This window comes from Larus michahellis, chromosome 9 (genome assembly GCF_964199755.1).
Source record: "Larus michahellis chromosome 9, bLarMic1.1, whole genome shotgun sequence".
In the NCBI taxonomy this organism is placed as follows: domain Eukaryota; kingdom Metazoa; phylum Chordata; class Aves; order Charadriiformes; family Laridae; genus Larus; species Larus michahellis.
The window spans coordinates 37,610,586-37,843,535 of NC_133904.1; the positions used below are offsets into that span (position 1 = coordinate 37,610,586).

Here is a 232,950-nt window from a genome sequence, read left to right on the forward strand (position 1 = left end):
CATGTGGCTTAAATCTAACCCAGTTATAGTACTGAAGCTTTTTCCCTTTTCAGTGTCAGTACAAAGAAAACTGGGGACTAGCTCCTAGTCCATGCTCTGGCAGCTTTAATACTGTCCTAAATAGGTTACTGAGGATTACTTTTGGCACTACTTGGGAAACTTAACTGGTGTCAAGCCAATGTGCCCAGCTTTGTGCCAACTGCTTCTTGTTCTCTTCTAAATCAGGGAAGTAACATAAAAAACCGCAAGGGAGCAAGTTGAGGACTGGGGCTAAAGTATGCTACGCTCTAGTGAGCAAGGAATCCATAGGGGACACTTATAGACCAGAACAACCTGGAGCAGTCCTTAAGCTACTGCAACGTGTTCTGGACACAGTATAGAGACACCAGCACCTCCTCCAAGGCTGTGCCAAATACTCTGGCAATTCTTCATATTTTGTCCATAAGTCAGTGTTTGCAGAAAATTTCCTGAAGTGTTTTGTTACGTTACGTTACGTTACGTTACGTTACGTTACGTTACGTTACGTTACGTTACGTTACGTTACGTTACGTTATGTTATCCTTCCTTCCTTCCTTCCTCAAAAGTTTACCTGAAATCCTTTTCACTTTGTGGGACCACAAACAGCTTAAGGGGGGTATTTAGCATATACCCTACACAAGACTGAGCTTTCCAGAAGTTAGAACTGCGCAGTTTTCAAGACTTCTGCAAAACATTAGCTTGCCTGACTGCTTTGAAGTTTAGGAAATAGGGCACTGCTATAAAATATTGTCACTACATCACAGATATTACAGTTGTAAAGAACTTTTTTTGGTCATATTTCCTCTTCCATCTGCTATTGCAGAACTTTCTTCCATGCCGAACTGTTAAGGGTTAACTGGCATTAGGTGGAGGAGAGGGAATCAGAGGTCAGCTCATGTTCTGATACCAGTGAACTCACAAGTTACTCCTTAAGCATGTGGTTTCATCCTAGGTTCTTCCTGCCAGCGATTTCTCACTTTAATCATACACCCACAGCAACCCAGATCTTTAAATTCAGCAATTCTTTCTCAGGTTTCAGCAAGTCATTGGCAGCCTGAGCTATTTTTGGGATATTTTCTCTACTGCAGATGCAGCTCAGGAAAACGCAGGGAGCATGCTAAAGACCTGCAGCTATTTGCCTTGTACAATTTGCTCATTTCTCTTTATTTCTCTGTTTTCCTGCACTGATCACTTAAAGGACAATCTCTCTTGCAAACAAAATCCCTGGAGCCTGATTAGAGGGACTGAAGGCTCCCAGACACGGATTGCCTGCCAGCCACAGCACGGTAAGGACATGGACACTTTTGGCTAGCCTTGCATTGCAGCTTTTTAGGCTTTGCTGAACGTTTATTTGTGTCCATCGCTTCCAAATCAACACTGCTGGCATGGCAGGCAGTCTCCAGCTCCTGGTCTCCATTTTCATTCCCTAAAATCCTCAGCACTTGTAAGTAACACATTTATACTCACCGTCTCTTTGTGTGTTCTAGAAATCAATGACTGACACTAATTTTGATCAGTTACAGGGGTTGGGTTTTTTTCCTTACCTTTTAGCATCTTTTGGAGATCTGTAATTTGTAATCCTGATTGAAACTGTGTATATTTCTATTGCCTGATCCCTATTTTAGGTATATTGTTAGTCTTATTATTTAGCTCAGCAAATTATTCAAACCAGGGAATGGTTTTATGTATGGTAGATGGAAACATTATAAAAAAGACCTGCTACTGCTGATTTACAGTTATTTACGTAGCTTTCTTGTCTTGTGTACCAGCTCTGCTATAATACCTTTAAGCTGCCACATAGCAGTACACTAACACTACAAAGACATATACAGCATAAAACCAATGCAGCAGACTGAGCTGTACTAAAAAAGAATAGGTTTCATCATGCAGTTCTTTTTATATATGCTCACAGAAATGCACCAAGTAAGCTCTGCAAGAATGATGCAGATTCCAATTTTATAGGACATACTATTTTATTGAAATACTTGTAAAAATAGTTTACCATCCTCAGGGACATTTTACTTATACATACTACTGCACGAAGATGAACACAGTTCATGTCTAATGAATATACAAACCAAATTCTGGGAATCTCTGGTGGCAGAGACTGGAAAAGGGATTCTTCTTCCTGTACTTCAGGCTTTTTAGAAAAACTGGAATTGCTTTATGCTTTATCCTTTCATGTTCAGTAATATGATGATTGCAAACAGAGAATTCCCCGGAGGACTTAATGTACATCATCCAAATATTTGACTGCAACTCAGTGTTTGTTGTCCTATTAGGAGAAGTTTTAGAAAGCCCAACTGTGCACTAGAGGTAGGGAGGCCCTCAAATAGAATAAGCAATCAAAAGCTACCTGTGTCTGCTGCTGGAACAGACAAAAGCATACTGTACAATTGTAGCCCCAAAATACTTCCTATCAAAATGCTTAGATATTATACTCCGTATCAGAAACAAAAGTTAGAGGAGCCTTTGAAACAATATTTTAGGAACTTATTCAAACCTCACCTTTCACCTCTTCAGTATGGGAGAATTTTTTGTTCATTTTCTAGCTTGCAAATGTTTCTTCAGTGATTTATAAAACCAATTGGAGGGATAGAGAAAATGCTGTATGTGCACGTGAGTGAACTGAAAGTCTTTAAGGCTTAATTTTCAATATGGGGAAAGTTCTGATGTTGATACGTAATGAATTTTTTTAAAAGAGCCATCCAGAATATAATGACTTACAACTCAGAACACTAGAAGCAAAAAGTGAAAACTGAAACTGGTATCAATAGATTGAGGATCAGGCTCTGAAAGAAGTATTTTTGCTTCTGAAAGCCTCTCATCAATTTTGAGACAATTTCTATGGTACCGTCTACGTCACTTCTGAACATAAGACTGATCTCTGAGCCTGGCTCTCTCCTCCCACTGGTTAATTTCTGCCTCAGTTTCACTGAAGTCACTGATACTAAATTAGCTTAATGAGAAATATGAATCAGTCCTTTAGTCCTTAGCTCCATTTTATACTCAATCCCAAATGTTAGCACTCAGCTTGCTGGAAATCTTAAGACTCGACACATTTCCCAGAGACCACGGCAAGAAAGGAATTATTATAGCTGGATGTGTTTTGCTAAAAGTTAGAAAAGCATTAGATTGTTTACTGTTAACAGAGGAACTGGCACGTCATTAGACAAGTTACAAGGCATGCATATAAATCTAGATCCCATATTTCCCCCTCTCAAAAAAAAGTTACCATCAGCACAAACAGAAGTTGATTGAAGGAAGTTCTATCGACAGGACAGGTTTCTGCAGAATTCAGCGCTTTGGGGATTCAGGGAGATAAAACTCAATACAGTGATACACTTGTACAGAAAACCATTCAAGTGATGCTTGTTTGGACTCGTTTTAGAAAATGTCATACTAAATTGTGTCATTGATAAATATTATAATTTGAAAGACAATGTATATTATTTCACAGTATGTGCAGAAAGGAAATAATCAGAATAACAAGAAAGCAGATGCCATCCAGGATATGTTAGGTTTTTATTTTTAAAACAAACTGTTGCATACAGGAGCTCTCTGGAAGTTGAAAACCCCATCTGCATTAGAGAAGGAATACGGTCTCATGGGGATTAGCAACTCTCCAGACCTTCTCAACTGACGATATACTCATGCTATGTTAATATACTTTTTAGTGTGTGTGTGCATATACATTAAATCAGCCCCCCCCCGCCGATACTAAAGATTGACTGACTCTATAAATGTACCAATTTATAATTCAGTAGCAGCTATGATGCCAGGCACTCCATAACTCATACTTGATGGTCCTTGCCTAGAGACAAGTATATACGAAGGGCTAATGGGTATCAATAAAGGCAATGGCTGAAGTGGAACCCAGGCTGACTTACAGTAGAAGTTGTTCTAGAGTCAGAACATGAGTCAAAAACACAGTTATTCCTTCACTTGAACAATCACAGAAGTGGGTCCCTCCAATTTTAACGACATCCTCAGACGCACACTAAAGTTACAGTAAGTTATTGTGTGTGAGCACAGCCATGGTAATTGGCCAGTTATATTCTCTTCACTTGAGTTTTTGTTTATTTAAGTTTACTTTCTTCAATTTTAGCTTAAAATTAATTTAAAAAGAGGTTTAATTGGTCTTGCACTACTCTGTAAATAGTTAGACTAGAAGCACCTATAGTCTCAATGGCTCCATTGACATGCAGTAACTTACTACACTGCAACAACCTGATCAGATGGCTGAGCCCTTCATTAAAATTGAAGGCAGTTTTATTTTTCCTGGCTGTCACTTTGCACCAGATTAATTCTATTAAGTCCAGTTGAGGGACTGTGTTGAAAGAGGAATCATCAACAAAAAGTGAATAGTACAAGAATTCTTCAAGGCCTGGGTCTGAATTTTAATAGTCTCATAGAGCTGGGCTCTGCAACAAAAAACTGACAAACTTTGCTGGCAACGTGTTGGGAGGTAGCATCAGTTTAGAGAACAGAGTAACAGAAATGAGAGGAAATGTAGTAGAAATACACGGCTCATTGGAGGCAGAATTAAGCAAACGAGGGAGCAGCCTATAGCGGCAAGCTGCAGATGTGTGTGAGGAGGCTTGGCTAGTCCGAGTAGCTCAGCTTTGTCTTCTCTAGCTGCTGACCCCTGTTAGCACCAGAAGTCCTCAGCCTTCTCCCAGGTGGCAGCAAAAGCATGAAGATGCTCTGATCCTCCCATCTCCATTTCTTCCGACATCATTCCAGAGCAGGGTTAGGCCTCGGCCTGCTTCTGGCTCTCACCTCAACCTCTGCCTCTGTCTCTGATAACAGAGAAGCACAGGGAGACAGTAAGGGCTACCTGGGAAGGATGAGAGAGGGGCTACAGGGCCTGGACAGGAGGGTGGGAGTGACACAGGAATGGAGATGTAACAGGACATCCTGAGAGGAGTGTCAGAAGAGACAGGTAGACAGGTAAAGTGCAGCTCCTTCCACCCAACACTTCCCAATGTGATACAGCTGAGAAAAAGACAAATCCATTTTACAATATGCCACTAAAGATAATGACACTAGAGACAGTATAGCACTGATGGCATCCTTTAAGTATGGGTGAGTCTCTCTTTGGAATATTATATTGTTCTTGTCACTCACAATACAGAAAGATCAATATGTATCATAACAATGAGCCAGGAACGTGAGTGTTATTGGTAAAGATATCATCAGGGAAATTAATTATTTAAGATGTATTACAATGTTGGCCCAAAAACAAATAGATATAAATCAAGCATAGCAACTAGAATTGGGAGAATACACTGAAACAGTGAGATGGGAGCAAGAATCTTTTTTTTATAATGGAGCATCGTCAATTACCAGAAGCACTGTATCTTTTTGCAAGTTGCTGCAACACTATAACTGCTCCAGGACTGTTTTCTAGGTTACTGTGATACATTTTAATATAAGTGAGATAACAATCAGTTCCTGGATGTAATGCATGGATGGATAGGTGCTATAATTTACTTTAGCATATGTTGCTCCTTTTGACATCACTTGGATCTCTGCACAAAGACTAAGATAACATTGATGTGATAACATCAGCCTCTTTTAAGACACACAAATGAAAATAGCACTTTGAGTTAAAAAAGAATGAATGGAGCAAACTTGGTTCTTGTTGATATTCTGAAGAATCCAGGAAATCTGTTATGAGGCTGCACAGATTAGGGTATCTTGAATGTATTTAAAGTGAAAACAAGTACCAAAAAGTTATTTTCACGTTAAGATTTTTCCTCTTTTGCTCAAACGCCAAGTTGACCTCATAGTCCAACAGGCTGCCCTCACTGTGGAGGGAGGGGAAGACAGAGAGCGTGAGACCCTTACTTCCTTTTTCCGCAAAAGAAAATTAAATTGAATGCCACATGGATGAGAGACAGGGACTATAGTATAGATCTGAACTGATTTGTCTGTTTGACACCAAAGCAACAGACCTCAAGCACCAAGGCTAAAATTTTTGTCAAAAACATGTCAGAGTATCATAACTCAGTTTCCATGTAGGTTCTACAACTGCCATATAGATTACAGTATGTTTGACTTCTATACTTTGGAGGTCTTTTCACAGGCTGTGGCATCAATAAAGAGAAGGCTCTAGGTAGCCTTCAATAGCAATCAGCATTTCTGTTGCAGTTAACCTTTAGAAATGGATGGCTGTTCTTTTCAAATTAATTTTTTGCAAAATTTATGACTGAAATTCCATCTCTAATGGCATCAGCCACTGCAAATTCCATAATATTCAAGTATTTAAATTATCTTGAGATCATAAGGCAGTGAGCGTCACATCAGCAAAAGTTGCATCGCTTAATAACTTTCCTTAAAACTACTTGGGAAAACAAACCATTGTCATTAATGTTTCATGAATTTCAGTGATAATGCACTGTAGTCTGCAAGACAAACAGAAATAATCCCTGATACGATCTTTTGGCTGTCTGAACATTGGCTCCAGTTAATCACAGCTGCAACAGACTCCTTAACCTTCCCCATCAAATCTGCCAAACTTTCTTTAGTCAGCTCTAGTGAATATTTCTCTAATCTTCCTGATTCTTGATTGACTTTGGTTTTACTACACATAATGATCAGGCCAGCAATCATAAGAAGGAGAACAATTAGCAAAGGCATCTAAAAATGGTGCTCATTCTTGAAAATCCAAGCCCAAGTCACTAAGCCAAGCCACTGACAGATACTAATGACATACAGCAGATCCTAACTCCAAATTCATTATGCAATATCATTTCCTCTGCCACCTTCTGTTAGTAAATAAAGTCACTAACTTTATCTAAGCTAGATAAAGTATACACACTCAAAGAATATAATACATCAACGCAGCAATAGTCTACTAAATGTAAATACTCCTTTTAACAAGGACAATGAATGCAGGCAAAATTCGGCTCTCGTTAACACTGTCTCTCATTTATGCTGTGACTATGTCTTTCCTGATGCCAGACACAGTATTCAGCTATCAGTCCTCAAAAGCTGAAGGTATAAAAGGCTTGAAATGGATCATTTTTCTGTTTGCAAAGGGAAAACAAAAGGCCTCAGCTGGGAAAGAGGAAAGAGATTATTACCACTAAGTATGAGAAGGCCTTCAGATAAGATATTGATCTAGTCGTGTTTATATCTAATAATTAGTTAGATGGAAACAAATGATATTTCAGCCTTGCAGACCATGCTGACACCACACAGCCCCCAAATTTAGTTCTTTCTTGTAGTTTGTCTGTGCTGGTGTTATTAATAGACACACTAAAATGGGAACTTCACCCTGGCTCAGCTTTGACTCACTGAATGGCCTTGGGCATCACATAACCTCTGTCTCCAGTTCTCTATCTGCATAATGCATTTGTCTATCTAGTGACTTTACAGAGTCATGGGGCAAATAAATGAGCCACTTCACAGAATTTTTAGATTGCAATACACTGGCTTCCCTTATAATCCCTGTGCACTTTTACAATGTATTTCCTGAATTTTAACATAAACTTGCTTTTTTCATTAAGGCAACCAAACTGTTTAAACAGACAGAAAAACTATTTAAAACTTCCAAATTAAGCCTCCTAGGAATAAAAGAATGGAACCGTAGCCACATAACAAAGGTTGTAGTTTCACAGACCAAAATACCTTTATTTGGTGAAGTTTTTAAGAAAGCTCTTCACTGTTAATTTCTCACCTTGCAAAGAAATAACAGATAATGGGGTTACTAAAATCTGCACTGCAAAGTATGGTGTGGGCACACCAGGTGGAAGAATCTGTCAATAAATCTCCATTATTAAACTGGCAGGGAAAAGAGCGATATTATTTTGGAATCCTGTCTCTGAGTACAGGACAGTCATATTCAATTGACTGCCCCAGAGGACATAAATCCTCAGTGTAGCTGAGATGACATTCCCAAACGTAATTGGGTTAGTTACATTCTTAGTTAATTTTTTTCCCGTTGTCCATTGAAACTATTCAAATTTTCTATCCTTCTCTAGATTATAGCTTCTCTGCTCCATGTCTGGCCCTTTCTGTTTTAAAGACAGAAAGACCCCCCTCCCATCAAGGAAGCCCCTGAGGGGACTTTTAAGACATTGACATGCAATACTCAAATTTTCATTTATTTATAATGGCAGCCTAAAGAAGATGCAAAAATAAATTATAGAGTCATCTGACATAAGTTTAAAATGCAAAGACGGACAAAGCAAGCACATTAATTATCAAAAGCTGAATAGTTCAACACTGATAATTGCATCAGTGAATGCCAGGAGATAATCTCCATGCTGCGGCTTTACAAAGTCCAGACACTAGGCTAACTACTGATGCCTCATTTGACACAAGCGATTGAATCTTTCAAGGTGGTATTCTTTGGATGCTCACCCATCCATCCTTTTCTAATTTTTTCTTATGATTCGATTTACTCTTTGCTTGGATTAGGGTCTAGATCAAAAATGAACAGACAGTAACGTAAAAGAACATTTATAATCCTGGGATACATGAGACATATGTTGAACAATGTTGCCTTAACTAACTGAGCAGTGAGTTGTACCCTGAAGTTAGGCCTTCTCAGCTATGCTAAGCAGGAGCACAGATCTCCAGATAGAACCACTCCCAGAGAATGGTAAATGTGGTTGCATTTCTAATTATATCACTCCAGAACAGGGAGAAAAAAGAATGTACTACCCAAATATGGCTGCATGTAGATATGTATGAATGCATAACAGATGTGTGGTGTTGGAATTGCCTTGTCCAGTCCACAAGAAAAAAGAATTCAGAGCTCCAATCTAAATCACAGCTTGTGTCCTCATGGAACTTGGCAACAGGACAGGGAATAAAAACTCTAAAGCTGATATAATCACTAATAGTGACATAATTATTATGACATAACTGCAAATTTATGATATATCTAGTCTGACAATGCTATTTTAGGATGATAGTTCAAACGAGGATGCAAAAAACCCAAGGTCTAATTCATTCCCTGTGTAAACTGGCACTATTCCCGTTGACTTCAATGGGAGATTTACTTGTTCACCCCGGTTCTAATTTTGGGTCAGCATCTTTCCAATATTTAGGATTGAGTTCCACCAGCCTAAAAACTACTGGTTCTTAAAGCCAAAGCAAGCACCTCCAGGGAGTTGGGGGAAAGGCATATTTTCATGTAAGTATCTGCATTTAGACAGAACATTTAGATTTACTGTTATTGGAGTAACTTACCCATATAAAGAGAAAAGTTCTTAAAAAATAAAATTAAAAAGCCTCAGAGGCAGGGCAGCAAGAACCAGTCTAAAATATCTATGTGGCTCTCTTATATCCAGATAACCAGAAAGCAAGACTCGAAAGTTGCTTAATGGCTGAGCAAAATAAAGTCTAATGTACAATTAGATAGCAATAGCTCTGAAAGTCAGATGGAAAAAGGTACAAATCCTCAGCAAAAAGTCAATGAAAGATAATGGTAATTTCCCATTTACTACTGGGTACATAGAGCCCCCCACCATCATCCTGACTAGACGACAGGTTTACTGCAGAGGAAACCTGCGCTCATGTTAAGCTGAGGAAAGAATAGGAGGCATCCCTGAAATCAAGAATAATGAGGAAGAAAGAACAAGCAGAGCCTTAGATACTGTTTGGGTTGTGTAAGCAACAATAACAAATTCAAACGTTAAATCAGAGTGAAATGTTTCTACTTTTTTGTTTTGCAGGAAACAGGATTTTGTTTTCATTGTGATGCAACCAAATGAGTTTCAAAAGAGCAAAATTTCCTGAGGAAGGGAAATTTTGAGTTACGCTGTGCAAAATACTTTAGTCATGTTAGTGTGTGAATTGCAGTAAAACACAAAAGATACTCCACCCTACTGCAACCCAAACTGTAACAGCAATGGGGCCAGAGGATCAGTAGTAGCTCACAGCCAAACCAAAAGTATTGTAACAGAAAGTTCTTGATCCTGGAGAAAACATGTCACCATAGGTTGGGCTATCTTTATAATTGCTGTGATTATAAAGTATATATTTAGATACTTTACTGTATTATCTGAGGGATTTTGCTACAGCGTAAGTCTATGAAGGGAAAAATGAAGAGAGACTGAAGCAGCCAAGTGGTCCACTATGTCTTCTCAGAAAAAAAACCTGTGAATCATTTATATTAGTTCAATAAGCAAAATCACTGGTTTTAGAGCTTAGCTATAAATAATTTTTTTATGTGGTTATTGATTTACTATTTAATGATGTTGGTTAAAAGATGAGGTTGCCTGAGATCTGCATCCATTACCATTAAAGGATAAGTGCCTAGAACTTGTGGATAGGCGCTGTTTATTGACTTTGATATATTGCATAAATATTGTGGCCATACGTCAATGACTCAGTCAGGTCAGGGTATGCTGCTCAAAACTCTCTACAAATGTTGAACAAGTGAGATACCTGAATCAGTATTTTATATATTAAAAGATAAAAAGCAATACAACTTTTATAAAAGCACAGGACCTGAACAGTATTTTCTGAACTGCCAGGTTACTTTCAATAACAATCTCCTACATTTTCATCCACTGTAAAAATTGCTTTGCATCAAAGAGAAAAGAAATCAACTGGGCTCCATCGCCTAAATGGCACTGCAAGTTTCTGCCACTAGAGTGTGTCAAGGCATATGTGAGGACTAAACCTCTCCATACTCGATGTCATTGAATTCAAACTGCTACCATAGCATTGGACAAAGACAAACAGCTTCAATGTACCATTTTTCTGATTTCCTGCCTGACTGCTAGAACGTGTCTTAAAGGTTATAGTAGCAAGAAAAGGTCTCACCCCATTACTCTGCTTATGCTGGACATAGGGATTTTCATACGAATACTGAACAACACAGGCATGCAGAAACAGTCCAGTCCATTTTAAGATCCATTACACTGTGCCTATGTTTTCAGCTTAATGTCAATGAAATATCCCTTCCAGGCTAAGACTCTTACTTTGATGCAATACAACAACCCTGTTATTTTGTATTGAAAAGTCAGCACATCCAGTCAATGTATGTATATCTGTCCCTCCCTGCTTCTCTCTCTGCTGGATGTGTGCAGTTGAACAATTATGGTAACATTTGGGGGCAAAAAAACCCACATACCTATGCAAAAAATGAAAATCTTTGTGTTCAGAATGGAGATGCTCTGCTGTATTTAAGAAATCATTTTGAAGAGAAACTATAAAAGCCCCTCTCTCTTTGATAGTAAAAAAAAAAAATCAGAACAGTTAAAATTAGAAATGCGTAGGCATAAAGCATTGCCAGTATCAAACAGAATATGTTGAAATGTACACATTTGGAAATGCTAAAAATCAGGTTCTGCCTCCATACTTTACTGAATCAAGCCTTGGCCCCTTCTCCATCTGTAAAACTGCACTGACAGCGCTACCTTCCTCTCTCTTTTTGCTCATTTTTGTCTCTTCAGATTGCAAACTCTTATTAGCTGTTTTGATTACAGAGGCTAGCTCTTAGTAATAGTTTTTCACTGTGTCACCCTCTTGATGAAAATTTTAGCTACTAGACCAACCCTATTAACTTTGCTTTAAAATACGTTTAAAAAAAAACAAAAACAAAACCAAAAAAAAACCCCACAACCAAATAATTAAAAAACCCCAACACCCAAACAACAACCATATGAAAGATGGGAATCCTATAAACAAATTTGTAGTCACATACTGCTCAAGTGGCATTCTGAATATAGACATGTAGCACTTGATTTCATTATCTACTTTATTTCCCTTAGGAAAGGTCTGCTAAGCCTTTCTTGGAAACTCTATCAGCTTTCTGAGCTTCCAAAGGTCCACAGTGCTGTAGTGACAACAATAACACCTTCTGAAATCCTTAAGGATCCTTCCAAGTCAGCCACAAAGCGTCATACAAATAATGAGAGAAGAACCACAGATAGGAAGATTTAGCCTTTGAATTGCCCAGATCAGCCTGAGAAAAAGAGGGAGTCTGACTGGGCACCTGGAGTTCTCATCTCCTGCTCTGTAACTTTACATAAAAATTTTAAATGTCATATTTATTTGAAATGAACTAGTGGCTGACAAGAGAACAAGGAACAAGGTCTGTTTTACTCAGTGTGTATTAAGCAAATGATATGTTAGGTAGGTATCCCACAATCACATCAGAACTAAGAGATCCTTCTTTTCATCTGTAGCCTGCTGAAATCACAAATCCTTGCATGCTGCATTTTAGTCCCAAAGAACAGGAGCACAGCACAGGCAAAGTATGCAGCAAGGCCCGAGGTCCAACACTCGTATAGCACAAGGGAGGAAATATTATCCTTACACACTAACGGAGGTGTGAGCAAATGCCTTTTCACAAGTCACCTGAGAATTACCAGGACAGTGTCTCATGAAGATTTCATAAATAGAGCTGAGCAAGTGAAGCCTTCTCCAGTTCAAAAACCAAACCCAGAAGTCAGAAAGAAGCAAGCAGAAACCTCAGCTCACAAAGAGCTCACAGAGAGTATTTTTTCTTTTACAAAATAAAAACCCTAATAATTTTAATTTGGGGTATATCTAAAATAGTACATTTAATTAAAAATAAAATGTTTCATGCCATTTAAAAAAAAACATATTTTACTTTTTTTTTATTTAGACTAATTTTGAAGTTAAAAATGTTATTTCATTTTCAAAAGATGAAGAAGTTCATTTTAAGCATGTTAAAATATTTCCTTTGAAAACTGAGAACGTGTTTTCATGTTTTTCCTATTATTTCAATTGAAACTATTCGTCTGGTTCAACCTACTCTCAAAAATGGTCCCCGTCCTTTCCAGCCTCTATTATTCTAGGAATTTAAAAATCATACGAAATTTTTTGTCCAGCTCTATTCATAAATTCAAGCAATATTTTGGCCCTACAATCTTGGGAAAGGAAATATTCAACTGCCATTCTAAAATACCTTTCTGTTTCCTGCCACTGTGTCCCTAGTTGATATTGCTTGTATCCCTGTGCAGCAGTAGCTCTACCCTCACCGTGGCAGACTCTCTCATTAAACATTTTCTACAATTAGTGTGTGAAGGCTAGAAAGTGAACTTGCTGCTTTTATAGAGATGGAAGGACACCCAGGAGAAGGTATTTAAATTATGTCCTGAGGCAGAATGAAGTTGATTTATGTCAGGGATTATTTTTATCTCTCCAGTCAACTAGAAGCTATGCAGCAAAGTCTGCATAGGCACAGGCATGCAGCACTGTTTTGTACCAGGCTCTGACAGTGTTTGAAAATAAAGAAAACTTAACAGCAGGCGGAGCTGGTGCCCTTCTGCAGCCCTTCAGGCAGGGAAGGGTTTCCCAGGCCAACCACCCAGGAGCTGGCTCCCTGCTCAGGTAGGCACCAGACCTATCCAGTTTGCACGGCTCCGGCAGGACAAGCCAGATTTCACTTGCGGATTGCCAGCGGAGAATTTCTGTAGAGGAAGGAGACTGTTGTGTTTGGCTTCTGCCTCTACCACGTCACACTTGTCCCGGCATAATGATGACGGAAAAATGGGATGGTTATGGCAGAATCCCATGCCCTGTTGTTCACTCACATACTGCCACTGAACACCTCTAATCCGTGCTGAGATCAGGATAGTTCAACCATGGGCACCCGGGATCTTTCTCCCTCCTTTTTGGGCTGGCTCTGACACAGGGAAGAATATATTCTTCCACCCCTGACACCTTAATCCAAAGCCCACGATTTTTCCATTTATTTAAAAAATCCTTGGATAAAACCCTAACCAATTATCTCTGCAGAATAACGACAGGAAAATAAAACCAAAACCCCACAACTGTGAAATTACCTCTAGAAGAGGAATGGCTATTTCCTCAAGATTTTTGTTCTTTTAAAAAAGGCAGTGTATTTACTGAGTTTTTAACATGTAGAGGCATGTATTCAGCTGCCTGAAAGAGCATGATTTAAAACATTAAACCCCTGCATTTAATTTTCATGAGTAGAGAAGGAAAATCAGTAAAAAGCTGCTACAATAAAAAAAATAGAGCAAATGTTTCCAAGCAATCTACTAAAATAAATAAATTACTTGGATTTTTAAATTCTCTTTCAGTGTTCAAAATACAAACATTGCACCACATTTCCAGTGTTTGCAAGTAAGAACAAATTCATTACAAACTAACATAAAACTACATTTTCCTGTACCACTGGTGAACCAGCAGTGATGTGCAAGCTCATAAATAAGACATTTAAATGCATTTGTATGTTAATAAATGTTATGATGTATATAGCTGAATTTTAATCATCTAGTGAATATAGTTCCTAAATTACAGAGGGTAAGGAACTAATTGGATTTTCCTCATCTTGTCTGTTGGCTATGAGAAGGGACAATGCTCTGGAAGAGCAATGAGTTTCATCCAGACGCCATCAAGTAGCTTTAATTTTTATGAAGAGCTTTTTATCTTTTTTCTTCTAAATATTCTAAGTAAAAATACTACTTATTTTAAGAGACCTCCCCATCCTTTGAAACAAATATAATTAAGAATCTGTGAGATATGTTATAAAGAAAAAGATAATTATCACAATGGTAGCTAAAAGGAATCATTCTTAGAGCAATTCACATACTTTAATCTCTTTGAAATTTCAGACAGCACATCTTCACAAGAGCTAAGCTGTGATTTTACATTATTTAATACAAATGGAGGGATGCAGTGGATATATATGTTTTCCTAATGAACCTATCTCTGAGTTCTTGGCATTTTGAATCAGAGCAGCAAAAAGCACTGGGACATAAGATGGGGTAATGCAAAAATACAAAATTTTTAAAAAGAAAAAAATCTTCTGTACATGGCTTTCTGCTAAATACGTGGTATACACATATTACGGTCATAAGCTTTATTCCTTTCTTGGCATGAATTTTTATGGCAACGTGACTTGGAAGTAGAACAGAAAGATTATAACACATAGTACAGATTTAACACATACGAATAGTGTTCTGACAACTAAAATCCAAAAATTTTTTGAACCCTCTATTATTTGGTTATCTTTTTCCCTGTTATGAGAGGAATCTCATATCATTCCTATGAGATAATGACATCTAATAAGAGCAGATGAAATTTCCATAGCAGTTTGCAAGAAAGAACTATTTTTTAATCTCCTTTTTACATAAATAAAGCTGATAATAGCAAACCTTCTGGTGAATAAATTATTAGCAATTAGTCTTAATTTGGGTAGTGTATACTATTGGAGCATTTCAGTGGTAGACAAACACAATTTGAGAGAGGTTTGTTCTCTAGCAGTAAAATAACAGGCTAAGGTCACTTTAAACAAATGTTTGAAATGCAGTGTATTATTAGTATATCAATCACTGCCAATTGCCTTTACTTACTGTAATTATTGTTTCATAAGATTTAGAACAAACATGTTTTGCTATCTGCTGCAAGGCAACGTATCACAAATTGAGGTGATTCAGATTGAGACTTGTTTTATTGTAAGCACATTCTGAAGCCAAGACTTTAACCCTAATAGAAATTATTCAAATCTTCTCACAAATGTATCTGTTTCCTTTAAAAAATAAAGTAAATCTTATATGAATTTTGCCCTTCCTCCTCAGAGATGGCTGCTCCTCTGATTCTTAGTCAGGACTCACCCATTCCAAGTATTAATTCCTTTTTACCACTTTTCCCTTCCTAATTTACCAAAAGAAATCCTACTGACCACAGTTGCCTGATTTTATCAAAAGTAACTAGTTTACAGATTTCTACAAGCTTCGTGGAGTGGATTCCCTTTTTCCACAGAGAGGTGATGCCAACAGGCCACCCTGGTTTACTAGCAAATTAAAAGCAAACATTGGAATAACTTACTTGCAATGTAACGTGTTGATAATGAACAGAAAACTACCTGCTAATGTTTCTCATGGTAATTTTTTGCACACTGATGTTGGACGATGACCAGCAGTGGCCTTGCTGAGGGAGCATATGGTTGGGACACTGATGACGAGAGATGACGTGACATTGACTTCAGTGACATACCCAACATATTTAAAGCAGACTGTCTTTTGATGTCCTAACTTCTAAGTTTTTATACTAAGATAATTCCACCAGATTTTCATAAGTAAAAAGTACATACATTTTCCATTATCATCAGCTGGAGAGTTATCACAGCATTTTTCTTCTTGTGCACTTGTTAATAATAACAATGACCTCAAATACTGACAATCCTAAACACACTGTAATATTAAATGCTGTATAAACAAGTAACTCTCTTTCCATCAGATGTTAAATGTTTTAACATAGATACTGTAAAATTTTCATATGAAATGCATTCATAATGTATCAGCTTTGCAAAAAAACCCAAACCCAAACAAACCTCCAAACTTTCAATTTATCTTTCAGGGGAAAAAAGGAGTGTCTAGGATACTTAGTACGAATGGCTATTATTACCTCCTTGGTCTTGGAATCTGTGAATGTATGAATACATGGTTCATATCACTCACTTTGTACATTGCAGATAGAACAGGTTTCCTGCATTGTCCTCATGGGGCCCATAAGAACTGAAACTCTGCTTTAAGGCAATAATTGTAATCAAACCACATACTTCAGCCAGCCATCCACAGGACTCAGGAAGGAGTTAGTTTCCCTGATGCACAATTAGTTTCCCTGATACACAATTAGTTTTTATCTATTGGATTTAGGTTTAGGCATTTTTCACCTCACTCTGAAGAACCAGCCTAGCCCTAGCTCCAAATTATACCCACCCAGATCAAATCAGAAGTTAAACAAGATAGTGCCAACAGACTTTTAAAATTAAAAGCAATGTAATTCAGCAGTGTATAAATCATATTCTTCCACTAGCAGCTATGCAGCTTCTAAAGCTCATCTAGTGATTCTTGTTCCAAAGCAGAAAGAAATAATTTTAGCTTCATTTAACAGTTTCTCAAATAATTCAACAAACTTTGAATAGCACAAATGGCATTTCTGATATTTTGATTTATTTTTCTTTAGTAGTGGCAACTGCAATAAGTAGGACTAGAAAAGTGTACTATTATGTTACAGAATTCTGTTTTGGTTAATGTATTTCTAGTCTTCATGATCCTTTTCATGACTGTACAGCATGGCCCTCACCCCCCACAATCCTGAGACCCTTCCCTCTCTACTTTCTGCCTATTCTGCGTTTTTTGCTTTTTATAGCCCTTTTTCTCAAGCACATAGCCTAGGTCAGTCATGGAGTCCACCTCATGATGGGCTGCAGCTTCAAACCTCTGAGTGAAATACAAGTATGACCACACATGGCTGCATCTCCTCCTGATATCAGCATGACAACACAGTTGATGGCAACGCAGCTGTGTTACAGCCTGGGTTGCTGCTAAGGAAAAGGGAATTTGGGAAAACATGGTAGCAATGTGACTTTAAAATCTATATGCACACAAGGTCTTTCACACGTCTCCTTACTTCTGTACTGCGAAGAGGAATACAGAAGTCACATATGGCATTATTTCCCTATTCCTTGGATAACCAAGGAGGGCGATGCACGGGGTTGGAATTCATACAGAAAATCCCAATCTTCTTCACTCCACCTCCATAAAGGCTATCAAGATCAAATGTAGGATTTGGGGAGATAAGAATTCTGCATCTTTTTAGGTGCTCACAGCACTTAGAACAACCTTAATTTGATCTACTTCTGATCCCTTTTCTGTTTATGGTATTGGTGCAGGTATTTTAAAGAACAGAACTTTCCTTATCCCCATTCTCCTCCTCTGCACGTCCTCTGTGTTGTTCTCTGAACTTTGTTCTTGGCATCTCTTACTTCCCTCTCTGCCTGGCAGACACAGCAACCTTTGGGACCCTTGTGCTCTTAGTGTCACCACAGGGCAGAGGTTACGATTTATAGAAGAGCTGTCTCCTGCCAGGGTCTCCTGCCAGGCTGTGCGCAGTATGCTAATGTGACAGCTTGGCAAGTATTTGAGAATGTCACCTCTAGCAAAACAACAGTCCTGAATGGTATTTGTCATATATACAACCACATATCCATCAACAAAAAAGCCCTACAAAATTCAACTCTAATATATATTTCAAATGAGATGCCCACAGGCACTTATAACATGAGTACATGTCAGTAGCCATATGTGCTGTAATCCTCCTCTTTATACATATACCCAGCATAATCCTTTCACGTACCATATATCTAATGTGTATTCTCTGCTTTGGAAGCAAGATTAATCTAAAAATTTCAGAATGAATCCAAACGCATTAAACAGAGTATGAATAATCTTCATCACTTTGGCTACCCAGCAGTTAAAGAATGTGGCAAATGACCAAATCATCAGTCTGCCATTCAGTTTCAGCTATACGCTGTGCTACCATTTCATTTCACATTCTTTAAAGCCCTGCAGCTGAACTACAGCCGAGTATTTAATGCAAAATTGTATCTTTTGGGGGAATGTGTTATTTTTAAATGCTTAATAATTATGAATTCATTTGCCATTCTTTTTATAAGCAGGGGATCATAATGAACTCATCTGTTATTCATGTGAATGTCAAATGTGTTCCCACAGGAGTTTTATTCTAATTCCCTATTAGTTAGTGGACTCATAAAATAAAACGCTATCCATTTTTTACTCTGAATATGTAACGCTTGGTAATTGTTCATCAGAGGGCAAATGTAATATTTTTATTTTATAACTTTGGTTCTGATTTAACCAGGTAAAGAACTAGATTTAAAGTAAGGGTACCTTTAGAAACAGTTAGAAGTATATTTGATAAGCTGTGAGTCTTCCATTTAAAATGCAATGAATGAGATTATCATGAGCTAGTATCCAAAAATGTAGATGTGTTATACTATAAGCATACAGGCTTGAACCACATACATTTAATATAACCAGACAAACTGTACCCCACTGTACAATGCCTAATGACAGTTCGAGGAAAGACACATTTTCAGTATTCATGAGGTGATGACAACAGTTTTTATGCATCTGTTCTACTGCAATAGAAAATTTAGAGGTGAGATACTTACAGGTCACTGCAGGATTTGAATGTGATGACACTGGACAGTGGGACTTTGATCTGTGAAAACAAACACAAACGAAGCAAGAGAAAAACAGAGAATTCAGACTTTGATTTGGTGGGGGTTTTTTCAGAGTTAAATACATGGGAGTTTTTATGAAATTATTTTCAAATTTCTTCTAAATCCCTAATCTAAAACGAATGTTAGCTGTAAGGACTTGCCCCATGAAATATTTCAGCAACAGTTCTTAGATCTGACGTGCCGTACTAGGCTTGTCCTCAAGTATGTCACAGTGACTCTTCCAATCTTGGAATGCCCTTTAGAAATGCTAACCAAAATGAATGAATTATTATAAAGATGCATTTTCAAGGGAGATGGTAACAAATCCATAATCCCATTTGTAATTGGAATCACTAGATTAATATATTCATGGTTTTACTCTGAAATACGCAAGCAATGGAGTTCTTTTTTTCAGTTGAAGTAACAGAAGGATATGGTTTTAGTGTTAAGGGTTATCTCAGGTTTTTTCTGCATGGAAATGGTCAGTTCCTCAAATAAAATTTACAGTGTTTAAATCAAAATACATTACCCTGTGCAATCTCTGGCAGTCAACAAGTTATTACAATATTAACCATGAAGAAACTATTGAGAAAAACAAGCATGCAAACCAAAGCTCACATGCGAGTCTTGATGATCACAGGTATTTCTACACGTTAAAGATTGTAACTTCATGTTTGATAACAGTTATCAGAAAAACATAATAAGCAACAGTGCTTTCTGAATGCTATGACTTCTTTTGTAGTTGAAGAAATACTATTTACTCTTTTAAAATACTTTCGACTTTGTTTAAGTAATGACCATGTTAAAAACAAAAGGTCTGTCTTTAATTGCCGTAAAGTCAGATAGGAGGGACTGAGTTACATACAGAATGTGAAAATAGGAATATCATAAATAGTGAACGAAAGGAAGAGTGCACAGAAGGGCTAACACTACTGTGCCAAGAATTGGGTGAAACTTTGTTGAAGCTTGCATGTTTATCAGCTGCTTTTTACTCAAAATGAAACATTTATTTTATACATTAAATAACTGTGACAAAAATTATCACCACCAGCAGGCAGCCTGAAGGCCCTTCCCTAGAGTGAGAATACAAATGTGGGAGATAAGAAGAAGACGTACATTTTTGTTTAATGGAATTTGTGTGTGCATGGACATGTATCTTTACAAATACCACTTTCCTTGAAAGCAGAGCATAGCTCAGGAGACCTAGGGACAGACAAATCATTCCATTTACAAGGGAACCTACAGGTCTAAAAGGCCTGATTTTGAACTCATCATTCTGTAATGGTGATATTCTATTGACTTAATTGGGGTAATTTGATTTATACATGTCTGAAAGGAGAATTGACTTTTGCAATAGAAAGTACCTTAGAAAATATTATGCTGGAGAACATGAATTCTGCACAAAGGAAGCAATAAAACTATGAATGGGTAACTATGAATAAGTGAGGTACCGAATGCTACCAATTCCCCAAGATTCAATTTTATACAGAAGCTTGCAGGACTTGGGATTTGGGGTTTGCTAGTCTCCTCTAAAGCCTTAAGGATACAAGAAAGGGTTATGGATGTGGTCCTCATAAGCTGTTTGGTTTTTTCTGCCACATTCAAAAGAAGAAAAAAAAAAGATGAATCTGCAGGACTGAATATGTGAAAGCAAATAGGGGTGAGGATGAGACATGACTCCAAAGTGCCATGAGGATCAGCCTTATTAGGGCTGCACTCACAGTTGCCAATGATGATAGTAACAACTGGAATGAGAAAGGTTTTGCTGGAGCCCTGCTGGCATTTTGCCACAAAGGGTAACATCTGCTATTAATTAACATTCTATTTATATCTCTAGGCTCTTTTAAGACAATGTATTTAGTGCTTTTAGCAGTTATAGGTTGGTAGCACTGGAGCACAAGCACCTTTATGGCAAAACACTGGCATTTGTCAGTTTTTTCTTTGTGCAGAAAAAGAGAAGGATAAGTGCACCAAAGTGACATAAATGGGGATTTTACAAAACGAGTCACAGGAAGGAGGATCGACCTGACATTTGGGGTGACATGTACAGATCAGAAGCACTGGAAGATTTAAGGTTAAGTAATTTAGGCATTGAGTATAAAGAATGCTAATACTTCTGGGGAAAAAATAAAAAAATATATTCAATAAATAATAATATGCTACAATACTTAAGAAGGAGAAATACTTATGACTGACATGCATATTTTTATAAGCTGCAATAGTCTACTGCAGCTAATGAACACTCTTCTAAAGCAATAGCCAAATTATTTCATAAGGCATGACTAAAAACATCCAATATAAAGTGATTAGATGTTCCCACCTGGAACTGTGGAAGCGATTCTTGGCCATTTTAAGATTAACAGGTTCTTTTACAGAAGTGAGAATGGTAAAGGGCAAGCAGAAGGATTCACTGATTTTTTGCTGCTCACAAAGATTAAAGAAAAAAGTTCTTCAGTCTTTGGAGAAAAGAACGGTATATCCCTTTTCTCAAAAAGGAATAGAGAGATGACAGCTTCAGTGCTATCTGAGCAGAGTAAAATACCAGAGCAAGGGAGCATGAACCTAAGCTAAGAACTGGCCATTAGGGGAATGAAGGTGGAATTCCTTCACACCAAAAGCTAGATAACATGTGCAAAAAGATAGCAAAAGCAGCAGCCAGAAGAAATTAAATAATGTCACAAGAAAATTAAGTAACATCTGAAAAAGGAAGCTCAACACAGTCTTGCATCAAAAGGAAGATCAAAATTTATGCACGTTAGCCTCCTTACATAGGAGCATTTCTGTCATCCTAATCAATTAACATTGTTAACAATCAATTAGCATTGCTAACTTTCCCTTCTTTTCTGAAATTTATGCTCCTTGCATTAACTAAATTTACATGAAAGTTTCATTCTGGTGTTTTCAGCTGAGATATAAAATCAAGTGCTGACCACTTGGGACAGTTAAAGATCTAGTGCAATTCTTAGAAACAAACAGGCATGTAATCACGGTGTCCTAATCAGATTTTAATTCTCAGCAATTGCATTCTGTCCTCCTAATTTACTCATTCATTTGAAAATTAATGATTACATTTTTTCCTAATATACCTCAATTGTTGTGTCCTATTAGATTGTTGCTGGGTTTCATTAGGGCTGGCTGTATGACTGCACTGGATAAAGAGACACCTATATATTGTTCTAAATTTATTAACTTAAAACTCTTAAAGCTAGCACTTTAGACTCTTCAGAAATGAGAAACACAATTAATACATATGGTTGCTCTACACTAGTGGAAAACATTTTGTGAAGGAGACCAACTACAAACAGCCATGTCAAAAAAATATGTCCTAAGGCTTATTATTAATGTATCAGCTAGCATAAATCACTGTAGCTCCACTGACCTCAATGAAACCATGGTGAATTTATACTGAGAATATAGCTATGTAAGCTACATCTTCTTTTATCACTGTACAATGGAAAAATACATTCAAAAAGGATAGGATATTGCATTAGCATAATATTTGAGGAACATTCCAGCTCACAGAATTAAGTGAAAAGAATTCCATTACAAAGCTACTACTAGTCTCACCTTTCATTTACTGCAAGTGCTTTGATCCTTAGGTTTTTAATTAAATAACTTTTCTGACTCCATTGACACATTTAATGTTTTTATCTCTAGTTAGAAAACTGTCCAATCCTAGATATTTAGTTTGACAACTAGCATTTCAGAATAAATGGTGGTTTTGTTGGGGTTTTTTTGTTTGTTTGTTTTGAGGGGTTCATTTGGTGGGGGCTTTTTTCTTTGTTTTGGGTATTTTGTTGTTTTTTTTAACAAACCGATGCCCAGTTTTGCAGTGCAAGGTCCATACACAGATGGTTTAACAGGACCAAACCCTAAATTTGCATGAGTGAAAAATGTCTGTAAAACAATGTTAATTTTAAAATAACACAGACTGGATTCACAGTATGGTGAAATTATAACATAGCTCAAAATACGAAACAGGGCCAGGATTCCAGTAACACAACATGTGAGGACCTTTTGTCTGCTGGCTGGTATGACATCCTGAGATGACTTTTTGTACAAGATTTTTTAGAAGAGACTTCAATAGGGGCTTGATATATGGAACAATAGCAGGATATGGCCTCTAACTGGTAGGAACAATTACTGTTCTCAGACATGTGCAAGTTAACTTTCATTAACTTTATTGGATTTTGTGCACATTTTCTGGCCTAGATTCAGAGCTGCATCTAATTTCTCCTGGGGACAGCTGAAACAGGGAGTGTACTGAAGAACAGTAACTATTCTGTCTGAGCATAATATACTGAGGAAAACTCACATGAGCCTCAAGAGCGTGATAGACCAGTTTGGGAATAATGTGAGAAAGTAATACAGGCAAACCCACTTTCTTCCCAGCTACACCCATAATGCCTTGTAGGCTGCAGGGCAAGGGGAGAGTTGTCTAGCCTGTCTCCACAACGGGTGGAAACTCCTCAGACCAAAGGAATTCTCAGGAAGTAAATCTTTCAGCTTTATGGCAGGCCCATCCAAAAAAGATCATCATGATGGGAAGATACAAAGATAGAATTTCACCTTTGAATTTTGGGAGATGTAAGTACAGGCTCTTCTCTAGAATAATAACTAACTAGAATAATAACTAACAACTTCATAGGGATGCTAGCTGTTTACATGGCTCAATTTTTGGAGTTTGGTTTTTACAGAATTAACTGTGGTATAATGTTTCCTTTAGTTCTGAGAAATTGGAAAATTACATATTTTGAAAAGAGGGCTTTCTATTTCCCTTTCTTTCATTCCCTAGCTCTGACTTTTCTACAGTCTCAAGCATAAACTATTTCCCTTCACTTCCAAGGCCCATTATCCGCCCATTATCTTTCATATCTTTCCTCAACTGGCTTTCTTCACCTATTACTTAAAATTCAAACGCTTCTGTGATTTCTGACAGTTTCCCCATAAATACGTGCAATGTCACTTTAGGCTGCATCTTCTCATTTTTCACCAGTATTGTTTAAGCTGCCCAAGGCTATTAATTCTCAATTTTGTATAGCCACTCCGATAGGCCAACACAGGTTTTTGTGCAGCCCTCTGATAAACCAGACTGGAGAACTGATTTGGCTGAAAAATAATCGAGGGGAAAGAATAATTGTTTTTCAGCTTGATCTTCTGCCTCACATCTGCACAAACAGCTGCATGAACACAACAGAATGGGTGGGACAGGAAAGAGAACAATTAGCTGAGGTAGCTGAGGCTTAAACCAACATTACTACTACTGCAGAAATGCACATGGAACCACAGCCTAAACGTGCTATTTTAAGGACCCTTTTAAATCCCTCACCTGTCACAGTGCCTATTAAAAGAATTGATACTAATAAGGCAAGGATTATATCACTCCAGTTTACCAATGCAGCTCAGTTTTGTCTCATTGTTTCTTTGTTCTGGTTGTTCTTCTCTTGTAATCAGATTGTAAGATACCGAGAACACAGATCATCTTTTGGCCTACTTGAAAACAACATGACTTCTGCTATAGTCAATGCAAATCTTACCTCAGATTCAATAGGAATTTGATCATGTCTGTTAGGATACCATTTCCCTCAGATACTAGCCATTCTGATTTTTTTGTTTAAGCGCAGTCCTTCAGAGCTGCTTTGGATCACTGAGAAATATCTTTCTGCAAATAATTCTATTTTTCTTATCATCATTTCTCTAACAGCTCTTTTCAAGAATCATGGGTTGTGATTTTTTAATTAAAGAATTAATTTCAATCTCTCCCTTGTAACAAGTGACAATTCTAAAATCACTGGGGCTTTAGAACATGAGGTGAGCAGTAGTGCTAAACAGCTGGAGTCATCAAGGAGAGATACATCACACCTAAATTAAACTGATCTAATCGTACTGACTGTGTTCGTACTGCTAAAAGGGTTTGGTTTTTATACTGTGTTCACTCAGTACATTCAACTGCATATGAGACACAGCATAGTAATCAAGCAACAGGAGAAATCTGCTAAAGTTAGCAAAATATAGAAGTACTATATACATGAAGGAACTGAACACGTTCGAAGTTCCTTGTAATAAGAAACTTAAAGGTCCTTGAGACTTAATTGCAGCAAAGGGCCAATGAAACAGATGTTGCAGTTAACTGAAGCTGTCTTATCCAAAGAATAAACTTCTTCAAATATAAATGGAAATTTTCCATTGAGCTACGAAAAACATATTGTGAGTCTACAGTTCTCTCCAAGATACTTCAAGATATTGTATTTGATAATACAATTGTGTCATCCTGATTCCACTGAACAATAATTTCCACAGTTGTGTTTGTATATTTGCTGTTGTCTCTACAAAAGAGAGATTTGGTATACATTAGATTGCACTGAGGTAAAATAGGAGCAAAACTACAGACAAGTACACCAAAGAGCATCTGCAGAGGTGGAAAAAGTAAGGGTTTTAATGAATGAGTAATATATTTAATTTACCCTTTCATTTAGGGACCACTGCAATACAATATTTAATCAAAAAGTGATGGCTGTGCACTGTTGGTAGTCTTGATACTGCATAAGGAGTATCATTCTTAACTGAGACCTACACTGAACCTTACAAATCTCTGTCCCAGTGGAGTGAGCAATTTATACTTGTGTCTGTATCATAAACTTTTGCTATTATTTGATATTTTTATAAATGTTGGTCTTAAATAATGTAGGATAGTAAAAAAAATTAGAAAAAGCCAAAATTCAATACCTGGCAAAACTATTTTCCCAAAAGCAACAGAAGGTGTCACTGCTAACTGATTTTAAACAAATGAATCCCATAAGTGGAAAACACTGCCTTTGTTTTGAAAGAAACTTGAAAGTTGTTTGAGAGAGGGGAACTGGGTTCCCTTCTCAAGTATTCTCCAGCTCCAAACATAAACATTACATTTAAAAATGGAAAAGGCTGCTTTACACCATCTAATTCTTCTCCTTTCTGTTTGCTATTATTCCCTGCAGCTGTTTCACCTCAGGCTATGATTCACAGTCAAAGCAAGAGAAGTTTAGGCCAGTATTTGAACAGAAACCCTCAAAGGGCTTTGTATTAGAGCTCTAGTAACTGGGGATTTTCTCTTCAAATCCATGATAATTTAAGATCCAGACAAAATTAAGACCATGAGGATGCTGGAGAAACCATTTCCAACAAGAAATGTAAAACTGAGTCTCTAAGTAGTCTGCAACTGTGAAAACTTTCTGTAGACTGCACTTTAGCTTGGATAATGACTGTCTGTCTCCCCAAACTTGCAAAATTATTTTAACTCTACGTAGCAGTCCTCACTCCCTTTTCTTGATATTGTAGTGTTGCTATTCTATGTTAAACAGCTGTTACATCCCATGCCAGAGATGGCTGCATAACACTGATGGGTGAGGTGTTATTTTCTAAATATACATACACACAGCTTTTGAAGTACTTTATGGCCATTTGCAAGCCTCTCCATAAATTCAGATATATCTATATATGAGGCTAATATAAAACACATTTTCCCTCCCACCCGGCTAGCTTGGTAAGCTTAATTTTAGATGCCTGGAGCACTGCAGAACTCACATCCTTTTCCCTCCGGACTTCCCTTCCCTGGAGGTCACGCCATGAGGAAGCCTGGGCTGCGGGCACGGAGGGCCGTGGTCTCGCAAGGTCACTCACGACTGCTTGCCCTGTAGCTGAGGGCCTATGCTCTGAGCTGCCGCTTATCGGATGTGAAGTAATTGCCAAAGCTGTAATTTAAAAAAAAAAAAAATTATATATATATAAAGCCTGTGGCTTTTATCCATCACGACTGCATGTTTAATAGGTGCATCCAAGCGCTCTCTGCAGGCTCTCAGCCCGCTGACTCCGATGCAGCCCCTCGCTTCTTTTTTCCCCCCTCCCTTCTCTTCCCGAGAAAGGCATCTCAGGTCACTTGAATTATTTAGCGGGGTGTTTTTAACCATCTCAAGGGCTTTGCCTCAGCCGTGCAGCTCCAGCGGAGCTCGTGTTTGTGGGTTTATTTTTATTTTGTTTTATTTTATTATTTTTTTTTTTTTAGCACGCGGGGTGGAGTTGCTCCACTTCCCTGGCAGAAGGAGGAGAAGAAGCGCGGGGGGGAGGTGAGAGGGGTGGCTCAGCGTGTGGAGGGGAGGGGAAAGGCTGCCAAGGCCCCGCCGCGGCCGCCACACCTGCGGGCCGCGCTGCCCCCTCAGCGCCGGCCCTGTCAGCCGGGGCCACTCACCGGGTCGCTCTAACACAGCTTTCTCTGTCTCCCCCCCCCCCCCATCTTCCTCTCTCTCCTGCTCCTCATTCATTCTTCCTCCCTTCCCGCCGCCTCCTTCCCGCCCCCTCCCCGTTGCAGGCGGAGCGGGCCCGGCAGGAGGCGGAGCGGGCCGCCGCACGTCCCCCGGCCGGTCGGCCGGCCCCCCCGCCATGGGTCGGAAGCGCTGCGTGGGGGGAGACGGCTCCAAGATGGCGGCGGGTTGCTGCGGGGTGAAGAAGCAGAAACTCTCCAGTTCCCCTCCCTCGGGCTCGGCCGGCCCGGGAGGCGGCGGCAGCGGCTCCCACTGCGGTGGGGCGGCGGCGGCGGGGGGCGAGCCGGGGGCGCTGCCCCCGCCGGGGGGCCCCCGCCTCAACGGCCTTGGGGGGCTGGCGGGGGGCGCCGCCGGCTGCGCCCTCTCCCCGCCGCTGCCGCCCAGCTGCGGCGGGGGCCCCGCCGGCCTCTCCCCGCCGGCCGCCTCGCTGCTCTCCTCCCCCGGCGCCGGTTCCGGCGGGCCCGGTTGCAGGAAGATGGTGGTGTCGGCCGAGATGTGCTGCTTCTGCTTCGATGTGCTCTACTGTCACCTGTACGGCTACCAGCCCCCGCGGAGCCCCCGCTTCACCAACGACCCCTAGTGAGTATCGCCGTCCGTGTCCCGGCCCGCCCGGCTCCCCCGCCCGGACGCCTCGCCCCGCACCATCCCCGCCGCCTCCTGCCCCTGTCCTCGCCTGGCCCCGCACGGCCCGCCTTGTCCCGGGGCCTGGCCCGCGGGCGCCCCCGCCCCGCGGCCGTGCGGGGAGCCGGGCTGCCCTCCCGCCCCCGGCTCGCGTCAGGGAGCGCCGCGCTGCCCCGGGGGCACGCCGCCGGGGGTCCTCCTGTGTATGGGACCCGCTTGTGGCATCTCCCCACCCACCCCCCCGTTCCCTGACACCCCAGCCTGGGCCATGGCTGTCCCTGCCCCGGCAGCGCCCTGCTGCCAACAGCCCGCCTTTGTGCCAGCGCGGGCTCCACGGGGACGATGTCCGACCGTGGGTGCTTCCTGCAGTCAGTGCCCGTTCCTGGTTTGTGCTTGGTAGCGCCTGAGTAGACTGCTTCCACGCTCGTTTCACCAGTAAGTCCTTACTGGGACCCCTTCACTAGGCGGCCTCTCTCTGTCTGTGTGTTCTGCATGAGCGCGGGCCTCTGCTTCACCGGTGTGGGATGGTGAGTACCCAGTGTAAGAGACCTGTCATGCAAATCCGGGTTTGTGAGCACTGGTGTACCGGTACGTTCCCTGTGCCAGGCACTCGTAACGCTGCTTCGGTCTCAAACTGTGCAGAGTCCTTGCTTTTGTAACAACCCCTGAAGATCACCTTAGACGTCCCGAGTCCCCAAGTAATCCACCACATCAGATTCCCAGAGTTTTGAACAGATCACATAAACACCTGTTACTCCCATCCTTCAGAGCCTCCACCAAGGGCCTGCTTTGTTCCCATCGCTGGCTGCTCTTGTTCAGTGTTTGTCTCAAACCCCATGCCCTCCTGCCTTCGGAAGTGACCTGTCAGGACGGCGTTGCCCAGCACGTCGGCACCCGCAGCTTGCCTGCGCCAGGGAACCGGCGTACTGTTGTAGATGGAGTTCAGCCACTTCAGGGAGTAACTTCTCTCTGACAGGAAGTTACTTCCTCTCAGCTGGGATGAGTTACCAAGTCGCTGCATGCTCCAAGTCTGTTTGAATGCAAAGTTAATGTAAGGTGTTGTTGGACAGTTTCCTCTGTTTTACTTTGCTTCTAAATGGGATGGAGCTCATGTGGTGAGTTTCTAAGCTTCAGCTGAGACTCGAGTGTGTTGGGCCTCCGGAGTGCATGCCACTTGTTTCCTTTTACGTATAGCATGACTGTTGAATCAGTGAGAACCCATACTTTACCAGTACTTAATGAATAGAAATCTTTTTGTCTGTGTCCTAGACGCTCGTGCACCCTCACCAATGCAAATGGTTATCATGCAATCCGTGTTTCATTAATGAGATGTAGTGTATGCTTCTTGGTGTTTAAAATAATGTAATGTATTAACGATCTTATTTGGAGTCCTTGCTGTTTCTAACACCCAGGATCTATACATCTCTTGCATACTTTCAGCTGCTGTCATGACAACCCAGATCTGTGGACTCCTACTTAACCTGCCACCCCAGCAAGTCTTCCCTATATGCTCTTCATAACTCCTATGTGATTACATCAGAGTACCAATAATGAAAGGAGGGCAGGGAGACTCCACTGTGAGTTTCTTTACCCAGGTGTTTTGTAAATATGTGTCTGTCCTTTTGTAGATACCAGCTGTTTAGGAATCACTGCTCTGAGTAGCCATTTTGCTTTGCATTGTCCTGTATCTGTTCTCCATCCCAGACCACTATAGGCTACAGCATCAACTTTGTGCTGTTTCACTGTTTCATTGCTGTAAGAGAGCTGAATTATGTCTCTGTCTCTCTGTAACAAAATATTACCTGGTTGTTGTTATGCTTTTTAATTGTATTGCAGGATGGTGTGTTGAACAGATTTGTGCTGCTGTCTCTGTTTTATTAGTGGAGGAAACTGAGGCAGGGGCGAAGATCTTGCCACTGAGATGTTTTCCAGTAAGCACTTTGATTCCTCTTAGTAACCAGTAGATGACTTCACCACTCTCCCGCTTCTTACTTTAACAAGAACAAAATAGCAGATTAAGTAAAGATTTGTATTTTTCTAAAATTTGTATGTGTGCTTAAGTTTTCTTCAGGTTTAGTTGCTAGACCTGGTGAAAAGTTGCTGCGTCAATGAACTTCTGAAAATGGCACTGCCATTAAAATTGGTGATATCATTTCTTCTTATTTCCATGCTTGTGCCAGCATGCACAGTTGTACAGATTGAGAAATGATCTAATCATAATTTTATTTTTTTCCATGGTTAGTTTTCACAGAGATTGGTTCCCTCTAGATCATTGCATGGCTTCATAAACACTTGTGCCTGCACAAGTGTGAGGTGGGAATAAGCAGACAGATGGCAGAACTGCTGCTTTCAGCAGCCTTGTGAGCTGATTATGTTTATGCAGTTGGGGAAGCAACTTTGAAAAAGTTTTTCAGTATTACATGTAAAATTCTAGGTCGGTGAATAAATGGCTCCTGCTAAATGTTCAGAGGCGGTATGACTTCTAGCATTCAAAAGATTTGCAGGCAGTCTTATCGATAACTGTGTAGCTCACAAAGGTATGGTATTGTCTTTGAAGCTGAACTTCTTCCTGTATAGTAAAAAAACCTGAATGAGAACTGGCATTTTTCATGGTATGTATGTTCCAGCTTTCTGCCTGGAATCCTTTTGGTGGTTTTGTCCGCAGACCAAAATATCTGTTCTAAGAGTAGTAGTCTAGAATAAGAGTTTGTATGTGAATTCTAGAAATATTTTTTTTAAATTGCATTAATTACAGGGAGGATGAGGGACCTGTAAGCAGGTATCCTCACGCAAGCATGACTCATATTCCTTGCAGGCCTTTGAACAATGAAACTGGGCACGATCAAAGAAAAGCAGGTGGGTGAATCACTTGGACAAGGGGTTCTGGTGTGTTGCCTTTTGAAGAAAACCTGCCTGTGACACCTCTGGATTTTTGTAACTTTTTCATGCCAAGATGAGGACCGCAGCAGGGCTCGAAGGGAAGGAAATTTGGAGCAGTTTGTAGGAATGAGAAGAAATGCCTGTTTTGAAAGGGTGCAGGTTTTGGAAATAGTTGGCATTTTCATATCTCTGACTGTAGTTCCTGAAGCACAAGGTATGGGGTGTTGGTCAAGGGTATGGCTGGGGAGCTGTTGCATTGGAGGGAGTGACTCATTCAGTCAAAGGAAGGTAGCCGGAAGATACTGAATCTGTCCAGCAGTGTTTTGGGTGAGAATAGGCTCAGCAAATCTTTCCAGCACAGGCTTCTGCTTCTCTTGTAGGCTTCCACTGATCTGCCAACATTTTACTCTATCACTGTCTTAATGGAAGAGCTTTCTTCCACCTATAATTTCACTTCACTTTGAGTTGGTCTCTAAGCCACCCCTTCCCTTCTTCACAGGATGTGTTCTGCAAAGCATGCACTTTCCCCTTCCTTCTGCTTGTGGTGGCTCTCAAACCATAGGTGCGTAAGGAATGTAAAAATTATCCTGGAGATGTGGAAGCTGACACAAAGTTTGAAAATTGCTACCCTAGATTAAAATTGTTGCTTATACAAAGTGTCATGTAGACACTGTTCTTGAAACTCAGTTTGATGAGTAAAATTATGGAACACTGCAATTGATTAAAAGCAGTTTTTTTAGAAGTGGCAATAGAAATAAATTGTAAGGGAGGGATACAGGAACAGTTGTAAAAGCATTTTGCCCCACTCATTTAGGGAGAGGGAAAACTGAGTAGCCTTTTTTTCCTGTGTTTCTTACCTGACAAATAACTTGCATCGCTTTATTTCCTTTCTGGTTTGGTCCTGTGCAACGCACCACATGACTCTGTGATTGCTGGAAACAATACCATGTCCAGCCCTCCATTGTGGAAGTGGAAAAGAGCCGCCCACCAGTGCGAAAGGGTTCACACTACTCACTGCTCTTTTTCTTCTAGTAGGGAAGTGTTTGAGCAGAACTGCAAGTGGGTGCAAGAGGGATGGGAAGGGTAAGTGTGTGAAGAGGAGTTCAGTTGAAGCTGTGCTGTGGGGAATGAGAACGACTTTTTTTCTTAAAGATTCTCACGTCTTTGCTCACTATAAAGATTTACTGTGGCACACAGAAATCATCCTTGGAGTTTTTGATCCTGCACAGTGTCTGCCTCAAGCTCTTCAGCTTACGTACTTAATTTATTGTTGACATCTTTGTGGGGCAGACACTGTATGGCTATCCAGCAGGCTAACTTGTTTGACAGTTGTTTGCTTCTTTTAGTCCCTTCCTGAAGGTTGCCTGCTAGTGAACAGAATTATTTTAGTGGCGACCACCCATAGTTTACACGATTTGTAAGGCAAGTCATTTGTTCTGCCCCTGTTACCTGGTACGTGGTACATGGTAATCAAGATTTTGCAGTTGGAATGGCTAATGTGGCCCGTGCTCTGCTTCCTGTCTGGCTGAGGAGCTCTTGGGAAAGATGTTTACCGTGAACGCCTTGCATCAAATGCCTAGATGATGGCTTGCTCATATCCTCCTCATCTGGCAGGAGGACTGTGCCAGAGGCATTAAATGGTGTGTGTAGCTGATCTCTGTACCTGTGGCAGATCTGGTGCTTTAGGGAAGCGTCAGACCCGCTGTGCCTGCGCAGGATGCCAGCCTTGGGCACACGCGGAGGCTCCAGCCATCAGACAGAAGTATTGCTGGCAACCACGTTCTTTGCCACAGGAATAATCTGTATGGCTTGGCCATCTTCTGTGATTGAAGGCCTCTGGATTAAAATAGTTGGACTAGATGATTGTTATAGGTCCCTTCCAACTGAAATATTGTATTCTAAATATTTTCTAGGCAATATCCATTCTTAACCTAAAGACTTAGCTTGAAAATCCTTCGGTTTCTTTCTTCAGTGATGACCTGTAGTGTTTTGCAGCAACTGTTCCATTTGTCTACAGGACAGAGATACAGATGTGCTGCGGTGTTGAGGTGCCTGACCTTTGTATTTCATTGTGTTTTCAGATCTAAGATCTAACACTTTACATATTCTAGAAGGGTATGGCGTAACAGTACTACACTACTTTTAATTCTTCGTTAGTGAAGTCTGGAGACGTTTAAATTCAGTTTAAAAATGTGGAGCAAGCTAGTCTTGTGCCCATTGGTTTTCACACTCTCAAAGTTGTGATTCTGCTCAGAGTGAGTATAAATTGACCCCTGTTGTTACTGGCCATCCAATTTTTTGCCTTAGTTACTGTGTCTCATTAACTATGTTGGCACTAGTGGTGGTCATTTGCTAGTAATTTAGATTGACATAGTTTAAAATCTTTTTGTACAGTCCCAAAGCTAATTTTTTCTTTCCAAAATGTTAAATTACTGCCTGATGCTTTCTTTTAAGGGATTGAAGAAAGATTAGGTTTGTCTGTAGGTGCGTAAATGTGCTTACATATACATGTAAATAAAAATCTTATGGTTTGCAAGTTCATAGGATTATATGCTTTTCTTAATTTCTTATTTCTTGGCTGCAGACCGACTTCCTTTTAGTTTCTACAACTTACTGTAATGTTTAAAATTGAAGCCTTGTGCTTGACTCCTCACTTGCCTTGGTATATGTTTCTTTACAAGCATTTTTGTGAAACTTTGCCTGGAAGCTTACCAAAGAATGAATTTCATATTTTCTTAAAAACTCCCAGTGTTTTTCCTCTGCAGTCCTTACTCAAGAGTTCAGCTGTACCTATTGACATTACTATGCTTGACATGAGAAGTTTGAAATTTTGTTGTTTCTTTGCAGGACTAAGTTGTATGGCATTGGAGACTTACTTGTGTGGCAGAGACAGTGCAATGATTTGTATTTATTGTCACACTCAGTAACATTACACAACAGCTATAATGATTGCTTGGTCATGGCTGAAGATCAACACCAGTCATAAAACAAAAAACGCAGCAACAAAACGCACAGACAGGGAGGTGTTCTCTGGTGTCTGTGTGTCTGTCTGACTTCATTCTGGTTTTCATGTGTATGTCATGTAGTTTTGTATAAGCTTCAGTATTTTCTTCTGACTTAACACGGTCTTTACTGCTGAATATCAAATGTTGGAATATGAAGTGGTGGTTCTTTCAGAGTGGCATTCTGCAGTAGACGTTTTTAAATACAGTGCAGTAGAAAATGTATATTTTGGCTGGCATTGGCAGTGCTCAGCAGGGAATTCCCAGCATATTTGAAAGCAGGACTGGTGAATGCATCTTGGTACAGCAGAGGAGGAAAAAGGATAAAGCTGCATGGCGTCAGAAAGAACTTACCTTTGCCGTCGTCTGGTATCATTGGTGAACTGAGTAAATACTGCTATGATAAACTCCAAATTGGATTAACTATAATTTGAGGGCTTTTTCCTTCATAAGCTCATTTTAGTGAGCTGTTCTTATGTTCAAATGAGGTAGTTTCTATTAATACGGGAGATCACATCATAGACAGTCTTAAGGATGGACCCTGGTTTTGTTTCTTCAGCTAAAAGCCGTCACCACAAAGTCATAATGAATGCCCTGATTCACTGCAATACTGGTTTTGCAGCAGTTAATTGCTCTCATACCCCTTGTAGGGTGAGGAGGAGTCAGCAGCCACCTCTCCCTGTGCCATCAGTCTGGTCATTCATTTTCATTGCCTCCTTTGTTTTAGTTACATCATATCTTTTGTCATGTTTTCTTTTTTTCTGTCTTGTACTGAAGATAACTTTCTGATAAAGATTTCTGTGCATTTTGAAAATTCAAATTTTGACATTGTTTTTGACATTGTATATTCCTATTTAACCTGTCTGCCTGTGAGAAAAATATAGTTTGGGTCTCGATTTGACTGACTTCATGTGCACATCTAACTCTAATATTCTCTGTTAGAAATTGTTGAGAAGTTCATGATTTAAGAATGCAAATATTTTATTTGGAGTTACTAAAAGAGTGCAAAGCTCTGCCTCCTCAGTTGTGAGTTAAACATGTTGTTTCTTACAACACCTTTATAATTGTAATGTTATCTAGCATTGAATACAAAACCAAGAGAAATCTAACATTGGTGCTTTTTTTTTGTCCTACCTGTTAAGAAACAAGTAGATACCGTCTAAGTGTAGGGACGGTTCTGTTATCAAGCCTTAAACTCCTTCCAGTAGTTACTGTTGTTGAAATCTGAGACATAACCAGGAAACAAAAGTTTGGAAAACCTTGCTAGCTCAGTTCACTTAGTTTACAGATCTAGGCGGTGACCAGTCAATGAATGAAATATATTTATCTAGTCTACAGTTTTTGCTTCTCTCAAGACTCATGGCATAATTAATGGAGCAAGCTCGTTATGCCAAGCTGTCTATTTTTACATTAAGTACTTGTTTACAGTTAACTGCAGGTTTTCCATAGCATCAAATTATTGTTTTCAGAAGTAAAAGTGCTAGTATGCTAACACAGAAATTGTTTGAGCCATTTCTGTGGTAAGAGTCTCTATGGAAGGCAGGAAAGATGCAAATTATTTAAAAATAATAGTAGACTCGTCAGAGTTTGGCCAATACAGAAACTGTTGCTAGGCTGGAGGCCAAAACAAGTCCAGTCAGGCCCTGACCCTCATTAGCAAAGTATTATGAAAATACTTGACCTTTTTTACTATGTTTATGCTCCTACGGAGTGGTGTATTATATTGGTACTCAGTTTAGCATTGCAAAATTTGCATTTAAAGAACAAGATGGGACAGCTCTACTCCAGTTAACTCGCAAATTCTGAAGAACATGTCCTTAATAACCAAGCATGTTAGGGAGTCCAATAGCTATAAAATAGAATGTAGCTGTTAAGTTGGTCCTAGAGCTGCATTCAGATAGCATGTAGTTAATAATTGGAACCTGGATTGATACGTTTATTTACTGACTGATAGATTTCCTTAGTGTTTGTTAGTGCTGTGGTGTATGCTGACTGACCAAAAGCTGTGGTGTCTTCCAGCCCAGCACTGTAAACAGCAGTCGGTATCTTCCCTAGGCTACTCATATGACCTTCATTTTCATAACGGGGAGCTTATTCAGTGAGATATTTGTTGCATTTGTCCCATCTCTTTGCTCCTGCTGTCCCCCCCCAAGGAACTGCATGTGTGTTTCTCTGCCTTATAGGATATGCCTTAAATGTTTGTGATCTGACTGGGCTTTGATAGCTTCCTGGAAGGCAGTGCTGCTTGTGACTATGCATATTGCTTTGCCACACTGAGTACTTGCAGTCAAGGTTATTAAAGTGCTAATTTCATGAGAATGACATCTTATGGAATGCAGAACAGCTCCGCTGAGTTGTGGCAAGGTCACTGGGACAGCAGCCGTATAGAGATGTGTATGTCTTCCCAGAGCACTCGTGCCTCTCTGTATTACAGGGAGTGAGTTCTCACAATCCTTAATGGCATAGAAAATCTCATTTTATGCCCTTCTTTCCATTAGCTTGAACTCTGTGGCATTTTTGGCAAGGCCCTGCCTAGGGCTGTGGTGTTTATAATATATGAGCCATAGACATACTCCTGTAATTTATCCTTTGCCCCTCTGCCAGCAAAGATGTCTCCTCTCCAGGCTTTGCTGGCACATGATGGTTTCCAGCATCTGTGACGCTGCCTCCTTTACTGGGTGGTGCTCGGAGTCCATGTTTGAAACAGAAGAGAAAGGAGGAAAGGACCCTTGTCATAATCCTCTTCTAATCAGGACCAGAATTGCTTCTGCTTCATCCTTTACAGGGAGTTAAATCACTTTCCTTGTTTTCCATGTGGCATTTTGCACAGAGATGAGAATTATGTGGATGAAGGTCTAGAGTTCGTGAGTTTTAGGTGCATTAAGAAAGGTGGAAAAAAGTGTGTGATCCTCTGCTGATGGGCAACAATTTGGGCCAACTAAGTAAATCTGATGGCTTACAGCCCCTTTTCCAGGTGACTGTGAGAACATAAGGATTGGGTGCCATGCCATTTTCTGTATCCAGTGAGTGAGGACAAGGATAAGTTCAGCTGCCAGTGAGTGACAAGTTGCAAGGCAGTTCTTCTCTGTATAAATACATGTGCTAAAATGCTGACTCTTGGGGAAGATGATGTGTTAGGTAGAGGTCCCTTGTAAGCTTTATAAGGAGGAAAAACATTTTTTTTAGTCCTTAGTACTTCAATTTGACTGCCACATTAAGCAGGCAATGGATGCCAGTCAGGAAAGTGTTGCACCAGGCTTCTCTAAATAGTCTTTCTGCAGAGAGGGTATTGGACGCTGAGGAGGTGGTTGAAAAACCCACAGAAAAGGTGTAGTCATAGTGAGGAGAGAAGCCCTCTTCAAAGAGTGCTGCAGTGCCCGAAGGGAGGTGAGTAACTGCAAATGATGTATCGCTTACGCATGAGGGAAACAAAACTTCTGGAAGCCACTGGCCCAGATGAAAAACTGCAAGCCAGGCGGTAGAAGGCAAGGTCTTTCAGTGCAGTGTTGTACAAGCAGTTATCCAAACTCTGAAGAACCAAATGAAAATGTCATATTAAAACTAATCCCTATTAACATGCGGATAGAACGTGAAATTCCAGTGATTAGACTCACTCTTCCTTAAGAAATAGCAGCATAATTCTGACTCTGGTTCAGTTCAACTGGAACTGAAAAGTAAACAGATAGAGAAGAGGCAGGTGGCAAAAGTCTCATGTGTGATACTTGCCACCATAGTATCTGAATGTCTGTAACATACTGGGAATAAGAGTTGAAAGAAGATAAAGATTGGTGCTGTTCATTTGGAAGGAATGCTGGGTAAAACCAAGCATTAAATATAAGGGGTTATAAAGAAGGATAAATAGAATACAAATTACCTTTATTTTATTTCACAGAAAAAAGATTCAGGTGAGACAAATACTCCCATGTACTCTTACCATTGTGGTCTCTTTTCTCCTCAAGGATGAATTATTGTGGTCTGCTGTTCTTGGACTGTATTTTAACATAGAAATCTAAACCACTGCAAAAAGTAGTTCCCAGTAGTGCCTCTTTTTGGGAAAATATGAAGCCTGTGCTTCAGGTTATTTGTTGCCAGCTGCTGTTTTGTTTTTGGAGTTTTTTCCCTTTTTTAATTTTGGAGGATTTCAGGGTGTTAAGTTTTTTTACATACATAATGTAAGTGGCTTGGAATAACCTACTCAAAGACTGCCTACTGTCCTATACTGTTCTGCTAACTTAATTGTGTTTTCTTCCTCTTCAAACGTGTTCGAGATGCTCAGCAACAAATGAGTCTTATTTGTCATAAGCTGAAAGTAGTTACACTAGACAGGATAGATGAAGATAGAAGAAGGTGATGAGCACTCTGCTGCTAGAATGTGTTTTATGCTAAGTGGTTGGAAATAAGAAACTTTTGTCCCTGCTAAGTCAGTGGGCTATTCCTGAATGGTTCCTGGTACCATTGGTTCTGTAAATTTTTGCAGCCTGTTTGAGACTGTCAAAATCCATAAATTGAATTATGTAGGCTATAGGTCTGGTTATTTCTGAAGTTTTTACTGAAATTTTGTCTTGGTTAAAAAAAAAAACAAATCTACTTGGTTTTTTTTTTTCCCCCCCAAGGAAAGGTGCTAAGCCATTGAGACATGCTTACGCATTATTTCATCTTAAAAGTCTGTAGGCTACAAATTGGGTGTGTGAGATAATTACTCTTCCTCTAAGCAGGAGTCATCTAAATGTATGGATCACAGACGTACATCCAAAAGTTAGGCAACATAAGCATAATATGCTTTCTTGGTTGTCATTTTATGTAGAATGTTTAGTGGAAATTGCTCTGGAGGAGAAAACTAGAGCAGTCCAAGAGTGGTCTCTGACACTTTGGTATTAAAGTTTAGGTTTTTGGAGGTGCCAGAAACTTCTTGGAAGAGGCCATTGCAGAGAGATCAGTAGTCTTCAGATTGTTCCACAGATAAGGCCTCTATTTGTTTTTAAGTGATTGGATTAGTCTAGAAAGAAACTGGTAATCTTACATAAAAACATCGGCCATTGGACCTCTGAGTGCTTCTGGAGTTCTGCAGGTTCTGCCCAACTTCTCTGTATGCAAGTTATTAGAGGAGGGAAGAGTGACTTAAAGGATAAATTACTGCAGTGAGGTTTGGAAGACTTGTGTTTTATTCCTGACTGTGTCACTATGGTGGACAAACCTTGGTAAGACCCTCAATCTCTCTACCTTGTGTTCTTACTGGAAAAAAAAAAAAAGGTACCTCAGCCTACTTTTCTTTGTTAAGTTTGTAGTGTAGTAACTGTAGAAAGAGAAGGCAGGGTAGCAAGGAAGGTACATGCAGTGACCGTATAATGATACTTCCTCAAATATTTTTCTAGTCTTCAGGAACTTGCAGTTTGGGATGTCTTTTATCAGTAATCCTCGCTGACACCCCACCCTCCCAGCAACGGGTAGATTATAACGAAATTTTAATGAGGCAAAGTTGCGAGGAAGATCAGAATGCTATACAGGAATGATTGAAATACTTCAGGGGCTATACTGTTAGAAATGGGATGATAATCAATATTTTATAGAGCAGCTTCATGTACTTCAGGAGTAATTAAAAACTGATTCTGTAAGTCAGGAGCTTGTTTCTCTCCTTAGTGATTTCCAGGTATTACCAGTTGACTGCCAGTTGTCTCTTAGCCTTCATTATGCAACAGATACATAAAGGGCAAGTGGCTATTTTAAAGATAAATTATGAGTAAAAATAGGAAAGTATTAAATACAATTGTACAAGAGAGTGGCTGAGATATTACTTGTAAAACTATGGTTCTGCTTCTCTCAGGAGAAAGACATTTCTGTTTGCAGAGCAGGGCAGACAGAGTGCCTGGAAGAAGTGTGAGATCAGCTTGCAAAGGAAGATGAGAAGAGCTGAGCTGCTTTAGAGGATCAGAACAATAGCTGAGAGGTACAAAATTTGATTGGGGGGCAGTGTGTATATGTATATATACATACACCAGTATGTATATAAGTTTGTGTGTGCATATGTAGGTGTATATATAGGAAGAGAAAGACAAAGGGACACAAATGAACTGTTTAAACTAGATGACAGTACTGCCAGAAGAACCAAAGGATATAAAATGACTTTGAATAAGTTTTAGATTTAGAGTGTAAGGTTTCTGCTTAGTGGAGTAGTATGGCTTTATAGTAACTTTTAATAGGATTAGCAGGGGCAAGCAATCCAAATAGTTTAGACAGATCTTTAATACTTCATGACAAGAAATATATGATGCATTGCATTTGGTAGTGAGCTTAATAGATTTGATAGTTTAAAAGGTCCCTCATTCTTTCTGAGTTCACTGGAGTGGGTTTGGGCTTTAGGCATCAGTGTGGGGTTTTTTTTCCTTCTCATGGTCCCGCTTTGGAAGGGGACTGATGGATGGCGATAATCCTGGTCCCTTAGTTGCTTCTGCTTTGGTGATGTGTTCTAGATTGAGAAAGCTTTTGGCGATGAAGTTCTCAAAGATTGAAGAAGTTAGTTTTGCCATTGAAAGTCTCTAATTATCAGGCTATTGTGGCAAAGCATATCTTCTCTATATCATATTAATGTCAGTTTATTTCTGGCTTAAAAATTCCTCTTTTCTTTTTTTTTTTTTTAAATTGACATCTGCAGACACTGCTAAATTGTTCATGTCCTCTTGTACAGCCATAGTAGTTAGTAATGAGCCACAGTTACTTGTGACATGGAAGTTCAATGCTGTCACTAATAGCTTCTGTGTCTGAATATGGTGATAGGTCTCTTAAACGGTGACACTGGTGCTTTTTTTTTTTATTTTAAAGAAAATATTACTTCATATCTTATCTCCAAGGACTGTTAGATGAACTCTCTGTAGGCAGCTTCTGATAGAAAGTGGAACAACATTTTTGAGGAGATTATTTGTTTCAGTGTGAGTTCAGAGATGCCCAGGTTGGCTCTCTGTTGCGTGTTTAGGTCTAGCAGGACCTAAACTAACTTAGCAAATGGGGTTTGGTTTCTAATAAACTGTTCTTTGCACGCTTCTTCTGGCTTGAATAAGATTTATGTCTGTCTTGAGGTGGAAATGAATAGAGGTAAACGTTGGTCAATAACAGAGCTCTGTGGAGGTAATGAATTTGGAGAATGTTATGTGTATAAGTAATTTTTCACTGAATTGGAACTGAACCATAACTCGTAATGGTTCATGTTGAATAGGGAATGGGGATATTGCTTTTCTGAACACAGTATATTTGCTGTTAGTAAGAAGGATTGCCAAAATAAAACCCAAGGAAGTGACAATTCAAATGGCAAACAAAGTATTTGTTGAGCAGTAATTTTTTTTAACTAGTGGTACTGGAGGCTTTATTACTTGACTTCAGCCAAATAACAAAATGGATTTTTGGTTTGCGCAGCAATTCGTGACAGCAAAGAAATGGAGTGGTTTAGGAGCACAGGTTCTATGAAAGGGAGTAACGGGGAGCTGAAATGACAGGCTCACCCTGAGGTATCTGGGGAAGTCGGGGCTTCTGCATTTACTTTGAGATGTCAGAAGGCTTCAAATTGATAGGTTTTGAAATTGTGGTACGTGAACAACTTTTTAAGCAAAGCTGAGTTTTGGAGAGATTTCTGTTTGGTGGGTTTTTTTAAAAAATAAAACCAAACCAGAAGAGTGAGCAGGTGATTATTGCTTCCACAGCTGATAATATGTTTATTGTTTATCAGTGTTTTTAAATGGTTGTTCTTCTCTTTCCCCTCATCCCAGTTGAGGTTTCCTCCATCAACTGAAGGATGGCCACTGCTACCTGTGTTTTGGGCTTGGATGCAGTTGAGTGAGTGGTTACCTCTAAGGAGATAAAACGATGGTCAAAGGAAGAGTTTGACCTCGCACCATGAGGTAAACTGCTGAGATGGAACGTGCCACCTCCTGTTCGCAGGTATGGTCTGGCACAGAGCTGAGTGCTATTGTTGGAGCGGATGCTGTACCTACCAGTGGCTGTACCTGAACAAAGTCATGTATGTAAATCCATGCTTTAGTTTTCAGTAGAACTTGCCAATTACGGTGTAGACCCACCTGTCACAGGTTACTGAAAGAAAAATGGGTGCCAGCCTCCAGCACTCGGGTCTGGTGAATAAGAATTACAGCCTGGAGTCTAATCAGTGAGTGAGACTATAGTTGAATTCTTCTGCCTTAGAAAAGGTGAAAATAGGAGGCCTGGCACCTTGAAGCAATGCACTGAGAAATCCAAAACGGAACAACTTAGACCTCTCTGTTGTTTTCAAGGAATTTATAGCCTTTTTTTATAGTCCTTTAAAAGCCATCTACCATTATAAATGTGTTGATTTTAAAAATAAATAGACAGTAGGATGGTTGAATCTTTAGTCTTCTGGAATAAAGATATATCTTCAGTTGTTTGGCCTTTAGAAACTTCATTGACTAACAAATATACAGATTTAATAACAACAAAATAATATTGCCCTTTAGGTCAGTGATTTGGTCCACAGCTGTTTTATTTCAGTTAATTCCCAGAATAATGATTGAATTGTGGTGTTGTGGGATCTGCTCGTGGTAGTGAGTTGTTTGGTATACCAAATAACTACCTTTAACAAAACTAGCAATTTTATACTATATATTTTTGTGACAGAGTTGTAGCATACAGTATTTTCAGAGAACTCCAGTACTTTACTTTTAAAAGGCTGTACATATTCTACCGGTGAACAGTATAGTTGTAATTTTGTCTGAGAGAGCTTCAGAAACGCGTAATTTTCAAAGTTAATTTGAAAATGTACTTACCAGTTTATGAAAGCAAAAAGTTATCTAGTGAAGGAAAACAAAATGTGAACACACAGGTTTTAATGCATGAAAATTAAAACACACCCTGGTTATTTTCCAGTGTTTCCAGCATGATGAGATGGTTTTTGAAATTCAGTTTTGACATTTGAAGGGATATTACTGAAGGTGTTCTGTACATAGTTAGGAGAGACTGTTTGTATTTCATGTGGTGTTTGAGGGAATATTTAATTTTAGAAATAAATGTTTAAGCTTTTTTGTGGAAACATTGTAGTCTCTTTGCTTGAGGTTAATTCTAGGTCTTCCAGAATTTTGTTTTCCTTTAGTATTGTTAGTGTTGAATAGCTATTTTATGCAGTGTGTTTGTATCCTGCAAGCCACTTGAATGACATTGTAGAGCTGGACTGTAGTTTCACAATCTGACTTCACTCACATACCAAATCTGTTGCAGGCATAATTAATGGTGTGACTGTAGTCTGCTGGATTGGGGAACTAATGTGGGTTAAATGTAACTTTTGGATGAGCCTGCATGCCCACGGCAAACAAAACATCCTCATATATGTGCCCCACACGCTCACTTGTACCACTTGAATTGATCAGTGTATGCTTGCTGTGCTGTTTCTGCTTGATAAGTCAGCAGCAGATACTCTACTGCTTTTTGTTAGGTTATTTTTTTGCTGAGTTGTAAGATTTTTTTTTTTTTTCCGAGTCTTTTAGCATGCTAAATGCCAGAGGTGGCTTAAGGGATTGGGTCTTCCTGTGCAGTCTGGGAAGAGGTGGGACCCTTGCAACCAGACATTATTATTTTTAGGCTGCCGAGAACTGCAGCTTAAGTTGCTTTAGCCTGGATTTGTTGTCTGCACTGAGAATGTAACTGCTCTCCCGGTTGAGACCATTAGCCTGCTATTGTCTCCAGCAGTGCTGAAGACATCAGTGGAGAGAAATACCTGAGTTTCAACCTGATTTTTTTTTTTTTTTTTGGTGTGTGTGTGGACTCACCTCAGTGACTTTTTCTAGCGTCTGACACCATCAGCACATAGATTGGTGCCTGTGAGTACATACAGAAGCTATGGAAGAAGCAGCAATCATATGACAATCTTCCTTTTGTGTATTGCCAATCGTTTGCCCTACATCCAATTCCCCAGTCGTAAGAACAAAGCTTACAGGCTGGAATATAAGGCTAAACAAGGTTATGGGATTTTATTTTTTTTCCCCCCTGCTGAGTTCATCTGGGTGCATCACGGTGCTTTTAAGCACGTAGTTGCAAACACTGCAATGTACAGCAAACCTGCGCATTGTGGCTTTAAGCTGGTGAAGTTTGCCAGGAGCCTGCAACGTGTAGCAGAGGAACATGCAAACCCTTGCAGAAAGTCCTGTGCCCTTTTTGGGTGGCTGAAATTACACTCTACAAGTTTTTTCCAAAACAATCCTGATTGATCCCTTCCATAAGACTGTCTGGTTTTTAACCCAGGTATTCAGTGAATCCAACAGCTCAGTCCCCAAATTCAGAGGGATATGTAAGCTGGCACCAGCTGGGGGGAAGAGTAGTGGTCTTGATAGGATTTCCATTTACAGAAGCTGTGCATACTCTTTCCAACAGACTGCAGTTGTCTCTGTGCACAGTGATCTGATTCACTATTACTTTGCAGGGATGGAAATCACATTTGCATTTCTGTAGTGCGAGTCCCTTTAGTGTCTTTTGTGTGCACTGGAGTTACAGTGGCAACCTGTTGCCCAGCAGTTCTTCAGTTTCAGGTTTGGAGTTGTCCTGAAAGTGCCTAGCCTAGGTGAACTATGTCTGCCTTCTCTGTTCAGCCTAATGCCTCCTCTGTACTTAATTCAAACTGACCTAGTCCCTCTGACCTATATACCATAAAGATAGGTGTGAAAATCTCCCCAGTTTCTTCACCAGTAAAGACTGGGAACAGAGTACGCAGTGAGCTGCTCTGCATTGGTGCCGTCATCCCTGTATCCCTTTTTCACCTTGGTCTGCAAGAGATCCTCCTGTTTTTTCTAGTTGGTTTCCTGCTTTTGATGTAGTTAAGTAACTTTGCGAGGTGCTACCCAAACATTTTTAGTTCGTTATTGCGAGGTGCTACCCAAACATTTTTAGTTCATTATTTACTGTTTACTTTTGACCTACCATGTGTCTTTATAATCTCTTCCATTCTCATTAGGCAAGCTTTCTGTTTTTAAAAGCTGACCTCTCCCTGATGCCCTCCTTAACTTCCTTATTCAGTCATGCAGGGTGTAGGCTTTTGTTGTTGGGATTGACGTATTCTTTTGACTACTTTTTTTTTCTCTTCTAACTGTGGTGAATGTTTTACCTGGTCTTTTAATACAGAATTTTGTCTGCTTTAGGTTTGTTTTCTTTCAATTTTTTTTTTTCTGGGGGGTGGTTGTTTTGTTTTTAACAGCCTCCAAGCTGTTGCAGTCTCTTTGCTGTTTGGATTGTTCCCTTTAGGGTTGTGTGTGTTTGGGTTGGTTGGTTTGTTCGTTTGGGGTTTTTTTGAGGGGGGAATGGGTTGGGAGGATTACTAATTATTTACATTTTTTTACACTCTTCCCTTTCTTGAAATTCATTATCCATGTGCCAAATATTTTTATGGCCTGCTGTATTCAACTACAATGTTGAAATAGAATTACATTGAAGGCACAGTTACAGAGCAGCTTTCCTATTGATATCTTTTAACTAGGTCTTGTGTAGCACTCAAAACCAAACCAAAAATGGCATCTTGTCACATAGGTCCTAACGCAAATTTCCAAGGATCAGTCATTACTTGCAGGGGAAAAAAATTCTTTATATGTCATTCTGTTGAGGCACAGGGTACACTTTATCTCAGGAGATTTCAGTTGCCTGCTGTTATTACCTTTCCTAAACTTGCAATTTTATAATCTCCCTGAACTAGTAGTGCAGTTGATGATACGTCTTTATTACTTGATTATGCAGCTTCTACCAGAAGTAGTTCATTGGGCTTCTCTTCTCCTGTAATAATTGATGCCATTAAATGTTATGTCCTTCACATACAGTGCGATCCCCCACCTGCCTATGGTTTGTCATTCCTGTTGGAATTTCTGAGCAGGCTGGTAGCCTCTCAGCATTATACTGTATTGGTTTGTCCTCCTTCCACCAAGTCTTGGAGATGCTTGTTACTTCAAGGGTGTCAGGTGAGGCCAAGCATTTGGGCTTCCCATGTGTTACTTCTGAAATTTCTAGCAGTAGCATAGCAGTGTTTGTAAGTTCCAAAACTCTTATTAGCATGCCAGCCTGGCTGACTCTGGCATGATTAATGTGCATGAATAACAAGTTCTTCCTGTTCCCATAATGCCTAAATCCTTTCCCTCTGTATCATTGACCTCCTATCTTAGCCTTCCGCTCAGGCTTTGCATGTGGAAATGGCAGTGTTTCAGAAAATAAAGCCATGAAAATCCTGAATGTAAGTCTTCTGCCCAGTGACTTGAACTTACTCTCCAGAGCATCTATCCGGTGCTTCCATACACTACTGTTAGTAGCATGGATCCTGTGCACTACTGTTTTCTTTGATGAATCACCAAGTAGTTGGTGTAGATGCCCTGAGAGGTTACTACAGCTGCATCTGATGGGTGGTGTGCCACCTGGTTGTCAGATGCCACAAACACAGCTAGCTGTGTGTCTAGCAAAGTTGTCCAATACCCCTGCCTGCTTCTTCCTAGTCTTTTAAGTCTGTTTGCTACAACAAGGAGGATCCCTAGTTCAACAGGACACAGTAACGTCAGCTGGAGGGTGGATTGTCTCTACGAGATTAACTCTGACCCAACTTATGACCACATGAATGCTTGAGATGGCAAAAGACGTGCTGGAGCATGGAACAGAAACCAAGTAGGCAATATGAGAGCACCTTTTTCAGTGGCATTGCTAGTTATCGATTGTAAAATGACAGTAAGGTTCATGTGAGGCAGTGTTTTTTTTTTTTAAAAAACTTTTTATATTTGTTCCCTTGTATCAAAAGCATAACCCTAAACTTATCAGTCTTAGAATATAAAAAGTGCATTTTTTTAAAGCAAAATTACTGTATTGTAGATGCCATCTCTGTATCTGCGTCAACTTGTGTTTGATAAGAGACAGGGAAAGAACTGATGTCCCACATGATGATCAGCTTAGCCCTGTGTGTTGTCCCCCAGGGATGGCCAATGGCAGATACTGCTGGAAGAGCATAAGAACAGGGAAGGCCTGTAAAGATACTGCTGTATCCTCCAGTAATTTCCTATACTAGAGTTAGTGTCTTTGTGTTTATTGGTTGTTTAATTGTATGGCTAGTGACAGCATGTAGTAACCAGTATGATACTTGCTCAGAAAATGATGCTTTGTCCGTTATCTTGATGTCTGAGAGTAACTAAGGCATGTCTGCTGTGTACTAAGAATTGTGGCCTCAATTAAAAACACTGATCTTTGTGTTACTGCACCATTCTAACACTAACTGCAGTTTATCCCTCTTCCAAAGGGACCTGTGACTGGTCAGCTGGCCTGTGGCTAACACACTTCTCTGTTGCCTAAATGCTAAGTGCTTCTTTTTATTCAAGGTTAGCATGGTTACATTTACATTGTGAGCAGTTTTGTTCTATCTTATGCTTTGCCTAATCTGCTAAAGCAGCAATGTGTCTGAAAGCTTCTCTGTTTTTTCTAGCAATATAGGCTGGTCTAATAAAAGTAATTATCTTTCTTTAAAAATCTTACTGCTGCTCCTTTTTATTTTTTTTTTTATTTTTTAGGCTGTACTGCATGCATGTCTTCTTGTGGGGTGCAGATGTAAGCAGTCATCATCCTTGCCCTTTTTCACTGACCCTTTTGCCTCCTCTTTGCTTTTTGAGCTGATACCCCTGCAGGTGCTCCTGCACAGGGAAACAAGCTTGGTCTAAGTTAAACTGGCAAAAAGGAAAGAGATATATTTTTAACCAGATCAGTTCCCCAGTCACGCGTGTTTGTTCCAGAAGAAGACAGGAGGCTGGCTGGCTGGGGATGGGAAGACTGGGTGAGGCTGTTTTTATCTAAGCAGCAGCTCTGAACTTCACTGTTACTCAACCGTCTATGCAGTCATTTGTGATTTAAGGGGTGGAAAGACACTGAGAGATCATCTAGTTCATTTCAAGGCACGGTATCTCTGTACTTTATACCTATGCTGACTGACAGATGTCTGTCTTGCTTAAAAACATCCAGTCTCCGTAGCAGACATTAGTTTCAAACCAGTGAGAACTCCCAGATTTTGAATCATCTTTGTCAGTCTTAAAAGCACTGTCCTTAGTATGTCTTTTCTGTGACAAAAATATAAATGCCATTTGGCTCAAATGTATTTAGTCTGCCTTTGAACTATTGTCTCATTGGTTAAATTACATGGGTAAGTTCTATACAAACAGTGCAATCTAGAGTGCCTTGATTTAATAGTAATTCTTGTGATCCAAAAGATTAATTTATTCCAGCTGTAGAGTTAGTGAAGTCTGAATTAGAGGGCAGTTTCAAATTCTGATGAGGCTTGTTTTTAAGCTTGTCTTGCAACATTATTGTGAGCTTCTTTAAACCAGTACCAAAATAATCGTATGGTTTTTACATTTTCAAAGTTATGTATTTTAAAAACATGGAAGTATACTCTAATGTGTCTTGTTATTTTATTGTTTCAAGTCTCTTGCTTAACGCTACTGTTATGCAGTGGACCTTTAGAATATGTAGTTTAGCATGAAGAAAAATCAATGACTTCCAAAGGAATAGTTTTGAGTATTTGGCTGAATTGCAGTCTCTCCTGTCACCAGACACCTTGGCGTACAAGTTTTGTAATGTATTACTGCTATTAAAAAATCTTGTGTAGTTCCAGTTTTTTCTTAGGTTTCTTTAAATATTTCTCATTCCTTTGAACTAAGTTCCACTTAAGCGGAAAACTCCTGTGTGTGTTCATTTTTCACAGGCTTGGCAAATTCTCAGTTATTGGCATAAATTTTTCGTTCAGCTGTTTATGTTGTGCCCTTAGGTGCTTGTGTCTCAGCATGCATCGTGCATTTGGCAACTAACAAAAAGCATTTTAAAGGTCCAAATTGATGCTTTTATGACTGTATGTCTCGTGTCTTGTGTGCGTAAAGTGTGTGAATTTAATTAACGAGTTATTTTCCAGATCAAATTGCGTACATTTCTGCCTACTTCTACTCATTCATCTAATATTTTGAAAGAACTATGTGTCTCACAGTTACTGAAATGCATTAAAGTGTAAGTTATGATTTGTCTGTAGCAGGAGAATCCCAGTTACAGCTCTATCAAAATTTTGTGTGACCTTTTAATAGCTACAACTCCTGGTTTTCACTGATGTCTTGACTGACTGCTTCAGGTAATATTTCAGCAGAACAAAAAAACCAATTTATAAAAACCCAGCATCCTCGTTACTAATGGTCACTGGCAGTTTGGGTAAAACTGTCAAGTAATCAGAAGGAAAAATTCAGTATCTTCATTGGCAATGAGAACAGACTTTCTTTTAAGGTAGTATGTGTAGACTTTAAAGGCAGGAGTTGTGTGTGAAGCTGCTGTCTAAAATCTATGCAAAACAATATTCTCTGGCTCTTGGTTTGTAGTTAATATGCAGCAACTATTTGTGAGCATGGAATTGCTTGCTCTCTTACAAGAATGGAAATGGTGCTGTGGCACTAAAATTCCAGATTTTTAGTGCCTACAGAATGCTTTTTCTCTGTCAACTTCAATACGGATTCTATGCCTGAATTGTCCTGCTACTGATAGAAGAGGAAACATTATATTAGGACCTCATAACTAACATTGGCTGCATTCTTGCTAGTGACTTCTAAGGAAAGAAAGGATCTAGGAGCTGGAGCTATTCCTACCTAATTTCCTCAGCATTGTCTGCACTATTCTTTTATGGGGTAGAAGTTCTGGGGGCCTTATGCAGCTCTTTAAAACACTTTGGATGTGGTGTTCTTAAAACATTTGGGTTTGGATATATTTTACTTCATGGAATTTTAGGAAAGGGCTCTGCTAAATCCCTTCAAAGCATTAATTGCAAAAAAAAGTCTCTTCAAAGGAAAATGCTTTCACTGGAAATATTTTTGTCTCGATTACAGTTTTTAAGTAGAATGATCATAAACTATACATGAGATCTTTGGTGGTGCTGAAATTGTTTCATGTTTGACTTGGAAAGCTTCCAATCATATGTTTTTAGGGTGACTGTTGCATCTTTTAAAATGTTTGTCTTTGACATTAGTATCCCTAATGCTGGACTGCTCTCTCATGCTGGAGAGGAGACTGCGAAGCATTGCTGGGGGAGGATAAACAGTGCCAGTTCTTTTAAGTGCTTGTTAATTTGAACACTTGTTAATTTGTTAACGTATTTGTTAACCTGACTACACTTGACCATGAAGTACATGGGTTTTGAGCTCACTTTTAGATATGGGAGCAGCATGTGGTTTTTAAGTTGTTCACTTTCTTTGAAAACTGGGTGGGGAGGTGACTTTGGGACTTACCCAGTTCAAAACACTTAATATGTAGCCAGAGTTACTTGATGCAAACTATTTATTGGATGAAATGCAGTATTTTCCTGGTTTTTCTGTCTACTGCTATGAAATGGAACATAAAATCATTTACTGACTTCGGGGGTATGAGAAAGGTAGGAATAGCCAGGGAGAAAACACCAGCTTTGCTTGGATAGTTTTTTTTTTTTTAACAAGCCAATAGTTTCAATGTATAATCTGAAGTTAGTTTGAGTTGATTAAAAGAAGTATAATGTATGACTAATAGTAAAGGTATTGGGGATACAAAACTATATTTCTTAGAAATATTTAAATATGCCCCATAGAAAGTCATAATCAGGTGACTGCAGACTCTGAAGTAATAATGTTAATAATTTTTAATGACACTGAATTGATTTATTAACTTCATAAAATCTGTTTTTTCTGCTGTGGTTCATAATCGTGCAATTGGGGAAAAACAATTTGCTTAAGTAGGTCAGCATAAATGTGAACAGTTTTATAATGTAAATATACATATTGTTATATAATTTTATTAAATGTTACAAATGATGGTGTCTTAGTAACCTAGAATACGTTGACACTTGTTCTTGGTTGCTTTTGACATTAGAGCAAAAGTTTATCTGAAGGTACAGCCCTTACCCTGGGTGTGTTTAATAAGCCTGTGTACCATCCTGAAAGATTAAGCAGTATTTTGATAAGAGGAGTTAAGTCTTCATGTTTGCATTCCAAAATTCAAAATCCACTTTCTCATAAGTTTTTACTGAGTCCTTGGGAACATGCTGAATGCTCCAGAGGTTTTAATCAAAATAAGGGTTCCAGAATTTATGAAAGCAAATAGCGACCCATTTAGGGAGAACGTCCTCAACCCGCACAGACTTGTAATGGGCATGTGGGATGCAATGAGTTTAGTATTACTTTATTGCTTCTCCCCTCTTTGCGCAGCGGGGAGGAGTCAAGCTGGTTACAAAGGTAGATAGATGAAGTATGAAAAAGACGTAGAGAGGACGGAAATGGAAAAGGAGGTGAAAGGGGGGAGAGGGAAACAATGGCTAAAAATACATGAAATGTGGAAATAAGCACAATGGGCAGGAGAATGAATTTTGAAGTGTAACAAGTTCAGAGTCTGATGGAGGCAGGAGTACACGCTTCAGCTGTCAGCTCCCAAATAAACAACTATTTTTTTAAATCTGTGTATACTGATGGTATTTGGTATTGAGGGTACATGAGTGCCCTACTACCTTCCATAAGTAGCTGTGTAGAGATGGGCTTCTGTGGCTTTTCCAAGCCTGCCATTCTGATGCTGGGCTGCCGAGAAGGCTGGAATCTCGTGGGCTGGTGAGAGATGGGAGCCAGCGAGTCCAAACTCACACCTGCTTTTCATCACCTTTACCTTGAGTAGTGTCAACAGTGCCTGTTGATACTATATTTCTATAGTGCTTGTTGAATAAATTGTGATGATTCTCTCTTTATTCCCATTTATTCCCATTCTGTAATACTTTGTCACGTCTCGAGTTGTGTGAGGCTGGTGATGCTGATCAGAGGGGTGTTACGTGGTTATGGCTTTGTTACAAAACAGTGTAGAGTTCAGCAATTCCAGATCTAATGCTTAATAAGAGCCAGAATCAACTAGGCTAAGTGCAGAGCCATCCTATCTGCTTTCACACGCGTGGCACTGGGCTGCTCAGATAAGCCTGCTCTCCTGAAGTACCTGAGCAATGGCTGTCTTCAAGCTGCATTGCTCCCTCTAGACCTTGCAGGCATCTTAGATCGAAAGAATATGTATAAAACAATAAGCCCTTTTAAAAAAGTGAAGCTGATTATTTATTGTCTTTAGTGATTTTTGGTGTTGAAATAGATTTTTGTTGTTGTTTGTTCATTTGTGTTTGAGGAACATGTTTGGATGTTTACCTTGCTGGGGAGGGCTTGGATAGGATTAGTAGAAGTTTACAAGATAGAAGGTTAAACCGACTAGTCAGAGGTAAATATGGAAGAGCAGGGGATCATGGTGTGCATGATCACAGAAAGTACTGTGATAATACCCTGGTGAGGAGCCTTGGCATCACAATTGCTGTGTTTTAAAGGGGATGTAACTCCTTGTTCCATTCTGGTAGTTCCTTTTTACTTTGTTAGCTTCTTTTATTTAAGACTAGCAGACTCGTTCTACTCGGCATTCAGAGGAAGATGAAAAAGTTCTTCTCTTCCCGCACTCTTCCTTCACTTCCACAGTTTTCCGGAGGAACTATGAATTTTCTATTTTACTTCTCCTTGCTTTTTTTTCTTCTTCATGTTTACTCTCAAATCATGTCCTTCCCTACCTTTTTTTGTGTGGGTGACGGCTTCGTGCCACGCTGTTCATCATTGCAAAGAGTATTTTAAATTTGAAATGACTAATGGTTTCCCTGTTGAATGCATGATTCTGACAAGAAATAGTAAACATTAAGGCTATGTTAACACTGCTGTTGCTAAGATTGATGGCCAAGGTGCTGGAATAACCTTGTGATATTGCATTGGCTGATACTTGGGTCATACTTGCAAAGCTGTCTCCACAGCTGTATGAACTAGAAATATTTCGAAGGCTTGAGTTTTATTTTCTTTTTAATTAAAAAAAAATAATTCTTAATTAAAAAAATACGCTTTCTGGCCTAACTGCATAGGATCTGTGTTGGATCTTCACTTAAACTTGATCTTATTGTCTTGGAAATACAAATGGCTTTAGTGGCTGAGGTACAGCCCTAGGGATTGGTGTTCTCAGGTTACTCAATTCTAGATGACTTAATTTAACTTAATGATTTAGCAGCTATCCAGATGTATAAACTTGATACCTGCTGATTGAGATATAAAACTGCTTGGTTTGTGGTGGGCAAGAACTGCAGTTGGAACATTGTTGAAGCATTGTAATTTAAAGCAGTATGAGCTGATTAACCGGTATGTCCTCTTGGTTAGCGTATGCACCCTCAGCTGTGTGCCTGCGCAGACACCACAGCAAATTGGTCCGTCATACAAACTCAATTTATACCCAGATGAAGCTGTCACTGTGGGAGTTTGGGGAAGAAACATTCCATTTTAGAGGAAAACTCAAGTCTTACCCTAAACAAGATATATAGACTTAAAGATGCATCAGTAACCCTGAGCAATAAGCGAGTAATTAGATGACCTTATGAAAGATGCCATCCTGAGGAATTTTCAGGTGCCCTGTGACCTCCCGTGCCGCAGACCAAGTGCTCTGCCATTGCCACCTGTACCACCCCGAGGAGCATCACTGTGGAGGATGTTAGAGTTTTGCAGGTTGCTTCTTGAAAGTGCAGTTATATTGTACTGCAACTCCGTATGTTCAGTTTCAAACGCACTTGGGGCTTGGCAACATTAAATACTGTCTTGGGTACAGAGGTGGGTAAAACCAGTTTTGTCCCGAGCTGTGATTCTCTGCTTGTGTAGAACGTGACTTTTACTGACGATTTTGTTTCTCTGAGGAACTGTAAATATTCAGATCTTTTTTTAGCACTTCTAAGTAAGCCCACATAACCAACTTGTGTGATTTCTGAGTAGTTCTGGATTTTGTTGCATGTAAATATTTATTTCAGCAAAGTGAACAGTGAACTTAGGAACATATGTCATAGAAACTCAATTTGTTTCATGAAGTTGATGGATAGTCTTGTGAGAGTTGGAGGGAGAAGGTGCAAAAGAATGACTTTGTAAATACAGAGTAGTGTTTGACTGAGCATCCAATCTGGGCGTACCTAAAATTTGTCGGCACCCCCTTTTTGTAAATGGTTACTTTTAACTTCTCTTTTCTGGAATGCTGCCCGTATTGCCAGCTCATCTAACACAGTATACAAGAACAGCAGCACTGGTCCTGCAGCTGAATGAACAGCCACATCATCTGGCTGTGTTTGTGAATTTATGTCCATTTTTAAAAGTAATTTTAATATATTGAATGCAGTCTTTAATTAAGGTGTTGCAGGTTCACCTTAGAAAATGACCTACTAGTAAGCAGTCCTCTTATTTTTAACCCTGATTATGCTGTTGTTTAAACTAGATTTTCTTAAAATAGTAGCTGCTTTCTGACCTTCCTTAAGATTAGCTGCTTAGCTAAGCAGAACTTGCTAACAAATTCACACCTAGCAGCTCAGGTTTTGATTGTGAGGCTGATTTCTCTAGGGCATGTAATGATTTCAGGAAAACAACCGAACATACTCAGTCTGTTATGTGGGTAAAGAAAGAAATATTTAAATGTTTGTTTCTGAAATTCAGTAGTTGGAAGAGTTGCTCACTTGATCATTTAGTCCTGAGAATAACTGAAAGACTATGCTGTGCCTTCAGAAGTATTTAATAATTTTTTCAGTAGTTACATAGTGTTTTAAATTAAAAAATTGCAGATCTTGCTTCCAGCTTCTGAAGCCAGTAGATTGTGGTGACTGTCTTCGGATCATTGTGTATTGGCTGTAAGGAGTCTTCTTCATTCACTAAATGTGTTGAAGAGGTAATGCAATATAGACTAGTTGTAAGAATCTGAGGCGTTTCCCACAAGGAAGAATGTTATCACAGAATAAATTTTCTCCTCTCTGTGGAAATCTATGGGTTTTTTTGATGTGCTCTAGTCTTTATGAATTTTGCTAGATAAAGTCATTATCCTAGTAAGTTGGGTTTTTTTGCGTATAATTGGACACAGGCAGGGTAAAGGATTTCAGATTCTTACTCAGTACCTAATTCTTTTTACAATTGTGTAAAAGTAGCCAAGCAAGTAGTGTGCTTTTTTTAACTCATGTCAAAATATGTGTTAAGTGGCACCGTAGTGGAAAAACTAGCTTTTTGTTTGCGTCTAGGCTAATTAGGCTGAAGGAGAAACTGAAGTCTTTAAGGTGAGCTAATTCTAGGAATAAAGTGATAACCTTCACCCAAAAGACTCTTTATATTGGCTTTCAGAATAGCAAAAATATCATCTATGGACTTCTCTAAATTTTCACTTCAGAGCCCGCTATGAACTTGTAGATAAGTTGCTGGAGAAATTGGCTTCTATTCTTCATTCAGAAGGTGCTTACACACTCAGGTAAATGTTGAACAGCACCTTGAACCTCACTGAAGCTACTCAGTCTTACATTATTTGAAGCAATAAGTAAATTGTTTTCTGACCTTTAGAATATGGTTAATGTTACATGTCTCTCTTTCTCTACTCACTTCTGTTACAGTGCTATGTAGAAGGAAACATGCAGAAGTGCAAGATGAATGTGTTTTTTCTCAGATTTTTTTTTTTTCCCCGATCCTAGAGGTTTCTAATAACAATCGTCTCTCCCACAATTTAACAGATAGTTTTGTGTGTGAATTTTCCCTTTGTTCTCTTACATTGCATCATACAAAATCCGAAAACGAGTCTGTAGTAAACATCAGGAGACCGTTTGTTCTTGTCTTTTGTTAAAGGGCAGAATCAAATATATTTACAGTATTGCTGACAGTGGCCTGGTTTTGGAGGGCTTTGAGGGTACGCTGATGATGGCAGCTGTACATCCTCCCAGGCAGTCAGTCCCAGCACTCATGTTTCTTACCATGAGGATTTTTTAAATTGAACATTTTACAGTTTGGATTTCTTAGCATCTTCTGTTGCCATATGTTCCCCTAAGTCTCTGAGTTAAGTAGCTGGCCAACAATTTCCTTGTCTTTCTCTTCTCGTAAATTATAGTTGGTTTTTCTTCATACTTATTCATATGTCAGTTTGCAACATGATTGTCTTCATTATGCCTCTTTTTCTTGTGCTTTGCTGTTTTTCTGTCTTTTCAATAACCTGATTTATTTCCAATTTCTCCAAGCGGATCTATTACTATGATGGTTGGTCTCTTTTTGCACTTGTACCCATTTCCATTCCTGTGAGGAGCTACAGACTTTTTCTTCCTTTCCTTGTTCTCTTGTCTTCCAGAACATCTTACATATTAACTGTCTACATTTATCAAATTCTGTCTATTAATCGGGGGGGCAGAGGGTGTTTCCATTCTCCTTTACTCCTCTTTGGAGTTTCATGAACTCTTGTGTTGACTTTCTTGTGTCTTCCCAGATTTTTTCCAGAATATATCTGGTAAGCTAAAATATCCTCGCAGCACGTTGTATGCTTGTATGACTATTGCAGAAAGGCACTCACCAGAGGTTGTTGTTGCTGTTGACCAGCTCCATAATATCATCCGGCAAGTTTCCCCTTTCATCACAAACCAGATACTTTCAACATACCTGCCCCCCTCCTGTGCCTCAGAGCATACGCGCGGATGCCCTTGATAAAACTATCAGCAATCCCGCCTCCTTCATTACTAAGCTGTATCTCTTACATTGAGTAATGCGGGTTAGCTCACTGAATTGTGACATCTGGAAATGCCACAGCCTGGAGTATAACGAAGTTTAGAGTGCATCAGTTAGCAGGGAGGTTGCTTTTGGGGATTCTGAAAAAGGCTGGCGTTGCTTGTGCAACAGATTACAGCATACTCTTTTAATGATAAACTTTTAATTTCTCTTTCTCTGTATGCTGCTAGTTTGAAACAGTATCATGTGAGGGTTTAGCGTTATTTGAAAGCGTAGCATGATTTTCCAAATAAGATAGAGTAAGCTTTAATTAAAAAATATAAATGTTAAAATTTCTAGAATTTAGGAACAATAGCTTTTTCACCTGTGTAAAACAAAAAGGAAAGCACTGCCACTGCAACTTTGCTTGTTTAGAGTACTTTCTGGGCATGTTGAAGCTTGGAAATCCTCGGAGCTGAAGTGGAAGCAGTCTGGTCTTACAAAGGGATGAGCTGCTGGCTTTTCAAAGTGTCTGATCCTACAGCCCTGGGTGTCAAGTAACATTAGGACTGTAAAGACTTTCTTCCCTTCTCTGGTTATAAAAGATGGTAGGTTAAATAAATAACTATAATTAAAATGTCTACCTAAGTATCATTTTACCTCTCAGTTCATCAAGTTTAATCCTTTTCACTTCAAAGTCCTACTTGAAGTCTTCAAGTGAAACCAAAGAAGTTCTTGCACGTCTTTTATAAAAGTTGTGAAATATTCCTTATCTGTTGCCCTTCCTTTCCCCTGTTATTCCCACCTTCCTCCCCTTTCTCTTCCTCCCTATCCATAACAAGGAAGAGAAACTTTTCATGCTGCCTCTGATTGTACCAGAAAAAAACCAATGTATTCACACTTGCCTTCTCCTCCACACCCCAACTTAAAAAAACCCCTTCACTTTTTATTAAATGTACTGGCAAATAAAAGGCACCTTGTATCCAGTGCTGCTTTCTATTAAAAGAGGATATTTTTAACAGTGCTTTCTACATGATGTCTGTATAAGTTATTGGCATGCTAACTCTTACTATGGTAGCTGACTGATTACTAAAATAGCTTGTGCACTTTTGCTTTTAGTTTGAATGTTTTCAGTAACGTATAGCAGGCAGGTCAACAATTGGTTTAGGTGTTTTTGATTGTAAAACATTAATAAGATACATGCTTAGTGCACAGATAAGCATGTTGTATAAGAGTATTTTGATACTTTCTTTCAATGTTTATATAGGTTTATACCTTGTGACCTTCATGTGAAGTGCTCCAATTCTCCAGAAGTTGTAACAGATTAATGTTCAAGTAAAGTACAGGGCTGTCCTAGTTTCTTCATTAATGAAAATAGCATCATAGTAGCTGAAGTGACACATGGGGGAGAACTCTGATCGGGTGACCCAAGCTCCTGTGCTTCTGCTACACATTTTCTGGCTAGCCTTTAAGGTCAGTGTTTAGGGTGTTGGATGCATGCAAATACTTTGGTAGTCTGTCAAGGAGACAGATTGTGTATGTATGACGCTTTTGATGACAGCAATTTTATATAAGGAAGCAATATTAGTTTAAACTCTTACTGTGTTGCAACTGTGTCTTTAATTCAGTTTTGCAACTGAAAGGAGGGAAAAACAGTATGTGTGATCAGCTGGTTTTCATGGGGTAGTGCTTGACAACCTCTATAGCAAATAACTGAAACAGTTGCCTGCTATTTAGATTAGAGCTGGGCAAGACTTTTCAATAAATAGTAAATTAGGCAATGGCTGGATGGAAAGTTTATAGTCCTCAGGTTGCTTGCGAATTTTCTGTGGTATCTATACGTAGTTTTAGATGGAAATATTTTTTCAGCGTCTGCCTCGTAAACAAAAAACCAATCACAAAATACAGACCCTTATGAAAGAATAACGATTAAGATTTTTACGGATGCTTCTGAGGGTCTGGATTTGGTCCCTTCTCCTTCTGTACAGTTTGAAACATCTTCCACCAACTTTCAGCTACTGAGTATTCGGGGTGCTCTGCATCATTCCTGTTGTTAACACTCTCAGTAGGGTATGTCAGAGGTTCCTGGCATCGCCATGAGAAGCTGGGTAAGCCATCAGGCAAGTAAATCATAGAATTGCTTAGGTTGGAAGGGACCTTTCAGATCATCTAGTCCAACCATCAACCTAACTCTGACAAAAACCACCACTAAACCGTATCTCTAAGCGCTATGTCTACCCATCTTTTAAATACCTCCAGGGATGGTGCCTCAACCACTTCCCCGGGCAGCCTGTCTCTTGGTTCAAGAGAGCTCACTCCCAAGCTCAGAGCTGTTTTGCTTTTTAATAAGATGCTTCACCCTGAATTGAGTAAGAGAACTACTTGAAGCTGATTGCCAGAGCCCTCCTAGGGAAGAGCAGAGTCTGCTTTGGTGATTACTTTCTGTGGGTTTTTTTTTTTTTTTTTTTTGGAAAACAAACAAGCAACAACAGAAAAAAACCCAACCATGCTTTCATACTAGATCAAGAGGGAGCCAGAGTCAGAAAGGTGGGCGCACTTCACCCCAGTGTGTTCTCCCACTCTTGTGGGATATATGGTTTCAAACTTCTTTAGGCAAAAAGAGGCCTCAGATCTCCAGCATCACATCTGCTGCCTCTTCTGCTTTTTACTGAAGATTTTCTCTTCTGTTTTCTTTCAAGTGCCTGGAGGTGCAAATTTTCATTTTAGGTCTAATATTGTGTTGCTCAAAAAAACCTGCCTCTCTTTTAAGGAAAAACAGGTAACAGACGAAAATAAGGATTTGGGTTTTTTTTGAGTTGAAAATGTACGTATTTACTAAGCTGTTCTTGACATCGGTATCTGTGGAGTTTGGCACATAGCCTCAGATCTCAGATTTGCAGTTATGTTAAATGGCAGGTTTATTTGTGGGTTGTTGCTGGCTTTAAAACACAAGAGAAACATTGGAGATTTGGAGAAAATGGGCAAGCAGCTGAAACCAAGGGTACCAATAAAAAGCAAAGGAACATAACTAGAAAGATACAAATTCTTTTCTCTGCATAGCTTGTCTAGGTCTCGTGAGCAGGCTTGCCATTGTCTTTGTTTAGTGTAAGACTAGAAATGCTCTGTGGAGTTTTGAATGGTTTTATGTTAGGCTGCGAGACTTAATCCTAAAATGTAGCAGTCAGTGTTTCTAGTTCAGAGATGGAAGTATTAATACAGGTGCGAGACGCTCCTCTGTAATTCTACATACAGTTCCGGACACTGATGTTCCAGAAGGTGAATTTAAACTGGAAAAAGGTATAGAGAAGAGCTGTGATGGTTAGAATGGAAAGATCCCCTTTGAGAGGAAACTGAATGAACACAACCCATTTAGCTCAGAAAAATGAAGTCTGAAGAGGCATGTGAATTCTTTCTATAAATACTTTAGGGAATAATAACCAGGAAGGGAAGAGAACTATTTAAACTAAAGGACAATGTTGGCACAAGAATAGCTAGGTCCAAGCTGACTGGGAAAACATTTTGGCAGGAAATCGGAATGTTTCCAGAGGTTCTAAACTTCAGTGAGGTTTTGAGGCAGTCTTAATTTTTCGTTTTGGGGTTTTTTGTCCCCATTATTTCTAGTAATGTTTAAGATGCAGAATGTGGATCGTTTATGAGCAGAATTATGTAATTATTCCTTAAGATAGGAGGAGCCCTGAAGGTCCCTTTCAGCCTTATTTCTCGAATCTTAAGAGTTAGAATCCTCTTGGGTCACTGACTGCTCTGAACCTTTGGTCCATATTACACTTTGAAGAAATCTGTGATGGTAATGAAGAAATGTAATTCTGTTTGGTGAGCTTATATCTTCTGTGTAGGCGTGCTGATACCTTTAGTGGCTCCTGGGGAACAGGGAGGCAAGTGTTGGGGAGCACAGAAGTTGAAAGGTTGGAAAAGCATCTTTATTCAGATTTTGTGATGTATATCTACAGGTGGTGATTCATTTATTCAATGGGCAGAGGTTTAAATTTAGTTCAGTTGGTATGTTTATATGACGACTACCACTAGTACAAAAATACATGTATATAACTTTTACTTTTTCTGTTGGTACTCATTGACAAGGACCTTCAAAGCATATGCAAATGTTTCGGTAATCTGTTTGACATTCAGTGATAGTCTCTGGACATAATATTCTATTGTCCTTTTAAAGTACCAGTAACAATGCATCCTAGAAGGAATTGCATTTTGACAAGAAAGTAAATGCGAATATGTTTCCATGAATTATAGCCCTCCACTAAGTGTATTACAGCTAATAAATCTCATAATCCAAAGAATAAAGGTCAAGAGAATAATCCTGAAGTCTAATTTGAATCTTATTCAGGCTTGTTTCTGTGCAAGGGGAGAGATTGTCTTCAGTGCCATTGCGATCTAATCATTTTGTTGATACCATTTAGGGGAACTGGGATACCTTTCTTGAAAAAGCTGGTAAAATGACACTTGTTGATCTGAATGGAGAATAGTGTAATGATCTGCATTCTACTGAATGTTAGGTAATAGTCCCTTCTGGCTTTATTCTCTCCAGTTTTTACCAAACAACTTAAACAAAACAAAAAAACCAACAACAACAACAAAAAAAAAACACAAAACAAAAAAAAAAAGAGGGGGGTGGTGTGGCCAAAAAGAAATAAAAGGAAACCCAAATCCAAAAGAAAGTATGACTTCAGCTTCCTCTTCTATTCATCATCATTGAAAGAAGGGAACTTGTCCAGTTTAATCAAATACAGAGGAAGTTGATGTACCAGCAAGCGATAACAATAGGTTTTGGAAAGCTACCAGAGGATGGGATGCTGCTGCGTTGGTGCTGTGCACCGAGAGGCATCTCCTTTTCTGCCATTACATGATGAATATCTCGTGCCACACCAGACAAAGCGAATGGGATGGAAGAAGAAAAGGAATATGGGCTATTCCTTGAGAGTCCAACTGCCCCCACACCCCAGTACAGCTATATCCATCTCTGTTACACTGTGCAGTGATTTGGGCAGTTGTGCAGTGACTGATGTGTTCATACAATAATGCTCTTGGCTTTAGTATGTTTTAAGAATCTCAGCATAGCTTGAAAGGGAGGTTCTGTTTCATGAAATGCAGAGAAATTTGCAGATCATGTATTTTTTTATCTCATGTTAGGTTTCTTGATCTTCATAGCAGTGACTATGGACGATACAGCTGTTTCTTAGACAGGTCCTTACTACAAAGAAAACCAAGATGAAATCAGGGTGGTGATTTGTACATCTGGGGAGCAACGCCTGATCAAAGAGCTTTGGAGAGAAGTCAGTTGTACATCCTTAAGTGTGTGTGTGGTGGTTGCAGGTGCTCTGAATGTCAGAGATGCACCTTGCTTCTGTCAGCTTTAGTACAGCGTGGCTGTAGTCTTCATATCAAGAATGATATTTATGCCTGAATGGCCAGTAGCTTTCCACAAAAATTAACACCAGATTTACTTCAGGATTTAAGGGGGAGATGCTCTGCAGTTATGGGGGGTGGGGTTGCTTGTTCTGCAGGAATGTGAACCTGTTTGTGATCAAGAATACTCTGTGTCAAGTTTTTTAAATTAAATACCTTTATTTTTTATTTTATTCTTTTAAGCGTAACAGTAAGGGAGAGTGCATTCTTGTTTGTGTAATCCACTTCACTTTGTCTCCTTTATGGAAAAAGAGTAAATTTTATTTGCTTTTCTTCTCTATACATTCCTGTTCGTGTCAGGATTAGAAATCTTTGTTAGAGTTGAGAGGACTGGGTATCCAGGAGCCAAGTGCACTCCCTGGAGAAATTCAGGTTTGCGTAGTTTTCTGTTGGTTTTGTATTGATACAGTGCTCTAGAACTGCAAGGACAACTTTGGCCACGAAAATTTGTGTGGTTTGTCTCTTTCTTGTTAACTTCATGTATAGATTGGTATAAAGTTGTTTGATAGTAGAAGTATTTCTTTGTAACTGTCGTACTTGTATAATTGAGACATGTTCAACTTAGTAGAGATTTTACTCCACTCCTCATCATTTTTGAGATTCTTAAATACTGACTTGGGATTCCTGCAGAAAAGATCCTTTCCTCAGGCAGTTTTTAAAGTTTGGAGGGTGTTCCTAAATTTTCTTGTCTTCCAAGGATTTCTAGTAGTTGCTTGCCAGCAGTGTTAAGGGCAAAAGTATTTGTGCTCAGGTGGAGGGCGGGCTAGTGTGACCAGGGGTATTTTTCCATTCTGTAAAGGGTTCCGTATATACAGATGCCTGAGGCGAGGCTTTTCCCATCCACAGAAGAAGGCTTTTGGGTGACAGAGAGAGACACTGAGCATATCATATCTGTTATCAAGCCGTTTCATTGTCCATTAACTACTCTAGTAATCTTATATTCTATTATATCACATGAGCAATATTTCTAGAACAGTGAAAAGAATTGCGAAGGACATTTCTAAATACCATGGCCTGCTCAGATGCAGTTATCTTAGAGATTTGGCCCGCCATTGCCCGAAATGGAAGGGCACTGTTGCACATATTTCACGCAGACTGTCAATATTGCTTCTGTGATCATATCTTTTTTTTTCTTCTCTGAAACAGCCCACTGTTTGTAACGTGGAAGATTGGTCGAGATAAACGATTGCGTGGATGCATAGGTACTTTTTCCGCCATGAACCTGCATTCAGGACTCAGGGAGTACACACTTACTAGGTAAGATTTTGTTTTCTGTAGCCTTGATTTACATATTTAAATAGTCTACTAAGGAGATGATAGGTGTGCTTTGGTTTGTTTTGGGTTTTTTTTGCTATGTCACTGTACTGATCAATGAAAACTTGTATCTCCTTTTGATGCTAAGCGTATCGCCTGTTTTTTTGACTACTTGGTGTCATGAGGCTATGGTTTCAGTTAAAAACCATAACTTGAGCCTTTTTTCTCTTTATTGGTCTGGAAAACTACTCTCTAGTAGCTTATTGTATCTGACTATTAATAGTATTTTTTCCAGTGTTCAGACAAATTTTAACCTTAATAGTTAATATCAGGGCAGAAGACCAGAAAGTCAGGTTTGGGGATTATCCTATTCACACTTCTAAAACAGCAGGTATTCTCACCTCTTCTCCATCAGGTGCTTCCAATCAGCTGCAGTTAATTTAATGCTACAAATTTCCATTACATGTTACTCTTCAGATACATCCCAGCCCCTGAGTGGGAAGCTTCTGGATGAGGGAGGTAAGTGATGATAATCCTTCACTCCCTGGCAGCATAATCCTTCATTTTTTGATCTACACCTAAATTCATTCACCTTAATATTGTTCCATTTCCTTTGCATAGAGTGAAAACTAATAAGTTTATCACTAGAGCTAGTAGCAAGCTTTCTACTTGTTTTTTCTAAGAGTTTTCTTAAGTTTATTTTCTAAAGAATCAATGGAATATTGTTCCACTCAGTTACAATAGACTGTTTATAGTGCTTTAAAATAGAAACTACATTCTAGCATGTGTAGATCTCTAAAATTGTCATCACTTAAAATAATTGGTGCTTCCAGATCACTTTAGATTTGAGGCTTTCCTCCATTGCGGGATCTTTCTCTTTGCTGTTAAAACACCCTGTCCATCCCAGTATTAAGTAATATTAAAATGGGACTTGTTCTTTCTTACATGTTTTTCTTACTTTAGTTTGTTACAAGCTGAAGTTCATTTCATGCTTCTCTCTGCTCAGCTTGAAGAAATCAACTGCTCATCTTCTGGAGTCCTTACAAACTTCTGAAAGACCTAGTTACCTTTGTTGTGTTGATTTTATTTATTATGTGGTCTGGAATATTTCTGGTTGTCTCCTTTAAAACCTCAGCAATCAAAATGGCCAATGAGAAGAAGCAGCTTATAATAAAATTCAAAGGAATCTCTGTATTGAAGGTTAAAAGCCTTAAAATCTTAACCATTAGTGAGCCAGACTGGAGGAAAACCATCTTGTCTTCTGCACTGGAGAGCATTTTATTTAAGTGTACACTTTGCAGTGCCTGATCGAGAACAATGGGCTTGTACAGAAAATTACCCCTTAAGACTAGGAAGAAGGTGATAGCCAAAAAAAGTCTTTGTTGCTCATAGATTTTTCCATTCTCACAAATCAAATAGTGCTGTACCTTTAAAAATGTTTATGAGATTTCTATCACTGCATTCTAACTCTGAAAGGTGAATTCAAAATACGTGAAAAGTGGTGCAAATTAAAGGGAACTGAAATATTTTCAGTGCAGTGTTTAAATGATGGCCACACACTGTGGAAGTTTATGCTAGGCTATAGAGAGGAAAGATAATTCAGTAATTTTCAGGATGAGAGAAATGAAACTATATACCAACCTATATTTCAAAGATCTTTGTGAGATCTTCGGTTGTTTTGTTTTTTTTTAAAAAAAATTTAGTGGCATGTTAGATTTTATTACCTTTCACAGGGAACATTTTTCATGTCTATGCCACCAAAAAAGAATGTTTTCTGTTGTTGGAAGAAAAAAAAAAAAAACCACAACAAAAACCCAAAAAACACGCAACCGAAAAAACCCAATCTTCAGATACAACCACTGAAACGTAAAGCTCATATCTGAATGTTCAAAAAAGTTGTTCACTTCTACCAGTCATTATTTAAAAAAAGAAAGAGAGGGTTACCTGTGATCAGTTTCCTTCATGGTATTAGTCTTTTCAACTACAGAGCTTCAGAGGAGAGCACTGGAGGAATAAATGAAGCACCTTTGAAATGTCTGAACTTTCAGAGTTTGGAACTCCACAGGCCTCCCTAGGAGGGATCAGAAACTAGGACATTATAGCTTGATCCTGCAGTATGTGGGCAATAGGCTCCTGCAGAAGATGTGACAATTCCTGAAAGAGGAAAAAAAAACAACTTCAGGGAAGGCAAAAATTAATCAACAACATAGGCAGAATGAGAATAGACTCTCCCCATCAGAAAGTGAAACTTCACCAAAATTTTCAGTTGAGGATATAGGCAGATATTCTTCTGACTTTATTTTACTTTGACGCTGGGAGGCACTTTTCTTCAGTCGTTCTGAAGGTACAGCGTGGATAAACAGAACCAGGTTGTTTCTCTAGTTGATTCTTATATTTTTCAGCACCTGTGGAATTGTGGCCCAATTTCCAGTGAGTAAAATGGTACAGAAGAACAGCTGTTCTTAAATGCCCTGGTGCTTAGCCATAAAAATATCCTCAATTTCCTTCACAGGTGATTTTATTATAAATATGCTGAGTAGTGCTTAGGATCACGATAAATCAAATTTTCCTTAATTCTAGTAGGGATGTCTAATCGTATATTTTATACAATGAGCATGTACATCTCTATCTGCATACAATAGCATTGTTTCTTTGAAATAGCATAATGATACTTCATCTAGGAATCTGAAGTGATCAATTTCTTTCTTGGGACACCCACATCCCCCGACTTAAAAACCACCTTTTTGGGTCTATAAACAAAAATGGTGATGATGTGTGACCAAGTGAGTTTCTCTTCCCCATTTTGAGCTCTGTGGGTCGTTACACTGGTATTGCCAGTATGTTCTAAACAGGAAATGTATGTAGAATGATTCATCATTAATTGGATGCATCTGCCTAAGTCATGAGGAGGGATGAGAATACCCATAGTTAAAAATGCTAGTACTGTGTTCCTAATAAAATCTAGACATTAGAATTCAATTTTTCTTTGAAGTTATATCAGTGAAACACAGGGGAAAGGAAGTGTATTATTAAAATCTTCTGCAGAACTTTGAAAAGATAGATTCAGATTTTGTCATTTTTATATAATTTTACTAGGAGCTTAGTTGGATAAAAATCTAACCTCATCCAAAATGTTTTACAGTATTGAATATTGTATATTAGGATGCAAGAAGTTTATAATGGGCAAAATAGTTCTTTAGACTGAATGTGTTAATTGAATATCCCACCTGAACGCGTAAAAATAAACCAACACAGATTATGAAAATACCTTGTGTTTTACAGCTCCTTCAAGAAAATACACTGAACTTGGAAGCAGGTTACCACAGAATTTCACAACAGGTTGATAAATTACTTTTTCATGTATTCTGTTCAGCACTAAGACGCAGGTTTTGGCATTGAAGTTTTAAATTCCTGCTCTCTTACACTTGAGATATTGAAAGAAATTGTTTCATTTATTCATTTTAGTTTAGTTTCTCTACCCATTTCATGTTATTTCAAGTCATATTTTATGCCTATTGGATATAACAAGTATAGGTGTATAAATTACGTTTTAACCCTGTGGTTTTTTATCCTGTCAAGGCTAGAATATGTATCTGGGGAGGGAAATAGAGAAGAGGCAGAAAAGGGAAATATTATATGACGGAGCCTTCTGTCACTGAAGAAAGCAGGGAAGAAAAATCGGAGAACTCCAAACATTAAGTGGATTATCATAATGGCTGAAAACTGGATTTAAATTTTAAAATAGTATGCAACCCACGCTCCTTAACTAGCATAGGCCTGTCTCTACTGACTAATGATGTAATTGGTCTTTTTGTTGTATCTTCTACTTACCACTCCACCTGAGAGAAGTATGACTGCTGTCAGACATTCAGCCTAGATGTGGTTGATCAAGAAAAGAAAACAAAGAGGGAAGCTTGGGATGAGAAGCATAATATTGAAGGAAATAAAAGCTGCAGTCCAACTTTCTCATAACTGAATTTGGGTGTAGATTCCATATGACGGTTTGGCTACCAGTGGCATGAACTGCTGCTCTATATTTGTCAGCAATTTCAAGAGCCTCAGTCCTTGTTGCTGACACATTGCCTGCCTGCACCCTTTCCTCTTCCATATAGTAAAGCTAACTTGCTAAGGTGTGGCAAACTTATTTAACGGGTAAAATAGAAAAATATTGAATGGCTGACAACATAAATATTTATGTTGGCCTTATTTACTAAAGTCTTAAAGACAAGTATTTGTGCAGACAGGGCAGCTTCCCTTTTGTGTTTCGCTGAGGTTACTACTCTGTTTAATTCCTCTTTCTTTTTACTAATCATAGACTTGTTCAGCCTTCCCTGTAATCAGCCCCTACAACTCAGTGTTAACTTCCCAGCGCCTTTACTATTAGGCAGCATTGCTATGGGTGTAGATAGACATTGCCATTGATCTAGGGCAAAACATGCTCATGTATCTGACTGCAATTTTGGAACTGCAGACTTGGGGGAACTATATATATGTGTTTGACATGTGTTGTGACCTTCACTGTTCACAGAAGTCATAGTCTGAATTAATTCCTGCAAATAGCATTTCATGTAATATTTCAGAGCACATTGTTGCTTCTGTGTTGCTCACTGATAGTACTTCGCAGGCTGTCTTGTTTTGTGGCTTTGATTTATAGTAGACCACTGCGGAAAGTCAGCTTTTTTAATTCTGTTACTACTCTTCATCTGGTGGCCACCAATGAAAAATGCCTGATGATTGTGAAATAAAGCTTTACACTGTCACTTTCAAAATTAAAATCTGCAGAGAGCAACATACACTCTTGACAGCCTGAACTCACTACTGTTAATTATTTTTTTTGTGTTTAACATGGTCTCTAAAGCCAGGACGCATCACGTTGCTTCCTTTTCATTTGTACGCTTCTATGAAAAGCCGGTGTCTGCTGGTTGCCTCTGAGTTTTCAAGGTCATCTTAATTGAGGCAGAGGGCACGGATTTTACCCCTACTAAAGGATGATGAGCAAGGGAGGGAGGATCTCAAGGTGAGAACAGGTGTTTAGGGAGATCTGTGGTAAGATGGCTCTGTGTCTGGTTGAGTGGATGGACAACCAGTGTGTCCCACTGGGAATGTGAGAAGCCAGCGGCAATAGCCATCTGGAATGTGTAACTCCTAACTCCCACTTGCCCCTCATGACCCTAGTTAGTTGTTAAGGTTTTAGTGGGGGTTCAACTTGTAAAATCCACTAAGCTTTAATAATAACAGCATGCTGTTAAAGCCTTTTGAGCCACTAAGACTTCAGGAGGCCAGGGTTCCTCAGGCAGTCACAGCAAGTGTCATCATATCCCTTTGCTGAGTGACAAAGTTCTGTCCTAGAGAGCGCAGTTGGGAGTGATTTCAGAGCATCCTGTGTTCCTGGGCGAGGTAGGAAGTGGGGTACCAAACTGACACAGCCTGAGGCGGGGTCTCACGGATGCTGAAGAGGTTGCAGGACTGCTTGTCTGCTAATGTGTGCCGTGGGCCCCGTTGAAAGATTGGTAGTTGAGGATGTTGCTGTGACATAGACATCTCCCAGTGACCTGTGTAAGGCAGATCCTGCTCTTCATGCAGTCAGCAGCAGAGAGCGTGGTGAAGTGATTCGCATCACTTTTTAACAGTCTCCAGTCACTAAAACTCCATAGCGAAACAAAGAGGCGCCTGAGCCAAAGCCATGTTTGAAAGAGATTTGGAAATACATAAGCACTATAACCTTGTAGCATTATTGCTGTGAAGGGAGGAGGGAGCGTCCGTTCCATAGAAGATGGGAATGGACCTGAGGAAAAAACAGGCCATATCAAGGCAATAGATGATTTTAAACTAATTTTTACTAGACTTATTTTTAAAACATCATGACCCAGAGGTAAAGTGCAAGGCTGAAGATATGGCATCTATAAGGTTTTCTTTTGTGTGGCTGCAGGATTTGTGAACTGCTTCAGCTGCCAGAACAATTGAGATGCTCCTGTTCGATTTGGTGGCTTTACTTTTCTGTAAATTCTAGGTCTGCTGGCCTGTCCTGCACGTGATTTACCTTTCTGTATAAATCATTTGCAAAGGTAACTGTAATTTTCGGTTTTGCTAACAGGCTTAAATGAATTCTGTTTTTCAGTCCTCAACAGTTGTCATGTCTGGGTCACGTGCTATTCCTTCCTCTCCCCCCCCAAACAGAGAAGTGCAGAAAAGGGGTGGGGAGGAGTTTATAGCAAATGAGTGTGTTTCAATTAAAATCAGTAATAGGGGGCAGAAGTGTTGAAAGTGATTTCTGTCAAGCACAGTTAGACATCATATTTGTTAGAAAATGCATCCTTTAAGTTTCTCAAGGTTGTTCTAGTTTGTAAGTGAGGTGGGATGTATAGAGACATGTAATCTCTTTTGCTGGGCTGATGCAGTCACATAAAATTAGATAAGATTTTAGAATGCAAGTCTTTCTGTAAGTTGTTAAGAAAACCTTTTTTAATAAGTTAATCTTAAATGCAATTGACGCCTGTTCAAGTTTTGATTTCTTTTAAAATTTTTTTATTTTTATTTTGGTTTGTCCTTCAATATACATTTCCATTCCCTTCTCCTGATTATCTTTTGAAGTTAGAACTTCACATGCGAGACATAGAGGGTTTCCATTGGTGATCTGGACATTTAATTACAGTGTTAGTAAAGATAAGGTACACTGTGATAACATTAATATTTTACTATAAATTGCAGCTGACTTAAGAGTTTAAGACAATTCTATTAAGTCAGAACTGGGCCAAAGTATATTAAGACAGCTCAGCAGTTAACTTTGCTTTACAAACTGGAAGATGTATAGATATGTGTATATTTATGGTGGTGTTGACCTCCAGAGGTATTATTAATAATCTTAGAACCCCCTTTTTGTTTTCCAAAATGCTTCTGGTAAAATATAAAATTAAGGTACTAGCACCTTGATTTTTAAATGATGACTGATTACCTTTAATAAAACTGAGGCAAAACTATTTTAATGTGTAGATATTTTATATAGGCTCCTGTGTTTTGCCTGCCATGTCATCTGTATTGAGATGAGACTTTACTGAAACTTAGAGCTGTTCAAATTTCTGAATTTCATCTAAGCTGAAAAAAGCTTTAATTTGGGTAAATCCTCAGATCGGTTATAGTGGAAGATAATTGTTTAGCAGTAAAATGGATTGTGATGTAAACTCACAATACCAGGAACTCTAAATGAAGTATATAAATTTGAATTTATTGAGCCAGGCTTAGTTGCTCTGTGAGTCAATTCAGTAAGTAGGTCTGTAATGATTTTGTGCACACAGCGCCAGGTCATTATTTCAGGGAACTGTTGCTTGACAGAACTGTCTACTGCCTTTTCTCAAAGGGCAAAGCTAAATACCATCCTGGCTCTAGAAGTGGAAAAAAACCCCAAACTTTTGCTTTAATGATGGGTTAAATGCTTCTCCTTATTTCATTATGAAATGAAATAAAATAATGTTGTTTAGCATAGAGAAGCAGCATGCCCTAGTGAATATATGTTTCTTGCATGTTATGTATGTTGGGGATGTAGTAATTCTGCCTTAATTTTTTTTTCTTTAAACCAAAAAAAAAAAAAGGAGGATACCAGTTTTGTAACTGTTGGTCTCTTTTTCCTGAGAAAAGCCTTGCTGGACCCTTGGACCTAATGGTAGATGATGGTCTGTTTCCCTAGCAACGCTTCCTGAAAGAAAGCAAAGGGAAACACTACAAATGGAAGGAGAGTCTTTAGATTATTATCTTTATGAAAGGAGGAGCACATAAAGATGCCCTACCAAAGCTTTTTAGATCCAGGGTTATCAAATATTGGTAACCATTTTACTGTTTTGCTGGGAAAACTGAATTATAGAATATGAATTCTTTGGCACAGGGGAATGCATTGCTGCATTTGGTGGAATAAGCTTACTCTGTGAATTGACTGTTTATAAAAGGTAACCGGAGATCTAGGAAAAACAGAATTGTAGAGTTCAAAATGATAGCAAAATGGCTATATCTGTATGAAGTGGCTCAAAGAAGTTTGGAGGGGGTCTTGCTGAGGCTTATAAGTCTGAGGTCTTCAGGAAACTGTCCACAATTAAAATACTTATTTCATCATCTTATTTTAAAAAATAAGCATTAAAAATTGGGTTTTTCAAAAATATACATCTCATAAAATGCATGCTTTGAAAAAGCCATGATTAAGCAACGTAACTTGCATTTGTTGATGTAATTTGTCATATTTTGAATAAATCGGATATTCCTGAAATCTGATTAAATATGAATGAGTAAGTGGGGACATCCCGCAGTTACTCAGACTTTCCAGATGGGTTTTATGTCATTTGTGACTCTGGTCTTTCCCACGATGCTCTTGCATTTCATCTTCTTCCCACACAGTCTCCTCCTGTTATGCTAAGAAGAGGATGCACGCCCTGTAAGTTCAAAGGCAGAGTTCTAGTTGAGCTGAAACACTAGTTTGGTTGAAAGTCAGATTTGTATTTGTCTTTGAATGTTGCTTGACATAAGTGTTTGGGAGGGAGGGTGAAGTCAGGGGAACTGGCCGCCCTGGTTTTCCTAGCAAAGCTCTATGTTGCCGTGACTGTCACTTTTCCATTACTAGTATGGATAGTTGTTGGTACTCCATGGGTTTTGGTCAACTTTTTCTTTTTTTTGTGTTGATACTCCTAAAGGGAACATTTTCAAACCATTTCCTAAAAATCTTTTAGAATGGAATTTGCTTTCATTTGAGACTTTTGGTGACTTGTTGATTTCTTAAGGACTACAAAGACGTACTGGGTTATGGGCCAGTGCTGAAGAATTACAGGATAGGACTGTGCACCCACACAGCAGAGGGAGGCATGGATGAAGTGTGTCTCAGAGCACTTGCGTTTTAAAGAAAGGTTTTGCGTATTTGGAAACTTTTAGCTAGGGCAGAATGGAAGAAGTTGGCATAGAAGTTACCAGTGTCTGGGCAAGTTTCTCTCTGGCTGTTCTCAGCGTAGCAGTACATGTTTATTTTTAATATAGAGTAAGGGCCATTTCCCACAACTTTATTGCTAAGACGGTGAGGGTGGTGGAAAAAACTTCCCACTGCACATACTGGCCAGTGCTTATATGTGCTAAATATGAGAAGGATGCTAACGTAGTTTGTCCTTCACTTCCTAAGATGCTGGAAATTGAGGTGTGTCAGTGGCATAGTAGATACCTCACCCAGTAGAAGTAAACTTAAGAGCTTTGTTTAGCTCAAGGAGCTAATTTTTTGTGAAATCTGCTGTTTAAATGCAAGCTATCAGGGATTAAGCAAGGTCAAAGGAAAAAGAATTGTCTCTTATGCTTATAAGCTGTTAAAGTCTTTAAACTCTGCAGCTTTGTGTGGGAGGTACTGTGGGAAAGGAGTCTCAATTAAAGTTTTCAGTCTGTCAGCACCTCCTCCATTTAGGTGTTTTCTGATGCTGCATTTTAAGACTGTATAAAGAAGAAATAGCACGAACTGGGTGTGGAGGACCAGGCTCCAAAAGCCCTTGTTATCTCTGTTCACTTTAACACAAAGATGTTGAAGCTTTTGAAACTGAATTTACCATTTTCCCTAGACCAGAGTAATGAGAATTAAAATGCTCTTGTAAACTGTAGCAGAATTTTCTGTTATTTTTAAATAGTGCCAAAAGATACCTGTGTCTAAAAGTCATTCCTGTTGGCACCAGGAAGAGAGAAGTTGTGTCGTTTTCAGAGCTGTACCGCTGAGATGGTAGAAAAGCTCTTGGAAGAAGAGATAGCATCTCTACTTCTGGTGGGACATAAGCAGCCGTGTAAAATGTTGGAGAATGTATGAAGAAATCTAAGCCTAAACACACTTCAGATTCTGAAGTAGTCCAAAAGTCTTACGGCCCCCAGCTCTCTGTACTGTTTCAACTCCTATAATGTGTGTAATTGTGAGCATGTGGTCTCAGGAGGATGAGTTGACTTGTCTTGAATTTAATCGTTTACAAATGGCTGAAGTTTTGCTATTCATTTGATATTTTGTAGAAGGGAATATAGATTCACCTGGAAATAACAGTTACTGCTTTTTAACATGATTTTAAAATACAATATTGGGGACAAAAGCACTCCAGGTTCGCTTCTTCCCTTTGGATTGTTGATGCACTTTTCAAATTCTGCCATTGTCAGCTCTGCTCCATAAAAGCGTATGGAGTGAGGTATATACTCCATACATGTGTATATTGGTGATAACCTTTGTTTTAGAAACAGAAACTGAACGTCCTTTGATTTCTTAGCTATGTAAATGAGAATGTATTGATACAGTCTACAAAGCATCTAATGCTCTGAAAGTATGTAAATAAAGAGTTCCTTAGAAGTATTTGATGTGGATCCAAAAAATGTTTCTAACCTCACAGATTCCTACTTTTATGTGACTTTTCAAAAGTTTTAATTAAAAATTTTCTATATATAGTTGTAATTTACACAGAGAAAATAGCTTTTTGACTGTAGTGGGGAGTAGCTTTTTTGGCCATCAGTAGCAACTTCAGTAGGACTGTTAATACTCAATTCTTAAAGCAAGGATATTGGGGGAGCAGAATTGCGACAGGCGCCTGTGTTTTAAATATAACATGCAGGCTACAAAGTCCGTTAGCTCACATGCTTAAATTTAGGTTTGGTGTTCCGACGCAATGGTATAATCTTTTTTTCTTAGTGCAGATTACTTGTAATAAAGGGTGAATAGCCAGGCAAGCAGCCTCTTGGGCTGGAGTATATAAATGACTCCCCCAAGAACATGGGGAACTGGTGCGGATGTTAAGGAGTGCTCTGATGAGCCTGAGCGCAGCTCTGGGAACTTCCCCAGCTGTCGTGAGCTGCAGCTCCAGCTTCATTGAACAGGGCCTTTGTGATAACGGCCATTATGAACAGTTGTGTCAATCAGTAAATGAAATCAGGTGTATCAGACTTTTACGGGCAGGGAAATGTGACTTCATTCAAGTGAATAATGTTACGTCTTTTTATTTTTACTGGATTTTTCAGTTGAGTAAATTTTATTTAGTTTGAACTTGGTTTGATTTGCAGAGGAAAAGAAGAAAAGCTCTTGGTTTTTCTGAACAGTACAACTTTTTGATACTTCTAGTTCAAGTAACTTTAATGACTTATGCTTCTATAATACCACAAACTGAAATAGGTCCCAAGCTACCTGTAACATGCAGTTTGGCACTTTAGATACTAGCCTGATTGCCAGTAACTTTTTCAGTCTTTTATTCATAAACAAATGCAGATTAAAAATACACTCATACTGGTACATTCAAACAATATTTCTCTGTTTAGAAGACTGTTCATTTTTTTCTCTGAGAAAAGTTGCTAAAGTGAATGATTTAGAATAAAAATATATTTAGTATGTAATAAAAAGTTTAAGTAATTATTTTTCTTCAAATATTGGCTTATATCCCATTCCACTGAAGTATCAATGTAAAGCCAGAGATGTTTAGAGTCACAATATAACCTGACTCAACTGTATGAAGGTTGAAAGAGATTTGAATGTTTGCATTTAAAAAAAAAAAAATCTTCTGTGTGCATAGGTGTATTTTTAACATCTTCAGTTCTTATGAAAGACAATTAAAAGTGCTTCTTCTGTTATCTCTAGGCCAGTTACTTCCAGATGCTGTAGTTAAAGCCCCACAGATAGCATGTTGGTTTTGCCAGGAAGATAAAGTGCTTGTTATATGTATGAACACAAAGAAGGGAAAAGGGAAATGTAACTTTAAAATAACTGAAAGGTCATTGCAACCTCAGTCCTCTAAGAGGGCATCACTGCTTTTCAGCAGAAATATTTTTACATGTTCTGTCAAGAAATTGATGCTGGTTTTGTTTCTGTTCCCAGAAGCTTCTGCACAATTTGCAAGCTGGTTAGATGGCCCTTTCTCATCTGTGCTGAGGATGCATTCTGCAGTTTGCTCACTTAGCTACAGAGAGGCTTTTTTCCTTTGACCTAGACTGCTAATCCCTCATTGCAAAGAGCAGCAGCTGTGCTTTGTCTGTGGAGGTCTCTGCACTGCATGCAGCCTCAGTCTTTGTGTGTTCTGCTTTTTCAATTACTGAAAGGGTGGCTTTCTGTTTTCTTGCTCAGAAAACCCTCTTCCTCTTCAGGTTTGTTGAAGTGTACAACGCATGATTTTTTTTTTTTCCTTTCTCCAAAAATTTAGGTTTCCAGGAGTTGTTACATGCAATTTCACAAAACTGTGTGTTTGACTAACCCATTCCTGACATTCAGGAGTTGCTTTCTAGAAACCTTTCTGTTTAAATATTAAACACTTTAGATAGATGTGTTAAGTAGTAGCTCTAATGGATATAATTACAAATAAACCATTTTTTTGTGTTTGTCCACGTTGTATCATCATTTAACATTGAATAACCAGGCTTCTGTTGCTTTTGGTGTAATTCCCCGAGTTAAACATATGTAGCAATGTGCAATGTTAGTGGTTGCTGAAAGCTAAGTTAACACGAGAACAGAACAGACAGTCGTTTGCTGGTTTAGGCTTTACTGCAGTGAATGGCAAAACTCCCACAAGCTTCAAAGGGAGGAGAATTTGGCCTGTAGCTTCTCTAAGAAGATAAGATATAAAATACTTAATTAGTAAGCACGAATGTCACATTTCAGTTAATCTCATAGTCAAGCGTTCATGTTTATACTTTCATGTTTTGTAATAATCTTTATTCTGTGGCTGAGCAGAATTTTCAAATGTATGTAATGCTGTTGAGTTAAAAGCATTCCTTGAATACTTAAATTTTAGTTTTTGAGGCTATAGACAGACGTAGCCTAACCTGAACCTTTTGCCTCTTCTTCATTTCAGAACTTCCTTTTCATTCCACTTCAGCTGGTTTTATTTGCTTCTCAGAACCTGTTTTAGAGTGGGAAACACATACAGGGCGACAGCTGGCAGACTTGGAACTGAATGTACAGTTTAGCTGAGCTTGCAAAGGTTCTGTTGCTTGGGCATCTTGACCTTAGATAGAGTGATTTGTGAACCCCCCATCCAGTCACTTGTGTAAGCTGAGTAAGTTGCAGGTGTCACTGAATGTGCCACCCCAAGTAGAGAGAATTGTGACAGAAAACTAGAAGGGATAAAGGGATGAAATGGTGACCTGCTCCCATGAGAGAGAAGTGGCAGAGTTGCTAAAAGGGGAATAAGAAGGTGGCTTACAGACAATTTATTCCTGTGTGGAAGAACATCAAGGGAAGGAAATGCAGGAAGCAAAGCTTCCAGCAGTATGGAATGTGTTTATAGCTCTAAAACATACTCTATTTAATTGGTAATTTGTAGAGTTTTTGAACAATCATAGCTTAATCTGTTAATGAGATTCATGCATGAACTAAAAACCTCCACACACAAAATTAACACAAAAAAATGTTGAGAAGCCTTATTTGTTGCCTTAAATAAGGAATTAGTTTTGTCCTGATGCATCATTCTAGGGTGGCATCACAATAGCAGGAATAAGTGTTTAGAAACCAAAATTCTCATGAAATAAGGAGTGGCTTTTTTTTTCTGTGAGGTCTTGTTACATATGACATGGCACACGGGGTTAATCTTGTGCCTGCCTTTTTTTACTGTATTTATAAAAACACTGAGAATTGGTAAGGTGCCATGAGCTCGTACACCAACCTTTACGCTGACAGCACCCAGATTTGCATCTCCGCAGATGCACTTCACCGTGTGTGTAAGAGGTTGCACTTAGATAAAAAACCAACTGGTTTAAAAATAATCTAAGTTGAGTTGTGATATTGATGAAACACATATCTTAGGAAACAAGCCAGGATATTATTCTGTGCCCCGTATTATGAGTGGTCATTATCCAGGCTGTAATACAGCGTAGGCCTTGGGTTATTCTCAACTTATGCACTTGTTCAAGAATTTCAAGACTGGGTTCTGTCACCTTTCATTTCATGTATGGGACTATATTAATCAATGCCTTCATATTTCAGAATATTTTATTTTCTTAACCTTTTTCTATGAAAATTTAATGCAACACCTCAAGTAAGTGAAAATGATCTCTTTTCTTCTCAATTCAGTTACTGCATATTCAACTATGCCTTTTGCTTTCCTTATTCTTAACCTGATTGTGCATTACATATAGATACTTAATTTGTCCCGTCATTGTGGTTTCAAAGTCCTGATGATAAAACATAGTTTCTGTATTTGTGACAAACGGTATCAAAACTGAGCTTAACTGTAAAATTCCATCTCCAGCATTTACAGTCTTGGTTGTTTTTTAAAGAGAATCATATTGCCAACTAATAAAAATTGAACCACATCGTATTTTTATATTAAAATATAGTTTATAGTATTTTGGGTGATATAAGGAATATTGAGAAAATGAAATATACTTTTGTTCCGGACTATAAACAGTATAATATAAATAAACCCTTTTTACAAGCTGCAGGAAACTGAACATGTAAATGTTCAAATTATATTCATGTATTTATATAATGTTGCGTGGCTGAGACATTTAGAAACATATTTTTCCATATGTGCTTAAGATGAGGCTTTTCAAAGTTCATAAAGAGTTAAAAATATTTCATGTTAACTTGTTCTGTGTTAAAGTTATGACTTGAATGCATCTTTAGAGGGGAGCAATATTTTGTAAATTGATTAAATGAGGGTTGAATACAGCAGTAAAATGGCCTTAAAGATTTTTGTCTTGACTTCAGTATCTCTTTTGGGGTGAAGTGGTGATCTTAGGTCAATATTGAGAGGCTTACTGGAGATGTAAAGAATTCTGGAAACTTCTTTTTATGCTCCTAGGGATTGGAGTGGTAAGCGTTGCTCAAGCTGTACAGTTCTAAATGTAATTGAGCAGTTCATTTTTGTTAATTATCTAAACTTTGCCATCTGCTGGAGAGCCTTTTAGTGACATTATAATTTAGTCCAGTTGGAGCTCAATTAGAGTTTTCTGACTAGCCTGTTATCATGTGTTCACCAAACAAAAACCTACAGACCAAACCCTGGTCAGTTTTGTTGTTCATTTTTTTAAATAAGCATCTGGAATGACTGTGACAAACCAACTGTGTTATGTTGTGAGATTGTTTTAAGTGCTGTGGATTTGCTTTTTATGTATCAAACCAGGACATTTCCATGGCAATTGACACCTTTCAGCTTCCTGAATGTTAGCATGAGTATGACACAAAAAATGTCACGCCTTTTTGAATTCCATTGTCTTCATTTGTCCCACTATGGTGATAGATGCAGGGAGGGGTGAGGGACAATACAGGAAAAGGCAGAAAAGAAGCTGCCACCTATGAAGAAACTACTGCATACAGCTGCTTTACCTTATGTTCCCCTGTAGTCAGAAAATATTGTTCAAGGTCCATGCTGAGCAATTCAGAGTACAGACAGCTGTTTTGCATGGATATTCCAAACTGACTTTGTTCAGTTCTAGGCATATGGAGTGTGTGGAACAGAGCAGTTACAGCTTTTTTGCTACACCTGGGCAAATGCACAATAATTGCACGCTTTGTGTTGTAATTTGCTATAAGCTGTGCCTCTCACTTACTGACCTGTTACGTGAAGACTTTGGATTTAGCGTACCTTTGTGAAGGCAAAGCTCGAGACTATTACTGAAGCTCTTCCACATCTTAAAGTTAGATTAATTTAAGATTCTTTTTTTTTTAATGTCATAGGACACATTGTATAGTAATGCGAAATGACACACCCCCCCATGCCCTGCAGGATTAAAACAGTAAGAGAAAAATGCAGAGTCTTTAATCTGTTAGCTCTTTCTTCACATTCAAGGAGAAAAGTAAGTCATTTAGAACCGCAAAAGCGGTATAGTGTAAGATTTGATCTTATGATCTTATTGGCATCATGGTGACGTGGTGGGATGGCTCCTATGACTGGAGTGTTGGAATGGAAGGACACAGGATCTTCAGGAAGGACAGGCAGGAAGTATCGCTCTCTATGTCGATGACTGGCTGGAGTGCACAGAACTCTGCCTGGGGATGGATGAGGAGCCAAGAGGGAGCTTATGGTCAGTATTAAAGGGAGGGCAGGTGACATTACACTGGAGGTATGCTTCAGGCTACCCAACCAGGAAGACATGAAAGAAAAATGCCAGGAGGCCTGCATGGATGAACAAGGAGCTCCTCGACAAACTCAAACTCAAAAAGAAAGCCTACAGAGCGGGGAAGCAAGGACAGGTAGCCTAGGAGGAATACAGAGAAATTGTCTGAGGCATCAGGTTAGGAAAGCCAAAGCCCTGATAGAATTAAATATGGCCAGGGATGTCAAGGGTAACAAGAAAAGCTTCTTATAGATATGTCAGTGATAAAAAGAAGATTAGGGAAAATGCAGGCCCTCACCAGGAGGAAACAGGAGACCTGTTTACCTGGGATACGGAGAAGGCAGAGGTACTTGGTGACTTTTTTGCCTCAGTTTTCACCGGCAAGTCCTCTAGCCACACTGCCCAAGATGCGTAAGGCAAAGGCAGGGACTGGAAGAATGAAGAACTGTCCACTGTAGGAGAAGATCAGTTTTGAGACCATCTAAGGAACCTGAAGGTGCACAAATCCATGGGACCTGATGAAATGCATCTGTGGGTCCTGAGGGAACTGTCAGATGAAGTTGTTCAGCCCCTGTCCGTCATTTTTGAGAAGTTGTGGCAGTCCGGTAGAGTTCCTACTGACAGGAAAAGGGGAAACATAACCCCCATTTTCAAAAAGGGAAAAAAGGAAGACCAGGGGAACTACGGGCCAGTCACTCACCTCTGTGCCTGGCAAGATCATGGAGCGAAGCCTCCTGGAAAACTATGCTAAGGCACATGGAAAATAAGGACATGATAGGTGACAGCCAACATGGCTTCACTATGGGCAAATCATGTCTGACAAATTTGGTAGCCTTCTACAACAGGGTTACAGCATTGGTGGATAAGGGAGGAGCAAATGACATCATCTGTCTGGACTTGTGCAAAGCATTTGACGCTGTGACACATTACCTCCTTGTCTCTAAATTGGAGAGACATGGATTTGACAGATGGACCACTTGGTGGATAAGGAATTGGCTGGATGGCTGCACTCAAAGAGTTGCAGTCAATGGCTCAATGTCCAAGTGGCAACCAGTGACAAGTGGCGTTCCTCAGGCGTTGGTACTGGGACTGGTGCTGTTTAAGATCTTTGTTGGTGATGTGGACAGTGAGTCTGAGTGCACCCCCAGTAAGTTTGCTGATGACACCAAGCTGTGTGGAGCAGTCAGTACAGTGGAGGGAAGGGATGCCATCCAGAGGGACCTTGAAAGGCTTGAGAGGTGGGCCTGTGTGAACCTCATGAAGTTCAACCAGGCCAAGTGCAAGGTCCTGCATGTGAGTCAGGGCAATCCAAGCACAAATTCAGGTTGGGTGGAGAATGGCTTGGGAGGAGGCCTCTGAGGAGAAGGACTTGGGGGTGTTGGTTGATGAGAAGCTCAACATGAGCCAGCAATGTGCACCTGCCAGAAGACTTGAAGGCCAACTGTATCCTGGGCTGAATAAGAAGAGTGGCCAGCAGGTCGAGGGAGGTGATTATGCCCCTCTGCTCTGCTCTGGTGAGACCCCACCTGGAGTACTGCATCCAGCTCTGGGGCCCCAAACATAAGAAGGACATGGACCTGTTGGAGTGAGTCCAGAGGAGGCCATGAAGATGATCAGAGGGCTGGAGCACCTCTGCTGTGAAGACAGGCTGGGAGAGTTAGAGTCTTTCAGCCTGGAGAAGAGAAGACTCTGGGGAGACCTTATAGTGGCTTTCCAGTACCTAAAGGGGCCTAAAGGAAAGCTGGAGGGGGACTTTTTACAAGGGCAAGGGGTAATGGCTTCAAACTGAAAGAGGGTAGATTTAGATTAGATGTTAGGAAGAAATTCTCTATTGTGAGGGTGGTGAGCCCCTGGCCCAGGTTGCCCAGAGAAGCTGTGGCTGCCCCATCCCTGGAGGTGTTCAAGGCCAGGCTGGATGGGGCTTGGAGCAACCTGGTCTGGTGGGAGGTGTCCCTGCCCAGGGCCAGGGGAGTTGGAACTGGATGATCTCTAAGGTCCCTTACAACCCAAACCAGTCTATGATTCTATGATTTCTGGCTTCAGGAAACAGTAAGGAAGTTGAAGCCATAGAAACTTGGCTCTATTAATGTACTCAGGACACTGCAATACTACTTTGTGGATTTTTTTAGTTCTAACTGCTTTATATTTTCTGATGGGAGCAGATTGCAGGAGCTGTGACTTTTGTGTTAGTATTTTTCCACTTGAAGGCCATAACACGTACACAAAATTCTCCTAAACTTTAAGGATCTCTCCATACGAGCCTAGATTATTTCCTTGATACATTATAGCAGTAAGAAAGAGAAATGAATTTCAGGCACTATGTCCAGACAGTGTAGCATTATTGTGGCATAATGATAAACTGGGTTTATTTGTAAGAGTCCAGAGTGTGATGGAATATTTCTCTGGGTAATTGTCAGAGCAGTAGAAAAAACATCTTTATTCATTTTGCTTGTAAAAAGCTCTGTTTAAATTTATGGAAGCCTTAGCTTTTACAGCTTCCGTGGCTATGAGCTTGCTTTTCTTATGAGAAATTTTGCAATGATGAGTAGGTAAGGAGTTTGATCATTTTCATTTGGTATTTACATAAGACTGACAGACCCAGCTGAAGACCCAGCAGCAGTTAAACCTCCAGGAGTTTCAGACAGTGGTTGTTCTGTGGGTGTACGTTAGCTCCATGTCTTAACAGACAGTCATGTCGACTGCAGATTCAGTGAGAAGCATCCCGGAGCGTGTTAGTCATTCCCTATGTGCTGTGAAGTTGATCTGGTCATGTACAATGAGTCAAGACAACCGGAGTAAGAAATCAAGATTAAAATAAGGGTGTTTGGAAATTTTAAGTACCCCTAGAAATATTCTGTAAATGCTTCTTTTGTTGATTTAAACAACTGATGAACTTTTTTTGGGGAAAAAAAAACAAGGTCCCGGAACCTTTTCAGCAATATCAGTATGGTTTTCTCTTTAGTTGGGTGTACGGGTGGCACAATACACATGCACACTCACACAAAAATGCTGTTAGAATATAATTGAAGCCATTAAATCATTTTCCACTTGTGACTGCAGTCAATATTAAACTCAGTAGGTATTAAAGAAATTTTTAAAGATTTCCATAACCCTTTGCCTTTGTGCTGTGATGCCTTAATATTGCCCGCTAGCTAATGGAACTGCTTCGGCATAAATGCAAAATCAGTGAGTTCATACAACAGGAGGAACAGGTGGTAAAATATACTTAACTTCATGTATAACTGAAATTAGCAATCATGGGGAAACAGTTGAATGCAGTATATCCTAATTGTCTGTGATCAGGTTTAAGGAGTACTCCAAACAAAATACCTGAACAATTCTCTTTTATTTTTTTTTTTCCCCTGATGTATTTGACTAATACTTAAGTTAATATTTTTATAAATATATCATTCAGGAATTTCTAATTCAATGATGAAGTGTTAACAAAAATCTCTGCAGCATCGATTTAGAACTTTGCCATTTTATTTGTAATTTTTTTTTAGCATGTCCTAGATTTAGGTGAATAATTTTACCACCCAAGAAGGACACACTGCTATCTCACTGGGAGAGGAGCTCAGGAAACTACTGAAGTGAGCAAATAATGGTTTCTCTCTCCTTGGTAGGTGGTTGATCTTTTGCCCAGAAGTTCTTTTCTTCCTTGTCACTCAGCAGTTTGAAAATGGTAATAAAAACTTGTTATATTGGTTTGTCCTTCAGGATATTGTGAACAAACTTAAGTGTTCTCTTAGGAAAATGTTTGAAATGGAACACTGTAAACTTTTTGTTACCTCTTTCTGTTTCTGAATCTACTCTTAATAGATAATATGTATTTTTTTTAATCAGTATATTATATTAATGTCTTCTGTAGCATTGTTATGCCATCTGCAGGAAGCCTGACAATATCCAATCCTGCATAGTTGTTTGAAAAAATAATTAATGACGTTTGGTAAATTCAAACCACCCAGATGTGTTTGCTGGCTTAGTGTATTGTGTCTTATAACTCCTGCAGCCTTGCCGGTATTAACCAATTAACAAAACCCACACTGCTAACAATTTCCACGCTTACTAGAGAGTTAGGACACTTTGGAGGACATACAGACAGCTTATATTAGGCACCTCTGGCTGCCTAAAATAGAGACTTAATTGTCTTATCTAGTCAATGAATGAAGGTTGCCTTTTCTGATGAGCCGTTTTAACCAATTTATATACGTGCTCTGACTTGTCTTTTAGAGGAATGGTATTATTTTCAAATATAAAATAACTGTCTAAAATAGACTATCAGTGTATTCTTCTTCCTATTAAAGTACATGTCTGAATCCAGAGAGATTGAGAGAGAGACTTTCTGGTATACTTCAGTTTTGTGGAGTCAAAAAAAAATAAAAATGATTGAAGAGCCAAAATGCCAGACCAATATTTTATTTCTCCCATGTGAAACACTGTTCCCATTACCTGCTGCACTGTGCTAATAAAATAAGCTAAAAACTTCAGAGAAGTATTTCTGTGCCAAATGTCAACAAGTGTGTGTTTCTTTTTTTACCCTGTGACTGCCACTTAGCAACATAATGTGCAGGAAGTATAAATGTTGTTCTTTCCCTTTCTGTCTCCCAAATGTAAGGGAGGGTTCAGGAAAAACACGTCATTCACAGTTGTTTTGTTTCCTGGAAATTTTTCCAGTATGACCAAAAAAAAAAAGACAATATAAATAAACTCTTTTTCCTTGCATTCAAGTGATTTCATGATGCATGTAAATCACTCCTTGAGATCTCCATTTAAGTTGTCAAAATTCTGCTATCATAAATAAAAGTTGTTAGAAGGCTGTCATGTGGGTTATGTTAGGCTGTCTGATCTCTTATGCTGAAAGCCAGGAGAATTTTATTCATAATAATTTCACTTTCTGAAGAAGAGCACGCTCTGCCCTGTTTTTCTGGCTTAAAAATTAATTGCAGATCGTGACTTGGAAGCTGCTAGTTCTTTCTGGTCTCTGCCAAACTGAGTTATGATAGCTGATTTTCATGAGGAAAATCCTGGTGATCTGCTTAAGTGTTCCTTAATTTCTTCCTGTTGAAGTTACTGAATGAAAAAGTAAAAATCTTGACTAACTTCTGATCAGTAACCCAGCAATGGAAAAAACTATAAATATTGACATTTTTTTCTCAAACCCTGGCACCAATTGTTTCTTGTTGGTGTCATCTCTTTGCTGTTATCTAAAATCCAGTGAGTTTGCCACTCATTAATTTCAGGATGTTTTGAATTAACTGAGGAACAATATCTGGGCCCTTTGGGCTCAGTTTATTGACATAGGGCCATTTCTTTGTTAAACACATTTTCTAAGGTAATTCTGCTAAGCACATTTCATTTAGTGACAGAATGAAGAATCTCAGGGTTTTGCTTCTTGAGCTAAATGAAAAGGGGTTTTCAGAGCAGATGGAATTTAAATCTTTTGCCTACCATCTAAAAGTAGTGCCAATGTACTGTTTATCAGAAGAGGGCAATAGTTTGTAAAATGAGATCTTTAACCTATTTTTCATAACTCTGCTGATGACATATAAAGCATTGTTTGGATGCCAAAAAATTCTGGTTTGCTTTAGCTGTGTTCAGTATCGGAAGCTGATTAAGAGGAGATTGACTCTATTAGAGTGAACTGAAAAAGTAATGGGAAACTTATTTTTTTTAAAATTGGATTAATTTGATTAAAATTATCAGTTCTATTTTGATTAATCCTCTGGGAGCTATGTTTCCACAGGGTAGGCTGAGCAGATTGTGAAAGAGAGGCTGTCACAAAAAGTGGATTTTTAGGAGTCGGGGATCTTGGATTCTATTCTTGATTCTGTCACTGACTCACTGTGTAAGCCTCCTGAATTGCATGAGTCACTTCATGTCTCTGCCTCATTTACACTTCCTATAAAAGTGAGTATTACTTATATCATGCCCAGCCTTTGACACTTTCCTTTGCATCTCCTTCCTGTGTCATGTTTAAGCCCCCAAATTAGTTTCCAGTAACATAAAAAAGAGTATCCAATTTTACCTAAACTCTTTATCCAGTTTGGGTCTGTATGTGTGACTGTCCCCAAAAAAGAGGCTTAGTGAGAAATTTCATTGTTAATAGTTGTCATTAAATAACAAACAATAAAATATTAAGAACAATTCATTTAATACCTTCATTCATCTACACCTAAATCATTCTTTACTATTTTTGATGCTTATATGCTATCAAACTTTTTTAAAGGAGCCCTTAAATTCAATCACAAAGATTTTCACACCCTTCTAAACTGAGTAACGTAGCTCCCTTACTATTGCTTGTTTCCCCTATTTGTGTCCTACTGTTTGTTCCCCATCTGCCCCATCACGTTTAAGAGCCATAGGTTCTTAAAGACTGAAGCTGACTCTCTTGGTTTTTTTAAGGTATTTTTATAGCCTACAGAAATTACAGATCAACAACACAATGATGTGTTGCATTTTGGTTCACCCGCTCATACTTTTATTTCAAATGATTCCGAGAGCTTCTCTGGTGGTATTTTACAAAAACAAGATATAGCCTTAAGGAATATAAAGCTTAGTTTTATTTTTTGCTAAACGTCATGCTGTTTGTCTTGGTAATTCAAAATACTTTGAACAATTTCCTTTTCTATAAACGTTTTCAGTGTCTTTAAATTGTCTGCAAGCTTTTCTTTATATTCTCACAAATACAAGGAGTAGTACATAGAAAATGGAATTACTGAAAAACATTTCTGGAGAGCATATGGCCAAATAAACTTCATTTGAGGAGAAGCTGAGATTTGTATGGCATGGCTCAGATGAAGAAAAACTGATAGTTGAGTAATACTTTGTTTTGTTTTTTTCTTGACTGGCAATTACTTAGTCTTAGTAGGACACCCAAGACTGCATAAATAAAGTATATTTAACTAGAAAGGCTGTGCGTGTGTGTGCATGCATTTTGTGTCTAAAAATAGTTTTCTTTGAACAGGATTCAATTTTGACTTTGCCTGCTTCACTTTTAACATGGAGCAGAAGTCTATGTGGAAAAATTAACGTCCTTTTATTGGCCAGCTAGAATTCCCCGTGCTTGGCACTGCTTCTTTTCAATTCTTCGCTACCATGTACTTTCATTTAGTCAGCAGCAATATGTGTAAATTAGTTCTGGGCATTAAGGAATAAAGAACAGAAGGTCTGGAAAATGCTTTTAAAATAAGTATTTTTTTTTTCTTTAAAAGAAGTTTTGAACTCTGCCTAATTTTTCTCACTTATTTTACTAATTATTTCCACTTACCCTCCCTTAATTCTAAGTTTAACAGAAAAATTGTGGAATTTTTTTTAAACCTGGTATCTAATATGCCAGATTTTGTTCCATGAGAATCCTTTTGTCTTTCTAGTGGAAGAATTAACAGAAGAATAGGGCATTGAATAAGATTGTAAAATCACATTCTAATACTACAAAAATAACGCTTCCATCAAATAAACAGAACGAAGTCTCCTCTACTGATCCAGAATGCTGACACGCAATTATACAATGACTTTTCATTCTGAACAGCTCAGATGAGTAACAAGCTTTTGAGAAAAGCAGCAGACGTTATCTTGTCTGTGTGTTGTGCTCGCGTTGAATTGGTCACCGAGCAGCGTGCTAACGTGGCGAGTGAGGCACGAGGCTGGATTTACATACCTACATCTTTGTAGAGCATACGAAGTGTATGGCGAGTGCCAAACTGCTGCCTTGATGTTCTTTCTTCCAGAATAGAAACAACAAAAGTAAAAACTCACACAAGCTTTTCTATCCTTGGTAAGTGTTGAGATCTGCTGATGTTTCTGAGGGTGATACCAGTCTGTTAACGATGGAGAGCTTTGGGTTTGTACAGGGGGGCAGCTGCCCATGAGGAGCTCCACTGGTACCATCCGCTTGTTTTACTGACACTGACAGAACAGGCAGTAGATGGAGCTTTATTCACTGCCCAACAAGAGAAAGTTCAGGCTTAAGGATAATGGCTAAATTCTAAAGGGAAGCATCTCTGATGATGTATATCGTCTGCTAGGCAAGCATTAAAAAATGCAAAAATGGAAACAGTGGATCTGTAAAGACATGGTATGAAGCTGCTCTGCTCGTAGGTTTTCAGAACGTGTCTGGAACTTACTTTAGAATTTCAGCCATGGTAGGAATAAAAGAATTGGCTGGTTTCTAGCCATAGAAAGGAATAAAAGAAGACGACTGATACTCTAACTGTAATATACAGCACTGAAAAGATAAATGTTTCCTAATTTTAAAATCATATATGAAGCACCTAAGTGAAACTCATTAGGGCAGGGTTATTAAGTTTTATTTGTTCCTTCTAAAACTAGCACCTGATATAATTGCTGGACTATTTCATAAATTTTGCATTAGCAGATGGAATATTCCACGTGTAGCTTAACCAGTATAAATAAATGCTTTCTTGTCAGCGTGTCCCTTTCAGAATGTTTTGTTCCCGTTGCTGATTGTTTGCCAACACAAATTTCTCCAGGTAAATTTTGGGTTTACTTATGTGACAACAGAGATGAAGCTGTTTTGAAAGGTGAACACGAATTGTAGTACGTGGTCTGGAGACGAGGAAAGGAGGAACAGAGTAGTAGCGATACTCTGTATTGACTGGTCACAGTGGTGTGGGAGGCTGTTATTCCAATCTCTGACCTTGTTCTGCCAGACACCTCTCACCTTCAGCACCATCAGTGCCAGTAGAGGAGATGCGCACAGATGTCCAGAGTCACAGAGGTGTTGAGGAGCAATTTTTCAGATAAAAGAGCACTTAGCAGTTCTGAAGGAACTAGGTATAGTTGAAACGGCACTATCATTTGATAAACTGTATTTTAGGTACAAGGTGTGAAACACCTGAAAGCAAGGTGTTTATGCCAGTGTCATATTATTGAGTAATGGAATTAGCCAGCTAAACTTGTTAATGAGTACGCAATGGTTACTGCATTGCTCTGCTTTCACTAAAACTGAGCTACTTTGTTTGCTGTATTGTGCCTTTGTGTGCCTTTCTGCTTCCACTCTGCTCATGTGAAGGTTTTGTCTCTCAGCTTTTTATCAGTATTCAGATTTGTTGTGATTCCCCCATCTCCTTTCAAATTATTATCTCGGCATTCGAGCAGGTTGGCTGAGACATGGCTTACGCGTGCATTGTAGGATGTTTTTCTGTACAACTTAAAGTATGTTAAATTAAGGATGGTTTCTCATCTAGTAATGCCAGTGCAGCAGATCTTCAGTGAGTGGGAATTTGCCCGAGACTTCTACTGCTGACATTATTGGGATCAGGCTCGCACCCATAGTAGACAACATTCGCCTCAAAAAGTCAAAATTCAGAAGTTCATTTTGGCAGCTTGAGGAAGGGGAACTGAAAGTTAGATAAACTAGTATCAAGTTCTGCAAAAAAAACCCAAGTTTTTTGAAGGTTGTAAATTCTTACAATACAGGAAGTGTTTTGCGTGGTAAGATCGCTGCATAAATGATGAAAAGCAGGTTTAAACAGGTATTGGCAATATCCATGCGTACAGGTGTTTCCCAAGATAACTAAATTTGTTGTTTGTTAATGAAATAATACTTGTCTCTGGGTGCTTTTCAGTAGTGTGTTCAATGGATTGGTTGTATGATAAAGGTACAGCATACCTCAGGGAAATGAGAAATTTGCATATAAACGAAGTGGTAGTAGCAATGGGTTTTAAGAGGATTGGGGTTTCTGAACATAATTTTTTAGTTTTTAGTAAAAGGTAGAGTAAAATATTAAAAGCATGTATACATGCACTTATTAAATTAAATAAACCCACAAAGAGCTTTTAAGTGCAGAGATACCATCTCTGGCTCAAAATACCTAAGCAATGAACAGCTGGATTCCTGGAGGGTATTCCAGGAAATATTATTTTTTCCCCCTCCATGGAGGAATGTGAAAGGTGAATTAGCTGTTTGTATTTTCGTACGTTGCTGTTATGCTGTGGCTGTATGAGTTGATGTCTGATGTTGCTCAGAAACCCGAGGCAGCGGAGGTTGGGAACTCTGCCTGGTTCCCAGCAGTTACAAAGCTATCTTTGCAAATCCCGTCAACATCATCTTGGAGAATACCATCTTTTGATACACCTTCAGTGAAAGTCATTAGTTAAATATCACAGGCATTGTGCTTTAAATCTCCTTAGTGTTCCCAGTTCTTCACAGGTGTATCTAGGCCTGTCTGAACTACATAAATGTCAAAAGATTTATCTTGGCTAGTTACTTACTGTCCTAACATCTTCTCTCACCTCTATGGCAACTTTACCTGGGGTTGCCTAGCATTACTCCTAAATAACGGGTAGCGTAGGCCTGTTGTTACCCAATTATACAATTAATTTGTCTTTCTAATGAAAATCTCAATTTCTGACCTATTTTGTAATGTAAAAATACCAAAGCTTTGAGAAGGGCGTCTAGTCTAAATTCTAATACTTTGCTCGTTTTTGTAATTGTAGCATACTTGGGGAAAAAAGCCTACCTTCTCCCTATCCCAGAAAAATAAAGGTTCTATTTTAACTCTTTGGTGTATGGTATTAATTCACAATGGGAGGTTGTTTCTACTTATACATCTGTTTTCTTTTGCTAAACTTTTTTTTTTTTGCTTATGTGTCCTTATTTGGTCTGCTTTAATAAAGTTAATACTACTCTTTATATAAAATGGTGGTATCTGATGCAGAGACTTCAGCCATATTCTAAACGCCGTGGCTGTAGTTATATCAGCTAATGGCAACCGCTGGCTGTATGCCAAATAAAACGAATAAGAGTGATCTAATTGTTAGATGAAACAATGAGACACATGAAGAACTTGGTAGTACTTCAGTAAGTCTCTTAATATTAAATTCTCTTTACTCATGAAAAAGCTCAGTTAGCAGATCACTGTTTTTGTTGGAGATGAGCATGTTTGTATTCATACATGGCATATCTCAAATCTTAAGAGAATAAAAAATTACGAGATAGCATACTCACTTTAACCTTCCCTTTTCCAATTTAACTGGTTCGTAACCAAACTTATGCAAGTAGGTTTTTATAGATGTTCTTACTCATGGTACTGCTTACTGTCTGTTAACTGCTTTGTTTTTCAAACCATGCTGGAATGTGCAGCGATAGCTCCTCTCGGTACTGGCTGTTACCCCATTAGGTGTATGTTTGTCCATAGAACGGTGTGTTGGCTGAGGATTAGCTTAGCTGTTCGTAAGCTTCCCTCTTACTAACTGTTACCTCTGCTTTGCAGAACATCTTCAAGTCCTGTAGGTTTACAGGTCTGTAGAGCTCTTGGATGTTTTTTACCTGTTTATATTCACCTTTGCCAGTAAGCATGAATATAATTCTTTTCTTTGGAGAATATTCTACTTGTTTGGAATTATTTTTCACTGAATAATTAAGTTCTACAGTTTGGTTACTGTACTACATGTTTGAATATTGCAGGCTATAGAATTTCTCCCTGTATGTTGTATAGTTTAATCCTTTTTGAAAAGGATTTACTAAACACCAGGTAGAAGAGCTATTCCTTTTGTAACTTTTTCCAAAAACTTTCTGCTGCTTCATCAATACGATTCTTATAGTAGCAAAATCAGCTCAGGAAGGAATGACCCTCAGAACACCACCTGCCTGGCCAGCCAAGACCTGAAACAAAGGTCTAAGGAAAAAGTTGGGAATGTTGGTCAGCGTGTTACACTGGCAACTGGATTATCAAACTGGTCACCATTTCATCAGGATTTTTTTTTGCCCTTTATATTTTTCAGTTGATTCATTAGATCCTTGAACTTAAACAAAATGAAAAGCACCCCCCAAAAAATCCTTTGAAATTCTGTTTTGTCTTCAACAGTGCCCTTAAAGATAGTCGTTTCCCCCCAATGACGAGGGATGAGCTGCCACGGCTTTTCTGCTCAGTGTCTCTACTCACTAACTTTGAAGATGTATGTGACTACATGGACTGGGAGGTAAGGATGTCTGATATCTTTTAAGAAAATTACTTTGATACCATGAACATCTATAGCAGAAGTCATACCATCTAAATTATTTGCATATATTTAGTGTAGTTTTCACTGGTTTCACTCTACACATTGTTTTGTGCGTAGATTCAAAAGATCCTTTTAGTAGAACTGTCATCACCTTGAAAGTCTGAGCCATGAGAATGGAATAAAGTTGTATTCTTGCCCATAAGTGTGGTCTGCATTTATGTCTAAGACTCCATCAAGCAAGGTATTGTCTGAGTGGTGGTGTCCTGAGACCCCTTTTGCAGCATAGCTGGCTACAGACGCATGGTAGATCAGTCCATGGGAAACAAGCACTACAAAAAATTGCAGTCCCAAAACAAGCAGCCTTATTTAGCTTATGAGCCATTAATTATTAATTATGAGCCATTTATCCTTCCCAAAACTTCCTTTGCTTTCAGAGCGAGTGGCCTGCACAGACCCCACAAAGCTCTTATTCAATGATGCCAAGTAAATCATTGCTCTTGTTTTTCTTTGCTACTTATGCATGGAGCTGAGTCTGTTTTAATTGTTAGGTTCTAGGAAGCCTGCGTGCGTTCTCTTGGAACAGCAGCATAAGAGATCAAGACGCAAATGCTGCTTTTAGAGTTATTTCTGGGAAGGTATACTGAAGGAAATGTTATTCTGTATTCTTCCGCTTTTTCCCAAATTATTCAGTCTTAGACACTTGCAAAAAACAAGTTACTTGACTTAAGATGAACTTCTCATCTCAGTCAGTATGACTGTTGTGTTGCTCTTTGAGTCTATATTTGAGTGGACATAAAAAAAAATTCTGAAATTGTCATATATGATAGTGGACATGTTACAATGCCGGAGACCCCACACACGTTACAGTATTTCTATTTAATAATGACTTAGTCCTACTAAATATGTAGGAGTTCTTAACAGAAAAAGAGGCATTCTGTTGTATTCACACAGAACAAATGTATATTGAATAGAAACTTCACTTGTTAAAATTGTAAGAGGCCCTACTGTATCGGAATGGTGGTATCCATCAGTAACCTCAGCATTATGAATTTTACAGTAGCTGAAAATCTAATAAAAATACGTTTCCTGTTCAACTCATAATGACCAGGGCTTCTTACCTTCTGAAGTGTAATTCTGAATGAGATGAATGTAAGTTGCCTTTGGCATTTATCAGAATTTTCACCAGAAACAGAACTATTCAATTTTTATGTAATGTCAGACCAAAAAATAACTGAATCTGTGTGTGCATTCTCAACGAGAAGCTTTTTTCAGAGAAGTAGTTTGTCTTGTCACTGAGCCCTTACAGTACTTTAAACAATGTTTTCTAGTAATCAAAACTGCAGTAACTTTTAATATTAAACCAAGCTAGAAGTCAAAATTAAAACTGGTAGAATTTCTCTGCTTTACTAGGTTGACTTCTGGCAGTAACCATAGTGATGTTTTCAATTTCATTTCATTTATTATAATTTATTAAAAATCAGACTGTGAATACACTCAGAAAATGTGTCTTTTAAAAGTGTGAAGTGCATAATGAAATAGCACTTAACTCTTTCCATGTGGTAGTCTATAAAATTATTAGATGTTGTTTTCTTCTCTGGGCAATAAACTTCTAAGATGACCAAAATTTTCATCTTTAAAGAGAAGTTGAAGCCAAAGCCTGAGGTCAAAAATCCACTCTCCCTTGGAAAGACTGGTTTTAACTTTGTTCCTTGGAAGACTTCTGATTCATAACTTTAACACTTGTATGAAACCAGGAGGCTTTTACTTTCTATGTCCTTTCTATACCTTGTTGCAGAATCCTTGAGACTTTACCAACAGTGTAAACAAGCTTAATGCAGAGCTGTAGTCTCCCTCAATTCTGATTGATTTTATGGATTCTCATGATTCTTCCTATTGGAAAGCCCTGACTTATGAGGGTGGAACGGAGGGATCAAAAATATAATAGTCCCTGTGTTATCCCTTTGGTTAATTGCTCTCTCCTATTTCATTTAAGGATTTTTAATGATAGGTTTTAAAACCGTTAGCAAATTGCTAGGAATTCTAAGAAATGGTAACAAAGTAGGTTCCATGATTTGGGTTTTTTTTCCTTTTTACCTATAAGTTAAATGTGCTTCTCAAGTGATTGTATCATATATAGTTGCGGATGATCCACAAGCTTTCCATGCAAAAGGGGTGGTGGTAGGGCATGTATAAATATGAGAAAGATAAAATTTGTAATTGTTAGTCTTTAAAAGAATGATTCATGGCTGTTTGTGCCCCTGTCAGTGAGATAGCTTGTCATCCATGTTTCTTTTAAGGGAGCTGCAGTTATGTGATATTAATGGCAAAAAGACATTTCAGGATGTCTATAGAGTGTGACGTAAAGAGAGATTCTGCATCTTTCGTCCCATATAATGCTAAGATCATCCTGAAAAACCTCAGCCTGGTTAGGAGACCTTAGTTCTGTAGGTATGCTGCTGGTGATCTTGTGGGAGCTAATTCAGTAATTTGCTGACAGAGGTCACAGTATTTCAAAGTTGCTGATTCAGACAAGTGGCAGTGCTCTGGTGGCTTAGAGACAAGATTATTCGAAGACACAGCTCAGGAGTGTCTCCTGTATCCTGAAGCAGAGTGATAGATGTTCTTTTCTCTGATTGATGAGTTATCTTCCCAAACTAACTAAATTAATATTTCAGTTGTAAAAAGCAATGTGTGATCCTTTTGCAGCAGAAACTTCAACCGAGTAAAGAGGAGAGAGGAGTGAGTTGACTGCTATTAGCTCCCGTATGATTTTTCAAATTGCTGCCATTTTCGCCTTTTATAAAAGTACCTTGGAGAAAGTGCAAACATTTAAAGGACCGCTTCAATGTCATGGTTCACAAAGATGCTTCCTAAAATACAATTTAGCATTCTTACTTACATGTGACTTTATAGGAATTGCAGTGCACTTTAGTGGTTGAACAGATGTAGGGCTTTGAAATGAACACTGGGAGCGTGTGAACTGTTCCTTCATTTCTGCCAGACAGAACCCATCACCTATCGCTGTGGTCCAGTTGCTGCTGGGGTGGAGTTTCACAGCCTTTTCTCTCTCAGAGAAATGGGCAACACGAGAAACTCTTAAGATATGTTTCTTTTTTTTGATAGTACCGCTCTTCTATTAAAGATCAGATATCAAAGGACTACTTGAGAGACAAGTCATAAAGACCAGTTATTTTTAAACATATTTGATATTGCTAGCAGGCATTCTTCCCTGCATAAACTGTGCTTTATCCATATTTCCATTCTTGAGCTCATGTTTTTGATCTGTCCTTCTGACAAGTCTTTTCTTTCCTGCACAAATTAGAATTCCTGCCTCAGGATGCCTCCCAATTGTGCTGTTGACTCTTAATGCAGATATGCTTGCATCTCATGTTGCCCTGGGAAGTGTGTGTGTAGGTAGCAGCACCCCAAAGAAGGAATGTAGAAGAGTTTGAATAGATTGCTGTGAAGTATGATGGCTTTGGGTCCTTGAGAAACAAGCTTCACAAACCAAACAGAAGTTCTAAGTCAGCAATTTGGGCAAATAAACCAACACTCAGAAGGTCCTGTGGATGGATTCAGATCCCAGAAACAGCATATATACGGTGTGATCATATCTTGCAATTCCAGCTTTGGTGCCACAGGCTCTGTGTCCTTGCGAGGGTATGGCTGCAAGGTGCATTACAATGGCAAATGATTTAGTGTATCCCCTGTGTGCTTTTGTTTTTCTAGAAATACAGAAGAGAAAAGCAAAGTGCCTCTACTCATTCCCTCTCTATTCCATCTTATAGCAAATGAACACCTTTTTAATTTCTTATCAGTTTAATTAAGAATCTGTGGTGGGTTTTGCTCGAAGGTAAAGCCTGTCTTGCTAATTCAGACCCTCTCCGCATTATTTTATTAAACATCATAAAGCATTGTGATTGTATGTAATTATAATGAGAAACTTCTTTGAAAACGTTATTGTCTTGCCGGCAGGGTAATAAATAACTAGAATTGACCAGTGGCTCTTCCTTAAAATACCTTGAAAGAGATCTTTGCCCTGAAGTTGCCGTTCTTCAGTAAAGTAAAATCTGCAGAATTGTGTTACTTGCTGTGTTGATACAAAAGGCCTTTAGCCTGTGTGCACTGGTTTAAATATTAGCTTAAATACTTGTAGCCAATAATGTTGACTGAAAGGTGGCTTTTCATTGTTGACAAAGTTAATACATTCAAGAGTTGTGGAAATTCTTTCTTTCCTGCAAGTGCAGCAGCATTGGCAACTCTTGCAGCTTATATTCGTTAGACCAGAGGAGGAGTTTGTTCTCTTTGGACAATATTCAGTGATTTCATATATGTAAATAAATGATTCATTAAAAAAGAATGATTGTGATGAAGCAGGGAGCGTATCTCCTGAGTAGTCTTTTCCCTCCATTATTAAACAGAATGTAGTATTTAAGCCCTGCTGAAGATGATGAGAAAGAAGCCAGTATATTTGCTACAAATGCGGGGCTAAAAAGCTGTAGAATTCAGCTAATAAAAAAGTGGAGTCAGCTTCTAATAAGTAGCAATAGTCACTTAGTCTGAGGTGTTCCGTTTCCAGCCGAGTTTGTGTGGAGCTATTTCCGTAGTAGTAGTTAGGTAAATAACGTTATGTGCTACCATAAAGAATACTGTACAAGTTACAGTCCATCTTTTTTGCTTGAAAATGTTTATAGCTTGCTGCTCTTCAAAGATTGAGCTGACAAACCATAAGTCAGTAGAAGGATTAGCCATAACCCAGAACAGCCTGATCTGAAAAAAAAAAAAATTACAATTAATTCATCTTAAGCTAATTAGTGATAATTGCATGCAAATGTCTTACAGATTTCAGTGCAGTAGATAAAAGTGAACAGAATGACAATTTACTCCACAGAGGACTAGAAGCTTAAATTCCAACAAGGCTTGATGTTTTAGATGCTTATCCAAATTCCGTGTCGATAGTCTAACGAGAATAACGTTATTTCTTCCTCTGGTTGGAGAGTCAGTACAAGAGGAACAGATTTGTAACCTGTGTTTGGAACTTTGAGTCAGAACAGTCGACCATGAGACTTGCTTGAAGTTCAGTTTTGGGGTGGGTTTTGGAACAACTTTTTCTTAGCCCAACTGAGATAGAAATCGAGGGAGATGTACTACAGGCAATAATCTAGCAAGTGCCAGAAGCGCTTGGCAAAACAATAAATGTGGTGTGCACGTGTTTTCCCCCATCCTGAGGTGTTTGTAAATAAATGATTCATTTAAAAAAATGTGTATATATGATTATGAATGAGTATAAATACACAACAAAGTCTGTAGTTCTGTTGAGGTCTCTTCAGGAGTAAAATTAAAAAAAAAAGTAGTTTAATGCAATCCTTAGACTTGGTGAAAGGTCTGTGTTTTTTTAATATTGTCACTGGACATAGTTTTAGGTAGCCTCTGGCCACTTACACAGTGGGACAAAAAGTTTATATCCACAAGTATTGGATACACGGCATACAGTAAGTATTTCATGCTCTGAAACCCTGTAGAAATATTTCTGTTGGAGGAGATTAGTTTGGTGCCTTTCTAAGTGTCTCGTCTTATCTCACTTTCCTCTCCCAATAGCAACAGTCTAAAGAGACCCCTGTCCGTTTGGGAGGCTGATACAACAATTGTGGGGTCTTTTTGCAGCTCAGGAGGATACCTGTATGTAGTCATTTCCCTAATAAATGGTAATGGATGATACAGAACTTGAACTCCATCTACAGAAGATTGTTTGGTCTGTTCTTCTGAACTGCACAGCAGATGTTGTTCTGCAGAAACTTGCCTGTAGTGTATCGGTATTTTGAGTTTGAGGAGCGTGCCGTAGGCTTTGTATAAAGTTCTGTGCTGAGCCAGTGCAGGAATGTTGGTCTCTTGAGGAAGTAAAAATAAATTCCTAACTGTGCCCGTGCCAATCTTAGCGTGGATCATTCTTATTTTGCTTGTGTGTGGCTTCCATTTGTTGAACTCGGGCCTGGTTTTGTTTAACTGGAGCTAAACAATGAAAAGCCATTTGTACTGGACTAAGAGTACTGCTTAGCTACGCAGTTGGAATTCATGCTTCACAGAACGCTAGGAAATTTTCCCAACCAGAGGAATTGTGGGTGCAATTGTGTTGCCTTATTCATTTTGCTTTGCATCTTTTTCTTCTACAGACATGGGCCTAAAAGTCCATTAAAACGGTTAATGGGAAACATCCAGTGCAATGCAATTCCCTGCTGCCTGAATGTTGCATCATGTTTAATACCTCACTAGAGCTGCTGGTTAGTTTCTCGTGAATACTACGTGATCACTGTTATGAAAACCAGTTGTGTAGAACTTAGAATCTAATATTCCGCAGGAACTGAAGGTGTGCAAAACCTGAAAATATTTGATCTTAGTGCTTAGGCAATTGAATATAGAGAGTTACAAAATCACCAGCTGCAAAAACTTACTCTGTTCTTGGAATAAACTGGGTAGACTCAATTCAGCTTCTAACACTGCTTGGTTTTACTTTCAGGTCCTTTGGGTTCATAATTACATCGTCTGAGTATACAGATTTGATCTCTCTAGTGATCATGTGTCCGTGTTATGAAAGTTAGGTTTAGGAGTGTTTGGTAACGAAATATCACGTTAAAATTAGCAGTGAATTAAATTTGTTAGTCTCAATTTTTCCTATTTAAGAAATGTTAGGTTCATGGGGAAAAATTGTTGAGGCCATGGCCAGCCACAGGAGGGACTCTTCCTCCCGTTTCCCCATGCTTATATCGTATATAAAGATTATAAAGATAATTAAAGTCTTAATATAAGCAAATATGTTAAGTGGTAGGGCTTTGTAAATATTCATTATTTGTTTTTTGACTGTCATGCAGTTACAGTAAAATAGGTTGTCACTGGAAAAACTGTTACAGCATTTTTCAATTAATTTTGTGTCCAAAAAGAAATGTCATACCAAATGCCATACCAAAAAGATACCCTTTTAAACATAAACTATTCATTTCCACATAGAATGTTGGGAACTTTGGAATTAAATGGCAATAACATCTTAGTTCTGTGGGCATGAAAATAAAAATGTCCGTCTACTAATGCTCTGTGTTTGTGCACAGAACTCAAAAGCAACTGAAAACTTCCTGGCAATGGAATATCTTTTCTGGCATGCCCGATGCGAGTGCAGGTACTCTCAACACAGTTATTGTACCTTGAAAACAGGGGTGCTTAAACGATGCCCTGGAAAGGTGCCTAGCCTCAATTTATGGTGTTTTTTTAATTTATTTTTTTTTGTCAGTTCAACTTTATATAGGTCTGACTCCTTGGTATTAGTAATATAATTAGGTTTTATAAATACAATTAGATTTCTATGCTGGCATTTTGTCAGTAGAGTACTTAGTAGTATGGAAATAGAAGTTTGAAGCTGAATGTTTTGGAATATCTCCTTTTCCTCATCCTACATTAGCAGAAATTTTGAAGGTTCCAGGTTTGACTTCGAAGTGCGACAAATCTTTCATTGTTCAGTTGTTACTTGGAACAAAATTCCTGCTTTTAATTGAAGCATCATTAGATTTGCCAGCTGTTTGGTTGCCTGCAGATTCTGTCTGGTGGCCGGGTGATTTTATCAGCAGCAACACTGCTGACAGTGTCAGAGGGAGACAGTAGACTCGGAGACAGAACGACTTCTGCATCTCAGCTGGCTTTCCTTCAGCCCAGAAATGAAGCTCTGTGGTGGGAGCTGAGGACCATATTTGTGCTGCTACTGAGCCCTTAGAAGGCTGCAAGGTGAACACTTCTCAACAAGATTGCGTTCGCTGCAGTACCACCTCTTCAAACTCTTTGCAAAATGGTATTAAGCACTGAAAGGTTCGCATTTGGGGTTTTGTCATGTTAGAAATCTCTTGTATCTTTTTTCTTTTAATGTACTAATTAAGCTCCCTGTTTCTTGCAGGTGGGTGTACATGGCATTAGAATAGAATTCATCAATGAAAAAGGATCAAAACGCACCGCCACCTACTTACCGGAGGTTGCAAAGGAGCAAGGTCATTGTTGCACTTTATTTCATATGATCTGGTGAAGAATTTAAACATACATATAAATCTAAAATGCAATATTTGACCTTGCACTGATGTCAGATGATGGAGCAATATTTAATTGTAAGAAGACTCTTATATAAAATGCCAATTACGTGCCTGTATCGGTCTCCTTATAGGGTTTCAGTAAACTGTAGCTGTCTTTTGCACAAGTCGTAAATGCAGTGTAGTTGGAGGGGTGGTACAGTGCTGTCACCCGGCTTTACAGTTGTTAAAGGCTGTCAGTTTTCATATAGTTGTTAATGCTGTGACACTAGTGACACGCAAAAGCTCTGTTAAGTGATGGGATGTCTGGTCAGTTAATCCGAACAGCTGATTTATGCCTAAATTTGCAACAATCAAGTTGTTGGTTGGTTTTTTTTTCCAGTTAGGTACTTTCTGCTAGTACTTGATGCCTTTTATAAACACACTCTTCCTGGGATTTTTGGTGGATGGAAGGGAATTGCTTTCACTGTGAAAGTCCAAAATAACGTTGAAGTCCCTTTCAGTAGAGGCACAGACTTAAGTTTGTGAATTAAAAAAACTACAGTAGAGTTTGTTGAATAGTAATCTTTTGGGCTAAGCAGCTAACTGTGATTACTCACTATGGGTTTTTTTCCAAACTTGACAGTGTGTCTCAATCTTACATTTTGCATTGCTGCTTTTTACTTTTTTTTTTGGCCTTTTCAAATTTGAATTAGTCTAATAAATAATAGGATGAAACCTTTACTGAGGATCACCTTTAATTGATAACTCTGTTTCCAAATAGTCACTTAGAAGTTTAGAGGTTTTCCAAGACAATTTTTTTTGCTTTTGTGACTTAAGGTTGGCTACTTAGAGAAGTGGGGTTTTGTCAAGACCTCTGGTGATCACTTAACAAGCTTTTTTGAAATTCAGGAACAGGGGGGTGCAGTGTTTGTGTTTAAATTTCTAAATAGTTTTAGCAGACCATGCATTGCAATCTGACTCTTTAAAGTACCCAAAACTACCCATTTGTATTTTTTTATGTACCCAAAACTACTCTTTTATTTTATTTTTTTTTTAAATGTGACTAATCTAATTGCATCTTTTGGAAATAATATGTTTAACAGCTACTTAAAGTATTAGTCTTTCTGAAATCAATGAATAGGAGTTTTGAACAGCATGAAGATTTTACTGAGAACAGTAATGTTATTTTCAATCCATCACTTTTTTTTTTAATTAGCCAGACACATATAATATGGTATAGTAGTTCTGAAATTAGACGTCTCACTGTAAAGTTAAGTGATATCTATGGAGAAGTCTAAACTCTGATGTTCTTTGCACATGGGCAACTAATAATTCTTTTAAATTTCATTTTATAGAGAAATTTAATTTTTCATATCATCATATCCATTTATCATGTATAAAGTGATTGTGATACTTGAGCGTACCTGAACGTTTCAGAAAAATTTAATTTTGTATCTCGCCCCCAATCTAGGACATCTGGATATAGTGGGTCCACTTTTAAAATATTTCAACTACACGATTAAAATATATGTTGTTTGTAAAGTGAACTTTGTGTGTAAAGAAATCCTGTATGTCATATTTCCTTCTGCTGCTCTTAAGTAGGGAAGAATGTTCTATGTTTTATACGGAACTTCAGCAGAGCGCTTTCATTGTCAATAACACAACTTACTCTGGTATTTTTGTAACATCTATTCTTATTGCTGTATTTCTCACTAATTTTTACTATTGTAAAATCCAACAGGATGGGACCACATTCAAACCATAGATTCCTTATTGAGGAAAGGAGGCTACAAAGCTCCGATTACTAATGAATTCAGGAAAACAATAAAGCTAACCAGGTATGCATCTTGGGATACTACACATAAGTCCTGGTCTTGTAATACTGTGATGTGTTCATTCCTGTTAAGTGCTTATTTCAGATGTTAATCGTAAGCTTTCCTCTATCTGTTATTAATTTCTTTCTTTTCACAACAGCAGTACGGACTTTTGAGAATATCTGTGCCTTGCATAGAGGTTAGTGGCACTAAGCAAGAAAGACAAGGCTGTGGTTAAGTATCAAGCTTTATATATATATATCAGGGTACCTGTGTATTTTGTTTCATAAATGTGAAAAATCTTAGCAGTGTATTAGCTCTTGCTTTTTTTTTCCTTCTTTTTTTTGTTCATGGAGTGTAATGGATCTTCAGGGGCTGTTGGTAACGAGGATGACTTGCCATTGACAATTGGCATTGAGCAGATGGGACGCTGTGGGTCTGCTGCTGTAAGTCGTGGACCCCTCGATACCAGTAATGTGTTCAGTTCTCCAGGAACGCGCTGGGTCTGGTTTATCTCCTGTGGAGTAAAGGAGTGTCCCTTACCTTGACGGAGGTGAGGTGTGCAAACTAGGGAGCTGCTTTGGCAGTCAGTGACTAGTTAAACAGTGTCAGGGTATTTCAGGGTGTTCTCAGAAATGAAGACATGAATTTAGTATTTTATTTCATACTTTGTCACTCACGCGCTAGCGTATTTTGATTTTGCTAATTTAATAAAATGTGTTCTTGAGGGTTCTTAGTGGGTGGGAGCCAAAATATTTTAGAATTAGCAGCAGATATTCTGCCCATAATATTTTAGTTGTATGGTGAAGGGTGGGGGAGTAAATGTGTATAAGAACGCCTCTAAAACTATATTTTTATAAGCTTGCTGTATAAAAATGACTGTTAAATTCTAGTTATCTATTCCATGCTTGGAGAAATAAGAATGTTTTAAATCTTATGTCATAAGGAAGTATCGACTATTCATCCTCTTCAGGGAGGCCACGCTTGACTTACTATAAATACAAATAACAAAGTTAGAATCCTTTGTTCAAAACCGTTATCCTTCCTGTCTTTTATCAACTATTAGGGACCCACAGGGTCACAGCATTAGTTCTAAAAATGTTGTCTGTATTACTCCTGTTCCTGTGTCCTGGTTTCTTTGGAAATTCTTTCCTTCTTAGTGCAGCTAGGTGCACCTGACTTGACTTCCCTGCCCCTAATACTTTCATTTCAGACAGTTGAAAATACTTGGATTCTCCTGATTGTTTATGCACTTTTATAGGACAAAGACCTGAGATTTTGGTTCCTTTCACCGTCCTCTTTTGTCATCTTCATCTAGGAATCTTGCTATTACTTACCAGCAGTTTAAGCTTGGACCAGATAGAAGGCAAAGCATTTCTTAAAAAAAATTTTAGTATTAGAGGAATTACTCGTTCAGGGATCTTGTGGATGAAGAATAAAGACTTTGTGACTATATGGCTGTTCAGAATTCTGAATTCTTGTAGGAACCTGATTACTATAGAGTAGCTGTGACTAAGGAAAACATGCTATTCTGAAGGTTAAATTAGGGAGGAAGGGTTTACAGAATCCAGCTAAATTTCCACATGCAGAACCCCAATCTCCTTTAAATTTATTTCTGCTGTACACACATCTTCTGTTCAAAAAGAATGTACAGAGATAGCTGAGAGCAAGAGTAACAGCGCTATAGTTCTTCCATGACAATTTCTGTACACCTCAGTAAATAAGGAATATATATTTCCAAGACACAAAAATTCTATATAGCGCACATTTTCTTCTAGCTGTATGATTTTGTTTGGAGCAATGGCATGTGAGCACAGAACAAAACAAACAAAAAAACCACCCCACCCCCCAAAAATAAAAACCACCAACTCCCCCATGTTCAGTTTATTTAAGTTCAAAACATCCAAACTGCTAGCAAAATCACTGGCCTGATAAGTGGAATAAACAAAGCATAATTTTTAATGTTCAGAAGAAATATTTTTTTTGTCTCTCTGTTCTACTTGCTTAAAAACTCAGCTTCTGCTGACATGTTATAACCAGTAGTATTAAAATAGTAACCATTGCCCAGCATCAGACCACCTTTTTTAGAGCCTCAGTTTAATAACTTCTTGTCATACAGTAAAATATCTATTGGAAGAGTTGAGTAAGTGCTTTTGACTTCTTTTTCAAGTCTCTGAATTAAAGTAACTGCCTTGTGTGTGAAGAAGGCTTTAAGCTGACCAAAACTAGTTGGAACTATCTTCACTTCAAGTCAATACCCAGTAGTTCCGGCCGTGTTTTGAAGAAGAGAACTAAAAAATAGTGGAGCTGAAAGCAGCGTACCCATTCCAGGGGTCTAGAATGCATAAAGGCAGTAACTGCATTTTCTCTTCCATCTGTTTAAATGAGCAGATGTGACTGTAGTCAGGCTGCCTTTGGCCTGCTTTGACCCACTTACAACCAACTTCATTAACTGCCAAGCTTGTGGTTTAATTTCATAGTGGCAGGGGATTTCATTCACAGACCAGTTTACTCGTCAAGTGCAGAGCGCCACGTACCATTCACATCAATTCCAGAGGAGCTGCAGCTAATCTCTCAGCAAGGACCAGCGGCCGCTTGTTCAGTTATACGTGGTTAACAAACACTGTTGTACCAAGGAAGTGTGGGCACCTTTGGTGCTCTGAGAGCGTGTCCACGGAAGCAAAAAGCTGCAAGTGCAAGATGTTCTGCTCCGTTCCTTTGGCAAAGTGGCAACAAAAGCAAATGTGTTTGCCACCTTAATTGCTGCAGTTGGCAGCTCCACAGTAGTTTAAACTTTTGTGTTGAGTTGTAAGTGCAAGTGGTTGGGCCATCTGTCGTGGGTTTTTTCAGACCTAAGAGAGGAGAGAACAACCAGAGCAACTCCAGAAGAAAAATATGATAGAAAGGAGAGGTGGCAATATCTTAGATGACGGTAGCTGGAGTCACCAAATCTCATCTGTCAGATCCCGTATGCAAGGTCTCTCTTAGTGAAATTTGTGGAAATACAGAACAGTGTTGGTTTTGCGTAGATTTTACACTTCTGTAGATAAGTGTAAATGTGGCAATATGTTCCTTGTTATCAATACTGATGCAAGTACATCCAAAATATTTGTTGTCAGGGCCTGGATTCTGCTTTTAGTTACATACAGCTGGCGGATGTAATTGTGGGACCTCTCTCCATTATTTTTCAATGGTCTTGAGAGTCTAGAGAGGTCCCAGGCGACTGGAAGCTGGCAAATGTTGTCCCATTTTTCAAGAAGGGTAAGAAGGAAGACCCTGGTAATGACAGGCCTGTCAGTCTCCCTTCAGTGCCTGGTAACTTTATGGAGTGGGTTATTCTAGGAGCTATTGCAAAACACTTGAGAGACAACACAGTCATTGATGATAGTCAGCACAGGTTCACAAGGGGAAAGTCCAGCTTAGCCAACTTAATTTCCTTTTGTGCCAAGGTCACTGATCTAGTTGACCAAGGGAAGGCAGTAGATGTGGGTTTTCTTGATTTTAGCAAAGCTTTTGATACTGTCTCTCACAGTAACCTTCTGGAAGAAATGTCCAGCACACAGCTAGACAAGTCCGTAATACGTTGTGTGAGCAATTGGCCAGCAGGTCGGGCTCAAAGAGTTTTAGTAAATGGAGTTACCTCAGGCTGGCGGCCAGTCAGCAGTGAGGTCCTCCAGGGCTCAGTTTTAGTGCTCTTTAACGTTTTTGTAAATGACCTGGATGCAGGAGTCAAATGTACATTAAGCTTGCTGACGATACTAAAGTAGGAGGAGCTGCGGACTCCCTGGAGGGTAGAGAGGCCTTGCAGAGAGATCTGGATAGACTTTGATTGCCCATTAGCTGTGCAATCACCAACTGTAAGAAATTTAACAAGAGCACGTGCAGGATTCTCCACCTGGGACAGGGTAATCCTGGTTACACTTACAAACTGGGGGACAAGAACCTGGAGAACAACCCTGCAGAAAGAGATCTGGGGGTCTGGGTCGATGGCAAGTTGAGTACGAGTCAACAGTGTGCCCTGGCAGCCAAAGGGCCCAGCCGTGTCCTGGGGTGCATCAAGCACAGCATAGCTAGCTGGTCGAGGGAGGTGATTGTCCCACGCGACACTGCACAGGTGCGGCCCCACCTTGAGTGCTGTGTGCAGTTTTGGGCGCCTCAATACAAGAAGGACATCAAACTATGAGAGTGGCTACAGAAGAAGGTGACCATGATGGTGAAGGGCCTCGAGGGCAAGACTTAAAAGGAGTGGCTGACGTCACTTGTTTTGTTCAGCTTGCAGAAGAGAAGGCTGAGAGGTGACCTCATCACCTTCCTCCTTGAGGAAGTCTACACCTTCCTCAAGCAGGGCAGTGGAGGGGTAGGTGCTGATCTCCTCTCTCTGGTGACCAGCAGTAGGACATGAGGAAGTGGAATGAAGCTGCATCGGGGAAGTTCAGATTGGACATTAGGAAAAGGTTCTTCACTGAGAGGGTGGCCAGTCACTGGAACAGGCTCCCCAGGGAAGTGCTCAGGGCACCAAGCCTTTTGGAGTTCAAGGCGCATCTGGAGGATGCACTTAGTCACATGGTTGAGTTTTAGGTAGTCCTGCAAGGAGTGGGGAGTTGGACTCGATGATTCTTGAGTCTCTTCCAACTTGAGATATTCTATGGTTCTAGTCTAAAAATAACAAAACTCCGTTTAATGTAGCTGGGGTTATTTTAAAAGCAGAATTTGGCAGACAATTGATACTGATTGTTTAAAAACAGCCCAAAAATCTGTAGTGCTTGTTTACAGCTTTTCTCCTAGGTTTTATGTAGAGAATTGGCTGAAGACGTGGGACATTCTCAAAAATCATCATGACTTTCTATTCCCTCTACTTTGAGCAACATAGTTGGCAACAATTTTTAACATTTCTGTTTTCTTAAAATATTTTTCCTAAGTACTTACATCATGTGAGTCAAGAATGACCCTGACAACCATGGTGGTTCCCTCCCTGCCCTTGTGCAAATGAAGTTAGTCATCACAAGTACAGAGCTGTTATCATTAAACACACCACTAGTGCAGTACTTTTAGTGCCGCTTACAGCTTCCTGCTAACAGTTTTTGAATGTGCTGCTTTGTTCTTTTCTAGGTACCGTAGTGAGAAGATGACGATGAGCTACACAGAGTACCTTGCCCATCGTCAGCATCATCACTTCCAAAATGGTATTGGGCACCCCCTTCCACCATACAACCATTATTCCTGACACTGAGCCGCATGACCAGTCACTGGACCTCTCTGCAGACCTCTTCCCCGGAGACCCTGCCCCTTCTTGGTCTAGCTATCTCTATTACTGTACCATTTTATGATGATAGTTTCCGTTGCCATGTTGAGGCTTCTTAGTTGGGTAGGCTCATCGTGGCAACGGGAGGGAAAACTGCATTACTACAAAGATCCCATACTTTTTTTATTATTGAGTCACTGCAGATTTTTTTGCAGCATATATAGCCCTTGGGTTTTTTATGAAATTTTAAATTTCTACTTCATTAACATTGAATTATATCAATCAAGGCTTTCTGTGACTGTGGATGGAAGGAAGAGTTTAAGGATTACAGTTAGGGATGCTTTGCTTAGCAAAAAGGCATTCGTGGCATTTGCATTAATAGGTGTGCCAGGGAATGAAACATATCGGATTCAGGTATTATACTAGACAATGAATTGCATTTTCATAACGTTCTTAATAATGTTGTGTGTACAATATCTCACCCCCACAGGAAAGATTTCATGTAGCTGTATACATGATCTTCAGCTCCAGCACATACAGCCAGCATGTCACGGCTGACATCCAAATGCTGTTTTGGCTGAAGAGAAGCAATTACACGTACAATGAGAGGTGATGTCGACATGGCAGCATTTTCAGAATCAAGTGGTCTAATTGATTGGGCATGACGTAATCCAGTAGGCTACCAGATACCTTTGTCTCCCGTTCTGTGCTGGGAATCGAGGGCAGTCCAGCCCCGGCAAGACCAGTCATAATAATGCATTTGTAATGAGAGGATGCCTTTCTGAGGATCTCAAATTAGGAGTGACATTTGTTTTTAAAAACAGGTTGGTGAGTAGCAGATGTCATATTAGGAAGAAAATGGATTTAGATTTTAGTGCCTTTGACTATGACATAACTATATGCTTATATATAAAATTCATAGAAAAAATATAGCAAATATGCCAGACATTCTAGCAAACCATATTGAGTCTGCTCTGGCGTCAGGTTTTTGGGGATTTTTTTAAAGTGAGTTTTGTTTTTTTTTTATAGCAAACCTATTTTGGAAAAGAAAAATCCCTGTTTTGTTCTTTCTTCTGCTTTCGAACTTGTTTTTATCAAGTCATGAACAGTTAGATAAAGTTAACTATTGTTTAAAAAAGCAAAAAAAGACTGTTGTGAAAGCACAGGACAAGTATGCCATAATGTTACATGTTTTCATCTATTGCAGGAATAGTACTTGAGAGCTGTAAGTACTGTGTAATAATTCTGATACCCCTCCACACGGTCGAAGAAAGAAAACCCGTTGGAACTTTTTCCCGCTGTAAAAATAGGATTTAGTAAAAGGTATGCGTGGTACATTTGCAAGCCCAGGCTACGGTAGGAGGCAGCTCCTTGCGCATGTGCCTGCAGAACTCCCACTAAAACCTGTTGTAGTTCAGTGCAGATTCTAGGGGACAATACATGCCATCTAGTGTAGAAAAGACCTTCCTAATACGAGTGAGAAAACCACAGTAAGCAGAAATTCCAGTTATTTTCAATAATGAATGTTTGTAAATATAGAGATATATAAAATTCAAACAGATAAAACCAATTAAAATTCAGTTGTTTAAAAAAAAAACCAGACTAACTGTAAAAATGTTTTAATAGGGTTTCAAAACCAGATATGGATAAATTATGCTCGTCCCTTACGTGAGGTTAGCTTTGCCATTTAATTTCTATGGAGGTTCTTGTAGAAGGTCTTTGGTATTCCTTCATCCACAGCATTTGATGTCCAAATATTGACATTTTCAGTTGTGATGCCTTAATTTATAAGCAGAGGACCTGAAACTTCAGGAGCCAAGAGATGCCAGCCAGAAGCTGCAAAAATTAATAGATGTTTATACAGAGGCTATTTTGGATGATACTGTTGTCTTGTTTCTACTTGGGGAACACTTTTGAATGGCTTAGTCTTCAAGTGGAAATCGCGAACAAGTGGCTACCTGATAGAGTTGTGTTGGGTTTTTTTTCTTGCCCTTATAGGGAAACTGAGCACAAACTGATTCATTCTGCTGCAAAAAAAAAAAAGTCATCCAACCCCATCTTTATCTGTCATCTCGTTACAGCACGCTCATGCTTCTGTATGAGCTCATTGTTAGAAGTTTTTTAAAAAGATCTATTATATATAAAAATATATATGTATTGAAAGGTGCTAATCAACCTCAAGCAGGTCACGTGACTGGTCATGCGGATCTAAAATCATATCAGATTTTTTAAAAAATCTTCGATATATGCAGATGTTATACAGAATTTCTTACCAGTGTAATAATGATATACTGATGAATAAACAATCCTGCAGGTTTTTAAGGACAAGGTCAGCAATACTTCCCACCATGGCTTGGGGGGGAAAAGGATAGTTTTGTCTCCTTTTTGTATACAGCATAATGCACAATGCATTTTCGTCTATCTCTTAGTAGCTATTGCTTAAAAATATAGTTAAAAGGGTGTTATACAAACTGTAAAGGTGTGCTTTTGAAATGAGCTAATGCCAGACCCTTCTGGACCAGAGTTTTGTATCACTAATTAAAAAACTGTTACAGAGTCTGTGGTCAATCAGATTGTATGCTATTTTTTTTAAAAGATTGGAATAATCAATCTATCTACAGTGTTTCCAGGGCACCTACCTCCTCAGCACGCGAGTGCTGAAAACGCTATGGATCGTTTCTGTGTTCTTGTGGGTTTCTATGTAGAGAACGTGCAGTTCACTGTGACGCGCTGGGACAGAATAGGTCTGTTTGCTTAAAGCTGATCAGCAGTTGCGTTCACAAATGTCATTCCCTGGTAGTTGTGTAGTACCCTTTTAGATATATTGCTGGGCTTGGACACTTTTTCTTTAATTTGGGGTACTTTATAAGAAGTTAAGGTACAGCCAAGTAGCTTATTTCACTGGTTTTTTTAAGTTGGAATGCTAATTTTTTTATGAGCACTACTCAGTTTGCCTTATTCCTTAAAGAGATTGTTGGGGTTTTTGGTTTTTTTAATTCTTTTGATCGATGTTCCTAAAACCCCTGTTCTGTAAACTGAGTTAGACAACAAAACCGTAGGCTTGACACGAAACCATTAGTCACGCTTCGAGTGGCCTTCCTTCTGCCTAGCCCGCTGTAGCACCCACTCCGCCGCCCCAGCCCCGCTGCCCAGCGCGCGGGGGGCACGCCGCAGTGCTGACCTCAGAGACACTAGCAAATCAAGGCGGTCAAACCCATTTGCACACCCTGGCGTTTGTATACGGACCTCTTTACTTGTCTTCAAATGTGCGGGTTTTTAAAATTGTTGTCTGGAGTAGGTGACATCTCTTATGTGTGTTAGATCGAACCAAAGAAGCCTCCAGCCATGCCCAAATGCTGCTCCTAAAGCCTGCCTTCCAGTCCTTACAAAACCCCTGCAGGATTAAATGTGTTAACTTTTTTATTTTTGTACAGTTTCTAACTGATTTTTGCTAGTGATGTTAATTGAATTAAGTTTATTTGGGGAGTCTGAATATCTTCTCCATTTAAATGAACTGGTGACTTTCCTTTTATGTTTAAAAAAAAAAAAAGAAAAAAGTTAAAAAAAAAAAAAAAAAGAGAAACCCAAAGTGTGCCTCTCAGATTTAAGGGTTTCTGGTTACATTTATTCTTAAGACCAGCAATGATTCTTTATATACAAAGATATGTTTTCCTTGTTTTTTATTACTGTTAAAGAAAAAATAAAAAATAAAAACCTCTTTCTTTGCTCTGGACCCAGTAATTGCGCTGGTACATAAACGCACTGAGAAAACAAACTTTTGTTTGAAACTTTTGTAACAACTTATGACTGTTTTTGTATATCAAAGTTGATTCTTTTCAAGATATTTGGATCTAGTTTCTAAGTTATTTTAGTGTTTTATATGTTACAAAAAAAATTACTTTAAATTGTTCACCAGCATTTTGCGTTATCTTCAATGCAATGGTGACACAGAAGGGGCTTGGAGCTACCTGGAGTAGCTTGTGAGGCCTCTCTTCTCCTTCCTTCCTTAGTAACTTGATTGAGTACAATAATATCACAGATGACCCCAACCCCCTTCCTTTCTAACTAGATCCTCCTTCCTTCCACATTTAATTGCTATTAGTGTGAAGAAACTGTTGAAATGGGCATTTTAATATAAGTACGGCTTAAAAAGTGAAAAATGAGGAAAAAGCAAAAAAAAAAAAATTATCTAGAAGGTTACCTGTGGGTCTGTGAGATATGGCTGTGGAAAGATATTGTAGTAGTTTTAACACTATTGTTATTACCTTTTAAATCATTTACCCAATAAAATAAGGAAAAAGAATCACCATTTCTTTTTATGTTTCTCTCCTTAATTGTGCGGCTTGGTCAATTTTAATTTAAGCATTTGCAGTTCGTGTCAATGTTAAAGACTAACGATGTGTTTCGGGATATTTTCCTGTGATTGAACTCCTTCCCTTTGCGGGAACAGCCTGTGGGCGGGCGCCTGCAGCTCGCCGGCTAGAGCAGGAGCAGGTCACTAAACTCCCCGAGTTAAACCAGCATTTCTATCAGTTACATCAGCTGCGCCACTGCTTATATCAGTATAATTATCGATATTTATACCGGTTATCAGTTCAGTTTTGTGCTTTTTATGTCTAACTTTAGACATGGGATTTTGTCTGGGCTTGGCCTCCTTACTGTCTGAGAGGGGGAAGTTGTTTCAACCTCTTGAAGCAAAACTGTGTTGCAGAACCAGTTAGACTGGTGTAACCAACGCGTTGCCTGCACTACTTGGAGCAACATCATTCAACAGACGAATGTGGCAAAATGTGTAGCAAAGAATATCTTGAAGTATCATCTAAAATAATTTCAATACATTTGCTTCATATTGCTCTTATGGTGGCAGGTGTGATTTTTAAAGAATATGTAGGCTTGCTTGGCCGTGAGGGATTTCTTTATCTTGCAGGTCATGTCTACCTAATGTGTAGACTGTCGCGTTGACCACATTTTATGGGGAAAAAAAAAAATTGTGTAGAGTTTGCACTGAGCAACGAGGTTCCTGTGAAGAATGGAGGGCCAGGGAAGAAGTCTTCTCCCCTTCCCCAAAAGCTTTTAGTCTTAACACAGTGGGGCCATTTTTAAGTTGTTTTACTCGAGCAGATCCAGTGAGAAGAGCGCACCAGAACCTTTAGGTCATTAACAGCCTTAATCGTCAGTAGCAGTGACTGTGGACGGCAGCAGAGCTCCCAAACCTCAGCGTGGTTCGGCGAGCTAGGGCTGCCACCAAAGAGGTGCCTTGTTCCAGAAGGGGAGGAGTGTGTTCCTGTGAGGCTACAAAGCCACGATCCAGCTGATGACAAAACAAAGGACCCATCAGGTAAAACTGACTTGGAGAACTTCATTCCGTGAGCCAAATTCTTGGTGCACGGACATTTTCTACCGAGTCTGAGTTAAAGGCAGCATATTTCCTCTGCAGGTAATTCCTCAGGCAAAGCAAGAAATTGCTAACATCTCCCTGAAATTCAGATCTGATTTTAGACATGGTTTTGGTTGCCTTGGACTAATTCAATATTAATAGATCTCCTGTCTGTAGCTGCAAAGTCTTTGAAAACAAACCAATAAAATCTATGTAACCTTTAGATGTTGAAGATTGATGCAGCCATTACTCCACTTGCTTTGAAGCCTTGATTTAGAAGATTTTTTTTTTAAAAAAAACCCCACCTCTGATGGAAAACTTGCTGGAGTAAATAGCTTCCATTGTTTTAGTATTTCACAGCTTTGGTATCACTAGTGTGAATTGGGTAACACTTACCTAAAACTCACAGTCCATTGAGCTGTATAGCTAGTTAAAAACTTCCTGCCAAAAGTTTCCCACTTTTCTTGCTACTTTAGCCAGCGATGTCGTTATCACGCTATAAACCAAACCAGCAAAATGGCACTGAATATTAAGGAAGTTTCAGAGGTGGAAACTTGCTGCTTCTTACATACGTGTTGGTATTAAACAATGAAAGGCAGACTTACAATTAGAGCTCTTCAGAGATGCAGAGGATAATTAGCAGTGCTTGAAAAGTGAATTGCCTACTTCATCTCTGCTTTCCGTAAAGCACTCCATACTAGATTTCTACTTAAGTTGTTCTAGCAGTCTTTATGCTGTTTAAGAGAATTGGTTCTCCAGTCACATGAAAACTTAAAACATATATAAAATGCATATATAATCCTACAGGTTGGGCATATCCAGAATGTTCTTCTGCCAGGAACCTTACACAATGAAGTACCTGCTTGTCTGAGATGTACTGGGTTTTAATTAGAATGATAACAAAACTGTACCATATCCATTGAAATGTATTTATTTGTTTTAATTCAAAGGTTTAACAACTATTTGCCCAGTGATCTGGACTTAGGGCACAGCAATGAAAAAAAACATCGGACCAAAATACAAAAACAAGTACACAAATTACCCCTTATTTGGAAATGTTACCTCATAACCAAGTTTTAGCACATTAAAAAGTTTACAAAATTTATAACACTCGTACAAATTATTCAGAACTAAGCATAGGTGGCAGCTGAGCCTCTCCAGGTCCATCCTTGCCAAACCACTCTGGGCTTGAAGCAGAGGGCTGGGAACTGGAGCTGCGGGTTTCCAAAGCCCTTGGTGCTGCAGCCCCCCCCCAGCCGCTCCAGCGCCCAGCACGGCTTGGGGGGGGTGGCGGTGTGGGGCGGCTCGCGTTCTGCCTGCTGCCTCCTCTGCAGCGTGGAGATAATGACTCCGTAAATGTGAAATAATTTAAAAAAAAAGTACAAAATTGACCCCGAAGAAAAATAAAGTCATTTAAAAAACAGCTTGGCTTTGACTAAGTTACGCTAAAAGCTGCAAGACAGATTTACAGCACTATCACTTTGAGTACAAGATCACAGAAATCAACAGATTTGTTATGAGTCTTGTCACTGTAAAAATGAAAACATCAAAATTGACCTGTCTGCCTGTAGAAACCCTTCGCCTCCAAACAGAAGGGCTGACATATGCCCTCTTGCTGGGTTCTGGCCTTTTCAGAGCTTTGTTAACCAGTAGGACCAATTTAATTCCTAAGAATCCGTCTCTAGTGAAACAACTGCAACAGAGAAAAGCAGCACATCCGTAGTTTCCATTACCTATAGATGCAGAGAAAACAAATGCCTGTGGTTTAGATGCAAGACTTAGGACATAAAAGTACAGTAATTTCACGGTTGCAAATAGCCATTTCCAAAAGGAAAATACAATCGGGCTTTACAAGATGATATCAAATACACAGAAATATCAAACCCCTGATTGTGGCCAGAAAGAGATGGATGGCTCTCCAATGAGGTACTCTGTAAGGTATGGAAATGGCCTGGCTTTGCACGGCCCCAGCGTCAGCAAGGCAGCGTCTGCTTAAGCACAGGAGCTGTTGTGTATGACCAGCGTTCCTCAAGCCCGAAGGAGCTGAACCAAAACCAAGCGTAGGTGTTCACAGACGGGGGCTTTTCATTGATTGATACGAGCATCACCAAGAGCTGTTAATTGTCACCCTTCAAAAGAAACGATGCAGATTCTTCTTTGGTGCTTAAATGGGAGGAAGTTAAACAGCTACAGCCCAAGCACTGCATCCAGCGTCTGAAGCCTTGACAGGTAGCCCTGGTGGGCAGCCGAAGCCTTGGCACAACACTCAGTGCTCACAGGCTCAAGCCCCACGTGTTACAGTGGGTGCAGAAATTTGACTAGCTCGATTCGCTGCTTTGGCGGGCTGCATAAACAAACCCCTCAGTGACCAACTTTACTGCAGTTAATAATGCCTCGCTTATGCGTACAATTGGAAGCAAACTTAGTCACCAGCAGAAAGAGCAATCACTGTCACTGCTCCTTGTTTCTTTTGTTTGTAGTGTCTACGGTAGTGAAAATAAGGTGAGTAGCGGGCTCTGTTCAGACACCTTAATACACCCCAACCTCTCTCCGAAGTCCAGGCATGGGCACTGTGCAAGAGTTTTTCCTGGTATTGTGCCCGACTTGCTCCTGCACAGCAAAGGAGTCCACTTCAGGGTGAGACCTTACAGTCACCTTCAGCTACTGCAGAAAGGAACAGTCTCCCTAGCGCTCCGGTCCCCCTCCTGCTCTGTCCCGTAGCCATTGCCAATGGTTCCCTGACTGCTAGTACTGCCACAAAAGCCTGCGGAACATTTGACCAGGGAGGACCAGAACTGCCCTTTCAGTTGTAAAATCTCACCACCAGCTACTGGGCAACAGCTTCAAGTTATCTTGACATAGATTGCATGCATAATGCCACAGCAGAGAACGCCAATTAGCATTCAAGAATAGCAGTATAGTTTTGCTCTTAAATTTTCAGCATAAATAAGCATAAAAGCAACTAAGGAAATCATCCGTATAGCATAACAGCCTAATAAACCATTCAGGGAAAAGAAAATCAGCCGCTGTCAGGGAAAAGAATAACTAACCCCTATGGAGATTAAGTATTCTGCCTTCCCCTTCAAACCACTATCCTGAACAAGCTCTGTCTGATGCATATTCCAAACAGATACCGGGGGCAGCTGAGGAACAAAGGATGTGAAGTTCCATGACATTAGCTTCGGAAGTTCATTCCCTTTCTGCTCCCATTCTGACCTGTTCTTTACCTTCCGAGAAGCTTGTGGCTCAGCTATGCTGATACAGGGTCTTGCGGCACCACAACATAAACCAAAATTAAATACTAAGTTTAAAAAGCCTTCAAAAAGGGGTGAGGGGAGGTACAGAGTAATTTAACTTCTGGGCCTCTCACGACAAAAAAAACATCGAGGTGCTGGAGTGGGTCCAGAGAAGGGTGACGGAGCGGGTGAGGGGTCTGGAGCAGGAGTCTTGTGAGCAGCTGAGGGAGCTGGGGGTGTTCAGCCTGGAGAGAAGGAGGCTGAGGGGAGACCTCGCTCTCTACAACTCCCTGAGAGGAGGCTGTAGCCAGGTGGGGGTTGGTCTCTTCTCCCAAGTAACAAGTGATAGGACAAGAGGAAACAGCCTCAAGTGGCACCAGGGGAGGATTAGATTGGATATTAGGAAGAATTTCTTCACTGAAAGGGTCACCAATTATTGGAACAGGCTGCCCAGGGAAGTTGTGGAATCACCATCCCTGGAGGTATTTAAAAGATGTGTAGGTGTGGCACTTACAGACATGGTTTAGTGGTAGCTTGGCAGTGTTAGGTTAACGGGCTCGATGATCTGAAGGGTCTTTTCCAACCTAAATGATTCTATTTTAACACAGCCAGCTTCATCAATATTGTACAACAAGCAAAGCAGCAACAGCTTACCTTCAAAAAGCAGCGAAGGCTCCACAGCCTTCCCTCCCACCTGACTCCAGTTGCACCATTTGACTCTTAGGGCAGCTCCAACATTTCTAAAATCCTTATTGAGTGTAGCAGCTGGTTTACTTCTCCAGCTTTTGCTGAATTACCATGTTCCTTTATCCGTTTTAGCAACTTTAATTGGTATAAACGAGTTCAACAAGCTCCAGCACCTGCACTGGTAAGGTTTGGAAGGGGAATCCGAGTGTCCCATTGGCACTGATGAGCAGTTCTGTCAGCATAATGCATGTTGGGAAATTAGAATTTTATAGTGTGCCTCAAAAGAGCTGGACCAGCGTAAGAGAAAAGCGTGAGTCACAGCCCAGTGACAGGAACAGACGCCCGTGGCAGGGGGTGGAAGGGGAGGCAGGAGCAATCCCAGTGGCTCTGCTGTCGGAGTCAATGGTGCAAGTGGAACAACACCACCAAGAATCCTTTCATCCAGATTGCCCCAGGGACGTCCCTGGTGTGTTAGCTGTATTAACAGCACCATTCCTTCTACTGAATTTTAAGTCAGTCGGAAGCTCACAAATTTTGCATTCCAAGCAAAGCACCTGCACTGAGCCAGACACCTGAGCTGATGTAAGCACTGCTGTCTGCATGGAGCAGAGGCAGGCAGTGGTGGCAAACAGCAGCTGGTTTATACTTGTTTAGAATACCCTGAAGCATATGACTATAGATAGGAAATGTTATAGTATTTAAAAAAAAAAAAAAAAAAAAGCAGCTGCTACTTTCACATTGCTACTTTCACATAACTCAGAAATTTTTCCAGTAACTACAATATTCTGATGGAAAAAATAAAGAAACAGGAAAGATTCTTCAAAAAAATAAAATATGTAAAGTTAAGCAAATAATAATGCGAAAAAACATTTGCAAAATTTGGCTAAAATCACTCTATCATAATACCAAACATTCCTTCTAAACAGGATTGACTCCAACGTAAGGCATTTGGCCAAATTCTTAAGTAAATAAATGAACCATGATACACTTGGCACTAACAAGGGGGAGGGAAGAATCGCTGTATATCTCATTCAGCTCTTCACAGGAGATGAAGTATGTTACTAGGGGTTATGCTTTAACCTCCAGCACCGCACATCTTAGCGTCTCCCAGCAACATGCTGTATTTTATAACACAATACTGAATCTGCTGAAATAAACAGCAAGAAGTCGTATCCCTTCAGCAGGTAAGGAAGTGGTGTCCGCAGATGGATTCAGGCCATTGGTACGTTCTCTCCTCAGGCCCCACTCTGCAAACACTTAAGCACCATCTGCCCGGCTTTACTGAGGCGGCAGCGAGACCCCTCGATGAGATCCACGACGGACGGAGACATTTGCAGGATCAACAGCTGACAGTGACTCTACGGGCTGGGCGATCTGATCAGCAGGTGCTTCACTTGCTCCAGTTGAATTCTGATTCAAACCACAAGGAGCCCTACAGCCCGTATAACTAAGACTAGCTATACACGTTTGACAAATAGTTTAGGTCTATGTCGCATGTTGTCAAGCTGGGAGAGTACAGTATATTATATATACACACACACACACAGAGCAAGGCATGGAAGCAAGCCAGAAACCACTTTGTAAATTAGAATGTGGGACAACATATTTCTGACAGAGGGGTACTTTTTTTTTTTTAATCATATGGAGTGAAAATATTTGAAGTAGCCATTTGCTCCCTCTCCAATGAAAATTTTTAAGGGGAAAACAAAAAAAAAAAATCAACCACTTGCATTCTTACTTTTCCTTCTTGAGGTATAATGACTGTACCTTAACTTCAGAATATATCTTCAGGTGATCCAGCTGGAGGAGGTATGATGTTTTGTTTAATCTTACAAGTCACAGCTTTGACAATGCAATGAATCTATAAATTGCAACAAACTTTTGTACAACAAAATTCCTTCAGCCCTGAAACAAAACAGTCTGCATAACAGACTCACAATTAACTGTCTGGAGGAACGCACTCAAGATTTCCCGTCTTTCTGCCCAACAGTTTCTCCTCTAGCCTCGAAAATTTTCACAGGTACACACAGTTTACTGTTTATCATTCTGCCCGTCTACATCCCGTTCCCCAAAAGACGTGTTGACAGGAAGATTTAGTCATACTAGTAAACTGGAACACTTTCTGTTCAGCAGAGGCCTGCGCTGATTTGACGTGCCTTTTTATACCTGCATTGTAAAATCAGTGCACAGAATATGTATGAGAGCTGTAGAGAGACAACAGTTCCATTTTGTTTCTCCACTAACCGCTCTGCTGAGTGAGGATCAGCGTAGAACACAGAGGAGGAATGTTTCAAAAACTAGTAAGTGAAAAAAGAAAACGCTGATGTTTACACTGGACTGTATCTCCACTCCCTCTCCAGTCTAAGCTAAGCGAAAAAAACCTTCTGTTCAAAGTCAGGTCAGAACAGCGGATGAAATATCAGAGCTTGTACGTAACACGGGCTTTCGAAATTATTTCAACATGGTCTTTTTCCGCTCACTCAAATAAAAGCATCTCCGAAGCACCAAGATCTGATGGGACACAGCCAGAGAGATATTAATCCACAGCAGCATAGAAACTAAGTAGTTAATTTAAAAAAAAAAAAAAAAAAAAGAAAATCTTTTTGAATGAGTTCTTGTTCCCCAACATTTTCAACCAGCTTAAAGAAAATACAGTAGAAGCTCCTTGTTTTGCACTTAGGACTGGGAGATTAAGTGTACATCGTTTCACTGTGACTGTTTTGCAACATTCAAGTGCTCAGAGTTAAGCCAGGACAATGCACTTCAAGATGTGTTCTGCTCACATCAGTGGAGTGTTGTAATTCAGGTTTATTTCCTACCCTATGACATAAGTGACTTATATTTAACGGAAAATAAGTCAAAACGAGGTAGCACTGCCACTCTCTCTGCTGGAATGGGGACAGATCCTGGCCTAATGTTAAACAGTGGCTTAGCAGGATTCTACTGTAATTACACAAAAAAATGTATAAAATACGAACCTTTCCCAGAATAAGGCCACTAATTTTGCCATTGGCAATAGGCAGTGAGAAACAGCAGTTAAAAAAAACCTCACTTGATTATAGAGGTGTTTTTGAGGCAATAAACTGGGGAGAAGTATAAAACACATTGTCCTCTCGTCCCTCCTCTTTGTTTTCCAGTATAAGTATCTCTGCTTCCTGTACGTACTACTCCACGGGGAGAAATTTCAGTCTATTTTCTTAGACGGGAGTCTAAGCAAGTCCATGCTACATTTAAAGATGGGGACAGCACTGTAAAACAGTAGGATTACGAGCTTCCCATGGGTCATGGTCATGACAGTCTGATGTCCCGATGCCCAGATTCGATACCAGCGCCCATAAAAGGGATCTGAGACGGCAGGGCACAACATGTTGTTCAAATTCACTTCTGTAACCTGAGAAAGTGACAATAAATTTGTAAATTAACAATATTTTTGTGTTGCACTGATTCAGACACCTAAAATGGTAATTTTGAAGTTACCATAATAATCAAAACTGTTCAGGTGACAACCCTTTGTTCAACACATGTAGGGCATCTTTCAGTGGAAAAGCAGATCCAAATTCAGTCGTATATTTAATAGATGGATTTATGCAGGTACAGAACCAATTTATGAAATATTTTGCCGATACTTATGAGATACAAGTGCCCATTAGAACATGCAATTAAAAATTTGCATGCAAGTAGTCTTATCCATATGTATCTGGACACTTTGAAAAACTAGACAGTGTTTTTACTTTGAACGTACTTGCAAACTATCCATTTATTAACCTGTATTTACTTACCAATCCCAAAATCTGCAAGATGCTAAAATGATACACAAACATAAACCCCGTGGATAAAAGCGCCCACCAGAAATTGCAGAGGGGTTCTGGAGTGTAGATACCTTGAAAAGAAAGGAACACATTAGTATTCAGCTGAATTGCTGTGTCCATCAAACACTCATGAATAATCCTCTCCCTTCTCTGTGGATGTTAGGGCATCTGGCTTTAGCTGATAACCCACTCAATACCATTATAGTAATTAATATTCGAGAGCCTTATTTCTTACCTGGAGCATCCTGAACAGTTTCTTGCCTGCTTCTGGTCTGGCAGTAAAACGTTACCTCATTAAGTTTGCCTATTTTTCACCAAACACCAGTGATTTTCACCTCATTCTTCCTTCTACCACAAAAGTACTAAATGATTTTAAAATACAGTAATGGTATGCAACAGATCTTCAAAAATCAGGTTATTTATACTTAAACACCTACTTGTTATGGAGGCTATGACTTCAGCATGCACAGAACTAACCTAGGCAGTGGCAGTTCCTGCACAGCACTGCAGTGGAGCATGGCCTAATTGCCATTTCCTAATTTTATGGTTGTTTAACAGCTATTAAAAAAGTAACTTGCACCAATAATGCCCAGGAACAGAAAAGCTGTATAAAGCAGTCAATCCATTAACGACAGACTGTGCTTTTAAATGAAAACTGCTGTGGAGATATTTTCAGATACACAGTACAAACAACGTTATAACCAGTAGATACCACACATACTGTAAAATATTTTTTGCCCTTCAAATGCAGTAGCAGATATCACATTACTTATTCCTGGGTTCACCTGTCTCTCTCCTCCTCAAACTAGGTTTTGTCAATTTACTGACCAAACACAACGTAACACAAGCTAGAACTTACCAAGGAAATCAGATCTCATAAAAGTACCTTTAGACACAAGACTATTTTTGGAATTAAATATTCAAACATATGGTGAGAACAAAAACAGTTTACAGAGTTCTCAAGCCTCTTACTAACAGACATGAAAATTTCAGTATAAGATATGGCAAAAAAATATTATTTTCTTTATCACTTTAATAACTTAACCTAGGGACACAAAAGAAAGAGATGCACAGTGTCAAGCTGCTCAGCTGCCACACGAAGTTGTAGGATTTCAGGTGATTATCAAAACACACTGGCATTTTTTTAGCTGCCTTTGTCTGCTCTCTGATCCATTAGATATTATTAAATATTGGAACGTGTATCCAGTACTCAAAGGAGAGCTTACAGCACAGAGCGCAATATCCCGATGAGCCTTTGCTAGCTGGCACTGTCAGGAATTACCAGGAAGATTCCACAGACTTCAGCATACGCTCAAGGCTCCTGGGCTCTCAAATAACTACACACGCGTAGATAGCTATGACAGAACTCACCAGCCTGAAGCTGCTATGAGTATGCCTATGGATGGTAGCTAATGAAGATAAAGGCAAGTAACTGCTGTTACTTGCTCTACCACACCACCATACAAAGGTACATCCTGTCTCATGGTTAAAATCCGTAGGGGACTGCTTTCTCAATCCCTCTTGCCCTTTTATAATTCTTTTCTGCATAGTTTTCTTCCAGAGTTTGTACCCATCATGCCAGTTCAGATTGATTTTGGAGGAGCTACCTGAAATAATCAAATATCATTTTGCGAATGTTACAAATTCAAACTAATCTACACTTTATTGTCTAAAACAGTCCATTGTCCGCTCAAAAGAACATAGCTTCTCTGTTGCTAGTCACCAGGGAGTAAGAAGTTGATTGTGTGCTTGAATGACAGCAGCACATATACACCCCATATATCACCCACTGACTTTAATGAGCAACAATATTAATGTAATTACCCAAGATACAACTGCACACCATCTTTTAGTAAGCAAGCTGTGATTGCTGCAACCATGATAACCAGGAGCAGAGAAGCTACTTTGAAAGCATAAGGCAGCTTATGAGATTTCTTAGCCAGTAGGTAGGTGAAGGTCGGAAGAAGTGTCTGAACTATAAGCAGAACCCAAAGGTAAAAGTGACCTCTACGTGAATAACTTTAAGTGGAGTGTTCCACGGGTAAAGGGAAAAAATGCACAACAGCCTAATTCTTTGAACGTACTTAGCAAGGAGGATCCAAGAGCTGGTACCCTATTGAGAAAACAAACAGTACGGGAGACTTCACTTAGATAGCAATGATATTCATTAAGCTCCACTGCCTGAAAACATCAGATATGTGGTACCACTTTCAATATGGTTTTTCATCAGAGAGCAAGAGAAGAAGCAACTAGCCCTGGTCTCAGAGTTCAGGAGACCCTGGCTCTATTTTTGGCTGCACCAACTTCAAGTGACCTGTTCAAGCTGTAACAGAAGCTCTTTGTGCTCCCTCCTCAGCTGTAGGGTAAAGAAAACATTGTTTGACTTGCAAAGTTTTTTTTGTATTGTCTTTGCAGGTTTAGGTGCATGTTCAACCTAGATGCAAAACACAAAATAAAATTTAAATGAGGTATCTAAAAGAGCTCCCAGGAACTGGCAGAGTAGTGCATTACCGAATTTGGTTTCACATGAACTCGCCTGGTTGGCAGTTGCCTGTGATATTTCAAAAGTATTCGACAAAGCCTGGGAACAGATGGTAGTAGTCTAGAGGGGTAAACACTCAGAAAAGCTAGAACCTAGAGACCTTGATACCTGGGGGACGTACAGCGCAGGTAGTATATAAAGACTAAAACAGGGAAGTGAAGCCAGCTATGAAACAAGACTGGAGGGAGAAAGCAGTCATTAAAAGACTAAGGAAATTGCACAAGATGACAAAACAGATGAGTGGCGTTATTTGGCTTTGAACCCAAGCTTCTCATGTCCACCTTCAATCTAGTCAGGGAATCACGTTTCAGAAGTCACTCAGGAGCTGTTCAGGTTCCTCCCGCAAAGGGTCTCGCACTGCTACATCCTCTCTCTGTTGCAAAACTTCAAAAAAAATACATTAGCAACTCTCAACCTCTACAGACTTTTGATCTCGCTTTATAATAGAAGAATCCCTCCTTGCTAGACTTTGCAATCCTGAAAACAATAGTGTGATTTTCAGCAGTATCATTATTTGGACATCAAGGGACATAAGGGAAACAACGACCTCCACACAAAAGCATTCCAGAGAGCTCTGGATTCCCAAGTGTGCTTTGGGAAACTGATTTCAAATTCATACCTGGGACATTTTCTGTACATTTCTCATTAGATAAATAATCACTATAGATTTTATTACTCTACAGTCCTGCTATTCAACAGATGACTGTTTAACGGAGCAGTGTGGTCTATTTTCTGTAGCAAGCATTCTGTTAACAGAAACATACAAACAGGAAAATTGAGACCCAGCTGAGCAGCTGCTTGAATGGCCTGTGTTGGCTTTGGCAAAAGCTACTTGCTGCTTACATAGGAAATCAATTGGAGTAGGTAGCAGTGAGTTTCACTCTCTTTTCACCAAGAATCACTGGCAATTCTTATATGCTAAACACCTTCAAAAATTCAATCCAACTGCCACTAATCTCATTCTCAAAAATGCTCACACCCCGGACAGTTAAGACCATTCCAAAAGAGGGTGATCCAAGTAGACTGTATATTTGCTCTTGTGTAGAAATAGCACAGCGCTGCATATTTCAGTTTAAATTAAACATTATTTCAATAACATTGATAGGAAAGATTTCATAGAGATTGAAGACTTTGGGGTTCATCATCTGCTTCTGCAACAATAATTTGTTGGCGTTGAACACGCCAAGTGATTAATTTTGCCATCTAGGAAATGGAAACGTGGCTTTAAAAATCTAAAGACCAAAGAGACACAATTTCTTTTATACTGTTCCCCCTGCCCCAATGTCTTTTGCTAGCTCTAGGGTTCTTACGAACTATTATTTTTATTTGAAGTTCTCAAAACATAGGCCTGTAAAAATTTGAACACAACTTAATAGAAAGTAACACTCCTTTTGCATTTTTGTGAAAACAAAATGCAGGAGAATGTTACTCCACTGTTTGATTCAGAGAATTAGAACCTAAATATAGAACTTTTTTTTTTTAATTTCATAGGGTGTTAAAATAATCTCTTTTTCCAAATTAATGTCTTGCTTTCATTCCCACTACATTTGATAGAGTTTTACCGGTTTCCCAGCCCAGTGCACTCTCCTTCAGTAGTCTCGCAATTCCAGGCAGACCTGCTTAACCCAAAACTCAGAGCAACTATTACAATTCCTTCATTTTCAAGCTTATAAAAATGTAAGGGCAAATTTATTTCCATTTTATTTCCCTCGATCAAAGGGTTAATTCCAGTAGTGCGGCCTATCAAGCTAGCCTAGAGACCAAACTTCCTTTCCAGGGGAAAACAGGAAAAATGTTCTCAAGACGATGAGCCTGAAATCCACTGTTTCCCCCACAGCTGTCCTGACTCTACATGTAAATTTCAAAATATTACTTTATGCCAGGAGATTTCTCCTTCCCTCAATGCCAGCTGCTCTCATCAGAGTCAGCTCAAACAGGGGTCTTATATTACCTGCTCCTCTCAGGAGCCATTTTTTGTATTCCATAAAGCAGCAGCAGCAGTTCTTCCTCTTCCTTCATATAGTAGTAGCTCTTCTAAGGAAAGATATAGCTAAATACTGGAAAGTGTCACAAAGTGGGAAAGTGGCCGAGAAAGGGTACAACAGCCAGAATTGTCTTTAAATATGGTAATCCCTCACTCTTGCCAGCAAGTCCTAACAGCCAACGGAAAGCACAAGTTTAGATACGCAATTGCTTTAATTGCACTTTTCTCCTCTACAGCCACAGGAAAAATGATCCTTCCGTTGGTACCTGGTATCTGTGTTCTACATCTTACAACTCAGCCCGGCTTCTCATTAGGTAAGAAGTGCTGCATTGCCCTCAGGAAAGCTGACCATACAGAGCTGCTTCGGTCCGTCTGTCTGAAGTGCGACAGAGGCATGCTCCATGAGAGGGGGAAAAAGGAAAAAAAGAAAAGAAAAATCAACTTCTATTGACTTTCTGACAAAGCCATAGAACTTTTGATGCCACTTACATCAAAAAAGAAAAGGAATTTACGACTTGAATCAGAGAGACAGTTTCTTTATTGCTTTTAAAGATACAGCACTTGCCTTATAAGCTGAAAATTCTGACTCTACTCCCAGCAAAAAAGTCAATTACTGAATTATTTAGGGTGTGTATGTCTGTCCACTTGTGCACAGCCGTACAACACTGAATCAGCTCTTAAAACACATGGGGCCAGACCACAGGAGTGTCCAGAATTTACAAGGCCATTACTGTCAGTTTTGGCTCCAAAAAAAGATTCCCCCCCCTCCCCCCCAAAAAAATACAACCAAATGAATTTACTCTCGGCACAGTGTGGACAACCTGCATTCGAATTGTGAATGTTGAGCACTTGCACGGCCAGTGCCAGGGCGGACGCTGGAGACCGTCTCCCCCTGCAGGCTGCAGCGTGCCAACCACACAACCATTCAGTGATGCCCGTACAGGCCCCTGGTGAAGCATATATAATACTCTGGAACTTCATGTCCAGCCATTCACACATTAGATTGCTCCTTAAAGCAACAAAACTCTTAAAAAAAAAAAAAAAATCAGCACTAACATCCTTTTCTACCTCATTAATTTATTAAGTCAACTAAATAAATGCTGGGGATCTCAAAACACAAGAAAGTTTATCTCCTGAATTCCGCTGCTAGGGAGCTGCTATAAATTAACTCTTATTTCAAACTGTTGTGGAATGCTATAGTCTGCTCACAGCACTCAGGAAATAACAATTCCACTTCGATTAAATTTCAATATATTCTGAAATAAGGTGCTCATTTAATCTCGTCAAATCCATCTGAAAACCTGACCAAGCTAGTTAAGGACGAAGACAGTCAAGAACTGTGTGTCTGAGGCCAATGCAGTGCAAACTAGATTTTTTTCCATTATGTTAAGAGTATGCATTAGAAAAACTAAGTTGTCCGAAATGCCACTGAAGGTCTTTAATACCTTGATCTCAGAAGGTCAGGGTTAATGCCCTGTTGCAATAATTGTGTCAGTTTGAGACATTACACTTCCTCAGCTGCCATCTCCCTAAGCCTTCTACCAACAATCTGTATCCCAGTAGCATAAAGTGTACTTATCTGAGCATACTCATATGCTTCAGAAGACCAGCTTAGCTGTAGATAAAAGTGGTTTGAGGAGTTTTTCAATGAAGGGGTTGGTTTCATGCTCTAAATCTCTGCTGCTGTGGCTCCCATTTTCTTCTTTTTACCTTGACAATTCACTCATTGCACCTCCCTTTTGCCAATCCTAGCACTCAGGGGATGCAATCCAGAAGCTACAAAAGCATTCATACTTTTTTTGACAGGGAAGCAAAGGTCTCACCGCCTAAGGACAAGAGAACACAGTGACCTACAGCTCTGGTTCAGCCTATCCAGTTATTTTAGGAATGCTGTGTCCTGCCCAGATGCATACTATAATTTTTGGCAAGGTTCACAAGCGATACGAGGTAAGATTCATTCAGAAAAAAAGTTGCCAACTGCAGCTATACTTCATGTAAGAACTGCCTTGAGTTAGCAATCTTCTGTGCCATCCCATTCTATCTGCACTACATCTATTTTGCATGAACGCCTCTCATTGCAGCCAAGAAAGATCTGAGCCATAGCGTATAAGCATTTATTTTGTCTAGCCTGGCATGCATGGGTACGCATACATGCATATGTCCACTAAGAAAGAAAATACATTAGAAAGAGAAGTATGGAAATTTATATTCTCTCAGTACAGAGGGGAGGGAGAGGGAAGAGGAGGAGAGAAAGAGGTCTTAATCCCCAAGAGGGAACACATCCTTGAGCTTCAGCAAGTTCACTGTGCAACACTGCAGCCCCAGTTCTGAACATCTCTCTCATCAATTTGATCCTAAGCATGGTAAAGCCCCCACAATTACATGGAGGGGGGGGACATACAGGTGACGCTGCCAGTGCAAAATGACCTGTCTTCACCACTGTAATGAACACCAGGGAGAGAAAGAAAATAAATGATTAGAGCCCCTGCTTACTGTCACCCAGTTTCCTTTCAAAAAGGAAACACTAATGGGTAATTGGATGTGTGCGCATGATTGGTATGATACCTGATTAGCGTAGTCCAACAAACTTGGACATGCAGTTCTGTATCGAATGAGCCTCAAATCAGCCCTGCTTCAGGTGTTCTGCTCAACCTTCCTTGGAGACTTGTTATAATGTTACGATTGAGATCCTATTAAGGCCATCAGTAGTACTGGCAGATTCCAAATAAACCTGTAGTAGTATCTTTTTCCATAGACAATTCATACCTTCTCATGTTTCCAGTTTCACTGCCCTTCAATTACTTCTCCCAATCATAATACATTAGACTCACTGATGGAAATTTCTGTTTAAATTAGAGAAATAAAGCTGATGCTGATCCACATCAGTGCTAAAAAAGCAATTTTCAGCAGATACAGAATGAAGGGTGTGTTCTACTCAGAAAGTACTTTAAACAAAGGTGCTAGTGAAATTACAAAGTATTAACAAATGTTTTCAGGCTGAGTAATTTTTCCATCAAACATTAGGTCTCCTGTGGTACTAGCCATAACTACTACCAAAGTCCATGGGCATTTTGCTAACGAGGTATTACAGTCAGTTAGGTGCTCAGGAGCCAACTGCATAAGAAAATGAACAGTTATTAGTTACACAGCCCAGGGCAGTCTCAATTGATAGATTTAGCCAACATAATTCTTTTAGAAACTTCACTGCTATCATGTCAACATTAGATGGCAGCAAATACCTGTAAATTAATAAAGGGCAAAAATTCAGAAGACAGCATTAGGGTGACAACAGTACCACATACAGACCTTCTGACTGCACATACAGTCCTGTCGGCACCAGGAAAGAGGTGCTGAAGAACCCAGAGAACCCTTACTTCAAAGTAACAAACCAAACCAACCAACCAAAAATCAAAGGAACATATCAGGCAACATCCAAGGCCAAACTTTAAAGCAAAAGAAATACATGATGGTATACAGGAACTTCAAGGCCATCAACCGAAGTGATTTAGTGACACCACAAGAGCTTGGTTTGTCACTGCCTACAGTGTCTGTTTAGACTTTCTCCCCCCTCTCCCCACCCCCTTCTGCAATGATTAGCAGTTTGTGTCTGCTAATCTGTAATGTCTACAACTATACTGTACTTCAGCATTACTTGCCAGAATTTTAAGATCTCAAAGATGGATTAAAATTAAATGTGGTTGACATATTTCTCTGGTAAGAGAAAGAAACAGAATGATCTCCTGAAGTATGGTATTTCACTTTTTCTTTGGATTGTTTTTATTTATTTTCACTCAGCAATGAAAAACAAAAAGGTTACAAACCTAAAGTGTGTGAAGGATTATCACTGCTGGCATAGAATAAACAAGATTTACTAGAATCGAAGAGGCTGACTACGCTTGTTCTTCTAGCAAATGTTGACCATTTGCTAAATTGTATCCCATTGCTTGACATCACACCCTCGGGGTTTTCATTAAAGGCTACCAAACATCTGGACCATAAATTATCATCTTTTATTTCCTGGATGAAACAGTTTAGCTCTCCTAGAAAATGCAGCTGGAGGCATGTCAACGCTAGAGGGGGGCAGAGCATCACAGGAGGTGAACACATACTGCATTCCCTTCTAAGGAGCGACAACTAGAAAAATTACTGGCCAGTGGAACAATTTGTGATTCCCAGATTTACTGGACTGCTATGGTATAAGTGAATGCAAAATAGTAATTTTTTTTAGAAGAGACAGCAAGCAAGCTAGTTCATTTCACTAATATGTGTCCCTACATTTCATTAGAACTTCAGAATTTCAGAAATTTGTCTAAGTAGCCGACTACTATTTATGTGGGGATATAATAGTAATTTTTTCCAGCTCATTTTAAGTTGCAGCACTTCTCAAGAGACATCCAAGGTGGCAAGAGTCTTAAAAATACATCCCAACAACAACTTAGAATGTTCAAGATGGCAGAGATGCTACTCAAGACAGTGCACATTATGCAAATATTCTTCATATCCCTTTGAGCAAAAGACCATTTTTTTATCCCCATTTAAGTGCCTGACACAAGTCTTCGTTACCTGTGTTACAACTCCAACATAACACCAGAAACTTTTAGAAGTTTTCTTTAAGAGTAAAGCCTGTGGTAACCATTAAGTACAGCTGCTTCATTGCATGGGACCAATTCAATATGTATGGAGTAAATTGCCAACCTACCTCCTTTCCGCAGCAGATAGATGGGCACAACATAAAGCATCACATGCTGGATGTAATAAATTTCCATTTCAAATGGAAGCTGTGGAATAAGGAAAATATTTGTAAATGTTTTTCATCACTAACAACTGAGTTAGAAGGAATCATTCTCCTTATGACGTACAACAATCCCTTCGGTTCAGTTATTTTATCACCTATGTATATTAACAAAGAGATGACATTAATGGTCAGTGCTTTGAAAGTGCAGCTAATGGCACTGTTCCATTCCCCTTGCCACAAACACAATGCAGCACCTCAAGTCAACAATTCTCAAAATTAGCCAGAAGCACAACAAAGAAGGAATAACATAAGATTGCTCTTTTCCCTTTCTTAGCTAGCATAAATTACCAATAACAAAGCAAAACCCTAAAGCAATCAAACCAGAAACTATACAGATCCCATGTGACAGTAGCCTATTTAGAAAGAAAAGATAATTGCTACCTTGTGAGTGACAGAACTCTATAAATGAGGTCTTTTATATATAAAAGTATATCAATAAATATATAAGTGTGATTACTGAGGAGGCTTGTACAAAATCAAAAAGACCTGATTTATAGCAATCTGCATGCATGCAAAGCTTCACCAAATATAGAATAAAATAACCAATATTGTACTGGTTTTAAAGAGAAGCTGCAGAAGGATGTATGTAAACAAGGTATCAGTTAGTAGTAAATCAGGTATTTCTCACCTACTGACAACTTTTGGGAAATTACAGTTAGTCATTTGTGTGTTTAGTAGTTGAATTCATGTTACTTCTTAGAGGAGAAGTCAAACAGGCTGTGCTAAAATAATACTGTGCTAAAAATAACTTGAACCACAACTCTGAGTTTAATTTGAGCCCCTTAATCCAGACCCAACTAATTCTAGCTCCTTATCAGTTAGGAAAAGCAATGCACTGTATTTGAAAGTTATTCCCATCTGTAAACGCCTTTGTGTTTATCTAGTTGTTAAACAAAAGAAACACATTTAGAACTGAGCAGTAGTAGGAAAGATTCAAATTCAAAATACAGAATTCTACTTTTTGCTTCAGCTTACTTACAAAGCTGGAAATACATACTTTTCCATTATTTTTCAGAAGTGAAAACTGGACAATACCACTACACAAGTATGAAATCACACAAGAATAATGCAAAGCCATTAGCTTTGGTTCAAATGCAGACTCACTCTATCACTCTAAAAGCTAAGGTGAATCCAGATGCAAGCCCTACCATCATGGCTTGCTGTTGGGAAGGAAAAATAAAAGGAAGGGGCGGGGGGGGAGCCTTCCTTTTCTATTATTGTTCTGAGACACTGAAGTCATAGCATTGAAAGAGAAGATACTAAAATTTCTACAGCAACAAAAGAGAGGTTGAAACAGAGTTTGGTTTTCTTCCTAAATAGCAGTCAATAAATAGCTCATAATTAATATAGTGATCTTTTAAATTCAACAACAATTCTTATATCCAATTTTGAATGTAAAAGATGCTAAAACCAACAGCTGGATTCTGCTAATCCCGGCATTCCCCAGCTGAACACTATCAGTGTCCTGACCACAACCTCCAAGATGTTCAGCCAACTCTTGGGAGGCTAGGCTAAAAAAGTCTTCCAGACAATCTGTTGGGTTATTTCATTCCAAGTATTTTGTATCAAAACATAAAACCAAGCAAGATGATAGTATGCAAAAGCAAGAACTTCCAAGGAAGTTGTGATGTTTCCTGAATCTGAACCCTTTCTGCTGTCCCTTGTTGAAAGACACAGAGGGAAAAGTAAGGGAACAAAAATTATTTGGAAAGAGGCTGAAGGCTCTTAGTTTACTTTCCCTAACTGAAGAAAAAGCTGCACCTCTCCCAGTTGGAACAGGGACGTTTCAGAAACAATAGCTCCAGCTATAAACAACACAACGTGAGGCACTCACTCCTGCCAAGGAGCATTCTCTATTTAGTATCTGTGGTTCCATAAAAGCTTCTACACTTGCTGAGTTGTGAGGGCCAGTTACACAAACACTACGCTCAGGACACTTCTGAGAACAGAGTAACCGTTGTTTCGCTGCAGTAGCGTTGACAAAATTTTTTTTGTGTAAAACAAAACATCTTTTTTTTTGACTATGAAAGATTGCTTGTTCTGAAACCTGGCTAATTATGCAAGTGCATTTCCTGGTATAGAGCTGCAAAAGCGGAGCTTCTGTAGAACCAAGCACTCGAGTTGCACAGCCAGGCTACAACAAACAGAAAAAGAACAAACACAAAAGATGAACTATAAAGTTGTTCAACCAACTGAGCAAGTGACTCACCTAGCTCTAAAGGTCTTGTCTATAAATTGTTTTATCAATAAAACACTTACTCACAGATAGCATATAGGTACCTTTCATACAGAAAGAGAAATTGCAAGTGAAGACTAGGTAGAAGGGATCATCCATCAATATAGGATTTAAAGAACTTCCTTGCGAAAGCAAGTAAGCACTTCAGCAAGTGGTAAAGTTTGAGAAATTAAAAAAAAAAATAAAATCAAAGCAACACTTACAGAACAATGTAATTAAAAATATTAAGTTGGTCCCTCTAATAATATTTGACCATAGACACCCGTGAAGGCCACATGTATTTAATCCCAGACTCCAACAATCTCCAAAGTGGACCCTCTTCATAGGCCCCAAGAGACTCGTCCTCTCCTGTCAGATGCCACGGTGGAACCCAGCAGCCACTCGTAAGAACAGTATTTCCCCAGTAACAAACCAGTGACATTCATGGTACATTTCTTCAACCACACCTGTCCCCAGAGAGATTCAGAATCACTGGATGTTTGTTACCGAGACAGACTCCTCTGAACTCTGTATATTAATTGTCAATTTATTTGCTGGGGTTTTTGGTACTAGACTTCTGTCTCCCACACCAACTGCCAGCATGACTCTTCACAATTCCTCTAACATACAAGATCAAAACACACTAACAAAGTACTCTGGAAATAAATATTCAGACTATTCACTTTTTACATTTTGTAATGAAGTTTCTGTTAGAAAATAAATGGTGTTCTGTTCCTCCAGGAAGAGTTTGGCTCAAAGCAGCCATGGATGCTTCCACCCCCTACACATCAGCCTGGTATGATGCAGACTCAGAAGTGCCACATTCCGTGGACACACGTGAAAGCCCTCTGGAAAGCACCAAGAACAGGGAGCAGGCAGCAGACCTCCAGCCCAGGAACTGGTAAGTTATACGCAGCTCTAGCTAAACTCCTAGCAGCTGCTTGCACGGCTTGTGAGAGCATGGAAAGGAGAAACTGTTTCACGAAGGATTAGAGCTCACCCTTGCATCGCTGAGCATGAAGAGTCACGGCCACCAAGAGCAGTCCTCTCAGCACATGCTGGCTGCCCTAACTTAAACCAGCGGCTGCCCTAAGGAAACAATCGGTCTTTCCATTGACTGCACTAAGCTTTAGAAAATTCTCTTCAAGACAGCGGTAGATTTGAGCCCAAAAGTCATATATTCAGATGAGAGTTTCCCTCAGAAGAATATGGCACGCAATACTAGTTTAATCTAGTTTAAACCCACTTAGACACAGTGGTTGGTTTTCAGTGGGCTTGGACATTACCACTTTACTCTGTTTTCTGAAAGCAGTACCCCTCCCTCTGTTAATTATTTATACCCTGGCCTTGTATTTGCAACAACAGCTCAAGCACTGTACTGTGCAAGAGCTCTCCTCTCCCTCCATCATCCTGTACAAAGACTGCAGAGTATGGCAGAAAAAGGAACAGAAGGAATTCAACTCCCAGATTCTGGTCTTTTCCGTAGCACATCTGGCACAAAGTCGAGTAAACACAAAATGTCATTCTGTACCAGACACCTTGGTAGACATGATCAGTAACTCAGATTCGTAACCTGTAATCAGTAACTAGTTTCCTAAACATAATCAGGAATCAAAGAAACAAACCAGAAACATCGGTTTTTCTTTTTACCTGCACAGCAGACCACAGAACAGATTAAACAACAGAGAGGAGGAACCTATATAAAGCTACACAATACAAAAATCATGGGCTACTAGGTGCATGTAACACACTGGTTACTTCTGAGCACATTTAGGATTGTGATGGCAAATAATTGATACGGCAGAGAAGAAAGAGCTGCCAGAGAAGCTTATAAGAATGGTCTGAAAACAGACATGAAGACTTAAAGGAAAACAACACAGAACAAAACCTAGACACAAGTGGCATTTGGAAAACAGACTATTTCCAGTCTGACCTGGACTCATTTCTCCAGCACACATCCAAACTGGCAAACACCCAAGAAGCTGACCCACGCTCAAGTTATTGGCACACTATTCAGGCAGTTCTACAGCTCAGGCACCAGCGTATACATCTGGCATAGATCAGAGAAGACATTCCCATATATTTTAATACTGGGAAAGAGCAGACCAAGGAAAAAATTTATCTTAATATTGGCATTAATGTCAACAGCAAAGCTCCCTGAAATAAAGGAGTAGCAGGGCTGCCACCCATCTGCATGACGGTCTAAGGCAGCATCCCAGATTTTATTTGCAGCAATTCCTTTTCATTACATTTTAGGGGCCTAGTGTTTCATTCGGATTTCCTGACATACACCTGCTTGTCTGTAATTGATATGAACATATATTGATGAGTCCAAATAAACAATCTCCGTTTCAAGTAGGTATTTCAATCAGTATCCATTCTCCCAGCTGTTCTACACATCCAGTCAGTGCAGGGAATTACAATTCCCTTGAAGTATCATTAGTTGATCAGTTTTATCAATTAATTTTATCTAGTTCTCATTTTCAATTAATCCTGTTAGGGCGAAGCATATACAGAGAGGCAAAGAATCAGAATCTGCCCTTGCCACCAAAGGCAGTGTTACCACGGGAGAGCTACCGAACGCGTGAGAGTTTATAAAAGAGCATCTCTTGTGCTGACAGTCTAGAGTGTGAAAACACTGTAGAACACAGGACTAGAAATAATATCCTGCTACAAGGTGAGGGGACCAGAAATGTCAACAAAAAAAAAAAAAAGAAACACGACAGTATTTTCACTGATATATGAATTCCAGAAAATCCATCTAGGGCAAGGCCCCAGGATTCCAAAGCAAGACACACACAAATTCTGACAAGTTTTTAGAGACTTTTTTTCTTGGTGTGCTCGTTTTGGCTGGCATAGAGTTAATTTTCTCCACAGTAGCTGGAATGGGACCATGTTTTGGATTTGTGCTGGAAACAGTGTTGATGACACAGGGATGTTTCTGTTATTGCTGAGCAGTGTTCGCACAGAGTCAAGGCCTTTTCTGCTGCTCACACCGCCCCGACAACGACTGGGCTGGGGGGGCACATGGAGTTGGGAGAGGACACAGCTGGGACAGCCGATCCCAACTGACCAAAGGGATGTTCCATCCATACGACATTATGCTCAGTATATAAAGCTGGAAGAAGGAACGGGGGGACATTCGGAGTGATGGCATTTGTCTTCCCAATTAACTGTTGCATGTGATGAAACCCTGCTTTCCTGGGGATGGCTCGACACCTGCCTGCCCATGGGAAGCAGGGAATGAATTCCTTGTTTGCTTGGCTTGCACGCACAGGTCTTGCTTTACCTAGTTAACTGTCTCTTCTGAAAGATGCAGAAACTTTGGCTTTAGCACCTACCAGCAACCAAAACACAATCACTCAACAGTCCCCAAGTGCAACTTGTTGCAACTATTTTCCCTTGCACCAGTTAGATCAAGCCAGTTTAGATAGGACATAATGTGCTACCGTAACCTATTCAATTTTGCTGCAAAGGCACAGGCATTGCAGGCAAACTACTTAGTACCGTGAATTATTACCTTAACAGTCAACAGAAATGCAGCAGGCAATAATCAGAGGCACTACACAGAGTGCACTGTAAGTGCTGCTCAGAGTATGAATCTGTTCATAAAACAGATTTAGAATGCGTACCTCTCAAGCCAAATAGTTCTAATAATAGAATATAGCAGCTTCTGGAAACATGAAAACTGCCCCATCTCAGCCATGTGAGCAGAGACAGCAAGTCCAATACCTCTGGGACATGTCCTGTTTTTTACTTTATCTATATCACATTTTCAGGACATCAGCTTACATAAAAAAACCAACCAAACAAAAAAAAAAACAACAAACAAAAAAAACCCCAAATAACCCAACACATTTAAACCAGTGGAAAGAGTTTCCTTGAAAATTTGATTAATGCAATATGAAAGTTCAAACAAAACCAGTTATACTCCAAACACTTGGGAGTCTTTGTGGCAGTTAAATGAATTTACTCACGTAGCTAGGCTATCTACACTGTATTCCATATAATATAAATACAGAGTAAAAAGAAATCTTTCTACTGTTGTATATTCTCTTATACCTTTGTACCTCAGAACAATCTGATTCCCTTAGCATCTTCTTCTCTAAGGGTCATAAAAGATTACCCTGTTTTCCATGTGAATTGTTAATGCTGACCAAGAATGATTTGCATCATGAGAAAGGAATGAAGTTACGAGAGAAAATTAAAATACCATTTATTTCTGAAAGGGTAGTAAGAACCCACAAAAACATTAACTGAATAAGAAACAAACTGTTTTGTCTTCATCCAATGACTATTCCAATGCAGAAAATTTAACTCCATCAGCACATTGTAAATAACATAGCAAATAACCAAAATATTTAGTTGCCAAATAAATACAAGTGGGTACCTCTGTTGCTCAAGACTGTTAGTTGTTGGCACCTCAACATCATGCCAAGGCAGGAAAAAATTTCCTTAGAAATAACAGAATAGAATGACCTCATCTATTTTTTTTTTTTAACGCTATCCCAGGTGCCCATTTCAGTCCAACAAGAATTTTTAGTGATTATAGTGCCACTGAAAGGTTAAAACAACAGAAGGTAGAAACCTTCTACTGTAGTTTCAATGAATAGCTCAACTCTCCATTTCCACTGGCAACAGACTAATATTTAAGAATAGGTTTGAAATGACTGAGGTTCTAAAAAAATTGAACAGATACATTACAAGAAAATGGAAAATGTCAAATAATGCTAGAAGCTTCCAAAAATTTCTTTTTCAGGACAATTTAGCATTGAATCATATATACAAAAAGAATACTTACAATGCATTAAGTAAAGTAACTGACAGCAAAAATACATTACCCTAACAGACTATGCCACAAAATGTTGTGAAAGGTGTTCAGGAAATTACTTTGAACAGGTTAATACTTAGAACCAAAATCCTGGCACCCACTAGTTTCTAAACAAACACCCATCAGCTGTCAAAGTAATGATTATCTTTCATTATCTTTCATTCTGTGTCTTCTGCCTCTTGCCCCTTTCAGATTATCGATATGTACAAATAAAACCATACATCTACTATTTTCTTCTGCATCTCATTGCTTTCATCTCCATAATGATACACAATCTGCTAGCTAGCACATACATCCCTACTGCTGAACTTGCTAAATTAGCAGACTTCTCCAAAAAGAGACTACAGCTAGTAGTAATTGCTGTAACTAGTTATAACCTGCTGCCTGTAAGATAACTAACAGGCAATCCACATGGAAGAGAGAGGTTTAGGAGAATGTCGTCTGAGGACAATGAAAACTACCTACAACTAGACGACATCCTTCTGTATATCAAACAACTCATACGGACAAAACACATTTTACACAATGAAAGGTAACAGCAAGGCATTTTGGTGCTTATGGCAATACATCAGTTTGGCACAATCTCTCAGCGATGCGACACAACAGCCTCCTGCCTTCAGCTCCCCCTGAGCTCACAGCTCTCTGCCCCAGACCACAGCTCCCTCCTCACTCCTAAATTCACCAAATTTTCATGCTCTTTGTGCCACACAGTATATATTACAACTGTTTACAGATGTAACAAAGTATACAAAGTTTTTGTACACACTAAAATATAGGTCTTAAGATATCATAAAACCGAAATTAAAAAATTGAGGCATAGAGACACAACAATTCTTGATTGGATCGGAAGTTTTTCATTTAGATACTACAAACCAGAGCAGGCAGCACAGACAAAATTATTGCGACTTTTTGAACTTGCTAAGTTTTAAGAGACATTTACTGCCTTAAGGACAATGTCAGTGCAAAGAACTACAATGACAGTTGCAGAGCAGAATGTGTGCCTGGCACAAGAGAATCGGGGTCAAAGCAGCAGTGCTGTAAAACATCACTCACATTATCTTGTGCCAGAAGAAACACTGAAAAGAGAGCAGCCTAGCACGCAGCTGTTAGGCCAAAAATATCTTAAGTTGTATTTATTCCAAAAATATTCGCTCTTGGACATTATCCTTTGGCTCCTCTATGCCTAATTAAGGAGATAATTTTATATAAGTAGTCTGTATTTTTCCTGTTTAATCACCACTGCCCTAATATGAATGAAATCTATGATAATGGCAGAGAAAATACAAGCTCATGATTTATTAAATATTTCAACATTTTATCCTTAAAAGGTTACCCAGAAAAATTGTTTTGTTATGCTAAAGTTCATATTTACTTAAAAACTAGATAGTTTGAAATACAAAATAAGAGAATTCTCCTTATCAGGAAAAAAAACCTTGTTTTATTCATTTGATGCCCCTTCATCAGTATCAAGTTTTAATAAAACATAATTGCAAAATGCACATAAGCTGTTACAGCAGAGAAAAGAATATATGTAGTTACCAGATTAGGAAGGGCAACATAAATCTTTAAAGACCTCTAGGGTTATACTACCAAATCCACGGAAAACTGAAAAATACGGTCCAGCCTCCTCTGCATGTGTGTGTCACGCTTTATGGAAGATCGTTTTTAACTTGTAAAAGCCTACAGATGTATTATGCTTTCTCTAGTAAACAAATGGTGTCTCCATGCAAAATTTTATAATCTTTAAGGGGGAAAAAAGAAACCATTTACCAGCCGACAATAAAACTGTCAGTTTTCAGATCTCCTAGCTACCAGTGTGGCAAATCAACATAGCACATCATCCATAAAGTTCACTACAGATGCAGATTTTTATACTTAATCCTATTAAGACAGTCAAGACTTGCAAACGGACAGCCACCAATGAGATTTGTAATGGAGTCTGAAGTCCACAACAATTTTGTTAATAATATCATTAATTCACTATATGGATATAGATACAAGTACTTTATCCAGACACCATAAACACATAAGCAGATAAAGTTAAGTGAAATCTATCATAAACCAAGACATTTGAATTACTGCAACAACAGATTTTTGCAAATAAGTCAAAATGACAAAAAATGAACAAGCACGTAGACATATATGCATATACACATCCACACAACCCCTACATGTGCATGCATAACAGCTCTTAAAAATAATCCTTAGAAATATTTCATATGGCTCAGACTCAGGATAACTTTTCTTACCATTAATTCTCAATAGGTTTAAGAATCTTACTGGGGACACCAACAGGCTAATTTTTCATACAAGAGACAGGAATGTTATAGCAGGTTTGAAAACTTGGATGGAAAAAAGGAACCTGCTGTGCCTAATCTTGGGGGAAAAGGGGTGACTGCCACCAACCACATTTGGCATTTTACATGCCTGAGGAATCTGACATTTACATCTACTCTGAAAAGCCTGAAACTGAATTTTGACTACAGGCCGCAATGCTAACCTATGAAAGCCTCTTTCAAAGCCAGGAAGTTTTCCCTCCATTTAAAGGCGAGGATGGAATTGACAAAGTATTTTTTCCTACGCTTGGAATATAGCAGCGTTAGCTTTCCATGTTGATTTACAAACACACAAAAATCCAAAATTGGTATTTTGGCTCTATTGTAGTGACCTGTACCAGGAAACTACAGCCTAGTAAAATGAACTTTAAAAGACCAAACAAATCAAAGGTCTAACATCTTTCCAAAGAAAATCTTTTAGAAATAAATAAAAAAGGAGGAGGAAAAGTACAGTACACTCACCAGGCGTGTGTTAACAACAGGAAACAGCAGTGCCAAGAGGGCCCCATTCAGCATATGCATCTGCAGCCTTAGAGAAGAGGTGTGGTATTATTTTCACAGATAGAAATAAAAATGTGATGTTTTCACATATTTTATCTAGTATCTCTTCAATAAAAGGTAGCAAGAGATTTAAGAAAATTCTTTTGGCTTGAATTTGAATAAAGCCACTGTTAAATGCAATAACCAGATACTGTTAAATGCAATAACCAGATACTGTTAAATGCAATAACCAGGACAAATCTCTCTTTAAATACACACTTAAATAATTTCCTAAAGTAGGACTGCTCTCTATAATGAGCTTTGGATTCCTAGAAAGCCTGGACTGTCTGTTTGTGTTAATTCCATTCATGATGCAAGCTGCTAAATAGTTGGAATTTTGCTGTTCATTTGTCTTTCAGAGATTAAAATAGCCTATTTGATAAAGGTTTTTACTCCAGTCTAACTCTATAAATGTACAGCTTCAAAGTAAAGCTTCAGTAATTTGGAAGAAGTCCCTTAAATAAAATAATTACATTGTCAAAATGCAACAGCAAGTTCTAAGTGAAGAGTAAGGCAGGAAAGTAGTATTAAAATACTGCATTTTGTAGTTTTCAGCTGTCTTTTTCTGAAGAACTGTTGCATCACAAGAACACAAAAACAGTTTCAGGACTGTTTCAGCCTACTTTATGTAAGACACAAAGAATAAACTGTCTACAACCACTGCCTGTTATAAACTGTTAGGACTTTAAAAGTAACTTCAGAGAGTAAAAGGGCAAAATTTCAAAATAGTTTTTAAAATGCAATTTATATGCTGTCAGGTGATAGAAAACAGAAAGGCTCATTCTGAAAAACCACATATATTGTGACCTCCCCTCTGTGACCAGTCTTTCGCAAGTGCATAGTAAATCCAGGATTTCCTGGACACCAGACACACTTTTCACGCTCTCTGAGATGGAGACGCTAACGCAGTATTTCTGTTTTGAGCCTGCTCCCTGCCTAAATAAGGAACAGCAGGAAAATGTTGCAGATAGACAGTAGCATTTCCAAAATAATTCACGAGGTATGCCCCCAGGATCATTTTTCCAGTCACTGCCTAGACTAAGACAAGAAAGAGCTGGGTTAACTGTCAGGGTGGCAGCGACAGCCACTCCTGATCACCACTGTGCCTGGGAAGCCCCGTCACCCTCCCCACAATGACCAGTTACCCCCTTAGCTGCTTACTGGACTCTACCACAGTAGCCCGTTAGAGCTCCCTGCGCTTTAGAAACTCCTGTGGTTCCTACAGTTGGTAACAACACGCAGTATTTTAGAAAAGACTGCATAGGTTTGAGAAGTACCCAAGGCAGCAAGACGTTGCTTTCACTATTTAACTTATATCCACAATTTTAAAACTAGACCCATACTGTATGCATGGCCTCAATGAAGCCCAGTTACTAATTTTTAGTGAGGATAATAAAGAGCTACAGAGCACATGCCATAACTTACACAAGCCCATACATTAATCTGTAGAAAGACACCTGCATTCTCCTCTGTTACTGAGCTAATCCATGTTGCTGCGTGAGGCCAAAACCACCAGTACAGAAGAACCGAGGGTATGGGGCCCAACACCCACGGCTTAAGCCCTGACCCTTTTCAAGGTGTCAATTTTCAATCCAACCAATATGCCTTTCCAACTGGATATGTATCTTAATATTTTATGACTTAAGCTGTGATTAACTTCTAAAATACATTATGCAAGTAGACAGAAATATAGTAAGGAAGAGGCATTACCTGAAGAGAATCATTGCAATCCGACATGGAGGGCAGGCAAGAAGAAAAATCTGAAATGTTAGAAACAAATTTAAATTAATGATATGACCTCTTTTAGATTCCATTTTCTGTATCTTTCTTTCACAGTTCTGTATGTCACAAATCATTTCTAACCAGAAGAGCTAGAAAAGAGTAAAAATACTGAACAAATTAGAAGGTCCCATATTACCTATCTATAAAAGGATTTAAGCAGTATGAGCAGCATCTAGGGTTTGGCTTCTGCCAGTGCCTACGAAACAAGTCAAATTCTAGCCTGTTTGATATTGTCATTATAAAAGGTCTCTCATAAAGAAGATATCACTTTACTACAGCAGCTCCCTTAGCCCTCAGTCATGATACGGTCCTTGCTGTGCTCAAGACCAAGCATTTCCAATGATGACACTTCCTTTCGCTTTAGCAGCGCAGGACCCAGCTCTTGAAGATCACATGCAAGACGGCTGTCTATAAAAGCCTCTTGATACTTCCCAAAATAAGGCTACCACAGTACCTGCTCTGTGCATAAGCCTAGCAGCCATCTTTAAATATGTCCATTGCCACACTCAATAAAGTATTTTTAAAGTACTGTAAAAATGTCATCGATTATTAGCTAATTACTTACTGACTGAAAGTAACTGAATACAATTGGAGCAGCACGTTTGGTTTTCTTTACAGGCATACTCCTACCATAAATAGGACCTGATTTAAATTTTTATGTAATAAAGCATTGTTGATTTGCAACAATGCCCCATCTAAATTTAGAGGATAACCGTCATCTTTTGATATCTGTGTCCAAAACCTCTCACAGCAACTTAAAATACTTCCTATCAGCAAGTCTTGCTCTAGATACAAAGAGATTACTATATAAGTGTTCAGTGTTAAAAATCCTGGTGGTTTTTTGTTTTTGTTTTTTATATTGCTCACTACTGCAAAGAGGAGGCTTTGGCCTACTGGCTGACAATAAGTATACGAGAAAAAAAACGGAACACACTTTTTACTGTTGCTAAAATACATTCACAATAGATTATTTCACTGCCAACCTACGAAACAAATTATCATTAAGTCACTTCAAGTGAGAACATTTGGAGAATACATCTGCACACACACAAATTGTTTTTCCTAAGTCACACAGAACTCTAATAAAGGCACAGCAAGAATAAATTTAACTGAATGTACCCCAAGACATTTCTTAGTGAATACTGTTAAAATACAATCAGAGCTTCTCTGAACTCTTGTATTTAAAAAGACAGTAATTTCAACTTATCAAGGCCACTTAAAGAGGAAAAGAACATAACAGATACATGACGACAATCCAGTAATGGATGCTTTTTTGTGCTGAGAAAAAAAAAAAGAAAAAGAAGAAAAAAAGCATACGTCAGAGAAATCTTTGGAGCGGTCTATGTCTCACCTTGCACATAAGACCCATATGGCTTCTGGGAAAAGTGTCTAACACTTATTATACTTCACTGTTCCATCATTGCAGATTTTTGCAATATACTTTATTTACAAACTACGCTAAAGTTCCTTGAATTCTGGACTATATTTTCTCTTCTTTGGAGACCATAAATATCTTCTACAGGTCTCTTATAGTAACTACTTTTTCCCATGCTACTTTCATTCATTAGTCAAACTTTTTAAACACTCTCTGTTGTATGTTAGCAGAAGGAGATATGATATTTAGAATCTCACTAGTTCATCCAGAGTTTTAAATTCAGATTATTTTATGATTTCCCTAAATTCGGAAATCTGACAGAAGGTACACGTTACTTCTGAAGCATAGTTCACACCTTCACGGAAAAAATTCTGTCCTTCCAATACAGATTTTTTTTTTTTTTTTTTTAAAGATGTAGGAAATAAAAAGGAAAAAGGACAACAGACTGACCTTTTTCTCTATATGCACAAAATAATCAAGCTACAAATATGTCTTAATCACTCTTAATCACACCAGTCATTTCTTTTTCTGACACGCTGCAGAGTGCTCCAACTACCACATGATAGAGGAAAAAGTACAAGTACGCTGTCTGAATCTCACCACTGAGGATAAAAAATAGCTAATATTAAAAAAGTATGGCATTGTTACAAAGACTGAGATGGACATAACAATCTAAAATACTTCACTACCATGGAGATGGGCAAAGAAGAGAACAAGATTCACAGCCGTTTATTTTTACATCAACTCTACTGCAAGAAAAGACAGTTTCAGGAACTAATGAGGGATAAATAAATATTTATTCTTTTTAAGCATGCAAGTCCCTCTGTTATGAGGGATGTTTCAGAAAATAAGCCTGTCTTCCATGTTTTTATGGCAGCAGAGAAATCATAACTAGAATGTTTATGTTAAAACTTCAGTATAATGAAGAGATCACCAAATGTTTAGCAGTTTAACATCAAGCACTTTCTCTCTAAACATGTATATACTTTCCCTGACAAATAAACCTCGACTTCTTAAAAGGGATGTTTTACAAGACACCCTTGTATCTGATTTCCAAAGAACTGTATCACTGAGTAGATTCAAACACTATAAAAAGTATCAACATTCAGCTTAGAGTAATTAGCAGCTTTAAAATACCTAGTTCCCAGCAGACAAGCTCTCAAGCTCTTCCACAAGTGTTCGCATACTTATCCCATAATCATATTACATTTCACTGGCATACTGCAACTAAAATCCTTTGCCTTGCAGGAGGAAACAGCTATGTTTTATAAACCAAACAATGTCATATTAAATTAGCAGCATGGCTGCAAAGAGTTCCCAGCCTCTGTTTTCCTGCTGGAACTCCCAAGGTTTTAGGCACTCCTGTGCCCGCACATTGCAGAGCTCCAGCGTGAACAGGGCAGCATGTACTCTAAGGCACACTGAAGTCGGCTTCTCCTCATTCAGGGCAGAATAACTCAGTTTTCCAATTTAGAAGAAACACTAAGAAACAACTTCAATGTCCCTCCTTATTCTGTCAGATCTGTTACCTGTTACATTTTCATGTTACAAACAAAAAGGACAAAAGAATTAATCAGAAATCCAAAGCGTACAAAAGTGACCATTTTAGGAGGGAAAAATAAGCTATAAAATATACATTGTCTGATAGGCTGAATTCTGGGAACAGTTCTGATCATTCCCTTCCCCTTTAACCTCCCTCTCTCTCTCCCTCAAAAAAAAAAAGCAGACTTAGAAAAGGGGTACAAAGGTCAACAAGAATGACCAAAAAGTGTAGAACATCTTCCATAAATGGATTGATTTATCACATTAAGACTCTTCAATCTGTAAAAGACTATAGGCTAATGAGAGTGAGAGAGAGGGTACAAACCATGAGTGGCCTTGAGGAAATGTATAGATAACAAGTCCTAGGTGGGGACAATATTGTGAGTCAGGATGTCTGAGACACTTTCACCAGCACAGGACCAGAAGATTCCACAGTTGTTCTCAGGCAATAAACTGCAAAGACACCCGTAACACTGTTCAGTCTCCAAAATGAAGTTCACTTCAACCTTGAGGACCCAGATGAAAAAAAAGTTCTGTCAATCTACTTCCTAATTGCTCTGCAGGACCATAAATATCATTGTCCATCCCCATGGGAAATATTTCTGGCATGAGGAACTGCATGGCCAGCACTCCCCTGCATAAGCCCAAATACAAAGGTCACACCACAACACGTGATGGATCAGCAGGGCCGTTATAATTTGGAGACTGTAATGCACAGGATTGCACCGCTTAACTATTCCTTCACCGAGACGAGATCTTAAAGAGACTGAACACCTGGTTGCTCTGAACTAACCCAGGACTGAGCTGCAAATCAGTCCCTTCTACATTCCCTCCTTCTGACCACGCACTAAGAAGAAGAGAAAGCTCCAGTCGATATCTACAGGTCTGGGACAGACTGAAATGCAGAGGAAAAGGATGGTATTTTTCCGCCTGTAGTAACTAAAAATTTTCTAAGAGAAATGTCATTCAGTATTTGATGGAGTTCCCAAGAAATACCTTTTGACTTCATTATTTCCTTAAATCTGCTTGTATTACTTATTTGTGTCAGCGTAGCAGCTAGAAGAGCCTGTATGCCAAAGGCCTATTCTGAAGACAATAAGAAGATAATATTACATTAGTTTACCCAGAAAACGTATTTGATAGATAGAAATAGGTAGATATCACAAAGTATTACACTGGCCCTCCACAAATCCCTGTTAATTTTGCTCCCTTTTTAATCACTAAAAGAAAGCAAAACCAAACAAGGGAAATGTTACTGTTAAAAAGGAACTGGGTAGGTGAGAAAAACACAGATCTTTTTTCCTAAATTCATTTTTAGAAGTCAGAATTTACTCAAAAAAATTACTCCTTGACATCACAGTAGTCTCTCTAGGTCAAAGTCAAACTCACATGCATGGGAAAAAGGCTAAATATCAACCAAAATAAGAAGGTATTTTGCAGTTAGTTTTTTTTATGGATTATATCCATTTCCCAGTGCCAAAATATGACAGGAAAAAGTACCCAAATTTCAGAAGGGTGGGAAAAAATCCAATACTGAAACAAACACCCCAAAATCCACAAAAGACTGCGACATCATGAAAAGAAAGAGAGCTATACTAACTTTAATCTGACCTCCCTTTAATACAATCCAATCTAATCTCTATGCAGTTAACATGCGAGAGTATATTCACTTCTTGCACTTCAAGCATTACATGTGCTGCAATTATCACATTAATTTGGACTTATTAGAGGTTTCCATTATTTGATTTTTTAAGTTGACATGGAAAGAATTTTATTCAAAAAAAACTCTTTTACAGTTAGCACATGTAGACCCACATGTAGACCTCAGCAACAGGCAAGTGCATCAGTACAAAAAGGTGGAAAAAAAGTAAGGAACACAAACCATCAAACATGTGTGTTTTCCTATTTTCCATTTAACTGTATTGCTAGATTGAAAACAGCAAGAAAGGAAAAGGGTTGTGTTGCTGTATAATTGTGGTTATTTAATCCAGCAATGCCTCTGTAGTACATTTGTTATGGGTTACTTTTTTGAAGGGGGAGGAAAAAGAAAAGGGGAAAAAAAAAAAAAAAAAAGAGGTCATGAGGTGAGCAGATTTTACTAAATCTGCCTTATTACAACCACAACATGCTCAGATATTGAGAAACTTAACCTTCAACATACAGTCACAAATATATTAGTGAGCTAGTACCTATATTAGCTAAAATCTGCTATACTAGAATGCCTGCAAGCATTTTACCCAGCCTGTCATTATGAGCCATGACTTGCCTAAAATAGAGATCCTAAAACCAGTTGATTAAATACTTAAAATGAGAGACTGTGGCGTTATGAGTTATGTCTAGGAAAATTCTCAGATACTGGCAAGGATGTATGTATTTATGTTACGTTACAGGTTCCAAAAGCTTTGAGACCACTGACATAAAAATTTGTCAGCTGCAAATTTTCTCATTTGTCTAGTATTTCCTAGTGTCTTCGACATGTAAACGCACCACATTCCACCACTAGTTTTAATAATCGTCATTTCAAAAATCAAGACTAGTAAAAAAATCTCAAGAGCTATTCTCAAAAGATATGCACAATCTTTTTGCTCAAAAAGGATGCAACAGAAATGTGTAATAGCGATACTGTCTCTGAAGTGGTTGAGGCACCATCCCTGGAGATATTTAAAAGATGGGTAGACATAGTGCTTAGAGATATAGTTTAGATTCGTGATGGTTTTTGTCAGAGTTAAATTGATGGTTGGACTAGATAATCTGAAAGGTCCCTTCCAACCTAGGCAATTCTATGATTCTACGAAGTAAATTACCTCTTCAAATATCTCAGCCTGGAGACCATTCTATTCATTGAATGTTATTGCCTCACTCCATGAGCACTCTAAATAGGGAGAGCTCACTGATTTTTTTTATTTTTTTTTTCATAGAATGGTTAGAGTCGGAACAACCCCAACTCTCTCACCCTGTCTTCATAGCAGAGGTGCTCCAGCCCTCAGATCACCTTTGTGACCCCCCTCTGGACTTCATTTGGTCCTATGACTTGGCTGGATCTACAAGTTTTTTTGATTCCAAAACACTCCAAACCTCTACAAAATATTACACCTAAAAGCTCCCTTCAGAAGTATTTTAATGAGGCTATTTTTCAGTTAGTAGACTGAGGCAGAGAGTGAATTCAGAACTTGCCGTGAACAGCTTGTCTTCTACCAGTCTCAGTCTTGCTGAGACAGAAACATGCATAACAGAAATCATCTTGTTTGATCAAAAACAAACTGAAAAGATAAAAGACGACAATTCAAAAGGTAGCAGGGGAAGAAAGGAACAAGTCACACAACTCTAACCATTCCAGATTAAACATCACACGAACTAGCACTTAAAACACCAATGGGAATGCTTGCAGATGTCTGCGTAGAGTTGCTTCTGGCAGAAGATGCTACAAGATGTTTCTGGCTAAGCATGCTACAAGTAAAACCACTGCATCTCACATATGCCTCACAGATTTCATTTACCTTTCAAAGCAGCAGCCCGTTTGATTTAGTGTCACATTGCATCAGACTGGAAACGTATTCTTCTTTTCAAACATTCCAGTCATGATCACTTAACCAGGTCATAACTTGATTGGTTTAGTATACTATTTCAAAATGAAAACTTCAAGAGGTTAGATTTTAATTTCTGCTTGCAAAGAAAAGAGAGAGAGACAAGCTTTAGTCAATCTGCACTGAAATAAAAGTTTTCATCCTTTCTTAGGTGTATCAAAGTACCCTCCAGAGCAGAAGAGATCAAAAGGTATATTTAAAAGGCTGACATACAGTGGTAAGGTAAAGTGTATTTTACTGTATAGATGAAAACCATCAATTTTCCCACACAATGGTAAAATGTAAGGCAAGGAACACTCAAGCAGCTGGATAATTTAAAAGATGTAGACAACTTTGTTAATTATCTCTAAAATTAATTTTTTAAGTAAGTTCAAAACAACCACCCTATCATTTATCTGAAAGTAATGGTTTAACAACTCTACCACACAGCTTTGATTCAGCATCTAAATACATTAGATATCAACTGGTTTTGTATAAACTATCAATTCAGCATAGAATAGCCATATCACTTACAAGCCACCTGTTTGCCTTCTAAAAGGTAACTTAAAAAAAAAAAAACCAAACAAAAACCACATAACTGGGGTTTGAAAGTTCAAAAATGACATATCTGAAAAAAGAATAGAGATGAAAAGATGTTACATACTCATTGCCAAATAGCAGCAATTAGAATGTATCTAATATTTTAGCATTAAAATCACAGCTGCCTTACTGCAGCTGTCAGGCAGGTTCAGAAATTAATTAATATGTCCTGTGGAATTGTTAATCTAGCGTTCAGAATACTCATGATTCAAAGCAACTTTGCTGCAGAGGATTGAGTAATACTACAGTAAAAGTTTCTGTGTTATATAAACCAGACTCAGGGAAGAGAAGAAGCCGCCTGTCCCTGCTTTCAACCTCCCCCTTTCCCAGTTCTACCCAGCAATGAAAGAAGTGTAGCAAATTGAGCAATTTCGACCCTCTACGATCTAATGTCTTGTAAATTCTATGTGTTCATTGGGACATTCTAGATTAGCCTCCCCTTCCACAGGCTTAGTTTGTTTACGTGACAACCCTGTACTTGCCTTCTTCCCTTTTTACGGTCTTCGGTGAAAGATCTCTAGAATTCTCGTAGGTTAGGATTAATTATTAACATAAGACTCAGGTCCTTCTGTGTGTGCAGTAGCATTAGTTATCACATCTTAGGACTTAGTATTTCAGAGAAAAAGTGTCACTGAGGTGATTTTCCTTCCTTTTTCTCTAATCACTGTTGGCACCAGCCCTTCACTAGTAGTGGGTTACTTCCTTCCCCATTCCTAGCTGAGTGCTTTAGCAAAACCTGGCAATCAAAAACTTACCTGGGGGTAAAAGAACAAAAAAGGCTGAATTAAGAAAAAATATATATTCAAAAGTCCAGTTTCTTAAGAAAATTAAATTTGCACTGAATTTAGATTAACTTGCATTTACATCTGTCAGTGACAGCGTGGAAGCTTGCATGAGTTCACAGTAAGATTCTCAGCTGCCTAGTCATGTACATTCACTTTTGTTACTTTTTCCCTAAGCATGATGTTTCATGTCAGTTTCCTATGGATGCAAAGCCATCATAGAAAAGTCCTGCTCTACTCTGCCTCAAGTCACCAATACCTTCTTGTCACAGTTCACAATTCCTCAATTTGTAGAATTTTACAAAATAGGCGGGATAACAAATATCTAATAGCTTTATTATTACAGATAATTTTTGCCAAAGAAACAGAAACAGTAACACAATCCATAAAAAGCTAAGCCATACATCATCATATTCCTGATAATTTAAGTTGGCATTTCACTAACTACCAAGTATTAAATATAAACAACTAAATTCACTTGACACTAATTACTTGGCAATCTGAATAAATGTAAAACCTTATCAGAGCTACCTAAAGCCCTGAGGAAGTGTCATGAGAAACATGAGTCCCATTACACTCTTCATGGGTTTCAAATTCATCCTACAGAACTCGTTCTTGGTGAACACCAACACAGTTCAAATTGCTACAGTGAATGTGGCTGATGTACAACCACTGCAGTAAAACACATCATCTGTGACCAGGAGTGTAAACATTTACAGCAGCACAAGGGAGACAACAAAGGAGGGGTTTTAGAATGGAAATCATCAGATGAAAGTCATCCCAATCCCTGGAATTTATACGGTGTCCAGTATGGTTACTGCTGCTATTTGACGTAGTCCACCACTCTCCTGAAGTTCCTAACAGCCTCAGGCAGCTAGTCCTGAAACATCAGTTTAAGCTGCTACATGGCAAGGTGCGTGAAACTGCTAAATACCTTAAAAAATCCACCCTAAAAATATATTAAAGCCAACAGTGATACATTACAACACCGGACAGTACACTGAAACAATTAACAGCTGCATTCTCAAAAAAAAAAAAAAAAAAAAAAGAAGAAAAAGAAACAGAAGAGGAAAAAAGAAATTTAAAAAAGGCCTGTCTCTCCACAATATGTTGCTTGAACTACGTATGTTACGCTTTGATCGATATTTGCTTTAAATCTATGATGATCTCATCAAAACAATATCTGATTTCCTAATTATTCATCTAATGGCCTTTAGATAATAACCCTCAATGTAAATACCTGGGGCAAGAGAAAGTAAACCTTTTTCATCTAGAATTTCCAATCATGCAATTCCTACTTCTTTTTAGAGAGTAAGATTACTTCTTGTCAATTCCCTACTTTTTATATTCTTCTCTCCTAAGAATACACAGAATAAAAGATAGAATTACCAAAGTACACATTCTGTCCTCAAACACAGCAGGTATTTCCAGATTCTAGCAACTCCAAAACAAAGGCTTCACCCAGAGCTCTAAACTCCAATTCCTCAACCAGAACGTTCATTGGTAGCATGGCATATTACCATGATCCCTATCGCCTTGACTAAAGCACGCACATTTTCAGCTCAAGATAAAGCATGTACTGGCCAAAGCTTCTCTAAGTTAAAGTGGTTGAACTATAATCTCTTCAAACAAAGAAAACTCTGATTCACAGCCTTAAGACACATTTGCTATTCTTTTTATACTAAATTAAAAATGGCTACTACTTCTAACTAAGAATCCTTGCCTTGCCTCATACTACTATTTCTCAATTTCTCTACTATATGCCGGGATTTACTTAAAAACAAGCACAATGTTGAAACAAACTATATACAGTATTAAAATTATCACAGAAAAGCTTTTCCTCAGCTCAATAAGTAACTATGACATTAATTACAGTATCAGTTAAAGCCTCTAAATTTCAGTTGACAATGTTTTTAAACACAACAAGATCATTGCTTAAAAATAAATTGTAACAATTAAGAAAAAATGGACAGTTATTGGAACCAGGGGCAGATTAAACTAATCAAGCAAGCCATGGTTTTTTTGAAAGCCAAACTAATAGCTCTGGAGCATCCCAGACCCAGTGTAAAGGAACTGATGACCCGTCACTTCATATCTATGCCCCTGGAGCTGCTGTCATCCTTCTAGCAGTAAAACGTACTCTTTTGCAAAAAATAAGGCTTGCCACCATGAAATACTGGTGCTTGGAGTGCTTTATTGGTTCTTCATCTGCCCTTTTTCACCACACACTATGATGAATTTCCTCTCTAGCAATCAGCCTTAAGAGGAAGTATCACAAAGTTAATCCCCAAATTTCTCTTCTGCAATTCAGACTAATTTTATCTCTGGGTCCTGGTTTATATTTGTCTACATTTAATCTTAGTTGCCTGTTAACTCCAGCTTGACGTCTTACAGGACATCAAGAGACATCTGTGTTTATGAATTTTCATTAAGTTACATTGATGGTGAATACCAGATTGCAAAATATGTGTGTCAGAAATTACAAACTGGAGGTACAGGAACAAATCATGAAGAACAGAGTGCGTTTGATGGAAATTCTAACTGCTCCTTCACTGAATAGGAAGTGAAGAACTGCTACGTGAACACAAGTGTTTTGATTGAAAAGTTTAAAAACATATACTTTAAAGAACATGGAATAGATAAACAAATTGGTTTTGACATTGCAAGGCATGAAATTTTCCTTTCACCTCACCAAAGCAATGCTGTAAGTATTGTGATGCTCGTACACAGGGAGACAACACTTACGTATACACTTCTCAACAACCATGCTCTGGATGCTGCTAAAAGTTCCTTTACAAAACTTTTAAAGAAGTAAAAAGTGCTGTAATTGACTATTGGGTGAATCCTCTCTCTTACGCTGCCGAACCAGAAACTTAAAAGATTTCCTTCACGTCTTCAATGTCAATACCATAATTATGGGTTCTAAAATGCTGAAAAGGATTAATGTCTTGAAAATATAATACTTGGTCCCCTAACCATATGCTGAATTTTTTCCTGCTATGCAAAGGAGAATAGGTTTGCAACACCCTAGTGGACTTAATGTTTCCCTTTTAGGTTACCCTTTCATGCCAAGTGTACCGCATTACCATCGGTCCAGTCGTATCCTCAGTCCTAGAAAAAAACCACAAAATCTACTCTCTTTTTAATAGATGTATTCAAATAATTTTCAATAAGACCACCCTCTATATAAAGAGCTCAGGATGAATTCCTTCATAGACTCCCACCCCCCACTGCACCACACACTAACTAAATATTGTACTGCACAAAACCATCCCCATCCGAATGCTGTCAAAGAAAACACAGAAGTTTCCATTTCCCCTTTGTTTTTTTATATATATAAATTTAAAATAATTGAAGTATTTGTCTTTCAATGGTGCTGCACGTACATCACTAGTGAAGAAATAATATTGCCCTTCTTCCCCCAGAAGCCAAACCTAAGACCAGGGCTGGAAATGAGAAGTACTGTTTCTAGAGAATTCGGGACAGCAACAAATTCTCCAAATCTGATTAACCATAAGGATCATTTAGGCAGTTAAATATGTTCATTTGATCGACACTTCATCCTTGGCATGACACATCTAAACTACTTCTTCCCACTTACGAAAAAGATTTGATTTGAACACAGGTTGGCGTGACAGGCAGAAATTAAGACACCTGATCAAAACAGACTCATTTGTAGAAGTCAGTATCCACTGCGTTACGCAGTTCTGTCTGCCCGAACGCACTACAGATGTAATTCCCATTTTATTTTGTGATTTCATTTCAGTCATAGGTCTTTTAAAAGCAGGACTTTTGCTTTTATGCAGAGAAAATCTGAAGGATAATTTCCAGTTCCAAATATTTTTGGCTCAGAGCCCAGAGCCCTTGTTGCTCTGAGGTGAAACAGTCTCAACTGAAGAAAAGGAAAACAGAAATTGGGCAACAGCTACTGTTGGCTTCCCTTCGAAGTCACTTTAATTGCTGTAGCACGTTTCATCTCTTCACCTCCTGCTTTGTTCATCCTAATGTTTAGGCACAGCAGCAGGATGATGTACGAATTACTGTAAGAACAGAAGTGAAGGATAAATGGTATTTTCATATATTTAATCTTGCCAACCTGTTGCCCTCAGCAAATTCAGGCCAGAAAAAACAATGCTTGCAAGATTACAACTTCTATGTATTACTTTTCTGTTGATGGAGGTCATCAACTATCTTTGTATCTCACCTGTTTTCTCAGCTGAAATCTATTGGTTTTGCAGCTATTTTCATTCTCTACATTAAGCCCAGGCCTATTTCTAATACATCTGTTTGAGGATGAAGAGGCATGATGACTTCTGAATTTTGCTGACAATACCCACTTTCTCAATTTCAAAAATGCTGGAACACCATTTTTAATGAGTAATTAGCATAGGATTATTTTAAAAAAGCTTCACAATTGGTCTGAAAGAGATTAAAGAACTGTCCATGCCTAACTACAGAGGCTAAGTCTCTGTCTTCCTGGGGGAGAGTGTTAATGAATGAGGTAAACAATACTAGCTCCTCCATTTATGTATAAGCATTAGCTTTTACTGAATACTTACAACAACATCATATTATAATACCGTATCGAGACAATTAAACCTTCAAATCATAATGGCAACATATCCTCACCTTCTTCCCAGAGAATTAATAGGAAAATTTTCCAGTAAACATTGACTATTGCCAAGAAATGGAATGTGGCTTTATTATTTTATTTTAATTACTTCTAGAGCTCTTGCATACCTTCTCCTTTCCCCTTCATTACCAATACTGACTGACTGATCGCACAGCAATTGTTACCACTTCATGGGAAGCAAGTGTCCTAAAATGTAAAATACTGAGATAATGTTGCATCATACAATCATAGAATGGTTTGGGTTGGAAGGGACCTTAAAGATCATCGTGTTCCAACCCCCTGCCATGGGCAGGGACACCTCCCATTAGACCAGATCACTGCTTAGGAATTTACATAACCTACTAATTGAGCTCTGGAACTCTAAGTTAATTGCTGTAAAAGCATGCGTTTCCCCTCTTGAAATAGTACCCATCTCCCTCAAACCTCTGGTACAGCCAGAAAAGATGTTTCCATTCCTGTTAGGAAATGCTCTCCAGGAGTGAAACCAACAACTGGCTTGATCTGATACAGCCCAGATCACTCAGCATCCTACAAAGGGACGCTAAGAATGGTATTGGTCTGCCTTTCATCTGTTACAGATCTTAGATGTTGTTACCATGGCAGTTTTTATGAAAGCCTTTTTGACATTCTTCTCTTAATTCTTGAGCTTAAATTTTCTAAGTTGTCCAGGGCCGAGGTACAATATAAGCAAAATTAAACAAAATAATAGTTTTTGACATCTCCCATACTCCTTACCAAGCTCAGTGAAACTGGCAGTTAAGTACATGCACAGGACTACTGATAAACAGTAAACTTGTAAGCTTTAGATATCGCAGTTCAGTAACTGTTTATGAATGTTTCCATTCTCTTGGAAGCTACACAAATTGGACATTACCATGCATCAATAACCAAGCCACAAGTCATTAAAGCACATAGTTGATACACAGGTATTAAGCCTGATCGGTTTGTTCATCCCATGTATGAGACATGGGTAACGCTTTTTTTCCTTACTATTCATCTTTGAAAATTAGAAAGGTAAACTAACATTGTCTGCACAAAGTAAAGACTAATTTGTTTCTTCAACACCTTTGCAAAATACATTCACATACCTAAAAGTCACTGGCTTGAAAAAGTTGTATGTAAATTACATAGCTGCTTTAGTAATAATCTTGTTTTCACTAAATTTGGTGCAAATTTTACCACTGCTGTCAGCGGAAACAGCATTTTCTATTCTTGAAACAAGGCTCGGGTGAAAGCAAGTGGTTGGACAGCCTTATTTTTCGGCACTTTCAACCACAGATTTGGACATTAGTCATAGCTATGATTTCATCTTTTCATTTGATTTGTTTTCTTTATAGATTTCAATTCAGTTGATTAAAAACTGAGCAGTTTTAAAACTTTTACACCACTTTTACAAGGCAGTTTTGGTCCACAAACTGACTACGGGGGAAAAAACACTGCTTTGCAAATATAAAACTAAAGCAAACTTCACGGTGACTGTACACAAGCCTTACCTGCATCATAGTGACCACATGGCAGGGGTTCAGGAGGTAAATGACAGTCCTGGTGGCAAACTTGAAGCCCACCTCCAGCCCAAAGATGAGGCAGAGCACCACCAGCAGCATGTTCTTGCCCAAGCTCTCCTGCTTAGTCTGGGGCTGCTGCAGCAGGTGACCCTCCAGCTCCCTCAAATGCAGCTGCCTGAGCTTCCACAGGGACAGAAGGATCTCCACGACGCCCACGCTGAGGAAGACCAAACTCTCCAGAAGGCGCTGCTGCCCAGAGAGAAAGGCCGCGCATTCCGGCCCTCCATTGCCAGCAAAGCTGGGGTCCACACCCCCGTACATCCAGTCCAGGAGGTTATGGAGGCTGTAACGAGACATGCTGGGATGCTGCCTCTTCTCCCCCCCGTCACTGTCCAGGAACAGGTAGGAGCAAGATGGAATCCAAGCCAAAATGCTGTCGGGCTGACGAAACATGAAACGCAAGGGCGGCCCCTCTGTAGTCCCCTTTCTTCCCAAGCTTCAGGAGAAGCAAGCAGCTCGGCTTGGGGCAAGGCTGATTTTCGGCTTTTCCTTTCGATGCCCGGACAGGAGCCACAAGACGCCGCAGCCTGCGAGAAGGGAGGAGCCACAGATGAATGGATCCCGTGAGCTGCGGCCAGAGCCCCTCGCCTCAGGACCCCTCCCCTTCCCCGGCTCTCCGCCCGCCCCTGGCGCTCTCCCCTTCCTGGCCGCTCCGGGGCTGCCCTTCGCCACAGGACGGCGCAACGACCGCCCCCCCCTCCGCCGGGCCGCCTTTCCCCACCCGCCCTACCTTCCCGCCGGGCGGCCGCGGGCCCGCTCCTTCCGTCGGCTCCGTGAGGGGAGCGCGGCGTGGCCGGGAGGAGGCAGGCCCGGCGGCCCCAGCCACGGGGCCGGCCTTGGCCGGGTAGGGGAAGGAGGAAGCAGCGCTCCCCTCAGCGGCGGCGCCGGCACGGCGGAGGGAACGGGCCCGAGCGGGCGGGGCGCTCCCGGCTGCTGCTGCCGCCGCCTTCCCAGCGCCGCAGCATCACCCCACCGACGTGCCTGACTCACACCGAAAAATGGACGAGCCCGCCGGATTGGCGGCGCCCGGCCGCCCGCTCCTCCCTCCCTCCGCCCCGGCCGCTGCCGCTTCCCGCCCCTGCCTTCGTTCCCCTCCGCCGCGGCCCGCGCTCGCCTCTCCATTGCTCTTCCTCCCGCCTGTTGCCTCAGCTTTCGCCCGGCTGCTCCCCTTCCTCCTCCTCCGGGCAGCCGCCCGCCGTCGTCCCTGCCGTCCCCGCCCGCTCGGCTCCCCTCGAGGGAGGCGAGGGCCGGCCATGGTTCTCCCCTCAGCGCTGCTGGCGGGGCCATGACTGTTTGCCCACCTGATTCAACCAGCGGCGTTAACTTGGTAGACTAGTTTTCCAAGTGCCGTCGCAGCAGGTATTAGTCGGCCACGAAATTACAGCTGGCCACATCTTGATGGCGTGGCATGAAAGGCCAAACGTGACAGGGGCTTCTCTGACGGTGGGGTAAGTGCGAGACGTCGAGCGCGGACCCTGTTCAGGCACAACACAGAGCCCTGAGCAGTGCAGGCCACGTCTGGTTCCGGGGGGCAACTGCTTTGTGAAGCAGTTGTGCTGCAAATACGTAACTGTTTCTGTCAGAAAGGCTAACAACTGCCTCAAAGGAGGTAGGGGTCAGTCTCTTCTCCCAAGTAACAGGTGATAGGATGAGAGGAAATGGCCTCAAGTCGTGCCAGGGGAGGTTTAGATTGGATATTAGGAAAAATTTCTTCACCAAAAGGGTTGTAAAGCATTGGAACAGGCTGCCCAGGGAAGTGGTGGAATCACATCCCTGGAGCTATTTAAAGGATGGGTAGATGTGGCACTTACGGACATGGTTTGGTGGTGGTTTTGGCAGTTAGGTTGGTGGTTGGACTTGATGATCTTAAAGGTCCCTTCCAACCTAGATGATCCTATGGAGATCTCAGTAGACTAGTTGGTTAAGGGGATGTTGTTAATGTATTTAGAAAAATGAGTGAACATACCCTGAGCACTGTCTTGTACTACAGATGTAATTTCACATACGCTGCCTGTAGCACGACGCTCTCCCCTTCCTGGCTGTTACGGAGCTGCCCTTCTCCACAGGACGGCACCACAACCGCACCGGCACAGCCCAAACTGTTGAGCCTGCTTAATTGAAAATAAAAGCAAAATTCCACAAATAAGTATGAAAAGACCAGGCAGATCTCTCTACTGGCTGAGCCAAAGTGACTTCCATATAGACAGAGGGGCAGCAACACCTGGTCGGTAAAGCTGGAGACAGTGTGTGCATGCCGTTCTGCTGTGGAAGAAATTATTTCTTTTTTTGGAAAGAAGGGGGACCCACCAGGCTTTTCCAAGATCTTCAAGTTCTCCTTTCCACAATTAGAGCTTGGTAAGGATTCTTCTACAACATGCTGTTTTCTCAGTCTTTGCTGATTCATTGAAACACCTGTTGTTGATCTAATAACGCACAAACCTGCTGCAGAAAGTGAATTTGCAGAAACCAGATGCACAAGGGTGCATTTATCCCAATTATGAGTAGAACAGAAATAATAGTAAGGTTAGCTTGACCACCTCATGACATCTCTATTGACCTTAAGCACGTGAAGAAAATATAAAGGAAGACAGGTCAGATTACTAAAAATAAAAAAGAAAGAATAAAAAAAGTTATGCTGCGAAACAATTGAACTATCAAGAGCTGTCATATAAAAACTGCTCTGTAAGCATATTCATACTAAGAGGAAGACAGAGAAAAAGATTAATCCCCTACTTAACAGAGAAGAAAATCTGAAAATGAATTATAAAGAAAGCTAAAGTGATAAGTGCCATTGTTCTATCAGACTTCCAAAAAAGATCACCTGCAAGCAGATTGTTAGAACTGGTGATGCTGAGAACAAAATTATTTCAGCCCGGAGTGTAGGTAAAGAACAGATTAGGAGCGCTCATGTAAACCAAATGTTTTCAAATTGTTTGAATCTAGTGAACATGATCAAAAGACAGTTAAAGAACTGACTGAATTAAGAAGGTGAATGAGATGCTGAAGAAACAGAAGTTGCAACTGTAAATTGCTGTTATCAAAGAGGGGATGGAGCCAAAGAAATACAGCTCAATCAGTGTAATTAATTTAAATCCCCAGAAAAACCCTGGGACAAATAATCTCACAAACTATTATTAGCACCTAGATGATAAGCAGGGAATGATAGCAGTCAACATGGATCTGTCAAAAATAAATCACACCACATAACTTGATTTTTCTCCTCCAGTAAGGAACAGGCCTTGTGGATAGGACAGAGCCGGTTGTCAGTTTGATTAGGTTTTTGACACTTACATGACCTTTTCTTTAAAAAGTTAGAGAAATACTGGATAAATGTATTATAAGGTCTATACAAAACTGACTGGATAGTAAGCAGTAGTTCACTGTCAAAAGGAAAGAATAATACATTGCTGAGTTCTGAGACCCTGTCTTCAGTCTGGGTCTTTTTCTTATTAACAGTGTAAATAACGGAACAGAGGACATAAGTATTAATTTTGCGGGTGCCACAAAGCTGAGGGGGACAATTAGATTTTAAAATAGTCTTGACCATTCAGAAACATGCTTTTTTAAAAAAATAAAGAAGATGCTCAGTAAGATCGAATTGCATCATAGTTCAGCACATGATACTGGTATAAGCCACCTGATATAAATCATTGCTGCCTTTCCTCTTCCTGTTGCTACTCGTTTTCTCTCACACTGTCTTATGCCAGCATAAGCTTTTCTGGGGCTATGTGGTTGACTGTATGAGAAAGCTGATTAACATTACAGTTATAATTCCAGAGGCAGTTGTAATCTGGAGCACTTTGCTGGTCTGTTTGATCCTACTTTGGGCCATAGTGATGGGTGAGGGAACCTGCTGATTTCTTGTTTTTCTCTGATTTTCCATTCGTTAGAAAGAAGGAACATAGTTTGTATAAAACTAGACATCCTGGTATGATTGATATTTCTTTGCAACAGCACGATATCATTAATTTGTGTTCAGATTGTGATCAACTATAAATCCAAAATATCTGGTTCTCTGATCTTGACCTGCTGCGTGGCTTAGGCACAGTTCCTTCATTCTCTCTGTTTCAGTTTCTTCAGCTTCTTTGAAAAGCACTCTGAAATCTGTGAATAAGAATTCAGTATTATTGACCGAACGCTAAGCTGCTGTTCTTTTCTATTTGTTAACCATTTCTCCTTATCCTTTCACTAAGTAATTTAGGCTCTTACTAGGATCCATTGTAAACATATATATCTCCTATGTCAATAGAAATGGTTCTCTAAAAGCATTTAGTGCTTTAATGTTTGTGCGAGAGCCTGAGGCTTGTTCTTGTATCTAACATGAGATTTATTTTTCTCTCTGTGGCTTCTTGAAATATAAAAATGGTGAAACCTAATTTTAATCCATGAAGAAATGGCAGGGCCCTGAGTGTGCCAGTAGTCCTTCACTACCTGGAGCAGCCTTGCGTGGGGCTCCGGCTCATGGATCATCTGCCTGAGCTCCATGTCAGCTCTGGCCCAGACCCCAGTCCTCCCCCAAGCTGTGCAGTTTGCAGTCCTGTGTCCTCAGCTCTGTCCTTTGCTGTTTCCGGCTTGCTGACTGGGCTTCCTAGACTGGCCTTGGACCTGACTTGTCACCCCTCATTTCTTTAATGATCACTGGAGTCTCTAACTCTTCCATTTTATCCTGTCTCCCATTTCCTCCTTTCTTCTCCCACTTTCGTTAGACATTTCTTGGTTAGCCATGAAGGACACAGTCTTGCAAGGTTGACTGTGCATTGGAGACAACAGTTTGCTTTGTTCCCTCAGCTTGCAAATTAGAATTATTGTAGTTTTATCTGCTTGGTCTAGATAATGAAAAGTGAGCCGTGTGTGAATTCCTACTCATACGGACATAGGAACTAGGAAGGAAATGAGAATTGCCTACCTAAGACAGGAAGGAAAGAGGGCACCTGGATTGAAGGGAAAAGCAGGAATGGGTACATATTTTGCAAACAGTTGGGATTAGGTGGCCAGTTAAAGTACTGCTGTTTATTTACAAGTTTTTTTAATAAAAGAATGTGAATTACATGCAGAATCTTTGATCTGATGATCTTTGGAAATGCAAATGGAGTCAGAGTCAGCAACAAATTTATCACTCTCCTAAGTTTAAAATGGAAGCTGGGTTGAGACTAACAAGTCTGTCATTTCTTGTCTGAAGAACAGTACTGGGCAGAGTATTGCAGGCTGAAGTATGCTTTGAGCAGTGAGAACGAGCTCAAATGGTGGTTAAAGCTTTACTAAAAGATACCGTACCATGTTATGGAGCTCCTGAAGAAACAGACTGTGATAAAGGATCACGTTTTATAGCTGCAATATTACAAAACCTGTATAAAGCTTTAGGAATTTGTCAAAGACTGCATACATCTTACCACCCCCAGTCCTCAGGACAGGCAGAGAGGATGAACCATACTCTAAAGAGTAAACTGTCAAAAATTTGTAGAGAAACTCTTATTAAAAAGGACAGAAGCTTTGCCATTAGGACTATGAGAATTAAGGCAATGCCCAAACCCAGGTTATAGTTTACAGGTACAACATTCAAACAGGGAAGCAATCTTAGAAAACAGAGCAGCTATTGATTACTTGGTACTTAGGGCCAACCATGGATGTGAAGATTTTGAAGGACACTGCTGTTTCAGTCTCAGAGATAACAATAAACCAATAGAAACCCAACTGAAAAACTTAAAAATTTTAGTACATAAGATGGGATCTGAAAGGAGTAGAATGGTGGAACTGGTTGTCACATCTGTTTCCTTCTATTACCCCGATACTGAAACAATTTGTCAGTTTGGTATTAACAATATTAGGAGTTTTACTTGGTTTAGGCATTACATTCTTCTGTTTTGCTGAAGTATGCTCAACCTGTCTTGCTCAAGTTCATGGGTACAAATACTGTTCTGCTCCAATCTGAAGCGTGCAAGTAAGCACAAAACAAAAGGAGGGAATGTTAGATAAGAAAAAGCTACTATGTAAAGACGGCTTTGAAGACAGGCGCATGAGAACTTGGCAGTGGTGACCTTGCTGGTACAAGAGGGTCTGCTCTTAGAAGAAACTCAACCACACCAGCTGAAAGTGGCAAAGTTGCAACAAAATGGTGCAAACTCAGCTAATAAACATACATTAAGCGTGCTTGCTCTGGAGCTTTGCATGAACAAGTACTCAAAAGTGAATGGTAACAAGTGATGTCATGGCCAAAGCCAATAGGTTATCGAAATTGTAAAATTGCATATGTGAGTAGTCTTGAAATTGTATATAAAGAATCAAAATATGGAGTCCTTCTCGGGCTCCCAGCCAAGAGGCACCTTATTGCTGGCATATTGCCAGCTAAAGGGGTTTTAGCTAGTGTGTACTTCTACTGCCTTCTTTCCGGTACACACGCACAAACTTGAAAAAAGAAGAAAAGAAAAGAGTTGCTAACAACTGAATGTTTTAAGTGCTGATTACTTGTTTTGTTTTACTGAGCATGAACATGGGAAATAGACTGATCAGTTTTGATTTCCATTTTTAAACAATTTTATTGTACTTTAGTGACAAGGCAAGAGAGTATTAAATGTAGTCTTCAAAATTTTAGTTTAGGAAAAACATCTAACCATGAATATTTCCACCACTGTCAGTTTTGATAAATGTAGCATGCTCAAATTGAGCATGAGTGAGCAGAAATACCAGTTCAGAAACAGGTTTCTTTCTCTTCCAGTTTATCTTTACCTTTATAAAATGTCATGTTAAGAATAACTGTTGGTGGTTCAGTCTCAAGTTTTGGCAAAAAAATCATCATTGTCCTTCCTAGGGCACAAGAAGGTGCCTGCCAGGAAATCAGTAAGGTCGTGTCTTTCTTCTTGCATACTGATACCAGCAAGTGAAATAATCAAGAGCTAGTGGTTATGTTGTCGTTAATCCCTAGAGTAAATATTCCCCCCCTCCAAAAAAAAAAAATTGAGATGCTTATATATATTATACTTTTTCATGCTGAATTATCTACAGTTCACATTTTGTGCCTCTGGGGCAACCACCTGGAAAAATTCAGTCTGGTAAGCCACTCAGTACAGGGCGGCTTTTTTTGTTATTATTTTGCTGTTTGGTGTTGGTTTTTTTCCTTGCTACAAATCCAGGTTCATAGAGATTCTTTCATCAGTTATTCTGACTTCCTTCTGTTTAGTCAGTTGCTCACATGTATTTTTTATGAATTTAAAGAAAGGCTTGTGGTAGTGTAATTGCTGATTTCCTCTCAAAGAGTTTTCTCTAGAGAAAAAAGAAAGGCTCTTGCATTTATCATATCTCTCCTTGTCAGCTCATTTAGCTAGAACATATGCTAGACAATACTGAAAAAAAGTAAATGTCAACTTGAAACATTCAAAATAGAAGCTTAAAAAGCATATCACATCTTCATGTTTTTTAATCTGATGGACTGAAAATAATTATATAAAGCACCAACAGAAACTTGTTAGATGGCATCTGTGTGAACCAGCTTTTCGTTGAATCACATTTCTGTCGTGTTTGCAGTATTTGACTTATTTTTTCCCTTACATAAAAAGCTGTAATATTAATAGACACAAAACCAGTTGGATGTAAAAGCAGGGAGAAATAAAGAAATATCATGAATGTGTGAGGTTTGCTTTGAGATAGAGACAATCACAGTTAACAGTTCATCTGCATATTAATTACTCTACCCACGTTGAAGTTAAAAGGTCAAACAGTACTGTCAGTAACTGGAGGATGCATCTGAGAAATGGTGATATGTTTCTTTGTAGGTTCATTTGTTAAATTAGTTAAAGGCATTCTCTGAAGTTGTTTGGAGTCTGGGGAAAATATTTTTAAGATGAGTGTGAAAAAAATGCATCTGCTATAAAACATGTGTTCTTAAGAAAACTAAAGTTTCCATCCAGATGTTATTTATGTGTTCCTCTTAAACTTGAAGCATCTTGAGAACTAACAGAAACAAGATGACTGCTCTTTTCACACATCAGTAACTAAACATTTTATGCCTTAAAGTGCTCAATGACATTCAGTCCCTTTTGTGTTTGTGTCCTGTATTGTTTAGCCATTTTTCAGTTTTCAAGGCATTTGCTTTGTTTCACGTCCAGTGCTAGAACCATAATATTGCTAAGTATAATAAAAGGCATTTCACAAAGAACCACCCAAACTCTTCTTCTTGGAAGCTCAGCCTTAACAGCACTTTTCTCACTGGTGCCTTCGAAGTCAAAATATTATATTAATATAATTCATACTTATAGATACTTATATCCACAACCATTCAATAAATTTCCTAACAATGCTTAGCTAGTCTTTCAGTGAACCAGACCCAAATGGAAGGTGATCTCTGAAATATCTATAGGTAGACTACAAGATACTTTTCATGCTAATGTCTCAGGAAAAAAAAGTGAAGTCAATGAATGAAATCCTTTATGAATTTGATTGCCATATTAGTTTTACAAGAATTGCTAGCCTGGTTCATGTTTGTTAGAGTTGATTTTAGCTATGACTGGTATACGTAGGAGGTATTGATTCTATAAATCTACATAGATAGGCAGGAAGAAGAATCTGTGCTTTCTATTTTTGTTCTATTTCGTCACAGTTTATCTGGCACATTGACATCCATGAAGACTTACTGAAAATCCTTTTAGTTAAGTCCTTTGAGTTTAGTCTTAAAAACTGAAATCTCACTTCTGATTATGAGACGCTCTGTCACCACTAATGCATCTCAACCTGAGAGATTCTGAACACTTGTGTCTTCCCTAAACTTCTGTGTGGAATTTGCCTTTATTATGAATACCACAGTGACATTTGGTATGTGAAATCAGGGAATGGTAACATTTAACATAATGTAAAACAAACGTAATTCCAGTCTCAGAAACAAAACAAAAGGTAAGAAGGAGAACTATTACATGATGTAATCTCTGGTTAATTAAGTTTTACAAAATTTGTACTCTTCCATTCTATTACGGAATAGTATGTGATTGGGTCTGTTATGTCTCATTATTGTGTTATCACTGTGTATTTTGATGTCTTGTGATATTTAGGGAAGGAGGTGTTCAATATGTCAGCTTTTACTCTGATATATCAGGCAGTGTACGGTTTTCACAAAGATTTCTGAGCCAAACGTGGGTTCTGTTAGATCCTCCTGTCATTTATTAGCATACATAGATCTCAGTCACACATTTTAATGTTTCTGTTGAATATAATCCATGAAAATAGATGCTGTAAAATACCAAAAGCTGCTCTCATACCCTTGCATTTGGTTTGCGTGCCAAGGTGGGGGTTTGGGGGGGGGGCGGGGCACTACACTGGTGGCTTCTGTGAGAAAATGCCATGTCTGATGGAGCCAGTGCCACCTGCCTCCAAGACACACCTGCTGGTGGCCAAGGCTGAGCCCATCAGCAATGGTGGTAGCCCTCCTGGGATAACATTGTTAAGAATGCGGGGGGGAGAGGGGGGGGACCGCTGGGTAACAGCAGCCGGGAGAGAGGGGTGAGAATATGTGAGAGGAACAACTCTGCAGACACCAAGGGCAGTGGAGAAGGAGGGGGAGGAGGTGCTCCAGGCGCTGGAGCAGAGATTCCACTGCACCCTGTGGTGAAGACCATGGTGAGGCATGTAAAGACATTGTTCTAATAAGCTATTGAGAAAAAATGGGTATACTCACGTAGTTTCTGTGCAAATTTGTGCATTTCAGTAAAGTGTAGGGGCCTCACACAACTCAGGTCACGTTTAAGTTCTTTGTTGTTGAAAGGTTTAACTATTTTGTCAAAAAGGCTATGTGGAATGATGAGCCCTCTAGTGGTTGTTCATCCTCTTAAATTCTCATTATAATGCTGTATTAACTAATACAATAAAAAAACACCCACCCTTTCTTTTTCTGTAGCAGCACAATTTTTGTTGGTTTATGTCTTGAGGAGGTTGTTACCACTACTTGTGTACACATAGGAAATGAAATGGTGAGAATTGGACTAGTTCTGTTCTAATGATACATGACACACCTGCATGATGTGTGATCCTCTGCTATAAGGGAATTTTACTTCAAATACCAAGAATACATGCATTTCTGCAAAAGATGTGATGATAGGGCATTTGGTCCCTGAAGGTTTGGCAGGGGCCTGGGCGCATCGAGCATTGATAGAACAAATGTTGGAAAAGGGTGTCCATGTTTGCAGAGAGGCAGGCAGGAATTATGTTCTCTTATGTTAGAACAGAGAGAGGGAAATAGGTTTCACAGTTCTCTAATGAGATGGGGTCAGAAGGAGCCAGCTCTAAACTGCAGCAGTCACTGGACTGAAATTTAGTGACAAATAACTTGAATTAAGTTTTCTTGAAATGTTTAAGGATTGAATTTTTTGGAAAGGAGTTGATGTGTAAATATAAGAGGTTTTTTTGCTTAGGCCAATGTAATGCACGGTGTTTGAAGGAAACAAGAAAATATGTATCTTATGCAGATTTAATATCTCTGCTTATGTTCTGATCTCAGTATTCAGATGAATCCTACAGTCGATGGCTCCTGTATTCATAATACATCAGTGGATGCTTGATAACAGTTTTCAGTAATAGAACGGGGAGACAAAAAGAGCTCTCTAAATTTATCAGGACTCGTGGCTTATGTATATGTGAGCATTGTGACAGCTTGGCTGATGGTATGCATCATGCTTCAGAGCGAGTTGCTTTTTGTTTTCTCCTCTGGCTGATTGCTGGGAAGACTTTTTCCACAATCTCAACATTGACACAATCTTTTCCTGCCCGGACAGGGGCTCAGGACTATGATACTCAGTACAGGTGTACCGAGGACCCAGCAGATCATATTGGAGTCAGTGAGAGATTTTTTCGTTTAGAAACTCTGACTAATGGTGAAAAGAGGTACCCGAATTACTTCCTAAAAGCCTTCTTTACTAGAAACAGAGAAAAAGGGATAAGCAGAAACTGTACTGGGGGTTTGCAGCTCAAAGGAGTGGCCAGACCTCCGGAAGCATGTAACTAAAAACTTTATGCAATAAAGGGGGAAAGAAGTAACAAAAATATTTATATCCCAGCTTGAAACATTTCAAGTTATTCATGTTTTCCAGATCCATTTGCTGCTGTTTATAAAGTCCAAAGAGCACAAATGTCAGCTAGATGAACAAAGAAAACTCGATGTTGTCACGCAAGCAGAATAAGGTACGGCTTTCTCATTAAAAGATTCTTTAAAACCTTCACCATAATACTAGTACATGCTCTCTCCTATTTCTGTAATGCCATGAGGCATCTGCAAATTATGTAAATGAAACAAGGTATATTTAAAATATACTTGGTATGTTTTGGTATAATTAGTATCTTTACCTGTGAAGGTATTTGCACTAGTATCTTGTGAATAGAGACTACTACCTGTGATTATTTGACAGGGAGGGGATATTTATATGGAAGAAAGTGCAGCATAATCAGTGCCTGTCCAATTGGTATTACCAAAATCATTTCTTGTAGTCTGAGAACTATTTTGTAATACATCAGAATCTGACTTTGTTCCCCCCATAAAAACTGGCAAAGGCAAACATGATTTGAGTGGTGCAAGATCAAGTTCAAAGCATTCTACTAATACAGAGTGAATTCTAACAATAGCACAACGTCCTACCAAAGCACTGGTTTCTGTGTTGAGATCTTAATGTCTTCCCAAAATTCTTTAATATCTCTTGGTTGGATGGTTTTGCTAGCTGGCAGGTCTTCTCCAGCTCCCATTAAAATATGAAGCTAAAATTGCACTGTCACCTGAAACATGTAGCCCTGTTTGAGCTTTTGAAACCTTCATTGGAAGAAGACTCCAAAAACGGACTCTGGTTTAGGCAGTGCTATATGCATGTTATCTCAGGACATGAGTGGGGAAAAGGGGGTGGGGTTTTTTGCCCTGTATTTCATGGTACTGCATCTGTAAATGCAACGTGTACATTTAGTATAGCACTTATTAAGAATGATGCTTAACATTACTGTTCTAAATTTTCACATTATGTGCACTTATTTTCCTATACAAGCCTAGAGAAGAAGTCATCTGGAACTAGAAACTCTCTTTGTGAGAAGATCTAGGACAAGAGCAACCACTTTGCAAGACAGAGTACTTGAAAAGGCATCTAGGTAGAGCTACAATCCTGGCCCTGAGGTATAAAACAAATATCAAAATTTGGATTAACTAGTTTGTTCATGGAGAAACTATGGGCTGTGGATCTCTGTAAGAAAAGAACTGAAAAGGAAATGATATATGATATTCATCAGTAGTGTTGAGCATGAAAAAGTTTCTTTGAGACTTGCTTTTTCTGCTTTGAAATGTTGTGAGCAAGGGAGTTCACTCAAAGGCTCTAATTAAACCGGTCTTAGGTAGAGGGGTGAGTTCTGAAAAGGGCTTCAAGTCTTTCAGTGGCATTAGCGGAGAAACACCCAATCACTGAGGCATTGTCAGCAACAAAAATGGTTTCTCCAAACATGTACTATTATAAACATGGTGATTTTTTTCTGTTCAAAAGGTCTTGCAAATGTTTTCCAAGTACCCACTTTGTATTTTTAGCTAGCGTTTATCAATATTTTAGTCAACTCACTATCTTTTCCTCAAAAGTTTTAATAATAATTTTAGAGAGCATAGGGACACTAGTGATCAAACTGAGATAATTGTCCTATCTATGTAATGAATGTAACAGATCTCAACAGATTAAATTTTACTAGTCTGCTTTATTTTTAGCAATTTCTGTCTGCCTCCACCCCAAGACAGTAGTTAATTTTAATGTATTGCACCTATCTAGAATCATTCTCATGAGGAATTAAAAGAGCTTTTCAAAGTGACACAAGTCTAATATTCTGCTTATTCATTAGATATCTTTCTGTTTCAGTAACAAATGGGTGGAAAAGTTATGGTAAACAAGCTCTTTTTTTTCATAGTGGGCTACTTATCTAGTAACTGAAGAAAGTCTGGTGGGAAGCCTTATACAGCTGATGTGAAAATTTCTTAGCTGAGGCAACTTACCTGTTCTGTGAATAAGGAAAACTCACAAATCTTCTGCTTTTCTTTAAAACAAACACACAGGAGGAAAAAACCATCAGTCAAGCAGATAAGTGCAATTTAGTATGATTAACACTTAGCCAAAACTTTGTATTATCTCTAGGGTTAAAGATAGTTCTTACGCATTCATTTGCACACTTTGTAAAACAGTTTAAATGTCACCAGTAGTTGGTATTTTGAGATAATTTATTTTGTAGAGATTGAAGTATATTGGGTTGTAAACATGCAGATAGTATGCATGTAAACTAATGTCACAGAGCAGATACGTACAGCCTTCTCAGCTGAGGCACCTACCTGTTTGATTTTGCATGAAAATACTGAGTGCACACCAGTAAATACACCTATACTTCAAGACATTCCCGTATGTGTCTAACTCCTCCCCTCTTGAGGATTTTTAATGAGAGAAGTTAGGCTAGACATCTGCATTATGCAGTATAATCTTTTGTCACAAAATTGTTTGCATTTTTAATTGAGAATAAAAAATAAAATTGCGCAGCAGGTGGCAGCCCAGGTCCTGCTTGGTTTTTGCCTGGTTTGCACCTCTGAGAAAAGAAGTCAGGCTTCCAGTTTCGTAGAGGTTACTGCTGTTAAAGAGATGTCCTTTCCTTTCTTCAAAGCAGGTGATTTTTAGCGACAAAATGGAAATCACCAATGCCACTGGTCTCTGCTGTGTTACAAAGGCAGAGTGGTCTGGGAGAAGATCATTTAAAAAAAAAAAAAAAAAAGCAGTAAAGGATGCAAGTAGCATCATTCACTAGCGACTTGGGATAGAGTTTCCTGCATAGATACAAGTTGTGTCAATAGGCTGTCAAAATAAACAGTAAATCTAACTCTTGATAATACTGCTTGAGTACTGCTACACAGACACCTAGATACATCTGCCTATTAGCAGAAACAAGAGGCTTTTACAATGTATTTTTGTAGACCGTAAGGAGTAGAGCATAGCAGACCGAACCTTGTAGAACTGAGGATTTTAAAATTCTCAATCAGATTCAGAAATTTAATTCCCAGGTGCTTCTTCCCTCTCCTCTCTTCTCCGACCCTTAAAAGGGGGGAGTGTTAGGGAAAGGGGGAGGGTTCACATCTTCTTTGCAAATGGGGTAGTTTACTTTGAAATATCTTGAACGAGAATTCTCAGAAAGTCCACTCATCAGCTCCAGCATTTGCACCCATTCGGTCTCCAGACAGGCTAAAATACTTGATGTTATCATTAAATATTACACATCCTTGTTCAATTTCCTCACCTAGCCTGTGGGGAAAAAAACAGGAATCCTTCCCAAAATAAGTTGATAGTTAGATAAAAACTTGAAAGCATTTATTTATTATTATTTTGGGTTTATGGCAGGCATTTTAATCTTGCTCTGCTAAAACTACTTATTTATTTGCCTGAATCACACATTTCAGTATTTGGCTAAAGTATCACCTAACACGCAGGGGAATGTCTTAGACCTACCGACTTATGAGATTATTAGGCTTAATTGGTATTATGACTGTAGATCTCCCATGGTATTGAATATGGCTTGCTTATTTTAAACTTTTTAATCCAGTATTAAGAGGAATTGTCATTAAGTTACACCATAAAACCATAATTAGTCTAAAGTGAAATCTTGAGTGGTTGGTTTAAAACTGTTTAAGCCTCCTGTTCATCACAAATCCTCTCGCATTTTTCCTGAACTCCCTTACATTTGTGCCAACACTTTCTATAGCATCTGGGCTACACTTGTGTCCAGTGTAGCACCAGAGAAGTCAATAGGGTCATAGTGGAGATTAATTTGATAAAATTTGATAGTATTTCAGTCATCTAAGTTGCTGGTCTCTTAGTAAGGACAGAGCCCTATGCTGCTGAAGTCAGTGGAAGCTCGTTAAGTGTCTCATCCAGTTCTCAGAGTCTTGTTTTTGTGGAAATATCTGTCCTTGTTCCTTTGCTTTGTGTGATTGCTTCCCTGTGTTTAATTCTCTCTATTTGCAAGATAAACTCTGAAAGGTCCTAAATTTTGTGCAGGGAGTGTAAAGTAATAGGAACAGCATTGAGGTAGCATTTGCTGGTTTTACTACACAAAAAAAGAGAAAATTAGATAGATGTCTCAGAAATTAAGTGATAGGTTTGCCATTAAATGAGTAGCAGAAGTAAAAGGAGATGTTTAGAAACTAGAATGTCATTTCTGTTTGTAGTGCTTCCCCTATACTGCGAGTACTCTATGCATTTCAAGTGCTGTTGTAGCATATTGGAGGGGAGTATAAAAGTATTTAACATCTGAAATGATTAATAGGGGAAAAGGGAAGAAAGAGTAGCATTGATTATAAATCTAATTTTGTGAGTAAGTTTGAACAAGGAGGCTGGTGCTTTAGTTTTTTCTCTTCTGAAATTCCTACCTGAGGCATTGGACAAAGCTTCTTTCATGACATAACTCGGACTGACCCAAGGCTTCACTATAAAAGCTGTATGAAGAAAAGGTATCCCACCTTATAAGCTTTTTATTGTTTTTAACTCTGTGCGTGGGCTGAAGTTCATCAGATAACTTCTGTACAACAGTATAAACAGCCACATATGACTTAGCTAGTTAAAGGCCTAAGAGTGTTTTTAAACTTGAGATCAGTTTGCTTTTTTTGAAAATAATTTTATATTGGGTCAAAATTTTGGGTGTACAGGATTTGCATGTGCAGAGTCACATGGCAACCTGGTTTACGATGAAAATGTTGAATAACGTTTAATGATCTTTTGTATTTACAGCACAAGTTGTGCAATGAGAGGTCAGCCCTTATTAAACAAGGAATCCATGGAAGAAGAGGAGCTAGGAACTCAAATCTATTTAAAAAAACCAGGTAAGCTTCATTAAATATGCTGTTCATAGGAGGAATTGTTTATTCCGCAAAGCAATATTTCAGTCTAGAGGCTTTCTCTCCTGTGGTCAGCCATTTCTGGGAAAGGAAGTGACTATCAGTGTAACATTGAATAAGGATGTAGCTTTTCATTCTCTACTCTTCAGCAGTATTGCGCCAAATGCTCAAGATGAAGTTTCAGACTTCCTAATTGTGGTACAAAAGTCAGAGATGTTTCAATATTTCTACATTTTCTTTACTGCTTGGGCTAATACTAAGAAGCATGTCAATAAAAGATGGTCCCTGGAATTACAAGGTATTGCAGGCACTGTTGTGAAAACATATAGTTAAATGTTTGGCTGCTATCAGTACTACTGCGGATAGACTGAATGAAGACATTAAGGCAAGAGCAAAACTGAGTAGCACAGTTTATGCTAATGTCATTCAGACTGGTACTGGCATGGCATGTAACTACAATCAAATCAAATGAGATAAAAATTAATTGAAAACAGAATAGATAGCTACTGCAGTTCTGTAGTGTTCAGCCATGTCAGCAATGTTACTCTGCTTTCAGTCATCAAAGATATTTCATATTTACCCTTCAAAATATTAGAATACAATTGGAGGATTAAGATACAATTGGAGGATTTTGCCAATCCAATTTATCTTGTTATTTTTGTTGGTTTGTTTCTACGTCATACTTGGCATGACGATATTTGAGTACTTGTCTCCCTGAGTGTCTAAGGAGAAAGGCTACCTGGTCGGTTGTGTAAGAAATTCACAAGAGTGAGCCTTCTCCCCAGTCCACATTGTAATAACCACTTTATGCATCTTTAAATTGTATTATTAACATTACCTAATTAATTTTCAGTGCATTCTTGAGCTACTAGTACCCCTAAATTGAAAGGATAAACAGGTTATTTTGGCGGCAGAACTTGGTAGTTTACTGATGCCAGTCACTACACTCATGAATCATTAAAGCATGCTGTTGTTGCTGCCCACATTCCTTTTCTCCCCTTTAATGGGTAACATAACAGGAATCAAAATCTGCAAGCAGTCTAGATGTGCAGTCTGTGATGAGAGGAAGTTGAATCTGGAAGTTCTCCGCTCTTTCATTTCTTTGATATTGCTTCCCAGGGGAATATGAATATGAATTGCATGATTTAATTTTGGGGAACAACCTCCCCACTTGGCTAGATTAATGGGTAATTTTGAAAGTAAGCCAGCCTATCCAACACAAAGGTTCTGTGTCCCAAAGAATGAGTCATTGAGTGAAAGTTTCTTAGGAGTCAAACATGACGCTAAAACTCCAGATGAATAAAGATTGGTTTATACTGTGGAAAGATAAATGAAATGTAGGTTGCAAAGTCTATCCTCCATCCATACATACTACCTAAAAGCTACATCTATATCTCACAGATCCTCCAGGTACTTTTTTCTAAGATATTTCCTGTTATCATATCTGAAAATAGGGTCTAGTGATTTGACATTCACATTTACTCACTGACAGGAGTCCTTTGCAAGTCCTTTCAGAGTACGGATGTGCTGTGTACGGCTGTGGGCTCAGACCTGTTTCCAGTGGTGCTTTCATGGGATGGGAGCCTAAAACACTTGTTCTGTTCCTTTACTTATATTTGAAGGTTTCTAATCTAAAAAAACATCACTGGACTTCCTTTTCTTTTTCACCTTTACCCATGATCTCTAGCTAACGCTTGCTTTTTCTGGAGTTCATTGGAAAACAAACCAACAAACCCAGGGATGCTGGAATTGTGTCAGTATAAACACGTAGTTTCTTCTGTCATTGGACAATATGACATCTGGATGGGGCTTTGAGCAACCTGCTCTAGGGAGCGGTGTTCTGCCCATGGTGGGGGGCTTGGAACTGGACGATGTTTAAGGTCCCTTCCAACCCAAACCATTCTATGATCTTATGTCCTGCACAGGAAGAGGTCTGGTCTGGAGCTGACTGCTAAATCGTGGTCTTCCCCGATTAATTGCCTTGACAAGCTTTCTGCTTAAGGTGTTTTAACACTTCTGTAACAGTTAAAAACAACTGTTTGCACTCCAACTGCACAAAAAAGCCTTGCAAAGCTTGTGGGATGTCTTGGGGGGGAATAGTCTGCCCCATCGTCCCAGCCAGCCAGGTCTGCTTTGGTGAACATGGACACAAAGCGCCTTCCCTGTGGTGATACTGGAAGCTTGCAGTTCAGTTCAATGCAAGCTGGATTCATAAAGAAAAAGAAACAGAGTAAATCACTTTATAAGGGAGTGTGTTCAGATATAAACCAAACTTTGATACATAGCAGAGATAAAAAGGGAAAAGAGTGAAATTATGTTCTATTATGTGCTTTGCAAGTCTCCAAATTATAGAATTTACTTTTTAATATGAGAAATTTGGTCATAAGAAGGAATGAACTTACTACACCAGCCTAAGACAGATGTAGCTGGTATTTTGGGAGTTCAAAGCTTACTGTATCATACATAAACCCAGTGTGAAAACATGTCTTAGAAATAGATCTGCTTTGTTTTAAGCAACCCTTTAAATTCTGAGAACTAGCACCTAGTCCTCTGCTACGTACTCTGCACTTGTGATTTGCAGAGCTTGCTGAACAACCTCTGCAAGCAGAACTAACCAATGCTTAAATCGTGAAGATAGGAAAGGTGCTACCGCTGCTGTGCTCCATTGTCCTAAACTAAGAATTATGCTGCTCTGGACTTTTCTCCTGAAGGGTGTTACTGCAAATACTGATCAATAATGCTTAAAGAAAAAATAGCCATGACGCTGTTTGTAGCCTTGATAATCAGGAGATAAGCAAGGCAAAATTTGTGAAGAGGAACGTCTCTTGTTAGGCCCAGTGATATAACTGGAAGAAGTCATGAAAATAATATTCTAAAACTCGGTAAGAGATGGAATTGCTCGGGCTGTTTGTGTAGGGAATATAATGTACCTTTTGTTACCCTGCCTATTTTTGCACTACCTTCTAATTTTCTCAAGCTGCTACAAGTCTTTTATTTGAAGATGCTTCTATTGTATATTAATGAAGAAGTTAAATTATCTAGGCAACATAGGCTAAAGCTGAAACTCCCCCAGGCATCGTCTTTCTTAACTATCATTGTCCAGTAAGAAAATAGGTCTGTAAGCTATACTATTCATCTGAACAAAAATAAACTGTTATCGTGGCATTTGTCGGCTGTGTGTAATACTGATACCTGAGCTGGCCTTTGGAGCCAGGTATCGTTACAGATACCGTGATGGTGTCTACTTTCAGGCAGTTTTGAATTCCGAGTACAAGACCAGCAAGAGCAGAGAACGCCCCAGAATGCAGCCATTCCCCGCCCCCAACTCCAGTGTCTGACAATATTTGGAACTAGGTTTCATCCACAAGCATTTACTTCTGTAACTACTACAACAATAACAATTATTTTTGCAAACAATTTGCATATATAGTGTCATGTGAATTAATTAAATAATTGACTCCAGCAATCAACTTGTAATAGAACTACTGACAGAAATGAAAGCATAGTCATTAGAAGTATTGTGTAAATGAAGCATATTCGATTAATATTTCTTGCATATATGACTTTACTTGTAAACCCGAGGAACACCATGTACAGGTAGGTAGCACCTACTGACAGGACAAACTGATTGTGTAACTAGAATTCTCTTCTGTTTCAACTGCAAAAGGGAAGCCAATGTCACAAGTGCAAGCATTTAAAGCAGTCACAGTGGTGTTAACTTCACCACAGTGTTAAAGATTGAAGTTCACCTGGATTCTTCATTAAAAATGCTTTTACTCTACAGATCTGAGTGCTGAATCTGATCCTTGATCTCCTGGGAAGTACTTTTTAAGGTAAGAATTCAAATATCTTTTTGAAAGACACTATGTTAAGGTGTACTTCTCATCTTTGTATGTCATTTCTGGGTTTTTTTATGGATAGACATTTTGTGTACAGATCCATTGAGACCCAAAGATTTTGACAATGAAGTCACTAGGCAAAGGAAATGTTGACTTCTTGACTGAAAAATGCTACTAAGAATGTTACTCTGGCATCTTTGTCCAGGTTAGCAACAGCCTGTATAGACGTATCTGGACGGGAGAGATAAAAGTGTATGTGGGGAATGTTTTGTGGGTGACTTCTAAAGGGTCTGAAAAAGGGTCGGCGAGCGGCGGGGAGCGGCGGTTCCGTAATCGCGTTTGTATATTCCCCTATCCGTGTTGTTGTTGTTGTTGTTTGCATGTTCCCTTTGCTGTTCTGTTAAACTGCCTTTGTCCCAACCCAAGAGTCTTGCCTTTTCTTACGATCCTTCCTGTATTAGGAAGGCACGTGCGAGCGGCACGTGGTTCTTTGTTGCCATCTGAGGCTAAACCACGACACCAAGAAAAAAATAATCATACACATTTATTACACTGTTCAGTGTAATATGCAAAATTGCTGAAGGGGTTCCGTACCACTACTGCAAACCATCCATAAATAACATTTTAAAAGGCTCTTCTGGAATTTGTGTTATTTTTTCAATGATCCACACTGCTATGGAGGCCATTCAGTTGCACTGATGGGAAACAATGCAGTGATCAATCAGCCTCTGGAGAAAGAGGTTGTGCTAGAAAAAACAAGGTATGACTGAAAGTTTTGCTGCAGAGACAGACTGAAAATAATATAATTTGAATTCCAACAAAATCCTGACATTTTGACAAGCTGAATAAATGAGATTCTTACAGGTACTCCATCTTGTAAATCATGACAGAAAGGATAGAAGCTGCAAGGCTGTCTCGTAAAGACTCCCTTACAAGTTCAGGAACAAGCTGAAGCAGAACTGCTGGAGCGTGTCAGGGCAGACTGGCAGCTTGCGGTAGTTTAGACAGGATGTGTAGAATATTTTAAGACTGGAAGGCTACCTACTACCTACTCAGTTTAAAGCACTTATAATGCTTCTGTCCTTCGGCTGGAGTTTTGTGTTGTGATGCCGTAATTTCACCTTCTGGGCACAGCGATCTCTGACAGAAAAAGAAAGTATATCTGATGAAAGCAGGATCAGTTTGTACTGATTCTTATAGATATATATAATCATAGAAACAGATGTTCCAAGAGTCATTTACAGTTTGTTTAAAAAAATTACAGAAGGGACTTCACAATAAGAAGACTTTTTTAAGACTTGAAAAGTAGATTGCCAATTTATCACCAAATAATTTTCAGAAATTTCTCTTAGATGTGATTTTACATGAATAAGTACAGAAAAGAGCTCATAGTCTGTCAGTCTTAAGGACTATGATAGCTTTAGGAAATGAAACCTCAATAAACAAAGAAACACACCATTTAATCTTTGTGTAATAGTCATATTGTTACATAGGAAGGCAGTTATTCTAAAATAGGGATTCCTTCATGCACTGAAACACGTTTTGGACATAAAATTATGTCTGTCCTTCATCCAAATCTACTGATGTGTATTTGCCCCCAAAACTTACAGGAATGACTGCAAACAGATCAGCAATTAGTTGAGTCATTCTAATCTTAACAACATTACTTCTCACATTACAGATTCAGAGGAATACATGAGAATGATTTGTATGGGAGTACAGCAGAGGATATTGTTTGTACTTGCCTGTTAAACATTCCTCGGAAATGTACCTGAAGTCGCAGCCAGCCCACAGGTATACATCATTAGGACTTGTGTTATTTTTTTAATCGAGTATCATATTTTTACAAAAATGGAGGACAGATGACAAATTGGAACAAAGTTAAGGTGAACGAGTTATTTTTTTTGCTACCTAGGTTCAAAATAAAAAAAAAAACTAGTTGTGGAAAGAAGTATCCATTAGGAGGCTGGCCTTGCTGTTTCTGTCAAGACAAACTTCTGCCATGGCATATGTAAATAGAAAAACTATTGAGGTCAAGGTCCTCGCTGAATTTTAGTCTTCGCGCTAATGAATTCCCCAAACGGTTTCATACTAAATTAGGACACCATAGTGTTCAAAATTTTATGATTCCCTTAAAGGAAATTGTAAAACTCAAAAAATCCTGATGAGAAGAGTGTGGAATAGATCGGAAGAAAACAATTATTTAGACATCCTTGTAGCCATAATCTATCCTAATCTAATGGGCTTTTTATAGTAAGCCTGTCCTGTTGTGGCAATTGCTAACCGTGGTTGTGCGCTTTAGAATGGATCTTGTGAAAAATTAATAAAACTTTTCATTTTTATAGCATTTTATTTTCTTTCCTTTGAATGTCCCTAGGCAGCACTAGAACATATTTCATTATGTGAGAACTACTCAAAGTCCTCCTTGTAATGGCTGTTCAAAATTTTAGGTACTTTGTTTTGTACAGCAGTCTAATGATGGTACAGTTGCATATGTTCTACTAATAAGACATGTAACTGCTTGCACCAACAAAATTAAATTTAGAGTGGTAAATCTTTCCCTAGATTTATTGTGGTATAGACGAGCAATGTCTCTATCAATACTGCTTTCCTTTCTTAAAATGTATGTTCTTCAGTTAGGAATGCCATGTCCATGCAGCATCCCATTTAGGATCCAATACCCTAAAGCTCTGCTCCTGATGGGGCTTTTCAGTTTTGTCATAAACTGTACAGTAAGACAGCACTGAAACTGCATCCTCCTTTGACTTTATGTAGTATGCCAACCTACCAATCTCAATGGTACCGTCTATGAAGTGCTGATTTGACCCAAGATCATTAAGGAACTAGGTGCCCCCTTGGATGAAAGAATCAAAATCCAAGCACAAAATGCAACTATGTGTACTATGGTATTTTGGAAGCCTACTGGGCTGTACGTATTGATATGTAGGGCAGCACCCTATGTCTGATGAATTAATTGAGTATATCACAATCTCTGAAATGCTGCAGATATTTAAGTGTTGTGGGGCATAATACGTATCTGGGTAATGCTACAGTGAGTTGTCCCTCGTGCTGCCTAAACAGGCAGCAAGTTACTTGTCAGGCATTACCTCTGGAAAAAAAAAAGTATCTCTAAACGCTGCAGGGATCTGAGCAGGTAATGAATGTGATGTTTTTACAGAATACAAATGTTATGTCTGCAAGCAGGTACATGTTTCTGTTTCATGTATGGAATACGTCTTAAAACAAAGATTTACTTACGTAATGCAGGTGTATGTTGAAGGCTTGCAAGCTGCTGTACTCCCTCTACATAATGACTCAGAATGAGAAGTCGTATCCGCGTAGATCAGGGTACCAAAACTGGTTAAAAGTTTTTAGTTCATAAGACCTAGGGAGCTTTGTCTCTACCTTCCCCCTGCTCCTTCCCCAAAAAGGCCCAGTATGTTGGCTCTAAATACTAGATGTGATAGAGATTTTTTTATTCTTTATGTGAAATATAGAAATTGCTTCTTTATGGCAACTGTTATAAACAGATTTGCAGATAATTTTCCGATCAGGTTTCATGTATAAGAGTAAGAAGGGAATGGACCTACCTTGAACAAAAGGCATCAAAGAACAAAACAATTCCCACATTTGGAAGTAGGCCCCTTCTCTTAAAACACTGCCCTTTATTCAATAGGCCATCCCTCAGTTCCCCCCTACTTGAAATTCCTCCTTGAAATGCACTTATTTGGAGAGCTCAATAATCCTTTGTGTCACCAAATCTGTATGACTGACCGCTATGTGGGCTTTGTTCTGTTGTCTTTTAAAACCTGAGAGTCAGTTTAAAAAGATCTAGAGCAAACAAAAGCACGTTGGCCCCAATGAGCAGAGTTAAGGTGGAGGTCTAAAGTGCCTCAGTTTTTTTTTTTTTATTATTATATGCTCTAAGTTTATTGAGAAGTAGCAGAAATACAATTTTATTTTTTTTTAAAAGAAAAAGGAACACATTAAAAGTTTACTAGCCTGAGACAAAACTGAGGCAACTTGTTTTGGAATAGCAAAGTTTGTGCACAAAATTTCTTTTCTGTTGTTTTGATTCTAACTGTACATTCTGTGAAGAAACAGGATTGCATGAAAGAAATCGTTGACTTCACCAGTCACTGCTCCTGATATAAATAAACAACCCACAAGGCTCCAAATATTGATTTACTACTTAGATTAGAAGTGCTAACATTGTGCAATCCCTTTGCTGGTATCAGGAATGAGGTGAGAAGCTGTTGACTGTTTGCAAGCTTGCCCTGAATCATGGGCCAAAAACCTTCTAGATTTGCTTTAGTCTGTCCTCAACATAGCTTTCTCTTGCTTCTTTTTGACCTCTGTGATCAGGGTGAGAATTAGCGTTGGTACAGAGCAATTGCACTGGCTGGGAAGTTGTGTTACGCTGGTCACATTCCACAGAGATCACTGCTGGGTTTTTTCTTACTGGAAAGATATAAAGCAGTTGCAACATGAGAGAAAACGGAAATCCTTTCAGTTAGATTTGGGTTTAAGGATCGTCTGACATACTGGTATATAAAGACAGTTTAAATTTTTGTTTGTGGACTCCTAAAATGTTTGCAAAGGCATTTCTGTGCTCTCGTAGTGAATGTAAGCTTCCTGACAATAGGCTTGCTTTTCTTAGCTACCTGTTTTGAAGCCTTTGGAAGTATTCCACTTATCCTCAGGGTATCACTAGCTGACCATAGCTTTATTTACAGAGAGCAAATAAATCTGTTTCTGCTTTACTTTCCAAAAAAAAAAAAGTTTGAAAGCTTTCAAAGGACTAGTTTAAACAGAACTATTTTGTAGGACAAATAAAGGAGCAGCTGCTACATCAGTAAATCCTATGTAATTCAGTTAGGCATTTGCATACCTGTAGCTACAGGGAAGGTTTCCCATCCTGCTGTTCCTAAAGCCTCCACAGAACGTGGTACATTTGACTCTTCACTTGGATATCCCTCTCTGGAGTGAGTTTCATTTTAGGACTCATTATTGTAAGTATAATGTGACAGGTTATATTTTTTCCTTAGATTGTAATTAACCGAAATCTGTTTCAAACTTTGCTGAAATCATTAATTTGACTCAGATGTTCATCCTTTTGAAAGAAACAAAACGTTTTGTCAAGCATCCCTGATAATGCCACTGAACCTGGATGTCATTCCATGATGCCTGGCTTGGAGACATGAGTGGACGAGCCTTGCAGGCACCAGGATTCCCCATAGAGCTTCTTGCTATGGCACGCAAGGCCAGCTTGTCCAGGGCCAAGAAGAGGTTGATGAGGAGGTCCCATGGCCTGGTAAGGTCTCCAGTAGGTCCTCCAATAAAGGAGGAGGTGAGGGAAGAGTTGCACTCCGCAGGAGCACACAACCTGGAGCATGTGAAATCCATGTCGGAGCAAGAACATGCAGTCTGAGGTAGAGAGATGGAAGCTCCAACTTAAATTTATTTGAGGTACTATGAAACTGCACCTGGAAAACATTAGAGGAGAGATGAATGAGGTAGTAGTGTAAGGAATCGGTGATACAAATCTATAAAACAAGGAGTGGCATTGACAAGGAGTTAAGATAGAACGATAATTCGTGGTTAATTAATGCAAAAGTCAAGGGGCGTCACATGGAAATACCAGACAGAAGGGTCAAAACATCCAGAAGCGATTTTCACACACCAAGAAGTTAAACCGTGGAGCTACATCAAGCTGCAGATACCAGAAGCTTATATGGATTAAGAAAGCAATTGGATTTTTCTTCCATTAATTTGTCTGTCAAGAGCAGAAATAGTCTACTTTAGCTAAAAGTCTCTGAGCAACAGAGTTTTTTATCTTCCCAGGAGACAAGCAGCCATCGTTGGGAACAGCATACTGAATTAGCTCACTCTCTCTTCTGGCCCTCGGTGGCCATTCCAGCGCTGCAGCTGGCTTAGCACAGGGCATGCTTCCTTACCCACTAGCAGGACACATCACCGTACATCCAAGCCCAGTTGATTCAAAATTTAAGACTATAGGAAGTATAAAATAGTTGGAACAAATTACAAATATATTCTCTTACACATTTACTGTTTATGGGAAAGACTTAGAAAATAGGCTAATGTGTCTGTTTTAGTTGGAAAAAAGATTTGTAGCAAGTTTGTTTGCCCAGCCTCTCCTGAATAAAGGGAGGTTTGATCAAAAAAATATTTAATCTGCATAAAACAGGTGTGCCTTTGGGCATCTTGCACAATCCAGGCCCTCTCATTAGCGATGATTTGACATTAAGCAAAACAATGGGCTTTGAAACAAATTAGAACAAATTGAGAGTAATAACGGACTGCGCTAGAATTCATATAGCCCAAGCAAAGGAAAAACCACTCAGTGATTCAGTTCCCCCTCTTTCCAAGGAAGGGGTGTGCTTTTTGCTTCTCTAAGGAGGAGAACTATTACGTATAACATCCACATGGCATATTCAGTTGTTACCAGAAAATTGCTGCCTCCTGCAAGGTGTTGTCTTTTATAGGAACAAGCTCTTGTTACCAAATATAGCTATGGCTTGTTTTGTAATTTTGCTTTTTTCACACTGTCCCACTCCATATGGAATGGGGGAGGATTGTGCTGGACTTGGGCTTAGCATAGATGGAGCATGAAATGTTTCCTCTTCTTTTACACATTGTTAAGAAGTGTCTTGTTAAAAGTCAGTTATTTTGTGCTAGTTCTCTTCTGAAGAAGCCTCAGACTCCAAAACACGTAAAGCCATCTGTCAAACTCCGGCATGAATCATAGGGATATTTGTGGCCTCTGGCTTTTTGAACTGCGTTGTGAGTAATTCTGGTTGCTCTCGTCAGTGCTGCTGATGAAACCCACGTCTCATGTTCCCAGTAAAGAGCGTGGGGCCTCCGGCTAGGCCTGGTGGTCCCCTGGTCCCCGACGGTGTGGGGCAAGGCTCGCTGATGAACCCCAGCGCTGCCTCGTCCAGTGGGGGACAGTGGGACTCGTGCCATCACGGCTCCCAGTCCCAGCCTGCCCACAAGGGCAGGGAGAGCGGCCGCCATGGGCTCTGAGGTGCTTTTCGCCACGTGCCCGTCGGTCTCTGGGGCAGCAGCCTGACTGCCCCGCTGCAACAGAGGGAAACGAGCAGCGGCGCGGCGCGGCGGCAGCTCTGCCCAAAGCTCCCTGGCGGCCCCACCTCCGGACCCCGCCGGGCAGAGGGGACACCGCCAGCGCCACGACGAGGCCCACCGGCCCCGCCTCAGCCCGCCCGGGGACCCCCGCCCGCCGGCCCGCCCCTGCCCCTTCCTCCGCGGCGGCGCGTCACGGCGGGGGCGGCGGGAGGATTGGACGGCGGAGCCGGCAGAGCGGGGGCCCTCCCCCCGCGCTCTCAGCCATTTTAGCAGCCGGCAGAGACGCCGGCCCCGTTTTTCACCGGCGGCACCGGGACGAAGCGGCCAGGAGAGGTGAGTGCGGCCCGGGGAAGGACCCCTCGGCGGCGCCCGGCAGGCGGTGAGCGGCAGGAGGGTCACCGCCGGGGATGGGACGGCGGCCGCTGGCCGACGGGGCGGAGGCAGCCGGGTCAGCTGAGGGAAGCAGCGAGGGGTTACGCGGGGTGAGGCCCCTCTCAGCCTCCCCGGAGCGGGGAGCACGGCTGCTGGGGGGCCCGGGCTCGGCTCCCCGGTGGCGGCAGGGGGAGCGGGGTAGGCCCCGGGGAGGAACTGGCTACGGCCACGGCAGGTGGCGGGCGGCGGGGAGGCTGGGGCGGCGGGGAGGCTGCCTGGCGGTGTGGGATGGGCTGGCTACCGGGGATAAACGCGGCCAGGAGCGTCCCGCCGGGGCTCCCTCGCCGCCGCCCCTCGCTCCCCGTCCGCTCCTCAGCCCCCCCGGGCCGGGGCCCAGTGCTGGTGCTCCTGGCCGGCGGCGGGCTCCTCGCCTCGCTTGCCCAGCTCGCCTATCGCCGAGGAGGCAGCGAGCTCCGCTCCTCGCCGTGCCTCAGCGGCACCCCGGCTCGTCTCGGCTTCCTGGCGGGGTTGGCGGGCCCGCCATCGCACCGGCAGCGCCGTCTCCTCCCGCCGAGCCCCCCCGCCGCGATGCGGGGAAGGAGGCTGGGCTGAGGGTATGGGCTGATGCTGATGTAGCACACGCAGCAGCCCGGGGGGGGTGATTCATCGCCCGGCGCTGCGCACGGGGCATGTTTTTTCCATTTCACGTCATAAGGGCACCTGTTATGGCAAAGCAAGGGACCGGTTGAATGTTTTTGTTGTCCTGTTGAGATTAAGTTTCGCTTTGCAGTGTTCTAAATTATCCTCGGACGCTTTGTGGATTTTTGAAGCTTATTTCATTTTGAAAGCTTATTTTTGAAAGCATTTTTGAAGCTTATTTTATTCAGAGTGCTGGAGCACCTCTGCTATGGAGTCAGGCTGAGAGAGTTGGGGTTGTTCAGCCTGGAGAAGAGAAGGCTCCGGGGAGACCTTAGAGCCCCTTCCAGTACCTAAAGGGGCTACAGGAAAGATGGGGAGGGACTCTGGATCAGGGAGGGTAGCGATAGGACCAGGGGTAATGGTTTTAAACTGTAAGAGGGGAGATTTAGATTAGATATCAGGAAGAAATTCTTTACTGTGAGGGTGGTGAGACACTGGCCCAGGTTGCCCAGAGAAGCTGTGGCTGCCCCATCCCTGGAGGTGTTCAAGGCCAGGCTGGATGGGGCTTGGAGCAACCTGGTCTAGTGGGAGGTGTCCCTGCCCAGGGCAGGGGGGCTGGAACTGGATGATCTTTAGGGTCCCTTCCAACCCAAACCATGCTATGATTCTATTTACAAAGCCAGGGGGGTGGGGGGTAGGAGCGCAGGCACCGTGGGACAGGGACCAACACCTGTCAAGTGCTGCTGCTCTGCCTCAGCCTTAATGGAATAATTATAGCAACTTTTGGACAATTTTGTACTATAACCCCTTTTTTCCTATGCTTAATAAATACAGATGGAGGTTACAGAGCAACTTGCTGTAAATTAAGGATTGTTTCATGTACAGTAAATGAACAGCTCTCATCTCTGGTGGTCTTAAAAGATGATTGTCAGATTAAAGATAATATCTGTCCTTACTTGATTGCTCTTTTCGTCTTGGACTGCTGTAGCATAAAAATACAAATACAACATGCTTTGTCATTTACATAGATAAACTTATTTTCTAACCTTGACAATTTGAAGTGCAAAATTTAGCAAATAAAGCTACAAATAGCAATTAGAACCATATGATCTCTTTTTCTTTTGATTAAATTCTGCTTTTTGAATCTTTCAGATTTGTCATCTCAGACTAACTGCAATGATTTTTACATGGACTTTTTTTTAAGATGTGAAAATGTTAATTTTTAAACAAATAAATCCCCAAACCAATCTCTTCTCCAAGAGAAGACATAGAATTAGCAATGTTCCACGGTTTCAAAAAGACTGTTTGGTTTCTTTTTTTTTTCTTCTGCTCTTCATGCATGGATAAAATGTTTCTGTTTTAATACAGTTCTACAGATGCCTTAAGTATTTCCACATAAAAGTTATTTTAGGAAATATTTAATGTTTTTTTTAACTTACCTCTCACTTCTTTGTACTTGCCAGTTCCCCTTCATTGTTGTTTTAAACTACAGAATGGTATAAACTTGAAACAGAAAAGACAGTTTCCTCCCCCAAGAACCCTGCTGTGGTGATGTTGTCATGATATGTTAATTATTTGAGTATTTGCATCTCATGCAAACTTCCCTCATGTGTTACTTGTAACACTATCTGTAACATACACTGTGCAAGTAAGTGACAGTGTTGCCCAATGTCTGCTGATTGAATAATCTAACGTTTATCAGCAGCTATAATTTTTCAGCATAATAAATTACCAGTGTTCGGTGGATGATACCTCCTTCTAACATGAGTTTATGCTTCAGCCCTTTTCTACAACTAGAGAAACCACTCTTGAACAAACTACTAAGGCAAGGTATTAGATACAAATATATTCCAAGTGATGTTGAGATATGTGTCTAGTAAAATAGATGCAGCCTATTACACTATTTTAAATGAAGTCGATACCCAAATATCAAACAGTAGCCAGAGCCAAGTAAACATGCAAAATCTATTGAAGTTAATTATTAATAGTTAAGTTAGGTAGTTAACATGACAAATGAATGAGTGCTGGTTTATAAGAAAACTGTTCTTAATAAGGAGTTACCAAAGCCAAAAAAGAGTTGGAGTTAATTATTAAGGGAAATCTTCATTGTATATGCAACTAAGCATGTGGTCACTGCTGCAGGATATTTATTTTCTCAGGAGAGAAGGAAGTTTCATGGAAGAAGGGAGGCAATTTTCTGAGAAACCCCATTTGTTCATATGTTGGATTGTTGTTTAGATAATGCAATGTCTTCCACCCTTTTTGTGGAAGGCACATCTCAAAAGTTCGCCATGCTCTTTAATTTTCTGGTATTCTACGGCAGCTGGAGAGTGACTGCTTTGGTGTTTGTCTTTATTTCAAAGTTACCTCCTCTCCTCCCTGTAAGTGGGATTGCTCTCTGTCACGTTTCCATTTGGAAGGTGCTGAGAGGAATAGGCTAGCTGTACAGAAGGGCCCAAGGGAAAGCTTAAGACAGTATTTCTCCTCTGCTAGTAGAGCTGTGCTTTACACGGGATAGGAATTATTAATACTTTGCTGTTGTTTTTCTCTTGTTTCCTTGGTTGTTTTTTTTGTGGTTGGGGGTAGGGAAGGGAAATAAGGATTGTTCTTAATCTGCTGACATTTAGTAACTCTTATGTTTCTTCAAGATCTTGAACTCAGTAGATAGACACGTAAAAACAAAAGCTGAACACAGCAGTAGTTACTTCTTCTGTGGCCACTCACTCAGAGTAACTTGTATTGCACTGAAAGTAAAACACACACTGGAAGTGGTGTGACAGGTTTCTGTAATGACCTATGGTGGACACAAAGCCCGCCAGCACCAAGGCCCTCTCTCAGATTGCTCTTTGTGGTCTGAGTGGTGGACGGGGAGGACTTTGCCTTAATCCCAGATATGCTGGAACTGCGAGAAGCCTTCACTTGTTTTATACGAATGCGAACTAAAAGACGCTGTATGGAATAAGGCTTGTGCTTGCAAAAAGGAAGGCTTCTGGCCGGTTGCCAGAATTGTTGGGAGATGTGGTTTCAGTTTTCTTTTCTGCAGTAGATGATCCACATTGAGCCGCTTGGCTGAGATCAACAAAAATAGTTGGACAAAACTTAAATAAACTACAGTAGGTCTGCTTTCCCTGCCCCACTTCTTCTTAGGGCTATCAGTTCCTACTGAGTACTTCATATAAAGTGTTCTTGTAATCAAGATATGGCTTTAATCATGTGCCAGATGTGCCTAACATTATTTACTTGACTGAGTGCATGATACAGAGGTTAGGAATGAGTGGTGGGAGTGGAAATTCTTTATGCGATTGTTGTTGCCCTAGATTGGAAGCCTTTCTACTGTTCAGGCTACTGTGCTACTTTTGACTTGTGCTGCCGTAGCTCGTAGTACCTTTTGAGTCAGGACTAAACTTGGTGCTTGCTTGAACTTGATCTTCTGCCGAGGTTTAGGTGTGAGGAGTGTGTGTGAGCGAAGCATATTGGTACAGTTGGCTGTAGAGTTATTTTACATTTTAAGATGATCCCAAATACAGTAGAAATTCGGAAGGCGCATTGAACCATGTTTCAGGAAGGAAATAAATAGCACAGGCAGTCCTGAGAAATGGAGGAGTAGAACAAGTAAGGAAAGGTGATTGTGGGGATGGGGCTGGGAGGGGTGGGAAATGTCTTCCTTTAGCCAATGTGTTGCCAGAATGTGAATTCCTACAGTGGATGATTCTTAAAGTTTGTGTATGTGAGTTGCTTATGACAGAAGTGAAGTTGGAGCTAATGCTACTGTATCAAAAAGTCAGCATACATTTTATTTGCTTTGCTTTTGGATTAGTAGCTGTGTAATGTTAAGGACATGAGGAATTGTTTCCCTCTTTCTTTGCTTCAGATAGAGCTAAGCACTTGGACTTTCCATTGAAATCAAAGAGTACTTTTCACCTCAGTAGAGTGTTTTGTAAGGAATCCTAGGGGTTGAGAAAATAGCTTGCTTTTTTTTTTTCCCCCGTATTTAAATTTTGCATGTTTTTTGTAGTACAGTTAATGACAAATCAATGTATATTCTGCAGCGGGAGTTCACTGAGCTTCAAGGTGAGATATCTTTATCTCCAAGGTAGAGATAAAGTGATCCACCAATTATCACAGATTTAAGAATCTCGGATTTAAAGTGATCCAAGGTGGATCCTCGGTTATCACTTTAAATCCAAGACTCTTACATCTATTCTACTTGAATATACTGTTGTTCAGTAAGGACAAAACTAATGAACTAGGATTTCCTTCAATGTATATTGATGTGACTATTTGATCCCTACAGTATGTGACTGCTTCATCAGCTGAGCATCTTTTCCTAAAAGGCATACTTTTAACTTGCCTATTAGGCAATAGATTTATATTTCTTTTTTTTTTTTAATTCTTCTTATAAATTCATTGGTCTGTCAATAGCAGCTGTTAAATGTCAGAGCAGAATACTTGCATGCACATCTGTTGTACCTTAAACTGTGTGATGATGCTGCAGCTCCTCTCATGATTTTTGCTGATTGCTTTTGTTCTCGTGCAGGGGAAAATGCCTGTATTTCCATACAGTGGTAATTGGGAATGTTTTATAGCATAGGTGTATAATGGCAGTCAGAATATTAATGTATGTATCAATTTAAAGAAAATCTAGGTATGCTTGAAAGCCTGTGAAATTAGAAACAAGCTGACATGACAAGGACAGACTTAAAATAGAACATTACATTCCAGTACTTGTACTATTAAAATTTGTACTAATTAAAGAGACTTTCAAATTATTACTTTAATAATAACTCTGATGTGTTATTCTGTTTTAGCTGTTCTTACTATAGAAAATAATATTGTAAGTGATTAAAATCAAGACAGCTATAGAAATGCTTGTGTTCAGAGGATTTCTTTAAAGAATTGTTTAAATTTATAACAAATATAAGCATATTATACTACATATGTAAATTATAATTTATTTTTAAAATATCTGTTAATTACATGTTTAGCTTACCTCATTCTGCTTTTTTTCTAGTATAAACATGGCTAACATAAAAAATTTTTATTAACATCTAGCTAGTAGTTGCGTTTTGCAAATTACTTGTTCGATTTGTACAGCAGGCCTGTTTGGGTTTTTTTTAGCTATTTCATGATACTGTGCAACCCATTTTAAAGTGAAAATAGTATTAGTACTCTGATCCTTGTTTTACTTAGCTAGGTGGTTAGCCCAACTGTGTAGCATTTTAAATTTAAATAATGCTTAATGAATCTGACTTACATTGCAGGAGACACAACAGAAGATTCATGTAGCAGTAAAGGATGGTTACTGTTTTTTTCTAAACCACTGTTCTACACACTCTGAGCTACAAGACATACATTCCGAACTGCCCCTTAGCTGAGGTTTTCCTCTGTATGTGCAGTTAGTCAGTTTCAGCTGTCATTACTACAGTTAGATGTCTAGTTTATAAAACTGCTTGTTTATGTGTTTGCTGTGTAACTTTACAAAAGTAACTTGAGTAGTAACAGTCCCTTTAGCTAAGATTCTCACTGGGTATTGTTCTTCCCTGGCAGTCTATGAGGGTATCCTCTGTGAGCAGCAATGCCCCTTTGCGCACCCAGCGGGGGCTTTCCCTCTCTGGCCGCTGCAGTTGGGCTTCCCAGGGACGGAGCACTCCAAAACACCTCCATTTCCACACGGAAATTTTTGACCCTTAAGCAACGCAACTCTAAACAAATGTCAAGCATGTGTGTGCTGCTGCTTCTTTCTTAACGTGTTTCCTCCCATTCCCAAATAGTTGCATCTTTAGCCATGCCTCTGCCCACCAGACCCTTCCTGCTTCTGTAACTGGTACGTCCCTTGTACACCTTCTACTCGTCTCCATTTCAGAAATGCAGAGGAGCCCATAAAATAATGGAGTAACTGTCCTCCTTGGCAAGTGACCCTTAAGTCTTTTTAAGGGCCTTGTTTGCGCAAATCCCACTCATAGGAATAGAAAAATATTAGCATAGAGAGGAACTGAATATGTTATAATATTAAGTATGTGATACCGCAAAGAGGAATTCTGTTCAGTGTAGTTGCTATAAATGTGTTTGGCTTATATTTCCAATTCAGTTTCCTGGAAAAGAAATATAAAACAAATAAACGGTTTCTGCGCACGTGTGCAGGGCACACGTGTGCCCTAAGGCACTTCTTTCATGGCTTTGTTATGTATCACAGTAAGAACAGACTTAACACTTGTGTCTGGTTTTCTTTAACAGTCTGCTAGTGAATTTTTCTTGCTGTTCCTCAGCGCTCATTCTACACCCTGCTTAATCAGGTCAATAGCAAGCTTCATACACAACAGTACTTGCTAAAATACAAGAATTTTCCCCTAATAAAAGATAGTTTATTTTTGTGTTCATGTCATAATTGCTCATCTAGCTACAAGTTTGATAAAGTATTTTAAATAAGTTGTTTTGTAAATTCTATTATGTGCAGTTCTGTACACTGAGAGCCACCCATACAACTTGAACCAAAAAGTCTACTAAGAAAGTTGTGTTTAGAGAAACATTAATGAGTATTCAGAGGAAATAATGAGTATTCATCTAATGCTCTACATCTGAGTGTCTCGCACTCAGTGAAATATGAGGAGCACTTGCTGTCTGTCAAGTGAGGCTACAGATGAGCAAGTACTACAAAACGTTTGATCTAACGTTAACCTAGTTGGAGGTCAGTGACGAGTGGTGTTCCCCAGGGTCAGTACTGGGTCCAGTCCTCTTCAATATATTCATCAATGACCTGGACGAGGGGATAGAGTGCATTTTCAGGAAGTTCGCTGATGACACAAAGCTGGGGGGGGGTGGCTGACACACCGGAAGGCTGTGCCGCCATACAGAGAGACCTGGACAGGCTGGAGATCTGGGCAAAGAGGAACCTTATGAAATTCAACAAGGGCAAGCATAGGGTGCTGCACCTGGGGAGGAATAACCCCATGCACCAGTACAGGTCAGGGGCTGACCTGCTGGAGAGCAGCCCAGCTGAAAGAGACCTGGGAGTCCTGATGGACAACAGGATGACCATGAGCCAGCAATGGGCCCTTGTGGCCAAAAAGGCCAATGGCATCCTGGGGTGCATCAAGAAGAGTGTGTCCAGCAGGTCGAGGGAGGTCATCCTCCCCCTCTACTCTGCCTTGGTGAGGCCGCATCTGGAGTGCTGTGTCCAGTTCTGGGCTCCCCGGTTCAGGAAGGACAGGGAACTGCTGGAGAGGGTGCAGCAGAGAGCTACCCAGATGATTAGGGGACTGGAACACCTCTCTTATGAAGAAAGACTGAGGGATTTGGGTCTCTTCAGTCTGGAAAATAGACGACTGAGGGGGGATCTTATCAATGCTTACAAATACTTAAAGGGTGGGTGTCAGGAGGATGGGGCCAGGCTCTTTTCAGCGGTGCCCGGGGACAGGACAAGAGGTAGTGGGCACAAACTTGAGCGTAGGAAGTTCCATCTAAACATGAGGAGGAACTTCTTTCCTGTGAGGGTGGCAGAGCACTGGAATAGGCTGCCCGGAGAGGTGGTGGAGTCTCCAACTCTGGAGACATTCAAAGCCCGCCTGGACGCGTTCCTGTGCAACCTGCTCTAGGTGACCCTGCTCTGGCAGGGGGTTGGACTAGATGATCTCCAGAGGTCCCTTCCAACCCTACGATTCTAGGATTCTAACTTCACACAGTGTTGCAGTTCACAATTCTGCAGTTATTTATGGCAGGTGGCATGTAGAGCTGACACACAGCTTTCCACAATTAAACTGTCCACATTTAATCGGGTGCTGCTATCAGCATCCAGTTGAGTTTGTAGGGCTGAGTGAAGGTGGTGCTAAGATTACAAGGAGCCCATATGGTGCTCCTTGCTGGTAAGAGGATGCAAGTATCTTGCTGGGAAAAAAAAATAGCAAATTGGTGTAACTGGTCAGATTTACTGAATCACTTCACATTGCCTCAGCAATCTGTCAGGTACTTTGTTGCTTCCTCTCTAGTAGTTGTACATGCAATAATTTTTTAAAAGATCTTATTATGTTCAGTTTACCTGAAGTAGGTGATAAGTAGAATACACAGTGAGTCATTCTCAAGAAATAGTTTGTCTTGGAAGCTAGAGGAGCTGAGCAGCCCATGAAACGTCACTATGTCAAATAAGCTAGTTAAGTCTGAGGAGCTGGAAACTGCATATCACTGCACACTGAATGTTGGCTCAGAGCAAAAACCCCAAAATTCATGAATGAGGGCATTCCTTTTATAGCTTCAGCTCTCAACTCAGAGGTCAGCTGCTGTTTCCTGTACTGTACAGCCACTTTGGATTAGGAAGATTACTAACGCCTGACCTTCAATAAATATCAAGTTATGCATATTAAAGTATTTTGGACTATATAAATTTAATCTGTAATAAAATTTTAATAAGGTATTTCAGTGTTTGGGAATGGGATTTGGGTGTTTTCTTTTGGCTTTCAGTAAAGATAAAACTAGGTTAGTTACCACGCTACAGCTTCTGCCTGCTTGGGTGGGTTTTTTTCCCTAATACTACACTTCCATGAACACACCCATCTGGCAAAAGCTGCAGCCAGCACTCACTCATGGTGGCTGCTGGCAAAAGGGAGGGGACAGACTGGGACACCAAAAAAATGGGTGGACGCTACTTCTTTCAGCAGTAGCTCTGTTTTACACTTGTAGCTCCGGTTTATGCTCGTTTAAATTTCTTGCAAAGCTGCAGTGTGAAAGTGCAAGTAACTCCGTGTCGGCTGAACTAAACCCCAAGGTTACTGCTTCCTCCCTCGCACTGACACTTGTCTGCTGAACAGGGAGCCATGTCAGGCAACTGGCTGGATTCAAAGGTTATGTATAACTGGCTGCCTGCAAAATTTGCAGCCCAAGGGAAGATTCAAAGTGGGATCACTGCAGTCCAGGCTTGGATTGAGTTAGCTGCCGTGAACTTCAAATCGAAGACTGATAGAGAGCCAGCAGGCTGCTTGTGCTGGTTTTGCTTCTCTCTCGGAGTCTTCATTACACTGAGGTCATGTTTATTTCAATTCAGTAAAGTAATTTGCTCAAGTCATTTTAAGTACTAACGTGTCTGACCTCTTTTCTGTTGTTAGTATGGCACTTTTGTGGGGTTTTTTTGGGTTATTTTTGCACAGTGAAAGCATACATACTGAAAGAATCACAATACTATATATAGGCAAGGTGTAGTTTCACAACAGTATCTTCCATAGCTTTGGATGTTACACAGAAGAGTTGAGACAGTAAATCTGCAGCTAGTGGTAATGTCAAATAACAGCAAAGTGATACAGTGATAGAAAGGAAAAACATTAAAAAGAAGCAAGAGATCCTGGTTTGTGGTGCCTGTGGCTTTTTTGTACGAGATGCAGAAGTAGGAAGTAAGGATGGAGCAGTTTGTTTCTTTCTGCCCGTTGTAGCCCATTAGTTTGTCATTTTGCACATTAATTTCCATGAAGACAGCTATATGTACAGCTGATTCATACTGTGTATTTACACAGTATAATTTAATAATGAATTTAAGATAGCCTTGGTTTTGTGCCTTGGTTAGATAGACATGTTTAATTTTCATTATGAAAATAGATTCCCTGTTTCTTTCATAAGCATGCAAATAGTTTTGTGCTTTTATGAGCTCCTCTGTTCAAATAACTTGGTCAAAAGTGCTTTCATTATGACGTATCACCACAGGGAAAAGCAACAACTGGAAGGTGAAACTAAGCTTGCTGTTCTTCAATAAAAAGCAGGGTGAGAAAGCGGGAGTTGGAGCAGGGATCAGAGCAAGATTATGCTTTAGGAGACCATGGAGAGCATCCTGCTTGTATGAGTGGGCTACTGTTTGCCATTCTGGGCTTATCAGTACTCAGTCTGGCTTCATGTGCATTATCCATGCTGTTCAAGGTCGTATGAGGGAAGCTGTATAGGTATTTCAGTATTTTACTGAAACTTGGTCTTTCAGGCGTATTTTTCTTGCATGCCTTTAAACAGTAATGCCTGGGCAGTCTACATTACAGTTCCGTAAAACTGGACTGAAAAAAAGAAAGCATGCTAAGCTGGCAATTTTAGTCGAACGTCACTGAAGATAAAAGCTTGTTCTAGCCTTGAACCAAGTTCAGGTTATTTGAATGTGCAAAGATGGTTTGATGAATGATAATCACATATGCAGAATGGTCAGAAATAAGTGTAAGATTCTTTCCAGATCATATTACCTAATGAAAAAGCGCAGATGGTGACCAGCCTTGTAGTCTTTCTCCCCCCGCATTCCCTAGTGTAAAAATATTGCCGTTATTCAGGTGTAACCTACACCCACAACCTGGGCTCAGTCAGTCTGATCTGCGGTGGGGTGAGATGAGCTGCAGTGGCTCTCGGAGGAGGCAGATGGGTTCCTGGAGGAGGAGCAGGGCTTTGGGGACACCTTCTCTGTGTTACCTGAATATGCAGGTCGCTTTCACTGTGGTTGGATCATAACTTCTGGAATGTGTGCATGAAAATAAGATATAAACATAGCTTGTGCATATGGTAATACTGCTTTATACTTAAAGTATGAGATTTTAGGACCACACAACGGCCTGAACACCTTTTTTCCTGTCTTTCTGAATGGTGGTCTGTGCCCAGACGCTGGATGCAAATGTAAAGGGGGGGTATGATCTTATCCAAAAGGCCACCGTGGATAAGGTTTCTGTTGGCTGTTTCTCTAAGGTAGTTCATTGGTGTTCCTCAGACAAAACAGTTTAATAAATCTGTTACATATTACCTCTTAGTTTATAAGTTTACCTTTCCTTAAAAACCTGAAAATGAAAAATATTTCCATAACTTGGATAGCATTAAGTAGATTTATCTTTAAGAAAGGTAAGCTTTGAATAGTGGGTTGCTGAAGCTTAAAGTTGAGGCTATTAAAAGCAGCCTAATGTCATAATGCTGCTTTCAACCAAGAGGTTGAAGCTTTTTGTCAGGCACAGTGGTTGGCAGCATGTTACATCATTCAAACATGTAAAGGCTCTCAGTACATAGAATTTAGATGAAAACTGAGAATGATAAAGTCATGAGTTTCTAGGAGTATCCCCTAACCTAAAGGAAAGTACACGACCAGCCTGTTCCATGTTTTCAAGTAGCAGGTAGCACTTTGCAATTGTACAAATGGTATTGACTGATAGACTTGGAGTGGGGACTGTGTCTTTTTAAGTTGCAAATGGAAACATTTTCTGACAGTGTTAGCTTTTTCAGTATCACTGCATTTGTTAACTAGTTAAAATTTATCTTTTCTATTACTAACGTAAGTTGCTATTATGATACACAGTGTCATACTAAGGATTTTTCTGTCCCCTTTTCAGAGCAAAAAAGTTCCTAAAAATAAGTTGAAAGAATGGTCAATAGCGTCAGTTTCCTCTTCATGCTTCCTGCAGAATTTGTTAAGTCTAAGACCACTTCACTCTGTTTAGTCTAGTGCTGCACAAACAGTTTCTTACTACTGTGGCTACTTACTACTGTTACTTCTTACTACTGTGGCTCCTGCTTTATTCGTAGTAAAGGTGATCTAGTTACCTAAATATCAAGTCATGCCATCAAGCCGCTTGAGTTTTAGCTGTGTGGTTTGATGCGAATAGTCACACATGCCTTTTTTATATCTTCTAAGCTGGCAGGGCTTGAACAAATTCCTTTGAGGAAGCTTTGTGGCTGTGCTAGTGCCCAGCTGTCCTGTGCTACTGCGTTCTGCTGAGGGGTAGGACATATTAGCACAGGCACAATCATGGGATAATGGAAATATGGTTGCACACCTCTTTGGTCGCAGCTGGCTCGCTCTCTGCTGCCTCTGCTTCCAGCTCGGGCTTTGAGCACCTGATTTTGCGACCCAGTCTTCTAAGTGTGTCCTCTGCTGTTTTGCAAAAGCTACGTGGATATTTTGGACTACGAACATCAAAAGCTGCCTGCCTCTGAAACTGTACACCTTAAACAAGCATGTTGGTGTCTGTAAAATAAGAAGTGTGGTAAATGTGCATGCACATGTATTGGGGGGGCAGTAAAGTTCAAAACCTTGCTGTTTAAAACATCTTTTCTCTAACAATTCTGCTAGTTTCCACCTTGTTCTCCTGTCTTAGTATGAAAATTTATGTTTGGACTACTTCTGCATTGTTTTCCTGTTTTGGTGGTGCTACATTGCTCAGAAGATTGAACAAAATAGAGGTGTTAAATCTAACTTGAGCCTGCACTTCACCTTGTAGGAGACAATGTACTGTAATTTGCTTCATCGTCTCACTTCCTCTTTGAAGTGCAGCTAAAATCAAAGAATTGTTATGATGTAGTAAGTCAGTAAGATTGCCTTCCCTGGGAGAAAATGCCATCACCAGTATTGTGTCCCTTGCTAATGGGTAAAATCCCCAGCTTCTCTGACTAAATTGGTATACGCTGCATTAAGTTTTATTGTCGATGTACAACTCATCCCCAGTCTATACCTCCAGATCTTCCTTATAAAAATTAATACTTGAGTTGCCAAATAACGTTATTAAAAGAAATGTACCCTAAAGATCTCTCAGTCTATCATAAAGCACATGAAAGTAGCAGAAAGAAGTTTACTCACAAAAAGTTTAGAGAAAAGTGAGCAAAAGTTGAGGTTTGAAGTCCTGTCTTAGGTAAATAACCATCTGGGAATTCCAGGTATGGATCTAGAGATGATTGGGATCTAGAAATGAATCTAGGTATGTTTGGCTAGCAAGTGATAGAATAGGTTGACCATGAACCAAGGAATAGACTGTGCTAAATTTTGCATTAAGACCACAATAAAATTCAGTTCCTTAAACATACAGAAGACATCATTGCTTTTTCCCTGGAAAATATTGTGATTGTAAAAAAGATGAAAATATTCTTGCTCCTGATGCTCCTAATTCTTATTGACTCTCAAACCATTTCCCTCTGCAGCTTAACTAGTTACACAATGAAAAACAGAGATGATTCATGCTTGAAATCTCAGGGGCTACCACCTCAAATGACCGCGGGTGGGAACAGTTTTGTTAAACTTGTATTTTTTAAGTGCACACCAAGTCATCTGTATTTCGAAACATCTGCGAGGAGAGAGTTTCTTCAATTTGCAAGTACGAAAGGCTATTTCTTTTTGTTTAGTCACAAAAAAGGGTGAAATTTGCATTTGGGTGTGAGCTCCTAAGAGAAAAGGGAAAGTATATTTCCCAATTCTGGTGCTCCTCTTGTTGATTGTCCCCATACAATTTTGAAAAACCCATAAGAACTTTGGAAAAAACCCTCCCCAGCCCCCAGGATGCTTTTTGGTAGGCAAAAGACTGCTAACGCAGTACACCGGGGGGGAACATTTACTTCTTTCCCCCTGACACACCCCCTCTCCTTTTTTCCTTTAAAGTATGTAATTAATTTCACTACCTAAATTATGACCAGCGTCTGAGAAGAAGGCAACCTAATGCCACTGATGAGAGATGCTGGAGTTTTTGAAAAGCAATAAAGGTAAATATAAAACTGGTGGCAGGGTTTCTTGTCAAAATGAAAGCTGAAGAGACAGGTTTGGGCTTTTTTTTAATAATACAGAATTGTATTTAGAACTTTAGTCTGTTAAATTACAGAACAGTTGCCATTGGGAAGACGTTTAAACAGAAGTATATAATCTGTCAGGGTAACTACGGTAAAAGGAGGAAGCTGTTGTAGTCCATCGTTGTGCCTGGATTTCAATAGAAGTTAATGTCACTGGACTCTCTCAATAGAGCATTAAGAGGGATTATGATGATCTCTGTCATTATGCTGCATGTTTGGCTGCCAGACTGGGCCCGTGTTCATGCACTTCAACACTTTACTGTTTGAGTTGCTCCTTTCACAAGAAGGTTATTACAGGGCGATGCTGCTAGATTTCAGGAAATTTATAAATAAAGGAAGTAGCTTTTAATGACTGGCTCTCCTCTGCTCATGTTACTAAGCTTTGGTCAGATGAATCTGTTAGCTGAATTCTATTTAAAAAAGAATGATTCCGTGTTTACCTTCTCCTAACTGTTGTTCTTATGTAGTAATAGATTCCTGTTACTATTTTATTTTGTATTGGGAAATGCCATTTTACTTTTGAGTATTTCTAATGCGTCATCACAAAAGTACATACAATTCCTCCGAGGTCATGCTGTACAGATGTTTGGTAACATGCCAGATTTGAGGCCAGGAAATAAGTGTTAATGTTTAATCTATGCAGGTAGGGTAATGGAATTAATGCACTTTTTGCCTTGTTGAGTAAAACATCATTAACAGTTGTCCAACCCTAATGCCATGACTTGATCGGAGTCTAACTTGAATGCATGCGCTCCAGGAATAGGTGAAGCAGTTGTATCCAACAGTCATAAGCATTGTCCCTGGGTAAATTTTAAAAAGCTTTTACACATGGAGATGGTTTCCGGTACTCCTTCATCTTTACTTGCAAAACAAAAAGTACCTGATGTCCTAATTTCCTTACATTGTGAAAGGATGTTGTTGAAATGTTTATCATAAGCAAAGGTTAATAACATAAGAGGGGAGATGAGCCCCCTAATACTTAAACAACCCGTTATCCATGCATATGTTCCTAATACTGACAGTAAGTTGAAAACAGATAAAAGAGAACACTCAATAGACTCAGGGGAAGCCCCTAGCAATTAGAATCAAAACATTAATTAGAAAGTACCAATGTAAGTTGTGTATCGCAGTACTCCCATCCACATTCATTAGTATTACACAAACAGGAATATTACATCTGACTTTGAAGACCATAAAACGCTGTATGTCAGTTATTTACTTTTATTGTGCCATGAAAATGCAGGGGAAACTGAGTTCTTAACTTTTCTGTTAAGAAAACAACTTCTGTTAAGAAACCCAGCTTCGAGTAAATTCCTGCTTTATGTCAGATGTGTTCTAATTAGGAGACAGAAGCAAAATCTGAACTATCCATTCACTGCCCAGTGAGATGAAATGGTGGCATAGTGAAGAAGTTACCTGAAAGGAAGTAATTTGTGTGAGTGTTACTATTTCCTTAAAACGCAAAGTAAAACTGCTTGACCTAAACCACCACACAACATGATGCCAGTTTTCAGCTGCCTGTGTTCCGTGCAGAAAAAACAGAGGGAACGTCAAGTTCAATGTGAAGTCTCACTTGTGCTTTTGCACTTTTACTTCTCCCTTTTCTAGCTGAACTGCCTTTTTTTGGCCTGAAATCAGTATCTCCAATCACATTTTCAAGTGGGAATCACACTTACAAATGAAAATTTGGGACATAATCTGGTTATAGAAATTAGGTGTAAATGCTTCTTTGTAGTTACGTATCATGCTAGAGACTGCACAGTCCACGGTACACACCTACACAGAATATTCTGGATGTTCTGTACTCTCCTTTTTTTTTATTTAACCTGCTTCATTTGTAATGCTTAAAAATAAAACAAAGAATTGATCTCCAGTCTGTACTTTCAAATTGATACAGTACAGCAAAGATCTTCCGTTGCAATATGCCCCAAAACAATAGGTGTAATAACAGGCTTCGGAATTTATTTGAAGTTGTCCAAAATAAGAGAATGTTTTCAGAAAGCTTGAACTTATCAAGTCTGTACTCAAAGGAGATAGATTTTCAAGGGGGGAAGCAAGCGACAAACCTTGTATGAAATGAAAGAAATGTATGAAACTGGTTTGAGTATAAACTGTATGTATTAGGGGATTATGTGACTTGGGGTATCAAATTTCTCAAGGACAGTGTTTGCAGGCAAGAAAAACAATTGTGGAAGGTGTGGCAAAAAGGTCTTTATATTTACAAGGCTTAAACTGATTTCATAGAATCATAGAATGGTTTGAGTTGGAAGGGACCTTAAAGATCATCTAGATCATTTGGTCTTCTAGACTCTATAATTCAACAATCTTAGGAGGCCACTACGTCTGTATTTTTGTAAAGCATTTTACTACTGAGAAAGAAGCAGAAAATTAAAAGATCATCAGAGCCCTGCGAGTCACAACCTTTCCGTTACAAAATGGTTGTGTATCTAAACACAGAACTCGTCAGTCTGTGCAGTTTGTGTTACATACGGGAAGAAAGAGATTATCAGCTCTTATTTGGCTGCTTACATAGCTTTTGCTGGAGAACTTCCATGGCCACGTATCCTCTGAAGTTTGTCCTTGATCATGCTGCCTGCCTTTTCATGTGCTTGTTTTAAAATGTTGGGTGGAAATAGTACAATCGCTTATCTCTGCTGTTGAAACATTGGAGGAATCACAGAATGGTAGGGGTTGGAAGGGACCTCTGGAGATCATCTAGGCCAACCCCCCTGCCAGAGCACGTTCACCTAGAGCAACGTTTGCCATAGTGCCTGATGAGATTGGGCTATATGTTGAGGGATCGGGCTGAAGTACTTCTTTATTAGTATAGAATATGCATTTTCTTCTTTTTTTTTTTTTTTTTTCCCCTTTAGTCCAAGTATATTTTGTATATGTTGGAGAAGTTCTGAGGCAGTATCAGTATTTTTCAATTGCAGATTTTGTCCTTTTCCATCCTCTTCTGAAATCCTGTCTATCCACGCCACCAGTCCTTACCATGTCCATTAACTAAAATGCCAATGAGTCAAATGGATGCCTCTCACTTACTTCCTTCACCACAAAAAAGCGCTGAAAGAACAGAGTTTGCTGTTACAGTGACTGCTCAGCGTTCCCAGTACTGTAGCGTAAATTGGATTGACTCAAAACCTTGTGTGCCCCAGGCTTTTGATGGGCTCACGGCGTAACCAGCACAGGTTGAGTATGGGCTTGTAAGAGAGGAAGCGTTGGAGTGAATGAGCCTTGGGTATTTCCAGTGCAGATTCTGGATAGAATTTAATGAGGGGAAAAGTTAACCGAGGTGGGCCGAGAGGAAATACTTTCCCAATTCACTGTATTCGCAATGGGCAGTTTTCAGTTGTGGAATGCCTTGGCCTTTTATGTTTTTTGCCTTTGGGGCACACAAACAGCTCTTGCTCTTTCACCAAATATTTGCTTGCCCTTGTGATACAAGATTAGGAGAGAGTTTCGCACCAGTCTGTTAGATAATTGAGAAACACTGGGTAAGCGTGGCTGCTCTGGTTTCCATTACAATAGTTGTTGCAGCAATAGAAGTATGACACTTGACACTTACAAACTGATTATTTTTTCCTGATTGACATTAAGTGCATATATGTTCTGAGGTAGTGAAACAAAAGTAGTGAATATAAAGGACAACAATACTTTTCTTGAAACCAAAAATAAATCTCATCTTTGTTTAGGAATGAAGTAAAACATTATATTAACTGCTTTTTCTTTTTAAGCAGCAGTAAGAGAAACAAGATTTCCTAATACTACTTGCGGTTTTGGTATTAGAATGTATATATTTAAACAGGGGCCCTCGACTTACATCAGGATCCGCTGTACCAGACTTCCCCTCTCCCTGTTTGTTGGGACAGGGCTGTGGGTGTTTATGCTGCACAGACACAGTAAGAGCTCTTGAAAGCTCTCCGGCTTTGAGCTGCTCTTACCCTGACAGAGCAGAGTTCTTCTGAAACCTGCTGGTGTTTGATTAGATTACCTCTGTGGTTTTTATTGCCCTTTGACGTACAAAATTGTGTAAGAGGAAAATATGTAGAAATCTGCCTGTGAGAAGGGAACAAAAATGAGACCTCATGTACTTTCTTTTTCTACCATGAGTAACTTGCATTGATATTAGCAGAGTTTGTTTTCATAAAACCACTGCTATGATGTAAAACCTGAATCACTTCCCTTAGTTTTTCTTCTTCCAATATTTCTAACCCCCCCAAAAGTTGTAATTAACCACACGATTCTTGTAACTCTTACTGCTATTTAATCACAGCCATCTCATCTGTAGAAAAGTTCTCTCATTCTTGGGCATAATAGGTATAAATCTGGAATATCAAAATTTGTAGAGAGCCTGGTAGTGTGCACTCATTTGTTTATTGTGTGTAAGCTTGCTGCATTTTCCTGGCAATGGGATACTTCTCAGCCTCTCTGTAATTTCATTTTGAAATCCTAGGCTCTTTCAGTTCTAGTACTGGAGCAAATTGAGGACTACTAGGTATTGATTAAATTCCCTTCCAAAAACTGACTGTAACTAATAACCCACGTACTTACTCAAGTCAACTCACATTTTTTTCACTGTGTAGAGACACTTTTCCACTTAACAAATTATGAATGCTTACTGTGGTTTCCAAAATGTTTAGATCTGCCTGAATGCTAGAGAAATTCCAGAAATAAATGTTCCTTATTCATACTGGATTGTTTTGGAAGATTTCAGAACTTCCTGAAAGGAGTCGAACTTGAGTACTTCTGCTAAAGCCAGAATTGTGTCTCCATTTGAAGTTAGCAAGAGCGGGACTGTAGGGGAACCAGGACTTCCTCCAGTGGTGTTTTTAAACTAAACAACTTCTTGCTTTGCAGATTCCAGGTTTTCTTCACAAACCAGAATTCTGCCCTTTTCCTGTCTAATGTCATCTTTAGTACTAGAAGATTTTCCTAGCACAATGAGAAAAGGTTTTAAAAGTTCCAATTAATGATTGATGTAAGTTGAAAAAGAAGTATGTTTTCTTCTAATCATGCAATTACATAGTAAATGGGATCCCTGGCAAGCTTTTTAGCGCAAGAGGAAGGACAATAAAGACTGTTATTCGTACACTTTCAATATTAAACCTTCACAGTGTTTTGGACTTGGGCTAATTAAAGCCTTTCCTAGTGAAGTTAATAATTTGCTGCCTGATTAAAATTAAATTGCATAGGGTAAAATTTCTATCCACAGGTATTTCTTTAGGTTTTGAGTTACGCTTAGAAATTCTAGTTGTGTTTGCAAATGCTGGGTGAGTTGATTCTGTTCGGCTTGACTGGTTAAACGCAGAGAAGGTTTGGGCGTTTCCTCCTCCATGAATAGTTGCTTCCAGAAGTATAAACCCTCTCCCTCTTCCCCACGCACACTTTTGCTCTTATTTAGTCTCATAAGCTTTTGTGACTATTTAAAAGCTATTTGTCTATATATAAAAAAAAAAAAAAGTTTCCACTTATTTCTTAGATTTTCAGTTAAATTCATGAAAAATAACAGTGTGTCTCTTCTCTTCCAAATCCTGTGCTCTGATTTCAGACTTTGTTCTGTGGCCCTGGCTGCAGGACAAGACTAGTGTTGCCTATCATCTGTCTTTGAAGCTTTTAATTGAGGGTATCAAAGTCAGATTATACTCAAAGAACATCTCTTCCATCTGTGGCAGTCTGTAAAATACAGTCTCGGTGCTTGTATGAGCATTCGCGTTGGTTATTTGTTTTCCATAGTAAGCTTGGACTACAGAATTTGTGTAAACACCCAGCACATAATAGTAATAAGGAAAATATTACCTCAGGAGTGAGATTTCTAACCTGAACCCTGTAACATAGCATTGCAAATGATAAACGAACTCTAGTCTAGAGACTTACTGTTTCAGAATTGCCAGAGCTCATTCATCAGAGGAAAATCCTTGGGAGATGCTGAAAATGCAGCTATCTAGGAGAGAAACTACGCGGAATCATGGAATTTCTACACCTGGTTTGGTTTGGTTTGTTTTTTTTTCCTTAGACTGTAGTCATGCCTGACTGGCGCACATTGATTGCTGTTGCTGGGAACGTGCATTTCCTACAGCAAGAACTGGAAGCTCTGCTGTTTCCAAGATAGATAAGCGTCAAAATAGACTAGTTACATTGCACAATTAAGAGAAATAATGAACTTTGTAAGTCAATATTAAATATTACAGATAATAAATATTCTAGTATTGCATAAGCTTTGTTTTGATACGGTGAAATTTTTCATGTAAGTGCTACTTTTTTTTTATTTGTGAGGAAAGAGGAAGTTTACTGAGAACGTGACTGTTATACTTTAGCAGTATGTAGTTGGCTTGCCTTGAAGGTATCCTTGGTGGTGCATTGATGTGAATGTTGCATCTCATCCTTTCTCTTAAAGTCTAATTAAACTTAAATAGGAGATTGAAGGCATAGGTGTAATTTGAATAGCTAAGTTTGGCTTTTAACCAAATGGAATTGGTGTGGATGTACTTTTGCAAGTTCAGTATGTCGGTCTGTTATGCATTGTATTTAAAATCTGATAAATATTTACTTGTCATGAGTTTGGGGTGGTCCTGTTATGGATCAAAAGCTTATACAGCCACATGCAAGTGCCAGTAACACTAAAAACATTATTATGCTTCTTATTTACTTCATATTTCAAGAGAAAATGTTTGCAGGAGAATTTTGTAAGGTATGTTTAATACAGTTTCAGTCCGTAAAAACTGGTACCTTGGTTGAACTCTTAAACTTATGGGAAAGGCTACTAAAATATAACTAGGTTAAACATCAGTTAAAAGCTTTCTTTATATAAAACCAAGTAGCCCAGGAGGGCGATTATGCAGCAGACTTTTTGAAGCCATATCTGTGTAGTTGCAGAGAGGCATCTTTTTTTCCACTGGTCATGGGGCCACTGAAGCCTCGCTGCCCACCCAACCAGGCTTTTGTTCTGTGAACTCTCCTCTTACCTCAGTCCCCAAACACCTTTCATGCTCCTTATGACTCTGTTGGGCAGTGTATGTTATGGGTAGTCCTGAGTTAATGTTGCTACTGATACTCATCCATCAAGAATGATAAAGCTCTTGTTGCTTCTGCCCTGACGCAGAAGAACGGACCATATGGAATCTGAAAGTCTCTTTCTTGTCTTGTCTTTTTTTTTTTTAATGAAATCAAGCTTCTGTTCATAGCTTTATTCAGAACCCATTTAAATGGAGGGGGTGGGGGGCGGAGTGTCCCATAAAAATTAAACTCCTTTTGGATAGTTTCATCTTTATCTGTACACTGTAGTTTGCAAGCTTAGTCTTTTCCAATAATATCATTGCTCCCCTCTTGTATGGGGAGCAGGTGCCACCTTTGTCTAAATTCATAGGCTGTTCTTCTTCAGAAGCATTAGGGTACAAATTCTAAAGATTCCTCCTTTCTGCAAGGCAAAAAAGTTCCCAACCTCTAATACTTTTTTTTTTTTCCTGTTTTAATATAGATCTAATCGACGCTGAAAAAACCTCAGTCATTGCTGTCAGAACCCTTGTAAGTATACCTGCGTGTGCATATATCTGTGTGTATGTGTCAGTTTTTATATGAATATGTTCAAAGGAAAAAGTCAACTTTGTCTTTTTGGTACTAAGTTTTTTCCAACTGATTTCTGTTAAGAATTAAAACCGATTTTTGTCAAGATAGAAGCCCTTTAAAATACCACAAATGTGTCCAAATTCGCTAAGTTATCTGTTTTTATAAACACTTTTTTAAAGTATTTCAAACAAATCTGAAATTTCAAAATGAAAGAAATGCGACCTTTAACTTTTGCTAATGTGAACAGTAACATAACTGGCAGCAAGTGATGAAGTGTGTTTGTACACGCACTTAATTCAGAAGTTAGAAGTGCGGGGAGGGTGCCAGTTTTAGGACAAAAGAAACATCCTTTCCTATTAAGACATTTTTATCATTACTTTATTATATCAGGCAGTATTTTGAACATTCTGATGTGTCTTTTTAGCATGTTAGAAAGTTGTTCCAGTAAACTGTAAAAGTTATTAAGTTGGTGTTCAACACTGAATTGAGTTTTGTTGCTTAGTCAGCTTGAAGATCTTCTCATATGTAAAACTACACACTTCGTGCACATAGAAAGGATTATTAGATGACATCAATAGGATGTAATTTTTCACAGTCCTCTTTTCACACGTAGTCTTACAATCCATTCTGCAATCTAGTTAGTTTTAAAGACTTAGTATGGATAATCAGTAATAAAATGTGAATTCAATATTATGAAATACCTGTTTAAATCGTGCCAGTACTGTTATAATTTATTGTGATGTTTGCATTTCATCAGTGCTTAGATAACAAGAGGAGCAGGTCCCCATCATTTTACATATGGTAAAAAAAGGGACAGCTTTTACCCTAGAGACTTCAGTTCAATTCAGTGTTGCCCAGGTGTAATAAGAAAGAGTGGAATATAGGAAAGATGATATAAATGTCATAAGTATATATTCATAGTTACCATTACTCAATATAGATTTAATTAGAAAGTAGTAAGCAAATCAGTTTGTGAAATGATCTTCAGTTCTTTGTGTCTGATGTAATAACACGTACACAGAAAATACTCTGAAAATTTTGTCGTTGTTCAGTGTTACATAAGCTGCTAAATAACTTAAATGTAATTTATAAAATTAATGTACAGGAGATTAAATTGAATGAAAAAGTTAAAGTAAATGCCCTTTTTATAGCATTGGTCAGTCCAGAACAGTGGCTAAAGAATTTAAGTAAATATGAGCCCATTCCTCTCCTCCCTTTCTAAATTAGTCAGTTCTTGATTATTAGCAAGTAGTTTTAGGACTACTTCTGAAAAAGCTACTACCCAGCTTGAATAAAAGCTGTAGTACTGTCTCATGATATTAAATTGTTTGTATTAGTCCAAGTGATTGTGTCTGTCATATGCTTCTTGTTGGAAGGTGAAGAGCAGTGGGAGTTCTCCATGGGGTTTATTTTAACATGTAGCATTGTGTCTGATCCTGGGCATGCACTGTAGCCTTTCTTACTGTAGTCTTACCGCTGTGGCTGCCTTTTCTTTTAAATACAAGCTCAACTGCTGCTTTCAGAGCACTGAATTAACTGGAATTAAAATATCATACAAGATTTGTAATATACACCAGTAAACCTTCATTTTCGGGAAGTGGAGCTTAGGCAAGTAAAAAGCGGTCTCTCTTCTGCTGAGGTTTGACTGTGTGTGATGACGATGAGGTTAACTAAAGCAGAACAAGCGTATACATTTTGAAAAGAATGCAGCATTCACTTTTTATAAAAAGAAATGTGGAGAATCCTCCTTTTTCTGAACAAGTCTGAACTCAGTTTAGTACGTTATACCATCATTCAATAGTAACTTTATTCCGTAGGTTTAATTAAAAAAATTAACGTGGTGATCATGTTATTCCAAGTTCCGCAGATCTCTTAATCTTACATTACATTGAATGCTGTTGATATTGGCTACAACGCAACTCCAGATGTTGGAATTCTTACTAAAAAAACCCAACAACCTATTAATAGATTTCTGTTATGCTGTTAGTAACAGTTGTCCTGTTTAACCTGAAATGTTAATTGCAGCCTCCCTCATCACCTGAGGGTGGCAAATACGTTAATAAAGGTACATTTTGAGGTGTGCCCATGTTCTTTTAATTCTTGATAGAGCCCTGAAATTTTCCAAATTCTCATTCATTCTGTTTATCAGATTCTGCCCATGAAAGACTGGGCTTGCAATAAGCAAGTCAGCATTACGCACTCCCCCGGCTGCCCGAGGTACCGCTCTTTTCCTAGTGCACCTTGGCCTTTTATTTTTCCTGCTATGTGACTCATTCGTGATGTGTTTGCATGCCGTGTTTGCATGCCATCCAGATGAAGATAAGAACCTTTTGCATGCCAGTGCAGACCGGTTACAGGCCAGTGGGGTAGCCACAACTGTGGTTTGCTGTAATGCCTTTGTGTTTCTCACACTCACCTTCAGTCTTTATTCAGGCCCAGTTCTCATGCAGACAAAATCTTGCCAAATTGTGCTTTATTTTAAATTCGATTGAATTGGTCAAATTGGGTTCCATTTTCCATACTGGAGTTCTGAAATGCGTATATTGAAGTAGGTTTTGGAAGGGGAAAAGCAAATCCGTGTAATCCCTTTCCAAGAGTCTGACATTCATAGTTGAAAAGTAATAGATTAAAAAGTCAGTTGCTGGGGCAAAGTTAATAAAGCAGTTTTGTAATATATAATTTTTCGATTACAACATGTAAACTTTTGAGGACTCTATCAAGATACATTTTTAATCCAAATATAAGTTGATATAATATTCTGAAAAGCAGTAAAGCAATCTACTGCATCTTTTCTCTGTAGTACAAATATTTAGGGGGAAACCAACTGTTGACCTTTCCCATAATTATGCAATTGCAGCGTTACTCAAGTAGATTAAACACGATATTATGATGTGAAGGACAGACTTGAGCACAACAGCCCTGAACTATTCAAACAGAGATAGTGGGGAAAAGTCTTTGAAAAGTAAATATTTGTGGATGCAACAAACAAGTATGGAAAAGATTCATCCTCTTTCATCTTCAGAGCAGCACACTGCTGCATCATGCAGTGTACGTGCCTCTTACATCGGTTACTTCAGTCTCCTTCCTCTTGATGCATTTGAAGTGAACTCTTAGAAGGACTAAAACTAATGGATTGACTGTAATATTACTAATTTAATGATTTTCCCTTCTTTTTTTTTTTTTCCTGCTCTCTGCTTGGCTCTGGTCTTCACCCACAGGTGTCCACTGTTGGCTCTCAAAGGTTACTAAAACTTTAGCAGCTGCTGTGAAACAGAACTACCAAAGCTTTGCTTACTGCTGCTTCTTCCTACACCATACTGCACTGCTGCTTTGCTCTTGCCTGCTTCACAACGCAATAAGAGATTTTCTTTTTTAAATACCTGCGATGAAACTTAGACTAGAAGGATGGGCCATTCTCTTGCTGCCTGTGTACTTGTTAATATCTGTGTACAGTATGCTTGTATTTATTCCATGGTATTTTCTTACCAATGCTAAGAAGAAAAAGGCTATGGCAAAACGTTTAAAAGCTAAACCCACCTCGGACAAACCTGGAAGCCCCTACCGTTCCGTCACTCATCTTGACTCTCTAGCAAACATAAACATTCCTGGAGCGGACACGTTGGACAAGCTGTTTGACCATGCTTTAGCAAAGTTTGGGAAGAAGGACTGTCTTGGAACCAGAGAAATACTGAGTGAAGAAAATGAAATGCAACCAAATGGAAAAGTGTTCAAAAAGGTAAAACTTACAGTTTTATACTGAATTCTGACTTGATTTTGAGCTGCTTTGCATCTTGCCACAACAATGAGTCTCCTTAGGTCTTCCTTAATCATCAACTTATGATAGAAAACATCCATTTTGTAGTAGTTGGATGCGCTATTTGTTCTACTTCAAGAAAAATGAAAGCAATTTTTTGTTTATTTTAATTAATGGCAGTGCGTGTGCTTACGGTGTTGCAGTGGTAGAGCTGTACCAGCAGCTTCTTGTTATCACAATAATTTTTTTTTCCCTTCATCAGTTAATTTTAGGAGCTTACAGATGGTTGTCCTATGAAGAAGTAAATGAGAAAGTGAATCGCTTGGGGAGTGGACTGACTGCCCTGGGACTAACCCCAAAGAGCACCGTCGTCATATTCTGTGAGACCCGAGCAGAATGGATGATTGCAGCTCTCACTTGCTTCAAGTACAACTTTCCTCGTGAGTGCTGAACTTGTTCACTTCTAATGTATTTTAGAACCATTTCTCCGCACTGCTTTGGCTGTTCAGTATTTTGAATCTGCCAGTCCTATCATTGATGGCATAAGTATTTCATAAACTTACTCTGTCTATGGTCTGATTCTTAGAAGTTTCCAGTCTATTCTATCCATTACGGATATCCCTAAAATTAATTTGCTCGTATTTATGAGACTGTTTTTTCTGATTTTATTGTAGTAATGTTCTAAATGTTAGAATGACAGAACAGTACAGTTGCTATTCAGGTTTTTTTAAAATACGCTGAAGATGTCAGTAGTTGCATTTCTCCTCCCAAAATGTGGAATGTTTTTATAGTATTTTCTGTCTGTACCCTGATGTATGCCTCCAAAACATTAAATTGTTATTGAAAGAGAGAACAGTACAGTAATCAAAATCATACACTAGTCTGAGGGGGTTTTGGTGACATTTTTAAGCTGCTCAAGTTCATTACAATTATGTATATGGGTGGTTTTCCTTTTTTTGAATTTTATTTAAGCTGTCAAAAATCTCTAATCTGACTTAATGCATACAGACTTCTCAGTGAAGTGGCAAAGGTTACTATGCACTCGCATGCCCAGGCTGCATACAACATGCTATAACACGTAGAGTATTTTTGTTGCCGCCTTATGTTTTTGCTTGCAGTAGGCTGCCTCTTCCTTCCCGTATTAGTAGTAGTAGACTGTGCGGGGAGAAGGTCGTACAGCAGAGTATGCAGAGAGGCTGTTAATGGGCAATAATGAAGAGCTGACATTGCTGTTGGAAGTAGCAGAGGATGGTTAATTCAGCCCTAATCCTCATGCTCCGAGAGGCTTTGAGAGGCAGGAAGAATCAGCTGTATAACATTACTCTCTTTTTTGTCCCTTCCACATGAACCTTGTTTCACAGGAAGATTAAATTCCTTTAATGGTCTTTGGAGGTTAGAGTTTGAGATAGCAGACAATACTAAAAGAAGATTATTTTTTTTCAATAAAGAGATGATGGGAAGAGTGAACTCCTTGGCGCCTGTGAGGCACTTAGCGATATCACTGCAGCCAGTCAGGGTTAAAAATAATCTAGCAACGTGAAAAATAGTCTGATTCCTTAGTCTGATTCTCTGCCTTGCCCCCATCAGTAATTTCATGGGAGGAAGCAGAGTAGCTGACGCTGCTGGAAGAGCTGCTTTTAGAAGGGCATAGCTTTAAGCCGTGACTGGTGCCCTGCGGTGTTTTGAGTGTCACCTCTCCCCCTGAGTTCTGGCTGAAGAGCTGAGGCGTAGAACACATCTCAGTTGCTCGCTGTGGGATTGCTCAGTGCATTAGTGTTGGGTTTTGGTGGATCTCTTTGTTTTGGTGATTTCTTTTCTTCTGTAGAATAGACTAGACTATTTCAGTTGGAAGGGACCTCCAAGGATCATCTAGTCCAACTCCCTGGCCAATTCAGGGCTGACCAAAAGTTAAAGCAGGTTAAGGGCATTCTCCAAACGCCTCTTAAACACAGACAGTGCTTGGGGCACTGACCACCTCTCCAGGAAGCCTGTTCCAGTGTTTGACCACCCTCTCGGTAAAGACATGCTTCCTATATACTGTTGTCCTCGTTTCAGAGGTCTCTTGGGGTATAAAATTCTCATGTGGAAAAATTAAAAAGCTGTTTTGTTTCCAAATTGGAAAATTCCCCATTGAGCTAATTTTATGTCACCCCTCCCCTCCTCCTGCAGTGCTTTCCAGGGAGCTAAAGCAAGGGCATTTGCATTTAGTCTTTAACCTTTCTTTCATGTTCTCCCTCTCCTCGCTGTAACAGTTGTTACGTTGTACGCCACCCTGGGTGAAGAGGCAGTAACCTATGGTCTCAATGAGTGTGGAGCATCATATCTGGTCACTAGTGTAGAACTTCTCGAGAGCAAACTTAAGGTAAGTTGGTAGCAGCTTTGCCCTGTAATAATTTTACAGTGCAGTCAGGGCTAAAAATTTCACTTCTCTCTTACAGGCTGCATTGCCACAAGTTTCCTGTCTTAAACACATCATTTATGTGGACAAGAAGACTATCAATAAATCAGAATACCCTGAAAATGTGGAGATTCACAGCATGCAGACAGTAGAAGAGCTGGGAGCCAAACCAGAAAACTGTAAGTGACTCATTACGCAGAGGGCTAATCAAGCAATGTTAACAGTGAAATCAGACCTAGGTAAAGAGGGATGTGTAGCAGAAAAAAAAACACCCATGCAGGTCTCTACCGCCGAGGCAGTGGCAGATTGCCAGTTCATCCTCTGGCTTCCTTTAAATAAACAGAAAATTTGTTTGATCTCTATTTACTGTCCTACACCTTTATTCAAGTGTCAGGTATTTCAGGACAAAACTTTATTTTTAACTTCTAAACCATAACCAGAATAATTTAATTTTAAGACTCCACCTTTGTTTTAAGAAGTGAAATAGCATCCGGTGCAGTGTTCCATTTTCTGCTACTTTTACTTTTTATTCATCTTATTTTCACTATTTTTCCTAAGAAAAGAGCAGAAAGCACTTGAGGCTTTTTTTTTTCTTTTTATTTGCTTGTTGGCTTGGAACTGTCTGTTTAACCGATCTGTAGCTGAAAACCATGACATCCTTTGCTACATTGGGCAGCCAGGAGCGACTGTAAACATCTGCTTTAAGGAAAGGGAAAAAAAAACCCTCGATCGTGTCTTTCCCTTAACTCAGCAGTTTGTGCTTAGCCAGATCTCCCTCTTGGATAAAAGAGGGGATAAACTGGCAAAGGAGCTTTTTGCAGGGAAGCTCATGTTCGTTACAACTGCTTATCTTTGATCAGCTTAAGGTACAGATTCAAACCAGCAGTTACCTTGAGGGGTGGTGTTTTGTGGCTGCTTTTCCCATAAAAACCCTGTTTGCCTTACAACACTTCTGCTGCTATGAAAGCTAATAATTTTCATCCTAAGAATAAACGCCAAGGGATTACAGCAAAAAATCAAAAGTCAAGTGTTGTAAGCTTACTGCACTTCCACTAACTAGCAGCTTACCTGAGGAAGGTTCGTTAAAAAGAAAAAAAAAAAAAGTAGTCTTAGCTGTGTAACCTTGGCTTGGCTTTGTAAGAGCGACTGACAGAAAAGCTGACTTTCACCTTTTAGGGGTGTTGGTTTGATTTGGGTTTTTTTGTTTGATTGGTTTTTGTTTTTTTTTTTTTTTTCTCAGCCTGTTTTTTCTTTCCAGTCCTGTATTTCTGCCCTTCACTGCCCCTGACAGGTTTACTTGCTCTTCAGAAGGCTTTTTCTATGAAGCTTTCAGTCACCTCTAAGACATAGTGGCAAAAGTATCGCCCAAATACTTGTCATTCCTTTCAAAATCTGCCTTCCCTCACTTCTTGAAAACAGACCACTGCTCTCTTCATCACTGACTTCTGTATCCACCACTGACCACTTCACAGCACATCGTGCTTAACTTTGTTGAAGCTCCTGTTTCACACCTGTTGATTACAGACATTTTCACATTGATTACAGAAATAACCGGTTAGAAAGTAGATAAGAATTGATAACAGTTTTTCTCCTGCATTTTGTAGCAAGCATTCTGCCAAGCAGACCTGTTCCTACAGACTTGGCTTTAGTGATGTACACCAGTGGCTCTACTGGGAGACCTAAAGGAGTGATGATGATGCATAAAAACTTAATAGCTGGAATGACGGGACAGTGTGAGAGAATACCTGGACTGGGGTAAGAAACACTTACTTGTCGTGTGTATAGAGAGATACAGAAGAACCTCCAAAAGTACATAAGTTTCATAGAAAGTTTGTTGCTGGCATCAGGTGTTACCAAATTTCTTCATTTTATTGTGAGGCCACTAATCTTTCATTTAAAAGAAATAATATATCTCGTGTTTGTGAACTTACCCTGTTGTTTGAAAAGGACGCCCTTACAGCTCTCGTCCCACATGCTGTTTCTACTTTTTTTTATTGTTACCCTTACCTTTAGGTCTGTGATGGAGTTTTGCACTCTCTTGGGCATCAGAAGATGCTACCAGATAAGGAGATCCCTCATCTAGTCAAACTTGGGAAATTTTTTTTTTTTAGCTGTTTTCAAGCAGTTAGAATGACTTTAGGAGTCTGTCAGAGCCTACAGTTTCCATTGGTCTAGAGATACCGCTGTTGGATGGATAATGCATGTGCTGCAGAACCTGCTCCAGTATGCCTCACTAAATGAGCAGAAAAGTAATAAATTGTGCATTGACAATAGTAAAACCAACTGCAAATACCCACATATTAATATTTTGAGGAAGTTTTTCATGAATGTGGGTGTTTGTCACTGCATTCACAAAGGGTTTAATAGCTGAAGTAAGCTACATTGCTAAACTCCTTTTGTGATAGGCCATAAAAGCAGTTCTGACTCAATGCTGAAAGGTTCTGGTAAGTGACAGCTCTGAGTTTCTTGTTGAGAAATCTCTGAAAAATTATTTCCCAAAAGAAGACTCAGTACTTCAGTGATCAGCTCTCTTTCTACTAAACTGTTTTAGAAGGAGATATTACGATGATTGTCAAGGATTTGTAAATCATTGGTGATTATATTAAAGATGTAGTGATTTTCATCCTGGGATGAAAATTGCCACAAGGAGAGGAAACAGCAGCGGAGTATTGAGGAATCTTTGCGTTCCCTTGAAAGCAAAGCAAATCCTGTAATTCATACTGATTTCATTAAAGTAGGATTTTTCCCATTTTGTTTATAAACTGTGCTTTGAAGTCACACCCTTCTTGCATGCAGAAGAATAAGCCTCACGTGTGATCCAGGTCTTTCAAGAAGTAATAACTAAGCACGCAATGAAACTTAAACAGTATTTTCAGGCTGCTTGTGTATCATTGTTAATTAGATAATCCTTTCCTTTCCCAGACCCAAGGATACTTACATCGGTTATTTGCCTCTGGCCCATGTACTGGAATTGACAGCAGAAATCTCTTGCATCACGTACGGCTGCAGGATTGGCTACTCCTCTCCACTCACACTGTCCGACCAGGTGAGGGGCCGGGGGGGACAAAAGCATACTTTAGCTTTTGCAGTCTGCATTCTCCCGCCTTACCTATCCTCTTCATTAAAGAAATGCCGATGTATATGGCACACTTCAGAAATGTAATTTTTTCATAAAATTATGTAAATTAACATTTCTGGTGAACTATAGCAGCAGGTCATACCATATAAATTTTTATAAAAACCTTTCCTTTTATGATACTTATGAAATCTAAAAGAAAACCTAATAAATGCATATACCATTATCCTCTGGATATCAGGATAAGAACAGCTACTGATAGATCAGCTGAATGTAAGACTGTTTAAAGTGATTTTAAGTTTTTTGGTCTCACTTTTTCAGCTCTTTATCCAGTTATTGTAGATCTTCTATTTAGCCCTTTGCCTTCTTCCATTTAAGAATTAAGGTAAATAAGAGCAAATTAAGCTGGAGAAGAATGCTTCTGTCTGTTTTGCTGGTATAGAGATTGCATCAGGCAAAAGAAACTCCTGGAGGAAGGTGGAGGAGAAAGCAAGCGCTAGAAGGAGGAAGTAAGAGAAATATATAGAGTGGACTTAACCAGGTCGGGCTTGTAGAACATAGTGTTTTCGTTGGAATTGCTGTTAATCATTACTTTTTCCATTACAATGGCAAAAAAAAAAAATTAATGCAGGAAATGTTTTTTGCAGGGATAGGGGAAGAGATTTAAATAAGTTACATGCTGATATATCTCCCCTTTTTTTTCTTTTTTGCCCTTTTCTAAAGAGCTGCTTAATTTTCAGCTTCATAAATTGACATTTTTTCCTTATTACAGTCAAGTAAAATTAAGAAGGGAAGCAAAGGAGACTGTACTGTACTTAAGCCTACACTGGTGGCAGCTGTGCCTGTAAGTATGCAGAAGCAGATATGTTTAGCAAAATGATGATGCTTTCTATCCTATTTATGCTAGAAAAATCTATTTACTAACATTTTTTCTCTTCATGTGTAAGTAACTGTCACTAATAGGAAAAAAGCAGAATATAGAAATTCCAGTTGTCATTGCTTGAACTGAGTGCTGATGCTGCAGATGAGCACGAGAATATACGTACACTAAAGCCAAGACAATTTTTGATCCAAAACTACAAGTGCGTTGTAATAGTTACAAGTGGTGTTTTACTGGGCTACTGATACAACAATAGGATACATAAAGTCTTTGACTTTCAGAGTCTGAAACTCCTTTTTGCACAGGGAGAAAGCAGGGTGGCTTTGGCCAAGATCGACACTTCAAGATACGGGCGTTTGGCTGTTACAGAACTCAGCAAGTTAAGCTGGGCTGCCAGGGTTGTTGGGGTGCTCAAGCTCACCTGAGCATCTTGCCTCCAAGGTAACACTTAGGCTAAGTCTCTCTTAGTCTCCTCTCATAAGAAAAAATAATCAGGAGACTATAAGTATTATTGCTTTTGTAGCTTACGTTGGTCTTTGGGTGACCAGGCTTCTGCATTCCCCAAGTTCTTAGTGCTATCCGAAAAATACACAAATGCTTGTGTCCGTCTAATGCAAAAAGCCTTCCTCGTATGTCCTGGAATCACACATGCCTCTTATGATCATGTCACATCTGTGGCTCGTAAGACTGGTCGCACCAGCTTTCACCACATGGTGGTGGTGGGTGAGTAGGAGGATTTAATCTCACTTAAGAATAGTGGGTTTTGGTTGGATTTGGTTGTTCTGCAGCATCTTTGGGGAATAGCCAAGAGTTTTACAATCAATTACTCACTTGTACTTTTTGTTCTATAAAATAATAATCATATATATAGTCTTGGTCTTTTTCTTAATAATTAACTGAGTGAAAAATTAATATGTCTGAGAACCCCGGCTTTTTGGAAAATATCCATTTGAATTTATTTCCTGGGGAAAATACAAGTGCTAGACTACTGGCAAAAACAGTGTAAATTTGAAATACGGTCATAATCCCTCTTGAAAGGACTATATTTTATGCATGTCCAGAAAAAAACAAGCCTCCATGCAGACAGATTCATGCGAATTAACTGCAGAACAGAGACAACGCTGAACCCCACCTAAATGTCTTGATTCTACACACTATCACAAAGAAGTTAGCAGAGAAAAAATAAAATTGCAACTGCTGATGTATTTTCAGTTGCTAGCAGACAGGATCTAGAGTTCAACAATCTACAGCAAGGAGGAAAAACTTTCAGAAAGCCCTAGGAGGAACACCACTTACCTAACATCATCTAGTAAATATTTCTCTCCCTAGAACTAGTGTCTTTTTTTATTGTCAAAACATCATAACTTCACCAGTGATTAGAACGTATAAGGAATGAAATAGAAAATAATTCTAACAGAATTCAGAGACACAAGTATTTCCAAATATTTGATTCAATCAGAACACTGTAATAAGGGTTAATAGTTCCTTCCAGGCTTTGTAATTCTGAGTAACTCATCATGCCTCTCTAGTCTTTCCAAAAAGCTACAGTTAATTTGGCTTTAAGATATTTGTCCGGCTTTTGGAAATATTAAACGATATCCTGCAGGTAAGCTAGGCTGAAAAAAGTGTACAGTTTTTCTGAAATTCTAGTTTGTCTAAATCATGAAGATTTAAATGAACTAATCAAAAGCACAATGAGAGTGGTCTCTGGTAAGACTTCAAAATATTAGAGATCAAAATATTAAAGTACATCATTTTCATAGCTTTCTTTTCAATTTTAAATTTGACTTTTGTTAAAAAGCACACAAATACTTCAAAGTCTTGTGCTCTGTAGCAAACTTGATGGAGCCAATCCTTAAACTTCTGTTAAATGCTTCACCAGTCTGAACACAATTTATTTTAAGTACTGTGTATTTTAGTGAACATAAGCTTATTCTTTTAATGGAAATTAATTTCTCGTCTGTGACAGAATTGTGGTTTGTTTGTCAGGTAACTAGAATTACTGCAGCCACGTTGCTTTGGAAGTTGAAAAACTTCTCTTGGAAAAGGAAGTGGTGAAATGCAATCTCTTAGTTCATTCCTTTGTGCTTCCCAATTCCCAAAGTACAGCATCAGGACTCCTAAGCACGATAAATGTTGCATGGCCTATACCAGCCTTCAGCAACAAGATTTAGCTGGACTTGAATTCAAAATTTTCTAAATCAGTTTGTCGCACTTTAAGTACAGGTTAAGGTGTTACCGATAACGTAAGCAATGTAACGTTACGTGTGCTATTACATGTGTTACCCACGACTTGCAGCTGTGGCTGATAGAGAAGACATCTTCAGAATGAAGGGCGGAAAGTACTTTAAAACCAAATCCGAGGTTTGGAAAGCTGTCTGTAGAAATGTGAGGGGTGGTTACTCTTGTTACTTGCCCTTGACTTACCCGTCTGCCTAATTCAGGGCAAGGTTTCTAATAGAAGGTACGTACTACAGCATGAGGGTTCCTCCACTCTAGTGGTACTGGTCTGAGGAGAAAAAAAGCAAATGGAGAAAAATTCAGCTAAGTCACTAATTTTCTACTGTATTTTTGATACTTGATTCCACCCATTTCAAATATCTCCGAGCTGCGATGGTCTATAAATTGACTAATTGATCACACAGTAAAAGCATTACAGTTAAGCACTGCCTAACCAACGATGCAGACATTTTCACTCTTACTGTATTATCTGTTTTAAAGAAAGGATAGGGTTTTATTTTATGTTTAACATGGAATTTTATTTACACATGCTAGTCTATTCTATGTGGTAACTTTCCTTGCTTTTTTTAACAATTTGTAGGAAATAATGGACAGAATTTACAAAAACGTCATGAGTAAAGTTCAAGAGATGAACTATGTTCAGAGAACTCTGTTCAAGATAGGCTATGACTACAAATTGGAACAAATCAAGAGGGGATACGATGCACCTCTGTGTAACGTGTAAGTATAATTCACGGTCCAAGTGTACCTTTTTCCTTCTGGTTTGTTAAGACAGCCTAAAACAGTAATCATCTAAGCTATCTGACATCAGACAAGCCTCATCCAACACACAAATATCATCGAATGACTAACTGAAGTAATCCAAGTTCTTACTGTAAACAGATAAGATACTTAATGGTCGGAATGACTAATCTTCAGAACAGATGACTAGTTAGTTTTCATTGGATTGCCTTTTTTTTTTAGTAATGAAATTGGAATGTTTGTTTAGTTAAGTTACAGGAATTCTGTCATCTTCAAGTGTTACACAAGAGGGAATGTTTTTGATTATCCCTGCTCTCCACTAAAATCTGTGAATGATGAAGTTGATTTTTAAGGTGTTCCAGATAGGAAGGAAGAAGAATTTTTGTGTCTTCTTATTTTTACAAAAGTGAGCTGAGTGGATGATTGTTAATGCTGTTTTCCCTTCTTTCAAGACTATTGTTTAAAAAAGTAAAGGCACTACTGGGAGGGAATGTCCGTATGATGCTTTCTGGAGGGGCACCACTCTCGCCTCAAACACAAAGATTCATGAACATCTGTTTTTGCTGTCCTGTTGGTCAAGGCTATGGACTAACAGAAACATGTGGAGCTGGAACAATTACAGAAGGTAGTTAAAATGCTTCTGAAAATACATAATTTAAGGCACAGTTATATATACATGAGGGTTTGGTGGGATTTTTGGAAAGTCAAAATAGCTGTAGTTCTTAACTGCAATAAAGTAACTTGAGATAAGCTACCACTTTATTTATGGTTTGAGTTTATACTTCAAATGACAAAAATCTCTGTATTCTTCCTTGTTTTCTCCCTAAGCATCCGATTACAGCACTGGCAGAGTTGGAGCTCCTCTTATTTGTTGTGAAATAAAACTGAGAGACTGGCAAGAAGGTGAGAGCATTAGATGTTTTGATTTCAGAGTAACTTATTTAAGCACTGCTTAGCTGGTTTCTTTGCCTATCTGCTTAGTGGGGTGTAGCACTATATTTGTAATAATCATCAATTTGTCTGCATTAACTTCAAAGTTTCAAAGTATTTTCTTAGCAGCAGAATATACGTTAAAGATAATTGTGTGGGGATTTTCTTGTTTTCAGGGGGCTATACTAATAAAGACAAGCCTAATCCTAGAGGAGAAATTATAATTGGTGGACCTAATGTCTCAATGGGATATTTTAAAAACGAAGAGAAGACAACGGAAGAGTTCTACGTTGATGAGAATGGTCAGAAATGGTTCTGTACAGGAGATATAGGGGAATTTCATCCGGATGGGTGCCTGCAGATCATAGGTTGGCCTCAGGTTTTGATTTCTTCATCTATTACAAGATCTTGACTAAATGTAATTATAAGCATGCTATTAATCCTGTTGGCTTTGCCAGGGCTAATCTACTTAAGGTTACCTGCTTGCAGAATCACAGTGTAGAACACATTCCCAAGAGTCCTCACAACTGTAGGAAAATTTTGGAAGTGATGCCGTTTCCTGTGACGTTATCACTATTTAAATTTAGCACAAGGACTTTAAAGAATAAATGTAAGATTAATTTTTGGTATTAATTACAAAGCTTTAAAATCGGAGTCCCCATCACTTTCTTACAAGTTGTGTGACAAGAGATATAGTGCTATATAAACTTTTTTACAGAAGCCTTTATAAAGTTGGCAGAATATGTACATGCTATTAGCTGCGTTAACATTTTAACAAGATGCTTTAATTCATGTTTTTTAAGAATCTTGCATAGCATTGCACAAAATACATATATAATGGCCTTGCAAATGAGTCTGTGGAAATGCAATAGCTTAAATGGAATAAGCTTTTTTTTCCTTCCCCCTCAACTCCTAGATCGCAAGAAAGACTTGGTAAAGCTCCAAGCAGGAGAATACGTATCTCTGGGCAAAGTAGAGGCAGCACTGAAGAACTGTCCGTTGATTGACAATATCTGTGCTTACGCCAAAAGGTAAGAAACTCCATTTAGGGTAAACATGAAATATAGGCTCTCACCCCCTTCTCTGATGATACGCTATAGTTTTCCATGGTTTCCATTGAACAAACCCCGCTACCAGAGGGCAAGTTACAAATGGCATCTCTGAAGTAGCACAGGTGCCCAGATTCCCTAAAACCTGAAGAAATTACCTATGCTTTTCTGTTGGCGTTTCTTCTGTTGGCGTTTCTCCTGTTGTAATGTACTCCAGTTCCATCCCATCCCTTCCCCAAACAGATACCATTATATTTAACATGTGTTTGGGCTTTCTGTCAGAATACCAGGGAAAAGTTAATCTGGATGCTTTGCACCTGATCCAAAGCTCTCCACTGGATTTTAGAAATAGTCCCTGTCTCTCCCCTCTCTCCCCTCAATTAAACACGCTACGTTAAGGGAAACTGAAGAGAACTAGATAAACAGCGGACGTAGCTGGGAAGCTAAACTGAGATGTGCACTCGTGAAATTACAGCAAAGCATGATACCGATCAAACCTAACACTGTAAAACAACTTAAATGCCTTTGATAAGTCATCAGTTGCGAAGACTTAATGTACAAGGATTTTGTATGGGGGAATAACTACAATTCAAAAAAGCACTGTGGATCAAGTAAGCATTTTACACCCTGAAAGAGAAGTCTCAATTGTTTGGATCTTTTTTTTCCTTCCTTCTCTTGCCATCCTGTGGTAGTGACCAGTCTTACGTGATCAGTTTCGTGGTTCCTAATCAGAAGAAGCTGACAGCATTAGCTGAGCAGAAAGGCATCAGTGGAACCTGGGTAGATATTTGTAACAATCCTACAATCGAAGCTGAAATACTGCGAGAGATTAAAGAAGTGGCCAACAAGAGTAAGTAAAGCGGCATGTTTTGTTAGCCAATCCCATGGTGCTTATCCAGCAAAAATTCTGTTATTAACTGCTCTTCCTTCTTCCTGTTGCCTCTGTATCTGCCAAAACTTAATATTTTAATCAGGGGCAAAAAACATACCAAATTTTTGCCTATTATCCCTAGAAATGACATACTTTTTGGTAGCGTTAACTACTTCATCTTCTTTCATTTTCTAAAAAATCTGAGATTGTTTTCAGCTAAATTCTAAAGACAGGTTGCTTGTCTAATACAGATAAAATAAAGTCCAAGAGGGCTGTCAATTTTTAAGGAAAGTTACAAGACATTTGCTGGTAAGAAAACTAGTTAAGCAAGAGATTTCAAAGCTTTTTTTCCCCGTGCAACTTTGTCCCCTAAAGCTTTGAATAACCACAATCCTTGCGGTTGTAATGGCTTAAAAGCCTGCTATTTGCTGTGGTACTGAATGATCAAAAGCCTCATCAATCCTTTATGGGGCCAAAAAAAACTTAACTGGGGAAAAAAGTCTCTAAAGCGCTTGGCATCTCATACAAGGAAGCAGTAAAACCGGACTTACGCACACGCTGAGCACTGCCTTAGAGAGGAGAATCTCCCTTCTGAAACTGAGAAAACAAGAATGAAAGGCACTACTAAATCTTGCCTTTTAAAAAAAAAAATAATGAATTTGTAGGTCTCAGACTTGGGTTTAAACACTTTAATCCGTGTTTTTATATCACAAACTAGGGAAACTACTATTCATATAGCTTTGTTTATTCAAAATATTTGCTTACACATTCTCTCTACCTTCTAGATAGTAATCTACCGTTGAGATACAACTAATTTATTTGAAACTTTTTTCAAAGACTATTTTAAAAGAGATGATTCACGTTTTTAGCGGAACGTAATGTACCTTCATCATGAGCAGGCATATATCTAAATAAGATGAAACAGAATATCACAATAGGAGTTTGAAGTTCGAGAGACAGAAGAGCTCCTGGGGACAGCCTCAGCCAGAGATCCCAACTGTCCTACCTCTGCTGCCGCCCAGAGGCTGTGCTGCCACCAGTCGTCCCAGAAATTCAGCTGTGTACGTGGGATCCTGTTACAGGCCTATGTGCAGGACCTGACAGCAGAGGCCATCAAGTATTGCGCACATGCAGCGGCTCCCCGAAGCGCTTACCTGCCTCCTCCCTTGCTTACCCCTCTTTGGCCTACTGCCCGGGCAAGAGAGAGAGGCCGCCTTGGTTGCAGCGGCTGCGTGCGTGCCAAGCCACTGCTTCCAGCTGAAGGGAAAATAAGTGACAAATGTAACAAAAATACAGAGAGGTCCCTTTATTTTGAACTGTAAACAAACTCTTAGGAAGGAAAAACTTAGGAAAGAATCATTCAACTGTGGAAAGTATAGAAGTAATTCATTATAATTTAAATATGAACCACATCCAACTAGTCTGAGTCAGTCACTACATTCCTGTAACACAGATGCAACTCTAGATTTCATTGTATCCTCTTGTGACAGTGGTCTCAGATCTTCAGGCTACACACTCATTTGTTACAAGCTGTAGAGACTTTACACTGTCACATCCCATACAAGCTGTAAGTGCAGTGTGTTATTAGAATATTTGCACACTAACCAGCAATTCAGCATTGGTACAAGATTAAATTTGCTTGTGGCCCTTCTGTAAGGTGAGGTCATTAAGTAGGACACCATATTATCCAAGCTACAGGGTGCTCACCTTAGATTTTTTTATTATTTTTTTTTTTAGGTATCATGAACTAGTATTTCATTTGGCTACATAATCATAGTCATGCTTTTGTTTCTTCTTGTCCCTGCAGTGAAATTGGAAAGGTTTGAAATACCCATCAAAGTACGGTTAAGCCCCGAACCATGGACCCCGGAGACTGGGTTAGTAACAGATGCTTTCAAACTGAAAAGGAAAGAACTGAAAAACCATTACCTCAACGACATCGAAAGAATGTATGGAGGCAAATAAACAAGTTACGTTGACCAGACGGTTGTGCAGATGGCTCCTTCTCATGCCTCAGTTTTGGATGTCTGTGTATACTGTAGGTATTGCACATTCAGAAAATATACCCAATGGACGAGTGTTTCCATAATCTCTATCGAGTACAACAGAGAATATATTAGACTCCAAACTCTTCATTATTAGCAGATTAGACACTGATGGTCTTCATAGAGTTTCATGTGATCATCTCCAGTTTTGAGACAGACATCATTATGTGAAGCAGTATGACCAGGTAACTTTATTATTATCATCGTGTCTCTAGCATGTTCAGACTCTTGCAGCTTCTCTTTAATTCATTCTGAAGTCTGGCCTATATTTCAAAGAGAAAAATTAATGTGATTGTGATTATTCTTCTGTCATAGTAAGATACTTAGTGAGAGAGGAAAAAAAAAGAGTATTTAAAGTCTACCCTTCTCCATTTAAAAAGTAAAACAAGATGACAACATTAGTCAAGAACTTGCTAGAGATCACTAATAAAGCACTGCTTGAGCGTGGATGGATTCTTCTGCACATCAGTTAGCGTCTTGAATATTTACAGTGCCTAAAAAAGAATATAAAGTCCACTTACTGAAATAAAGGTGAACTGAAAAGCCTTCTATAAACAAGTCATTCGACATTTCATTCAAAAGCGTTGAATTAACTTTCAACTTCCAGTTCACCAAATACGTTTTTACTTGCCACTGTATTTTAATTGAAGCAGGGCGTTCCACTAGGACACACAGGATAAAGAAAACAAAGACTTGCACTGCTTCAGGAGGTACTGATGAGAAATCAGCATCTGAACGCAGAATGCAAAACTTGCATCTTGACTGGCAAACAGCAGCAAAATTGATGGGCAGTTGTCTCTAAGCAGATTTGAAACTCAAAGGAGTTCTGGGTTTTGTTGGTTTCTTTGAGGGGTGGTTGGCAGTTTTGTTTTTAGGTGCTAATCCTCTAGACCTTCACATACATGTGAGTGATGGTACAAGTTACCTGCCTGTAATTTAGAGGATCAGGGTCTAAATGTCTGTATTCACTTTATGGAAAGGTATTTCCTTTGACCTTTTAAATATGGTAAGCATAACAAGGCAACCAGAAGCAGTAGTTTTCCCCGTGGAGTCTTGGTTTTCTTACGGAAAAGCAGGCTGTGGCCAGGGAATCTTTGTTTTATGGAACTTGTAAAAAGGGACAAATCACTCTTTACAGAAATTCATTATAAAAACGTTCTCTTATTAACTGGAAGTCATAGATGTGAAGAAGTGGGAAGATACAATTTAATAATAGTTCATCATTTTGTGCGCAGAATCCTGTATTGTGTCTTCTTTTGACTTGTAACTGAGCTCCTGCATCCCTGCTAGCTCTTGACACTTGAACCATAAATGCTGTAAAAGTGGAGGCTCTTGATACTGTTCTACTTTGCACTTTCTTAATCGTTTTATATATGTTGCTTACATTTTGTACAGCTGTGGCCCTCAACTGCTATGTATTACAAATTCATTTTAAAGTATTTATAGATTTCTATTCATAATATTTGTGTTGTGTATATGACGGTTAAAAAGAAAAACTATTTGGTATTGTCACTGTACAGAAAGTAAAAGATTTTGTATGATGCTTCTCTTGAACACACTAGCTTGCAATTTCAGGGCAAGTTTTTCCTTTATTGCATGTATGTGTATTTCCCTTTTTTCCAGTTCAAACAGATTTTGGCAAAAATAAATCATGGCTATATACTCATTAACTGTCCCTTCTCTTTGGGACCAACTTCAGACTTCCCCATGCATAACTTTCTCTGGCCAGGCCAGAACTCTGCCAGCTCATCTTCCAAGAACCCTGAGGGGAAAGGGAAAAAGAGAGTGTGGTATAGAAAGCTGACGGTATCTAGTTGTGCATGGAACAATAGCTTTTCTAAAAAAGAAAATTATTTTTTTAAGACACGTACAGTTGGTTTATGACAACAGGAAATACTTCCCACATCAGTAGCAACTTTTTAAACGACTCAGTCCTGGAGCCACGTTACCAGTTTTTCTGTGTTTAAAATTTGGTCACTATTATGGGAGTTGGACTAGATGATCTCTAGAGGTCCCTTCCAACTCTGAAGATTCCATGATTAAATAGCCTTTAGTCAGCCTCTTAGCATCACAAAAGTTAAATGCATGCAAGAAAGTTACTTGCACTCGAGTCTGTCAGCTGGTTGTATGACTTTTTTTTTTTTTTAACCATGAATGTATTTATATGAAATGCATTTTATCTAGACTGCAGGTATCTTCTGTGTCTTGGTTGACTGAGGATTGCTATTTTCTATATATATGTATACACACACACACACAACATTAACATTTCAGAAGTGGAATACAGTTTAAATGGCTCAACAAGTTTGTGTCCTGAGAGACTTTTATGTATCGCACGCGTTGTCTCTAGTTACTGTTCAGCACCTCGTGTTCTCTCCGACACTGAGCGTACTTTAGAAGAACTTCTCAAAAGCAGCAGCAGCGAGTACGTGCTACAGATGTTCAAACCAAAGCCTAGAGGTGCCTCGTTTTTCTTTTAAGAAACAAACTAAGCGTAGATGTGCTGCAAAAGACAATTTGATGCAGGTCAGCTTTTCAAGCGTTTGGAGAAGGGTTACATCAGGCTGCCTTCAAACATGGGGATTATTTGCAAAGGTGGTACTTGGAGTTTGGTAAGAACTTTATCCTATTTTTAATGAACTCTAAATCCTTTTGTGACAGAGCTTGTGAGGAAGTAAGAAACAGGATGAGCAAGAATGGCATTCTCACTATTAAAAACAAAGAGCTAGGATACAGATGAAGTGACGGTACACGGCTCCAAACCTATTACCTGATAGTTCCAGATGACATCCTGTGCTTGACTGAAAGGACATACAGTGTGGAGCTGGAGTGTGAGGGAGCAGTTCATTTACTAAATGTGAACGTCTCAGAAAGCTCAAAGTAGCTGCAAGTTCTTCAGAAAGCAGGTTCAGAATTTAAAGTTATCCTCAGTCTGAGAAACAAGTTCAGAGAGACACAAAATCCAGTTTGGGCATTTCTGATACAAGACTGTATTTAGGCCCTCTACTTCAAACCACCTGGGATATCTAGAGAAAGCCAGAGTCTGACTGCAATGACAGCGGGACTGGAAGGCTTGGTCTGTGAGGAAGGAAGAGGAAAGAATGGCACGTGCCAAGAGAGGATTAACCTTCAGTTACACACAGTGTGACCATAACAGGCACAAAAGAGCTGTCACTAGTGGATGAGGAGGAACGGAGAGCAAGTTTACACTAGGTGACATTTATGATTAGACATATTAAAAGAAACACAGAACTTTAAAGCAATTCCTTACTAACTACTGAACTAGTTGCTCGAGATCTCCGCCACTGAAAGCCTTTAGCGCCTCGGAGTCAATGGGGGTTGAACAAACACCTTCCAGGAGCAGCTTTGGCACAGAACCTTGGGTGGGGGCTGGAAGAGGAGAGCTGGTTCCCGTACATAACGCAACACCAGCGCTGCAGGTAACAGTAAGGTGTCATCAAATGGCTTGCAAGGAAAAAAGTATAAGCAGAGAAAGTAATGAGTTATTTCCATTAGAGTAGGTGAGGTGGTGTTTAACCAACCCAATGCAACTGTAGTGCCCGTTACAACACCACAACTTTGAGCCTGACACGATGTAGAGAGCTGCCCACCAGGGACGCCAGTACCTTGAACTACGGCTCCCATCAAACACTTCCTGGCTATCTGAGGAACAGGACACCAACGGAGAACCTGGGTCACTAATTTCCAGTCAAAAAAACCAAAAACAAAAACCCCACACCCAAATTACCACGTCCCAGAATGGTAGTTTCAAATAACTACATTGTATTCAAATGATAAATTAGTGATGTTCTACAACTGCACGCAACACAAGAAATAAATTCTCATTATGTGTTTGGGTTTTGGTGTGGGGTTGTTTGGTTTTTCTGTTTGGTTTTTTAACAGAGCCTGCCTAATGACTAAGCTCTATTTACGTAAATCAATTTCCCTTTTGGAGGCTAACATTTAAACATTAGAAGCTTAAAAATAACAAGTCTTGTGCTTCTTTTGCATAAGATGCCACAAAGGTAATTTACAAAATACAGTCAGTGAAACTCGCTGTCATTGCTTCCATGGAATTCTGAATGATATGCATAGAGTAGAACTCGGGTATTCTACAGTAGCATGAATTTACCTGGATTAACAAACAGAACACATTTCCAGTTAACTCAATGCTGCTGCAAAATAGATTATTGATTGCCTTTTTTTTTTTTTAAACATGATAGGGTTACCATAGCATCAGCCATGGAGGAATAGAGCTGACTACGCTAAATACACAGCTGTTGTTGGCCTGTCACTGTCACAGAATCAAATTCGAGTGAGTTCTGACAGAACTGGGGTGGTGTTTGCGCTATTGCTTTGCTACTGGGAGCTGTAATAGCTAGAATCTTGCTACAACTTTGTTTGGGAGAGACATGTTTTTTTAAAGAAAATCAGATCCATTCTATATTGACAAAGTGTTTTAATGAAGCTGATTATCACAGGTAATTTGTCCAAAACTGTCTTTAGTTGGAAGTGGGTAGTCTTGACATCAGACCAATGCCGATTAAAAGAGACAACCAGAGCTCTGGGCAGTGTCTGAGCCCCAGAGCCCTCACCTGTGCTTTTAAAGAAAGAAAGAAAAAAAAAAAAAAAAAAAAGTAGTCCACTGCATTTTTCATTTATTCTCCCATTTTGACACACCAATAACCTGGTTAATGACAAACATTAACGGAGATGCCAGAAGTCGCTCTGTGTTTGTACACCTGCTTATTTCCGCATTTACCCCCACCTGTCTTCTGTTACGGAAGCGTGACCACCACATCTACGCTATCCCCATTATTCCTGACAATCCAGGCCCTGAGCGTGAATACCTGTCGCTCTAAGACACATATCATTAAAGTGCTAAAAACAGAGAAAGACGTCGTATAAGTTTTACTTTTTTAAAAACACTGACAAGGAACTGGTGAGGGAAGTAATTCAGCACTTTTTGATTTGAAACAGCATTAGACTACTCCTCACAGGCCTGTCGTCGTGTTGAGCCTATTCAAGAATAAAACTAACCCAACTACGACTTCAGGTCTCAAGCCCACATGCTGTTCCAGCACTTAACAAAAGTCCCAGCCCTGGGAGGTGTTGCTGGGGTTTTTATTTGTTCTACACAACGCAGTATTTAGCCTCAACCTTTCCTGTTGGATATAGATCAGCTCAGTGCTTACGGTGTTCCCCCGGGGAGTGAACACGAAGAATGGATCGCTGTTCTCTACAGCCGCCCGCCCTACTTTACTTTGTGTCTTTCAAACCGAAGCAGACCCAACCGTTCCCCATCAGCCTGTTTTTACAACATTTAATCAGGGTCATTTAACTAGGGCCACTCTGTCCCTACCTTCAAAATACCCACGCCCGCCCCACCTGCCCTACACAGCCCAGGGTAATTACCTCCCAAAGCCTGTAACTTCACTGCACTCCAGAACATACTTGCCTCTCACATAACAGCGTAACTCTCACCTGCTGACTTCTTTTCCTTGGTATTTTTAAAACCTGGATCTCTGTTCTGAACACTTGCAGTAGCACAGTAACGATGTTGCTGTGTGGGTGGAAACGCACAGGGGGTGACAGGGACTTCTCAGGGATCTCCACGAACAAATGCTACGCCACAGCCCAAGCTGAGTTTCTAACAAGTCAGCCCGACTCAGTTCTAACCTACACACAGCCCGCTCTAAGCATTTACCAGCAACCAGAGTCCTTGCTTTCAGAGGAAAGATGCCAAGAAAATCATTCACACCAACTAAAAAAAAATACTGTAGAAAAGCAAATAAAAACCTGGCACTGCGTGAAGAACAATCTATTAGACTAGTTTTTGCCTCTCCTGAGATTCTAAATGGATATTCAGCCTTTCTAACTGTAGTAAGGGCTATGACCTGCTGCATTTTCTATTTTATTTCCATTGTCTAGCCACCAATACACTTTTGCTAGGTCATCCGTAGATACATAGATCCGTGAGCATTACAGGAAACCCAGCTGCTATTCTTTCAAGTCCTCACCCAGCAGGGCCACACTCCTGCCTGATGCTGCTTACACAGAAAAGCCCAAGTCAACGCCCCTCCAGCTTGCCTTTCCAACTGCCCTTACAGATGGGCACTCACTCTGCTCTGCTGTTAAGACGCATCCTTTTCCCTGAAAGCAATTAACAAAAAATGAGACAGAACCCAACAATCAGCCCTAACCACCTCCTAGAAACAAAGAAACTGCACAATGCAAAAATTACTCAAAATACTGGAGAGATTGTGAATCTGTAACACATGCAACTGCCACATTCACCTATAAACAAGATGACAAGATGAATTCAAAGTTACCAGATAAACAACCTGGGAGCAGGGAAAACCTGAGGCCCTCATTCATAGGATGCACAGGATTCCAAAAAGCCCATAACTATGGTCACAGAGCTGTGGAAGGGGAAAAAAAAATATTACGATAACTTGCCTGTCTGCTGCAGCCTCTGTCCCTCTCCAGCACAGACATACTGGGAACAACCCAGAAACCAGCCTGCTGACATTTAGTCCTCTCCAGGCCTTTCTACTCAAGGAACAGATCCTCTTCAGCTGATTACCAACTGGTTTGATTACTCCAATTAATTCTGCCTTTGGGTGTCTTGACCACCACAGCTGCTGCAGCTCAAGCTGCTGTGCCCCGCCACCTTTCCTTGTTTTTCTCTGTTCCATGCCGCCCAGCAGACCTGGTGAGCCTGCCCAGGACCTTCCGTGTTGACCTGCTGCAGTTTGTCACTGCAGTGCTGGGTGACAGCTCTCGCGAGGGAGCAGCAGGTCCCGCACAGCTCTGCCAGGCTGCCTTGGCCGGCTTTGGGCTCATGGGCTTCCCCACAAAGAGCCCTGCAGCAGGACCGGTGACTGCCAAAGCCCAAATGCCTCGAACCAGCTCCCTCCTGGCTCTACTCCTGGTGGACCTGCATTTTCCCAAGCATTCGTTTTCGCGAAAGATCTTACTTCTGTACTTGAGGGAGCCCGTAAAGGCAGCTGTTTGCCCCGTTCTCCGAGTGAGATGGGGATGTTTCTCAGTTCTCTCACTGCTCCCTCCCGGGGGGCGAGGGGGCCCATCAGGGCTCAGCAGTGACACCTGTGCGGGACCTGCTCCCAGGGACACAGGCGTGAGGGTGCTCGGCTGTTTTCTACATGACTGCTTTTTTTTCCAGCTGTATCTTTCAAACAGAATTAGATTATTTTACCCCGTCTGGCGTGTGAGCGTGCGTTTGAATGACATTTGTCACCGTGAGGCGTTTTCAAACACCGGGCTCTTTCCTTCCTCTCTGGGGGGTGGGTCGGGTGCCCCCCGGAGAGCGGCGTGCCGGCGGGAGGAGGGCAGAGCGCCGAGCCCCCTGAGCCAACGCCGAAGCCGTTTCATCTCAGCTCCGGGCGGGACGATGGGGACAGGCGCCGGGGCCGGGCGCCGCCTCCCGCCCCGCCGCCGGGGCAGCGGGAGCCGCGCCATGAACTGCAGCGACCCGGCGCTGGGGCTGGGAGCGGGCCCGGGAGCGGGGCGGCTGCGGGCGCTGCTCGGAGCGCTGCTGCGGGAGCTCCGCGGCGCCGGCGGCAACGGCAGCGCGGCCGGGGCCGGCCCCGGCGCGGGGGGCGACGGCTCGCTGTACATCCTGCTCATCATGATCTTCTACGGGTGCCTGGCCGGGGGGCTCATCCTGGCCTACACCCGCTCGCGGAAGCTGGAGTCCAAGCACGACCCCTACCACCTCTACATCGAGCGGGACTGGGGCCGCGGCGGGCCGGGGCAGGCGGCCGAGGAGGGCGGCCCCGCCGAGGGACAGCGGCTGCTGTGAGGCGGCGGGAGCGGCGCGGGCGGACGGACGGAGCGCCCAGGGGCTCCCGGAGCAGCCCTGCCCTGGCTCCCTCCGGGCGCGGCCCCCGCAGGACCCGGCGGGCTGGAGAACGGACGGTCCCCGCGCATCAGGTCGCCCAGCGCCCAAGGCTCGCCGTGCAGCGAGGGCTCACCTTCAGCTCTTCGGACTGATCCGCGCTGCTTTTCTACAATAAACTCCCGCGCTGCGTACGTACAGAGGCCGCTCTCGTCGATAATCTTCAGATCTTAGCTCAATATCTCTTCTTTAAAATCTGTTTCTGTTCCACCTTGTGATCTGATCACAATGCTATTGCTGCGGGCAGCGGTTCACATAATTAAAAGCAGATCCATTATTGCTGTATTGTGCGCCCTTCTATCGCTTTTTGAGCGTTATGCCAGGTACTATCCACTGTAGGTACTATCCATTGGATAGGAAGGGTCAGGTCTCAGTCCAATAAGCAAGATTGTTTTGGCTTAAGTGGAAGCATTTATCAAAACAAAAAGAGCGTAGAAACTGAAGCTGCTCCCATGAGGAAAGCATCAGCACCCGTCTTGGTACTGTGGCTTTCCAGATGCACAGTAACTTTTGAAGCCATCAATTACATCCTTACACACACAGAGATGCGTAATTCCAAGAACACCTTTGTACAAGTTAAACCTTAAGATTAAAGCAATTTACAGCATATACTTTTTACAAAAAAAAACCTTGGCAGGCAAAGGTTGTTTCAGATGTTCTAGCCATGTTAATAGTCTACCATTTCTTGGTTTGCGTTTGGGGTGGGTTTTTTTCAAATAAAGATTAATGAACAATTCCAAGGAACAAGTACCTTCACTAGGAATGCTGCACTACACAATACAAATTACTATTTGGATTCCACCCAAACCACACTGCAGGAAAAAGCAGCTTTGACTTTAACTTCAAAGGAGGAGATATTGTTATGTTGTAGGTGTAGATTTCCTATATAACGCTTATGCATACTCTTTCCAACATAAAAATGGTTGTCTTCTATTTGGCAACTGCTGCATCTTGCTATCTCTACTATAACTTTGTGGGGAATCATTGTAAACCAGAAACCTGAAGCGATTAGTTTAAAAAAAAATAAAAAATTCTTCAGAGGACTGGCAGTTATCAGGTCAACTTTGTCACTGTAGAAAACTACTGAAATATCCACAGACCAAATTTCAAATTATCATTAGATAACCAACAGTATTTTGTGAATACCTAGACATTTTAATAATTGAAAAGTATGGGGCGAGGAAAAAATTCAAGCTCCAGAAACAATTTGAATGGGAGTACATGCACTAGCACTATATGCGAGCATTGTATCAGTAGGTGTATGTGAAATCTTTAGGTCAGCAAAGAAAATGTAGTAGGTCAGCATCGTGGGGGAAAAAGGATGTCAGAGAAACCAACAAACTGCCAATATTCTCAAAATCCCCTATCAAGTAGTTAGACACAGAAGTTCTAGTCAGCTACCTCCACTGCAAGGGTGTGGGCAGTATCTCTGGTAAATACCAGTGCAAACTTCAACCTGGACTTTTTGAAGAGCCATGAGCAATATATATATACACACACATATATATTATAAGCCGCAGAAGCTGACTGTCTAATAAACTTTCACACTGGGATAACTAAAACACTGTATCAGCCCAACTAGATTTTCTGTGAGGATTTCCTTCAGTACAATCAGAATTAAGCTGACCACAACCAAAGTTTCCCCCTGTAAGAAAGAGGGCATCATTATGCATATCCAAAACCTTTTATTTAACCTGTCTCAGTGATGAACTTCTCGTTTTCTGCACGATCACTGCCCACCAGCGGGGCTCTAGTCCTCTAAGAGGCACTCCAGACGAGTAACTTAGAAAACATTTGGGAACTACAGTGCGAACTGCTGCTGCTGAGCTCAGCCAGATTAGACGAGAGCAGGGGAAGGACTGCGACACTATTCTGAGTATGAAATTTGCACCATTAAAGCTTCAATGCAGCGCACACTAAAATGTGCCCTCAACACATTTTATTTGATATCAGCTGGTTCCTAACAGCTTCCCACTGCTTCATTCTAGAGACAAATCTGAGAGACGGTTGTGGCAGTCCCTCTGGTCAGTGTCCAACAAGTCCCACTTCATAATCCAACAGTTTCTCTCCCCCCTCCTTCCCACTCCAAATGTAAAGTATGTGCAACATTCTGTATTTGGGTCCTACCTTAAAAAAATGGGCCGACCTTGTGAAAAAGTTTACCCTTCATTACTCAGTTCACAAATAAGGAAAGCACAAGACCTCCTGCCAAGTAACTAACAAAACATCTAATTCTAATTATCTGCTGTTCCATCTGTACCTTTCAATACCTGAAAGAATCACAAGATCTCAGTGAACTGTAGTAATTTGTGATTTAGACCAGCCCATCTATTCTTACAGTTCAACCAGATGTTTAAATAAGATATCATGCATCAACTGTAGCTTACACTGGAACAAGATAATACACCATATATACAGATACGCCTAAGTACAATATCATCTACAAGTACTTAAATACACAAATGCAAGTGGCTATATACAGTTTATCTTTTTCCCATAAACATACTGTACCATTTTTTTGTTGTAGTCCACATACTGTTTTAATTCTGTTAAATCACAAATTGAGGAAAGTGTACCATGGGATAGTTATAAAGGGGAGTTAGGATTCCTATGGGACTCTAACGAACAACAGAACTATCCACTTGAATGAAGCGCTCGGTTCCTTGAAGACTCTCCAATGAAAGCACCACCCATGCAGCTCAGCCGGGAACTGGAACGCTAGGAAACCAGGTTAGACTGCCCTACTAAGCAGCACTGCCCCAGGGCTGGGAGAAATAGAACAAAATTAAGCCTTTTAGAGTAGCAAAACTTCAGTCCATTAGGAATTCAAGACTCTTAAATCAATTCCGTTACGTGTAAGAACTCACAGTGTCCCTATGGATCGTTCCATCCAGACGAGCCTAAGGATTCAGCATGGATGTATTGCGTCCTGAAGAAAAATGTGCTTTAAAACACTCAGAACCCAGGAACATGCTGCAGCTGACAGAAGGTTACATTGCAGGGCTGGTCGTGTAAGTTCACATTGAGTTCATTCTTACTCTGTTGGCGTGAATACACACACCAAAGTACTCCAACACCTAAGAGGAATTCATATTGTGGCATACAGAGACCTCGATAAGTAAGCATTAAGCCCAGCAGCAACATTCATTTATTTTTGTTTATTTTAATAAGTCCCAATACCTTGTGTACTGGTTGGAAACCTTAAAAAAACATGAAGCTGCAAGCCCACTGGGACTGAACTGAATTAGATTGTAAGAAAACAAAAACTAGCGACTGAAATTCAACACACTTTTTTCCATCAACAGTATATTCTAAGGCACCTGTATTACTGATGCAGGGCAAAATGGCCATTTAGTCTTCATAGTCCACTCACTCACTGGACATGAAACGTAACAAGATATATTTATATTATTAAACTCAGCTTTCTGAAGGAATAAACTGAGCTATCAATGACCTACTGCTTCTGTTAGGATCAGAAAAAAAAAGCTTGTTTAGAAAGACTTAGCTATTCTTTTCTTCAGGCCAGGGGGAACATGGAAAGAGCAATTTCTGGATTCACTTTCAACATAACATGTAAAAATATCTTCTGCTTTGACCCAAACTGTTATTTATTCTTCCCAGTGCTCCTGAACCTTTACGCTACATCAGCTGTCAGAGCCTTGCTGAGGATAAATACAAAAAGTGACTGCTTGCAAAGCCTCACTGAAATCTACACCTTCTAACACAGCAAGAACTTTACAATGTATTTGGCATTGTTTCTAGAACAATGTCTGTTTCCACGCAAACATTAACCTTGCATTAGCATCCTCATCTTTTCAT

At 39.6% G+C, this 232,950-nt stretch overlaps 3 protein-coding genes and 1 long non-coding RNA gene across 33 annotated transcripts; 2 read left to right on the forward strand and 2 right to left on the reverse strand.

Annotated features, from left to right (window-relative positions):
* The first annotated feature begins 1,132 nt into the window (after positions 1–1,132).
* Positions 1,133–110,742, forward strand: AMMECR1 (AMMECR nuclear protein 1). 23 transcript variants are annotated; one of them, XR_012589047.1, is made up of 11 exons: positions 26,502–26,919; positions 27,051–27,111; positions 27,354–27,885; positions 62,924–63,034; positions 90,877–90,991; positions 98,946–99,036; positions 100,796–100,892; positions 105,978–106,051; positions 106,601–106,719; positions 107,318–107,433; positions 107,881–110,742. XR_012589047.1 is itself a non-coding variant. In XM_074600966.1 (9 exons), exons 1-9 carry the CDS (start codon positions 26,806–26,808, stop codon positions 106,666–106,668), a joined length of 1,263 nt encoding a protein of 420 aa, XP_074457067.1. In that variant the 5' UTR covers positions 26,505–26,805; the 3' UTR covers positions 106,669–110,701. The 23 variants fall into 23 exon arrangements, 5 of the variants coding, with proteins under 5 accessions (XP_074457068.1, XP_074457070.1, XP_074457067.1 ...); XR_012589046.1 differs by having other exon boundaries at positions 26,505–26,919; positions 106,601–106,934; positions 107,881–110,740; XR_012589050.1 differs by lacking the exons at positions 107,318–107,433; positions 107,881–110,742 and adding an exon at positions 101,029–101,421 and having other exon boundaries at positions 26,501–26,919; positions 106,601–106,666.
* On the reverse strand, positions 4,682–26,698 carry LOC141748610 (uncharacterized). The gene is made up of 3 exons (XR_012589061.1): positions 26,573–26,698; positions 18,962–19,011; positions 4,682–4,820 (listed from the first exon to the last, which is right to left on the reverse strand). It is a non-coding gene; the product is annotated as an uncharacterized LOC141748610 (long non-coding RNA).
* Positions 110,743–112,412: 1,670 nt separating the features above from the next.
* On the reverse strand, positions 112,413–155,646 carry TMEM164 (transmembrane protein 164). Of its 2 annotated transcripts, none has more exons than XM_074600972.1 (7): positions 155,606–155,646; positions 154,233–154,831; positions 140,173–140,222; positions 138,385–138,451; positions 128,445–128,523; positions 119,190–119,290; positions 112,413–118,801 (listed from the first exon to the last, which is right to left on the reverse strand). In XM_074600972.1, the coding sequence occupies exons 2-7, from the start codon at positions 154,695–154,697 to the stop codon at positions 118,595–118,597; spliced, it is 969 nt and encodes a 322-aa protein (XP_074457073.1). In that variant the 5' UTR covers positions 154,698–154,831; positions 155,606–155,646; the 3' UTR covers positions 112,413–118,594. The 2 variants fall into 2 exon arrangements, with proteins under 2 accessions (XP_074457073.1, XP_074457074.1); XM_074600973.1 differs by lacking the exon at positions 155,606–155,646 and adding an exon at positions 155,035–155,297.
* On the forward strand, positions 155,406–222,880 carry ACSL4 (acyl-CoA synthetase long chain family member 4). Of its 7 annotated transcripts, XM_074600959.1 has the most exons (21): positions 155,417–155,752; positions 165,371–165,461; positions 166,307–166,431; positions 170,054–170,145; positions 173,945–173,993; positions 175,681–175,793; positions 203,137–203,183; positions 206,444–206,961; positions 207,242–207,419; positions 209,232–209,341; positions 209,418–209,556; positions 210,982–211,132; positions 212,300–212,423; positions 213,226–213,297; positions 216,155–216,294; positions 216,768–216,940; positions 217,144–217,218; positions 217,422–217,613; positions 218,162–218,276; positions 218,987–219,144; positions 220,973–222,880. In XM_074600959.1, exons 8-21 carry the CDS (start codon positions 206,611–206,613, stop codon positions 221,128–221,130), a joined length of 2,136 nt encoding a protein of 711 aa, XP_074457060.1. In that variant the 5' UTR covers positions 155,417–155,752; positions 165,371–165,461; positions 166,307–166,431; positions 170,054–170,145; positions 173,945–173,993; positions 175,681–175,793; positions 203,137–203,183; positions 206,444–206,610; the 3' UTR covers positions 221,131–222,880. The 7 variants fall into 7 exon arrangements, with proteins under 7 accessions (XP_074457061.1, XP_074457060.1, XP_074457062.1 ...); XM_074600960.1 differs by lacking the exon at positions 166,307–166,431 and having other exon boundaries at positions 155,406–155,752; XM_074600961.1 differs by lacking the exons at positions 155,417–155,752; positions 165,371–165,461; positions 166,307–166,431; ... (1 more) ...; positions 173,945–173,993; positions 175,681–175,793 and adding exons at positions 180,900–181,439; positions 205,375–205,442.
* The last annotated feature ends 10,070 nt before the right edge of the window (positions 222,881–232,950 follow it).

Excerpts from the sequence above, each read along its gene's own strand:
- AMMECR1 (XM_074600966.1), top strand. The coding sequence starts at position 26,806 with ATGTTTAATAGGTGCATCCAAGCGCTCTCTGCAGGCTCTCAGCCCGCT. Across the intron at positions 26,920-27,050 it reads TCCCGAGAAAGGCATCTCAG|CACGCGGGGTGGAGTTGCTC; the intron begins GTCACTTGAATT and ends TTTTTTTTTTAG. Across the intron at positions 100,893-105,977 it reads AAAACAATAAAGCTAACCAG|GTACCGTAGTGAGAAGATGA; the intron begins GTATGCATCTTG and ends GTTCTTTTCTAG.
- TMEM164 (XM_074600972.1), bottom strand. The coding sequence starts at position 154,697 with ATGTTTCGTCAGCCCGACAGCATTTTGGCTTGGATTCCATCTTGCTCC. Across the intron at positions 140,223-154,232 it reads ATGTGGTCACTATGATGCAG|ATTTTTCTTCTTGCCTGCCC; the intron begins GTAAGGCTTGTG and ends CTAACATTTCAG. Across the intron at positions 118,802-119,189 it reads TCTTGCAGATTTTGGGATTG|GTTACAGAAGTGAATTTGAA; the intron begins GTAAGTAAATAC and ends TCACTTTCTCAG.
- ACSL4 (XM_074600960.1), top strand. The coding sequence starts at position 206,611 with ATGAAACTTAGACTAGAAGGATGGGCCATTCTCTTGCTGCCTGTGTAC. Across the intron at positions 213,298-216,154 it reads CACTGGTGGCAGCTGTGCCT|GAAATAATGGACAGAATTTA; the intron begins GTAAGTATGCAG and ends AACAATTTGTAG. Across the intron at positions 218,277-218,986 it reads ATCTGTGCTTACGCCAAAAG|TGACCAGTCTTACGTGATCA; the intron begins GTAAGAAACTCC and ends ATCCTGTGGTAG.